This window comes from Mobula hypostoma, chromosome 1, assembly GCF_963921235.1.
Source record: "Mobula hypostoma chromosome 1, sMobHyp1.1, whole genome shotgun sequence".
Taxonomy (NCBI): domain Eukaryota; kingdom Metazoa; phylum Chordata; class Chondrichthyes; order Myliobatiformes; family Myliobatidae; genus Mobula; species Mobula hypostoma.
In genome coordinates, this window is record NC_086097.1 from 85,938,538 (window position 1) to 86,226,895 (window position 288,358).

The 288,358-nt window shown below is 42.4% G+C and overlaps 1 protein-coding gene across 1 annotated transcript; it reads left to right on the forward strand.

Annotated features, from left to right (window-relative positions):
* Nucleotides 1–6,615: 6,615 nt before the first annotated feature.
* Nucleotides 6,616–124,797, forward strand: LOC134359022 (tetratricopeptide repeat protein 9A). The gene is made up of 3 exons (XM_063071871.1): nt 6,616–7,256; nt 101,920–102,102; nt 122,885–124,797. The coding sequence occupies exons 1-3, from the start codon at nt 6,845–6,847 to the stop codon at nt 122,962–122,964; spliced, it is 675 nt and encodes a 224-aa protein (XP_062927941.1). The 5' UTR covers nt 6,616–6,844; the 3' UTR covers nt 122,965–124,797.
* The last annotated feature ends 163,561 nt before the right edge of the window (nt 124,798–288,358 follow it).

Consider the following 288,358-nt stretch of genomic DNA (forward strand, 5'->3'; position numbering starts at 1 on the left):
TCAGAGTTGTATTGTACATGCATACTTTGACAATAAAATGAACCTTTGAAGGCCAATACAGATACCGTATGTATTTTCAGAATGCTACTGTACCCTCCCCCCACCCATCCTTCATACTGCACTGTTATTGATGGTGATCATAGAGTGAGGAATAAGCAAAGCCCGCCCATACAATCCCTTCATGCTGGAAATGGCACTGCCATATACTCAGTTACGATTCTTGAGTCTGCACCTGAGACATGCACCTGCTATTTAAAAGGAGACAAAAAATGTTATACATACCTTACACCAAGGCATAGCATCCGGCATGCATCCTTTTTTTTTGCAACTCAAAGAAGGTGACCATCATAAAAACACTCTCGCTCCCAATTCAAAAAATTATAGAGCAGAAAGAGATCTTTCTGTCTCATGCAACCATGCTGATGTTGGCTACTCACTGTAATTAACCAACTTAATCTCCCTTTCTTTAAAGATCATCCCTTTAAAATAATTATCCAGTACCACTTCAAATAAGAATGCAGTCTCCACCTCAGTACCCTCTTGTGGTGAAGTGCTGCAAAAATATTCTTCCTGCTTTGTTCCTGTTTGCTTTTGTCCTTCACGTTTACGGCATGATTATATGCTGACCTTAAGTGCTCTATGTTGCTTTGTCTCTACACTGCTTTAAATAATAAATGGACCATGAAGCAGCAGAGAAACTCATTGATGAGTTTGCCAGGAACATTGTTGATGAAAATCTAGCACACAGATTGGTTGCATCAGTACATATGCGTGAGGAAGAAGTGTAAGACAAAACTGCACGTAAATTCAGAGTTGGGAATGATGACGATGCCAAACAGCCACTGACTGTCCACCTGGGTGTCCAAGGTATTGATAGCGTACCTTCCTGGTGGTTCAATGTACACATTATTGTTTCATGTACAAAATTATTACAAGTAATATATAAAACTACCTTCATGTATAACCTGTATACATAATGTAAATCGATTTCATGTTTACACTTGGATCCCATGCTCAAGGTATCTCATTATACAGATGTGATTATTCCAAAATATCAAAAAAATCCAAAATCCAAAACACTTCTGGCCCTAAGCATTTCAGGTAAGGGGTGCTCAACCTGTATTAATAAAATATAATGTCAAACTTTGTATACCTAGCACTTTGAGGTGTGCAGCATTTTTCTCTACTGACACTACTAAGGCAGATACATTCACATTGCTCTCTGTGGGACACAGATTAGTCCAGCTTTCTGTCCAGGCCCTCTGCATAACAGCAACAGCTTTTACCGGAAATAAATTAATTGTATATGAAACACGTTGCAATGTTTCTGGAAAACAATGTTTCATAACAAAAGTTCCTCTCCTCAGCAACAACAGGAAGAAAGTTATATTAAATTACCAAACTGACATGAACAAAAATGAGGATTCAACCTACACAATGTCTTCCACTTAGGAAAGCCCACACAGTACATTGATCACAGAATCATGTTCTTAAACAGTGCTTTGATTCTTGGATTCACTACTTTTGAATACTGTCACTGTGAAAGTTTTCCAGATCTTGGGTCTATGAATCTACATTTACTAGTTTGATGCCTTGAGAAACAATAGATCAGAAAGGAGAAGTACATGGAACATCAAAACAGACCAGCAGCAAAGTATAAAAAAGTCATTTGATAATACTGTACTGAGGTTATTTTAGTAGACAACTTTTAACAATGAAATGCACACATTACCTTTTGAAATAATCAAAATAACAGCACTTAAATTGTGGTATTCGGTGTCACTACTATATTTGTGAAAGGTCGAAGCAAGTAATTTCTCCAAAGACATTTAGAGGTAGATAATTACCACATCATATTCCACTATGTTTAAACATTGTTAGACATTTGCAAATTAGATTTAGGAATCTGAACATTACCACACCTTCTTCCAAGACCGAAAGACATCATAAGGTACATGATGTCGTATTAGCTGAACAATACTTAACACGTTCGGATGAAACTATCTAACCTGATAATTTAATTGACTGCTAATCTTTATTTTGAATATATTGTTATGTATTTAACATTTCAGTAATATTGATTAATATTGTAAATATATGGTTTGATTAAGCATTCTTGTTCATTTAAATAATTCATTATGGGTTATATGTAAACTACGTGATTTGCATACATCATGACGCTACTACGTGATAAGTACATGCCTTGCTTAAAGTAAAAATTGAAGTACATATGTTTATCTCCTGGCTCCCCATTTTCCTTTTTTGGAGTTACAAAACATAGCAGTGATGATGAGGTATCTTAAAACCGAACCCAAGATGACTACCTACCCATTGAAGCACAGTGAGACATGCAAGTAAAAAAAATGCAGCGGAGAAAAAAAACAGTGCAGAATGTGCTTTTTTTTAAAGAAAAGGAGACGTTTGACTTAAAAAAAAGGCAGAGGGCGGAGAAATTCACCTGTTCATAAACAGTGAGCACCAGGTGATAATAATCATAAAAAAGAGCAGGAATTACTGGCTACATCGGAAAGATAGACATGTTCGATTGCACAAGGGATACCTGGATATTGTATATTGAGTGAATTGAACAGCATTTTAAAGTGAATGGCTAGCCAGTGAGAAGCGAGTGCCAATTTTGCAGAGCACATTGGATTTAAAAGCATACAATTTGCTTAAAGGTTTAACTGCTCCAACCAAACCAGCTGAAATGAGCTTTGCCTATATCATGACTGTTAATGCAGGAATATTTAGAACCAAAGCCATTGCTTATTACAGAATACTTTAGGTTTCATAAGTGGAATCAAAAGGAAGGGAAGTCCATTTCAAAGTTGTTGGCTGAATTGAAACAGTTGTCTGAGCATTGTCAATTCAGTGATGGGTTTAATGATGTATTGAGAGATTGTTTTGTTTATGGAATTTTACAAGAAAGCATTCAAAAATGGCTCTTAACTGAAGCACAACTTGCATTTAAAAGACCAGTTGAAATACCTATATCGATGGAAACAGCAGACAGAGCCGTAAATGAATTGCAGTCAGGAAATAAAGTGAGTGTGAACAAAATTGCAATGTCTAAGTGGAAACCTGTCTGGCCAAACAATTTGTACTACTGTTGTGGCAGGGGCTCACATACACCAGATGAATGCAGTTTCAAAGGCAAAATCTGCAGAAAATGCAACAAAGTAGGACAAAGAGCATGCTTGGCAGACAAAAATTAATGGACTACACAGGGAAGAAAAAAAAGCTAAAAATTCAAGTTACAGTTTCAAAAGAGCACTATTCTGCACGCTGTTGATGAAAAATCTGATAGTGTTAAGGGTGACACAGGACTGTGTAGTCTTGAAATTTATAATATGAAAATAAACAATAAACAAACAGTATGGTTTACACCAGAAGTGAAATATAAATTAATTAAAATGGAAGTGGACATTGTCTTGGCTATTTCAGTTGTTCCACAAAAAGTATTGAATGGCATTTCAAAGATACTGAACTGAAGCCTGCAGATATCCAATTAAGAATTTGTACTGGCAAAAAGATAACTCCTGTGAGAATGGCATTTGTGACAGTGAAATACAATAACCAACCCCACATATTGGGCTTGTATATGGTAAAAACAGGAGGGCCAACATTGTGGGGATATGAGTGACTGAGACACTCAGTCCCTCTCTCTCATTGGAAACTAACAGGTGTCTCTTAGTCCTTCTTTCTCAGGGAGAGATGTGTACCCTGCCCGGTGTCTCTCAGTCCCTCTCTCTCAGTCCCTCTCTCTCAGGGGGAGAACTATCATATCTCCTACAATAGAGTCAACAGAAAGCAAATTAACAAAGTTACTGGATGATGGTGCAACTGTTTCCATACTGTACACTATGAACCATTGCTCAACCAAAGACAAATAGGTATTGGTGCCAACCTCCGTGCCTCTGATTAGAGAGCATATTGGACCAAAGGAAAACCTGTTGCTTAGAGGAATTGTGAAACTGACAAAAGCAGTGGTCCGACTAAAACAGTTTTTGTAGGCAGCCTATCTGAGAAAGCCTCTGATATGTTAATCAGGCAATGACTTGTGAAATGTGGCTATGTTTTAAGCTGCAAGAGAGTTTGATAAGCTTCAGGAAAGTTGCAAGCATGCGACTTTTGTGAGTATAAAGAACCAGAATCTACTCTGTGTGCATTAAGGCTATTGCATGAACATCAATTGGGAGGTGAAAAGCTGAAAGTAAAAGTGGATGCAAATACCAAAGCTCAGCTGAATGAATGGAAGGCCAAAAAGAGTGAATGGAGATAGAAAAACAGAGGATTTGTCAGATGATGTTGATGTGGGGAAACCAAGAGGAGCGATCAGATCGTAAAGGGAGCAACAGAAGGATTAATAAGAGAATGATCCACGGTACTAAATGTGCCTTCCCAAGATCAAGATGCATAAACTAGAAGAAAAGGAAAGAGAAGAAACGTGCCCAGAGCTTTCAGAAACACTTCCCACAATCCCAGAGTCAACTCCTACAACCACAATGGACCTGAGATTTTTTTCACAGTCATAAGTCTCACCTGCAAAGCAGAGTGACCTCCTTGTCAGGAAAGACGTTATTCTATAGGAGTAAGAACTCCTCCATGGTAGTTGCATCTTTAGGCCTGAATGGGACAGTTTAAATTTACTATGCTGTGGATGTGTATAGTAGTTCTATTATATAGTATACTGTGTATATAGTTGAGATGCTTTCTCTTTTGAGTTGGAATTTATAGCTAATCGGGGAAGGGTGTTGTGTATATAATATTTCAGTAATATTGTAAATATATTCTTCGATTAAGCATTCTTGTTTGTTTAAATAATTCATTATGGGTTATGTGTAAGAATACGTGAATTGCATACGTCATCACGCTATCACATGATACATACTCACCTTGCTTAAAGTAAAAATGGAGTATACACATTGATCTCCCGGGCCCCTTGTTTCCCTTTCAATTAGTTTTTATGTTTTGGAGTTAAAAAACTTTACATTAATCTTTAAAGTAAAAGATGTAACAGCTGTTAAAATCATAAATGGATTAATTGTATATGAATGAACCACGAATTTCTGCACTGAGTAGTATAATTTTAAGACGAATGATTAGAATCATTCAACAGATATTCGTAAAGTATCAATATAGAACAATGTCGGAAGTTACTAGTCTTATCACGGGAATCCATTCCAAAAATATATATTTAGGTATGTATGGTCTAACAGGTCACTAGGAATGAATGAGACACAATGAGGAGAAAAGAAATAAATTGGAAACAGGACTAGTGGCAATATTCTGAGAAATGGCTTTGACCTCCAAATGGTCTCCTTCAATAACATGGAAGTACAAAAGGAAGACCTTATTTTTTCATTAGCCAGCTACAGACAAAAGGACATGTCCAAAAGTAATTTTCCAAAGGAGAGCAGGAAGGTCAATCTAGTCAGGCAGAATCTGTGGAAAGAGAAACAGAGATAAGTTGCCATTCCGATCGAAGATCCTGATCTAGAACAGCTCTAGAAAATGGAGTAATTTGCTGTCCGTCGGGAGGTTGGACATTCTCTGTGTGACTGCTTGGGTTCCCTCAAGGTGCTCCAATTTCTCCCCACATGTGAAAGATACACAGCTGGGTAGTTTTACTGGCCACTGAACTGCCCATAGTTTGTGGGAGAGAGTGTGTGAGTGTGTGTGCGTGTGCGCGCGTGTGTGTGTGTGTGTGTGTGTGTGTGTGTGTGGGGGGGAGGGGGATGTGGAAAGAATAAAATAGGATTAGTTTGATTCTATGCTTGGCGGTTAACTCTGTCTCACTTGGCTAGAAAGCCTGTTTTGAAGCTCTGATACCTGGTTTTATTTCAGATTTCCAGCTAGCACAAGATTCAGGTTTTGGCAAGTGAAATTGTTTGAGATTAACACCTCCCTAAAACTATCAATGAAATGCACCAATGAATAGTGCAAACAAGTGAGATCTGGTGATTTATCATTGGATTTGTTGCTCTTACTCATCCCTCAGGAATGAGAGTGCTTGAATAATTGGATTTGCCTTCTTCAAGAAGAAGTGGTTTGGGGAGGGTCGGTTGCGTGTTCCCACCCGGTACAATACCTAAGCATCATAGGTGGCAATAGAACAGGGAGGGGAAGGGGCCGGATGATAGTGGAGGACCAAATCCATTACTGAGTCTTTGACCAAACTCATCCATTGTTTGGACAACAGCCCTCAACAGAGAACACCTACACTCTTTGAAGGATGAAAGAGGGAAGCTGAAGGTTAACATTTTGAGTCTTATGCATCAGAGACAATTACTTTTTATGTTGATTTTGCGAAGCAAAATACACAAAATGCTGGAAGAACTCAGCTGGTCAGGCAGCATCTACGGAAATGGATAAAAAGTCGACGTGACGGGCCGAGACCCTTCCTCAAGATTGATTTTTCAACATAAGTAATGGATTGCCCTTTGTATACCCGCCCGGCTGGGTACGCGTATATTATGTACAGAATCCCTGAATGCAGCGACGAGGTTAGATGTCCAGGTCTTGGCTGACCACATCTTCAAACCAGTGGCCCTCGTACTTCTTTCGATCCTGCATCAGGTTGGATTACGTGTAGATTGCTCCAGCTCTTCCGGGTCAGGAAAACAGGGAAAACCTAAGCAACTGCCCCCACCTCTCGTCCCCAAAAAAAATCACAGCGGCGGAGCTCGTGGTGCATCCGTCGGACAAGTCCAGTCAGCGGAGTAAGGCAAACGCGAGCACACCCCACACGCCACCACACACCCAACAGGCGGCTTGTTTGTTTGCAGCTGCCAGCACCATGAAACAGTTCGGCGGCGGCAGCGGCAGCGGCAGCAGCTAAGAGATGGAAGATAAAAAGCCAGCTGGCATCAGGCACATCTCCAGCCCTGGGCGGTCAGGAGATGCAGCCAGAGCCGGGGGAGGAGGCGGCGGCACGGTGCATCTGTCCCAGTGCGACCTGAGTGTGATCAAGGGGGAGCACGGCCAGTCCGACCCGCAGGAGATCATCCGGCGAGCGCTGGACTTCAAGAGCCAGGGCAACCAGTGCTACAAGGAGAAGAAATTCCGCGAAGCCATCGGCAAGTATCACCGGGCACTGCTGGAGATGAAGGGCTTCCTGGCAGTGGGCGAATCCGAGTCATCGTCCTCCGCGGTCCAGGTTCACCCTACCCCGAGCAGAACGTCCGTGAAACTGACCGAGGAGGAGAGGAAGCTGGTGGAGAGCAGCGAGATCGAGTGCTACAACAGTTTGGCAGGTGAGTCGCCGTCAGCCGGTACGCGATCTGTTCGTGACCCTAATTGTTGCCGTGTGTTTCGATAAGGGAGAGTTCGTTTTTTTTTTACTTTCGAAAGAGAAGAAGGGGTTAACACCATTCGCTGTCTCTTAGCAGAATGTTTTGGCTTTCTCAAGCTAGAAGCAGCGAACATGGAAATCACAATCGAAGACAGTTAAGCGAACGCAGTGAGATGAGAGACGAACCGAACTGCACATTTTTGTTGGTATCTCGCTCCACCTGTTCCTTTACCCTTTGATCATCCATACTGTCTTGGGTGTTAACATTTGCAAATGGGATTTGCTGAGATCTTATATTATGGAAATAGTGACATCACAGTGTAGATTAGTGCAAGGTTTAGTGATACAGACCATTACAAATGATCCACCAGGATGTTATTCAGTGAAATATTCCTCACCACGTGAACGTCCTTATCAAATACTGATAAATGCATCAATGTCAGAGGAAACAGCAATTTCTCTGTCAAGAGCAAACACGTTATTATAAATTTATGAATCAAGCACAAGTTTGAGTTTGGACTGCTTGGCTCAGTATTTAAGTTCTATCATTTCATCATGAATGTTTTTGAAGGGTGCCTGTTGAAGGGTCCCTGTTGACTTGTGGTACCAGCATCAACTAGTGATATGGACCCTAAAACAATTTACAACACCCAGAGCTTAAGCAGGACAGGCGACCCATGCAGCAGGCATAAGGGAACGGTTGTCAAGATCTCACTGCTTTTAAGCACAGGGCTTAAAGCCTTTGCCCATCCATAATGTTTTTGCATATCTTTTGGGTAAGGGAAAGGTTTGCTGCAGTATGATATGTATGAGGCCTACATTCTGAGCCATTGCTATTCACTAAACACAGTCTGTATTTTCTATGTTATGAATATTTCAGAAGAATATATTAATGAAAGACCTAAAGGTCTTTGAAGAAAGTGGAAAAATCTGAAAGATATATTAGATCAAAAAGCTGGTAGCTTTTAGCATTTAATGTGTTTATGACTCAATATCAACATTTAAAATAAGCAGTTAATGGTTGCATATAAATTCACATGATGTCAAGCGGAGATCATGAATTAATCGGTGTCATAGTTTGCATACAAAATAAATACATTAGCACAGTGCAGGGAAGCTTCAGCCTGATCACACGAAGCTCTGAAACATAATTGGAAAAATTGTCTCAATTTTCTGTAGTGATAGTAATAATTATACATGAGACCATTAGGAGTGTGAAAGGTAGTTGTGAGGTGGCCAGCCATTCATTCATCCATCAAAGAAATGGTTGACCTATAAATTAGGCACTGCATGAAGGTTTCAAGCCAGCTTGTGCACATCAGAGATTTTCTTCTTCTAGCTGCCGCAGTTTTGTACTAAAAGCTGTTTCAAGTACATATTTCATGTAAGGCTTGGGGCATTCTGCACTATAATGCAATTTGAAGAAAAAGCCTTATTGATCTCCAACATTATGCAAAATGTGTGGCCACTTTACCTTGTTTTGCTGTAAGGCGATGAAGCAAGGTAAAGAAATTTTCCAAGTCTGCAAATGGAGGAGTGCATGATGGTCTACAGTATTTAGTAAAATGGGAATGTCATCAGCTGATGCCTTTCTGCTACAACATGCAAAAGGTGAAGTGACATGAAATTGTTAAGAATGCCTTGTAATCGCAGTCGGTTCTGAAAGACGTCATGAGAAGTTGGAGAATTCCAAAATTGGTCTGCTTTTCTATATGCAGTAAAGCACCATAAATTAAAATATAATAGTTAATAATAGAATATTATTGGAACTAATTTAACATTATGATGCTATATCTTAGTGTGCACTGCATGTAAATCTATTATAGTAAACTGCATGTTGTGATATTTAACTGACTCATGTTCTTTCTGTGTGTAGAAGTGCTTAGAATGGAGACAAGATAGCTAATGCAGTTATTCGTTATTTCTTGAGGTCATTTAAAAAGACTCCGGACTGTTCTAAATTTAGAACAGCCCTGCCTTGTGAGGTCAAGGGACTACAAATTGAAAGAGGTGTATCTCAAATGGCAGAACTAACATTAGTTCTTTTGTAGTTTTCCTGAAATTTAATTGGAAAGATTGTGAGGCCAACTTTGGGTGGAGGTTTGGATCTGCTGAAGGCTAGTGTGGTTTCTCCATCTGCACCATTTCATGACTTTGATATATACTTGCATTTGTAACTTTGATTGATTTTTCCGAGAGGATGTTGATGATATTATTGGGGCAAATAGTCATCAGGGATTTTGCTCTGACCTCTGTTGGAAGTGTTGTGTGTAGTGATTGAGTAATCAGAAGAGATATCAAGCTTTTGTGATCCAGCAGACATTGTGTGCCCTTGAAAGGTAAACTGTGCTTTACAATTAACAGCTGGTAAATTGATTTATTATTGTCATATATACAGTGAAGACTTTGTTTTGCATGCCATCCATAGAGATTATTTAATCACATCAGTGCAAGGGAATAGTACAAAGTAGTACAATAGCAGAATGCCGGAGCACCGCAAAAAGCAGAATTTCCTAGTGGCCAACCATTTTAATTCCAATCTCCATTCCCATTCCGGGATGTCAGTCCACGGCCTCCTCTCCGGCCACGATGAGGCCATTCTCAGGGTGGAGGAGCAGCACTCCATATTCTGTCTGAGTAGCCTCCAACCTGATGATATGAACATCATTTTCACCAACTTTTAGTAATTTTAGCCCCTCTCCCTTCTCTCCTTCAGTTCCTTGCTCTGATTCCCCCCCCCCTTTACCTCTTCTTGCTGCCTATCACCTTTTCTGGTGCTCCTTCTTTCCTTTCTCCAAGTCCACTCTTCTCTCCCTATCAGATTCCTTCTTCTCCAGCATTCTGCCTTTTCCACCTGTCACCTTACTTCTCACTTAATCCCCCCCTCCTTCACCCGCCTGGCTCCACCTTCAAGCTTGTTTTCATTTTCGGGATTCTTCCCCCTTCCTTCCTAGTCCTGATGAAGGGTCTCGGCCCGAAATACTGACTGTTTATTCCTCTCCATAGATCCTGCCTGACCTTCTGAATTCCTCCAGCATATTGTGTGTGTTGCTGAGAATGCAGAATAAAGTGTTACAGTTACAGAGTACACTGAAGACAGGCAAGAAGATGCAAGGCCTTAATGAGGTGGATTGTGAGAGCAAGAGACCATCTTACCATACTAGGGAAACATTCAATAGTCTTATATTTGCAAATAAACTAAAATTTGATCACGGAAATTAAGCTGTTTGGAAAATGGAAGAACTGAATTGCTTTATAACACATTAATATTTCTTCGATATTGATTTTCCCTTGTAAGAAATTATCACCTTTTAAAATACCTTGCTTCCATTTCATTTGCTCATTGTTATTTTCTTTCAATATAACTTGATTTCTATTTACCCTGATTCTCAATTCATTTCTTTGCCTGCACTCTGTAAACTCACCTCATGTTTTTCATTGTGGCTTAATATCCATCGCAATTCACTCCAAATATTTATTGGCCGGCATCATGGGAGAACAGTCAGAGATAATGTGATATGTTTAGCATGAGAGCATCAGCAGAAATAAAAACTGGCTCTGTTGGCCACTGAATGATAGTGCAGTTCATTTGCCAGATATTCATACTGAAATGCTGTGATCTGAAATCTCTATAAGAGTCTAATAGGTTGCACGTGCCTGTGGTGTTGGGTCAGAATGGAAACAGGATTTGGTGAAGTTAGAAAAAAAATCATACATTAGAGGACTTTCTAATGCCATAGCAAAGTTACTAGTTGATGTGGTCAGCAAGATTTCACTAGATGGGGCTCTTGTGTCAGACAGTTCTTTCCATATAATGCTGCAGACATCTGGCAGCCTGATGTCTCCATAGACATTAGCAGAGTGAAAGAGGCTGCTGGTTTTTGTACCCTGAGGGTTGGTTTATCAGTACACCATTGATATTAGGCGCTCTTGCTATTACACTGTTATTTTCTCGCTGCAAGGCCCACCTCATGATCACTCAAAGTGGCGATACAGTTTAAAGCACAAATCGTTACAAATATTGAAACAACATCAATAGCTGGCTTTTTCATGCCATCTTCACCATGGGAAGATCTCCCAAAGCACTTCCCAGGAGAATTCTCAAACAATGTTTGATACTGAACTATACAGAGTAATCTTAGGACAGGTAGCAAAACGCTTAGTCAAAGTAATATGTACTGTAGTTTTAGTTTAGAGGTACCTGAGAGGAGATTTAAAAATGCAGACACATGAACTTAGGACACCTTAAGTGCCAATGGAGGAATAGTTTAAATTTGAGCTTGTGCAAGCAGCCAGAACCGGTGCAGCATGATTATGTGGCGTGTCAGCCGAGGTGGGGACGGGCAAGACCAGGTAAGGATTTGAAAACGAGTGTGAATATTCACGCCCATCATGGGCACTAGCCTCCGTAGTGTCCAGGACATCTTTAAGGTGCGATGCCTCAAAAAGGCAGCGTCCATCATTAAAGACCCCTATCACCCAGGTCATGCCTTGTTCTCTTTGCTACCATCAGGGAGGAGGTGCGGAAGCCTGAAGGCACACTCAGTGACACAGGAACCGCTTCTTCCCCTTTGCCATCCGATTTCTGAATGGACATTGAACCTGTCAATATGACCTCGCTACTTTTATATTTCTGTTTTTGCACTACTTATTTAACTATTTACTATATATACGCACACACTGTAATTCACACCTTTTTTTTTGCTTTTTCCTATTATTATGTATTGCATTGTGCTACTGCCACAAAGACAATAAATTTCACGACATATGCTAGTGATATTAAACTGGCAAATTCTGATTCTGATCCTGATATTTAAATGTTTTGGATTAGGACCCTGATGTCTGTCACAGAGTTCAAGTTCAAGTTTATCTTCACCGGTATACACATCCAGGTTATAAACACCATGAAAACTAGTTTTACTGCAACAGCAAAGTACATTTCAAACATAACAGACATAAATTTCACAAACTTAAATTAACAAATTATAGATAACTTATATGACACAACAAAGCAAAAGTAACTATATATACATACACACACACACACACATATATATATGTATATATATATATAAGTATATATATATATATATATATATATATATATATATATATATGATAACAAGTGCTCAGGGTGCTATGTCAGGAAAGAACGAATCAAGACATTGGAATCAGTGGACTGAATTTTTCCCCTTGGAGAGAAAGCCAGATAGGAAGGTGGGCAGTTCACCCAGGAAGGGCTATCCCACGCAGGAAGACTGACCAGTCATACCCTTTCAACATTTAAAAATGTTACGTTCTAATGTAGTGTGAAGGTCATTTACCCTAACCCTAATGCCTTCATCTTAGAAATATTTTTGCTGTGTTTTATTAAGACAAATTGTTTAAGTTGCTGGGTGTGTGCAGTAAGAAACAACGAAATAGGTTTGCTTTCTTGTTGGTACACTCATGTTTCCATGGTGACTGGCTATCAGTCAAAGTTGTGACAAAGCTACTATTTTGTAGGATTTTATCATTATAGATTTGGAGGTTTCCAATTAATTCTGGGCGGTAGAAGATTCAAGTTTTCAAGCTGTCACATTCAAGTAACAACGTGTGAGATTCTGAGCATCATTGCTTTAATACCTGACCAGATTAATGAAGCGCTGAAGCTTTACTATATGTCATAGCCATCGTCTTTGAAATATTGGGCAACCAGTTCGAAAATACCTTGACAAGATGCTGTAAAATATGATGTTTTTAGGTCTTTAATGAAAGCTTTACTTTCAATTTAGTTGAAACTCCAGTCACATGTATTTAAACAATTACTGATGCATTGCAATTTTGATCAAAGGAACCAGTGGCATCAAAGAACTGAGCAGACAGAATACAGGTTGAGTAGCCCTTCTCCTAAATGCTTCCAGCCAGATGTGTTTTGGATTTCCAATTTTTTCAGATTTTGGAATACGTAAGTTCAAGTTGAAGTTTAATTGTCATTCAACCATATGTGAATACAGTACTCATGAATACAGCCAAACAAAACAGCATTGTTCTGGGGCCAAGGTGCAAAACACAATGCCGACAATTATACACAGCGCAAAGCACATATAGCACACATAAGACAGCAAGCACATATAAATATCAGTAACATACAGTTGCACAAAAAAAAATATAGTCCATTATCCTGTGTCCCATGAAAGTTGTGGCAGTCTGCAGTTGAACACAATACAGCTTGTCTTCTGTCAAATGGACACTGGGGGCAGCACTGACTCCAGCTTGGATGCCATGCCACACCGCCTGCGATGGAGTGCACTGTCTCCGATGCCTCTCTCCTGGGTGTCTGTAAACAGGCATCACTGCTGCTCGGGGCCTGGTCCTTGCATTGACCAAGGCCACACAGTTCCCTCACCATCTGCCCCTGCAGTCCACCAATAAGTTAGTGAATTGGACTTTCAGCATTTCATATTAACAATGTCCAACAGGGTGTTGCGATCACAGGAGAAGCAACTATGATGATCACACTATTAAACTGCACACTGCCTTCACGCACCAACTTCTCCAACGCCCCTCTGGCACAGACAGAAGTACAATCCACACCAAGTCCAGCTCCTTCGGTTTCTCTGCCAACGAGCTACTCACTCGCGTGGTAGACCCGCAGTACTTTAAATTTTTAATTTCTAGCAAGGTCTTGCAATCATAAAAACATATTTTAAAAGGACAATAACACTCTTGGTTGGCCCCGTAGAAGCCACTGCAATCAAATGCACCGCCGTCTTATCGGAAGCTAATGAGATCTAATGAGATAGCTTGGGATCGCCATCATTCCCGACTCTGAATTTACGTACTACCGATACGCAGTGTTTGTTTTACACTAGTTTATCACGTATGCACTGATGCAGCCATATAGTGCATTAGATTTTCATCAGCGATGATCTTGGGAAACACATCAATAAATTCCTCTGCTGTTTCGTGATCAGCGGATGTTTTATCACCATATTTCTTTAACAATTTAATGTTGTATTTCTGCAACCAGCCTGCTTAATCTTCACAATTGCCTTCAATTTTCGGCTTGTCATGATATATCTTTGTTTGTTTCATGATCAGCATACCATTAAGTTGCATATGTTCACTCCAATGCTGATGAATCCACTCTTTCAATGCACAGTCGAGATCTTTTTTCGCTTTATGCAGTGTTTTTTCTTCACTTCTGTTCATTGCATACGTGAGGTCACTTCTCAGAACTGTCTGTGATGCGCAGAGACCTGTGCATCGTCTGGGAACCTTCCCAGTGCCTTGTGGAATTTTCCATTTGTGACGTCATGTCTGCGCTCAACAGAATTTTGGATTTTGGAATTTTGGATTAGGGATACTAAAAGAGAAACAGCTGAGAGATGATCTGTTGGTTGATACCACCTCTGATCACCTGGCTGTACTTCTACTCCCAGCAGAGAATAAAGAACACAGTACTAGTAGTGAGAAGCAAAAAGATATGGTCAAGGGAGGTGGAGGAACACTTACAAGACTGGACAATATTCATGGACTCATCAACTCATCATTGTCACCAATTTCATCAATACCTATGTGGATGTGTGTGTGCCTTCAAGAACATACTGGACATACTCAAATGAGCTGTGGATGAACCAGAAGATTTGTAGTCTGCTGAGGACGAGACCTGTGGTATTCAACACCAGTGATCAGAATTGTACAAGGTCTCCAGGTATGACCAATAGAAGACTACTTTAAGGGCTAGAAAACAATTCCAATTGAAGTTAGAGATTGAATTGGATGTATATCAGCTCTTTCAGAGTTTGCAGGCCATTACTTCCTACAAAGTGAAACTTAACATCATGAATGACTGTAATGCTTCACTCCCAGATGAGCTCAAAACCTTTTATGCACACTTTGATAGGAAGAATAAAACAACACCAATGTTAATCCCTGCAGCATCTCTGTCTCAGAGGCTGATGTCAGAACATCTTTCAAGAAGGTGATCTCTCACAAGACGTCAGGCCCTGCTGATGTATCTGGTAGGGCTCTGAAAAACTGTGCCAATCATCTGGTTCAAGGACATCTTCAGTCTCTCACTGCTGTAGTCGGAGGTTCCCACCTGCTTGAAAAGGGTGACAATCATACAGTGCCCAAGAAGACCAGGGTGAGCACCCTCAAGGACTGTTGCCCAGTGGCACACACATCTACTGAATCTGCTGCCATTTGCCTATTGTCACAACAGGGCTACAGCAGATGCAACCTCACCGGCTTTCCACTTGGCCTTGGGTCACCTGGACAATACTAGTACCTACATCAGGCTGCTGTTTACTGATTACTGCTCAGCGTTCAACACAGTCATACCCTCAGTTCTAGTTAACAAGCTCCAAAACCTGGGCCTCTGTACCTCCCTCTGTGACTGGATCATTGACTTCCTCACCTGGAGACCACAGACTGTGCAGTTTGGAAAGACCATCTCCTCCTATGCTGACAATCAACACTGCGCACCTGAAAGATTCGTGTTTAGCCCATTGCTCTACCCTCTCTGCAGACACAATTGTGTGGCTAGGCAGAGCTCAAATGAAATTTGTAAATGTGCTGAAACAACTATTGTTGGCGGAATTTCAGGTGGCGACGAGGAGGAGTACAGGAGCGAGATAGGTCAGCTAGTTGGGAGGTGTGACACATCAACCTTGCACTCAACATCGGTAAGACCAAGGAATTGATTGTGGACTTCAGGAAGGGGAAGTCGAGGGAGCACGCACCAGTCCTCACTGGGGGATCAGAAATGGAAAAGGAGAGCAGGGTTGTTCCTGGGTGTCAGTATTTCTGATGATCTGTTCCAGGTGTGTATTTCATTAGGGGTTTGAGGAGAATTGGTATGTCATCAAAGACACTCACACATTTTTGCAGATGATTTCTACAGTGGAGAGCATCCTAACTGGTTGCATCACCGTCTTGTATGGAGGTGACACTGCACAGGTTTGGAAAAAGCTGCAGAAAGTTTTAAACTCAGCCAGCTCCATCATGGGCACTAGTCTCCCCAGCACCAGGACACTTCCCAATTGCACGACCCAATTTACATCAGTGGTGCGCAAGTAGAACAGGTCAAAAGCTTTAAGTTCCTCGGGGTCAATATCACAAGTGACCTGACTTGGTCCAACCAAGCAGAGTTCGCTGCCAAGAAGGCCACCCAGTGCCTTTACTTCCTCAGAAGACTAAAGAAATTTGGCCTGTCCCCTAAAATCCTCACTAATTTTTATAGATGCACTGCAAAAAGCATTCTTCTAGGGTGCATCACAACCTGGTATGGAAGTTGTCCTGTCCAAGACTGAAAGAAGCTGCAGAAGATCGTGAACACGGTGCAGCACATCACACAAACCAATCTTCCGTCCTTTGACTCACTTTACACCGCACGCTGTCGGAGCAGTGCTGCCAGGATAATCAAGGACACGACCCACCCAGCCAACACACTTTTTGTCCCTTTTCCCTCCGGGAGAAGGTTCAGGAGCTTGAAGACTCGTACGGCCAGATTTGGGAACAGCTTCTTTCCAACTGTGATAAGACTGCTGAACGGATCCTGACCCGGATCTGGGCCGTATCCTCCAAATATCCGGACCTGCCTCTCGGTTTTTTTGCACTACCTTACTTTCCATTTTCTATTTTCTATTTATGATTTATAATTTAAATTTTTAATATTTACTAATTTTTACTATTTCTAATATTTAATATTTGTAATCCAGGGAGCGGGAAGCGCAGAATCAAATATCGCTGTGATGATTGTACATTCTAGTATCAATGGTTTGGTGACAATAAAGTATAAAGTACTTCCAAAAGGTGATGTCTCACACGGCAGCATCCATCATTAAGGACCCCATCACCCGGGACATACACTCTTCTCATTGCTACCATCAAGGAAGAGGTACAGGAGCCTGAAAGCACACATTCAACAATTGAGGAACAGCTTCTTCCCCTCTGCCATCAGATTTCTGAATGGACTATGAACCTATGTACAATGCCTCATTATTTTCCCACTCTTTTTGCATTGCTTATTTAATTAAATTTTCTTTTTTATATATACTTATTGTAATTTATAGTTTTTATTATTATGTATTGAAAAATACTGCAAATTTCATGACATATGCCAGGGACATTAAATCTGAATCTGATTCTAATTGAAGGGAGAGGAGGAAATCGGAATTTTCTTTTGATTATGTCTTGGGAGTCAAACGGTGTTGCAGGTTCAAATAACTCAGGGAGGAAAAGTTTTAGGGTTAATATTAAAGAATTATTCATGTAACAATATTTCCTCTATTGAATAGATTTTCAGGCTGATTTATTGGGGAGAGGATTCTGAAAAGATTTAGATAACGATTGAAGGCTGCAATAAAGAGTATTTAGGATCTTTCTTGATGAATGGATTCAGATGCTTGGGATGACCTTCACTCATAATGATCTTACATGGAAGTATATGATTAGGCCACACGTTGGAACTGTGAGAGGTAATAGTTGGAACAGGTGGTGGTTCGCAGTCTCTAGTGTGGAATGGTTATGGAGAGAAAAGAAGAAACAAGCCGGGATGAACAGAAAGAGAAACCAAGAGAAGGGAAGCTGTATCATGAAATTGTTGGATTTTTAAAAAACTCTTTCTCTTTCACTTCAGTCCCTGAGGGAACGAGTTAGCCATGTTTTACCCCGTCTGGGCTATATATGATTCGAGGCCTCCGGAGAGGGTGAGCATGGAGCCTGAATGTACTGGAGCTGCTGAAGCACAATGTTTGGACTGGGATGTGGGAGTGGGCAGTATCTGCTTGCTGAACCCAGAGCCACTCACATCCCAGAAATGAATAAATGAGAAAAAATATTCCAAAAATGAAATAGCTGAGAATCAAGAAAGGGTAGAGTTAACATTTTGTTTATTAAACTGAATTGCAGCAATCAGTGGGAAATGGTAGCAACAGCAGCAGCAGTCACAGCTTGGCATCAGCGATTTTTGTCCACAGCACATGCCATGGGGAAGATGTTAGCCAGCTCCTCAGTCCGTTCTGTGAAGATGGGGGCATGGCTGCAGTTTACAGCCTCAAGTTACTTTCTCCTGATTGCTCCTTCATATCAGCCGTGCAGCTGTATCTCGGAGTTTCACTACTGAGTCGCTTGTCACTTCCTGGAATCCAGCCTATTCCACTTAAAAGGGCACCTGTTCAGTGCATGTCTCATTAATTTTGGCAGAATGCTGATCTTGTTAAGTGGATAATGTTCCTTCATGAAGTGAGAACCATTTGCAGCACATTAAACCAATGCGGCAATATTGAAAGCTTCTCTTGTTTCCTTTTGAAAATTCCTCTTTTTATCACTCTTCTAAAGCTGTCATTTTAACCGCTGTAAGTTATTGTCATTTTAATTGCCTGTTTAAAGCACTTGTAGAAATCCAAGTTGTCAACAACGCCGACTTTAGTGACAGAGCAGGAGAGCTGAAGGACGAAAGAGTTTTAGTTATAAACACAAGATATTCTGCAGGTGCTGGAGAAGCTCAGGGAGTCAGGCATTTCCCATGAAGGGGAATAAACAGTTGACCAAGGCCCTTCATCAGCGTTCTTGAATTTACCTGAATTCTCCCCTACCTCAACAGCAGATTTTCTTGGTGTGAAAGGAAGCCACATGGATCAAGATGGTTGCCATATTTTTATCCCATTCTGATCTCCTGAATTAGACAATCTCACCAGTTCAACATTTATAGCTGGTCACAGAAATGGACAAGGTAATTTTGTTGGGATGCCTGCTGTTAATCATTATGGATTAATCCTGATTGGAAGAGTACAAGTACGCAGTGGGCTGTCATCCATTACCCAGGCTCACTTGTCTGGTTTGCAGGAAGATCGGTGCTTTCTATGTGGCTGCGTTTGACTAGATATGGATGTGGAACCAGGTGGGTATTGAGCCAGTCAGTACTTCTGGATTCCAATACACCAATTTGTTAGATTATTCCCTAGTGAGGAAAGAAAGATCATTTATAGATCCATTTATCTGGAGTCAAGAAAAGTCTGAAAGTAAATATAGCAAATGGGAAATGACCAACGAAAGACAGGAGAGAGGAAAGAAAAGTGGAACAAAATAAGTTCACTTTTGAAGGAGAAACAAGACTTGGCTGCCAGAGTTTAGATTAGCAATACACAACTATACATCAGATTATGTAAACAACAGGAATTCAGCAGATGCTGGAAATTCAAGCAACACACATCAAAGTTGCTGGTGAACGCAGCAGGCCAGGCAGCATCTGTAGGAAGAGGTGCAGTCAACGTTTCAGGCCGAGACCCTTCGTCAAGACTAACTGAAGGAAGAGTGAGTAAGGGATTTGAAAGTTGGAGGGGGAGGGGGAGATCCAAAATGATAGGAGAAGACAGGAGGGGGAGGGATAGAGCCAAGAGCTGGACAGGTGATTGGCAAAAGGGGATACGAGAGGATCATGGGACAGGAGGTCCAGGAAGAAAGACAAGGGGGGGGGACCCAGAGGATGGGCAAGAGGTATATTCAGAGGGACAGAGGGAGAAAAAGGAGAGTGAGAGAAAGAATGTGTGCATAAAAATAAGTAACAGATGGGGTACGAGGGGGAGGTGGGGCCTTAGCGGAAGTTAGGGAAGTCGATGTTCATGCCATCAGGTTGGAGGCTACCCAGACAGAATATAAGGTGTTGTTCCTCCAACCTGAGTGTGGCTTCATCTTTACAGTAGAGGAGGCCGTGGATAGACATGTCAGAATGGGAATGGGATGTGGAATTAAAATGTGTGGCCACTGGGAGATCCTGCTTTCTCTGGCGGACAGAGCGTAGATGTTCAGCAAAGCGGTCTCCCAGTCTGCGTCGGGTCTCGCCAATATATAAAAGGCCACATCGGGAGCACCGGACGCAGTATATCACCCCAGTCGACTCACAGGTGAAGTGTTGCCTCACCTGGAAGGACTGTTTGGGGCCCTGAATGGTGGTAAGGGAGGAAGTGTAAGGGCATGTGTAGCACTTGTTCCGCTTACACGGATAAGTGCCAGGAGGGAGATCAGTGGGGAGGGATGGGGGGGATGAATGGACAAGGGAGTTGCGTAGGGAGCGATCCCTGCGGAATGCAGAGAGGGGGGGAAGGGAAAGATGTGCTTAGTGGTGGGATCCCGTTGGAGGTGGCGGAAGTTATGGAGAATAATATGTTTTGCTCCGTCTAGCGGAATTAGTCCTTACTCTTAATAATTTCTCCTTTGGCTCCTCCCACTTCCTCCAAACTAAAGGTGTAGCTATGGGCACCCGTATGGGTCCTAGCTATGCCTGCCTTTTTGTTGGGTTTGTGGAATAATCTATGTTCCGTGCCTATTCTGGTATCTGTCCCCCACTTTTCCTTTGCTACATCGACGACTGCATTGGCGCTGCTTCCTGCACGCATGCAGAACTCGTTGACTTTATTAACTTTGCCTCCAGCTTTCACCCTGCCCTCAAGTTTACCTGGTCCATTTCCGACACCTCCCTCCCCTTTCTAGATCTTTCTGTCTCTGTCTCTGGAGACAGCTTATCCACTGATGTCTACTATAAGTCTACTGACTCTCACAGCTATCTGGACTATTCCTCTTCTCACCCTGTCTCTTGCAAAAACGCCATCCCCTTCTCGCAATTCCTCCGTCTCCGCCGCATCTGCTCTCAGGATGAGGCTTTTCATTCTAGGACGAGGGAGATGTCTTCCTTTTCTAAAGAAAGGGGCTTCCCTTCCTCCACTATCAACTCTGCTCTTAAACGCATCTCCCCCATTTCACGTACATCTGCTCTCACTCCATCCTCCCGCCACCCCACTAGGAATAGGGTTCCCCTGGTCCTCACCTACCACCCCACCAGCCTCCGGGTCCAACATATTATTCTCCGTAACTTCCGCCACCTCCAACGGTATCACACCACTAAGCACATTTTTCCCTCCCCCCCTCTCTCTGCATTCCGCAGGGATCGCTCCCTACGCAACTCCCTTGTCCATTCGTCCCCCCCATCCCTCCCCACTGATCTCCCTCCTGGCACTTATCCATGTAAGCGGAACAAGTGCTACACATGCCCTTACACTTCCTCCCTTACCACCATTCAGGGCCCCAAACAGTCCTTCCAGGTGAGGCAACACTTCACCTGTGAGTCGACTGGGGTGATATACTGCGTCCGGTGCTCCCGATGTGGCCTTTTATATATTGGCGAGACCTGACGCAGACTGGGAGACCGCTTTGCTGAACATCTACGCTCTGTCTGCCAGAGAAAGCAGGATCTCCCAGTGGCCACACATTTTAATTCCACATCCCATTCCCATTCTGACATGTCTATCCACGGCCTCCTCTACTGTAAAGATGAAGCCACACTCAGGTTGGAGGAACAACACCTTATATTCTGTCTGGGTAGCCTCCAACCTGATGGCATGAACATCGACTTCCCTAACTCCCGCTAAGGCCCCACCTCCCCCTCGTACCCCATCTGTTACTTATTTTTATGCACACATTCTTTCTCTCACTCTTCTTTTTCTCCCTCTGTCCCTCTGAATATACCTCTTGCCCATCCTCTGGGTCCCCCCCCCCGCCTTGTCTTTCTTCCCGGACCTCCTGTCCCATGAACCTCTCGTATCCCTTTTGCCTATCACCTGTCCAGCTCTTGGCTCCATCCCTCCCCCTCCTGTCTTCTCTTATCATTCTGGATCTCCCCCTCCCCCTCCAACTTTCAAATCCCTTACTCACTCTTCCTTCAGTAAGTCCTGACGAAGGGTCTCGGCCTGAAACGTTGACTGCACCTCTTCCTACAGATGCTGCCTGGCCTGCTGCGTTCAACAGCAACTTTGATGTGCGTTGCATCAGATTATGTTCCTGTTTGGATAGCGGCAGTCCAGTTCAGTACTATATCCAGGTCGCCGTGATTTTCCTTGCATTTGATCTCTATTCTTGATCAGTACTAATGTGTCTAGGCATTGCAGCGAGGACTTCTTTTTTTTTTCAAATCTTTTTATTATTATTATCCAAAATTAACATGAGTACATCGAAATAAGCAACACTTACAATGTCTCAAGAAAAAGAACATTATTTTAAAGATTGAAAAAATTTTGGTGATTTAAAAAAAACCTGCTAAGCGAGAAAAATGGGCGAAAACCCCATTAGGTATTCAACCCTGGAGCCATGCATCCTACAAAAAGCTTCTAAAGATAAACATCAAACTGCCAGCAAGAAAAAATGTACCAAAAATTTGCAATTAGATCGTGGAGGAAATCTATCATTTAACTCAAATGATAATAATGAGCAAATGAACCCCACCTTTTCTCAAAATCAAACATAGGTTCAAAGGTTCGACTCCTAATTTTCTCCAAACTAAGACATAGCATCACTTGAGAGAACCATTGTGACAAAGTGGGAGCTGATGTATCCTTCCAGTTCAACAAAATGGCCCTCCTAGCTATCAACGTAACAAATGCAATAACATGTTGGTTAGACACAGAGATTCCACGGATAGTTTGAGGAATTATTCTAAAAAGCACAGTTAATTTGTTAGGTTGTAAATTAATTTTAAGTGCTTTAGAAATTGTTGAAAAGCTGACTTCCAGAACTGTTCCAGTATAGAACAAGACCAAAACATATGCGTCAGTGTAGCTGTCTCAGTTTTACATCTATCACAATGACTATCAACATTAGGAAATATTTTAGATAGTTTCTCCTTCGTCAAATGGTAACGATGTACAATTTAAAATTGAATCAGTGAATGACTAACACAGATCGAAGAAGAGTTAACCAGCTTCATAATCCATGTCCAATCCTCCGTTATAAAAGTAAAATTGAGTTCCTTTTCCCAATCTTGTTTAATCTTAAATAAAGGACGCTTAACCCATTGTAATAATAAATTAAAAATTCTTCCAATAGAACCCTTCATGGAAGGGTTCATACTCATAATAGTATCTAACAGGTCACCATCCAATATGTAAGGAAAATTACTTAAATATTTTTGTAAAGAATATCTAACTTGAAGGTATTGTAAAAAGTGTGAGTATGAAAGATAATACTTATCAACTAATTGTTCAAAAGACATCAATCTATCTTTAAATAAATCCAAAAAGGAATTAATACCTTTATTTTTCCAAAGTAAAAAAAATTGGATCACTCAAAGAAGGCTTAAAAAAGTAATTTCGACAAATTAAACTACAAAGTTTAAATTTTTTGAGATTAAAAAAATTGTGGAACTGGAGCCAAATTTGTAAAGAATGCTTAATCACAGGGTATAGGTTTAAATTAGCAACTTTAGCTAATTGTATAGGTAAAGCAGCTCCCAATAACGAGGTTAAATAAAACTGTTTCACGGCTTTCAATTCCAGTTGTACCCAAATTGGCCGATTGTTCTTAGCAATCCAATATAACCAAAAGGACATACAGCAAGGACTTTCAATTCAGTTTTTATACCTGGCTCCAGGTCAAGTAGAGAAAACACTTTGCCTTAGATTGGGTTTTAATTTTCAACCCAAGAGATGTTACTCTGAATTCTGGGAGTTAACACTGACCTCTAATGAAGGTTTTGCTAGTGCACAAACATTAACTCATTGGTGAAGCACTTGATTAGGCAAATATTGTGGATACAATTTTAACTCGGGTCCCATTTCTATCAAGCCTTTCCCTTCTATGCTACTATTCATTTTAGCTACTCCAAACCTTGGCACTAGACTCATTCTGCCTTTTTCACTCACTGTCTTCCTTTAAAACATAATCTTCCCAAGGAAATATCAAGCAAAAACTTGAAGTGGCAAATGGCACTATGGGAACAAAATGGAGGTACGTATGATCGGTTGTCAGCCCTGACAAATCACTCACCCTGTTCATTGGTGTCTTGACAAGAAATTTCAGCGGTGAAAAGCAGGGAAGGAAATAAACTCATTAAAGCTTTGCTGAGAAATGTTTGACAGACAACAGAAACGCATGGGTGAGTCTGAGCAGGTATGCTCTTACCTGCCAATCTAATGTGATCTTTGACACAACGTTTAAAGATACCTTCCCACATTGACAGCTAAGTGTTTCTTGTTAATCTTTAAGGGGGACCTGCTGCTATTTGTGCATAAAATATAAGTGGCAGAGTATTAACTTAAAGCTGAACAGCTCCTAGATATGTCCATTTGTGCCAATTTAAAATAGATGCCGATAATCTCTGTAGACATCTGTTGTTGGAGACTGATGATTAAAAAGAATTTTGCAAATCCATGTTCTCCCAAAGCACTTCCCCGCCAATTAACTATCCTGAAGGCTGGTCATTGTACCAATGTGTAAAGCACCAGTTTACACACAGCAGCAATCCCCGAAGCAAAACACTGTTCTTTTTGAAGGGTATGATTGCACTGGACAGGATTCAGAGATGATTGACACCAGACTGTGGGCTGGGTTGGAACTCTTCAGTACTGAGATGACACTGGGTTTGTTTCCATTCGAGCAGAGGAGACTGAGTGGAGATCTGATTGAGCGAAGCAAAATTACAAGGAGGTGTAGACGGTAACAAACTTTTCCTCATAGGAAAGACCGAGGGCATAGGTAAAAGGCAGGAAGTTTGAAGGCGATCTAAAGAAGAACCTTTTCACCAAGAGAGTGGTTGGAATCTAGGAGGCAGTCTCCCACAATGTTTAGGAAACACTTAGGTGATCACTTAAATTTCCAAAGCACAAAGCACAATGGATCAAGTGCTGGAAAATGCGATGAGTTTACATGGTAATCAAAGGTCTGCATGAACTCAGCCTGTTTCCGTGCTCTCTGACAATGTGCAGAGAGCATCCATTCTTAGTTTTGTCATCTGAAGATAATTGTTCCTTAGCGTACCCTGGAAATTTCCTCAATTCTATTAATGCAGTGGGACTTCAATTTCCAACCAAAGAGGGCAAATGAAGCCTCACTTTTATTAGCTTATCCGAGAGGCTACATCTTTGGCAGCACCAAACACATTCATGCTCCGTACTTCAGCCTCAGAAGGGGTATATGAGCGTGTGCCATGTTGACTCACAAGAGCTATCACTGCACCATAGTGCAGCGGTAATTGTTTCAGGCCTTCGCGAGCAAACGACCAATGTGGCTACTCCTCCGATTCTGAGTGCGGTGCTGTATTTGGTGTATTACCAAATTCCAGCCTCTCACTTGATTTGAGAAAACATTATTCCTGGGGACTCCACCAGGCATTTCAAGTTAGAATAGAATTTGAGCCATGATTCCTTGCAGCAACCACACAGTTAATTATTTCTCTCTGGGCAAGTGCCTGTGGAATCCAAATTATCCAGATTTCTAAAGCATTATAGGAACAGCTGATGTAATCACTGCCTCCCATAGGAATGGATAATTTATTAAACAATTTTGTGTTTAAGTTATTGAATAAATATTTGGTGCAGTTCATAGAATTATAGATGCACTGAAACAGGTCTCTCAACCAACCAGTGTAGGACTAGTATAAGTGGGTGCATACTGACTGTCACATCTATTTATATTAAGCCTTTACTAATCCCATTCACCCACACGATGTCTGGGGGTGTAATCAGGCTATTGCCTGTGAAAGGAGAAGAGATGCAATAGTGCTGTGTCCATCTGTTATTCGTGAACACTTGTGTTTTTGTTGTAGTGGCAATAAAGAGTGGGATCTAAGCTTTATTTTGTACTCCTCACCTTCCCATTTGACCCCACCCACCATGTGCATTGTAATTAAGGGCCAAGTTAGCTCAGAACAGGAATTAAATAGGAGGCCTTCCATTCCGTGTGATTACCTCAGGCAGTCTTTTAAAAATCCACTGCAAATGCTCGTGGACCAGCTGGCAACGCACAAGTGTTTTGTTATCGAGACAATTCCCTAGAGTCTGCTGTTGAGTAACTGAACAATTTAGCACAGGTGTCTGAAGGTCTGGTTCTGGAAAGAAACTCCATGATTATCTAAAGGGTTTGTTTCACTCTCTTCTGCAGAAACCCATCTATACACAGAGCAATCTTTCCAAAAGCAGCCTCCCAGCACCTGCCTAAAGTCTCTTTTCACAGAGAAACAGGTGCAGTGGACTGCAGAGTGATGCTTTTCTTTTAGAAGTCCGTACACTGGGAGAAGCTGAGTACATTAGTCTTCTCCTTTGCAGCGATGTAAACATCTCATGGGGCACACAAAAGCCCTAGGTCACATGTGCAGAGCTCTGCTTGGCATTGCATGTGACCAATAGCTAAACTCCCACTGCAAGACATGAGGTAAGAATTCTTGAAATGCAGAAGTATGAAATCGCAGGGGTAAAACTGTGTACTACAATGGCACATGGGATGCCATTTACCAAGATGACCTTTGTGAAAGGGCAAATCATACCTCCAATATTTCTGTCAGTATATCAGATTCTTGTACCGTCTCTTTAATTATTCTTTGTGAATTTCATTAATTGAATTTGAGGGTAGCGCAAGCAGAGTGTTGCTGGTGTAAGTGGCGATAGAAGAGGAGTTTTTCTGTGCTGTGATGTAAGGAGGAATACAAGATCTCAAGGTTACAGTCACTGAAGCATAATTTGTGTATTTCTTCCACTATAAACACAACTGACAACTATTTCTAGAGCCATTATTTCCCATCAAAAAGCTGAGCTTTTAAATGATAATCCAGGTGTTGATGTAAATAGTTCATGTAACTTCCTGGGACATCTACCCAATTCCTCCCTCCCCCTCCCCACTGAGCTGTGGACATAACACTTTTTGCTCATTTGTGACCTTGTGCAAGTATGGCTGCTTACTGTGTTGATATCATAAACCTGGCATATTTGCCTCTTTGATAACTCCTACTTGGTAGTACTTGAAATCCTGAGCAGCCTCCTTAACGGCTGTGCACCGTGTAACTCTGTGCTTAACAGCTACTCCTCGTGTCTGCCATCAATGCCATGAGTCTTCATTGGACCTGTCTTGGAGTGCTCTCCTTCCTGTAGCAGAAGCTTAGGAATTCCGGAGAGGATTCCACTCTGTTGTGGAATCTTAGGAATGTATAAATCCTTCATATATTTACTGTGGTTGGATCAGTGTTGCAGTGATGAAATAAACATAGATTTAAGGTCGGTGATGTTGTGGCAACTAGAGTTTATGGAGATTCTGCAGATGCTGGAAATCTTGAGCAACTCACACAAAATATTGGAGGATTTCAAAAGATCAGGCAACATCTATGGAGGGAAATTAACAATTGATGTTTCTAGCCTAGGCTGTTCATTTGGACTCTTGAAACATCATCAGGACGTGGAATTTTGTCCTACCATGCTATTTTCGAAAGGCAGTCCAGACTGTGGCTACCATGTTTCACGACGTATAAGCATGCATGTCACAGTTATGTAATAGTGCTGTCACTGAGACAAACTTGTAGATGTTTAACTCTGTCTTCAAAAGTATGCTCAATGCATAGATAGTTGACCAAATCCACAAAATCCACACTGACTTTAGAAAGGTGTGCTGCAATATTGATATCAATAATGGCACTATTATGCGGGATGCTTCCTTGATGGAAGACCTTGTCCAATTGTATTTGAAGATCATAAATCAGGTGGCACCTAGAACTGCAGTGAATGTGACTGAAAGATTACTTCAGTTTTCTTTAGACAGTTACTTAACTTAGACTGTTATTTGATGAGAGATTCTGATCCAAAATATTAAATGTCCTTTTCTCCCCATCCCACCACCTTTCTCCACACACACACACACACACACACACACACACACAAAAACACTCTCTCTCTCTCTCTTAAGTTAAGGAAACAGATATATAATTTTTTACATAAAAACTTTGTTCACTTCCTTAATTATCTGCATCAGTTCCAATTATAATTTGCTTAAACACCATTAACAAATGCTCTAATCCTGTTGAAGACCAGACAATGCAGGAGTTAAGATTATACAACCAGATTATTAAATCAAGGCTTTGATCAACTTGAAACCAATGTGAGGAGAGTGATAATGGATGAGTAGGTTCAGGGTTGGAATTAGCATGTGGGAAAGGTAGTTATGATGAATTTGGATCCAAGTTGGATGACTTGCTAGAAGATTCTTGGAACAAGGTGGAAGGTTATGTTGAGAGGTAATAAGAGGATGAGGTTTTCTGCAGCGGATGACTACAGTGACTGGTCTGGGTGAGGGAGAGTAGGTGCTTGTGGTATGGAACAGATGTCAAACTGAATATTTAAACGCAAACAACAGGAATTCTGCAGATGCTGGGAATTCAAGCAACACACATCAAAGTTGCTGGTGAACGCAGCAGGCCAAGCAGCATCTGTAGGAAGAGGTGCAGTCGACGTTTCAGGCCGAGACCCTTCGTCAGGACTAACTGAAGGAGGAGTGAGTAAGGGATTTGAAAGTTGGAGGGGGAGGGGGAGATCCAAAATGATAGGAGAAGACAGGAGGGGGAGGGATGGAGCCAAGAGCTGGACAGGTGATAGGCAAAAGGGGATACGAGAGGATCATGGGACAGGAGGTCCAGGAAGAAAGACGGGGGGGGTGACCGAGAGGATGGGCAAGGGGTATATTCAGAGGGACAGAGGGAGAAAAAGGAGAGTGAGAGAAAGAATATGTGCATAAAAATGAGTAACAGATGGGGTACGAGGGGGAGGTGGGGCCTTAGCGGAAGTTAGAGAAGTCGATGTTCATGCCATCAGGTTGGAGGCTACCCAGACGGAATATAAGGCGTTGTTCCTCCAACCTGAGTGTGGCTTCATCTTTACAGTAGAGGAGGCCGTGGATAGACATGTCAGAATGGGAACGGGATGTGGAATTAAAATGTGTGGCCACTGGGAGATCCTGCTTTCTCTGGCGGACAGAGCGTAGATGTTCAGCAAAGCGGTCTCCCAGTCTGCGTCGGGTCTCGCCAATATATAAAAGGCCACATCGGGAGCACCGGACGCAGTATATCACCCCAGTCGACTCACAGGTGAAGTGTTGCCTCACCTGGAAGGACTGTTTGGGGCCCTGAATGGTGGTAAGGGAGGAAGTGTAAGGGCATGTGTAACACTTGTTCCGCTTACACGGATAAGTGCCAGGAGGGAGATCAGTGGGGAGGGATGGGGGGGATGAATGGACAAGGGAGTTGCGTAGGGAGCGATCCCTGCGGAATGCAGAGAGAGGCGGGGAGGGAAAGATGTGCTTAGTGGCCCCCCCATGATCCTCTCGTATCCCCTTTTGCCTATCACCTGTCCAGTTCTTGGCTCTATCCCTCCCCCACCTGTCTTCTCCTATCATTTTGGATCTCCCCCTCCCCCTCCAACTTTCAAATCCCTTACTCACTCTTCCTTCAGTTAGTCCTGACGAAGGGTCTCGGCCTGAAACGTCGACTGCACCTCTTCCTACAGATGCTGCTTGGCCTGCTGCGTTCACCAGCAACTTTGATGTATGTTGCTCAAACTGGATACTTGCCTTGGAGGTAAATGTAACAGCACTGATTCTTGGAACAAGTTGATGGGTCAAGTTGAGAGGTAATGGAGAATGACATTTTCTGCAGCAGATGACTACAATGACTGATCTGGGCAAAGTAATGGAGGAAGTAGTAGGTGTTAGTGGCATTGGAGCAGGTGTCAAATTGGATGCAGGTAAATGGAACAGCACTGATCAAAACAGTTTGAGCATTTGGTCGAGGGAAAGATATTCAGATGAGTAGCTAATGTACAGAGTTTGAGGTGGAGACTAAAGACAATGCCTGCATTTGTCCTGAAATTTATTTGGAAGATATTTCTGCTAATTTAATACAAATCCCCAGATAAAATGGAGTAAGAGTTAAAGATAGTGAAGTTGTGGAAGGAAGTGGTAGTGAGTTGGAGCTGAAATAAAAATGGAAAATACTCAAAAGATTCAAAGGTTCATTTCATTGTCAAAGTCTGCATGTACAATACAACTCTGATATTTGTCTCAGGATCAGCAAGTGTCTGTGGAGAATCCAAATTAATATTTTAAGGTGATGAATTTTCATCAAACTGAAAAGGGTTTTAACGAGGTTTCACACCAAATGCCGGAGGTTCCTCAGGTAGAGGAACAAGATTTAATATATAGAGAAGGAGACAGTGAGGGGATGGTTAGGAAGTACAACTGGAAAAATCTGTGATTGGCTATAAAAATAGGAGAAATGAAACAGCAACAAGGGTGATGCTACAATGTGAAAGTTGGTGACAGTGCGAGATAGGTGCAAATGTGAAGTAAAAGCACGGGGATGAGTGGTTTATTAAAGAAACAATTTGGATGTCCGACAAGTTTATTTTTTGTCTCATTAGAAGAGTGTAAGAAACTGAGGATGAGAAGCAGTGTGGGAGTGGGTCAGAGAAGTAAAATGGCAGACACCTGGGAGCTTGTCATCACACGAGTGGACTGAATGGAAATGTTCCACACGTGGCTCACCCAATTTGCATGTGATCACTCCATTGTCGGGGGGGGGGGGCTACACTGTAAGCAACAAAGACTTTGTGTGAAGTTGAAAGGAATCTAATTTAATTGATCTTTTATTTGTGAAATCAAATATCTTTTTCAAGAATAGTCACCACATTATAGGAAGAATGTGACTGAGCTGGTAAGAGCATGGAGCAGATTCACCAGGAGGTTGCCTGAACTGGGAGACTTTAGTTATGTAGAGACATTCAGTGGGCTGGAGTGAAGGGGAGTGAAGGATGACTTGACAGAGGCATAGATAGGATTGACAGAATCTTTTTCCCATGGTAGGGACATTAAAAGCAAGAGGATATTGGTTTAAGATGAGAGAAATGTTTATTTACATGGAGTGTGGTTGTTATCTGGAATATTCTGTCAGAGGGGATGATAAAATCAGATAACTGATATATTTAAGAGGCATTTAGTCGAACACATAAATAAGCGCAGCAGAGATGGATACAGTCCTAAGGTAGATATGTGGGATTAGTATAGATGGGCAAAAAGATTGACCTAGATGCGGTGGGCTAACGGAACTGTCACGGTCTCTAGTAACTCTGAAGTGAGTGTAAGTGAAAGTAGGGAGGGGGCTAATGATAAACCTCAGGGACACCACCACTAGGTAATCTGCTTTGATCAGCCACTTAGTGATGACTGTTTTCACCCTCCCCAGTGGGCGAGACATATAGAAGGAGAATAGTATGGCTAAAACTGGAAACAGGTTTAGCATAACAAAAAAAAAGTTATATCAGATGCCATTTGTGACTTTGATATGTTCTATTACTATTGTAAGATAGAAACATATTTAAAGGGATTTAGACCTGGAGATCTAGGAATAGTAAGTGTGATGAAAGCGTGCTCAAAGACTTTGAAAAGGAATTGGAAGAAGGAGATAAGGTGTCTGCTTGGAATGATAGATGAGTCAAGGTATCACAGGTTATTGCTCAATGTTAATATAACTGTCAAATGTCTGGTGCAGAATGTAGTTAAATAAAATGCAGACACTTGCCTGACAATAGGATCTAAAAATATCTTTACTGGAAATTGTAAACAGATAGCAAATCCTTAAAGAATCTGCCAGTATTTTATTGTGAGAAGGAACTGTGCACATGCACTGGAAGAGGAAAATTCAAATGGTCTGTAAGAGTGGCCAGGCTCCCAGTGTTAACTCTCTGCTCCCAATCTCACCTCTTTGACCACGGCCTTCCTCCTCTCACAACAATCTTCAAAGTAAGCTCAAGATGCAATATCTCATCTTTGAATTACGCTCATTACAGATTACATATTTTATTTTGTTTAGTAGTTTTACATAGTAAGTATTTCCAGCATCCATATTACAGTTTTCAAGCATTCTTTTCACATCCCTTTCATAATTTAACATTACGCCCCCTAGACTAATGTAATTTAGTGTTATTGCCCTTTACTCGTTTAATCTCTCCTGCCTTATATCACATTGCAAATCTTCCCATTTGTTCTATTTTTTTTCTCCACTTATTCTTCCTCTTGAAACCATCTTATCTATTCATTCCCAGTTCTGTTGCAAAGTTGTTGCCCTGAAGCATTCCCGCTCTTTCCTCCTCCCCAGATGCTGCCCAGCCAGCTGATTATTTTCAGTAGTTTTTGTTTGTATTTCAGATTTCTGGTACTAAACTATGAATAACGTGACAATTCTCCAAAATGTGGTTTTTCCTATTAAGTACCACTTGTATCTTAAACCACAACAAAACATCACAGCTGCACTCAAATCTGCCGTCTCTGACATCCACATTGATTATAGTAATCAAGAGGCAGAACTGTATCAGATTTCCTTTCTCTTCTGTGGTTCAAGGAACTGAAGCTATACTTAGCTTCTGCGCTGTGCCAGCTAAGACCAGTTCAGTCCATGTAAAGACCAGGAGAATCTGAGATTGTTCTGGTATACAGAGCTATGAAGGCTAAAACCAGTGTATCAATAGGATTCGTTCATTCGTTATGTGCCATGTCCTATGATGTGGGCGATCATGGTGTTTCCAGGATCATGATTGTTCTGGGAAAATTTTTTGCAGAAGTGGTTTGCCATTGCCTTCTTCTGGGCAGTGTCTTTACAAATGTGTTGACCCCAGCCGTTATCTATACTCTTCAGAGATTGGCTGCCTGGTGTCAGTGGTCTCATAACCAGGACTTGTGATGTGCACCAGCTACTCATACAACCATCCACCATCTGCTCCCTTGACTTCACTTGATCCTGATCAAGGAGGTTAAGCAGGTGCTACACCTTGCCCAAGGATGGTTGCAGGCTAGAAGAGTGCCTTGCACCTCCTTTGGAAGAGATGTATCTCTATCCTGCATCCATACCAAGAGAATTACTGCTTATAAAATTGGGAAGATGGTGGAGTGTGCAGAATAGCTGAGGGGGAGCTAGAGGTGAAGTTTTGATTGATTTTGGAGTGAGGATTGCAAGGGTAAGAGTTTTATACCAACAAAGCCTTTCCTGTCCTGCATGCTGAGTTCTGGTGTTATATGAGCCTGATCGGCAACATCTGGCACAAGCTCACAGAAAATGATCTAATACAGCCATTTGCCAGATTGAGAATGGAGACAAGAAAGACAGGTAATGAGGATGATAGAGAGTGAGAGTGTCCTTTGTCCATTGCCCACTGGTTTCCTGTCCAAGAATATAGGGAGATGATAGGGATGCCACAAAAAAAAACACACACACATTTCATGATATGCGTGAGTGATGATAAACCTGATTCTTATCTGGGTTTCTATTGTGCACTAAGAGTGGGAAGGGAGCTGAGAAGAAGTTATTAAACTGACCTGTAAATCCCAACACTACTTTGGACTGTATTTCTTTTATCTCTCTCAACTTGCAGAAGTGTTGCTATGTTTATTTTGTTGTGTAAAGGAGGTTAATTTAAGTTTGTTAATTTGTTTGCCATGTTAGTAATGTGTTGTTGCAAAAAGTTATTTTTTGTGGCATTTATACCTTGAGTACATAGGCACACGATGATAAGCTCAAACTTGATAAACCGGTAGGAGCAAAGTCAAGGGGTTGACATATGCTGATACTGAAACAGGAATTACCCTAGGAAAATTAGTTTGTGTAAACTACATTTTTTTCATGATGGAAGCACAATGCTAAAATATAACTTGTTTGGTTTGCTTCATTTTAATTTGGGCACTTCACCCTTGCCTCTCCCAAAGCTACTTCCATACTGGCATCCTTGGGATGAGGTTATTCCTAGTGCAGCTCTCCTTTTATGAGAAGAGGGTCTTGGGCCATGGGATGTTTTTCATGGAAGTTTCTGGGACACTAACCTTTGAATTCTGACGCAAACAAAATAGTCCCTAAGTACTATGCCCCTTTCCATCTAATATCCCACATTCCCAGCCTCCCCTACTCCCTCCATTTGTAACCCCTATGAGCCTTTGGTCGACCTCTTGAGTTCAGTCTGGGTGAGAGACTGGAAATAGCATCTTCAGAACATAAATTGTTACAGATTGTTGTGGTATAGAAATAGGCCCTTTGGCCCTGAACATCTATTCTGACCTTGAAGTACCTATCGGAGCAGCACCACATCTTCCAACCTGATAGCGCGAACAGTGATTTCTCTAACCTCTACTATTTTCTTCTCCTCCCTCCTCTCTTTTACTATTCCCCATTCTGGTTACTCTCTCAGCCCTTCTCTTCTCACCTAGCTGGCACTTACCCCTGGTTTCCCACCTCCTTCTCTTTCTTCCATTATCCACTGTCCTCTCTGATTAGATTCATTCTTCAGCCCTTGACATCTACCACCTATCACCTCCCAACCTCACTTCATCCGTCCTCCCCCATCCATGCGTGGCCCCACTCACCTGGTCTCACCTATCACCTGCCAGCTTGTACTCCTTCCTCTCCCACAATCTTTTTTGTTTTGGCTTCTGCTCCCTTCCTTTCCAATCCTGTCGAAGAGTCCAGGCCAAAACTGTTGACTGTCGAAATCAGAATCAGAATATAACATACACTACCCCATTTGGGGTGCAGCAACTGAGGGATATTGCTAAGAATATCAGGACATATATGCCCAGAAATGATCCTACGGAGCTGTTCCAGGCAATTGGTTACCAGAGAACAATACACAGTCCAGATGATGCCAAGGAAAAGAGATTGGTTATAGTGTGCTTGCATCCGAACATACACTCCACTTTGCTAGAAGCACAGCTAGGGGAACAAATGAGGAGTTAAAGAATGTGATACTCACTGTTGGGTAATAACAGCAGTGACCCAATAGTTGAGGTAATTAAATGTTACCAAAGGAAAGGAGAATACCAGACTACATTTACACCTCGTCTATGGATGGTGTTCCAAGGGGTGTACGGATTAAAATTAAATTGAGATCATTTAGAACCAGAAGCTGGTTACGAACATTAATATCTCATAGTACTGACAAGTCTAGAAAGATGTGGAACTGGGTTCTTAGGAAAATGGTTAGAGCATTGAAGACGGAAGTGCAGGAGTTAGATTTTAAGTTTAGGAATACTTCAGAGGGAGCTAGAGTGTCTCCACTTCAAGAAAGTAGATGGGCCATTGTGTGGAGAAATGCAAGTCAGGGGAGAAGCCAGCAGAGTTGATTGCAGAAAAGAAGTAACATAGTGCTGGAGTGCACCTTCACCCAATCAGGAGAACTTGAGGGGCGCAAACATCCCAGTGCAGTGCTCAGATCTGCTATTTCAACTGTGGTAATGTGGGTCATTATGCCCAGAACTGTACAGCAAACAGTTCATATAATCTACATCCTAACATACCAGAGATTGGTGTTACAGAAATATCAGAAGGTGATGGAAATTTTGTTGAAGTGGGGATGCCATGCTTTAAATTTGTTGAATGCTTACTTTTGCATGATGAATAACTTCCAACATTTTTTTTGTTTTAAAGTCGTAAAGTAATATATTCCCTCAGTTTTTTTGTGATTATAACTTAATATTTTGGTGTTAGTGATTTTCTGCTTTAAACTATGGATGATTGTATGTTTGAAATGTTATGTGAGGTGTGACTGTGTGTGTGTGTGTGTGTGTGTGTGTGTGTGTGTGTGAGAGAGAGAGAGAATGAGAATCTTTTTGTTTATTCTTTCAAAAGTTTGTTCAAGTATTTCACAGTGGGATCAGTGGGATTTAGCTGTTTATTCTAAGTCTTACAGTTACTTGTGAACGTTTTGAAGGAATAAAAATACAAGCGTGGATATTTGTTTTATATTATCTATGTCTTTGGTTTGTGTTTCTTTGTTTTCCATCGAATTGGTTTTAGAGGGAGACCCGGATTTTACCCTGGCCATATAGAATCCAGGTTAAGGGGATGGAAATCTATGTTTCTGTATGCCCATATTTCAGAGCGAAATGAGCATTTGGGGAAATCGCTCATTGGTGGACAGTTAAATTGGGAATTTGAAATTGATATTTTGGAAGAGTGGAATATTTGGGAACAATTCTTGAAGTTGTTTTCACTAACAAGACTGTTTTCTTTTTACAGAACATAAAAGATGTTGTTCAACACTTTTGAGATATTGATTTTGAGTTTGAGTTTATTTGGAAATTAGTTTTGATGCAGTCGTAGTGTAAGTCATGTAAATTACAAATGAAAACACCTATTTATCCAGCTGCTGCTGTATGGTCAAATTAAAATTACTTAGTCAGTCAGTCCTGACACTGCAGGGTTGAAATGCAGTTGTAAAGGATATTAAAGTTTCTGCCTTCCTTGCAGATATTCTTCAGTGTACTGGAGAACAGCACAGATGTCAAGATATGATAGTAAATGATCCCAGGGATCATATGTATCGAAACAAAAGGTGGGAGCGGGGAAGTGGAAAGAGATCAGATAAAACAATTACCCAAACACAAAGACACAAACAAAGGAAAAACTCTATTTTTTTCTTGTAAACACAAGGAAATCTGCAGATGCTGGAATTTCAAGCAACACACATAAAAAATGCTGGTGAACGCAGCAGGCCAGGCAGCATCTATAGGAAGAGATACAGTTGACGTTTCGGCCAAGACCCTTCGTCAGGACTAACTGAAAGAAGAGATAGTAAGAGATAGTATTTCTTTTTGTAGGTGGGTTCCTCACGAAAGAAGAACCAACTATGGGATATACATATGGGAGAGTATAAGAACACAAAGATGAAAATTCACTCAAGATTATCCAGGGGGAATAAGAAGGGTGACAAGTTTTCAAAACAAAATTTTTGCAGACGGACAGGGCAGTTGCAGATTGTGGAAACTGGAAGACAGAAGAAGCAACGGGTTAAGGTTATGGATTTCAGAGGAGTAAAATAAAAACAGAATTACAATAACTGAAAGGGAGAGCAGGGTCAGAAATATACAAAAAGCACAAGGGTGTGCTTACTAAAGTCTGAGCGGTCTTACATGAAACTTGTGGTTCCAGATTGGGGGAATGGAACCAAATAAACCGCTGATATGCATGACCTATGAGGATACCAGGGAGATGAAAGTGCCCAGGAAGGGCTAAAGCAAAGTGTCAAACTTTAAACGCAAGATTTCATTTAACTCAAGATGAGGGGAAAATGTATTTTTTTGCAGTGGAATTAACTATGTCTGGGATCATGGTATGTCTTACCCAGAGCCATTGCAGTGGACAAACATGTCAGCAGTGATGTCGTTACCTGGCGAGCCCTCAGAGATCAAAAACAACTTTTCTCAATGGATTTGGGTAACGCAGGGCTAACAAAGGATGTATAGAGATTCTAATTTGTATTGTGCTGGGGTGAATGGTTTGATGGGTATGGGCAAAATCTTAGGTTCCCAAAGAATACAATCGTATAGTTCTTGTGTTAGATTCTAGACGTGACACTATCATGTATCCCAGAGGGAATAATAGTCAGTTTTTTAGATCCAGTTACTAAGCAGCCCACAGGTATTGTTGGCCTTGGTAAATTTACAGTTCTTTGGGATCACACACATGTGAATACTGAGAGGAGTGGTGATTCACATGAGATATTTCTTTTGCGACAGTTACAACCAAGAATTTTCCAAAGGTAGCTTCGATCATTATTGACTGTACACAGGAGAATGCTGTACAGGGAGGAAAGAGTGAAAAGGTTCACAGTGTGCCCAAGTATTATGAGAATACTTGTGGTTTCAGTACTGATGAAAATTGTTCATTATCTATTCTGCCTATGAATAATCTGTCTTTCTTGCTAAAATGCACTGGTGGGACAAACATATAGTGACAGTGGCACTAGCTATACCAAGGAATGGAAATAATGCCATTTGGAAAGTGACAACGTAGCCACTGGAAATGTAACTTTATGCCTGGCTATTGGAGGACAAACTTTGCCTCAGCCAGCAGTAGATGTGGTAATGAAGGTGAACTTCAAGATCCAACACACTGATATGGAACATATTTCTGGGACTATGTTGTTACCAATTTGCCACCTTACTTGACTGCAAACTGTACATTGAATTATTCAGATTTTTGGAGTAAGTTTTGGAATTGGTCATTCAAATGCATACATGGGTAACAGTAGTATCACATGCTGCTGCAATACTCATTTTATGTACGTTGATCATTGTAATGCTTAATGTATATCAATTTAGAAGTGGAAGGCTGAAGTTATGCAAAAGTTATAGGATGATGCTCTTATAAAACAGAAGAAATGATTGTATAAAGAATGTGTGAATTTGGTAAGTAAATGTTATCTGTAACTTTATACGATGTAACTGTGGTACACCTACTGGGGGTTCATGGCAGTCCTACAGGCAGTCAACAGAATGAGAGGAGGATAATAACTCTAAGATAATATCTTTGGATTAAGAGGAGGGAGATGTTGGTCAGAAAGAACTACAATCTACAAATCAGTGAACAGAAATGAGGCAAGTGCGGTGGAAGCAGACAGAACCAGAAGTCTTTGTTACTGCTATGTGGTGGCAGGAATGGAGGTGGCCATTTTGTGAGCCTGTCCTTGCAGCCGTCTTTTTGTGAACAGCTTGGTGAACTGATTCTTGCTGTGGGGTAACAATCAGAGCAGTTGAATGAGGACACAATGAGTTTCTGCTAATGATCTGCTAAACGTGAGACCATTCTCAGGTAAGTCTTGAAGAAGGATCTCAAAATGTTGACTGTTTATTCATTTTCACATATGTTGCCTGATCTGCTGAGTTCCTCCAGCATTTTGTCTGTGTTCTCTCAGGTAAGGAGCTGTTTATTACATAAAATGGCAGGTTTGCAGGAACAGCCTGTGATCTGGGTCCAGCGTTTGGCTGACTTGGTTGGACTGGTTTGGACCTGTCAAAGTTGGACAGAGTAAAAGATATTACCTAGATAACAAAGCTGAAGGGAGAGCCATAAAGCAAAACTGCTTGTAGCCTTGGGCCACATCCAATGAGAAGCTGACACAGGTCAGTCAGATGACCTTGAGCCAGTGAAATTGGAACATCGTAGACTGATCTAATGAAGAAAGGAATAAGAATGCAGGATTTTAGGAGTACAAGCAGTGACAACACTCCGGAGGCCAACTGTCATGTATGTGGGTGACTCCTTGTCGGATATTCGGAGATCACATCAGGACCACAAGGAATGCCTGGCCAGCTTAAACTTTTTTTCCTGGGTAATACCTTTTATCTTCTTTGACTGTTCATGGAGGATCTGGGAAACCTAGTGGGTGTACATGCAAGTACTCAGTTGCGTAAATTCACGTGCTTGTGAACTGGGCTGATTAAGGTATTGTCGATAAATAAAGATTTTCTGTGTGCCTAACTAGTCAATATTATTGAGGGGTGCTCCTTGTAAATGCATCTGTGCAAATATGCATTGCCCATTTAGAATTTACCAAAATGTCATTGGCTATTGCACCTGGACTATGCAAGTACACTTGTCAGGGTGCACTATAATTTCTAGGCACCTGTCTTTGCCGAAACAGTTGTCTTTTCCAGGAAAGCTGTCTTCAGAACCGAGGGCGATTTAAGACACAAAATATGTCTGCTGTACATAACTTCAAATGACAAGATTAATGAGGGGAAACATTATAGCACAGTACTGGATAATAGGCAGCCTTTTAACAGACAGTTATGTTTCAGGCAATCTCTTGTTCCATTCCTTTCTGCTGACAGAAGGTAGTTAAAAATAACTCTTTTCTGCCAGACCTTCTGTACCTTTGCATTATATCACTTAGCAAAATGAATGGTGGTTGAAAAACACCAGAAAAATAAAAAAATTTCTCAGAAGACACCGGTGAACCACATCGCCATGGCTGTAGGAGAGATGGTGGGAAGTGGGGGGGGGGGGTCGAAGGATGACTCCAAACCAGACTGAAACACAGATGGATGAGGCCCCCTCTATTCAGCATCCTGTTAGGAAATGTGCAGTTGCTGGAGAACAAAATTGAGGATTTAAGGGCAAGGTTGCTGTATTGGAGGGAAATGAGGAATTGTTGTGTTCTATGTTTTACTGAGACGTGGCATACTTAGAACGCACCGGACATGGCAATCAGATCTGAAGGCTTCTCGATACACAGGATGGACCGAACTGCTGACTCAGAAAGGGTAAAAGGTGGAGATGTGCCTTTCTTGATAAACTCTCTGTGGTGCTCTGATATGACAATTTTGTTGTACTCATGTTCTCCCAACCATTCTATTTGCTAAGAGAGTTCCCCACGTGATCCTGACAGCTTGATCACTTGGCTATTCTTCTCCTCTCTGCACACATGCAGGGGCCAAAGGGCAAGGCCCCAGAGATGAACGAAGAGTCTATTGCAGGACACAAGGAGCACCTACTGGATTGCTTTGAGTTGATGGACTGGGCTGTGTTCATGGACAAGTCTGTGCATCTGAATGAATACACCATGGTAGTCACAGACATTATAAAAACAGTCGTAGACTATTGTATCCATACAAAATCATTCAGAGTCTTCCCCAAACAGAAGCCCAGGATGAACCATGGGATCTGCAATCTGTTGAGGGCCAAATCCATGGCATTCAAGTCTGTCGAACAATAAGGTTAGAAGAAGGCCAGGTACCATATCCGGAAAGCCATCTCACAAGCCATGTAACTATTCTAGACTAAACTTGAATCAATGAAGGCTGCTGAATAGTTATGGCAGGGCTTGAATGCTGACACCTCTTACAAAGTGAAATCAACCAATGGGTGACAATAGGTCAGCCTGAGGTACCCTCCTGCCTCAGGCAGGCGTCAATTATACCAATGCCTAAGAAGAACACAGTACCCTGCCTCAATGACTGTCATCTAGTAGCACTTACATCCACTCTGATGAAGTGTTTTGAGAAGTTGATGATGAAACAAATCAACTTATGTCTGAGAAGTGACTTAAATCTGCTCCAATTTGCCTATTGGCACAACAGCAAATGACATTTCATTGGCTTGTCACTCAAACCTGGAACATGTGGACAGCAAAGATCCATACAGCAGGATGCTCTTTATCACCACGGCTCAACATTCAATGTTATCATCCCCTCAAAACTAATAAATAAGCTTCAACACCTTGGCCTCAATACCTCCTTGATTTCCTCACTTGCAGACCCTAGTCACTTTGAATTGACGATAAAATCTCCTCCACAATCTCCAACAGCACAGGTACACCTCAAGGCTGTGTGCTTCGCCCCCTGTTCTACTTGATTTACACTTATGACTGTGTGGCTAAGCATAGATCCAATACCATATTTAAGTTTGCTGTTGATATCTCTGTTGTGGGTCAAATTAAAGGTGGTGACAAATCAGCATTTAGGAGGGAGATTGGGAATCTGGCTGAGTGGACCCACAACAAAAATTTCTCACTCAATGTCAGCAAGAGCAAGGAACTGATTATTGAGTTCAGGAGGAGGAAACCCAAGGTCCATGAGCCAGTCCTCATCAGGGGATCAGGGATGGAGAATGTCAGCAACTTTAAAGTTCTCGGTGTTATCATTTCAGAGGACCTGTTCTGGGCCCAGCACATAAATACAATTATGAAGAAAGCACAGCAGCACCTCTACTTCCTCAGAAGTTTGTGAAGATTTAGCATGACATCTAAAACGTTGACAAACTCCTATAGATGTGTAGTCTATACATTGTGGAGATTACATTGACTGACTGCATCACAGCCTGGAATGGAAACACCAATGCCCTTGAACAGAAAATCCTACAAAAAGTAGTGGATACAGCCCAGGCTGTCATGAGTAAAGCCCTCCCCATCACTGAGCACATCTACACGGAGCGTTGTCACAGGCAAGCAGCATCCATCGTCAGGGACCTTTACTGCTTGTGTCATGCTCTCTTCTCACTGCTGCCATCAGGAACATGATACAGCAGCCTCAGGACTCACATCACAGGGTTCAGGAACAAGTCGAGGTTGTCGGGACAATATGTGCACCGCATTTCCCTTGGAAACATTGGATCGTGTAACGGGAGGGAGAGTTTAAAAAATCGAGCTGGGGCAGCCGGGACATTCTGACCACAACAGTTCCTTTGGAGACTTTGGAATGTGCAGCAGGAAAGAGTGTTCAAAAGAAGTGACCAGGGTTAGTTGAGACATTCCGCTCATCACAGTTCACTTGGAGACATTGGATTTTCTGATTAGGCAATAAAAAAAAATATCACTGTTAAGCAGAAAGTCCATTGTTTGAGCAGCCATTATGAGTGGGCCCCTGTTAGAGTGGGGAATTCAGGCTTTGCTCATAGAGGATTCAGCGAGGACAGGCAGAGGCTGCAGATGGATTTTTTTTGTTGCACAGTTAGAGATGTGGGGATGCCATGCAGGATAGTGGAATGCTCCTCTAGCAGGATGGGAGAAGGCAGAGACCTCCAGTGCCTTTGTTGACTACACCAGCAAGAAGTGCATCCAGCTGCAGACCATGTTAAGGAATTGGAGCTGGGTGAATTCTGGATCATGTGGGAGGCTGAGAAGTTGATTGACAGGCATACAGAGAGGTAGTTACACCCAAGGTGCAGGACACAGGTAACTGGGTGACCATCAGGAAGGGGAAAGGGGATGGACAGTCAGTGCAGAATATCCCTCAATAACAGGGATACCGCTTTAGAGACTGATGGGGAGGGGGATGACCTCACAGAGGAAAGCCACAGCTGTCAGTTAGACTGCATTTATTTCAATGCACATTGATTCATGGGTAAGGGGGTGAAGTCAGAGCATGGCTTGGCTCTGAGGATTGAGATGTTATAGATATAACAGAAACGTGGCTTAGAGAAGGGTAGGACTTGCAGGTCAATATTCCAGGTGTGATAGAAGTACAAGTAAACAAGAGGGGGTAACGCACACAAAATGCTGGAGGAACTCAGCAGGTCAGGCAGCATCTATGGAAATGAATAAACAGTCGACGTTAACACCGGAAAGGTAGGGGGAAGATGCCAGAATAAAAAGGTAAGGGGGAGGGGAAGGAGGATAGGTAGAAAGTGATAGGTGAAGCAAGTTGTGTGGGAAGGGTAAGAGGATGGAGGAGAAGGAATCTGATAGGAGAGGAGAGTGGACTATGGGAGAAAGTGAAGAAAGAGGGCCACCGGGGGAGGTGAGGAGAAGAGGTAAAAGGCCAGAGTAGAGAATAGAAAAAGAGACAAGGGGAGGGGAATAAAGAAATTACTGGAAGTTGGAGAAATCGAAGTTAATGCCAGCAGGTTGGAGGCTGCCTGGATAGAATACAAGGGATTTCTTCTCCTCCCTGAGAGTGGTTAATGTGCTACCGAAGATGAGCGACAACTTACTGGTGGTTCCCAAAGCAAGAAATACAACTAAATGCTTTATTAATAACACTTTTTCTGCAAAATATTATGGTAATCGATCACCGCAGATGATGAAGAGGCAAGTGAAGGCGAGGCTTACTCGAGGGTCAAAGTTGGATTGAGGTCAAGGCATGTTTGAAGCGCATGGTCAGAGGGAGGCTATGAGATGGAGTCAGGGTGTGTGAAGTGGAGAAAAGTCAGAGTGGAAGAGTTTTGGAACTTGTCCACCTAAACTGAGAGCAAGGTCTGATCAATCTAAGTGCCTGGCCGATTTGAAATGGTCGGATATGGGCCGAAACGTGGCAGCCAGAGCATGTCATTGCTACAGGGCCTGGGTCTTGGGCCGAGGAACGACTCAATGTTTGGACAATTTAAACACTCGGCAGGATGGATTGAAAAGGCAGGGAGTCAGGACCAGGGGTGAGGGTCGGGTGAGGTGAGGGAACGTTTGCTCTGCGCTTCACTGCACTGAGACTGAGGCTGTGGGCCTGCTCAGGGATTCATGTCTGAGGGCTCTGTGACACTTTGCTCCGCAGTGTGATAAACAGAGCCTGAGGCTGTAGGCCTACTCTGGATGCTTCGGGCCTCATTTCTATGAACTTACTTTCATTTTGAATGCTGTTGCTAGGTTTTATTGTTTTTCTCTCTCTGCGCTTTGGGTATTTGTTGGTCTTTTATTTTAATGGGCTTATCTTTTTTTAATTTATTGTGATACAACACAGAATAGGCCTTTCCTGCCCTTCAAACCACACCACCCAGCAATCCCCTGATTTAATCCTAGCCTAATCATGGGACAATTTACAATGACCAATTGATCTACTAACCGGTGTGCCTTTGGACTGTGGGAGGAAAGTGGAGCACTCAGAGGAAACCCAGAGGTCACAGGGAGAACAGGCAGTGGTGGTTCTTTTGTGTTTCTTGTTTTGTGGCTGTCAGTAAGGAGTCGCATCTCAAGGTTGTATAATGCACTTTGACAATAAATGTACTTTGAATCATCATGGCAGAAGAGAAGGCCATGGATTGACATGTCGGAATTGGAATGGGGATAGGAATTAAAATGGTTGGCCACCGGGATCTGCTTTTGGTGGATCGAGTGGAGGTTTCAGAGGAACGAGAGGGGGTATTGCCTTCTTGATGAGGGAGGGTGTGATAACAGTACTTAGAAATGATATTGTTGGAGATCGTGCATTGAAGCTAAGTGGGTAGAACTTAGGAACAGTAGGGCAAGTGTCACTATAATGGGATTGTATTATAAAATCCCCTAATAGCTATCAAGAAGATGAGTAGCAGGTGGTGTTACGTACCCCGTAACTGGGTTGCCAAACCAGCAGAAATGGATTACTCAGTTGGAGTCTGGATTACTGGAACTAAGAAAGTTTTATTAAAGAAACAAGCAACACAGTACTCTAATCAAAAGGATAATAAATGCAACAGTTCAGCAGTGATAAACACACATGTACACAGAATTAAGATAACAGGATCAATCAAGCTCTATCGTTGCCTAGGGGTAAATGACCAGTTTCAAAGTGACGCAAAGTTCAGTTCAATTTAGTTCAGTTCAGTTCGCAGTAATCGCTGCCGTGGCGATGGACAGTGGGGGGAAGGAGAGAGAGAGCAAAACGAAAGAATATTCAAACGGCTTCCACACAGACCTTCGCAGTCAGCTTTCGTGCGAGTCCTTTGTGATGTCATCTGAGGTCACCGACCGTGACCCCTCCGTTTCCAGATACGATCGTTTCCCTGTGGTGAACCTGGCACCCAGGCAAGGGTGGACACACACCAGGTTCCCGCCGATCGTGCCTTTCCACCCTGTGCGTCTATGGCCTGGTCCCGCAACCGGCCTTCCAAAACTTCCCACCGACTTGTGAGAGATGCACTGCTTCCAGGGTCTTGTTACCTCGGGTGTCGTGTGTGTCCTGCCTTAGCGAACCTGTCCCTTTTTATCCCCCTGCTGGGGTATCGCCTGTCCATCACTTCAAACAGTTCAGGGTTCAAAGGGGGAGCCGATCTTGACAGCTCTCTCCTTCTGTTACTCTCTCCCGTCCCTTCATTACACATCTCCAAATGCTGCTCCATTGTTTTCCTTATCTCTCTGTCTCCTGAAGACAGGTGGCAGACCAACTGCTGATCCCACTGGTGCCAGCCCAAGACAGCTAACATCTTTATCTATTGGTATTCTTGTCACACTTCCCCCCTTTAAGGATTTTTACCGGGGTAAAAACTACAAACATGAATACATTATTTGATACACACAAATACACATCTTTATCAGCTGTTTGGCTTATACAGCGAATTTGAAGTTGTCAGCACCTTGACAGACAGTCAGTAATCACATTTTCCGTTCCTTTTATATGTGTTATTAGTAATCCCTTAGACCAGGCTCCAACTTAGCATACTTCATAGTGGCCAAAAACACTGATGAATTGCGATCAATGTAACCTCTCATTGGGTTTCATCCCGGACCACAATAACAAGGGTCGTCCCATTCCGACTTAGTTTTCTCTCGCAAGGGCTTAGTAGAGGGGGAGGGGTAATAACCGCAGAGTTATTGCAAAACTTACTACAGTACCCCACCATCTCCAAGAGCCTTCTGAGGGCCCTCTTGTCTGTCGGGGTTGGGATGTCAGAGATAGCCCGCACTTTAGCTTGCAACGCTGCCAGCTGCCCCTGTGTCACCACAATTCCCAGGTAAGTGACCTTCGTGTGGCCGAACTCATTTTTTTCAGGGTTCACTATCAAGCTGGCTTCAGACAGTCGTATTACATTGCCAATACACACCTTTGTGTTCGTCAGCCCTTTTGTCACTGAATTACTCATTCTATATGGAATGTTGCTCGCTAGACCACCCAACGTCCCAGTTCTTTGCATCGCCTCGGGAGAATCAAACACACGTGTGCGAGTTGTTTAATTACTTCTCCTAAAGAGTCGCTTTGTTCAGGGATTAAGGGAGAGACCTTATCAGCAGCGCTGGCCAAAACAATAGCCTTCTCCCATCTGGTCGATACCATACTCATCTTTTCAAAATGGTTTTTTTCTCTTATCAGGGGGACCCTAGCTTCATTGATTTCCGCGCTAACACCGACTAGGTTTATTAGCATATCAAAAGCCTGTGACCATCTCAGTTCGCGTCGGCCATAATCAATAACATCCTTCCTCCGGTGCAGCTGGGAAACCTCTTTCATGATTCCACCAATTGTTCCCTCCAGTACCGCAAAATGTCCACCGGGGGGTACCTTGTGGGCCAGGTTAAAAACCTCATCCCCATAACTCTTTTGCACCACCCCCTATTCCTCATCTGCGGGTACGGTACTTGGTCTCCCTTTCTTCCTTAGCACTTCTTTCTCCACACAATAGCCTACTAGTTCCCTTGTTAAGTCTGTGTCAGAGAGAGCTGTCTCCGCCCAAACCATCAGCCCCTCATCTCGCTCCCGCGCCTACACAAATTCTTTCCTGGCTAATGCTAAGTCTGTCTCAGCTCCCTCACTACCTCTTGTTTCACTACACTCCTTCTTTTCACTTTCTACCCCCTTCTCGTACAAGGTTGGCAGAAACGTCTCAGCTAAATTTACTACCGCAATCCCGTGATGAACCTGTGAGCCCATGGGCGGGGCCTCAATGCTGGCAGGCTGACCTGTCAATCTCACGGCTGGGAACACGATTCCCCCGGCGAGGTCATTACCGAGCAAGACTTCCACGCCTTTCATGGGTAATTTGGACCTCACCCCGATCGTGACTAGTCCAGAGACCAGGTTGCTTTGTAAGTGTATCTGGTGCAAAGGGACGGCCTCTGTCCCTTCCCCAATACCTTTGACCTTGACCTCCCCAGTCTGGGTCTCTGAGCTAAACGCTAATACACTCTTCAGTATTAGTGACTGACACGCTCCCGTGTCTCTCCAGATCCGCACTGGAACTGGTTTTAACCCCTCTTCACTGACACCAATCCGGCCGAGATAAACCTCTCACGCCCTTCCTGAACTTTGGCAGACCTTTCCTCTCCTAGCAGTTCGTTTACCAGTCAAAATCGCCATTTTTCCTTTTCCCGTCTCCTTCTTTGGGGCAAAGCACCTGGACGCAAAGTGTCCGACTTTCCCGCAATTATACCAGACGACCCCAGGAGACTTCCTACCAGACTGCTCCCGGTCTACCTTATCCTTCTCACTAGTCCCCGGCTTACTTACTGACTTTTCTGGCGGACTCTCCTCGCCTCCCTGACTACCCTTCTGGTAGTCTTTACTCGGGGCAAACTTCATTTTATGTGTCAACGCATACTCATCCGCTAACTTAGCAGTTGCGGCTAACGTGGCTGCCTCTTTCTCATCTAGGTAGGGTCTCATACCCTCAGGGACACAACCTTTAAACTGCTCAATCAGGATCAGCTGTAGCAGTCTGTCATAATCCCCCTCTACCCCCTTCGAGGCGCACCAACGCTCACAATATGTCTGCATCTCAGGGGCAAACTCTAAATACGTGCGGTCCCACTGCTTCCTCGCATTCCGGAACCTCTGCCGGTATGCCTCCGGGACCAACTCATAAATCCTGAGGATGGCCTCTTTCACTACCTCGTACCTCTGGGCATCTTCCGCGGACAAAGCTGAGTAAGCTTGTTGGGCTTTCCCTTTCAGTACACTCTGAAGCAAAACAGCCCACTTATCCCTCGGCCAGTCCTGACTTGTAGCAACTTTTTCGAAATGGAGAAAGTACCGATCCACGTCGGTATCGTCAAATGGGGGAACCAGCCTAACCTCCTGGGTCACCCGGAACCCTCCACCTTGGTTCGGCACGGGCTCCTGCTCGGCCCTTATCTTTAACTTCTCCAGCTCAAATTCCCTTTCCCTCTGCCTCTCTCTCTCTTCTCACTCCCATTGCCTCTCTTTCTCTTCTCTCTCCAACTGTTTCTCTCTCTCTCTCTCTCTCTCCTGCCTTTCTAACTCTCTCTCTTTCTCCCGTCTTTCTAACTGCTTCTCTTCGTGTTCTAACTGCCGTACCCGGAACTCGTGCTCGAGTCTCAGTTTTTCAAGCTGCACCTGTACCGTGTCTCCAGCAGGTTTTTCAATAGACACCACCTCCAGCTCGCCTTGGGGAAACACACCTTTAGATACATAGTGCTCTATGATAGCTCTGTGTATCTCCTCTCTCCTCATTGTCGACTTCCCCTTAGCAAGATTCAACCGTTTGGCCACAGCTACCAATTCCGATTTCCTGGCATCCTCGAATGCCTCCAAGGTCGGCGCCTTTATAATTTCCTCAGCCTCCATTTCTGCTGTTTGTCTTTTCTTTCTTTCGGGAATTTTGACCCAATCAATTTACTCCGTCCCAAATTTAGCATTCAAAATCGCGGACGAGAACCCACTTATGTTACGTACCCCATAACTGGGTTGCCAAACCAGCAGAAATGGATCACTCAGTTGGAGTCTGGATTACTGGAACTAAGAAAGTTTTATTAAAGAAACAAGCAACAGAGTACTCTAATCAAAAGGATAATAAATGCAACAATTCAGCAGTGATAAACACACATGTACACAGAATTAAGATAACAGGATCAATCAAGCTCTATCGTTGTCTAGGGGTAAATGACCAGTTTCAAAGTGACGCAAAGTTCAGCTCAATTTAGTTCAGTTCAGTTCGCAGTAATCGCTGCCATGGCGATGGACAGTGGGGGGAAGGAGAGAGAGAGTAAAACGAATGAATATTCAAAACGGCTTCCACACAGACCTTCGCAGTCAGCTTTTGGGCGAGTCCTTTGTGATGTCATCTGAGGTCACCGACCGTGACCCCTCCGTTTCCAGATACGATCGTTTCCCTGCGGTGAACCTGGCGCCCAGGCAAGGGTGGACACACACCAGGTTCCCGCCAATCATGCCTTTCAAAACTTCCCACCGACTTGTGAGAGACGCACCGCTTCCAGGGTCTCGTTACCTCGGGTGTCGTGTGTGTCCTGCCTTAGCGAACCTGTCCCTTTTTATCCCCCTGCTGGGGTATCGCCTGTCCATCACTTCAAACAGTTCAGGATTCAAAGGGGGAGCCGATCTTGACAGCTCTCTCCTTCTGTTACTCTCTCTCCCGTCCCTTCATTACACATCTCCAAATGCTGCTCCATTGTTTTCCTTATCTCTGTGTCTCCTGAAGACAGGTGGCAGACCAACTGCTGATCACACTGGTGCCAGCCCAAGACAGCTAACATCTTTATCTATGTGTATTCTTATCACAGTGGGTACAGAAATTGCTCATAATTTTAAGAACGATAGGGTTGTATTTGCAGGAGATTTCAACTTTGTAGTCATTGATTGGGCCAGACAGTATTATGATGGACTGGAATTTGTGAAATACGTCTTAGAAAGTTTCCTGCAGCAATATATAGACTCTGGAGGGTGCAATACTGGTCTTTCTCCTGAGGAGCGAGGCAGGGCAAGTAACTGACATATCAGTCAGTGAGCTTTGTGTCTAATAAGCACTCTTCTGTTAATTTTAGGATGGCGATGGAAAAGGTTAGGACAGATCCACAGGTCAGGACCTTAAACTGGAGCAGGGCCAATGTTAGGGAAATTAGGCAGGAGGTTCATTCAGTGAGCCTGTGTGAAGGGAAAGGAATGGCAATGAGAGGCTTTTTTAAGAGGGATAATATGAGTCCAGTGGCAGCAAGTTCCTATAAGGGTGAAGGGTAAACCTGGCAAGTTTAGGGAATCCTGGCTAACGAGGGATATTGAGGTTTTAGTTAACAAAAAATAGGAAGTGTACATTAGGAGGTTGGGGTTGAAATGGTGACTATAAAAAATTTAAGAATGCTCTTAGGAGGGAATCAGGAGGGCAAAGAGAGAGTATAAGATAGATCTGGCAGGGAAGGTTAAGGAAAATTCCAAGAGGTTATGTAGATTAAGAGTAAAAGGATTGCTGGTGGACAGAGCAGTTAGAATTAACAGGGCCACCTATGTCTCAGAACACAGGAGAGGAGTGGGATATATAAAAAATATTTCTCCTTGGTGTTTACTGAGTATTAAGGTTGATAAATCCCTTTGGTCTGACAGAATGCGTCCTTGGACTCTGTGGGAGGCCAGAGAACAAATTGTAGAGGACCTTGTGAAGATGCTTGCTTCCTTGTTAGCCCGGTGAAGCACAATGACGACTTGCGGGTAACAATCAAAAAATTACTCTATTAATCACACACTTTCAAGAATACGATCACTGCAGTCATTAGCCGGTAACTCCTCTTTTGGAGTTGAGCTTTTGAACCGCCTGTTTGAACTGGCATTTTTGTGGTGTGACCCGAAGCCTCAAAGGTGCAGGATGGTTGTGGCATGGCGTGTACGGGCCAGATTGATGGTGCTTGGCCTGGGCCCGTGAGTGGGGAATATGCCAATGTTTGGCTGTTGCTGGAGTAGACTTGGAGATGATTCATTGTGGTAGAACCAAGGCAAGACGAATGGAGCCAATGCAGAGTTCAGGCAGCAAGGGCTAGGCCCGAGAGTGAGGAAAGACCCAGGGTTTGTTTGATTTAGGAACCAGGCTGAATTGGAAAGGTCAGCTATGGGCCGAATTGAGGCGGTGGAGCGTGGACCCGAGAGCATATCGAAGTGGCTGGGCCCAGGCCAGATAGTGAAGAAGGATTTAAGGTTTGATTGATTTAAGCGCCGGGCCAGATTGAAAAGGTCAGGGTGTCGGGGCCAGAGGCAAAGTATAGGACGGGTGTTCGGCTTGCTGCTCTACAAGATTTACTCATCTCTGTGCTGAACTGAGGCTATGGCCTGAAAATAAAGGGCTTCTGGATCAGCCGCAGTGATGGCTGGCTTTGTGGCTGTGGACTCACTTTCGTGAACTTCAGTTCTGAACTAGACAATGGGGTGACCCGTTGGGGCACCCTTTGAGAGAAGGGTAGTGCAGTCTGATGTGACCAGAATAAACGTTAGTCCTGACGAAGGGTCTCAGCCTGAAACGTCGACTGTACCTCTTCCTAGAGATGCTGCCTGGCCTGCTGCGTTCACCAGCAACTCTGATGTGTGTTGGTTAAATTTTCCTGAATGCTATTGCTATCTCTTTGATTTGGAAATTAAAGAAGAAAAACTCAGATTATTAAAGAAGAAAGACGCATAGCAAGACAAATATGTGACCAGAATGAACATTAAATATCCATGAAGTAAATTTGAAGGAATCGAGCTTGCTGGGTTGGGTCTGGAATTAAATGTCCGATGTAATAATGGATTTGGCCTTGAATAATCACAGAAGGATTCCATCGATTCCTAGTTGGAATGACTTCTTTGGCACCAAAGGATGTCATTTGGAAGAGGCAATTATATTGTCTGATGTTCTTCCTGAACTCGTTTGCAATAGGTTCATCATTGCTGTACAAATTGAGGAGTTCGTTAGGTAGAGGCTGCAAATTGCCTATCCTGACCATTCCCTTCATACAGCAGAAATGTGTGGTTTCTCCGGTGAATAGGAAGGCACGACAGAGAGGGCATACTCTCGTCATCCAACCAACATCAGCAGAAATGTGATGGCATGTGAGTTGTGCATCTTGCTTTGCTCTTTCTCTGTCGAAGTACTGTCGTCGAAAGCGGCCGTTGTCATCTTCAGCAACTCACGCAATAATTACTCTGTGCCACATATTCTCGAGTTGATCTTTCCTTTTCTCCTCTGTCTCTTCCTCTCTCCTCCTTCTCTGCCTGTTTTTGTTTTTCTGGAGACGTGCAGCCCTTTCATCCTTCGTCTCTTCATCTCTTCATCTCTTCTACCATTTGTTCTTTCTCTCTGATCCTAGAGTCGTGCAGCCCTGGTCTGATCGGATTCTTGTTCTCTCCTCAGTCTGTGCCTATTGTTGTCATTTTGGAGACATGCATGCCTGTCCTCCTCTGTCTCGTCTTCTTTCATCTTTTTTGTCCTGACTCTTTGATCCTGGAGCCATGCAGCCCTGGCCTCATCCGATTGTTGTTCTCTCCCTCTCCTTGCCACTTCCCGACAGCATTTGGCATCATCTCTTGACCATAATGCCCCTCTTCTCTTTCCACGCGGCATAATTAGGCTATCCATATATTTTTACCCTAATGCTTGATAGAAGATAGGAAGCAATAACACCAAAGCCTCCAAGCTGCTGAGGCTGGCCGTGCGCATGCATCGTGGTGTGGCATCGCGGTCTCCATGGAAGGTGGAAGCGGCTCTGTGAGCATCGTGAGGCATTGCTGAGGCTGACCGCGCGCATGCGTCGGGCTGTGGCGTCGTGGTCTCCGTGATAGCCGATCGGGTCTCGGGTGAAAGGCAGCCTGTTGATTTTTGGCGAATGAGCAACTTTATACGGATATATAGCCCTGAACTTTGCCTGCATTCTGTAAGTTGGCACATTTTAATTCGATTTAGCCAAAAAAAGTGCCGCTGTAATGCACCGTTTGCGCTAATTGGATGTCACAAACAGACAGACAAAGCATGAGAGTTTTGGTAGTATATAGATGGTATTTGCCTAATTTTGTTGTTGGCATGATTTGTTTTTTTTCTGCATATTGGGTGTTTGATGGCTTTTTTAATGGGTTCTACTGGGTTTCTTTGTTTTGTGGCCATTTGTAAAGAGATGAATCTCAAGGTGGTATTTGGTATGTATACTTTGAACTTTTGAATTTGGGGCAGCTCCCCAAGACTGGAATCTGCTAACATAGTTCCTTTGTTTAAGTAGGGTAACAAGGACAAGCTAGGAAACCACAGGGCTCTCAGCCTGCTATTAATGCTAGTTATTAGAGGATTTACCAGTATTGTATAGAACATCTGATTAGGAGGAGTGAGCAGGGCTTGGCATATGGGAAGTTATATTTGATATGTCTTCAAAGATGCAGCAAGAAGGATAGATGAGGGTAGGTCAGTGGATATTGCCGTTTTGGAGTTTGAAAGGGTTTGACAAGGTTCAACATAGTAGGGTGGTCTGGAAGGTTAGGTCCCATGGAATCCAGGGAGAGCTGGTTAGAGAGATTCTAAATGGGTTCAGAGCTAGGAAGCTGAGGGTTGTGGTTGAAGATCATTTCAGAATGGAGGATGGTGTGCTGTGGGGTTTGGTGTTGTGACCCTTGTTATTCATTATTTCTATGATTCAATGTGAGTGCACAAAGCTTTGTCAGTAAGTTTGCAGATGACACCTAAGTTGGAGGTGGTGTTGATGGTGAAGACGGTTATTGTAGATTACATTAGTATTTTGATAATGTAGGGAGGTGGGCCAAGGAGTAGCAAATGGATTTCAGTACAGATAAGTATGAGGTGATACATTTTGAAAAATCAAACCGGGTTAGGCATTATACTCTGAATGTTCGGATACTAGGGAGTGTAATGAAAAAAAAAGGAGTGTAGAAGTACAAATGCAGAGTTAATTGAAAACAGCATTACAGGTGGACAGGGTGGTTTAAAAGGCATTTAGCAAGCAGGCCTCCATTGGTCAGGGTATTGAGTATAGGAGCTGGGACATTAATCTGCAATTGTATGTTGTTGGTGAAGCTGCAGTTGGAATACTATGTACCGTGTTGGTGACCATGTTTTAGGAAAGATGTGGTTAAGCTGAAAAGAGTGCAGAAAATATTTATGAAGATGCTGTCAGGACCTAGGGTTGGAGAGTCCAAAACTTGATTCAGGGTGAGAGGGAAAGATTTAAAAGTGACCTGAGGGGCCTATTTTCATCCAAAGGATGCTGACTATATGGGATAACTTGCCAAAGGAAGTGATTGAGACATGCACTGTGGTATCATTTAAGAGGTACTTAGAGAGGCACATTAAGGGGAGAGGCCTGGAGGGATATGAGTCAAGCATAGAAAATTGGAATAGCTAGATGGACAATATGGTCAGCCCGGACTCATTGGACCGAAGGGCCTGTATCCTTCCTGTGTTGCTCTGTGACTCTTATGGGGACATGGATAGTAAGTGAAAATATAGCCCTTATATATAACATCTTTTGTGTAAATGAATAGAAAATGTACCGATGGACTGGTGAGGAATGTTCATTACCTTTGTAAATTCTCTGCACAGTCATCATCACTGAAGTCATTTTCTTGGCAAATTGCTGAATTGTAGATCTCAAAAGCTGCAAGGAATATTTTAGTAAATGGTTTGCTGGCTGCTCTCATTACGGAGAAGAGCTGATGGTAGCTCTTTACAAAGAGACAGTGCTTCACACAAGGTAGAATCAATTTGAATAATGTACTTCTTCCAATGGTTATTCTCTTCCAACAGTTACTCATGCCTGCTGTAGCTTCCTTGCATTTATATGATGACTTTAACCAAATGACACATCCCAAGATGCATAATCACACACACACAACTGCTAGAGAAAGAGGTGTGAACACAGGCGACCACAAACTTGATCAAAGCGGTTGACTTTGAGGAGAGAGGTTTAGGAAGAAAATCCCAGAGCTTTGAGTGTGGCCTGTTAATGGACAGCTGCATATTGTAGGATTGAAAAAGTCAGGCCCAAGTTGGAGGAGTGGAAAACTGGTGGATTGTGGAGCCAAGGAAAAGCTACAGAATTATGAGTGAAATGATAGAAACCTTTGCAAAGATAATTTTAAATTTGTTTCAGTGACTCAGGAGCCAGCAAAGATGCGACAAGGTATGAACATTGAATTTTCCAATTTCAGGTAACTCATAACCCAGCATTTTCCTTCCATGCGCACTCACTGAGTTTCATTTGCTCTGGTTGTTCACCTTTGCATCCCCCTCCACCTCCAACTTCTCACCTGCTTCCATCCGTCCATCATCCCATCTGCATCTGGTGCCTCCTCTCACCTACCAGTCCCCATCCCAGCCCTAACCCCCATCCACCTCGTACCACTCTATGCAGCTGTTCCTTCCTCTTCCCTCACACTTCTGATGCGAGGTCTGGAACTCGAAAATGGACTTGCACCTTTTTCCTGCACAGACGCTGCTTGACCATCTGACTTCTCTCAGTATTCTCTTTGCTCCATGTTCTAGCATCTGCACCTTGCCCATCAGCCTGGGCTTATACCTGATGAAAGTAGGATGGCAAAACTCAGGGATCCAAAGGACAATCATTGTCAGTCTCAGAAATTGTATGCAAAGTTATTCTGGCCGAATAGGGTTGTACTTTAATACAAAAGCAGCCAATCTGATATTGTTAGTCTGTGATATCAACAGCAAAATGTTAGTTCACTGCAAGCTACTTAAGGATGTTAGAAATGGAAGCAGAAGGATGCCATTTGACCTTTGTGCCTGCTGCATCATTTAATCTGTTGATTGAATGATGCAGAATCAGTTGCCCTTTTACCTCAGTGCTGCCTACCTGCATTAATCCCATATCTCTATTCGTCCTTCTCTTCTGAGGCTATGCCCTCTGGTCCTAGACTTCCCCATTTTAAGAAACATTCTCTCCACATACACTGAGACTTTCAATATTCCATACGTTTCAATGAGCGCTCCTCACAAATTAACCCTTTCATTCACCGGATCGTTCTCGTGAATTTCCTCAATGCCCATAAATCTGTTGATCCGTCTTAAACACATTCAGTGGCTGAAACTCCACAGCTCCAGAGGGTAAATTCCAAATGACTGCAACCATCTGGGTGAAGAAATAGCTGACCTCATATTTTGAGTCTGCGATCCTGGGTACCAGTCACACCGGCCATGGAAACCCTCACTTCCACATCCTCTGTCTCAAGTTCCACAAGAATTCTGTGATTTCAGTAAGATTGCCTTCGTTCCTCTGAAGTCAGGAGAATATCAACTTAATTTCTTTAAAAGACAAATCGTTAACTGAGGAATTAAGCGCTGTGGGGGAAAAATGGTGGGGGGTGGGATTAAAGAAGAACCGGCAAAAGAGTGAGATACAAATGCAAAGTGTGGAGACTGATAGAAGCAGGAAGAGGAGAGTGCAGGCAGAAATAGAAGTAAACCAGAAAGGTAATTTAGTGGCAAGAAAGAGGTAGCTAGAATTGAGGTGAAATGAAATTAGATAACTTCATGCAGAAAGAATGTTCACACTTGCCAGGATTTTACCAAACTACTTGATCGGCATATAGTTTGCAAATTATACCTACGTCACATCTGATAAGTAAACTGGCATTGATAAAGGATGATGGTTCTTAAGTTCCAGATGACAAGAGAGCAATAAAGAACAGGGGCTTGATGACTGGGGCACTGAAGGGACAAAGCTATTCACAATCCCGATGATTACAATGAGGGGCTGAGTGTGGTATGACTGAGTTTGTTATTGATACTGACCCAGGTGACTATGTACTTTGAAGCAACACACAGAATGCTGGAGGAGTTCAGCCGGACAGGCGGCATCTATGGAGATGAAAGAAACAGTCGATATTTAGGGCTAAGACCCTTGAAGTCTGTCTGCGTCCTCACAAGGAGATGTGGCCAGGCTAATCGGATGGACAAGGAGAGGGCAGATCGAATATAATGTGGATAGAGACAAAATAGAAAGGTAGAATTTTACTTTTTAATGGTAAGAAAATGAAACAGTATATTGGTCCTTGTTTTAAAAGGATTTGAATACAGAAGAATTTGCCTTGGCCAGGATTAATACTGGCATTTTTAATGCCATGGACTAATACTACTAAGGAATGGTCTGGAGATCCCAGGTCGCTGACCCCTGACTGAGGGGGTTTCTTACCCTCTATGGTTTGAAGACATCTCATCCCATCTTTGCCTCCAAATTCCAGGTCAGTGATGGAAAATCTTCAGTCTCGTTCCCATGCAATACCATTATTTTCCAAGCTGGCATCTGCTATCTTGTAGTCGGAGTCCACCTCCCCTTTGAATAGAGCAGTTTGACTTTAAGTAATAAGAACTTCCATTCGCATCATCTTCCCTCTGCTTCAGCCTCCTGCTGAGGAATCAGCCACTGGACAGTGAGGCAAGCTCTGACTGCTCACTTAAAGCAGCAAGCAGCTCAAAGTTGCTGCATTGCCTGCAACAGGGCAACAGGGCAACAGGCATTTATTAACCAAGCTCTGTGCTCTCAACTAGGGCCATCTACTTTAGACTTCACTGTATCTAAACTTCTCCAGTTTCTTCAAATCACTCCTAATCCCCTTGTGTCCCACTTTTCAATGTTACCTGTCAATACTCCTTTGAAGTATTAAAAGATTGTGTTAAGGTGTTTGATCGCTCTTCCGTGTATATGAAATCAAGGCTTGGGAGCTACAAGCTCAGCGACACTCTGCCTTCCGCTGCTGTTTGTTTTCCTCAGGCAGCCCCTCAATAGTGAAGGGGATCGCTTCCACTCTGCTTCTGTGGTTCTCAGACTGACGAATGAGGGCAGTGTGGTGACCACACACCATGGGTGGGACTGCAGGTGCTTGATGGGTTGTTTGGGAGCTGGTGCACCCTTCCACTGTTTACACAGGATTCTCTGTACTCCCAGAGAACGGATGGAAGGAATGCACCATCCCCGAAACAACCTATGCCACCTGCCCCTTAGATGCTCCTCTGTCTTGAGTGACCAGGGGATGATGTCCCAAAAGTTGGTGGGAATGTTACACCCTTTCAAGGAGGTCTTCAATGCCATTGAATCGTTTTGTCTGTGAAGCTGGTCATCTCTTGCCAGTCAGTACGACGTAGCCTGCACAGTGGATCTGCCTAGGTACCCAGAGCTTTAGTATAACGACAATGTGAATGATGGGTGTGTGGGCCTGAGAAAGGACGCTGATGTTAGTCTGCTTATCTATCTGGTGGATTTATAGTGCTTGGTGTAAAAGTCTCTGTGGTATCTGCTCAAAGTTCTAGGTTCCTATGGTAGGTAGTCCACGACTCCAAAGTGTGCAACAGGGCAGGGTTCACTACTACCTAGTAGTCCATGAGCTTTAGGCTCTTAATCTTTAGTTACACTTTTCTTCAGTCAGCCAAAGACTATGATGAAGCACCAAAGGCAATAATGCATTTCATCACTAATGTCTAGCCATTGACAGATGGTTCCTAAGATAAAAGAAGTGGTCCATGTTTTCCAGGAGGTTTTATTTGGGGTGGGGAGGGTGTTGTATTGTAGGATCAGGTTGGTAAAAGACAGATGTTACCTGTAAGATCCTCTCAAATGCTTGTGGCTTCCTCCCATCTTCCTTCAGTCCCCCTCCCTTCAACCTTTAATCTTGGCCAAACAGCAGGATGCAAGAGGGAGGGGGGAGATAAAGGACTTAGATGGTGGGGGGGAGGGTGGAATGTGATTGAGGCATTGAGGGGTAAGAGACTTGAGAGCAAGCAGAATTGAGCCAAAAAAGTGTTAAGGTGATGATAGATGGGTGGGGCAAGGAGGAGGCAGTGGGAGAGGGCGTGAGGGCATCTCCATTCAAATCCATCTGTGTGTGTGTGTGTGTGTGTGTGTGTGTGTATGGCTGTGTCCATGCAGCAGAACTTGGTCTGCAATTGAATTGGGGTCAAGATGGCGTCGAGTTGTGGTTTCCATCGAGGTTGCAGCTCAGATTTATCTTAAATTTGTTTTCGTGTTCTTAGTTCATAGGGATTGTTTTGGAGGCTGAGATGGGTGTTAGGGGTCAAGTTAGGTCTTCGGGGTCTGTGGGGTATTAGGGGACAGGTCAGAGACTAAGCCTCCTCTCCGTGTCTGACAGTGACAACATGGTCCTGGTCAAATGCTGGGTTAGTAGACCAGTGAGGATGAGGGATTATAGCACCAGCACACCCCCCACTCCTGCTCCCGCCCCAGGTCAATGAGTTGTTGGTGTGACCTGTGATTGGAGTTCCCTGCGAGCAGGAGATGTGAGTGCTGGTGAACCTCTAGGTATATACGCAAGGCAGCAAGACTAGAGGTGGAGGGCCCGTCACTGGTGAGCCTGGAGATTGGGTCCTCACTTGCTGTCACTGGCAAAACCTAGGTTGATACTGAAGATCAAAGCCCGAAGGTCGTTTGGAAGTCCAGATCGAAACCTGAAGTTCAATCAGAAGTCCAGAAGTCGAGGCCCAATTATTGGAGTTGAGTTTGCAGACCCCTGCAAGTCCAATGGGGAAATTGAAGGCCCAGTGTTTGTGAATCCATGAGTCCTCTAGAGGCTGGATACTAAAGACAGCCTGTCTTGGGGGTTAGAGGACTCTTGTATGTGCATGGGCGGTTGGGTGGGTGGGAGTGAGGTAGGAATGGGGCTTGTTTTGCTGTTGTTGCTTTGTCACATGGTAGGTGTTGTCTTGTTGTGTTTTGTATTGTCCCGCCAAGCATTGTGGACATACTACATTGGTACTAGGATGTGTGGTAGTCCCTTGCGGGCTGCTCCCAGCACATGCTTGGGCGAGTTGGTTGTTACACAAATCTGAATTTATCAAGACATCACCTATGGGGAATCTTCCACTCCTCCGCTGTTCTGGCCTACCCGAATTAGACAGATGTCCATGATTATGCCCAGATGCGGGCATGTAGCTGGCCGCTTGGCATTAGAGCTGGAGATCAATGTGAATTGTTGTCTTCAGGCAAGTTTAGAAGAGATTCGAGGTGATAAAATTGCTTCAGAAAATGTTAATTTTAGTAGCATCACTGAATGTGCCCACCTTGTTTTGTAAATAATGCGGAGTTCCTGTTTAGTAATAAAGAGGCACTGCTGGGGTTTGCAATGCTGTTTGCCAGTGTTTTTCCTAGCTATTATTCCTGTTGATATTAGACGACCAAGCAAGAGGTGGTAGCAGTTAATCTAATTCTACTAATCACTACTTTCAACAGCTAAGTTTAATAACAAGGCTAGACGATCACCTGCGAGGCAACAAGACAGAGAATCAATAGCTTCCTCTGATTCATTTTTGTGGAGCTACCACTGAGCACTTAAATTGGAATACTCATGCCTTCTGAGATGGTGACAACTCCTTGTTGTTACTTGGCCGGCGCAGGAGCTGAGTATCCTCGTTTGACAAGGAACTGCAGAATGCTGGCAATTCATGGCAATTTTCCTTTGCAACTCATGCTGAAATGTGTGGCTTTCAAACAGCAAGATTGCTCAGAGGACAATTTAATTAGAAGTTTGTTAATTATAGACTAAACAGTCTTTTTATTAAAAGAATTAGTTTTACAGACTTTATTTTTCTGCTAAGCAACACAAGTTTTTGGCAATATCAGCAATGAACCATGAAAAAGAAAATCAAGGGGGCACTTATACAGTATTTTCATCAATCAAGTGATTTTTAAAAATGTATTCTCATTCTATCAAGCACTATTTTTATAGCAGCCCCACCTTAACCCATTTTAGTTTCCCTATATTCCCATGTTTGGTGGCGGGGTGGAGATATGTCTCTACCAAAGGAGATGTAAAGTGTTCCTTCCCTCTGCTAGCCTGCAGGTCATCCTTGAGCAGGGTGTAGCACCTGCTTAAGCCCCCTTCTTGACCTTCAGGGTCACGTGAAGCCATAGGAGCACGTGGTGGATGGTTGTATGAGCAGCCGGCGCGTATCATAATCCCCGGTTATGGGACCACTGATGCCAGGCAGAGCATCTCTGAAGAGTACTGATAATGGCTGGGGTCAACCATGCTGTAAAGACACTGCCCAGAAGAAGGCAATGGCAAAACAATTCTGTAGAAAAATTTGCCAAGAGCAATCATGGTCATGGGACCATGATCACCTACATCACATAATGATGATGATGGTAATATTGCCATGACCCCATGCACCTCCCCAGCCCATTATCACTCACTAGGCACTTGGGGGCAATTGACTGTATATTTTAGGAATGGTAGAGGAAATTAGAGAACCAAGAGGAAAATAATGCATGCAAACTCCACATAGACAGCACCAGGGGTCATGATTGCTGATCCCATTTTACTCTCTTATTCCCATCAAGTTCCCCAAGATTCTACTGCTTGCCTATACATTAGGGGCAATGTACAGTGGCTAGAAAACCTACTAACTCACCCACATCTTTTGAATGTGGTGGGAAACCAGGGCACTTGGAGTAACCCACACAGTCACAGAGAGAATGTGCAAACTCTGCACAAAGTTTGGTGCCATTGCTTCACCTTTCCAGCACACTGGGCTATTCTTTCCCCATGCCCTGCTTTATCTCCCTCTGTTTATGCTCTTCCAAACAGGTCAGCTATGGTTAACTAGACAGCACTGACGCAACTGCGTCAGCTGGACAAACTGGTTCTTGCCTCTACAGCAGGTATTTCTGTTTGTTCTCTCTACCGTTCTCCCTTTTCTTCATCTACCAACTAGTACGTCTTTGGACTGTGGCTGGAAACTGGAGCACCCCGAGGAAACATGCTGTTACAGGGAGAACATACAAACTTCTTACTGGCAGCTGCGGGAATTCAGCCGGGGTCACCGCTCTTCCTTCTCATGATCCTTCCGTGGGCCAATATGTTTTCTAACCAGAGGCACAGAGGTTGGCACCAACATCTGTTTGTCCTCTGTTGGGCAACGGTTCTTGGTGTTCAGCGTGGAGACAGCTGTGGCATTTTCCAGTATCTTTCTTTCTGTCAGCTCCATTTCAGGGGATGTGGCATGCTAATGGTGGCTGGATCTCCAATCGAGGTGTAGTTGTCTCAGCCACTCACATCCTCATAATGTTGGCTTTCGTGTTTTTATCACATACAAGCTCAATGTGGCTTGTTGGTTCTTGTATTTCACTGTCACAAATGTCATTCCCACAGGAGTTATCTTTCTCCAGTATAAGTTCTCAGTTGGATATTTGCAGGCTTCAGTTTCATATCTTTAAAATACTGTTCAAATTCATTTTTGGAATGACTGAAATTCTAATTCTATTTTAATTAATTTGTCCTAATGGTTTGCAATTCCGATAATATAGCACCACACCAGCCCTGCGCTTGTGTTCAGGTGAATGATTACACTGGTTACTTGTGAACAGGAACTGAGAATCAAAAATGTAAGGTTTTCCTTTTGAGAGAAAGAAATAGCAGGCGACATTGGTAGAAAAAGTGCTGGGAAAGAAGGCATGAGGAGAGTATTTAAAAGATTTTTCTCAAGTTGAAGGAGCACAGTGGATTTTGGTGTGGCAGTAAGAAGTACAGGTTTAGGCAGACAATGCTCAGAGAGGAAAGTGGATGGTCCTGGTATGCAAGTAGATGTCATATTTAAAGCTCCTCTCAAAGTTGTGCTGAGTTATACCTATGCAAACAACTGCGAAATTGGACTTAGTGGAGTAGAGGTGGAAGATGAAATGTTCTGTTGAGTGACCTCTTGCCTATTCTCGTCTCCACTGGATTACACTAAGGAACCAAAGCCGTTAAATTTGACTGAGTTACTGTGGGACTACAATGAGTTACGGAGTGAATGCCTTGGATGAGCTCACCGGACCATCCCCTGATGTCCAACGGCTCATCAGATCTTCTCAAACACATCCTCTAAATCTAGTAAGTAACTCATATCATGTAGTGTAAATGCCATCCAATAAAAATCCTTGTGTGACTTCTGAATAATCCATGGCGGGAAGGAATACAAGAAATTTGCCCCATTATCTTGCTTCCTCTTAGTAATCATATGCTTGCTTTACATTTCTCTTATTTTGTTATGAAGTAATGCAGCATCAAAACAGACCCTTTGGCCCGGCACATCTATTCTGATGCCACCAAGCTAGTCCCATTTGGATAATATCCCTGCAAACCACTCTTATCCATGTACTCATGCAAATGTACCTTCCTCAAGAACTTTGGCAGCTCATTCCATGTAAGCACACCCATTGTGTGAAGAGTTTGCCCCTCAAGTCCTTTGTAAATCTTTCACTTCTCACCTTAAACTTCTGCCCTCTAGTTTTTGTTACCATTTCCCAAAACATAGATAGTGCATCTAATGACAGAAGCGTTAGAAGCTTCTAATGATTTTATACATCTCTGTATGGTCACCTCTCAGTCTCCAGCATTTCAGGGGATTAAACTCCGAGCTTGCCCGATCTCTCTTTATAATTTAGGCCCTAGAATTCTGGAAGCATCCCTGTAAATCTTTGCTGCATTTTTTTGTAGTTTAATGATGTCTTTCCTATAGCATGGAAACCAAAACTGTACACATGCTCCAACTGGGGTCTCAAAAGTGTTGTACAACTTCAACATGATGTACTCAATGTCCTGATTGATGAAGTCAGCATACTAACCACCTTCTTCAACACCTTGTCCAGCTGTGACGTCACTTTCAGTGAACAATATACTTGTGCTCTTGTGTCCCTCTGTTTCACAACACTCCCTAGGGCCCAACCATGTGTTCTGTTTGTCATACCCTGGTTTCACTTTTCACTTGCCAAAATGCAATAGTTCACATGTGTCGAGACTGAAAGCCATTTGTCAATCTTTGGCCCACTTAGCTAGCTGATCAAGATCTCATACTGAGGTTGGCTTTAAATTCCGAATGAATGTTTGAGCTATATCTAAAGTTGTTGGGATGCTATTCTCTGAATGAGAGGAATTTGACAATAGTGGTCTGGGTCTTGGTGCAAAGTAAAACATGTCATTTCACAGCTTCTAATAAATCTAACACAAAGACATTGTTTGTAACTAAGGGCCTAATTGACTATTAATGCTAGGGACTTAAATAAAGTTTACATATGAGATCTGCATACAGTGATCTCTTAGTGTTTCATCACTAATAACAGGTGCAGTATGAATCAATAGTTCTGAGTTATTAAGCTAATAGCACGGATAAACACAGCTAAAGTTCCATGGGGAAAATGGAATGGAACGATTTGCTAAACAGATGACAAGAAGTAGGAGCTCAGAGGTTAGTATGAAGCACAGTCCAGCTGCCCAGAATGGCATGTAAATCTGAGTGTATATGCTTTTTTGTGCAATCATAAAAAAACTTGGTTGTGATTGCTGATGATTATTTTGAATGAAATGTTACTCACGGCCTCTGTGACTTGCCATCAGTATTGCTGATGTTGGTCACTGTCAGGCTTCAGTTCAAACAGATCACTGTCAACAAAACTGTCATCCATTTGTTTTGTACCATGTTGTATGGCGTTGGGTGATTATAGTCTTTCCATTGTTCTTGGCAAATTTTCCTACAGAAGTGGTTTGCCATTGCCTTCTTCTGGGCAGTGATTTTACAAGACAAGTGAACTCAGCCATTATCGATTCAGAGATTGTCTGCCTGGCATCAGTGGTCACATAACCAGGACTTGTGATATGCTCCAGCTGTGCACGCCACCCTTCATTTCCTGTTCTCTTGGCTTCAAGTGGCCATGTTTGTGGGGCTAAGCAGGTGCTACACCTTGCCCAAAGGTGACCTGCAGGGTAGCAGAGGGAGGGAGCGCCTTATACATCCTTTGATAGAGATGTGTCTCCACCCTGCCTCCCGGCAACAAAACTATAGGAAGAAAAAAAAACACAACCCCCAGTCAACATTTAAAATATTTTTATGGATTACAAAATACAGATTGCACCATTCACGGTAAGGATAAAATTTGAAGTACTAAAAATGAAATACAAATTCAATTAAGAATATTTAATAAGAAACTAGGAATGAGATTTTTAAATTGGTTAATACTTCATCACTATGTGCTCGTCATTCCCTCCTACAATTTAAGGTGATTCATAGGGCTTATATGACCAAGGATAAGTTATCTCGTTTTTATAGGGATATATCTTCCTACTGTGATAGATGTTACAATGGAGAAGCTTCACTTACTTATATGTTTTGGATGTGCCCAGGTCTTGGAAGATATTGGAAGGAAGTATTCCAAACTTTTTCTGTATTCTTTACAGTAAATTTTAAGCCTAATCCTTTGACTGCCCTATTTGGTATTGTCAGAGGGAAAGGTATCATTTGAAGACATCTGATCTGCACATTTTGGCTTTTATCACTCTTATGGCTTGAAGGGTGCTTTTGTTTAAACAGAAGGATACTGTTCTGTCTAATCATGCTTAGTGGTTACGGGATGTTATGGCATGCCTATATTTACAGACTTTTGTAGAAAAGATTCGTTGTTCAATTTCTGAATCTAACCAAGATTTTCAAAATTTGTGGAGGCCGTTTTTAAATTATTTTCATAATCTTTGATTTCTTGTTAAAGAACAGAAGTTGATTAATAGTATATTTTATTATCTGATAAGTTTTTTTTCTTTTTTTTCCCAAACAGCTTCGACTTTGGTAGTGGGAGTAGATCTTTTTTTAAATAAAATTGTTTATATTCTAATATACGAATTAATCTAATCCATATGAATATAGAGTAAGGAGTTCATTAATGTGATTCAATATACTGTATCTGGTATTTTTTTTTGTTTTATAATGTGTATTCTCTTGAACTCTGTATTCTTCTATATAGAAATCAATTAAAAAATTGGAAAAGGAAGAATATTTATACGAGGAATTTCAAATCACACACACACAATATTTGTTTTTAGAGCTTAAAATTAATTATGGTTTGGTAATCTTACAGTGAGACCAGTTTGTAAATTCTTGTCAGATTTCTTCGATGGAAGCGGAGCAGGCTGCAAAACAGCACGGCCTTCAGTTTACAATCTGAGGTGCTGGAAGGTGCAGGAGTATGTGTTAGAAGCTTGGTGCAACCACTGCATAGGCTCTGAGGTGAAAGACCACAGCAGAAGCTCCTACCACACTGGTCATTGAAGGACTGGGCTCTCAGTAACATCTTCTTAAATGTCTTATTGATGAACTGTTTAATGATGAAACAGAAGTGAAGGTAATATATCCCAAGAGTGCACTCTTCAGAGAGAGTAGTGATGGAGAAAACAAGAAAAAACATTTTGGGAAAATTACTTTCTATGTTTGGTTTTATATTTACTCCGTACTGAGATGTGGACACCGCATAGTAAATTCTTTTGTAGTGGATGTTTAATCTCAACCTCGGATGGTTGTAGAGCCCAGATCTTTGCAATATTTAAGATGGAGATAGATATATTTATGACAGATAAGGGACTTGAGGACTATAGGGAGCTGGCACTGAAAAGGAGATGAAACCTGGGATCAACCAACCATGATCATTTTGCATGGGAATGCAGGCTTGAGGGCCAAATACCCTAACGCTCCTCCTATTTTCCAGTGCCCTTGTTGGCATTGCCTCATTTGTTATCTACCTCTAATTGCTCCTGAACTGAGAAGGCGATTGAGGGCAAATCACATTTGTGGAGTTCCAAACAGATCAGACTGGACAACACATACAAAATGCTGGAGGAACTCAGCAGGTAAGGCAACATCTCTGGAAATGAATAAACAGTTGACATTTTGGGCCGAGACGCATAAGAGAACAATTGTGTACATTGCTAAACCAATGTTTGCTTTCCATCCCTGAAAACTATGTTTTTTATATTAATTTGAGATTTATTACATTGCTTGATCATTGAAAATTATCAACTGGTTTGGTGAGATATGACCTTGTACTTCTGAATCAATGGTCCAGAATGATAGCAATCAGTGACTCAACCAGTATACCACAATGCTCAGGAGGTCTACTGTAATTTTGGATAGGTAGTATATAGTGATACACCACTGTCTGTAAGGAGTTTGTATGTTCTCCCTGTGGCTATGTAGGTTTCATCCAAGTGCTCCAGTTTCCTCCAGTCCAAAGACATACTTGTTGGTAGATTAACTGGTCATTGTACATTATCCTGTAATGAGGCTAGGGTTAAATCAGGGGTTGCAAAGCAGCACAGCCTGAAGGGCTGTAGGTGCCTACTCCGCACTGTATCTCAATAAAAAATTATATACTTTGATAATTTACTTTGAGCTTCAAACTAGATTGTGTGTGTGATGCAAATAGGCTGCTACTGAAGGACTAACCAGTTTAACAGCATGGCCTCTGAACCTCAATCATGTTAATAAGTATACAAAGAGGCACCCATTTGCTTAATCCTTATTTTAGGTACACAGCCAATTTCAAGTTCGGGCTCACTAACTGAAGTGGCAGAAAAATCAGCCAATTATTTTCATTCAAAAGCACACAAGTTGGCTATGTCATGGTTTAAGCAATTCAGCAACTTTCAGTTTGTTCACAGTCAGCCATTTTGTCAGAGAACAACTCATGAGGTTTCTGGTAGACGAATTGTTCAAAAGGCCCCAAGCTAACTCTAGTGACAGCAAATTAAAATAAGTACATTCCAACAGCTTTCTAAAACTTGAGGAAATAATAATTTACTTCATGTTGTTATACCGATCTGAGTGTTGGAACATGCAAAATGTCAGCAAAATATTCCAATGACAAGAGTAACCTGATTTAGAAATAATGCATGCTGTAAGTGCAAAGAAACAAGAATACTATCTTAATGACAGGCAAGTAATAATGCTTGTGGTTCAGTACACCACTGTGAAGGGTTGGATATTTTTATGTTCTGTAATTTCAAAACATTAAAATAATTCAAAAGAAGAGAAGGGAATCTGAAACATGGGTGTAACATTGTCTTTAAGTGAGGCACGCAAGTATCACGTGGTAGTGTGATGATGTAGGTAATTGGATATTTTTACATATAACTCAAAGTTAATTATTTAAATGAACACGAATGGTTCATCTATGTATATACACACACACACTCAAGATAATTGAAATATTAAATACACAACATTCCTCTCTGCTTAGCTATAAACTCTATAACAATGTAGATTGCATCTCCAATATATACACAGCATATTATATAATACAACTGCTACATACACACAGCCATAGCAGAGTAAATTTTAAATTGTTCTATTCTGGAGGATTGCTTCCTCTTGTGGGATAATGTCTATCCTGACAAAGGGAATCACCCTACATGGGAGGTGAGACTCGTGGCTATGAAACAATCTCGGGTCCTGGGGCCTCCTCCATGGTGGTTGTAGGAGTTGATTCGGAGACTGTAGAAAGTGAATCTGATAGCTCCTTTCTCGTTGTCCTTCGGTGGTCTGATATGCTTTCTAATCAGAGGCACAGAGGTTGCCACCAACATCGGTTTGTCCTCTGTTGGGCAACAGTTCACGGTGTTCAGCGTGGAGACAGCTGTGGCATTTTCCAGTATCTTTCTTTCAGTCAGCTTCATTTCAGGGGATGTGGCATGCAAATGGTGGCTGGATCTCCAATCGAGGTGTAGCTGTCTCAGCCACTCACATCCTCACAATGTTGGCTTTCCTGCTTTAATCACATACAAGCTCAATGTGGCTTGTTGGTTCTTGTATTTCACTGTCACAAATGTCATTCCCACAGGAGTTATCTTTTCGCTGGTGTAAGTTCTTAGTTGGATATTTGCAAGCTTCAGTTTCGTATCTTTAAAATGCTGTTCAAATTCATTTTTTGTAATGACTGAAATTCCAATTCCAATTAAATTAATTTGCCATTCATTTCAGGCATATGCCATATTGCTTGTCTGTTGTTAATTTTCACACTGTAAATTTCAAGGCTACAGAATCATGTGTTACTCTCATCACTATCAGATTTTTCATCAGCAGTATGCAGATTAGTGCTCTCTTTCAAACTGCAAGTTGACTGTTTAGCATTGTCCCTTTTTTGTGCCGACAATTTATTATTGTCTGCTTGACGTGCTCTTTGTATGCATCCTACTTTGTTGCATTTTATGCAAGTTTCACCTTTAAATCTACATTTGTTTGGTGCATGTGAGCCCCTTCTACAAGAGTAACACAATTTGTTCAGCAAGGCCGGTTTCTGTTTAGACATTGCAATTTTGTTCATGCTTACTTTCATTCCTGAATGCAATTCAATTGCATCTCTATCTGCGGTTTCTATTGAAACAGTGATGTCCACTGTTTTTTTTAAATGTAAGCTGTGATTCAATACGAAGCCACTTTTGAATGTTTTCTTTGAAGATCCCACAAACGAAACGATCTCTCAATGCATCATTAAGACCATTACAGAACTGACAATGCTCAGACAACATCTTCTATTCAGCCACTTATGGTGAAATGGACTCTCCTTCCTTTTGATTCCACTTATGAAATCTAAAGTGTTCTGCAATCAACAATGGCTTGGGTTCTAAGTGTTCCTGCACCACTTTTTACAATAGTAGCAAACCTCATTTCTGACGGCTTGGTTGGAGCAGTCAAATGTTGAAGGAAACTATATGCCTTTAACCCTAATGCACTTAGCAAATTTGGTACTCACTTCTCAGTGGTTCTTTCATTTGCTTCAAGATACTGTTCCAATACCTCATTATACATGAGTCAATTATCCACTGTGTAATCAAACTCGTCTATTTTTCTGACGTATCCAGCCATTTCAGATTTTTTTTAAATGATTATTATCACCCGGTACTCACTCTTTATGACACCGTGAGCTCCTCTGTTTACAGCTATTTTCAAAACTCCAGTTCTCTCCATGTTTCTTTTAGGCTCAACTGTTCTTAGCAGTGTTTTATTTTATTTCACTGTCCTTTAATAGGTTGCTAGCCTCTCAGGTTCATTTTAAAAAACCCTTATTGCCAATGTTAAGTTTTGTAACTTCAAAACATTGAATAAATTCAAAAGAGGACAAAAGAGTATGAAATGTGGGTGTAACTTTCTCTTCAGTTTAAGCAAGGCATGCATATATCACATGGCAGTGGGATGACATAGGCCATTACATATTTTTATATATAACTTGTAATTAATTATTTAAACTAACAAGAATGCTTAATTAACCAATGTATTTACACAAGATTACTCAAATATAACTGGAATATTAAATACAGAACAGATATGTTACCAACATCCCCTCAAAACTAATCAGTAAGCTCTGAGAGTAGACCATGGCCTCGATACCTGCTTGTGCAATTGAGTCCTCAATTTCCTCACTTGCAGACCCCAGTCAGTTTGGATTGGCAACAGCTCCTCTATGATCTTCATCAGCAGAGGTGCACCACAAGGTTGTGTGCTTAGCCCCCTGCGTTACTTGCTTTACACTTATGACTGTCTGGCTAAGCATACCTCCAATGCCATTTTCAAGTTTGCTGATGGGACCACTGTTGTGGGCTGTATCAAAGGTGATGATGAATCAGCATATAGGACGGAGGTTGAAAATCTGGCTGACTGGTGCCATAATAACAAACTCTTGCTCAATGTCACCAAGACCAAGGAGTTGATTATTGATCTTTCGAGAAGGAAACTAGAGGCCCATGAGCAAGTCCTCTAAGATAATCAGAGGTGGAAAGGGTCAGTAACGTTAAATTCCTTGGTGTTATTAGTTTAGAGAACTTGTCCTGGGCCCAGCACGTTAGTGCAATTATAAAGAAAACACAGCAGCATCTCTAATTCCTCAGGAGTTTTCCAAGATTTGACATGACATCTAAAACTTTGACAAACATCTATACATGTGTAATGAAGAGTATATTGACTGACTGCATCACAGTCTTGTAAGGAAACACCAATGTCCTTGAATGGAAAATCCTACAAAAAGTAGTGGATACGGCCCAGTCCATCACAGGTAAAGCCCTCCCCACCACTGAGCTCATCTACAAGAAACCATATTGCAGGAAAGCAGCATCCATCATCAAGGACACCCTCCATCCAGGGCATGCTATTTTCTCGCTGCTGCCGCCAAGAAAAGGTACAGGAGCTTCAGGACTCACATCACCAGGTTCACAAACAGTTACTACCCCTGAACCAAAGGGGATAACTTCACTCGCCCCTTCATTAAAATATTCCCACAGCCTAAGGACTCAGTTTCAAGGACTCTTCACCTCACGTTCTCAATATTAATGGCTTATTTATTTATTATTATTATTTATTTATTTTGTGTTGGCACAGTCTGTTGTCTTTTACACACTGGTTGAACGCCGAGTTTTGTGTGGTCCTTCATTGATTCTGTTATGGTTATTATTCTATAGATTTACTGAGTTTGCCTGGAAGAAAATGAATGTCAGGGTTGTATGTAGTGACATATCTAATTTCATAATAAATTACCATTGAACTTTGAACTATCGAATACAAGTAATCAGGTATAACTTTACATGGCCCAGTAGACTGAAAGTGGACAGGATAGGAAATGAAGGAAGCATATGAGGATCATGTTATGGAAATGCCCTCTTGGCATTACTACCATCTGAAAGGAGATATGGGAGCCTGAAGAACCACAATTAATAGTTCAGGGACAGCATATTCCCTTCTGCCACCAGATTTTTGAATGGTTCCTGTCCCCATGAATGCTAACTCTTTATTCCATTTGTCTTGCTCTATTCATTAATTTGGCAATTTTTAGTAATTATATATAGTTGTGCTGTGCTGTGTTGTATTATTGGCACTGAACAAAGAATTGGGAACTAACTAACAGGGGAACCCTTCCATGGCCAGTTGCTGCTGTTGCCAAGGTGTCACAGGAAAAAGTACCTATTTCCTCAATGGTGCAGAGAGTCCTGACACTTTAAGGAGACTCATTGGTGGGGGGCACAATTGACACCTTCCCCAATATTAAATGAATATCGAAAACTATTTTATTATTGTCTCTAGTTTTCAACAAATGAGAGAAGCAAAGGCTTTATCTGTTAGTGAAGATGTCCAGGTTTGTCAAGTGTCCCATCTTGTCCTGGTTATTGTTTAAGAGATCTTAAGATCAGCATTTTGGACTGAGGGAAAATTGTCTTTTCCCCTGCAATACCTGGCTGTACTGATGTGGTGAAATGATACGTATGGACAGCAACGTTTTTTCACTGAGCCTCAGTACATGTGACGACAATAAACCAGTTATCAATTACCAGATCCTCAGCACTGAGGTAGAAACCCAGACAGATCAACAGCAAAGGTCAGCCCACATGGGAGACACGTGGATGTTAAAAGCAGCTGTTTCATAGTTGTTTCATAATTGAGGTGGGCACGTATGAAGCAAGACTGAAAAATATTACAGAAGAAAGTAGAAGTTTCTAGAGTGAGAACTGCTAAGGGATCTGAAGCAGCACGGAGAGTTGTGTTAAGAAAGTGGCTTCTTTGAGGGGTGTGGGTGACATAAGAGTAAAGCTCGAGTAGTTTGGGAGTAGCCCTTTAACCCTAAGATTACACTGTGGCCTCATTACTCACTAACCACAGCTTCAAATGATGCCACTGTCTCCATAAGATGATAAAATATGGTAATTATGGAAGTAAATTAATCTGAAGCTGTTAGATCATAATTACATGAATTATAAGAGGGTCGTAATAAGGGTTTCATTATACTTTAGGCAGTATTTTAAAGTTGGTGCACTCAGTGATTGATTAGGCAGCAGCTGCAGCATTGTGGTGAATGTAGAGTTTCCATTTGGAAACAACTAATTCAGTGCTTTGAATCTACAGTGCACTGGAACACAGCAATGGAATGAGTAGATCTGCTTTCAATTTAGTGTGGTGGAAGAAATGTACCCACCCGATTTCCAATGGATAGACCATATTTGTATATACCATACTCTATGAGGAGTAACATGAGGGGGAACTTCTTTACTCAGAGAGTGGTAGCTGTGTGGAACGAGCTTCCAGCAGAAGTGGTTGAGGCAGGATCGATGTTGTCGTTTAAAGTTAAATTGGATAGATATATGGACAGGAAAGGAATGGAGGGTTATGGGCTGAGTGCAGGTCGGTGGGACTAGGAGAGAGTAAGAGTTCGGCACGGACTAAAAGGACTGAGATGGCCTGTTTCCGTGCTGTAATTGTTATATGGTTATATGGTTATACTCTAACTTAAGAGTCATCAAATCATACAGCACCAAAACGGGCTCTTCAGCCCACCAAGTCTGCACTGACCATCCAGCATCCATTTTCATTAATACCTTTATTCTCCCTTATTTCTGATCAACTTCCTCCAGATTCTTCCTTACACCTTTCCTCACCTACACAATAGGATAATTCACTATGGCCAATTAATCCCATGGTTTTGAAGAAGATTAAAACGTTTTTAGTTTTCATGTATTAACTTAAGGATGGCTGCCACATGACTAAGCTGCCATTTAAATCCAATGATTACAAATTGTCACCAACCATTTATTTCCTTGCCATCCTCCATGAAAAGTCTGGTAGTAACTGGGTATGCTTCCTGCTGCCTTGGTAAAGGAACCAGCATAATCAAAGACCCCACGGGCCTGGACATTCTGTCTTCTCCCTCCAAATCAAACAGAAGATACAAAAGCCTGAACGAACATAGTGCCACCCTCACGGACAGTTTCTATCCCACTATTATAAAGCTATTGAATGCTTCCCTAGTACAGTATGACAGACTATGGACCTCACAATCTACCTGTTCATGGCCTTGTACTTTATTGTCTACCTGCACTGCACTTTCTCTGTAACTGTAACACTTTATTCTGCACTCTGTTACTGCTTTACCTTCTACTTCCCCCATTCTCTATTGTAATGTAACGGCCCGTATGAATGTTATGCCAGACAAGTTTTTCACTGTACTTTGGTACATATGACAATAATAAACCAATTTACCAATTTTCAATTATGCTCCAACTCCTTATCTCCACTAACTGTGGCAATAGTTTCTGTCATTGGTATTGGGTTATTATTGCCACATGTACCAAGATACAGTGAAAAGCTTGTCTTGTGTACTGTCCATGCTGATCAGATCATTACACAGTGTACTGAGGTAGAACAAGATAAAGCAATGACAATGTAGAATAAAGGTAACAGCTACTGAGAAAGTGCAGTGGCACAAATAATAAGGATCAAGATCACAATGAGATAGACTGTGAGGTCAAGAGTTCATCTTATACAAGATCTGATAACGGGGATAGAAGCTCTCTTTGAGCCTGGTAATATGTGCTTTTAGGTATTTGGAACTTCTGCCTGGCAGGAGAGGGGAGAAGAGGGAAGGTATGGGATAGGTAGAGTCCTTGATTATGCTGGCTGCTTTACTGATGCAGTGAAAAGCATTGTCAGAGTCCATGGGGTGAGGGTAGGAGGAGACTGGTTCTGTGAGGTTCACAACTCTCTTCAGTTTTTTGCAGTCATGTTCAGTGCAGTTATCATACCAAGTCATTATACATCCAGATAGGAAGATTTCTGGGATGCATCAATAAAAATTGGCAAGGGACAACAGCAACATGACAATTTCTTTAGCCTTCTGAAGTAGGAGAGGTGCGGGTGAACTTTCTTAGCCATGGCATCAACACGGTTAGACCAGGGCAAGTTATTAGTGATGTTCACTGCAAGGGATTTGAAGCTCTCAACGTTCTCAGCCTCAGCACCATTGATGCATGTACACTGTCTGTCCCTTGCTGAAGTCGATGAGATGTTCTTTTGTTGACAGTGAGCGAGAGGTTGTTGTCATGACACCATGTCACTAAGCTTTCTTTTTACTTCCTGTACTCTGACTCATTGCTATTTGAGATGTGGCCTATTACTGTGGTAATCATGGAAGCATCGTGTACAGAAAAGCTCTGTTAATCTACTGTCTGACTATTTGGAAATCCCACTGGTTTGGTATCTAGCATGCCAGGTGATATTTGTTGAACTCTTTTCACTGGGGCTCTGGTTCCTGAGATCCATTTATACTGATCAGATCCCTATTTGCCATGCTCCCTTTAAACATATAAGGGTTACTGGAACATTTGTTAGAATATTTTTAAAGTATTGTACATATTAAAATATATGGTATGTTTCTATAGTGTACCTTAAGTACTATAGATTAATGTAGTACATTAGAATAATCATTTTAACAGGAACATTAAACATGCCTAAGGGTATTAACAATAGGCCAGATAATCTGGCAGTCTGGCACCAACAAAACTCGAACTATGCTGGGATTATTGGAGTTTCATTGCATTGCTATCTATTGTGTTGTGGGTAGGGTGGTTACGTGAGAAAGCAAGATCAGCGAGTGGCTATTGTGACTTTATTATGAAGGTAGAGATTCAGAGGAGAGCATGATGAATTAAGATAGAGGTTCACATTGCTGAGATTGAGGACACTTGCAACAAGAGTTGAGGGAAGAAAACAGTTAAGATAACTTGGGATTTTGTTTTGGATCCTTCAATGAGAGGCTGTTACTTGAGGGGTGAGATGCTGTAAGAAGGAGAAAGCATCTGAGTGGTCAGCAGTAGTTGGGTAATTACAGTCCCACCACTTCAGTGACTGTTGCCAGTTCTGTAACACTTCACTTTACCATGTCTGTCTTTCATGTGTGAGTCCCCCTGTTCATTACTGAACAGTAATAATATTTAGGTGGTGCAGTGGTAGAGTTGTCAGTGTGGAATTCACACATTCTCTCTATTAATCATATGGGTTTGCTTCCACGACCTAAAGATGTGCAGGTTGCCCATAGGAAATATGTAGTGAGTGATGGGATGTATGGAGAGTTATTGGAAGTATGGAGCAGAAGTGTTAGAGGGAAAATTAATGGAGTTGTGAACTGTTATTGATGGCTCAATGGGACAAAAATGGCTCCCACTAGAGTGTAAAGAAATATGGAATGGAATCTTGCTGGGGCAATGATAGAGTAGAGTAAGAGCAGGCTTCATTTGTGGGGAATTTATTTATTTATTTATTTAGAGCTACAATGTGAAATAGGCCTTTCCGGCCCTTTAAGCTGCGCTGCCTAGCAATCTCCAACAAGAACCGGAATGACAGAGCGGAGGAAGGGGAAAACAGAAATAAATCTAAGATAGTGAGCAGTAAAGATGTCAGGAAAGACAGGCAGGTGATGGGGCAAATTTGTAGCCATTGGGATGAGTTGCAGTGCGATAAAGTTGCAGTGAAATCAAAACGAAAAGTACCAAATACTGGTCTTAAGGTGTTATACTTAAATGCACGCAGCATAAGGAATAAGGTGGATGATCTTGTCGTACAGCTACAGATTGGCAGGTATGATATTGTGGCCATCACTGAGACCTGGCTAAAGGATGCATGTCTCTGGGAGCTGAACGTCCAAGGATACACAGTGTATCGGAAGGATGGGAAGGTAGGCAGAGGGGGAGGCGTGGCTTTATTGGTAAGAAATGATATTAAATCATTAGAAAGAGGTGATATAGGATCGGAAGGTGCAGAATCTTTATGGGTTGAGCTAAGAAATTGCAGGGGTAAAAGGACCCTGATGGCAATTAGTAATAGGCCTCCAAACAGCTGCAGGGATGTGGACTACAAATTACAACAGGAAATAGAAAAGGCTTGTCAGAAGGGCAGTGTTATGATAATTGTGGAGGCTTTTAACATGCGAGTGGATTGGGAAAATCAGGTCGGCACTGGATCTCAAGGGAGAGAATTTGTAGAATGTCTGCGAGATGGCTTTTTAGAACAGCTTGTTGTTGAGCCTACTAGGGGATCGGCTGTACTGGATTGGGTATTGTGTAATGAACCGGAGGTGATTAGAGAGATTGAAGTGAAGGAACCCTTAGGAGGCAGTGATCATAACATGATTGAGTTCACTGTGAAATTAGAAAAGGAGAAGCTGAAATCTGATGTGTCGGTATTTCAGTCGAGTAAAGGAAATTACAGTGGCATGAGAGAGGAACTGGCCAAAGTTGTCACTGGCGAGAAAGACGGCAGAGCAGCAGTGGCTGGAGTTTATGCGAGAAATGAGGAATGTGCAAGACAGGTATATTCCAAAAAAGAAGAAATTTTCGAATAGAAAAAGGATGCAACCGTGGTTGACAAGAGAAGTCAAAGCCAAAGTTAAAGCAAAGGAGAGGGCATACAAGGAAGCAAAAATTAGTGGGAAGACAGAGGATTGAAAAGTTTTTAAAACCTTACAAAAGGAAACCAAGAAGGTCATTAAGAGGGAAAAGATTAACTATGAAAGGAAGCTAGCAAATAATATCAAAGAGGATACTAAAAGCTTTTTCAAGTATATGAAGAGTAAAAGACAGGTGAGAGTAGATATAGGACCAATAGAAAATGATGCTGGAGAAATTGTAATGGGAGATAAGGAGATGGCAGAGGAACTGAACGAGTATTTTGCATCAGTCTTCACTGAGGAAGACATCAGAAGTATACCGGACACTCAAGGGTGTCAGGGAAGAGAAGTGTGCGCAGTCACAGTTATGACAGAGAAAGTACGCAGGAAGCTGAATAGTCTAAAGGTAGATAAATCTCCTGGACCAGATGGAATGCACCCTCATGTTCTGAAGGAAGTAGCTGTGGAGATTGCGGAGGCATTAGCAATGATCTTTCAAAAGTCGATAGATTCTGGCATGGTTCCGGAAGACTGGAAGATTGCAAATGTCACTCCGCTATTTAAGAAGGGGGCAAGGAAGCAAAAAGGAAATTATAGACCTGTTAGCTTGACATCGGTGGTTGGGAAGTTGTTGGAGTCGATTGTCAAGGATGAGGTTACAGAGTACCTGGAGGCATATGACAAGATAGGCAGAACTCAGTATGGATTCCTTAAAGAAAAATCCTGCTTGACAAACCTATTGCAATTTTTTGAGGAAATTACCAGTAGGCTAGACAAGGGAGATGCAGTAGATGTTGTATATTTGGATTTTCAGAAGGCCTTTGACAAGGTGCCACACATGAGGCTACTTAACAGGATAAGAGCCCATGGAGTTACGGGAAAGTTACATACGTGGATAGAGCGTTGGCTGATTGGCAGGAAACAGAGAGTGGGAATAAAGGGATCCTATTCTGGTTGGCTGCTGGTTACCAGAGGTGTTCCACAGGGGTCCGTGTTGGGGCCGATTCTTTTTACGTTGTACATCAACGATTTGGATTATGGAATAGATGGCTTTGTGGCTAAGTTTGCTGATGATATGAAGATAGGTGGAGGGGCCGGTAGTGCTGAGGAAACGGAGAGTCTTCAGAGAGACTTGGATAGATTGGAAGAATGGGCAGAGAAGTGGCAAATGAAGTACAATGTTGGAAAGTGTATGGTTATGCACTTTGGCAGAAAAAATAAATGGGCAGACTATTATTTAAATGGGGAAAGAATTCAAAGTTCTGAGATGCAACGGGACTTGGGATTCCTTGTACAGGATACCCTTAAAGTTAACCTCCAGGCTGAGTCAGTAGTGAAGAAGGCGAATGCAATGTTGGCATTCATTTCTAGAGGAATAGAGTATAGGAGCAGGGATGTGATGTTGAGGCTCTATAAGGCACTGGTGAGACCTCACTTGGAGTACTGTGAGCAGTTTTGGTCTCCTTATTTAAGAAAGGATGTGCTGATGTTGGAGAGGGTACAGAGAAGATTCACTAGTATGATTCATGGAATGAGAGGGTTAACATATGAGGAACGTTTGTCTGCTCTTGGACTTCATTCCTTGGAGTTTAGAAGAATGAGGGGAGACCTCATAGAAACATTTCGAATGTTGAAAGGCATGGACAGAGTGGATGTGGCAAAGTTGTTTCCCATGATGGGGGAGTCTGGTACGAGAGGGCATGACTTAAGGATTGAAGGGCGCCCATTCAGAACAGAAATGCAAAGAAATTTTTTTAGTCAGAGGGTGGTGAATCTATGGAATTTGTTGCCATGGGCGGCAGTGGAGGCCGAGTCATTGGGTGTATTTAAGGCAGAGATTGATAGGTATCTGAGTAGCCAGGGCATCAAAGGTTATGGTGATAAGGCAGGGGAGTGGGACTAAATGGGAGAATGGATCAGCTCATGATAAAATGGCGGAGCAGACTCGATGGGCCGAATGGCTGACTTCTGCTCCTTTGTCTTATGGTCTTATGGTTTAACCATAGCCTAATCTCAGGACAGTTTACAATGACTGTGGGAGGAAACCAGTGCAACTGGAGAAAACCCATGCATTCAGTGGGGAAGACATACAAACTCCTTACAGAGCTCGCCGGGATTGAACTCCAACTCCAAACTGCAATGTCCTGAGCAGTCATAGCATAGCACTAGCTGCTATGGCGCCCTTAGACCTGAAAAGAGTGGAGAAATTGGTGTTCATCTTCCATTATCCTCTGTGATAAAGAATGGGTCCTGGTAAATGGAAGGCGACATAGTAACTCCACTACTTTAAAAGGGAGGAAGAAGAAAATGGGTAACCACAGCCTGATTAACCAAGGAGATACAATGTTGCAATCTGTTATAAAGGATAATAGGACCAGTAGGATGGCGAACTACATAGGTGTTTCGGTCACTGGCTCTTACTGGTCAGTGCATTGAGTAAAAGAGGTGGGATGTCATAGAACATAGAACAGTACAGCACAGGACCAGGCCTTTTGTATCAAGTGGCTTACTAAACCTATCTCTTCTGCCTACACAATACCCATATCATTCGATTTTCCTCAGATTCACATGTTATAGATGTAGAAGTCATTAGTGAGACTATACGCAGTATTTTCTGCCGTTCTGTTCTCATTGCTATGGGAAGGATGTCATTGTGCTGGAAAGAATGCAAAAAGAGATTCACAAGAATATCGCTGGGACTGGAAGGCTCGAGTTGTGAAGAGGGACTGAAAACGGAGGGGCTCTTTTCTCTGGAGTGTAGCAGCGGAGGGCTTGCGGCTTAGATAAGATGAATAACCACAGAAACTACACAGCATAGGTTTAAGCTGAGAGGGGAAAGATTTAAAAGGGACTGGAAGGTCTTGTTTTTCATACATGTGGTGATGGGTATATGAAACAAGCTGCCAGAGGAAGTGGTAGAAGCAGGTATGTTTAAAAGCATTTAGATATGCACAGAGGTGGATAGGAAAGGTTAAGAGAGATACGAACCATATGCAGGCAAATGGGATTAGCTCATGTCGGCAACTTGATTGGGATGGGTGAATTCCTCAGGGTAGTATCCGAGGCCCAATTATCTTCAGCTGTTTCATCAATGAACTTCCTTTAATCGCAAGGTCAGAAGTAGGAACTTCTGCCGATCACTGCACAATTCTCAGCACCATTTTGTGACTGTTCAGATAATGAAACAGTCCACATTCAAATGCGGTAGGCCGAGCTGACGGGTGGTAAGGAACATTCGCAACACGCAAGTGCCAGGCACTGCCCAAGCTCAACAAGAGAAAATGCAGCAGATATCAATGGCGTTACATCTCTCAATCCCCCACTATCAATATCTTGAAGGGTTACCATTGATGAGAAGCTGAACTGGAGTGACCATAAACCCAATGTGGCTGCAAGAGGCTAGGAATCCTGTGGCAAGTTAATCACCTCCAACCACCACAAAATATGTCTACCATCTGCAAGGCTTAAGCCAGGAGTGTGATGGATAAATGCAACTTCAATAGCACTCACAAAGCTCAGTGCCATGCAGAACACAGCCACCCACTTGTTAGGCACCCCATATGCAACCATTTACTCATCCCTCCACCACACAGTAGCAGCAGATAGTAACATCTACAGGGTGTACGGCAGAAACTTGCTAGGCCTGTTTAGGCAGCACCCTCCAAATCCATGACCCCTACCACCTAGAAGGGCAAACGGTTAGCAAAAGAATGGGAACAATACCACCTCAGAGTTTCCCTCCAGTTCATACTCCATGCTCACTTGAAATCCATTGACGTTCACATTGCCGTGTTAAAATCATGGAACTCTTCCCTAAAACACTGTTGATCTGCCCAAATCTCAGGGACAGCAGTGGTTCAAGAACACCGCCACCACCTTCCTAAATGCAGGTAAGGATGGGCAAGTAAGTACTGGCTCTGACCGAGAATCCACGTTAAAGTTAGGCCAAAGAGCTTGTTTTTCTCTGTGTAACTCGATTATAGATTGGGAAATGTTGAAGTATAACTGAAGGAGTGAATGAAGTATAAATCTGGTTGTTGTAGTCTTTGAATGTAAACACACCGTTGAAGCTGGCAGTTAAGAAGGAAATTAGCACACCGGCCTTCATGAAAGAGGTTTCGAGAACGAGAGAAAGTTGCCTTACTTCAGTTATGTAGAATCTCGGTGAAAGTAACCATGAGAACTGTGTAGATTTTTCGTGTGTGTTGCATGAGTACTGTGTGCTGTTTTGGTCTCTTTATCTAAACAAAAGTTCATCAGATTGATTCCCAGATTGATCTAACTTCTGTATGAGGAAACATTGAGTTGACTAGGTCTGAATTCAATAGAGTTTAGAAGAATGAGAGAAGATCTCATTGAAATATGTATAATTTGTGCATGGCTTCAGAGGTTGGTTGCTGAGAGGGGGTCTAGAATGAGGAGTAAAAGTCTCAGCAAGTGGAGAAAGATATTTAAGACACAGATGAAACCTTCATTCAGAAGGTGAGAAGCTGTAGTATTTTCAACCACAAAAGGCTGGTGGAAGCCAAGTTACTGAATATATTTAAAAAGATGATATATTTTACAAAATATATCAAGGAGTAGAGGGAGAGAACAGGAATATAGCATTGTGTAAGGGTCAGCTATGATTGTATTGAATGGTGAAGCATGCTTGAAGAGCCAAGCACCCCACTTGTGTTCTTCTCTTATTACATTTCTCAGTTTGGCAGAGAAAATAGAGCTCCAAATATTAATGAATTAATATTTTGAAAATCAAGAAAATACTGAACAAATTTAGACCCGTTTTCACTCTGGTTTTACAGTGCTAAAAAGATAAGGGACCCCTTCTTTGAGGTTGCTATAAATCACCGAGTAAATTCAATACTGGCAACTTCATGATCTAATTATACTAAGCAATTTGCATCAGCATGAAGCCAAATGTGCCAGAACAGCTTTGCACTGATGTAAAATGTGCAGGTGGCAATGGGTGATCTGGTGAAGCAAGTTGATGCTCTGGGCTTCTAAGAATTTTATTGGAGGACCTAAGTACTTCTTTAATGAATGCTCGCATCAATATCATTCCTTTGCTTTTATTTTCCTCATAAATTGAGAATAATTATTGCGTGAAATAATCATCGAATAGACTTCCTTGCCAAATATATCAGGTGCAATTAGTAATGAGACTTTGAACTATCATTGCCTAGAAATTAGATCGTGTAATGCTGTTTTGAAAATGGATTTTATCCAGAGTGTGACCTTCTCTAGGTCATATCCCGTCTCTCAGGAAATTTGACCTGGCACTTCCGGTCACGACACAAGCTAATCCATCTGATACATTTTCCCTGTTGGATGCGGTGACATCAGTCCTCTTGCAATGTCACACAAGGCGTGCTGGCAGCTAGAAATGGATGGCATTGGCCCAAGGATCAACCATCACTTGGCAGGTCTTTGCTACACTGCTTGTTCTGTGACTGCACCATTCAAAGGACAATTTCTACAGAAAGGTCAATTGCATACAGCACACTTCTGTTTCTCACACTGTGAAAAGACAGGATGTGCTGTCGAAGCAGAGTAAATATGTCAGGATCACATTTAAAATTTTGGGCAAAAAACTTAAAGGAGATGTGAAAAACTCAGAGGGTATTTTGACCTGGACAGCATTGCCTGAGGAGACATTCAAAACAGAATTAGTCAGTGCTTTCAAAAAGGAATTTAAATTTAATAGGCACTTAGTATAAAGCAGTTTTCAAGATTGTGGTGAAAGAGTAGGTGAGTGGATCCAATGCTATTGGTCTATTAGGAGTGGGGAAAGACATGATAGGCTGAATGGCAACCTTGGGCAATTATACCAGTTCTACGATTGATACTGCAGGCTCGCGTGCAACTGTTTTCATTGGCTGAGAGAAACTGCAAATGATAAGAGGTTAGACTTACCTCCATTTCAGCACTTAATCTCGGATATCTCGATGGTATCCTGCTGACTACACTTCACAGGAGGGAGTTTCAACCTGGGCATTGTAGGTGGTGAGGTCCTCAAGGGAAGAAGAGGAGCTGACCCCAATCCCAAAGAATTTGCAGTGACACACGCTGGTACTTCAATCTCAGAGGAATGACATCTCCTTGGCTCAAGTTTAGGAGGCACTCGTGAGAGAGACAGGAGGATAGAGCTGCTGTGCACATCTCCCAGAACGGCTTTGGCCATATCATTCAAGATTATGGTCACTTTCAACTTCTTTGGTCCTGGGACCAACCAGCCACCATGATTGATGTGTGTCAGGCCTCTCAGTTCATTCCACACCACAACTCTGGGAAGGTCATTGACATTCTTTACTGCAGGGCAGTAGATTTTCCATTCCCTTCCGTGGTGCAAATGTAGCTTGGTGAGCGTGTGGGTTTGAGTCTGTCGTAGCCTTCCCAAAGTTCAGAGGTGCACTTCTGGCACTCTCAGTGCTCCTTTAGAACTCTGAGCTCCTTTGAAAAGAGCTGCTCTTTGCTCTATTTATACATTATTTACAGCACGGTTGACTCTGAGAGGAACTTACTCACAGTGTGAGGAATATCATGGAGTGTATGCTGGAGCAGCTGTGTCTGTGAATGTGTGGCAGTGTGTGTCTGTGTGTGACTGTGTTGCAGTCTGCATGTATGAGTCCTGGAGTGGAGTTATCTGCCAGTGTGATGCCTCAGTGTGCCAGTGCTGTAGTTGAAGGTGTTGTGTTTAAGAAAAGCCCAAGTGTGCAAGGTCTCGACATGTTGCATCGTCTGAGGTCATAGTCTACTTTTGCTTATAGTTTCTGGCACGTTACTGCTACCAGCAGCTCATGTTGTCACCCTCCCTGGACCAACAAGGCTCACCACTCCTCAAAATGCAGATTCCTCCATTGGTATCTCCAAATCCCGGTCTGGAATGTTGGCGGGAGGGAGACGGAGCTTGTTGCCGCCTCCCCTCTCCGGCCACTCTGCCTTTCATAGCGGCAATGGTTTCAGTTGCCGCTGTTGGACTACCCGGTGGGATGCCTCTTTAAGGCAGGGGTTCCCAACCTGGGGTCTTCAGATCCCTTGGGTAACGGTAGGGGTCCATGACATAAAAATGCTTGGGAATCCCTGCTTTAAGGGATGGAGGCAGCCAGCTCCATTGTTGGTACTAGCCTCCCCTATCACTGAGGACATCTTCAAAAGACGATGCCTCAAAAAGACAGCATCCATTTTTAAGGACTCCCATGATGCAGGACATGCCCTCTTCTCATTGCTGCCATCACAGATGAGGTACAAGAGCGTGAAGACACATGCTCGACTTTTTAGGAACAGCTTCTTCCCCACTGCCATCGGGTCTCTGAACCAACAATGAACCCATGAACACGACCTCACTATTTTTGGCTTTCTTTTTACACCACTTATAAGTATATATATATATAGAGAGATTTCTTATTATAATATACAGTGTATTTATGTCTTGCACTCTGCTACTGCTACAATACGGCAAACTTCACAGCATATGTCAGTGCTAATAAAACCTGGTTCAAATTCTTGCCGTGACTGCTGCGGGGCTCAATGCTGGCAGAGTTGGATTTAGATTGCACGCTGCTTTCTGTATGGGAGCGTAGCTGGGAACGCATGCAAGTTCTACTGGGCTAGAATTTCAACCGAAGATTTCTGCTCTGGTGCCTAATTGAATGTGCATGTACTTCTCAATGTTGTTTTAATAGTCAAGCACCCAGTTAATGAGATTCAGAGCACGTGTTTAGAGAATAAAACCCATCAATTAATTGGGCCGAGACTGATGCAATACCCACAGTGTCGGGATGTGAAGTGAGAGAGAAGTTATTACGTTAATGTTACTATGTAAAGATCTCTTCCACTGGAGAATGGGTGTAACATTTTGTGCCTTTCAAGCAATATTGTGCATTTGAATTGCAGTTCAAATGCTAATTTACCAGATTATAAAGTATGGTTTATTTACAGTCTCTCTCCAAATCTGTAACTCTCTGCAGGCAGTTTTGGTTTGTATACCCTTTTGCATCAAGGACACAAGAAATCCACGTTGATACCTGTTACTGTTGTCTATGACTGAATGAGATTTCTATTAAGGACATCAAGGACACAAGAAACCCGCGCTGATACCTGTCAATGTTGTCTACGACTGAATGGGATTTCTATTAAGGACATCAAAGACACAAGAATCCCGCGTTGATACCTGTCAATATTGTCTATGACTGAATGGGATTCATATTAAGACCTCGTCGTGAGTGGAGGTTTGGGGGATGGGGTAGGAGGAATGGCAAAATTTGTAGTAGCCTTGGCGGTTGCAGAGATACTGAGACAATGAAAGGAATCGGAGAACAAAGGAAAGAGCAAAATGGAAGGTCAGTGATCTGGTGGAAGGAGGGAGGAATTTGATGAAAAAAGGTTGGAGCAAAAGAAGATAATTAGCCAAGTGCTGAAGAAAAAGATGCCTTTGAGGAAGACCTAAGTGGCAACAGCAGATTGGGGTAGAAAGAATGATAAGTGTCTTGCCTATGATAAAAGGTCGTATAGCAAAGGGGCAGGCCTTTAAACATCACCATGTCCACACTAACCTTCAAATCATGCTAAACCTGTTTTTTAGCATTCAGTCCACCGCTTTCTATGCCTTGCTGATTCAAGTGCACATTTAGATAGTTCTCACACCCGTGACGGTAGAAATAGGATGATTTGGCAGATAAATGCATGGCTGAGAAGCTGGTGCAGGGGGCAGGACTTCAGGTTCTTGGATGATTGGAACTCTTCTGGGAGGTATGACCTGTACAAAAGGGATGGGTTGCACCTGAACCCAAGGGGAACCAATATTTTCACGAACAGGTTTGTTGGAGCTGTTGGGGAGGGTTTAAACTAATTTGACAGGGTGATGTGAATGGGAGTGAATGGACTCAGGATAGGACAGAAGGTAAAAATGCAAAGATAGTGCGCAGTCAGACTGTCAGGAAGGGCATGTAGATGATAGGATAAAATTACAGCCAGCAAGGTGAGTGTCAGTGCATTTGGGATGTGGAATCAAAAGGGTAGCCAATACAGTACTCAAAGTGTTATACCTGAATGCATGGGATATAAGAATAAAGTTGCACTATTACAGATGGTCAGGTATGATGTTGTGGCCATTACTGAATCCTGGCTGAAGGATGGTTGTAGTTGGGAGCTGAATGTCCCATGTTACACATTTTATCAGAGGGATAGGAAGGTAGGCAGAGGGGGTGGCCTAGCTCTGCTGGTATAGAATAGCATCAAATCAGTAGAAAGATGTGACAGGATTGGAAGATGTTGAATGATTGTGGGTTGAGTTAAGAAACTGCAAGGGTAAAAGAACCTTGATGGCAGTTAGATGCAGGCCTCCAAACAGTAGCTGGGATGTGGACTACAGATTACAATGGGAAGTAGAAAGGGTGTATTAAAAGGGTATTAGTATGATAGTCATGGGAGATTTTAACATGCAGGTAGATTGGGAAAGTCAATTTGGTAATGGGTCCCAAGAGAGTGAATTTGTTGAATGCCTAGGAGATAGCTTTTCAGAGCAGTTTGTCGCTGAGCCTACGAGGTGATCAGCTATCCCAGATTGGGTGTTATGGAATGAACTGGAGGCAATTCGGGAGCTTAAGGTAAAGTAATCTTTTGGAGACAGTGATCACAATATGACTGAGTTCAACTTGAAATTTGACAGGGAGAAAGCATTTTAGTGGAGTAAAGGAAATTACAGTTGTATGATCGAGGAGTTGGCCAAAGTAAATTGGAAGGAAATGCTGGCAGGGATGATAGCAGAGTAGAAATGGCTTGAGTTTCTGGGAAAAATGAGGAAGGTGCAGGATAGATGTATTTCAAAAACAAAGAAATGCTCAAATGGCAAAAGAGTACAACCGTGGCTGACAAAGGAAGTCAAAGCTAATGTAAAAGCAAGAGAGAGGCCATACAAAAAAAGCAAAAAATAGTGGGAAGGTAGAGGATTGGGAAGCTTTTAAAAATCAACAGAAAATCACCTGAAGAATCATTAGGAGGGAAAAGATGATATATGAAAGCAAGCTAGCAAACAATATCAAGGTGGATAGAAAAAGCTTTTTCAAGAATATAAAAGAGATATGGGAGTGGATAGAGGACTGCTAGAAAATAAGGCCAAAGGAATAATAACGGGGGACAAGGAGATGGCAGATGAATTAAATGAGTATTTTGCATCAATCTTCACTGTGGAAGACACTAACATTGTGCCAGATGTTGAAGGGTGTGAGAGAAGAGAGGTGAGTGCAGTTACTATTACAAGAGAGAAGGAGCTCAAAAAGCTTAAAGACTTAAAGGTACATAAGTCACCCGGACCAGATGAACTGCACTCTAGGGTTCTGAAAGAGGTAGTGGGAGAGATTGTGGAAGCATTAATAATGATCTTTCAAGAATCATTGGACTCTGGCACGGAAGACTGGAAAATTGCAAACATCACTCTACCCTTTAAGAAAGGACAGAGGCAGCAGAAATGAAATTATAGACCAGTTAGCCTGACCTCAGTGGTTGGGAAGATGTTAGAGTCAATCGTTAAACATGAGGTTCTGGAGTACTTAGTGACATAGGACAAGAAAGGACCAAGTCAGCATGGTTTCCTTAAGGGGAAATATTGCCTGACAAACCTGTTGGAATTCTTTGAGGAGATTACAAGTAGGATAGGTAAAGGAGATGCAGTGGATATTGCATATTTGGACTTTCAGAAGGCTTTTGTCAAGGTGCCACACATGAGACGGCTTACCAAGTTAAGAACCCATGGTATTACAGGAAAGTTACTGGCATGTTTACAGCATTGGCCTAATGCGAGGGGGCAGTGAGTAGGAATCCAAGGATCCTTTTCTCATTGACTGCCAGTGACTAGTGGTGTTTCACAGGGGTCAATGTTGGGACTGTTTTTTATGCTGCATATCAGTGATTTAGATAATGGAATGGATGGCTTTGTTACCAAGCTTGCAGATGATAAGAAGATTGGTGGAGGGGCAGGTAGTGTTGAGGAAACAGCAAAGCTACAAAGTGACTTGGACAGCTTAGGAGAATGGGCAAGAAAGTGGCAAATGAAATATAATATTGGAAAATGCATGGTAATGCACTTTGATGGAAGAAATAAGTGTGCAGACTATGTTCTAAATGGGGAGAAAATCCAAAAAAAATCTGAGATGCAGAGGGACTTGGGAGTTCTTGTGCAGAACACCCTAAAGGTTAGCTTGAAGGTTGAGTCAGTGGTGAGGAAGGCACATGCAATGTTAGCTTTTATTTCAAGAGGTCTAGAATATAAGAGCAGGGATATGATGTTGAGGCTTTATAAAGCACCAGTGAGACCTCACCTTGAGTATTGTGAATATTTTGGACTCTTTATCTAAGATAAGATGTGCTGGCATTGGAGTGGGTTCAGAGGCGGTTTGCAAGGATGATTCTGAAATGAAAGCGTTATTATTATGAGGAACATTTGATGACTCTGAGCTTATACTTGCTGGAATTTAGGATGGGGAAGAGGTGGAATCTTATTGAAACCTTTTGAATGTTGAAAAGCCCGGGCAGAATAGATGTGGAAAGGATGTTTCCCATAGTGGGGTAGTCTAGGACAAGAGGGCACAGCCTCAGGATAGAAGGGCGTCCATTTAAAATAGAGATGTGAAGAAATTTATTTCGCTAGAGGGTGGCGAATTTGGGGAATTTATTACCACAGGCAGCTGTCGAGGCCAGGTTGTTGGGTGTACTTAAGGAGAGATTGATAGGTTCTTGTTTGGCCATGGCATCAAAGTTATGGGGAGAAGGCCAGGGAGTAGGGCTGAAGAGGGGATAAAAAAGGATCAGCCGTGATTGAATGGTGGAGCAGTCTCGATGGGCTAAATAGCCTAATTCTGTTCCTATGTCTTACAGTCTTATGGTCTATAGTCTTAAATTTGGTGAAATAATGTTGATTAAAATTCATAGCTTGATTATGGAATGTTAAATTCTAGGACAGTTCAAATGGATTTATGTAGATGCTTCACATGTTGCATTTCACTGAAAAGGTGTGCCAGGAGAGGAGATGCTTCATACTTGTATTCCTGGCATTCGGTCAAAGAATGTCTGTATGTTTTTCATTAATGTAGTTATTCCTGGAATCTGGCATTACTGGTAAAGCCAGCATTTGTAGACTCTCCCCGACAGTCCCTTGAACGAGGTGGCTTTGCTAATGTATGCCCAATGACTGTTATTGACTATAGTTCAGCACTTAACACCGCCATTCCTACAGTTCTGATTGAAAAGCTCCAGAACCGGGGCTTCTGAACCTCCTTCTGCAACTGAATCCTCATCTTCCTAACCAGAAGACCACAATTTGCGTGGATTGGAAATGACATCTTCGCCTTGCTGACAATCAACACTGGTGCACCTCGAGGTTGTGAGATTAGCCCACTGCTCTACTCTCTGTATATCTAAAAATTTGCTGTCGATAGAACCACAGTTGGCAGAATATCAGGTGGAGAAGAGAGGATGTACAGAAGTGAGATGTACCAGCTAGTTGAGTGATTTACTAGCTAGTTGAGTGTTGTCACAGCAGCAACCTTGCATTCAATGTCAGTAAGACTAAAGAATTGTTTGTGGACTTCAGAAAGGGTAAGATGAGGGAACACACGCCAATCCTCCCAGAGGGATCAAAAGTGGAGAGAGTGAGCAGTTTCAAGTTCCTGGGTGTCAATATCTCTGAGGACCTAACCTGGACACAACATATTGATGCAGCTATAAAGAAGGCACAACAGCAGCTATATTTCCTTAGAGATTTGCAGAGACTTGGTATGTCACTCAAAACATTTGCAAATTTCTACAGATGTACTATGGAAACCATTCTGTTTGTATCACTGTCTGGTATGGTGGTGGTGGGGTTGTGGAGTTGCTACTACGTGGGATGGAAGCTTCAGAGAGGTGTAAAATTAGTCAGCTCCATTGTGAGCACTAGACTCCGTAGTATCCAGACATCTTTTAGGAGCAATGTCTCAAAAAGGCACTGTCCATCATTAAGGACCTCTATCACCCAGGGGCATGTTTTCTTATTATTGCTACCACAAGGAAGGCGGTATAGAAGCCTGAAAGCACACACTCAGCAATGCAGGAACAGCTTCTTCCCCTCTGCCATCCGACTTCTGAATGGACAGTGAACCCATGAACACTAGCTCACTACTTTCTTTTTTTGCCTATTTTTTGCACTACTTATTTAATTTAACTATTATATATATATATATATATATATATATATATATGTGTGTGTGTTTACTGTTTTTTTCTATATTTATCATGTATTACAATGTACTACTGCCGCAAAGTTAATCAATTTCAATACATATGCCAGTGATATTAAATCGGATTCTGATTCAAATGGCTATTAAAAATCAACCAAAACATATATGACTTTTACTTGTGTATAGTCCAGACAGAATCGGACCACAGATTCCCTTCCCTACAACAAGTTAATGACCTAGACGTGTTTTTTGAATATACCAGTCTGGCCATTCAGAGTTATTGCCTCTGAATCCAAGTTTGCGTCACTTGATTGATTTAGTTTAAGTTGCCAGTGTGCGGTGGTACATTGTGTTCTCCTTTCACTGGGTCTCAGGTACAAGCTTCTGAATTGCTCGTCCAACAGTGTTGCTATTCCTGTCTACTCCAGCAGTGAACAGGGTTTTTTTTTTCTGAACAGTGCCCTGGCCTTCAATCCCATCTCCCTGTGTGCATGAATTAAAATCAGCTTTGCTGAAGCATGCATTGAGCACGGGAAGCCTCTGCCATGACCACTGCAGGCTCAGTAGGAGGTTTCATCCAGTCTACTGTGCTGCTGACAGCTAATTACCACATCAGCAACTATTTTAAGTTTCTTTCCCATTATTGTTTAAAGGTATTTTTAATGACTAGTATAGTAGTTCCGTATTATCTCTGACAAGTATAAACACAAGAAATTCTGCAGATGTTAGAAATTCAAAGCAACATACACAAAATGCTAATTGAACTGAACAGGTCAGACAGCATCCATGGAAATCAACCAACAGTCGATGTTTTGGATTGAGACCCTTCTTCAGGACTGGGAATGAAGGGGGAAGATGCCAGAATGAAAAGGTGGGGGCAGGGGAAGGAGGCTAACTAGAAGGTGATAGGTGAAGTTTGTGTGGGAAAAGTAAAGGGTTAGATAGGAAGAAATCTGATAGAAGAGGTGAGTGGACCAGAGGAGAAAGGGAAGGACTAGTATTTGCATGAGAAAAATATTGATTTGGGGAATTAAACTTATCAATAGATATGATTATTCAGGATGTTGCTGTGTAAGTTTACTGACGAAGGAAATGGCTGTGATGAAGCAGATGGGCCCATTAGTTACATTCTGTGCAATAAGGTTCTTTGTTGTGAATGCAGATGTCTTTTAGTTTGGTATTATTTACTCCTCATTAAGTTTAAAAATGAAATTAAACCGTGCAGCGGGAGTTGTTCTGCCTATTGCATCCTTGGTTGAATCATAAAAAAATTACTACTTAGAGGCTATTTTTGGGGATTAGGGGTTGCAACCATCTTCTATCATGTGGGAACTCTGTTTGTGATCACATATCTGATTGGTGAACAGTTTGGGTTGCAAATAGTTCACCTGTGCAGGACCTGTATACACCTAAATATATTTTTTTAGTTTAATGAAAATTTCAGCCTCAATCGCTCTTTAAAAGTGCTCAAGTTGTCCTGTTCCTGTATTTATAATGGCAGAGAAGGAAGCCAAGTCACTGCTTTGCTGCTTACTCCCAATAGATCAATCCCATTCCCTAAGTTAGAATATAACCATATAACAATTACAGCATGGAAACAGGCCATCCCGGCCCTTCTAGTCCATGCCAAACTCTTACTCTCACCTAGTCCCACCGACCTGCACTCAGCCCATAACCCTCCATTCCTTTCCTGTCCATATATCTATCCAATTTGCCTTTAAACGACAACATCGAACCTGCCTCAACCACTTCTGCTGGAAGCTCGTTCCACACAGCTACCACTCTCTGAGTAAAGAAGTTCCCCCTCATGTTACCCCTAAACTTTTGTCCTTTAACTCTCAACTCATGTCCTCTTGTTTGAATCTCCCCCACTCTCAATGAAAAAAGCCTACTCATGTCAACTCTATCTATCCCCCTCAAAGTTTTAAATACCTCTATCAAGTCCCCCGTCAACCTTCTACATTCTAAAGAATAAAGACCCAACTTGTTCAACCTTTCTCTGTAACTTAAGTGATGAAACCCAGGTAAATTTCAAATACCTCTATCAAGTCCCCCCTCAACCTTCTACGTTCCAATGAATAAAGACCCAACTTGTTCAACCTTTCTCTGTAACTTAGGTGATGAAACCCAGGTAACATTCTAGTAAATCTTCTCTGTAGTCTCTCTATTTTGTTGACATCTTTGCTATAATTTTGTGACCAAAACTGTACACAATACTCCAAATTTCGCCTCACCAATGCCTTGTATAATTTCAACATTACATCCCAACTCCTATACTCAATGCTCTGATTTATAAAGGCCAGCATACCAAAAGCTTTCTTCACCACCCTATCCACATGAGATTCTACCTTCAGCAAACTATGCACCTTTATTCCTAGATCCCTCTGTTCTACTGCATTCTTCAAAGCCCTACCATTTACCATGTATGTCCTATTTTGATTAATCCTACCAAAATGTAGCACCTCACATTTATCAGCATTAAACTCCATCTGCCATCTTTCACCCCACTCTTCTAACTGGCCTAAATCTCTCTGCAAGCTTTGAAAACCTACCTCATTATCCACAACTCCACCTATCTTAGTATCATCTGCATTCTTACTAATCCAATTTACCACCCCTTCATCCAGATCATTATTGTATATGACAAATAATATTAGAGCCAGTACAGATCCCCAAGGCGCACCACTAGTCACCGGCCTCCAATCTGACAAACAGTTATCCACCACTACTCTCTGGCATCTCCCATCCAGCCACTGCTGAATCCATCTTACTACTTCATTTTACTAATTCCCTATATCCCTTATTCTCTCACATAAAGGCATTAACAGTTGATCAAATCTTTAGAGAAGCTAACCTGATCAATTTTTCCTTCTCAGAATAAATCCCTTTCTCTTTTAGTTAATATAATAGGTTCTGCTTTCACATTATTTCTGTTAAGATGTTCTGCAGTCTAAAAGCATTCTTCATGGAAAGATTATTTTTAAGGCCTCATTCCTTAAGGTTGTCATAGCTAGAGGAGATAGTGGGGATAGACTTAGACTACCTATTAATGGTCGGCTGGTGGCACAGTGACATCAGTGCTGGACTCCGGAAAGGAGGTTCCCGGGCTCGAATCCAGTCGGGCCGTTTCCGAGTACACTTTCCATCCGTGCCGGGTTGAATGTTGAGCTCACAACTCAACCTCATAAAATAAACAAAAATATTGTACTGCAAAATGGCTGTGTGAGGAGTGACACGCCACACAGTCTCTCATTTTGTGCCTTGTAAGGCATGAAAATGCCCGACGTTGGCCTGTCAGGCCTCAGTTGACATCATCATCATCATCGAAACCTATTAAATGCTCCCAAAGGCATGTGTCACAGGTTGCCTCTGACAACCAAGTCCAGCTCCTGGCCATCATGTGTTGTTTAGCTACTTAGCCCAGTGGAACCATTTCTAATGACAGGAGGAGGGGAGAAGGCAGGTTATTGGTACCTTAAACCGGTCGCTTTGTCAGTCGTGATTGACAGCTCAGCCAGGAGAAGGAAAACGCTGATCTCAAACTTCCGCTGCCTTGCTACTATATCTACTAATGGGAAGGCTTTGGGAGTAAACTCATTGACCTTCAGTCCCCGAGGAAATATCTGGATCTGGAGTCCCTAAAGCAACCCACATTGAGTTCCACACTGATGGGTAGCTCCTGTGATGCCCCTGGTGCCAAACTCTATCAGTCTCTGCTGTTTCTTTAGATTCATCAGCTGTGTGGAGAGGGGAAGCCTGCTACATGGGCACCAGCTTGCTCTCCATTTCGTACTGTCCTGGCTTGCATATCACATAGACAGCTGGAACATAACATCCGTGGTTGACCCCAATCAACAGAGAGCCTCATTTTTAAGCCCTCCCTTACATCTTCCAGTAATAAGGTATGCTTTCGGTGTAAGGATTGTAGGATCTGTGATTGTATTGATTAATTTTTCATAAAAGAGTAATGTCACCTTCCTCTGAGATACATTAGCAGTTTTCCATACAAGGTTCTCCTTCAACCCTGAAATCTTTGGCGAGTTCTGCATACCTCCATTTTTTTTGGTCATCTATACATCCCTGACTTTCTTTCCTGCACCAGTGGCAACTGGGCCTGTAGACATCCATGCCTGAATTGTAGAACGTATAAATCTCTTTCAAAATCTTTTCATCACCTGAACGAATATCACTGCTTTGGCATGGTGTTGACTTTTCTTAAATAATTCTCCTGTAAAGTTCATGGGGTATTTTGACTCCATTGAAAGCATTCTTTAATTGCAAGTTATTGAAAGTTTACTAATATATCTGCTGAAGCTATTGTGATGACTGACAGTACTTAATCTTGGGCGCTGTATGCACAGAGATTGCACATTCTCCGTAAGACAGTGTGATTTTCCTTCCACACCCAAAGATGTGCAAGTTAGTAAGTTAATTGGTCAATGTAAAAAAAAGAGAGAAAAGATGAAATATGAACGTAAGCTAGCCAGAAATATTGAAGAGGATACCAAAAATTTTTTCCATAAGACCATAAGATATAGGAGCAGAAGTAGGCCATTTGGTCCATCAAGTCTGCTCTGCCATTCAATCATGGACTGATCCAATTCTTCCAGTCATCTCCACTTCCCTGCTTTCACCCTTTGATGCCCTGGCTAATCAAGAACCTATCTATCTCTGCCTTAAATACACCCAGTAACTTGGCCTCCACAGTTGCTCGTGGCAACAAATTCCACAGATTTACCACCCTCTGACTAAAGTAATTTCTCCACATCTCAGTTCTAAAAGGACGTCCTTCAATCCTGAAGTCGTGCCCCCTTGTTCTAGAATTCCCTACCATGGGAAATAATTTCGCCATATCTAATCCGTTCAGACCTTTTAACATTTGGAATGTTTCCATGAGGTACTCCCTCATTCTCCTGAACTCCAGGGAATACAGCCCAAGATCTGCAGAATGTTCCTCATATGATAACCCTTTCATTCGTGGAATCATTCTCGTGAATCTCCTCACGAACCCTCTCCAATGTTAGTAAATGCTTGCTAAAATAAGGAGCCCAAAACTGCACACAATACTCCAAGTGTGGGCTCATGAGTGCCTTATAGAGCTACAACATCACATCCCTGCTCTTATATTCCATACCTCGAGAAATGAATGCCAACATTGCATTCACCTTCTTCACAACCGACTCACCCTGGAGGTTAACCTTTAGGGTATCTTGCACAAGGACTCCCAAGTCCCTTTGCATCTCTGCATTTTGCATTCTCTCCCCATCTAAATAATAGTCTGCCCATTTAATTCTTCCACCAAAGTGTATGAACATACAATTTCCAACATTGTATTTCATTTGCCACTTCTTTGCTCATTCTCCTAAACTATCTAAGTCTCTTTGCAGGCTCTCTGTTTCCTCAACACTGTCCGCTCCTTCACCTATCTTTGCATCATCGGCAAATTTAGCCACAAATCCATCAATACCATCGTCCAAATCATTGACATACGTCGTTAAAAGCAGCGGTCCCAACGCTGTTGAATTTTTTGAGGATGTGACTAAACACATTGATGAAGGTAGAGCAGTAGATGTAGTGTACATGGATTTCAGCAAGGCATTTGATAAGGTACCCCGTGCAAGGCTTATTGAGAAAGTAAGGAGGCATAGGATCCATGGGGACTTTGCTTTGTGGATCCAGAACTGGCTTGCCCACAGAAGGCAAAGAGTGGTTGTAGATGGCTCATATTCTGCATGGAGGTCGGTGACCAGTGGTTTGCCTCAGGGATCTGTTCTAGGACCCCCTACTCTTTGTGATTTTTATAAATGACCTGGATAAGGAAGTGGAGGGATGAGTTAGTAAATTTGCTGATGACACAAAGGTTGGGGGTGTTGTGGATAGTGTGGAGGGATGTCAGAGGTTACATCAGGACATTGAAAGGATGCAAAACTGGGCTGAGAAGTGGCAGATAAGTGTGAGGTGGTTCATTTTGGTAGGTCAAATACGATGGCAGAATATAGTATTAATGATAAGACTCTTGGCAGTGTGGAGGATCAAAGGGCTCTTGGGGTCTGAGTCCATAGGACTCTCAAAGCTGCTGCTCAGGTTGACGCTGTAGTTTAGAAAGCATATGGTGCTTTGGCCTTCATCAATCGTGGGACTGAGTTTAAGAGCCGAGAGGTAATTTTGTAGCTATATAGTACCCTGGTCAGACCCCACTTGGAGTACTGTGCTCATTTCTGGTCACCTCACTACAGGAAGGATGTAGAAACCATAGAAAGGGTGCAGAGGAGATTTACAAGGATGTTTCCTGGATTGGGAAGTATGCCTTATGAGAATAGATTGAGTGAATTTGGCCCTTTTTTCTCCTTGTAGCGACAGAGGATGAGAAATGACCTGATAGAGGTGTACAAGATGTTGAGAGGCATTGATCATGTGGATAGTCAGAGCTTTTTCCCAGGGCTATGATGGCTAGCATGAGAGGGCACAGTTTTAATGTGCTTGGAAGTCGGTACAGAGGAGATGTCAGGTGTATGATTTTTATTCAGAGAGTGCTGAGTGAGTAGAATGGGCTGTCGGTGACGATGGTGGAGGTGGATACGATAGGGTCTTTTAAGAGACTTCTGGATAGGTACATGGAGCTTAGAAAAATAGAGGGTTATGGGTAACCCTAGGTAATTTCTAAGGTAAGAACATGTTTGGTACAGCTTTGTGGGCCAAAGGGCCTGTATTATGCTGTAGATTTTCTATGTTTCCATGTTTCTATGAACTCCACTGGTAACCATCAACCAGCCAGAATCCCTTTATTCCCACTCTCTGTTTTCTGCCATCCAGCCAATGCTCCATCCATGCTAGTAACTTCCCTGTAATTCCATGTGCTCTTATCTTGCTAAGCAGTGTCATGTGTGGCACCTTGTCAAAGGCCTTCTGAAAATCCAAGTACAGCATGTCTACTGCATCACCTTTGTCTACCCAGCTTATAATTTCCATAAAGAATTACAGTAGGATAGTCAGGCAAGATTTTTCTTTCAGGAAGCCATACTGGCTGTGGCCTATCTTATCATGTGCCTCCAAGTACTCCGTAATCTTATCCCTAACTATCAATTCCAACAACTTCCCAACCACTGATGTCAGGCTAACAGGTCTATAGTTTCCTTTCTGCTGCCTTCCACCCTCCTTAAATAGCAGAGTAACATTTGCAATTTCCCTGTCATCCGGTACAATGCCAGAATCCATTGATTCTTGAAAGATCATTGTTAATTCCTCTGCAGTCTCTCCAGCTACTTCCTTCAGAACCCGAGGGTGTATTCCATCAGGTCCAGGAGATTTATCCACCCTCAGATCATTAAGCTTCTTGTGCACTTTCTCAGTCGTAATTTTCACTGCACAAACCTCACTTTCCTGACACTCTTGAATATCTGGTATATTGCAGACATCTTCCACTGTGAAGATTGATGCAAAATACACATTCAGGTCCTCTGCCATCTCTTCATCTCTCATTACAATATTCCAGTGCCATTTTGTATTGGTCCTATATCTACCCTTGACTCTCTTTTACCGTTGAAAAAGCTTTTAGTATCTTCTTTGATATTAGTCGCTAACATCCTTTCATAATTCATCTTTTTCTTCCTAATGAACTTTTAGTTTCCTTCTGCAAGTTTTTAAATGCTTTCTAATCCTCTATCTTCCCACTAGCTCTGGCTTCCTTGTATGCCCTCTCTTTTGCTTTTACTTTGGCTCTGACTTCACTTGTCAGCCATGGTAGTGTCCTTCTTCCCTTTGAAAATTTCTTCTTATTTGGAATATATCTGTCTTGCACTTCCCTTATTTTTTGCAGAAATTCCAGCCATTGCTGCTCTGCTGTCCCTCCTGCAAATGTCCCTTTCCAGTCAACTTTGGCCAGTTCCCATCTCATGCCATTGTAATTTCCTTTATTCCACTGAAATACTGACTCATTAGATTTTATTTTTTCCCTCTCAAATTTCAGTACGAACTCAATCATATTGTGATCATTGTTCTCTAAGGATTCCTTAACCTTAAGCTCTCCTTTTACCTCCAGATCATTGCACAACACCCAATCCAGCACAGCCAATCCCCTAGTGGGCTCAACAACAAGCTGTTCTAAACGTCATCACTTAGATATTCTACAAAATCTCTCTCTTGAGGTCCAGTATTGACCTGGTTTTCCCAATCCACTTTCATGTTAAAATCCCCAACAATTATCATGACATTGCCTTTCTGACGGGCCTTTTCTACCTCCTGCTGTAATTTGTAATCCACATCCTGGCTGCTGTTTGGAGGCCTGTATACAACTGCCATTAGGGTCCTTTTACCCTTGCCATTTCTTAACTCAACCCATAGAAAATCTACACCTTTCAATCCTATATCATCTCTTTCCAATAATTTAATATTATTTCTTATACATAGAGCCACACCACATTCTCTGCCTACTAACCTATCTTACTGATATACCATATATCCTTGGACGTTCAGCTCCCAATGGCAGTCATCCTTTAGCCAAGTTTCAGAGATGGCCACAATGTCATACTTGCCAATCTGTAGCTGAATTTCAAGATCGTCCATTTTATTTCTCTCAGTCTAGTATTTGTTGCTTTCTGTTTTAACTGCACCACGCTTCTATTGCCCTGTAACTGATGCCACTGGCTTTGATTAAGCCTCCTCTCCTGCCTGTTCTTTCTATAAACGCTGTCGCACACCATCTTTCATTTGTTTCTGTTTTCCCCTTCCTCGGTCCTATCACTCCGGTTCCCACCCCCCTGCCAAATTAGTTTAAACCCTCCCTGAGAGCTCTATTAAATGTGCCTGCCAGGATATTGGATCCCTTTGGGTTCAGATGTAACCCGTCCTTTTTGTACAGGTCGTACCTCCCCCAGAAGAGACCCCAATGATCCAGGAATCTGAAGCCCTGCCCCCTATATCAGCCTCTCAGCCACACATTAATACGCCTGATCGTGCTATTCTTGCACTCGCTAGCACGTGTCACAGGCAGCAATCCTGAGATTACTACCCTAGAGGTCCTGCCTTTCAGCTTCCTACCTAGCTCCCTGAATTATCTCTTCAGGACCTCCTCCCTTTTTCTACCTATGTCATTGGTACCAACATGTACCAAGACTTCTGGCTGTTCATCCTCTCCCTTCAGAATACTCTGCACCCGATCTGAGACACCCCGTACCCTGGCACCTGGGAGGCAACACACCATGCGGGTATCTCTATCAAGCTGACAGAACCTCCTGTCTGTTCCCCTCACTATGGAATCCCCTATGACACTGCATTCCTCATCTTCCTCTTTTCCTTCTGCACCACGGAACCTGGCTCAGTGCCAGAGACCCAATCGCCATGGTCGTCCTCTGTCAGGTCATCCCCCTCAACCGCATCCAAAACGAGATAACGATTACTGAGGGGGATGGCCACAGGGGTGCTCTCTACTATCTGAGCTCTTTCCCTCACTTCCCTGACCATCACCCACTTATCTAACTCCTGCAGCCTCGGGCTGATTAACTCCCTGTAGCTCCTCTCTATCTGCTGTTCACTCTCCCTAATAAGCTGTATTTCAGATATGTAAAGAATAAAAGAGAGGCAAGAGTGGACATTGGGCTGCTGGAAAATGACTCTAGAGAGATGGTAATGCGTGACATTGAAATGGTGGATGAACTTAATAAGTATTTTGCATCAGTCTTCACTGTGGAAGACACTAGCAGTGTACCAGAAATTCTAGGGGCAGAATTTAGTGTTCGGGGCAGAAGTGAGTATAGTTGCTAACACTAAGGAGAAGGTGCTTGGGAAGCTAAAAGGTCTGAAGGTAGATAAGTCACCTGGACCAGATGGACTACACACCAGGGTTCTGGAAGATGTAGCTGAGGAGATTATGGAGGCATTAATAATGATCTTTCAAGAATCACTAGATTCTGGAATGGTTCCAGAGGACTGTAAACTTGCAATGTCACACCATTCTTTATGAAGAAAGAGAGAGAGGCAGAAGAAAAGAAATTATAGGCCAGTCAGCCTGACTTCAGTGGCTGGGAAGATGTTGGAGTCCATTATTAAGAATGAATTTTCAGGGTACTTGGAAGCACATGATAAAGTAGGCCAAAGTCAAATTGGTTTCCTTAGGGGGAAATCTGTTGGAATTCTTTGAGGAAATAACAAGCAGGATAGACAAAGGAGAATCAGTGGATGTTGTTTACTTGGATTTTCAGAAGGCCTCTAACAAGGTGCTATATATGAGGCTGCTTAACAAGATATTACATGGTATTACAGGAAAGATACTAGCATGGTTAGAAGATTGGCTGACTGGCAAGAGACAAAATGTTGGAGTAAAGAGGGCCTAATCTGGTTGGCTACCAGTGCCAAGTGGTGTGCTGCAGGGTATGATATTGGGACTGCCTTTTTTCATGCTGTAAGTCAAGGATTTGGATGACGCAGTTGATGGCTTTATGGGCAGGTTCACAGATGATACAAAGATAAGTGGAGGGGCAGGTAGTGTTGAGGAAGCAAGGATCTGCAGATAACTTGGACAGATTTGGAGAATGGGCAAAGAAGTGGTAGATGGAATATAGTGTGTGGAAGTGTCTGGTCATGCACTTTGGTAGAAGGAATAAAGGGATAGATATTTTCTAAATGGGGAGAAAATTCAAAAATCAGAGGTGCAAAAGAACTTGGGAGTCCTTGTGAACTTGCTGGTTGAGTCAGTGTCAAGGAAGGCAAATGCAATAATAGCATTCATTGAAAGAGGACTCGAGTATCAGAACAAGGATGTGATGCTGAGGCTTTATAAGGCACTGGTCAGACCACACGGAGTATTGTGAGTAGTTTTGGGCTCCTTATCTAAGAAAAGATGTGCTGGTATTGGGGAGGGTCCAGAGGTAGTTTACGAGAATAATTCCAGCAATGAAAGGGTTAACATATGAGGAGCATTTGATAACTCTGGGCCTGCACTCATTGGGGTTTAGAAGAATCGGGGGGGGGGGGGAGAGGATCTCATTGAAACCTATTGAATATTGAAAGGCCGAGACGCAGTGGATGTGGAGAGAATGTTCTATAACGGGGGAGTCTAGGTCCAGAGGACAGAGGCTCACAATTGAGAGATGTCCACTTAAAGCGGAGATGAGAAGGAATTCATTTACCCAGAGGGTTGTGAATCTGTGGAATTAATTGCCTCAGACGACTGTGGAGGCCAGGTCATTGAGTATATTTAAAGCAGGAAGTTCTTTGGTTAGGCAGGGTGTAAAAGTTTATGGGGAGAAGGCAGGAGAATGAAGTTGAGAAGGGTGATAAATCAGCCATGATGGAATGGCAGACCAGACTTGATGGGCCTAGTGGTATAATTCTGCTCCTATGTCTTATGATCTTATGTAAATTGCCCTTAATGTGTATGTGAGTGGAAGAATTTTGGGGGAGTTAATGAGTGTGTGTAGAATAAACAATGGATTAATGTAGGATTAGTGTAAATGGGTTGCTAATGTCTAGCACAAACTTGGTGAGCTGAAGGGCCTGTTTCTATGCTGTATCTCAGTATGACTCAATAACTTCTGGGAAAAGTATGGCCAGGTTATCAGTCTCTACAAATTGTGTCAAATTGTGACAGGCTTTTACCCTTCTGGCAATAGAATTTCAAGCTCCTACTTTGTCATTGAAAGCTGTTCATATGAAGCTTTCCTTATGAGAGTAAACCTTCTCGCCACAGGGACAAATGCTGTCCCACACCAGGATAGCAACATTCATGAACATTGACATATGTTCAAGCAAATACCAGGCATCAATTGTTGCAGGCCACAACCATCTAACTGTTCATTTTTATCACGAAAGATGTTTGTACCTGGCACCAAGCGTATCAAGGACAACAAAAAGCCCAAGTGCAGCAAAATCTCATGTCGTCTCATTTTTGTGTTCCAATTTATGTTAAATCTCTAATCATTTATTCCTCATATTCTCTCTTCATTTTCCTCAATAGCTTGCTTACTACAAGCGGAACTAGTGAATTATGAGCGGGTGAAGGAATATTGTCTCAAGGTCCTGAAGAAGGAAGGAGATAATTTCAAGGCTCTGTATCGCTCTGGTGTGGCCTACTACCACCTTGGAGATTATGACAAAGCGCTATATTATCTGAAGGAAGCAAGGAACCGAGAGCCAACAGGTAAGGGATCTTTTTTTTCCTCTATCTAACTTGAGATGCATACAGATATGTGCAGAGTTAAGTGTATTCTCCATTTTGTTTCTCAGACATATTGAACCAAATGAGAGGGAGACATTTAATGTGACACTTTAATTTAAAAAAAACGTGCTGCACAAGGAAGCTCTGATCATCATGGTCTTCCTGCCATTGGAGGCTGGTTCTCTCTCAATAGTTTCATGTTATTTAATGCTGGACTACAAAAGAGCTACGTAATTGACGATATCCCCGAGTAAAACTGAGACACTAATTTCCTTATGATTCAAGCAAGACTGTAACAATTACCTTTTGTAGTGTGGGATGCATTTCCATTAAGCTTTCTGGAACAAAGGCTGGGGATAAGAAGGGTGGATTCCTCTTCACAGACGTAAGGTACTGCAGATGCTGGAAATCCAGAGCAACACCCAAAATGCTGGAGGAACTCAGCAGATCAAGCATCAATGTTCTGGGCCGAGATGAAGGGTCTTGATGAAGAGTCTCGGCCTGAAAAGTCAACTGTTTATTCCCTCTATAGATACTGCCTGACCTACTGAGGTCCTCCAGGATTTTGTGTGTTGCGGTGGATTCCTGTTACCACTTCCATCACCTTGGACTTTTGAGTAAAGGGAGTTAGCGCTGTGCTCCTTTGTGTGGGGCTCTGGAGGAAGGAAAGGATATTTTCAATGCACAGTGATCAGTTAGGGTGGTGGGGCCCAGTGAATTGCTGAGGGGGTAGGTTATTTAATGCTTCAGAAGCTGGTGATGAGCTGTCTCAGGACTCTGTCAGTCTGACAAATGGTTTCAGGCATATAAAGCATTGAGGGTGTTAATCTTGCATAGTAACTAGGTTTGGGGCCTTATTGGTCATTGTATTATTGAAGCAGACAGAAGACATGAACCAAGCAGCTTCTTATGCCTACACTTGGAACTAATTTTCTTGCGCTGTTATGGAAGTATTCTTGAGACACAGGTTATGTGGGGAAGAAAGAAAATACTTTTGAAGAATTTCACATGTTCAGTAATTTAAAAAAATGTTGGACACATTCAGCAGGTCAGGCAGTGGAGAGAAACATAATTACCATTTCAAGTTGGAGACTCTTTGTTAGAAATGCACATGTGATGGAGAGTTAGAAATTCAGCTTTAGTAACTTGTAAGGGAAGGCCTGTGAAATGAATATTACTGATCCTTATTGCTTTCGAAATGTTTGAAATGGATCTGTTCTTTTGTACTGTCTGAGCTGTTCTACTACAATGCCAGAAGGGCAGAATTTCAATGCTCTCATTCTTAAACTCCCGTTGGGCCACTTGTACCTGATGATGTTAATTTGGTATCTCCATGGCTGCCAACCACACCAAGTTGCGGTACAAAGAAATATTGTCCAGGATTGAGGGGTATGATATCACCACTGTTCCAAGGGTTGAACGTTGCTCCAAAATGTCACTTATTTTGTTTACTGTCAGTATCAGAGAAAAATAGGTAGCAGAAAAGTTTACCTGCTCTTCAATGAGATTTCCTGAAACATGAGCTCTCACAGTTCTACTTGCAAGTCAAAATGGCAACAATTTAATTGTTTCTGAGAGGCTGAAGGTATGAGGACATTTAATGGAGGAAGGCGTAATGTCTGAGTTAGCCTGAAGTCAGGCGTGCGCTGAATCTTCTGAATATCAGGTTTGAACCCTAATCTGATGAATTTGCTTGAGATACTTCCATACCAAGTTTGATGAAAGTTGGTAAATTGGCTTATTATTGTCAGATATGCCAAGGTACAGTGAAAAACCTCTGTTCATACAGATCAATTCACCACATCAGTACAAGGGAAAGGCAATATGCAGAATATAGTGTTATAGTTGCTGAGAAAGTGCAGTGCAGACAAACACTAGGGTGCAAGGATATGATGAGGTAGATTGTGAGGGCAAGAATCGAGAATCCGTTCTTTATTTACTGGGAAACTATTCAGTAGTCTTATAACAGTGGGACAGAAACTCCCCTCGAGTGTGCTGGTACGTGCTTTCAGGGTTTTGTATCTTCGGTCTGATTTGCGGGGGAGGAGGTGCTGAAGAAGTGAGAATATGAAGTGCGGATAGGTTTTTCGTAATGTGCTGAGGTGTGTCCCCAACCATCAGGCAGTGCAGCAGTTGCTCTAATAAGCCATGGCTCATCCAGATATGGTGTTTACAAAGTCAAAGTTCATTTATTATTAAATGTGTTATGTATTATATGCATTTATTATCAATGATACATTGATAAAGATTGGTGAGGGTCAAAAGGGACCTGCTGAGTTTCTTCAGCCTCGTGAGCAAGGAGCGACACTGTTGCATTTTCTTGGCCAGAGCATCCATGTGGTTGGCCCAGGACAAGCTAGTCATAATGTTTACTGCTAGGAACTTGAAGCTCTCGACCATCATGATCTCATCACCACTGATGTAGGCAGGAGCGTGTACATCACTCCATGACCAGCTCTGACAATGAGGGAAAGGTTGTGGCTATGGCACCATGTCGTAACGCTTCCTGTCTCCTTCTTGTACTCCATCCAGCTCATTGTTCTTTCAGATTCGGCACACTGCCATGGTGTCATCTGCAAACTTGTAGATGGAGTTGGATCAGAAGCTGGCCTCACAGTTGTGAGTGCATTGGGAGTGAGATAGAGGGTATTGTTGAGGATAATCATGGCAGATGAGTTGCTGTCTATCCTTCCTGGGACTGTGGTCTATTGGTCAGGAGGTAATGGGCCCAGTTGCGGGGGAAGTGCTGAGTCCCAGGTCTAGGAAGTTGATGTGCTAAGTTAGCTCAATATCCGGTTCAATGGTTTTCTTGAACTGTGTCAGTTATATTCCAGTTTTAATCTCTTCACTTCTCATTCTCCCTACCATTTGTCACATGGTAGCTAATGATGATTGGAGATTAGAATGTGACATTTTGTAACAAGCTTCTTGTGCTGGCATCTAAAGTAATATCATAAGTGACAGTGTTGGTTGTGGATGATGTGTACATCCCTCCCTCTGCCAACCCGACATCGGCGTGTAACATCATTTACATCGTCATAGCCAGATTACAAACCCAGCACCTGAGTGCCCTCATTACCATCTCGGGTGACTTCAACCAGGTTACCATGACTGGAACACTGTCTGACTTCACGCAGTATGTGAGCTGTACAACCAGAGGGGAGAGGACTCTGGATTTGATGTACGCTAACGTTAAGGATGCATACAGCTCCTCTCCCCTCCCCCCACTGGGAAGGTCAGATCACAACCTGGTGCATCTAAAACCCTGCTACGTGCCTCTGGTGAAGAGTAAACCTGTAACCTCGAGGACAGTGAGGAAATGGTTGGGGGAGGCTTATGAGGCGCTCCAGGGTTGTTTTGAGGTGACAGACTGGCAGGCACTCTGTGAGCCACATGGAGAGGATATTGATCGGCTCACAGAATGCATCACTGATTACATCAACTTCTGTGTGGACTGCAATGTTCTGACAAGAACTGTCCTTTGTTATGCAAATAAAAAGCCATAGGTGACAAAGGACATTAAGGACATCCTGAATGCTAAAAAGAGGGCATTTAGAGATGGAAATAGGGAGGAGCTGAGGGCAATACAGAGGGACCTGGAAGCCAGGATTGGATCAGGGAGGCTAAAGACAGGCACAGGAGGAAGCTTGAGTGGAAACTCCAGCAGAACAACATGAGAGAGGTCTGGAGGGGGATGAGGATCATCACTGGGTTTCGGCAAACTAGCAACAGAGGAGCTGAAGGCAGTGTGGAGGGGGCCAATGAACTTAACCTGTTTTTTAACAGATTTGACACTGTGACCCCTGCCCATCCCCCACACCAGCCATCTGTTGTCGGCCCCCAACCAACACATATTCCACTCTCCCCTCCTACCCCTCCTCACAGTCCCCCACCTGCTCTCATGACTATACCCCTCCCCCACACGAAGCCACCACGGTGGGCTCCACGGCTGAACAGGTGAGAAGACAGCTGAGAAGCAAGGCTGCAGGACTGGATGGTGTCAGTACCAGGGTGCTCAAAGCCTGTGCCCCTCAGCTATGTGGAGTACTTCGCCACGTATTCAACATGAGCCTGAGGCTCCGGAGGGTTCCTGTACTGTGGAAGACGTCCTGCCTCGTCCCTGTGCTGAAGACGCCATGCCCCAGCGGCCTCATTGACTACAAACCGGTGGCATTGACCTCCCACATCATGAAGACCCTGGAGAGGCTTGTTCTGGAGCTGCTCCGGCCTATGGGCAGGCCACACGTAGATCCCCTCCAGTTTGCCTACCAGCCCCGACTAGGAGTTGAGGATGCCATCGTCTACCTGCTAAACTGTGTCTACGCCCACCTGGACAAGCCAGCAAGCGCTGTGAGGGTCATGTTTTTTGACTTCTCCAGTGCGTTCAACACCATCCGCCCTGCTCTGCTGGCGGAGAAGCTGACAGCAATGCAGGTGGATGCTTTCCTAGTGTCATGGATTCTTGATTACCTGACTGGCAGACCACGGTACGTGTGCTTGCAACACTGTGTGTCCGACAGAGTGATAAGCAGCACTGGGGCTCCACAGGGGACTGTCTTGTCACCCTTTCTCTTCACTATTTACACCTCGGACTTCAACTAATGCACAGAGTCTTGTCATCTTCAGAAGTTTTCGGATAACTCTGCCATAGTTGGATGCATCAGCAAGGGAGATGAGGCTGAGTACAGGGCCACGGTAGGAAACTTTGTCACATGGTGTGAGTAGAATTATCTGCAGCTTAATGTGAAAAAGGCTAAGGAGCTAGTGGTAGACCTGAGGAGAGCTAAGGTACCGGTGACCCCTGTTTCCATCCGGGGGGTCAGTGTGGACATGGTGGAGGATTACAATTACCTGGGGATATGAAATGACAATAAACTGGACTGGTCTAAGAACACTGAGGCTGTCTACCAGAAGAGTCAGAGCCGTCTCTATTTCCTGAGGAGACTGAGGTCCTTTAACATCTGCCGGACGATGCTGAGGATGTTCTATGAGTCTGTGGTGGCCAGTGCGGTCATGTTTGCCGTTGTGTGCTGGGGCAGCAGGCTGGGGACAGCAGGTTGAGGGTAGCAGACACCAACAGAATCAACAAACTCATTGGTAAGGCCAGTGATGTTGTGGGGATGGAACTGGACTTTCTCACGGTGGTGTCGGAAAAGAGGATGCTGTCTAAGTTGCATGCCATCTTGGTCAATGTCTCCCATCCACTACATAATGTACTGGGTGGGCACAGGAGTACATTCAGCCAGAGACTCATTCCACCGAGATGCAGCACAGAGCGTCATAGGAAGTCATTCCTGCCTGTGGCCATCAAACTTTACAACTCCTCCCTTGGAGGGTCAGACACCCTGAGTCGATAGGCTGGTCCTGGACTTATTTCATAATTTACTGGCATAATTTACATATTACTATTTAACTATTTATGGTTTTATTACTATTTATTATTTATGGTGCAACTGTAACAAAACCCAATTTCCCCCCGGGATCAATAAAGTATGACTATGACTATGAATGTTACTCTACGAGGGGAGATTGATAAGTTTGTGGCCTAAGATAGAAGGAGTTAATTTTAGAAAACCTAGCACATTTACTTTTCAACATAGTCCCCTCCTACATTTACACGCTTAGTCCAGTGGTCATGAAGCATACGGATCCTTCTTTGTAGAAGTCGGCGTCTTGGATCTCCAGAAGTGGTCTACAGCAGGGGCTATTGACAAGTTTGTGGCCTAAGGTAGAAGAAGATGAGTTATTAACTTCAAATTTTCTGCATTATCACTCAAAGAGTTGAACTGCCCATGCATATAACGAGAGCGTCTTGGACCTCCAGGTGGTCCACAGCAGGCGTGATTGATAAGTTTGTGACCTAAGGTAGGAGGAGATGAGTTGTACAGCTCTCATTACATGCACGTGGTATACAGACTTACTAACCAGACCTTAAAAACAAACGAGGCCCCAGCACTGATCCCTGCGGAACACCACTGATCACATACCTCAAGTCAGAACAACAACCCTCCACCACTTCCCCTCTCAATAAATAAGATCCCCACAGGCCCTGGGGACTCTATAGCCTTGAAATTCTTCAAAAGATCACAACCTCCTCCTTCCTGATATCAACATGTTCCTCCCCAATCTCACTCCCCCCCACATCTTTCCCCCTTGATGAATATCAATGCAAAGTACTCATTTAGTATCTCACTTGCTTCCTCTGGCTCCAAGTATAAATTTCCTTCTTTATGCTTAACTGGTCATATCGTCTTCCCAGCTACCCTCTTGTTTCTAATGAATGTTTAAGATGTCTTGGAATTGTCATTAACGCTACTCGCCGAAGACATTTCATGGCCTACTTTTAGCGCTGTTATTTAAGTTTTTTTTTCCCTGCTTCCTTCATATTCAAGTGTCCTGTCTGATTTCAGCTTCCTAAACTTTACATATGTTTCCTTTTCCTCTTTGACTATATTTACAACATCTCCTCATCCAAGGTTGCTGAACCTTGATCATCCTTCTTCCTGCTCACAGGAACTTGTTGGTCCTGAATTCTGAATAGCTGGTCTTTGTACGACAGCCGTGTATCTGATGTGGATTTGCCCACAAACAGCCACTCCAAATCGATTCCCTAATTGAATTCAACTGACTTTATTACTTACATCCTTCATGTACATGAGTAAAAATCTTTACGTTACAATGTGCAATTTATAGTAATTTATAATAAATAGTATGTACAATAGGACAGTAACAAGATGATTAAATATGAACAGTCAATATAACATAGAAATACAGATGTGTCAGCATGAATTAAGCAGTCTGATAACCTGGTGGAAGAAGCTGTCCCACAGCCTGTTAGTCCTGGCTTTTATGCTGCGGTACCATTTCCCAGATGGTAGCAGCTGCTACCTAATGCTGTTATAACTACCTTTTGCCTTTATTCAGAGACCAGGGAAACAATGAAACTGGAAAGCTTCAAAATTTCAAGATTCAGGTTTCTTTGTCACGTGTACTTCGAAACAGTGAAAATTGCGTTAACAAGCAACACAGCCAAGGATATGCTGGGGGCAGCCCACAAGTGTCGCCACACATTCTGGTGCCAACATAGCTTACCCACAATGCTTGGCAGAACATTACACAGAACACAACAAGCAGCAAGTAACAACAGCAAAATCAAGCTACATTCCTCCCTCCTACTCACACAGATAGACAGTCAATTTTACACCAGGATAGGCCTCCTGCTCCAGCTTTTAGCAGACACAGACTCAGGCTTGAGGACTGGGGTTCAACCTCCCCAGTGGACCAGCAGACTCAGCTCCCACCTCCCACCAATGGGCCTCCACTTGCACTGCACACCAGGAAAGCTGTGTGTTCTTCCTCAGATGGCTAAAATGATTCTGGACTTGTGGACTAGAAAAAGATATGAAAGGTTCTTGTGCAATAGACAATTTGATCCACTAAAGTTTATCCTTATTAATTCTAGGCTCCCCGGCCTCAATCTTTGGAACAACCCTGCTGATTTTGCCACAGTTATATTTCCTGACCAGATCACAACAAATCCTCATCAACCTTTGCAATATCGAATCTTAAAGGCCAGAATTATTTTGAGCTATTCGGAATGTATGTTATCAGGAAATACTCAGTTGGATCATCTTTCTCCGAGTGCAATTCCCCCTTAAAATTTCAGTCCCTTCTGCTTATTAAGGAATGTATTCCAGTGACCCACAGGGCTGAGATGTTACTAAGGAGGTGAAAGAGATTGGTGAGATGATCTGAAGACTGAAAATGCAAAGGTATTGGCAGCCTGATGTCCAAATCAAATTAACTACAGGTCACCTTTCAGATATTTTTGGCAGGTTCCTTGCCCAAGATTCAGTCTGATGGACAAATGTCACCAACATAATAGGTCCAATGGCTCAAGGCCACAGATAGAACATAAAATAATTCAGCACAGGAACAGGAACAGGCCCTTCGTTGCTGATGCTTCCAGAGCATGATGCCAAATTAAACCAATACTTAATGCCTGCACATGGTCCCTATCTCTCCATGCAAGTGCCTTTCTGAATATCTGTTGAACACCACTGTCATATCTGCTTCCACTACCACCTGAGGCAGCATGTTCCAAACACCTGCGTAAGGGTGGAAGAAAATCAGAGCAGAGGGGATTAGAAATGTCGAGAGGTTGGGAAAAGCCCTGCGGGATACCATGATGGAGATCGGGGAGGGTGGATTTGTGAAAACGGCAGGGTCATCACAAAGGCAGTTAGATGCAGAGACTGAAGGAGTTTAGAGTCAGGAGGGATCATCATGAGTGGGCCACTTTTTAACAATGTTTCACATCATCCAGGGACAAGGGAAGAAGGAAAGAAAGTATACACAGTTGTGTGCTGCAGGAATTAAAATAGGGTACTGCAAGTAGGTTGTTGGGCTGGGGGGAGGAATCCTGTGGGGCAATGAAGAGTTCATCAACATATTGCTGTAGTTGTAAAAAAAAAAGGCAAGACAGCGGCTATACTTCATTAGGAGTTTGAAGAGATTTGACATGCCAACAAATACACTCAAAAACTTCTATAGTTGTACTGTGGAGAGCATTCTGACAGGCTGCATCACTGTCTGGTATGGAGGGGCTACTGCACAGGACCTAAAGAAGCTACAGAAGGTTGTAAGTCTAGTCAGCTCCATCTTGGGCCTACAAAGTACCGAGAACATCTTTAGGGAGCGGCGTCTGAGAAAGGACCTCCAGCACCCAGGGCATGCCCTTTTCTCACTGTTACCATCAAGTAGGGCAGGGGTCCCCAACCTTCCTCGCACTGCAGACCGGTTTAATATTGACAGTATTCTTGCGGACCGGCTGACTGGGTGGGGGGGGGTGGGTGTTAAATAGGGTTAAACTCACCTCAACATGTGCAGAGTGACAAAGCTTGTCAGAGAATTTTGCAGCATATAGGTCAGTTGCAAAAATGGAATTTAATTTGGACAAGTGTGAAGTGTTGCACTCTAGAGGACACATCTAAGAGGAAAATATGCAGTAAATGGCCCTGACGAGCATTGATGTACACAGGGGTAATAGGGTGTAGCACAGTTCAATACGAAGGAAAGTATGAAACAAATGCATATTTTTGCTTCAATTTTCTTTTCATTTAATTTCTTGCAAAAGTGTCCTCATGACAAAAGCTACACCTTAAAATATTTTAAAATTTTCAGAGTCAGTGGGCAGACTTCATATAAATCAGAAGAGCAAGGAGAGAGTTAATAATAACCTTCTAGGTTCACTCCTTCAAGGACACAAAGCTGGTATCTTTACTGGACTGGGAATATTCATGGCTCAAGCCTTTGGCTTTGAATTCCCTGTTTAAGGTCAGGCAGATAAACGTAGTTTATGCTTTTGACGATCCAGTGAGTGATGGCATGTGGGCTTACGCAGTGATGCCAGACAATGCATAATTCTTATCTGATGTCACTTGCACAGAATTCTAGCTTGCACTCAAAATGCTGAAGGCAGTGCGAACCAGAAGTTGAATTAATTTTGGTGTTAGTTAAGGGGCTGCCAAAGAGTCGGAAGCATCAAGCTAGGTCTGGGTTTGTGTCTTTAAATTTCTATCAGTATTAAGCTCTCACCCACTCCCTGCCCCACACTTGTGATCCTCTTCAGGGCGCCTTTCACCTGCATCGTCCCCTCCCCAGAATCCCTATTTGCCAGCACAGTCTCTCACCACCTCACTTCGTCTAACAAGGTGTGAAATCACAGGATGTTAACATGGGCCAAATTGCCTTTATTTAGAACTGTTCTCATCAAATGGGGGCAGGTACCTACTAAAAGGAGACAGGGCCTCTGTGTAGCATCTTGAATGTAGCACAGTACTCCTTTAATGTTGCTCCCAGTGTCAGCCTGACTTCTGTTTTCTTCTCTCTGAAATGAGGCAGGAACTTAATACGTTTCAGTTCAGAGGCACGACAGGCTCTGACTGAGCCACAGCTGTTACCATTCAACAAAATGGTACAGACCCTCATTATTTCTCCACTACTTGCATATTTCCTCCATATGCAACACGCTATGATCCTCTTGGTGGTCAGATAGTCCATGAGCGCTAAAACTTCGGGTTTACATGTGCATGTTGTGGTGGACGCGTGGGCAAGGGAGCAGTTATGAGCCAACATGTTAAGGGAGAAAGTGGAGGAAATGTGAAAAGGGTTAGTAGCACAGGAACTGTGCATTTCTGGATCAAAAGTCAGTGAGATCTACAGGAAAAATCATGGGTATTATTGGTGGGGAACTGGGTTAGGATTAGTGTGGAGGTAGAATGATATTGGTTCAAACCGATCATAGTCATACTTTATTGATCCTGAGGGAAATTGGGTTTCGTTACAGTTCCACCAACCAAGAATAGAGTATAAATATAGCAATATAAAACCATAAATAATTAAATAATAATATGTAAGTTATGCCAGGAAATAAGTCCAGAACCAGCCTATTGGCTCAGGGTGTCTGACCCTCCAAGGGAGGAGTTGTAAAGTTTGATGGCCACAGGCAGGAATGACTTCCTATGATGCTCAGTGTTGCATCTCGGTGGAATGATCAAATCATTGCATTGAGGTAGTATAATGTAAAAAAATAACAATGCAGAATAAAGTGCGACAGCCACAGAGAAAGTGCAATGCAGATAAACAATGAGATGCAAGATCTTAACAAGTTAGAATGTGAGGTCAAGAGTCCATCTTATTGTACTAGGGAACCATTCAATAGAATTGTATCAGTTGGGTAGATACAACCCTTGAGCCTGATGGTACATACTTTCAAGGTTTTGTAAATTCTGGCCGATGGGAGAGGGGAGAAGAGTCAGTGTTCGGAGTGGGTGGGCTTTTTGATTGTGCTGGCTAGTCTACTGAGCAGCAGGAAGTATAGACTGAGTCCATTGGAGGAAGCTGGTTTCTGTGATGTGCTGAACTGTGTCCACAACTGTCTGTAGCTTCCTGTGGTCACATGCAGAGCAGTTGCCATACCAAGCTATTATGCATCAGATAGGAAGCTTTCTATGGTGTATTGATAAAAATTGGTAAGAGTTGACAGAAACATGCCAAATTTCTTTAACCCGCTAAACTTCTTTAGTGGATTGTTGGCCCAGGGTGCTTGTTCTCACTTAGTAGTTTCTACTAAAAGGGGAAATTTATAAATGTTGGCTTTGGCATCTGATTATTGGATCAATTACTGGAAATGCTGCAGCTGGAAATTTTTTTCCACATTTTTTAACATCTAATGAACAATTTGTTCATCTCATTCTCAATGTACATATATGTATCCATGCATTTCTAATTTTGCTTTAAAATTACATTCCAGCATATTTTGTTCCCTTTCTCCATTTCTATTAAAACTCTCTCATTATTGAGACATGATGTCCTTTATCTGCGTTTTGATTTATTACCGTCTGAGGCAGCAATAATCTCTTGTGTCTTCTAAACAAACTAGAATTGATTCCATTTTACCTCAACATTATTAGCTTTGACTTTTCTCTTTTATTTCATGAGTTCAAGGGACCCTGTTTCATCATCCTCCTTGTCCAATTAATTTTTCCACAAATATTTTCACTGCATTAAATTCCAGAGACATTGAAAGTTACATAAAAGTATATTTGGCTTTAAGTTAGGTATGCGGCCTACTTTATGAGTGCATGATAACCTGTGTGAAGCAAGTTCAAGTATTCCAGACATTTTTGACAATAGCAAACCCCAGTTCAACTGTCAAGAACTTTGTGGCCTCCAGCTGAATGACACTGTTGCATTGGTAAGGCCAAATACTAATTTCCTATTGATAATTGGCCTTGCAAAGGATTGTCATTTACATTTGGTACTGCTGCCTCGTAACTCCACGGAACTGAGTTCAGTCCTATTCGTAGGTGCTGTCTCTGGTGTTTGTACATTCTCTCCATGACCACATAAGTTCCATTAGCTGCTATCATTTTCTCCCGAATCACAAGGATACAGTGATAGATTAATTGGTTATTGGTACATCAGTGAACAACACTAGAACAGGCAACATTCTCCAGATGGTCCATAAAATTGTTTCTTTCACTTCTTTTATGTCTTCTTTTTCTTCTCAAAGTGGATCTGGTTCCTTTGGAGTCTATGATCTACAGTTTGATGGCGTGCTTTAGGGCTGATTGAATGATCTGGTGCTTTGTTGTCTCTGAGAAGGTTCTACGGGGTGAGTGACCTTGGGGTCAAGAAGCTGAGAGATGGGACGTGAACCCATGATTTCTTGCTGATCTGGCCAATTAAAATGTTGAGGAAGTTTAAAAACATCAAGACAGGTGCCGGAAGTGAGCAAGTGTTCAGTGCTGTCTACCAGCCTCTCGTTGCTGCCGGAGGAAGATGTCTGTTTGTGATAGTCCTTCTCTCCCTCTCACTCACTGATCCCGAAGGAAGACCCTGTGATTGAGTGGTCTGTCTGTTTCCCTTGATGCTGTCGGCGGATGGGAACGAAGCTCTGGGCCTGCAGTTTGTGGATTGAACTGATTGCTCCTTTTCTGGTGCTATTTTACTATTCTGGGTGACATTGGATTGGGGTAGCCTGCAGATAATAAGCACTGATCTGAACTGGAAATGAACAGTTTTGATTTTGTTTTTTAAATTCTGTGTTTTTGCTTGTTTTTTCTTCTTGCTGTTTGCGAGATTTGTTTTCTGTGCATGGGAGGGTGATGTTTATCTTTGAACAGGTTCCACGGTGTTTCTTTGCTTCATGGCTCTCTGTGGGGAAGACGAATCACTCAGGGTTGTATACTGCATACGTACTGTACTTTGATAATAAATGTACTTTGAGTCCTTTGTGTCCTTTGAAATGCGCATGGAAAAGAGCTGAGAGTGAATTGGATTGGCATGTGAGAGAGAATGAGAATGTCATTGAAAAATGCTTCAAAAATGGGTAGGTGAATTTACAAAGGCCAAAATATCATAGCTGAGGTCACTCATAAGCTAGGAATCCTCCATAATAACAATTGGGCCAACTACTTCAATATAAGTCTGATTAGATAGCCCAGAGAGGGGCAAACAGCAGACAGTTCAGCTTAATTACATATTATTGTTTCTTATATCTTTTGACCTAGAAGCAGGCATTCAGTTTACTGAGTCTATACTTTTACCTCAAAGTGGTCCCATTAACCCCTTTTTAAACGCAAACAACAGGAATTCTGCAGATGCTGGAAATTCAAGCAACACACATAAAAGTTGCTGGTGAACGCAGCAGGCCAGGCAGCATCTCTAGGAAGAGGTACAGTCGACGTTTCAGGCCGAGACCCTTCGTCAGGATTAACTGAAGGAAGAGTTAGTAAGAGATTTGAGAGGGGGAGGGGGAGATCCAAAATGATAGGAGAAGACAGGAGGGGGAGGGATGGAGCCAAGAGCTGGACAGGTGATAGGCAAAAGGGAATACGAGAGGATCATGGGACAGGACAAGCGGGGGGGGGGGACCCAGAGGATGGGCAAGAGGTATATTCAGAGGGACAGAGGGAGAAAAAGGAGAGTGAGAGAAAGAATGTGTGCATAAAAATAAGTAACAGATGGGGTACGAGGGGAAGGTGGGGCCTTAGCGGAAGTTAGAGAAGTCGATGTTCATGCCATCAGATGGGAGGCTACCCAGACGGAATATAAGGTGTTGTTCCTCCAACCTGAGTGTGGCTTCATCTTTACAGTAGAGGAGGCCGTGGATAGACATGTCAGATGAAGCCACACTCAGGTTGGAGGAACAACACCTTATATTCCGTCTGGGTAGCCTCCAACCTGATGGCATGAACATCGACTTCTCTAACTTCCGCTAAGGCCCCAACTCCCCCTCGTACCCCATCTGTTACTTATTTTTATGCACACATTCTTTCTCTCACTCTCCTTTTTCTCCCTCTGTCCCTCTGAATATACCTCCTGCCCATCCTCTGGGTCCCCCCCCCCGCCGTCTTTCTTCCCAGACCTCCTGTCCCATGATCCTCTCATATCCCCTTTTGCCTATCGCCAGTCCAGCTCTTGGCTCTATCCCTCCCCCTCCTGTCTTCTCCTATAATTTTGGATCTCCCCCTCCCCCTCTCAAATCTCTTACTCACTTTTCCTTCAGTTAGTCCTGACGAAGGGTCTCGGCCTGAAACGTCGACTGCACCTCTTCCTACAGATGCTGCCTGGCCTGCTGCATTTACCAGCAACTTTGATGTGTGTTCCATTAACCCCTTTCCCCTATTTTCTATCCCTTGCCTATCAACTTTCCTTTGATTGTCACCCAGCTAGGCGACAGGCAATTTACATGTTTGATATAGCTTTGTGTACCTGTTATAGTCATTATCAGTTTCAATGTAGCTGTGCTTTATACATCTAAAGCTCATAACCAAAAATACATAATTTTGGAAAATAATAATCATGACCCAAGAAAATGCCTAATCATGACCCAAGAAAATGCCCACAAAGTGAAGCAAAAATGAAAATGTAAAACTTCAATCTTCACTTTATTTTTTAGCTAGCATCTAGTTTTAGTGTGTTTTACTGTGCATAATCTCTAAAATGTTAGATCAAAAGTATGAGCTAGTTAGCAGAGCAGACTTGATGGGCTGAATGGCCTAATTCTGCTCCCATGTCTTCAATAGACATGTCATGGTGATCACTCACAGCTATGGAGTAAAGCAGAACGTCACGTCTGAGAAACATTTCGATCAATACTGGGAGCTTTCAAGCCACTTACGTACCAATCATCTATGGGAAGAAAATGTAATTAGACTTCCATCTACATACAATTGAACTATTTAAGTGTTTTGCTATTTCCAAGTGGCACTTTGCAACATTCAGATTTACTTTTGTAAAATTGATGGAGATGGATGAATTTTCTCAGAAGTTCTGCCTGGTGTTCTCCACTTCAGGTCTGTTGACATGGATGTGTGTGTGAGAGCAGTGAGTTCCCTTCATTTCCTTCCCAATTTAACACAAATACAGCTTCTTTGACTTGTATCATGGTCCAGGTCAGACAAATGAATTGTAAAATCAGCCAGGCTCAGTAATAAGTACAGCTGTGCAGCCACGTCAGTCCTGGTCGACTGTATTTCTATCCAATTTACATCTGGTAATTTAGGTTTATAGGGACAGATGAAACACCCCATGGGACAAGGTACAGCCAGTCGAGTACTCTGTATCTCATGAACATTGCTGTCATGCTATAATAACATCTATATTCTGGGTGGAGCACAAGTATAAAATGGATATTTCTGAATGAACCCTCTGTCTGGTGCACACTATGATTCAAAGCAGAAGGAGTTTTATTAGTCACTAGGAATTGCAGTAGAATTGAACTGACGTGCACTGCCTACTTGGGTTAAGGGAACAGACTAATGGACAAGGTTCCATTAGGGTTGCAAGTACTCATTTGCCGAGAGTTTTCCTGTTTTGAAGGATCCCATGAGCAGTCCAGGAGAACCTCATGGGGATGCTCACAAAGAGGCCCACGCTGCTTCTGCGCAGGCACAACCTGTCTTGGTAAAACTGCACCAGGTATTTTGAAGCTTGCAGAGCACATAAAATTGTAAGCACAGCACTTGTTTCTGCTGACTGATATATTTTGAATCAATGGAAGATGGATGGAGAGGGTGCATGTACTGTACAATTTCCATCTGTTATTTAAATCTCATGGACTGCAAAGATGCCCAAGAGACTTCCTTGTTCTTCGCTTACTACCCTGAGATTCAGTAGAGAGGAACAGGAAATCTCTTAGGTTCTACTGGAACTTGGAATGCTAAAGTCTCTTAAAAAATTGAGGTTTTTTTCTCTACCTGTTTTCCCTTTCCTGAATTTACCTGTGGAGTTTTCAGGTGCTTCCTCCTGATTTTGGCAACAAAAAAATCAAAGGAAAAGAAAATATAGTGTCAAGTTTGTCCCAGAATTCATTATGGTTGTATATGCCCTACGTTAGAATATTTCATTGAGAGTTTTGATAGTTGTGTCTTGGCCAGTTTATTAGATTATCAGAACAGTCAGACCTCTTTTATTATCATTTAGAAATGCATACATACATTAAGAAATGATACAATGTTTCTCCGGAGTGATATCACAGAAAACAGGACAAACCAAAGACTAACACTGACAGAACCACATCATTATAACATATAGTTACAGCAGTGCAAAGCAATACCATAATTTGATGAAGAACAAACCATGGGCACGGTAAAAAAGTCTCAAAGTCCCGAGTCAATCGACTCCCGAGTCCCTGATAGCAGGCAGCAAAAGGGAGAAACTCCCTGCTATAAACCTCCAGGCACCGTCAACTTGCCAATGACTTGGAAGCAGCGGACCACAGCCAACACCGAGTCCATCCGTCTGAAAGCTTCGAGCCTCCGACCAGCCCTCCAATACAGCCTCCCGAGCGCCATCCTCTGCCGAGCGCCTTCGACCTCGCCCCGGCCGCTGAAACACGCAAAGCCGAGGATTTCAGGGCTTTCTGCTCCGGAGATTCTGGTTACCACACAGTAGCAGCGGCAGCGAAGTGGGCATATCAGAATTGTGCATGGTCCCCTACTTGTCAGATAACAGATATTCATCATCGGAGAGGCCACACGTGCTGCCCTCGCGCCGCCAACTTCTCCTGAGAGACTGTGGTTACATGAGTTGGCCCTTGTAAACTTAGTAAGTTCAATAGATAGTACAGATGTGCACTGCATGCCTCTTGTTTGGATACTCAGCTTACAAAGTTCAGATATTGTGACAGCATCCTGCTGGACTGACATTCACTGAACAACACAAGCGGCATGCTGGAGGAACTCAGCGGGCCAGGCAGCATCTGTGGAAAAGAGTAAACAGTCGAGGTTTCAGGCTGAGACCCTTCATCAGGACTGGGGGAGAAAAGATGAGAAGTCCGAGCAAGAAGCTGGAGGTAGAGGAGAAAGAGGTACAAGGTAGTAGGTGGTAGATGAAACTGGGAGAAGGAGAGGGGTGAAGTTGATTGGTGAAAGAGGGCAAGGGCTGCAGGTGGGGGAATCTGATAGGGGAGGACAGAAGACCATGGAAGACAGGGAAGGGGGAGAAGCACCAGAGGGAGGTAATGGGCAGGTGAGGAGGTAAGGTGACAGAGGGGAATAGGAAAGGTGAAAGGGGGGAGGGATTACTGGAAGTTTGAGAAATCGGTGTTCGTACTATTAGGATGGAGGCTACCCAGACAGAATGTAAGGTATCCTCCAGCCAGAGTGTGGCTTCATTCTGGCAGTAGAGGAGACTATAGACTGACATGTCAGATTGGGAATGGGAAGTAGAATAGAAATGGCCAATGAGAGCTACCACTTTTTCAGGAAGACTGAGTGTAGGTGCACATCAAAGTGGTCTCACCGATATACAGGAGGCCACTGGATAGAGTAGACGACCCCAACAGACCCTATCCTTGTTGCTGCACTACCATTCTTGTGCATGAGTTACAAGGTTGTGGGTTCAAGCTTCATCTACAAAGTACAATCACCTCATTGACTTCATTAACAGTCCAGGGATGTAGAGGGTCAACCAGTTACCAATGGTAGAATACTGTAGCAACCTGCCTTGTGAAGCAAAGACCATGAAGAAGGATCTTCTTTTGACACTTTTGTGTTCAGGCGGAGGGTATTGGAAACTTATACTTCAGCATATCCACTGAAAGTGCCACCCTAGGTATTCACAGGTTTTCATGGATCCTGCTTTTCAGCTCTAACTCTTTGTAAATCCTATGAGCTCCCATGCTCAGCAGGAGGCACTCGATGCCCGTAAAGGGTCCAATTTTGATGTTATACAATGAGCAACTGGGAGAGCAGGTTGAATCTGAATTTGTAAGTTATCAGTTGCTTAACTCAGTACTATTCAATGCTGGTTTAAGGCGGATTACTCAGCCCTAATTTCACAATACATAGCCACACAAGAAACTCACATACGACCCCCAAAGTCATGCTGCTTTGTCAGTTAATTTGTTAGTGTAGATTACCCTGAATGTAGGTGGGTGACAGGACTATTGTATCAGGGTATAGATTAGAGATTAGATTATCTTTATTTGTCACATGTACATCAAAACATACAGTGAAATACGTTGCGTGTGCAGTTTCGGGCTCTTATGCCTCCTCCTTGATGATAGTAATGAGAAGAGGGTGTGTCTTGGATGATGAAAGTAACTCATGATATATGCTGCCTCTTGATATAGGTGATGGGTGTGACAGAGACAATGGGTTACAGGGAACTGCGGGGAATTGGATTGATTTGAGAGTAGACAGCAATTCAGTGGGCCAAATAGCCTCTGGTATTGTAGAAAAACATGAAAATACAAATATAAAAAAGTAACGTGTTTCTAATTCCCAATGGGGTTTCATTCACTGTTTATCTCTATAACCACTTATAGTCCCTTAACTCGTGAGATTTCTGCACTTACCCAAATCTCCCTCGCTGTGAGAACACTAATTTATTTGATCCTTCATTGCTGTCTGTGTCTCCAGCTGGCAAGGCACCAAACTCTGAATTTCTTGCCCTTAACCTCTCTGCCTCACCACCTGTCTCCCCTTTTAAGATGTTTGTTCAAGCATTTCCCTTGAATCAGAACCGGAATCTTCATTTATTATCACTATCACATGCTGTGTACTTTGTTGTTTTGCAGCAGCAAGGACAACAAAAAATTGCTGTAAATTACAATATGAAATAGGAAAACATAAACTGTGCGAAAATTGAGGTAGTGTTCATGGTCTGTGAGAAATCTGATAGTGGAGGGGGAGCAACTGTTCCTAAAACATGTAGACTGTGCTTTCTGGCTCTTGCACCTCCTCCCTGGTGGTAGCAAAGAGAAGAGGGCATGGCCTGGGTGGTGAGGGACTTTAATGAAGGATGACACCCTGTCGAGGCATATTGAAGATGTCCTTGGTGGTGGGGAGGCTAGGCCCATAATGGAACTGGCTGAGTTTACAACCCTCTGCAGATTTTTCTGATCCTGTGCATTGGTGCCTCCTTATCCTAGACAGTGATTCAACCAGTCAGAATTCTCTCCACAGTGCATCTGTTCAACCTTTTGCGTTCTATTAAAATATAAAGTACTCTTTTTATTTTGGTATACTGGCTTATTACTCATTCTATTTTAAATATGTACGTGGCACATAGAAGAATCAACTGAAAAAAAAATTCACCGACCAACAGTGTTGAATAATCACTGTTTCAGGACACCTTGCAGACTGTATTTTTCCCAGATCTGTATTCTTCTGACTGCTTTCTGTTGCCACATATCGTGCACACAGAGCTTAACTAGAATTGATTCCCTGTACTATCGCTGATTATCCATTGCTATTATAAGAACATAAAATGAAGCAGGAATCATTCCCTGAAGTCTGCTGTGCAACTCAACAAGATCATGGCTAATCTTTTACATTAACTCTATCTTTTGTCCTATACCTTATTCCTTGATTCCTCTAATACACAGAAATCTATCAGTCTCATTTTCAAAGGAATCAATGACTAAACCTCCAAATCCCTCCTGATAGAGAATTGCAATGAATCACAATTTTATGAGTGAAGAAAGTTCTTTCATTAAAGTAAGAAATGGGTAAACCTTAATTTTAAGACTAAGAAACCAAGTTTTAGGCTCCTCACCCAGGGGGAGATATTGTCCAGTATCTATCCTATGAAGATTTCCAACATAGCACAAAAACAGGCCCTTCAGCCCAACTAGTCTATACTGACTAAGATGTCTCATACAAGTTAGTCCCATTTACCAGTGTTTGGCCCATAATCTTCTGCACCTTCTCTGTCCCTGTACCTGTCCAACTGTAATTCTTCAAAACACTGAATAAAGGGCTCACCTACTTAATTTCCCTTCTTAATTTCTTCTCATATGACAGACCAATCATTCCAGATTGGTGAGAATCTGGTTAATCTTGGGCAGCACGGTAGCCTAGTGGTTAGCACAACGCTTTACAGTATAGGCGGCCTGGGTTCATTTTCTGCCACTGCCTGTCAGGAGTTTGTACGTTCTCCCCATGACCGTGTGGGTCTCCTCTGGGTGTGACGGTGTCCTCCCACAGTCCAGAGAAAATTTGTCATTGTAAATTTTCCAGTAATTAGGCTAGGATTTAATCAGGGGATTGCTGGGTGGTGTGGAAGGAAGGGCTAGAAGGGCCTTTTCTGTGCTGTATCTCAGTAAAAGTTTAAAAAAAAATTACAAAATTTGCTGCATTCATTCTGGAGCAGGAGTATCCATTCTTCTGATAAGGAGGCCAAAAGTGTACACACTACTCCAGCATGGTCTTACCAAGGGTCTATAATTGTAATAAGATGTTTACATTATACTCAAACTCTTTGGCCTTCTTCCTTTAAATTCGAAATTAATTTTTGTTTCTTATTCCATCCTTATTCTTTAGTTTTAATAACTTGAAATAACATTCAAAGAAGGCCTAGGAGAGGCAGTGTGTGCTAATATGACCCAACTCTAAGAACATAATACACAGCCCTCTGCTGTATGAAATCTAATCACAGGATGGCCTGATCAAAGTAGATGCAAAACGTTTAAGAGAAATTTGTGTTGCTTTGATTGGCATCAGCAATAAGCAAAGTGTGCAGGAAACTCCGGCACAATATCTCCTGAAGAGCTCTGTCCGTTTGCTCCTCTGAATGGCAACAAGATTAGAAGTTGAGGGCAGACCACGCTCTGTTGATATGGTCGAGAATGAGAGTTAGCCTGCCAGCATGGTGCCTGGAATAGGGGAAATCTTTGGTCACTGAAACTGTATTTGTGCAAGCAAACTTTGCAGACTGGGTCATCTTTACACATGTTCTTCTGTTGCAGATACAAATGTGATCAGATACATCCAGCTAGCGGAGATGAAACTCAGCAGAAGCTCACAGAAAGAGAAAGAAGCACTGTAAATGGATCCATTCCTCCAGGATTATGAACAGACAATTGGAGTGCTGACTGGAGGGCTAGATTTCAGCATAAAACCTTGTTCTGTGGATTGGAAGCTTGCCTGCGCAACACTGACTCTGGTTCCTCAGCTGAAGAACTGCAGCATTGCAGAACGTACCAAGTTCAGCAGCTTTGTGGAATTGGGAGTGGACTGGACAAAAGCCCAGGCTGTGATGTCATTACAAGGCCTTAGGCAAGATTGGTTAAGACTTTTTTTTTACCTGCCTTGCTTGTCACAGAAGGTAAAACACTGAGAAAGCTCTTTTGATAACAGGAATTGGCAAATATTTATTGAAAACATGAAAGGCAGTGCAGTATCATTCAATAAGAATGGGGAAATAAGTGCTTTTGCAATGACATCACAACAATTCCATAAAATGGTCAACTCCAAATATCCTGACTAAAAACTGGGCAAGCGAGGCCATCTTAAAACAATAGGTTTTGTAGAAATAATACAAAACGTTTGTGCATTCTTGTACATTTGCACTGTCATTTAACCTTTTCTCGTTAAAGGTTTGGGATGGAGGGAAGAGCTGAGAGTGACTATTTATTAATCTAGGTCTTGTTTAAAATAATACACAAGAATTATTATATTAAAATTTAAAAACGCTGTATAGACAGTAAGAGAAAACAAGTATCTACTATTATCAATTTTGATATTTGTGCTTTAAATTAAAAGGTATAACTTTTCCTGAAGTGGAATTAGATGTGATGTGACACGAACATTAAGTATGCTCAGTGGAATGGTTAAAACAAAGTGGATGTGGAACACAATTGTTTGCAGAACTGAAGAACCATGAATTAACATCATTGTGCTTGTCTCAAGTTCCTCTGCCAAATACTTTAGTGAGAACCATTAGGGAAAAAAAGTGCATTTGGAAGCTAGAGAAATGAGAGAGAGAAAGGAAGGAAGAGAGAGAAGGCTGCCAAAAAAAGTCAAGATTTTATATATTTAACTCATAAACTTTAGTTTTTACATCAGTAGACCCCATCAGTTGCAGCACACAAATTCAAACAAGTAGTTCTAACACGACAGGTCTTAGAAATGTTAAATCCATTGCCTAAGTTAACCAACGGTCACACATTCATTAATGTTATTGGCTTTGAGCTATTTAATGATTTATGGGAAACTCTCTCCACAGTCCATCAGGCCCACTGCAAATGAATGCAAAATGACCTCATCATCTAAATGCAAGTGTTCCTAATGCTGCACATCAATTTGCCAAGAACTTGGAAAAGAATTCAGCTTTTCACAGTTACGTTATCAGGAGTGAACCATGATGTTAATATGGCATAAGAACCAGAAGTCCTGGTATTGCATGGTGAAGGTAATGCAACAGTTGCTGGGTGTTTACACTGTTTTCTCTTCTACTTTATGATTGCACATATTTTGATATCAATGGTACGATAAGTATGTTGTTAAAGGAAGATACAAGATGCAAAATAATTACAGCACAACATTTGCTCTATTAGCCTTTGGTTAATCAGTCCCTTTATAATCTGAGTATTAATAGTTGTGTTTAGACAGTGCAGTAATCACTATGGTGGTTTAGGGGAGTGTACTATAAAATATATTTCAAACAAAATGTACTGAATATACCAATAGATGGTCACATTTATGTCAGGAGTTAAGCTGTGTGCTCTTATAACTAAGGAGACATTACTTTTATACAAATCTGAAGATGAAAATGTAGTCTTCAAAACTTGTCATTTCCAACTTCTCAGTTCATAATTAGTAAGTTATAATTCTCTCCCAATTACTTTACCATTTCAAGAGGGTCTTATTACTGGCTGAAAATAAAGCACTTTAACATAATTCCTCAGTCACATCTCAAAGCTCTGAATGTGTTTCAGCTAATAATGTAGAGTTACGCAGTGCAACAATGGGTGCTTCAGCCAACCACATCCATACAGACCTTTCCGTCCATCTACACTGATCCCATTGGTCTGCATTGGGACCATATCCTCCTGTGCCTTGCCTGTTTAAATGTCAGCTAAACAACTCTTAAACATAGTTAAACATCTAAATTCATCATCTCCTTCTGGCAGTGTGTTCCAGATAACACCAATTGTCTGTTTAAAAAAAAAACCTTTACAATTCCTCCTTCATATCTTAAACCCATACCCTAAAATAAAGCTATAGTGCACTGCAACTCAGAAACAGACCCCTGGGTCTGTTTAGGCTGTGCTAAACTGCTATTTTCACTTGTCCTATTGACCTGCATATGGACCATAGCCCTCCATCCCCTTCCCATCCACATACTTATCCAAATTTCTCTTAACCATTTCAATCAAATATGGGGAGCAGGTTATGACTATCTACACTATTTGTATCTTTCAATCTTCTATTCTTACATACTGTACCTCTACCACAATTTCAATTGCATTTATCTAGGCAAATGTAATAGCCTCATAATATGCTTCCACAAGCAGCAGTATGAGGACTGAATACTTAATCTGGAAATTTGATGATGAGAAATTATTCCGTGCAAGAGCATCAGGCGCTTCATTCATCTGAATCAGTGGGTGAGATGGATAGGTTATTTATTTGAGGTCTCCTCCGAAGTATAAACAACCAAGAGTGCTGCTATCATTTGATCATTTGTACTGTTTGTTCATCAAAGGGCAATCCTTGACCCCACAGCTACCAAAATGTTTAAAAGTGCTGGACCATAACTGAGTGGATAGACACTTTCTGCTTTGATGGTGGAAAGTAGCTCAGGAAGGTCACAATGCAACCATTTCAAAATTGAATGTAGAAAGGTCTGTTTTTACAGACCAAGTTATTTTGCTTCCATTTTTGATTATAGAAACATAGAAAGGCTACAGCACAATACAGGCCCTTCGGCCCACAATGCTGTGCCGAACATGTACTGACTTGAGAAATTACTTAGGGTTACCCATAGTCCTCTATTTTTCTAAGCTCCATGTACCTATCTAGGAGTCTCTTAAAAGACCCCATCGTATCCGCATCCACCACCGTTGCCAGCAGCCACGCACTCACCACTCTCTGCATAAAAAAACTTACCCCTGACGTCTCCTCTGTACCTACTTCCAAGCACCTTTAAACAAGAGGTGGTGACTCTCAGTTGGTCAGGTTGAGGAGAATACTGATTTCTCATTACGAATTTATCGGTGACCATTTCATACACATACTTCATCCTAGGGGTGTATTAATATTATCTGAATGCTTTTGATTTTATGTAGAACTCCTTAATTAGTATGTTCTTGAGGAAAAAGCTGGTATTGATCACTCTATCAGTGTTAGTGATTTGTTAACAAAACAATGTGAAGCTTAGGGTTGGGTTGATCTTTTTCTAATCCTTTACTTAATTCAGTTCACTTTTAAATATTGAACCTGATGTAAATTTTTTTTTCCACTAGCATCAATTAGTACTTATCCATTGTGTGTTCATGGTTCTGAGGTGCACATTTTAAGAAGATCCTGAGTTCACCTGTCAGTCTGTGTTGAGTTAATCAATTTGCACTCAAGAGGCAACTGGGAATGAATGAGACTACAAATGTGTGAGATTTCTGTTTCTCACTAGTAGGTAAGCTTTGAAGAAATGCAGTCGTGTGGACGAGAACTGGATCAGTCTCAGCTCTATGACTCGCCACACTGCAAATGGCCTAAAGAGACAACCGTGAGGAAAGGACATTATGATCTATATTCTCTTTCTAGCTCTGGGCACGGAAGCCAATTGCAGCATACACTTTGTTTTGCTGATATAAGCAAACTCTGCACAGACCCAGAATTGAATCTGTAAAGCTTTCATGGTGGCTCAGACTTAGACAATCATTATCAGAGGTTCCACAGATCCCTCGGTTAATGGTAGGGGTCCATGGTATAAAAAAAACATTGGGAACTCCTGCACTGGACAAACTCAATTGTCAAATAATCAAAAACAAAAAATAACTTGCTTATTCCAACATAGGTGGCCTTTCAGCCCACTTTCATCCACGTTGGTTCTCACCACTGCAGTCCAGTAAATCCTGTTCTCCTGTTTAATTTCCTGTAGCCCTGCAACCCCCCTTTGATTCTTTGCCATTTCTGCACATGTTTACATTTACCAGTGAATCTATAAGCACGTTTGGGATGCAGGAGTGAAATCATGTGGCCATGGGGTGAGGGGGGAACTCACAACACCTATACTGCACGTAAGGTCTGGATCAAATCCAGGTCTCTGGATTTGTCAGCCAGCAGCACTAACTGCTGCACCGCCTTGCCACCTAACTTAACAAGCGTTAAATGAAAACAAATAAAATCAATTGAGGAAAGTTGTGATTCCAGAAATCAAAGGGGCACTCTCGTATGGCCCATGCTCCACTGATGCTCACCTGGTCATGTGCTATTGTTAGGAGCTTGGTTGCCAAGGATGGAGGTACATTGAATGGTGATAGTAATTATGAATGTACAACCTTAATTTGATCTGGATTTCTTCAAGAGTTGTCATGCAGTCTGCTTCTGGGTGTGATAGTTGCCTACGGTGAACTGATTTGAAGGGTGTACTGCTACCACCAGTCTGTTTTCTCTAGTGCTACTGCAGCTACCTTAGTGTGCTGCCAATCAAGTCTTATTGTTTCATCTAGAAGGAGGGAGGATTTCATTTGTGTCACGTGAATTACATCATAACAACACATCTCAGCTATTGTTCTTAACAGAAGAACTTTGACTTTACTGAAGTGTTTTAAAATTCCTTTATATTTATGTTTAAAAAGCCTTAAATTCAATGAATTTGCTCTCAAAAAGGAGCAGACAGCACGGATAAAACGTGCAAGATTTGGGAGAGATTGGCAGGTTTGTCTCAAATATTAAAGGTGAGATGATAAATATCGAAATATTAATATGTAAATCCACTTGATGAAATGCACCGACTGGAGCAGATTAATTTAAGCAATTTACAGTAAGTGGAAGGTTTTTATACATTCAATTAGTTTTTAGCCTTTGCTGGGGACCGTTATGTTTTGTAACTCCAGAAACTAATTGAAAGAAAACCATAAAAGCCGGGACATTTGCCACCTTAGTTTTTCTTTCCTTCTCTTTGAGTGAGGTGCTCACTTATGATGTGGTGCCGTAATGATATATGCCATTCACATACTTCTTACATATAACCTTAATGAATTACATACACAAACGTAGAATTCTTAATCAAACAATGTATTTATAATGTTACTCAAATATTATTGAAATATTAAATTCACTACACTCCTCCCTGCTTAGCTATAAATGGCAACTCAATATAGAATGCTTCTTTGCATCTCAACTCAAAATATGTAATATATTGTTCTCTCATCATTATATAATATATACGCAAACAGTATGCTATATAATACAACTACTATACTGTAATAGATATTCACAGCATAGTAAATATTAATTTGTCCTATTCAAGTGTGAAGATTTAATTGCTGTGGAGAATTTCTTGCTTTGTGCAATAACGTCTTTCCTGATGGGTGGGGGTGGGGGGGGGGATTGCAGTGGTCACTCTGTTTGGCAGGTGAGACTTGTGGCTGTGAAACAATCTCAGTTTCCAGGGCCGCCTCTGTGGCGATCACAGGAGTTAACTCTGGGACTGTAGGAAGTAGTTCTTTCCTCTCTTAAGAATTGACTCTGCTCTCCTCAACTGGTCAATGTGTCGTCTCCACTCTGTAAGAGAGTGGTCTAGTTCTGGTCATTAATCTTTCCAAGTACCCACTTTTGATCATCTGTAGTCCATCACCAGGACTACTTGTCCAGGAGTGAAACATTGAACCTGCTTGTTTGAGGAACCCTCAATTTGTCTCAGCTGCTTGTCCTACATATTCATTCTGAGATTGGATTTGAGGAGATCCAAGCGTGACTGCAAGGGAGGACCCAGGAACAGCATAGCTGTTGAGTTGTTTGTTGTGGAGTGTGCTGCATTGTGATATGCAGGGAGGAAATCAGCAAGCTTCTGATTCAGTGTAAGTGTTCTGCTGACACTGTTCTCAGCAAGTCCTTTAGAACCTGGACAAACCTTTCTGCTAAACCATTTGTAGCTGGGTGGTACAGTGCAGATGTTATATCAAGTCAAGTTTATTGTCATTTAACTATGTATACACATGTATACTGTCAACAAGCCGAAGTTTCTCTGAACCAGGGTGTAAAGCACAGTCGTACACATAACACACATAAAACACACAATAACTTAGGAAAGTAAAAATAAAATCTACAGATGAATTACACATAAATTAACCAAGTGCGTAAATTAAATATTGTAATATACAGAACAGATTAACTGGTGATACTTCAAATGTGATATGACAGGGACTTCAAAAGCCTAATGGTCTGAGGGAAGAAATTGTTTCCCATCCTGACCATTTTTGTTTCTATCCTGCCTGATGGTAGAAAGTCAAAGAGGATGCTGGATGGATGGGTGGGTTCCTTGAGAATACAAAGGGCTCTCATTAAATGTCCCCAATGGATGGTAGGGAGACCCTTATGATTCTCTCTGCAGTTCTCACAGTCTTTTGTAAGGACTGCCAGTCCAATGTTCTGCTGCTCCTATAGCAGATGGAGATGTAGCTTGTTAGGACACTATCAATGGTACTCCTATAAAATTCAGTTAGAATAGTGGTGGTGGGGGGGAGTCTTGCTTGCCTTAATCTCCTTAGTAAGTGGAGGCACTGCTGTGCCTTCTTGTTCAGAGAGGTGATATTAAGGGCTAGGTGAGGTCATCTGTGATGAGAACTCCCAGAAACTTGGTGGATTTAACTCTCTCTCCAGAAGAGCCATGTATTCGCAGAGGGGGATTGTTCATCTGCACCAACCCAAAGTCCACAATGATTTCTTTGGTCTTCTTCATGTTCAGACTTAGGTTATTCTTCTCATATCAGTCCACCAGCTGCTCCATTTTCTCTCTGTACTCTGACTCATCGTCATTGTTGATGTGGTCAACCACTGTTGTGCCATCTGCAAACTTGATGATATGGTCTGAGATGAAACCCGCGACGCGACACAGTCACATGTCAGCAGTGTGAACAGCAGCGGCTGAGCACACAGCCCTAGGGAGTGCCAGCTCTGAGCATAGTGGGACTAGAGACATTGCCGCACACACAGACTGACTGTGGCCTTTCTGTTAAGAAGTCCAGGATCTAATTGTAGAAGGAGGTATTGAGACCCAATGAGGAAAGTTTTCCCACCAGTTTCTAGGGTATAATGGAGTTAAAAGCCAAACCGAAGTCTACAAAGAGCAGCCTGACATATGAGACTCCATTTTCCAGGTAGGACAGGACAGAGTGGAGGGCTGAGGCTCTTTCATCGTTAATGGATTGATTCAAGTGATAAGCAAACTGGAATGGGTCCAATGTAGCTGGATGTGAGGCATTAATGTGCTCCGTGTCACTGACTAAATGTTCTAGAATGCCAGTCCTTGAGAAGAGGCTTCACAACACATCAACAGCGTGTGAGGCTGCAGTGGAGGCTATTGGGAACACTGCTGGCCATTTTGTAGCTGCATCCACTATTACCAAGAAATTTGTGTCCATGAATGGTCCGGCAAAATCCACGTGAATCCTCTGCCAGGCCAATGAATGCCATTACCAGGGATGGAGAGGTGCTGCTCTTGGGGTCTTTTGGATGTGTTGGCATCCTGAACAGTGCATGGCAAGCTGTTCAATCTGTTGATCTATCCCAGGCCACCAGACAAAGCTTCGAGCCAACACCTTCATTTTGTCCACACCTAGATGACCAGCACGTAGCTCCTCCAACACATTAGCTTTTATCTGGGATGGTATAGCAACTTTCAATCTCCATCTATGGCAACCCCTTCAAGGGCAAAATCATCCCGGCACTGGTAAAAATAGGGGAACTGGAATTTCTGCTGCACATTCCAGCTATTTTGGGTTGCTATGTAGACCTGAGACTGTGTGGGGTCTTTTCTGCTTTCCTTAGGGATCATCTCTGCTGTAATAGGAAGCATTTCTTGGCATTAGGGAGAATATGTCAAGAGGAGTGTCCTCTTTTGTAAAGTTTTCAGGTATTTCCTTTTCCGAGGGTAAACATGACAATCCATCAGCATATCTATGATTGGTTGTCCTCTTGAATTCAATCTAGTAATTGTTTCCTCTAGAGATCAGCGTCCATTTCTGCCCTCGTGTCACTGCTGTTAGTGGAAAATCCTGCTGTGGATTGAAAGTGAACACTAGTGGTTGATGATCAGTAATGAGGGTAAACCCCCTCCCGTATTTTACACCCCAGACCAGACTCAAGGTTTCTCTGTCAATCTGTGCATAATTAATCTCTGCAGCAGTAAGGGAACGTGATGCAAAGGCTCCGGGGCGCTCACTTCCATCACTCATAACATGTGACATGACTGTACCAATACCATAAGGCGAGGCCTCACAGGCAAGCTTCCCTGATCTGTAGTAATGAGCTCGAGGGGAGGAGCACAGTAGCCAGGCTTGGCAGGAACCTGTTATAGTAATTGATAAATCCTAAATAGGACCACAATTGTGACACGTCCGCTTGCCTTGGGGCATCTACCATTGCTTGAATGTTCTCAGCACACTGGTGTAATCCCTGTGCGTCAATAATCTGATGACAGTAAGTGATGCTAGATTTAAATAATTCATCCCAACAGTAAGTCGGCTATAGCAATAAAGCCCTTTTTGAGTTTATATGGTGAGAAACACTTTTGACTGTTCTTCCATCTCCATTTTAGGTAGACTTTAGCTAAGCCACTTTGCTGAAGTATTTCCCTCCAGAACGGTTTGCAGAGATATTATATATCCTGGGCAGAGGATATTGATCTACTTTAAGTATTGGGTTGATGGTGAACTTAAAATCAGCAGAGATCCTAATAGACCCATTCTTCTTGGCTGCTGGAACAACTGACATTGCCCATGGGCTCCACTCAACTTGGAAAGAATTCTTACAGCCTTCATGAGATTTAGCTCACTGGCTACTTTATTACGGATGTTATAAGGAACCGGACAGGCTTCATAAAATTTGCTGTGGCATTTTCATTTAATACCAGTTTACCCCTGATATGCTTGCGTTTTCCAGTGCCATCCTTGAGCACTGCTGTGGCATCATCCAGTAGCTTTCTTAATTCACTTTCAGTTGGCACTATTACAGGGGATGTGGCATGCAAATGGCAGATGGATCTCCAATCAAGTCATAGTTGTCTCAGCCACTCAAAGCCCCACAATACTGACCTTCCCACGTTTTACCACATACAAGATTTTGATTACTGTGTAGAAAGTTACAAATGTAATTCCCCAGAAATTATCTTCTCTCCAGTTTAAGTTCTTAGCGGGATATTTACAGCCTTCAGTTTAGTCTATTTGAAATGCCCATCACACTCATTTTGTTGAATGACTGAAATAGCCAAGGCAATGTCCAATACCATTTTAATTAATTTGCCATTCACTTCTGGTGTAAGCCATATTGCTTGTCTACTTTTAGTTTTCACATTTAAATCTCAAGGCTACATAGTCCTGTGTCATTATTATCATTATCATATTTTTCACACACAGCATGCAGATTAGTGTTGCTTTTGAAACTGTAACTTTTTAGCTTTTCCTCTTCCCTGTGCAGTCTATTTTTTTTTCCTGCCTGGTATGCTCTCTGTATGTGTCCTACTTTGTTACACTTTCTGCAAGTTTTGCCTTTAAATATGCATTGGTCTGGTGTATGTGAGCCCCTGCCACAATGATAACACAAGCTGTTTATGTCATGGTCCAGTCTGTGAAATCCGCATTCCGGTTCACAGTCCGGTTCATCGATCCTTATTCCGGGTTTTCCTGTTTTCCCTTGTTCCATTGGGTGCCTTAACTGGGGCACCTGATCCTCATTTTGGGTTGGCACACAAATACCTCTGCAAACCAAGGATTCCCTGCTGGACTGTTCCCTTCCCCTCCCCATCCGGATCACCGACAGTTACCTCGGCAAGTATCCTCGGCGGTCATCCTGGCCCTGCGTCCTAGAAAGCATCCGGCTCTGTGTCCAAGGAAGGGTCCCGGCCCTACGTCCTAGAAAGGGTCCCGGCCCTGCGCTCCAAGAAGGATTCCCGGCTCCGTACCCAAGGGCCTAACCGAGCTGAGTCCAAGAGCCAATTCCTGTGCTGGAGTTTCCTCATTCTGTGCTGGAGTTCCTCACCCAGCCAGGAAGCTCCTCGCCCAGCCCTGTGCTGGAAATTCTTCATCCAGTCCAGGCGTTCCCTCATCTAGACCAGGAGTTCCCTCGTCCAGTCCAAGCCACATCCAAGAACCTCGTCTAGTCCAAGCCATGTCCAAGAACTTTGTCTAGTCCGAGCCTCGTTCAAGAGTCCAGGGCCTGTGTCCATGTCCAGCGTCGTTTTTTCCTGACTCCCCTTGCTTTCTTGATAATCCTTGTCCTGTTCCTAGTACTTCAGTGTCTGTGTCCTGCATTTGGGTCTGCTCCAACAGTCTATAAACTGCTATAACAGTTTCGACATTGCAATTTTGTTCACAATCACTTTCATTCCTGACTGCAACTCAACTGTGTCTCTGTCTGCTTTTTCTATCAATACAGCTATTTCAACTGCTCTTTTAAATGTAAGTTGTGCTTCAGTTAGGGGCCGTTTTTGAATGCTGTCTTGTAAGGTTCTATAAACTAAATGAACTCTCACTGCATCATTAAGCCCATCACTGAACTGACAATGCTTGGACAATTTCTTCAATTCAGCTATCTGAGCTGAAATGGACTCCCTTCCTTTTGATTCTGCTCATGGAACCTAAAGTGTTTGTTTCCAGTTCTAAATATTCCTGCATTATGTTCACAATACCAGTAAAGATAATTTTGGCTGGTTTAGTTGGAGCTGTTAAACTTCTAAGCAAACTATGGTTTTCTGCCCATTGTACTCAGCAACACTGGCATTCGTTTTCCATCAGCTATTTCACTTGCTGCAAAATACTGCACAATTTGTTCAATGTACATCATCCTGTTGTCTATTGTGCAACTGAACACGTGTATCATCCCAATGTAGTCAGCCATTTTTGCTCTTTATTTACTTATTATTATAATCACCAAGTACTCACTATTTATGAACCAATGGCTTATTTCTGTCTTTTATTTAACTTAAATGTTTCTCTCCTCTTCCAAAGAAAAGCATGCTGTTCTTTTTTTAACTTGAACTTTTCTTTTCCCTTCAGAAGAAAAACATGGTGCACTTTGTTTTAAAACTATACCTTCTCACTATCCCCTCTAATCCAATAAACAAAATGATTACTAGCAATGAAAACAGCCTTGCAGGTTTCAAGGTTATAGTTTGTAGTCAGCTATTACCAGACAATAAGGAATTAGGAAAACAGGCCATGCTCTCTTCTTGCTGCTGCTTTCAGGAAGAAGGTACAGGAGCCTCAGGACCCACACCATCATGTTCAGGAACAGTTATTACCCTCAACCATCTGATTCTTGAACTAAAGTGGATAATTGCACACAACCTCACTCGCCCCATCACTGATCTGTTCCCATAACCTAAGGACTCACTTTGAAGGACTCCTCATTTCACACTCTTGATATTTATTGCTTATTTACTTATTTTTTTTTGTTTTGTATTTACATTGGGAATGTGAAACCTATATTATAATGGAAATAGTTGTGGAGAGCTGGAAATTCAGGAAGGAATAGCATTGTGTTTGGATACTGGTGACTTCATTCAACCTGCAAACTGCAAATAGAAAATTACTTCAGTCACCATCGATTCTAAATGAAAATGATAAGTAATCTCATTTCAAGGCACATTTGTCTGGGTTCTGTTTGAAATCTGCTCCCATAGGCCAGACTACAATCCCACTGCACAGTCCTCTCCTCTACAGAGTTGTGTTGTTACACAGTTGTTCATCAAAGCAGAATACTTATTTTAAGATGGCACTACATTAGAATATACAAACTAAAAGCAGATGGGAAATGCAGCTGCATGTAATACATATGCGACCTGCAGCCATTAGTCAATGAAGTAGAGAAGACAAAGGAGGGAAAAAATGTGCAAGATTAACTGAACTAGAATCTCTCAGCTTTCTGTCTCTCTCTTGCAGCAGCCATTTGCCAGTAAATTCATTTAATCAGGGTGATCAAGTACATTTTTAATATAATAAAGGAGAAACATTGCTGTTGCGTCAGTATGTTTTTATGCATTTTTACATAGCTGTTTGTTCTGTTTCAGAGCTTGTGTTTTTGCATTTTCTTTGAGTTATTTCGTTGTTTCACATGGCAGGATTTTCTTTTGAAATACAACAATACCAACAAAAGGGATACATCTGCATTTAACAGTGTGTCATGCATTGTGTGTAACTCTGAACGCAGCTGGCAAGATGATAAAAACAGGAAATTCAACCAGACTTATTGGGGATTATGGAACAAACAGGAAACAAAGACTCCAGGGTAAAAATCTAAGCACACATTTGATTCTGCAATTGCACAGGAATTTTCTCATGTTCAAAAGTACATTTAACATCAGAGAAATGTATACAATATACATCCTGAAATGCTTTTTCTTCATAACCATCTACGAAAACAGAGGAGTGCCCCCAAAGAATGAATGACAGTAAAATGATAGAGCCCCAAAGTTCCCTCCAGCTTCCCTCCCTCCCGCGTGTAAGCGGCAGCAAGCAACAAACTCCCCTCCCCCCACCGGCAACCAAAAGCAATGGCATCCGACACCGAGCACTCAAGCGTGAGCAAAGCGACAGTAAAAACACAGACTTGCAGTTACCCCAAAGACTACTCGTTCACCCAGTATTCGATATACCACAGGTTCTCTCTCTCCCTATTAAGGGAGAAAGAGATGTCTTCGTTTCACAGAGAGCAGGGAGACATAACAAACAACCTGCTGGTTTATGATGTTAAAAGTCCATTGCATCGCATTTTTCTGAGCTCTGTGCCCAAAGATCTCAGGTTTCTGGGCACACAGACAGAGATCTTCCATCTCCAATGATACACCGATCTCCTGCAGAGGTACCGACCTCTGACACCCCCCTCCCCCCATCTCCAGGGCCACGAAATCTCAGTCCTCCGAAGGCGAACAAAACTCTTAGACCAAGCCCTTGGCGTGTGGAACAACGGCCATTTGTGAAACCCCGAGTGCGGGTCTCATTCCCGCAAAGAACCGTAGTCAGTGTGTAACTCCAGGTCAGGGTCTTCAAAAGAACCCTGAAGGGGTAAAATCGATATATTAAAGATGGCAATCGAGCTGTTTCCAAAGATGCAAGGAAAGGAGTCGCCATCAATCCTCCTAAGCTCCTACAAATGTAAATACAAATGATTAGTAAAAGAGAATGCACTTGACCCCAATAAAATATCCTTTTCCAAAAATTATTGCAGTCACGATCTATTCCTCTGTCTATAAACCAAATAAAACCAGAAGTCATGGTCGACCCCTGGGCCCAACTATAAGGCCAGAAGGTTATGCATGTAGGAATCAGTAACAAATTGAGTTAATTTCTTTTCAGAGTTTCTTTTTCTTTCTGTCAAACCTTAGATCATCACTTGAGCAGAATTATGTGGAATATAGAAAGTGAAATTTAATGTACAAGATATGCCGGTGTTTAGAGATGATAAAAACAAAAGGAAATTTAAAGTTCAAGATAAATTTATTATCAAAGAAAGTATACCTCACTATATACTACCCTGACATTCACTTTCTTACAAGCATTCACAGAACAAAGAAATACAAAACAATTAATGAAAAGTTACTCACAAAGACTAACAATGTGCAAAAGAAGCAAACTGTGTAAATACAAAAAAGACAAATAATTGTAATAATAGTAAATCAATAGTACTGAGCACATGAGTTGTAGAATCTTGGAAGTAAGTGCATAGCTTGTGGAATCAGTTCAGTGTTGAGATGAGTGAAGTTATCCACACCAGTGAAGGAACTTGATGATTAAAGGGTAAAAGTGGTTCCTGAATCTGCTGATGTGGATGAATAGAAGCACTATTTGAGATAAATCAAGCTAAAGAAGTGTAAAACACTATACGTTTCTCTGAAAGTCCCCGTCATGGTGTTAATATCATCAAGCTGAGGCAAAATGTGGTATGTATTACTTAAAGGGCAATGAAATATACTCAAATTAAGAACAGATATTTTCCACATTTTTAAAGCATAGTTATATTTGTATAATATGAACTCCACCGGCTGACTTTCAAATCTCTTACTAGCTCTTCTTTCAGTTAGTCCTGACGAAGGGTCTCGGCCCAAAACGTTGACTGTACCTCTTCCCAGAGATGCTGCCTGGCCTGCTGTGTTCACCAGCAACTTTGATGTGTGTTAGCTGATAAATGGGTAATGATGATCCAAGAGCAGAAATTCCTTACAGGGCTAATATTATCACATCAAATTTCATGCACTACTCTCCAAATTCACCCTTTGCTGCTTCTAGTTGCATCTACAATAAAAGATTTTGACTCGGGAAGCAAAATAAATTTTGGATTTTATATGTTCATTGTATATTTATGTATTTGCATCCATGGTTGGTGTTGATTAAGAATGTTTCTGGCATGTTAATGAATGCAAAGAAATAACACAGACTATACATCATGCTATAAAGATTAATTCCGATAAGAGGCACACTCAAAGCCTTTCCCTGTTGTATTCAGGTAGATTGGCTCGGGAATATTGGCAGAAATACACACAATATGCAGTTTGGCTTGAAATGAGTAGTAACACTTCTGCAATATTACCATAAACAGAAGCTACAACATATTAAATGCCTGCCTGTGACTTCAGTATTGGCAGAATATACTACTATCAGAATGATTTAGAAAAGAAACTTGTTGAAACAACCAAGTACAAACCCATGTTCAACCTTAATCATAATGCTGTGACACTATGTCCATCTACTAGGTTTGCAACAGCCTCATAAAGCCAATATCCACAAGGTAACTTAACAATGCTGGTATATGGCTCACTCATTAAAACTCGTTGTGAGTCAAGATAATAAGCCTCACAATGCAATAACATGAACAGGGCTCTGCCAGTCATTCATCAACTGGGGGCAAAGACAGCACAACAGCAGAAGACTGTAAATACTGGCAAATTCATTAATCAAATTTAGAAATTCAAAGTACATTTATTATCAAAGTATGTATACGTTACACAGCCTTGATTTGTCTCCTAACAGGCAGCCACAAAACAAGAAACCCAAAAGAACCCATTGAAAAAAAGATGGACAACACCCAATGTGGGGGGTGGGGTGGGGGGGGGGGAGACTTCAGATACGTGGCCTGAAGCAGCTGGAGTAGGCCCCGAGCCTCAGCTTCAGTTCAGCACATAGCAGAGTAAACATTGCAGAGCCGTGAGCAGAACTAGCCCGATACTCGTATCTGGTCCTGACACCCTGCCCTTACAATACATCTGGCCCGGTGTTTAAATCACTCAAACATCGGGTCATTCCTTACTCAAAGACCCATGTCCTCTTGCTTCAATATGCTCTGGGTCAGGATCCTGCCGCCATGTTTCAGCCTGTACCTGACCTTTCCAAATCGACCTGGCGCTTAGATTGATCGAACCTTGCTGTTGGTTTAGGTGGAAGGGCCCCGGATCTGCTTCTCCTCCTTTACTCCAACTTTCCACCACTCATTTCATCCTGACTCCATCTCGAACATGCCTTGACCTTGCTTGACTTCTCCTCGAACATGACTCAACCTCTCCCAGACTTCGCCTCGTACCCGCACAATTCGGCTCTCAACTCAGCCTCACCTTCACTTGCCTCTCCATCATTTGCGGTGATCATTTATCATAATTTTTTTAAATGGAGAAAGTATTATTAATAAAGTATTTAGTTGTATTTCTTATTTTGGGAACTGCCAGCAAGCTGTTGCTCAGCAGTATCAACTTCAACCATCTTCATCTGAGATATTTAACTTTTTCTCTTCACAGATTCTTGCTGATCAGCATTTTAGAAACATAAAAACATAGAAAATCCACAGCACAATACAGGCCCTTTGGCCCACAAAGCTGTACCAAACATGTTGTTACCTTAGAAATTACCTAGGGATACCCAGAACCCTCTATTTTCCTAAGCTCCGTGTACCTGCCCAGGAGTCTCTTAAAAAACCCTCTCATATCTGCCACTGCCACCGTCGTCGGCAGCCCATTCCAAGCACTCACCACTCTCTGCGTAAAAAATTACCCCTGACATCTCCTCTGTATCTACTTCCAAGCATCTTAAACTGTGCCCTCTTGTGCTAGCAAATTCAGCCCTGGGAAAAAGCCTCAGACTATCTACATGGTCAATGCCTCTCATCATCTTATACACCTCTATCAGGTCACCTCTCATCCTCCGTCGCTCCGAGTTCACTCAACCTATTCTCATAAGGCATGCTCCCCAATCCAGGCAACATCCTTGTAAATCTCCTCTGCACCCTTTCTATGGTTTCCATGTGCTTCCTATGGTGAGGGGACCAGAACTGAGCACAGTACTCCAAGTGGGGTCTAACCTGGGTTTTATGTAGCTGCAACATTACCTCTCGGCTCCTAAACTCATTTGAAGAAGGCCAATGCACCGTATGCTTTCTTAACCACAGAGTCAACCCGTACAGCAGCTTTGAGTGTCCTATGGACTCAGACCCCAAGATCCCCCTGATCCTCCACACTGCCAAGAGTCTTACCATTCATACTATATTCTGTCATCATATTTGACTTACCAAAATGAACCACCTCACACTTATTTGGGTTGAACTCCATCTGCCACTTCTTAGTGCGGTTTTGTATCCTATCAATGTCTTGCTGTAACCTCTGACAGCCATCCACACCATACAGAACACCTCCAACCTTTGCGTCATCAGCAAATTTACTAACTCATCCCTCCACTTCTTCATCCAGGTCATTTATAAAAGTCACGAAGAGTAGGGGTCCCAGAGCAGATCCCTGAGGCATACCACTGGTGACCAACCTCCATGCAGAATATGAGCCGTCTACAACCACTTTTTGCCTTCTGTGGGCAAGCCAGTTCTGGATCGACAAAACAATGTCCCCTTGGATCCCATGCCTCCTTACTTTCTCAATAAGCCTTGTATGGGATACCTTATCAAATGCCTTGCTGAAATCCATGTACACTACATCTACTGCTCTACCTTCATCAATGCGTTTAGTCTCATCCTCAAAAAATTCAATCAGGCTCATAAGGCACAACCTGCCTTTCACAAAACCATGCTGATTATTCCTAATCATATTATGCCTCTCCAAATGTTCATAAATCCTGCCTCTCAGGATCTTCTCCATCAACTTACCAACCACTGAAGTAAGGCTACTGGTCTATGATTTCCAGGGCTACTCTACTCCCTTTCTTGAATAATGGAACAACATCTGCAACCCGCCAATCCTCCGGAACCTCTCCTGTCCCCATTGATGATGCAAAGATCATCACCAGAGGCTCAGCAATCTTCTCTCTCGCCTTCCACAGTAGCCAGAGGTACACCCCGTCCGGCCCTGGTGATTTATCCAACTTGATGTTTTCCAAGAACTCCAACACATCCTCTTTCTTAATATCTACATGCTCAAGCTTTTCAGTCCGCTGTAAGACATCCCTAGAATCACCAAGATCCTTTTCCATAGTGAATACCGAAGCAAGGTATTCATTAACTACCTCTGCTATCTCCTACAGTTGCATACGCACTTTTCCACTGTCACATTTGATTGGTCCTATCCTCTCACATCTTATCCTTTTGCTCTTCACATATTGCAGAATGCCTTGAGGTTTTCCTTAATACTGTTTGTTCGCTAAGGCCTTCTCATAGCCCCTCCTGGCTCTCCTAATTTCTTTCTTAAGCTCCTTCCTGCTAGCCTTATAATCTTCTAGATCTCTATCATTACCTTATTTTTTGAACCTTTTGTAAACTCTTCTTTTCTTCTTGACTAGATTTATAACAGCCTTTGTACACCACGGTTCCTGTACCCTACCATCCTTTCCCTGTCTCATTGGAACGTAGCTATGCAGAACTCCACACAAATAGCCCCTGAATATTTGCGACATTTCTTCCGTACATTTCCCTGAGAACATCTTTTCCGAATATATGCTTCCAAGTTCCTGCCTGATAGCCTCATATTTCCCCTTACTCCAATTAAACGCTTGTCTGTTCCTATCTCTCTCCAATGCTATGGTAAAGGAGATAGAATTGTGATCACTATCTCCAAAATGCTCTCCCACTGAGAGATCTGACACCTGACCAGGTTCATTTTCCAATACCACATCAAATACAGCCTCTCCTCTTGCAGGCTTATCTACATATCGTGTCAAGAAATCCTCTTGAATACACTTAACAACTCCACCCCATCTAAACCCCTCACTCTAGGGACATGCTAATCGATATTTGGGAAATCAAAATCTCCCACCACGACAACCCTGTTATTATTACACCTTTTCAGGATCTGTCTCCCTATCTGCTCCCGATGTCCCTGTTACTATTGGATGATCTTTAAAAAACACCCTGTAGAGTTGTTGACCCCTTCCTGTTCCTAACTTCCACCCACAGAGACTCCGTAGACAATCCCTCCATGTCTTCCTCCTTTTCTGCAGCCGTGACACTATCTCTGATCAACAGTGCCGTGCCCACAACTCTTTTGCCTCCTTCCCTGTTCTTTCTGAAACATATAAAGCTTGACACTCAAAGTAACCATTCCTGCCCCTGAGCCATCCAAGTCTCTGTAATGACCACAACATCATAGCTCTAAGTACTGATTCACGCTCTAAGCTCATACTCCTTGCATTAAAATAGACACATCTCAAACCATCAGTCTGATCGTCTCATCTCTATCACTTGCCTAACGTTCCTCTCGCATTATCTCCAAGCTTTCCCTATTTGCGAGCCAACTGCCTCTTCCTCTGTCTCTTCAATTTGGTTACCGCCCCCCACCAACCCTAGTTTAAACTCTCCCCAATAGCCTTAGCAAACCTCCCCGCCAAGATATTGGTACCACTGGGATTCAAGTGCAACCCGTCCTTTTTGTACATGTCACTCCTGCCCCCAAAGAGGTCCCAATCATCCAGAACTCTGAATCTCTGCCCCCTGCTCCAATCCCTCAGCCACACATTTATCCTCCACCTCATTCTATTCCTATATTCACTGTCACGTGGCACAGTCAGTAATCCCGAGATGACTACCTTTGTGGCCCTGTTTCTCAATTTCCTTCCTAACTCCCTGTAGTCTGCTTTCAGGACCTCCTCCCTTTTCCTGCCTATGTCGTTGGTACCAATACGTACCACGACCTCTGGCTGTTCTCCTTCCCACTTCAGGATGTTGTGGACGCGATCAGCAACATCCCGGACCCTAGCACCTGGGCGGCAAACTACCATCCCTGTTTCTTTCCTGCACCCACAGAATCGCCTGTCTGACCTCCTAACTATAGAGTCCCCTATCACTGCTGCCATCCTCTTCCTTTTCCTACACTTCTGAGCCACAGGGCTAGATTCCGTGCCAGATGCGTGAACACTGTTGCTTCCCGCAGGTAGGCAGTCCCCCCCAGCAGTATTTAAGCAGGAGTACTTGTCAAGGGGTACTGCCACAGGGGTGCTCTCTAGCCTCTGACTCCTGCCCTTCTCTCTCCTGACTGTTACCCACTTGTCTGTCTCCCGAGGCCCTGGTGTGACTACCTGCCTATAGCTCCTCTCTATCACCTCCTCACTTTCCTTGACCAGACAAAGGTCATCGAGCTGTATCTCCTGTTCCCTAACATGGTCTCTAAGGAGCTGCAGCTCGACACACCTGGCACAGATGTGGCCATCCGGGAGGCTGGGAGTCTCCCAGACTCCCCACATCTGACACCGAGCACAGAACATCGGTCTCATACTTGAGCCAATGCCTTCCTACTCTGTCTCCCTCTACTCCATTGCCCGCTCCTCCACTTCAATGCCTGCTCTACAAATCTGTCTCCTTTTAAACTCTTCTCACTGTTCTCACTGGCTGACACCCATGCGCTTGCGCAGTCATGTCCCGATCAAACCACTGAAGAAATAACCATCTCCCTTTAAATTCTTCTCACTGTGTGACTGGCTGACATCCACACACTTGTGCAGTCGTGCCTTGATCAAAACGCTGAAGAAATATTTTGTTTTATTTTAATATACACTTCACGTTCTTTAATATGGAATACAGTTCGTCGGTGATCCAGACACATCTATGTGAGCAAGAATCCAGTAGGAATCCAAATCTATGGGTATGACTTCAGAAAATAGTTCTCCCAACAATTTAAAGACATTAGGAGCAAGTTCATTGGTCATAGGGATATGAATCTTTGGAATATTTTACTCTTGAGAGCTGCAGAGGACAGGTAATTCAATACATTCAAAGTCGATACAGATTTTTGCACTGAAGGGGAGTCAAGAGTTGTGGTGATCAGGCAGAAAATTGCAGGCAAGGTGAAGATCAGGTCAGCTATGATCTTATTGAAGATGGGATGAGTTTTAGAAGCTAGATGGCTCACTTCCACTTTTATTTTCTAATTTTTCTTGACAAAAGATAAGGAAGGTTGAGAACGCTAGAGATAGGTTAAGTTGGGTTTCTTTGTTTGTTCAATATTTTATAAGGCTAATGAGTTTAGGAAACATTGGCTTTTGTGGAGTATTGAGGCCCTCGTTAAGAAGAAGAAGGAGGTTCCTAGCAGGTATAGGCAGCAAGGAACAAATGAGGCACTTGTGGAGTATAAGAAATACAAGAGAACACTTGAGGAAATTCAAGAGGGTTAAAAGAAGGCAAGAGGTTGCTCTGACAGACAAGGTGAAGCAGAATCCTAAGGGTTTCTACAGATATATAAAGAGCCTATAGGTAGCAGGGGATAAAATTGGTCTATTTGAGGATCAGCATAGTTATATATGCATGGAGCTGAAAGAGATGTGGATGATCTTAAATGGATTTTTTGCATCTGTATTTACTCAGAACTGAGGCAAAAGAGTAATGAGGTCATGTATCTGGATTGCAGAGAAGGAGGTGTTTGCTGTCCTGAGGCAAATTAGTATGGATAAGTCCCCAGGGCCTGACAATATGTTCCCTCAGATCTTAGTGGAAGGCTAGTGCAGGAATTGCAATGTCCCTTGAAATTTTTGCACTAGCCTTAACCATGGGTGAGGTGCTCGAGTACTGAAGGATGGCTAATGTTGTTCCATTGTTCAAGAAATTCTCTAAGAATAAATCAGGAAATTAGAGACTGGTAACCTGGCATTAGTACTGGGTAAATAATTGGAAGGTATTCTAAGCGATATATAAGTATTTAGGTAGACAACACCTGATTCGGGGTATCCAACATGGTTTTGTAGGTCATGTCTAACCAATCTTATAGAGCTTTTCAGGTCGGCTACCAGGAAAGTTGATGAAGGAAAGGCAGTGGATGTTGTCTACATGGACTTCAACAAAGCATTTGACAAAATCCTGCATGGAAAGCTGGTCAAGAAGGTTCAACTCACTTGGCATTCAGTGTGAAGTAATAAATTGAATTCAACAACAGCTTAGCAGGAGAAACCAAAGAGTGGTAGTAGATGGTTGCCTCTCTGACTGAAGGCCTGTGATTACCAGTATTCTGCAGGGAGCAGTGATGGGCCTGTTGTTGTTTGTCATCTGTATCAAAAATTTGGATGATAATGTGGTAAAATGGATCAGCAGACACCAAGATTGGTTGTGTAGTGGAGAGTGAGGAAGGTTATCAAAACTTGCAGCAGGGTCTGGAGCAGATGGAAAAATTGGATGAAAAATGGCAGATGGAATTTAATGCAGAAAAGTGTGAGGTGTTCCATTTTGGGAGGAAATCACAGGGTAGGATATACTTAATCAATTGAAGGTGGCTTTACAGATACATAGGGTTGTAAAGAGAGCTTTTGGCACATTGGCCTTCATTAATCAAAAGGATTGAGTATAGGAGTTGGGATTTCAGTTTGAAGTAGTATAAGACATTGGTAATGCCAAATCTGGAGTACTGTCTGCAGTTTGGTCACCTACCTACAGCTAAGGTATCAATAAGATTGAAAGAGTGTAAGAGAAAATTTACAAGGATGTTTCCAGGAATTGAGGACCTGAGTTGTAGGGAAAGGTTGAATAGGTTAAGACTTTATTCCTTGGAGCTTAGAGAATTAGGGGAGATTTGATGGAGATATACAAAATTAGAAGGGGTACAGATGCGGTAATTGCAAGCAGGATTTTTCTTTCTCTTCTTTTTCCAATATTTTTATTAAATTTCACATACACAAATACAGAATTCATAAGGATACTTACTATAAATCAAAATAAGGTAGCACAAAATGCACTATATATAAATCACACTGATACAATCACAGAATCCCATATTCATGATTAATCAAATAAAATAAATTGAATAATGAAATACAATAATATGGTTAATTATATTATATAAAAAGATCTACACCCACTACCAAGACAAAGCTGGTTGGTAAAAAACAAAAGAAAAATAAAGAGTACTTTACCATATAATATTTTATAATAATAGCCCAGATCTATATTTTAATAACAATAACAATTCAAAGATTTTCAAAATAGTTCAGAAAGGGTCCCCATAGCGTTTGAAAATCTTGATTAGAATCAGAAATCGAACAACGAATCTTCTCTAAATTTAAACATGACATAACATCGCATAACCATTGAGCATGTATGTGGGGGGGGGGGCAACCTCCTTCCATTTAAGCAAGATCGTCGTCCTAGCCATAAGAGAAATAAAAGCCAGTACCCGTATATGAGAAGGCTCCAAAATTATAGCTCTTTCCTCAACAATGCCAAGTAAGGCAGTCAAAGGATTGGGCTTAGAATTACCTTTTAAAAAGTACAGAAAAAGTTTGGAGTACATCTTTCCAGTATTTTTCAAGGCTCCAACATGACCAAAACATATGAATTAATGAAGCCTCTCCATTATTACATCAGTCACAATAAGGCGATATATCTGCAAAAAAATGAGAGAGCTTGTCTTTAGACATATGAGCCTTATGTACCACTTTAAATTGTAGGAGAGAATGACGAGCACATAATGATAAAGAATTAACTGTTTTGAAAATAGCCCTCCAGGTCTCATCAGATAATGAAGTCTGTAAATCCTTTTCCCAATCTTGTTTAATTTTGTCTAAAGGAGACATTCTCAGTCCCAACAACAGACCATAAATATAAGATATTGAGCCATTATCAAAAGGTTTCAAATTAAAAATTACATCTATTATGTTCTTATCCGGGCTGGTAGGAAATATATGTAGTTTAGATCTTTAAAAATCTCTAATCTGTAGATATTGAAAAAAGTGGGTATTTGGTAGGTTATATTTCACTGAGAGCTGCTCTAAAGGAGAAAAAAACCCTCCAACAAACAAATCCTCAAATCGTTTAATGCCTAATCTATCCCATTCTCTTAAAAACAGATCAGTCATAGATAGTTTTTAAAAAAATAGAAAAAATAGGACTAGAAAGGGAAAATCTCAATAAACTGAAATGTTTTCTAAACTGTAGCCAGATCCTCAAACTGTGTTTAACCACCAAACTGTGAGTTAATTTATTTAAAGATAAAGGAAGAGAGGAATCAAGAAGAGAAATAATAGGAAAGTTCGTAACAGGGTTGGCTTCCAAAAAGACCCGTATTGGACAACCCTCACAATTAATATAATACAACTAGAACATAAGATTTTGTATGATAATTGCCTAATAATATAACCTAAAATTGGGTAGAGCAAGACCTCCATTCTTTTTAATTTTTTATTGGTGGGCTTTATTTAATCGGGTGTTTCTGTTCTTCCATAATAGGAAGAAAGAATCGAATCTAAAGAATCAAAAGAAGAGTTTGGAATAAAAACAGGTACGGCTTGAAAAAGGTATATAAATTTAGGTAAAATATTCATTTTATAGAATTAATTCGACCAATCAACGATAAAGAGAGAGGCGACCAATTAGAAAGTGTCTTTTTCACATAATTCATTAAGGTTAGAAATTTTTCTTTGATTAGATCTTTTTAATTCTTAGTGATTGTTACAGCAAATTATGCAAATTGTTTTCTTACAATTTCAAAAGGTAGGTTAATATCTGTTGGTATCAAATTATTTAAAGGAAACAATTCACTCTTATGTAAATACAATTTATATCCTGAAAACTGACTAAAATTAGTCAGTAAAAGAAACATAGAGGGTAAAGAAGTTGTTACATTAGATATAAAAAGCAATAGGTCATCAGCATAAAGTGAGATTTTATAAATAGTACCTTTCCTTAAGATACCGATGATATCTTTAGACTCTTGAAAGACAATTGCTAAAGGTTCTAATACCAAATCAGAAAGCAAAGGGCTCAACGGACATCCTTGTCTGGTTCCACGTTGGAGTTTAATTGGTTTAGAATTCTGAAAGTTAGTAAGGACCCGAGCGGACTGAGATAAGTAATTTAATCCAATGAATAAAATTGGGCCCAAAGTTAAAATTTTCTACAGCTTTAAGTAGGTAATTCCATTCAACTCGGTCAAAAGCCTTCTCACATCCAGAGAAATCACACATTCCGACATTTCCTTGGATGGAGAATGCATAACATTTTAACAATCGCCATATATTAAAATGGGAATATCGATTTTTAATAAATCCTGTCTGATCATCAGATATTATAGAAGGTATAATATTTTTGAGTCTATGGGCCAAAACTTTAGATAAGATCTTAGCATCAGCATTGAGTAAAGAGATTGGTCTATATGAACAGCATTCAGTGAGATTCTTATTCTTTTTAAGGATAAGCGAAAGGGAAGCTTCATAAAAAGACTGTGGCAACCTACCCACCTTGAAGGAATCAGTAAGGGTGGAACATAAATAAGGTATTAGCAATGAAGAAAAAGCCTTATAAAATTCTCCACAGAATCCGTCAGGTCCTGGAGATTTCCCAGAGTACAATGAACGTATAACCTCAGTGATTTCCTCCTGAGAAATAGGTTGATCCAATTGCTTTCGATTATCAACCGAAAGTCCAGGAATATTTAATTGGTCTAAAAATTGTTCATTGCAGTATTATCTTTAACAAAATCAGAACTATACAATTTAGAATAAAATTCTCAAAAATTGTCATTTATTTCAAAATGGTCAGTCATCATGTCAATATTGGTTTTGCAAATTTCTTTAATTTGCCGTTTAGCTATAAAGGTCTTCAACTGATTAGCCAACAGTTTACCAGTTCTTTCTCCATGTATATAGAATTGGCTTCTATCTTTTAAAAGTTGGCTTTCAATTGGATACGTTATAAGAAGATCATATTTAGTTTTAATTTCAATACATCTTTTTTATAGTTCAGGGTCTGGTGCCAAAGTATATTTCTGGTCTAATTGTTTTAATTGATTAAGTAAATCATTTCTCTCTTTATTATCTTTTTTCTTAATATATGCAGTATAGGAGATAATTCATCCTCTAATATATGCCTTAAAAGCACCCCAAATGATAAGACTAGAAGTCTCTTACAATGCATTTTCTTCAAAAAAAAGAGTAATTTGATTCTCCATAAATTTTAGAAAGCCCTTATCAGATAACAGAGTTAAATTAAAATGTCAGGATCTGTTCATATGAGTGAAATCAGGAAGATTTAAAGATGGTCGAAGAATGGTCGAATACAGCTATTTCTTTATATTCAATGGATCAAACTAATGGAATCATTTGACTATCAATAAAAAAAAGTCAATCCTGGTATAGGAATGATGAACATGAGTGAAGAATGAATACTCCCTTTCTGCTGGGTGAAAAAAAACTCCAGACATCAACAATATCACATTTCGTTAGAAAGGATTGAATAAATAAAGCTGATTTATTAGGTGTGGCTGATTTAAGAGGAGAACAATCTAATACTGGGTCTAGACAACAATTAAAATCTCCTCCCATCACTAAAGAATAAAGACTCAAATCTGGCAAGAATGAAAAGAATGCTCAAAAAATCCTGGGTCATCCACATTGGGGGTGTACACATTAGCAAATACTATTAATTTATTATCTAATTTCCCTGACATAATGACAAATTGCCCATTAGGGTCAGAGACAACTTTATGTTGAACAAAAGAAATTGTATTGTGTATAAAAATCAAAACACCTCGAGATTTTTCTCTGAATGAAGAATGGAATTGTGGACCCCTCCACGGACTAAAATGGCATGTGTTGTCACAACTACGTATATGCATTTCTTGTAGAAAAATAATGGGGGCCCTTATCTTTTTAATATAAGCAAAAATCTTATTCCGTCTCACAGGATGATTTAACCCTTTCACATTAAAACTAAGTAAATTAATATTTTGATCCATTTTAAATACTAATTAACAGAAGAATTAAAGGATCTGATCATAAATTATTAGAACCAGAGAATGAACCATAAAATAAGGTATTCAAATAGAAAATTTGAATGGTAGCCCAATCCAGCTTCCAGAGAAAAAAGAAAAGAGAAACCCCATTCTCCTCCCTCTCCCAAAGCCAAAAAGCTAGCCAAAGAACAGTTGGCATGCTAAACCATAAAGATAACCCTCCCAAAGAAATCGTGCTGGCAATACTCCAATCATTCAAGGTTACTATGTTCCTACCAAGACAAAACAGACAAAAAAAAACTTAGATCAGAAATCCAAAACATAAGCGGATTCGTTTTAACAATTTCAAAAAGAATATGTATAGAAAAATCTCAAAAAAAGAATAAAGTAGTAAAAAATATCAAAATACAAGATATATAAATGGTCAAAACGTAACTTTATTAAAACCTTATTCTATCCAACATTAAAAAGGTAATTGCTCTTCTAAGAGATATAACGCAATTAATCTTCTGCTTTCAAAAACTTATGTGCGCGTTCAACCGATCCCAGCCATTTCTGCACACCATTTTTCCAAATGATCCTCAGACATGCGGGGAAGCAAAGGGAGGGCTTACACCCTTTGTTATAAAGTAGCGACATGACCTCTTTATACTTAGCACATTCAGCCATAACCTCCGGTATATAATCTTCCACGAATCTTATCATCTTCCCGTTGTAATCGATCATTCCTACTCAACGGGTATGACGGATTAAAAACTTGTTAGTAGGAAATTCAAGAAAGCATAAAATAACTGACCTAGGTCACTCTCCCAACACCGGTGGGCACTGTCCAACTTAGGCACAGATGGCAATAAATCAGGGAATAACTGCTTCAGAAAGCTTGCAAAGAACTCTGTGGGGTGGGCACCTTCAATTGATTCTTCAAGACCCGGAATACGTAGATTGTTCCTCCTGTTTCTGCCTTCCAGGCTGGTAATCTTCTTTGTTAATTTTTCATTAGATAATGATAATTTTTTGCTGAGCTTACTCATGTCTCCTAAGTCAGCTTCCAGTATCGACAAAGTTTCTTTATTCTCCTTAATTCGCTTTTCATGTTCGATTAGAGTTTGTTGAATAGTGTCCAATTTGACATTAAGATGTTGAAATTCCTCAGAGAGTTCTGTCTTTGTTTTTTAAGGAAATCTCCAATTGATTCCAAAGTGGTTGGAGAATCATCTTCTTTTTCTTTTGCAGAGACTTTAGTCTTTCTCATAGACATAATAGAGCAATATTGAGATTTATAATAAGGTTTCAAAAAACTGGTAGGAAACAAAAAGATAGATAAGGTAGGAACAAGGTCAAAAAGATGTTACCCCATTGGCTGCCAGCAGGGCTCTTCGATGGATTTTTCCCCTGAGGTTGGATGAGTCTAGAACTAGAAGTCAAATATGAAAGGTGAAATATTTAAGGGGAACCTGAGGAGGAACTTCTTCACTCAGAGGGTTGAGCAAGTGTGGAACAAGCTTCCAGTGGAATTGGTGGATGCAAGTTCAATTTCAACATTTAAGGAAATTTGAAAGGAAATAGATGGGAAGTGGATGGAGGACTATGGTCCAGGCGTGGGTTGGGACTAGGAGGAATAACAGTTCAGCAAGGAATATGTTGGCCAAAGGGCCTGTTTTTTGCACTGTACTGTTCTATTACTCTATAAATTTCCACTCAAATTTCCAGCTCATACTAATCAAAAGATGACAAAGCTGTTTATTCATGTGTACATTCATGGTAAAGTGGGCACCTTCCAAATTCAATCATTTGTCTGTCCTAGACTGGCAACTTTTTCACACACAACTCTTGCATCTTTTAGAACATCAGGCAATTTAGCAAATCATTCACTGACTTATCCCAAGTTAAACCAAAAAGACCTAGGCAGTGGACAATGGTAGTACAGTTAGGTAAGGAGTCGCTTTCACCGATAAAAGCTTCTATTGTGTGTTGATTAAAACAACGAGGAAGATTGAAACACCAAGGAGAATGCGGAATGCGGAATGAAGAGGGTGATAGCTCTGCGATCAGATTCAGGAGAGCCTGCTGCTGTCCCCAAAGAATATTACCCAGGTTTTCTGCATTTTGGATATGGACTTGGACTATAGACTCTTTTTCAATCTTAGAGATTTTAATATTCTGTGTTTTTAGTCTGATCTTCCTTTTTTTGTGTGTGGGGAGGGGGGATTTGCGGGGATGTGCCTGTTCCGTTTTGTTCATTTTTTTTGTGGGGAGGGGGCAATTTGGGAGTTGATGATCGTGTTGCCTTTCTTTTCTTTCTTGGTTTCATGTCTATCAGGAGAAGAAGAATTTCAGAGTTGGATACTTCGACCACAAATGAACCTTTGAAATTTATTGGGCTCTGACCTTTTAGGGCATAGTCCCATTGTCATGGATAATGCTGAAATTCCAAAAGGCATCACATTCTTTCCAGAGTTGAAGATGCTTCATCTGCTCTAACTGTGCTGGTGGCCCTAGGACCAATAGGGATTTTGGGTCCTGGGTTCTAGATTAAATGGTGTTTGTGTGACTAGTGAAGTGGGATTGCTGCTGTTCAAGAGCCGAAGAGGCTTCAGTGATCAGAGGGACAAGTGATGCACTTGTTGGCCAAGGCATTGGGCAGTGGGTTAGATTAAGTGATTGGATTTCCAAGCGGGGGGAAAAACTTACTGTTGATTTGTACAGTTGTGATGGGACTGTCAGTGTAGGGATGGAGGAGTAATAAAGATTTAAAGGTGGGATATTATTAAATGATGTGTGGGTCAAACTCGGGGGGGGGCAGGGGCGAATAAAGCTCTGGGAACAAATGGGGAACGGGTGGGGTTAGGATCTTTTCCTTTCAAGGTTGGGGATTCTATACAATTGTGATTAGAAAAGCTTATCTATTATCAGAAACCCTCCTAGCATAACATTAATAAAGATTTTAGATTTAGAATTTTATTTCTTGCATCCATGAGAGAATAAAAATCTTTATGTTGCACCACTGTCGCTATGTACAAGCAATAAGGAAGGGAAGTGTGGAAGGATATTGTACACATAATTGTTCTGTCTACATGTACATACCATCAGTTAGAATGTACAGTCAGATATGCAATCGGATCAATGTGTATTGATAAATCTGATGACCTGGTGAAGGAGGCTCCGTAATCCATGATCAACGACTTGGTTTTTTCAACATTGTTGTTTTCTTGGCACCACTGTCAGGGTGTTGACTTCTCCTCTGTAGGCTGTCTCATCATCATTGGAAATAAAACCTATCAATGTCATGTTATCTGCAAATTTGATCAGCAGATTCGAGCTGTGCATGGCAACACAGTTGTGGGTGTATAGGGAGTAGAGGAGGGTCTCAGGCCCTGTGGGGGGCTCTTGTGTTGAGGGTCAGAGGGGCAGAGGTGAGGGTGCCTATCCTTACCACTTGCCGGCGATCTGACAGGAAGTCCACGATCCAGCTGACAAGGTGGGGGTGAAGGCCGGGGTCTCTGAGCTTCTTGGCGAGACTGAGGGGATTAATGGTGTTGAATGCTGAACTGTAGTCCAAGACCAGCATTCTCACATAAGCATTCCTCTTCTCCAGGTGAGTGAGGACGGGCTCTACTGCTGTGGCTATGGCATCGTCTGCTGATCAGTTGTGTCAGGAGGAGAATTATAGGGGATCCATTGTGGGTGGTAGCATGTATGTTAAAGTATGGTTGTGTCAGGAGTAACCACCGACTGTCAATCACCTTTCCTGGAACAGCTGTGTCCCATAATGAAAGTTTCATCCAACTAAATGTAATTGAAGAATACTAATCATAAAATATTAAAACAGGAGTGGAATTATTGCTCAGATTTCCAGAACGGCATTAAATGCCATTAAAAAGAAACTTCTGCTACTACAACTTTGTCATTCCCTAATTCATTTTGGAACCACTTGGACGGTGGAAAACAACAATTTCTTGACCAAAGATTCTAAACTTCATCTCTGTCACCTGAATGAATTGTAGATTGAAAACACACACAAGCAGAAATCCAGCAGATTATAGAATTTGAAATTGAAACCCAGCCTAATAATCAGAGAACTACATAAAGTATTCAAAAGCAAGGTCACCAGACCATAGTAATGTCAAAATCAATTGTTAGACAGCATAGGTTACTGACTAGTAATGTGGGTTGACTTCCATTTGCAGTCTTTCATTAGTTATTACTGCAATTTCTAAAGGATAGCTAAATTTAGGTCAGAAGATTGTGCAGACATCTGTATGTATTAAGAGTTAAATTCTTATAGAGTTATTGCTACGTAAGGTTTGCAGGGTTTCTCCAGCCCTCATTGTGCAGAACACAAAGATCTTCAACCTTCGTTTAAAACTGGAGTAATTCAAATGGTTCTTCTTTGGAGTCAGCTATTTTGGTTTTGAAGATGTGTTTTCACCTTTTATCACTGTGTACAATTGAAAGCACAGAAACTAACTATTCAGATGATTTGACCTATGTTATTAATTAAATCCCTCTTGACCTTTCTCCCACTCTCTGTACTTCATTCTTTCTTCTTTAAGTAATTACCTTGTTCTTAAATACATCTTCACTACTTAGGTCAACCTCTACAATAACAAGTTCCACACCTCGTGACACAGTTTTTAAAAAAAATTCCTTGCTGAATTAATCAGTCACCATCTCATATTCATAATATCCATGTTAACTCAGGTACAAAGGTGTCTGATACAAGCTTAGGGTTCTACTTAGACCTCCATTAGCAGTGGAGCGTGCTTCAAGAGATTGCTGATCGGACTAGGCAGAACATTCCTTGTGTGACTTTCAGAAAGAAGCACTGATCTTGCATCCCAAGGGACATTTGTTCTGCAGAAACACTGGGCCACTGAACCATTGCAATATGACCTTCAGGGTAACACAGAAGGAAACAGGTAAGTGAAAATACAGTGTTAACTAGTGAGAAACTGATACCTTCCAGAGTTAACAGAAAATAACTTGAAATTTGAATTGGACCTTACTGATCAGGGGTGCTGACGCTCAACCGTTGGGGAGTGTGCTCATTCACTTCTTCAATTCACAGAGTAGCTTACAAAGCAAAATGCCCAGATCTGGGTACTTCTGCCCAAAGTTAATGGGAAGATTGTGACCTCAATATCTCTGCCTGCAGGATAACAACTCATAAAAGGGGCAGCCCACAGTGCAAATGAACAATTGCTGAAATGTTAGCAGAGCAGCAAAAAAAAGACAATGATTAAAATATAGCTTTTTGATGCTTAGTGTCTGCTAGAGAAATTCTAATATTATTGGAGGGTCTTGGAATTGGCTTCTGCAGAAACTTCTACGAAATATCTCACCCATTAAAACAAACAATTCATCATGCCCATCCCCTGAACAGACTGCATCTTATTTATACCCCTCTGGCTTTAAATAAACAGGTAAGATTCCTGATTTATTACTGAAATGGCAGATTTGACATTTGAGGAAAGATTGAGCAGACAGAAGCTAGGCCCTTGAGTTTGAAAGAATGAGAGGTGATCTGATTGAAGCAGACAAAATTCTTCTAGGGCTTGACAGGTGTGATACAGAGTTAGCGGTATTGACTGTACTTGTCTTTAACCAGGTGATACCATCCCAGTCAAATGGCTGGAATTGCAGGACAGACATAAGAAGAAATATCTTCACCCGGAGTGTCCAAGAGAGTGAGAGAAGCTCCGAATACTGAGAATATTCAAGGCAAATAATGATAAGTCTTTCCAAATTTAGGGAATCAGTATTAGAGCAGAAAACTAATGCAATATTAAAAGATCTGCCATATTCTTATTGAATGGTGGGACAGCTACAAGACTGATGGCCTATTCTGACTCTATTTCCTATGCAATCTGACTTTTCCCACGCAGCTCAAGGGCAGTTGGTGAGTTATTATTACTAAACACTTGGTATGTTGAAAGATTAATTTGTATATACAAACAGTAAACATCAGAAATTACTAATACTCAATAAATCAACTTTTCTTTCAAAGATTTGCATGTTTGGGATTGTATTAAACAGACTGAACAGTTCTACTTTTCCTTCAGACGCTAAAGACTAATAGAGGGAAAAATTAATAGTTCAAATTTCAAGTCTAAATTATAGGAATCTGCCACGTTTTCTGCAGTCACAAACAGTTTTCAATGTTAGAGAGTTAAATAATTTATGTTAAATTATTAACAAAATAAGTTAATTGGAGTTTCTCTTTAAAAAATGGTTTGTATAGATGGCGGGAACCTTTACCAATACTCAGTATATGTAATCATCAATAATAACACCAGAAAACTTTGGGAACACCCAGTAGATCAGGTGGCATCAATGGAAAGAAAAGTAAAGCTACATTTTAGGTTTTAGATCAAAGACCTTTTGGCAATTATCCTCAAATTGGAAATGCTCGCATCTGTATTTGAGTTCCTTAACTGGAATTATATCCAAGAAGCAAAGACACCCGTTCATCATAAAAGTAAAGTTCTTGGATGGGGAAGATCAAATTGCTGGCAAGAAACACAATATACTGTGATACTTGATGCAAGGGGGAAAATGTTTCCCTTAGGAGTTCCCAAAAAGTTGACCAACCTGACACATGGGGGCTTTCTTCCAGCCAGCTCTACAACCTTCACAGTGTCATCGAGTCATAAAGTCATAAATGAGTCAAGACAAGTACAGCTCAGAAAGGGGCTATTAAGCCCATCTAAACCTTGCCAGATCCACTTAACTTGCCCACTCCCACCGACCTGCACCAGGATCATAGCCCTCCATACCCCTAGCATCCATGGACCCTTAAATCATTGAAATCAAGCTTGCATGCGCCACTTTAGCCAGCAGCTCATTCCACACTCTCATGACCCTCTGAGTGAAGAAGTTTCCCCTCATGTTCCCTTTAAATTTGTCGCATTTCACCCTTAACTCATGACCTCTGGTTGCAGTCCCACCTAACACCAGTGGAAAAAGCCTGCTTGCATTACTCTATCTATACCTCTCATAATTTTGTATACCTCCCTCCATCAAATATCCTCTTAATCTTTTACATATTCCAATGAAGAAACAGAAAAGGAACCTGGAGGAAGCCTCAGTGGCTGCGCCTATGGCACAGAAGGGTAGGAAACTGAAGAGGATGGCAGCAGTAATAGGGGACTCCGTAGTTAGGGGGGACAGATAGGCAATTAGATTATGTGGACACTTAGTCTTTGTTTATTGTCATTTAGAAATGCATGCATTAAAAAAATGATACAACATTCCTCCAGAATGATATCACAGGAAAACACAGGACAAACCAAGACTAAAACTGACAAAACCACATAATTATAACATATAGTTACAACAGTGCAAAGCAATACCATAACTTGATAAAGAGCAGACCATGGGCACAGTAAAACAAGTCTCAAAGTCCCGATAGACTCATCATCCCATGCAGGCGGCAAAAGGGAGAAACTCTCCCCGCCATGAACCTCCAAGCGCTGCCAACTCGCCGATGCAGCACCATTGGAAGCACCCGCCCGCAGCGGACTCTGAGTCCATCCGAAAACTTTGAGCCTCCAACCAGCCCCTCCGACACAGCCTCTCCGAGCACCGTCCTCTGCCGAGCAATTCTGTGGATGAGAAAAAGAAACGCGGATGCTAGTTTGCCCCCCAGGTGACAGGGACCGCGATATTTCTGAACATGTCCACAATATTCTGAAAAGGGAGGGTGAGCAACCAGAAGTCGTGGCACATATTGGTACCAACGACACAGGTAGAGAAAGGGAAGAGGTCCTGAAAACAGAATACAATGAGTCAGGAAGGAAGTTGAGAAGCAGGACGTCAAGGATAGTAATCTTGGGATTGCTGCCTGTGCCAGGCAACAGTGAAGATAGGAATAGAATGAGGCTGCAGATAAACACGTGGCTGAAGAATTGGAGCAGGAGGCAAGGATTCAGATTTCTGTATCATTGGGACCTCAGCTGGGCCAGGTGTGACCTGTACGAAAGGGACGGATTGCACTTAAGTCCAAGGGGATTGGGAAAAACAGGTTGGTGTCAGATTGCAAGAGAGGGAATTTGCTGAATGCCTATGAGATGGCTTTTTAGAATAGCTTGTACTTGAGCCTACCTAGGGAAAGGTTATCTGAAACTGGGTTTTGTATTATAATAACCCAGATTTTGTTAGGGATCTTAAGGTAAAGGAACCCTTAGGAGACAGTGATCATAATATGATTGAACTCATATTGCAGTTTGGGAGGGAGAAGCATAAGTCAGATGTATCAGTATCAGAATGGAATAAAGGTAGTTACAGAGGTATGAGAGAGGAGCTTGCCCAGCTGCATTGGAGGGGGATACTGGTGAGGATGACGGCAGAGCAGAGGTGGCTGTAGTTTCTGGGAATAGTTCACAAGACGCAGGATAAAGATGTCCCACAGAAAAAGAAGTTCTCAAATGGCAGGAGTAGGCAACTGTGCTGGCAAGGGAAGTTAAGGACTGCATAAAAGCCAAGGAAAGGACATATAATACAGCAAAAGTGAGTGGGAAGGTGGGCAATTGGAAAGTTTTAAAAATTCAACAAAAGGCAACTAAAAAATGGATAAGGAGGGAAAATGAAAATGAGAGTAGACTAGCCAATAATATAAAGCAAGATACTAAAAGTTTTTTCAGTTATATAAAGGGAGGTGAGAGTTGATATTGGACCACTGGAAAATGATGCTGGTGAGGTAGTAATGGCAGACAAAGAAATGGTGGATGAACTTATTAAGTATCTTGCATCATTCTTCATTGTGAAAGACACTAGCAGTACTCCAGAGGTTCATGAGAGTTAGGGAGCAGAAGTGAGTGCCATTTATATTACAAAGGAAAAAGTGTTAGGCAAACTCAAAGGTCTTTAGGTGGATAGCCAGAAGACTACATCACAGAGTTCTGTGAGAGGCTGCTGAAGAGATAATGGATGTATTGGTCATGATCTTTCAAGAATCACTTGATTCTGGCATGGTCCTGGAGGACTGGAAGATTGCAAATGTCACTCCACTCTTTAAGAAGGGAGGAAGGCAAAAGAAAGGAAATTATAGGCCAGTTAGCCAAAACCTCAGTGACTGGGAAAGTTTTGGAGTCTATCATTAAGAAAAAGGTTTTGGGGTACTTGGAGACCAATGATAAAATAAGTCAAAGCCAGCATGGTTTCTGTAAAGGGAAACCTTACCTGACAAACCTGTTAGAGTTCTTTCAAGAAGTACAAGCAGTGTAGACAAAGGAGAGGCAGTGGATGTCATTTACTTGGATTTTCAGAAGGCATTTAATTAAGTGCCACACATGAGGCTGCTTAACAAGATAAAATCCCATGACATTACAGGAAAGATACTGACATGGATAGAGGAATGGCTGACAGGCAGGAGGCAGTGAGTGGGAATAAAGAGGACTTTTTATGATTGGCTGCCAATGACTAGTGGTGCTCCTCAGGAGTCAATATTGGAACCACTACTTTTCACAATGTTTATAAATAATTTAAATAATAGAATTGATGGTTTTGTGGCAAAGTTTGCAGATGATACAGAGATAGGTGGAGGGGTAGGTGGTGCCAAGGAAACAATGCAATACCAGTAGGACTTAGACAAATTGGAAGAATGGGCAACAAGGTGGCAGATGGAATACAGTGTTGGGAAATGTATGATAGTGCATTTTGATAAAAGGAACAAAAGTGCAGACTATTATCTAAATGGGGACAGAATTTAAAGAACAGAGGTACAAAGGGACTTAGAAGTCCTCATGAAAGACTTCCAGAAGGTTAATTTACAGGTTGAGTAAAGAAGGCAAATGCAATGTTGTCATTCATTTCAAAGGTAATAGAATATAAAAACAAGGAGATAACCCTGAGGCTTCATAAAACTCTGCTCAGGCCGCACTTAGAGTATTGTCAACAGATTTGCGCCCCATATCTCAGAAAGGATGTGTTGTCATTGGTGTGAGTCTGAAGGAGTTTCACATGGATGATTCCAGGAATGAAGGGGTTAACATATGAGGAGCATTTGGCAGCTTTGGGCCTGTATTCACTGGAGTTTAGAAGAATGTGTGGGGATCTTATTGAAACCTACCGAATGTTGAAAGGACTAGATAGGGTGGATGTGGAGAGAATGTTTCCTCTGGTGACGTACCCAGTAACCAGCCTCAAAATTGAGGGGCGACCATTTGGAACAGAAGTAAGGAGGAATTGTTCTTAGCCAGAGAGTAGTGAATCTGTGGAATGCTCTGCCACAGACAGCTGTGGAGGCCAAGACTATGGGTATATTTAAAGTGAAAATTGATAGTTTTCAGATTGGTCAGGGCATCAAAGGTTATGGCAAGAAGGCAGATGTATTATGTTGAGTGAGATCGGGGATCAACCATGATGGAATGGCGGAGCAAACTCAATAGACTAAATGGTGTAATTCTGTTCCTATATTTTATGGTATGATGGTCTTAAGGAATGAAGTTCTAACCTATTCAATCTTTCCTTATAATTCAGGTCCTCCAAACCTGGCAACGTCCTTCTAAATTTTTTTCTGTACTCGCTCAAACTTTTTTCATCTTTCCTGTAAGTAGGTGACCAAAACTGCACATAATACTCCAGAAGGGTCTCGGCCAAAACGTCGACTGCTTACTCTTCTTCATAGACGCTGTCTGCCCTGCTGAGTTCCATTTCATATGTGTTGCTTTGGATTTCCAGCATCTGCAGATTTTTTTCATGTTGTCAAGATACTCCAAATTAGGCCTCACCAATGTTATACAACTCCAACATAACATCTCAACTCCTGTACTCAATACATTGATTTATGAGGGCTAATGTGCCAAAAGCTTACTTTATGACCCTATCTACCTGTGATGACACTTTCAATGATACCTGGACCTGTACTTCCATATTCCTTTGTTCTACCACACTCCTCAGTGCCCTACCCTGGTTGGTCCTACTGAAGTGCAACACCCCACACTTGTCTGCATTAAATCCCATCTGCCCATTTTTCCAGCTAGTCCAGATCCCACTGGAAGCTCTGATAGTTTTCCTCGCTGTCCATGGCACCTCCATTCTTGGTGTCATCTGCAAATTTGCTGGTCCAGTTAACCACATTATCATCCAGATCATTGATATAGATGACAAACAATAATGGACCCAGCTCTGATCCCTGTGGCACTCCACTATTCACAGGCCTCCAGTTAAAGATTTAGCCATCTACTACCAATCTCTGGCTTCTCTCACACTTACAAAGGAGCCCATGTCTAATCCAATTTACTACCTCATCTTGAATGGTGAGCGACTGAACCTTGTTGATCAACCTCCCATGTGGGACCTTGTCAAATGCTTTTCTGAAGTCCATGTGTAATACATCCATGGCCTTGCCTTCATCAACTTTCCAGTAACTTCCTCGAGAAACTCTATAAGATTAGTTCAACATGACCTACCATGCATGAAACCATGCTGATTATCCATGTTGTTATATATCAAATTGTTATATATCCGGTTTTGCAGAATACCTTCCAATAACTTTCCCATTACTGATGTCAGGCTCACCAGCCTATAATTTCCTGGTTTATTTTTCGAGCCTTTCTTGAAAAGCAGAATAACATTGGCTATCCTCCAATCCTTTGGTACCTCAGCTGTTGTTAAGGACGATTTAAATTTCTCTGCTAGGGTCCCAACAGTTTCTGCACCTGCCTCCTGCAGGGTCCGAGAGAAAACATTGTCAGACCCTGGGTATTTATCCACCCTAGTTTGCCTCAGGACATCAAGCACCTCCTCCTCTGTAAGTGCTGAAAAGAAGATAGTTAGCAAGTCAACTGAATCTGTGGAAAGAAGAACAGCTGACACTTCGAGCTTAATAACTCTAGTAGGTGCTGAAATGATGTATAACTATTCCTGCCACTGGAATATTATAGTTGTACAAGAGAAGAGCTCGCAAGCCTGCAATTTGAAATCAGTTCAGTAGTTCAAACAACTAAATGGAAATCAAGAAACAGATCTCCAAGGGGCAGACATATCAAAGGGCCCTGTTCACAAAATCCACAACACCCCTTCAAGGAAGTGTAGGCTTGAAATTCATTCATGCGACTCCAAAGCAAGTAATGCATTGGAGTTGAAAATAAATCGGGCAAAACCTGGTGAGGAGTAATTTTGCATGCATTAGCACCCACCAGTAAATTAATTTCCTCCCTCTCATTCCAACTAGCACTCTTTTTCAGATGTGGCAACGGCCCGAAATGGACTTGAAGGTAGCAAACAGGCCCTCCTCCAGCTCTCATGTGTAGGGCATAATCCTTTTCCCCGCACATGATCCATTTCACCCCATCCCTACATATACACGCGCCTATTTAAAAGCCTCTTGACACCTCTATCACTGGTTCCTCCACCACCCTGGCAGTGTGTTCCAGCCATCTATTTCTCTGTAGATAACCTATTTTGCACATCCCCTTTCAACTTTTCTCCTCTCATGTTAAAACTCTGCCCTGAAGTATCCAATATTTCTATCCCAGGAAAAATATTCTCAGCTGTCTATCCTATTTATTCTCATCATTTTATAAACTTCTTTCAGGTATCTCAACATCATCTGCTATTTCAGAAAAAAACAATCCAAGTTTTTCCAACTTCTCTTTATAGTTCATAATACCATATGACCATAAGATATAGGAGCAGAAGTAGGCCATTCGGCCCATCGAGTCTGCTCCTCCATTCAATCATGGGCTGATCCAATTCTTCCAGTCATTCCCACTCCCCGGCCTTCACCCCATACCCTTTGATGCCCTGGCTAATCAAGAACCTATCTATCTCTGCCTTAAATACACCCAATGACTTGGCCTCCACAGCTGGTCGTGGCAACAAATTCCACAGATTTACCACCCTCTGATTAAAGTAATTTCTCCGCATCTCAGTTCTAAATGGAAGTCCTTCAATCCTGAAGTCATGCCTTCTTGTCCTCGGATCCTCTACCATGGGAAATAACTTTACCATATCTAATCTGTTCAGGCCTTTTAACATTCAGAATGTTTCTATGAGATCCCCCCTGCACTCTCCTGAACTCCAGGGAATACAGGCCAAGAGCTGTCAGACATTCCTCATATGGTAACCCTTTCATTCCTGGGATCATTCTTGTGAATCTTCTCTGAACCCTCTCCAATGTCAATATATCCTTTCTAAAATAAGGAGCCCAAAACTGCACACAATACTCCAAGTGTGGTCTCACGAGTGCCTTATAGAACCTCAACATCACATCCCTGCTTTTATATTCTATATCTCTAAAAATGAATGCCAATATTGCATTTGCCTTCTTCACAACCGACTTTACCCAGAGGTTAACCTTTAGGGTATCTTGCACGAGGACTCCCAAGTCCCTTCGCATCTTTGCATTTTGACTTCTCTCCTCATCTAAGTAATAGTTTGCCCGTTTATTTCTTCCACCGAAGTGCATGACCATACACTTTCCAACATTGTATTTCATTTGCCACTTCTTTGCCCCTTCCCCTAAACTATTTAAGTCTCCCTGTTTCCTCAACACCACCTGCTCCTCCACCTATCTTTGTATCATTGGCAAATTTGGCCACAAATCCATTAATATCGTAGTCCAAATCATCGTAAAAAGCAACGGTCCCAACACCGACCCCTGTGAACTCCACTGGTAACCGGCAGGCAGCCAGAATAGGATCCCTTTATTCCCACTCTCTGTTTTCTGCTGACCAGCCAATGCTCCACACATACTGGTAACTTCCCTGTAATTCCATGGGTTCTTATTTTGTTAAGCGGCACCTTGTGAAAGGCCTCGTGAAAATCCAAGTACAGTACGTCTACTGCATCTCTTTTGTCTACCCTGCTTGTAATTTCCTCAAAGAGTTGCAGTAGATTTGTCAGGCAGGATTTTCCTTTCAGGAAACCATGCTGGCTTTGGCATATCTTGTCATGTGCCTCCAGGTACTCTGTAATCTCATCCCTAACAATCAATTCCAACAACTTCCCAACCACTGACGTCAGGCTAACAGGTCTATAGTTTCCTTTCTGCTGCCTCCCACCCTTCTTAAATAGCAGAAAAAGAAGCACCCTTCTTAAATGCAGGCAACACCTTGGTAAACCTCTTCTTTCCAAAGCCTTCACGTCCTTCCTGTAATGGAGTGACCAGAATTGCACACAATACTCGAAGTGTGGTCTAACCAAAATGTCATATTGCTACATCATGACTCTCTGATTCTTACACTCCTAGCAATGAAGGCAAGCATGCCAAATGCCATCTTTACCATTCTATCTACTTGCCTTGCCACTTTTAGGAAGGCATCAACTTAGACTCCAGGTGTCCTTCTGTACATCAATGCTGTTAAGTATTCTACCATTAACTGTATCCTTTCCCCTTGCATTTGACCTCCCAAAGTGCAAAACTTCATTCTTGTCCCAACTAAACTCCTTCTTCCCTTTCTCTGTATACATCTGTAACTGATCTACATCTGTCTCCTCTGATATCTTTCTTCTATGTTGGCAACTCCTACAATTTTTGCATTGTGTGCAAATTTACTAACCAAATCTTCTACATTTTCATCCAAGCCATCGATATAATACAAACAACAGAGGTCACCCAGAACCTGACTGGTCACAAACTTCCAGCCAAAGTAACAATCTTCACTACCATCCTCTGTTTTCTATGGGCAAGCCAATCCTGATTCCAAGCTATAAAGTCACCGTGGATCCCTTGTGCCTGAATCTTCGTGATCAACCTGCAATGTTGTTGTTTCGTAAGGCATTCACACTTCTAATTGAAGTTTGGCAGATGCGAGTCTGTCCGTTCAGGAGCCAGGTTTGGGTCACCCTTTTTCAGTTCTTCACCTCTTCTGTCTATCTCCTCCTAGCTTCTTACTTCATTCCACTTCCCTACCTTCTTATTCCGGCTTCTGATCCTTCCATTCCATTTTGGATGAAGGGTCTCGGCCTGAAATGTCAACTGTTTATTCCTCTCCATAGATGCTGCCCAACCTGCTACGTTTCTCCGTGCTTTTGTGTGTGTTCCTCAAGATTTCCAGTCTCTGCTGAATCACTTGTGCCTTTCTAAAGTTTATGTAGATGACAGCCACAGCCCTCCCTGCATCTATTGCTTGGTGACTTCCTTTAAAAACCTGATCACATTTAAAAGATGTTACCTGCTGCACATAAAGCCATGGTGAACCATGACATTGCCCCTAAACTATGCTATTTAAATGACCGAATCTATTCGTCTTCATTTGGGATATCTCACAATTTCAATAAAAATCTCATGCACCTGGACTGCCTTGCCTGTGGAAACGAAATTCAGGGTTTGTCTTTGCTTCCTAGCCCCAGGATCATTCCAGGCCACTGCCACAGCTGACAATGCGCTGCTCAGTGAGTGAGCACAGCAACTTCTATACCCAAAGAGAGGAGACTTTGTCTATGCTTCCCTCCCCCCACAGGAGAAGACAGAGCAGGAATCAAGCATTAAACATCCTCAATCAAAGCATGTTAAGCTTTCCTGGGATCTTTCTGCCAAAAATATGGCTACTGCATGGAGTTTTTTCATGAGCTGCATGTGCAAAGCACATTCTTCTGTGATACCCCGGGAGCATTCTTCCACCAACACCTCCATCCCCCTCTTAACGCAATCCTCCATTACAATATCTACTCACTTGCAACACATCCAGGCAGCTGGCCCCTTTGGGAGCTGATATTAGTTTTCTGCAGGAGAGAAGTTGCAGGAAGGATGCGTAGCCCAAAGGGAACATCTCTGAAAAAAATGGGCTAATGAGGGCAGTTAGTCTTAACTCTTTCTCCTTCCGCAGATGCTGCTGACCTTCTGAGTTTTTCCTAACGGCGTAAAGTGAAACACTTCCTGTGCTAGAAGTACACTTTAGAAATAACTCAGAACCTGTTTATCTTACAGTGTATTTCCAGCACGTTCAGTTTTCTAAATCTAATTTAAGATCTAATTTACCTTTTTTTGCACAATTCTAGATAACTCAGGCACATCCGCCCTTACAATAAACACTGACTACATAAAAAAATCTATGCTAAGATTTATTATGTTTTCCATTTGCTCGATATGCAAGTTTTAAAATTACTGTACAAGAGCATTTCAGGGTTGAAAGACTCTCAATGGATAAGAATAACTAATGTAATATTGCTGTATATTTTAATGTTCTGGCAGCACTGATTTATTACTATAAAACAACTGATTCTGCAAAAGAAACTGCTGCTTTGAGAAAAGTCACAGCGCTGGCTGCTTCTCATGGCTTGGAACATTTCTCTGTCATTATTCCCCTCCCCAATGTCACCAACTCTGGGCTGGAGATTCACCTCAGCTCAATAGCTGCTGTAACACACACCCACAGTACTGTGCAAAAGTCCTAGGCACATGTATATAACTGGGGTATCTGACTTTTTATATGGTACTATAGTAATTTTATGCATTGCACTGTAATGCTGAAACAAAAAAAATTATGACATCTGTGAGTGATGATAAACCTGATTCTGATATGGGTCTTCACTGTGGACTGAGAGTGGGAAGGGGTCAAGGAGAGGGAAATCATGGTTGGGAAAAGGAGAAGGGAGAGAGGAGGGAGAGGGAAGCACTAGAGAGACATTCTGTATGATCAATAAACCAATTGTTCAGAATCAAATGACCTTGCCTGGTGTCTCAGGGCTGGGTGTCTCTGCACCTATGCCACAGAAATGAATCTCAAGGTTACATATGGTAAATATACGTACTTTGATAATTAAGTTTACTTTACTTTTCTTTATCCCCACCTCCCCGGCACTCCTTCTCTGCCACCTGTCCTACAGCCCTCCAGCAGCACTCCACCCTCGCCACTCCCATCATCCTTTGCTCCCACCAGAGTTACAAACTCGCACTCAACTCGACGTTGACAACTACAGTACTGTTCAAACGTCCGAGGTACTCTTAATATATATACATAGACACACATGTGCTTAAGACTTTTGCACAGTACTGTTGCTCCATCAGCAAGTACTCCTGTGCTGAACCCAGAGAGAGTCAGGGCAGTAATGAAACCTATGCATCAACCACTCCAGCTAGAAGCTGAATCCAGTCACAGTTTCTGTGAGTGCAGAATGATTAATCATTCAGCTTTGTGATTTACTAGCTTAGACTATTTTGGGAATATACTCCCTTCAGTTAATATTACAGCAAGTCAACATTGTTTGATCATTCCCCACTACACCACAGGCTGCAACGGTTCCTTCCCACACCATTATCTCTCGTCTCAATACCAATACATGCACCAATCATTCTTCCTTATGCCGTATCGCAGCAGGGCCCACAATAAGCATAAAGTCACCAGCTCTGCATTGTGCGGCAGCAACATACACAAAATGCTGGTCGGGAGGTATATATGGAAAGGAGTAAATATTTGATGGCTTGGGGTGAGACCCTTCATCACAGCTGGAGAAAAATGAGAAGTCAGAGTATGAAGGTGGGGGGAGTGGAGGAAGAAGTACAAGATGGTAGGTGATGGGTGAAACCGGGACATGGGGAGGGGATGAAGTAAAGAGCTGGGAAGTTGATTGGTGAAAGAGATAAAGGGATGGAGGAGGGGGAATCTGATTGGAGAGGGTAGAAGGCCATGGAATAAAGGGCTGCATTATATAGCCTTGGTCCCCAGCACCCATACAATAATATGCAGGTCATGTTCAGCTGCTCCCCATTACAACACACATCTTGTGCACTCATTTGCATCCACCAGAATTTCTATCCCATGATACGTCATCACCGTGAGGACTAAGTCACAGATAATGAGATCTCCCAAGAGGTTTCAGAGAATGATGGGACACAAGGTATGATTGGGAAATATGGAAGAGCTGGTGCAGATCCTACTCATTTCAAGAACTTTCACATTTCTAATTTTTGCTTTTACCTCATGGACTCTTTAGGATGCCAGTCCTCGATTTACATAGTTTTATTTGCTATGGCAGGAAGCAAGCCAACCTCCACACATTCTTTGCTTCCTCACATTCCATTTTAACTTCCTCAAGCTCACAGTACCCTGCTTGTAATGACCAACCCACAATTTGTTTTGTGCATCTTTCGATATATGCTGAAAGTTAGTTTATGTTTCTGAGTATTAAAAGAAGTGAAAGTAAAAAAAAAACATACAGATGCCAAAAGTCTGAAATAATCACAGAATTTACAGGTAATGTTCAGCATCTGTCAAAAGAGAAATTGAGTTAATGTATCAGGCCAAAGAACCTTCACTACAACTGGAAAGTAAAGGAAAGGAAACTAGCAGTACTTAGGGTTGGTTGTTGGAAGGATTCTGAAATGTTAAGGGCAATAAACGTTTTCATTAGCACAGAAACTAGTCTATTCAAGTTAATTAAATAATGTGCAAATTAGTTATGTAGATCATAGTGTGGAACAAAAGAAAGAACATTGAATATAATGGGCTGTTGTTCATATCTCTTGAGGGCCAGAGATAAATAAAAGATCAATTAAATTGAATCAACATGTTAAAATATTTCCTCAATTACCCAAACTATCAAACAAAATAACTCTCTAAACTGTAATTTTACCAAATTGTTTCAAGTCATAAGACAGAGTTATTTTAATGTGGAACTGCAAATAAAACATCAATTATTTTAATTTGGAAATGAGGCAAATTAACTATTCACTTTATGACTGCAACTGCTAAATATATGGATCAACTGGCAGAAAAGGTTTTCAATAATCGAGTAGTTCCATTCAAAGCATTGTAACTCATCCCATAATTGAGCTTTAGGGAAATATTTAAGGAAACAGAGGATAAGATATTGGATATCATTGAGAGAATATCATTAAAACATTGTAGCATGCTTGAATATGCTAATTATGGAGGTATAACTTCCAACTCAATATTCAATTGAGAGTTAACAAATTTCACGACACATGCCGGTGATAATAAACCTGATTCTGATTCTGAATTGCCGGGATTTAAAAAGCATGGTGCTCTGTTTGCATTGACAAAAACTGCTTTGTTGACCAGCACTATTCCAACATCAAGCATCTATTGGCTATTTGTCTGGCAGACTAATAACCTGGGTATGACCTTTAACGTGCTACTCCAACATTGGATGATTGAAATTACAGCTCACTCAGTTTGCACCAATCATCAAGCACTCATTGCCACATTAATCTTATACTAATCCATTTCTCCCCACATTCCCATTAATGTTACTCTCTGCCATTCCCACCCCATCTCCCCAAAACTCATATACTACCACATTTCAACACTCTGGGGTCAAGTTGCGTTTGTCATTACCCATACGTCTTTTTGGAATGTGAGTGGAAATGAGTGTGTCCGGAAGAAACCCACACAATCACAGGGAGCACTTGCAAACTCCATATAGACATCAGAGTTAACCATGGACTGTGGAGCTGTGAAGAAGCAGTTCTACTAGTTGTGTCGCTGTGCCACAACTGGTGTGCACTTCACACTGGAACACAGTGAGGATAATGACAGTAGATATCTCTGAAGTACTGGCAGAGAGACGAGGAAGACCTCATGTAAGCAACAGCAGAAAGAAACGATATAATGTGTCAGCCAAGTTCTCAAGTCTGTACGAACTGATCTCTACAGATACTCTGTACTGACAGGAGTGACTGGGTGAAGTCCTAAGGCTTTTGACAAGGTCCCACACAGGAGATTAGTGTGCAAACTTAAAGCACACGGTATTGGGGGTAAGGTATTGGTGTGGGTGGAGAATTGGTTGGCAGACAGGAAGCAAAGAGTGGGAATAAACGGGACCTTTTCAGAATGGCAGGCGGTGACTAGTGGGGTACCGCAAGGCTCAGTGCTGGGACCCCAGTTGTTTACAATATATATTAATGACTTGGATGAGGGAATTGAATGCAGCATCTCCAAGTTTGCGGATGACACGAAGCTGGGTGGCAGTGTTAGCAGTGAGGAGGATGCTAAGAGGATGCAGGGTGACTTGGATAGGTTGGGTGAGTGGGCAAATTCATGGCAGATGCAATTTAATGTGGATAAATGTGAAGTTATCCACTTTGGTGGCAAAAATAGGAAAACAGATTATTATCTGAATGGTGGCCGATTAGGAAAAGGGGAGGTGCAACGAGACCTGGGTGTCATTATACACCAGTCATTGAAAGTGGGCATGCAGGTACAGCAGGCGGTGAAAAAGGCGAATGGTATGCTGGCATTTATAGAGAGAGGATTCGAGTACAGGAGCAGGGAGGTACTACTGCAGTTGTACAAGGCCTTGGTGAGACCACACCTGGAGTATTGTGTGCAGTTTTGGTCCCCTAATCTGAGGAAAGACATCCTTGCCATAGAGGGAGTACAAAGAAGGTTCACCAGATTGATTCCTGGGATGGCAGGACTTTCATATCAAGAAAGACTGGATGAACTGGGCTTGTACTCGTTGGAATTTAGAAGATTGAGGGGGGATCTGATTGAAACGTATAAAATCCTAAAGGGATTGGACAGGCTAGATGCAGGAAGATTGTTCCCGATGTTGGGGAAGTCCAGAACGAGGGGCCACAGTTTGAGGATAGAGGGGAAGCCTTTTAGGACCGAGATTAGGAAAAACTTCTTCACACAGAGAGTGGTGAATCTGTGGAATTCTCTGCCACAGGAAACAGTTGAGGCCAGTTCATTGGCTATATTTAAGAGGGAGTTAGATATGGCCCTTGTGGCTACAGGGGTCAGGGGGTATGGAGGGAAGGCTGGGGTGGGGTTCTGAGTTGGATGATCAGCCATGATCATAATAAATGGCGGTGCAGGATCGAAGGGCCGAATGGCCTACTCCTGCACCTATTTTCTATGTTTCTATGTTTCTAAGGCTAAATGTCTACCTTTCAAGTTTTCAACAGCAGCCAGCAGAAAATGATACTTTAAATGACAAAGTAATGGAGCAACCATTAACAAGCAAAACTTTGCAGTAATCGGATTGGTGATCGACTGCATCTAAAAATGGGACAACAATGCGTATACTAGTACCTGTCACTTGAAACTTAAAGCCCCAAAAATGGAAGTCAGACCCAGTAAAAATGCCATTAAAATGTTCTCAGCCTGTGCACTAAGTGTAAAAGTGGCTTTTGAATCTGATATCTGAAGAAGAATTAATTCCATTCACAAAATCGTGGGTGCTTTTTATTGTCACTGTTACGTACCCCGTAACTGGGTTGCCAAACCAGCAGAAATGGATCACTCAGTTGGAGTCTGGAGTACTAGAACTAAGAAAGTTTTATTAAAGAAACAAGCAACACAGTAATCGAAAGGATAATAAATGCAACAGTTCAGCGATGATAAACACACATGTGCACAGAATTAAGATAACAGCATCAATCAAGCTCTATCGTTGTCTAGGGGTAAATGACCAAATTTCAAAGTGACTCAAAGTTCAGTCCAGTTTAGTAGTTCAGTTCGCAGTAATCGTTGCCATGGCGATGGACAACGTGGGGGAAGAGAGAGAGGGAACAGGAACAACTGATCATTCAGACACGGCTTCACTCACAGACCGGCGAGATGGCTCACAAGCAGCTTTTGGGCGGGTCCTTGGTGATGTCACCTGAGGTCACCGACTGTGACCCATCCTCCAGATGCGGTCGATCCTCTGCAGTGAACCCGGCACCCAGGCAAGGGCGGACACACACCGGGTTCCCGCTGATCGTACCTTTCCACCCTGGCCGTTGTCTGGTACTTCCCACCGACTCGTGAGAAGTGTACCGCTTCCAGGGTCTCGTTACCTCGGGTGGTGTGTGTCCTGCCTTAGCAAACCGGTCCCTTTTTATCCCCCTGCTGGGGTATCGCCTGTCCATCACTTCAAACAGTTCAGGGTTCAAAGGGGGAGCCGCTCCAGACAGCTCTCTCTCCCACGTCCCTTCATTACACATCTCCAGACGCTGCTCCATTGTTCCTTATCTCTCCTTCCCCTGAAGGCAGGTGGCAGACCACTTGCTGATGTCACTGATGCTAACCTAGGCCAGCAAACATCTTAATTTTATGTGTATTCTCGTCACACTTCCCCCCTTTAAGGATTTTTACCGGGAGGTAAAAATTACAAACATGAATACATTATTTGATACATACACAAATATACATCTTTATCAGCTATTTGGCTAACACAGCGAGTTTGAAGCTGTCAACACCTTGACAGACAGTCATCGCATTTTCTGTTCCTTTTACATGGGTTATTAATAATCCCTTAGACCAGACTCCAACTCAGCAAACTTCATAGTGGCCAAAAACACTGATGAATTGCGACCAATGTAACCTCTCATTTGGTTTTGTCCCGGACCACAATAATAAGGGTCGTCCCATTCCGACTCAGTTTTCTCTCGCAAGGGCTTAGTAGGAGGGGGACGGGTATTGACCGCAGAGTTATTGCAAAACTTCCTGCAGTACCCCACCATCTCCAAGAGCCTTCTGAGGGCCCTCTTGTCTGTCGGGGTTGGGAGGTCAGCGATAGCCTGCACTGTAGCTTGCATCGCTGCCAGCTGCCCCTGTGTCACCACAATTCCCAGGTAAGTGACCTTCGTGTGGCCGAACTCATTTTTTTCAAGGTTCACTATCAAGCTGGCTTCAGACAGTCGTATTACTTTGCCAATACACACCTCTGTGTTCGTCAGCCCTTTTGTCACTGAATTACTCATTCTATATGGTTGTTGCTCGCTAGATTAGCCTAGTGGAACAAACACCACCCAACGTCCCAGTTCTTTGCATCGCCTCGGGACAATCAAACACACGTGTGCGAGTCGTTTAGTTACTTCTCCTAAAGAGTCGCTTTGTTCGGGGATTAAGGGAGAGACCTTATCAGCAGCGCTGGCCAAAACAATAGCCTTCTCCCATCTGGTCGATACCATACTCATCTTTTCAAAATGGTTTTTTTCTCTTATCAGGGGGACCCTAGCTTCATTGATTTCCGCGCTAACACCGACTAGGTTTATTAGCATATCAAAAGCCTGTGACCGTCTCAGTTCGCGTCGGCCATAATCAATAACATCCTTCCTCCGGTGCAGCCAGTAAACCTCTTTCATGATTCGACCAATTGTTCCCTCCAGTACCGCAAAATGTCCACCGGGGGGTACCTTGTGGGCCAGGTTAAAAACCTCATCCCCATAACTCTTTTGCACCACCCCCCATTCCTCATCTGCGGGTACGGTACTTGGTCTCCCTTTCTTCCTTAGCACTTCCTCCTCCGCACAATAGCCTACTAGTTCCCTTGTTAAGTCTGTGTCAGAGAGAGCTGTCTCCGCCCAATCCATCAGCTCCTCGTCCCGCTCCTGTGCCTGTATAAAGTCCCCCCGGCTAATGCTAAGTCTGCCTCAGCTCCCTCACTTCCTCTTGTTTCATTTCGTTCCGTCTTTCCACTTTCTATTTCCCCCCCGTACAGGGTGGGCAGAAACGTTTCAGCTAAATTTATATCAGCCTCTGCAGCTTTCCTCGCCATCCGCCGAGTTACTGCGCAAATGGGATAAACCTGCGAGTCCACGGGCGGGGCCTCCATGCTGGCAGGCTGACTTGTCAGCCTCACGGCGGGGAACACATTTCCTCCCGCGAGGTCATTTCCGAGCAAGACTTCCACGTCTTTCATCGGTAACTCGGACCTCACCCCGATCGTGCCTAGTCCAGAGACCAAGTTGCTTTGTAGGTGTATCTGGTGCAAAGGCATGGCTTCAGTCCCTTGTCCAATGCCCTTTATCACACTGACCTCCCCAGTCTCAGTCTCTGAGCTAAACTCTAATACACTCTTCAGTATTAGTGACTGACACGCTCCCGTGTCTCTCCAGATCCGCACTGGAACTGGTTTTAACCCCTCCTTCACTGACACCAATCCGGCCGAGATAAACCTCTCGCGTCCTTCCTGGACTTTTTCAGACCTGTCCTTCCCTAGCGGTTCGCTTAACAGCTCAATACAGCCATTCAACATTGCCGTCTTTCCTTTTCCCGTCTCCTTCTTTGGGGCAAAGCACCTGGACGCAAAGTGTCCGACTTTCCCACAATTATAACAGACAACCCCAGGAGACTTCCTACCAGACTGCTCCCGGTCTACCTTATCCTTTTCACTAGTCCCCGGCTTACTTTCTGACTTTTCCGGCGGACTCTCCCCACCGTCCTGACTACCCTTCTGGTAGCCTTTACTCGGGGAAAACTTCATTTTATGCGTCAACGCATACTCATCCGCTAACTTAGCAGTTGCGGCTAACGTGGCTGCCTCTTTCTCATCGAGGTAGGGTCTCATACTCTCAGAGACACAACCTTTAAACTGCTCAATCAGGATCAGTTGTAGCAGTCTGTCATAATCCCCCTCTACCCCCTTCGAGGCGCACCAACGCTCACAATATGTTTGCATCTCACGGGCAAACTCCAAATACGTGCGGTCCCACTGCTTCCTCGCATTCCGGAACCTCTGCCGGTATGCCTCCGGGACCAACTCATAAATCCTGAGGATGGCCTCTTTCACCACCTCATACCTCTGGGCATCTTCCGCGGACAAAGCTGAGTAAGCTTGTTGGGCTTTCCCTTTCAGTACACTCTGAAGTAAGACAACCCACTTATCCCTCGGCCAGTCCTGACTTATAGCCACTTTTTCGAAGTGGAGAAAGTACCGATCCACGTCGGTATCGTCAAATGGGGGAACCAGCCTAACCTCCTGGGTCGCCCGGAACCCTCCACCTTGGTTCGGCACGAGCCCCTGCTCGGCCCTTATCTTTAACTCCTCCAGCTCAAATTCCCTTTCCCTCTGTTTCCCTCTCTCTTCTCGCTCCCATTGCCTCTCTTTCTTCTCTCTCTCTAACTGTCTGTCCCTCTCTTTCTCTTCTCTCTCCAACTGTCTTTCTCTCTCTTTCTCTTTCTCCCGCCTTTCTAACTGCTTCTCTTCGTGTTCTAACTGCCGTACCCGGAACTCGTGCTCGAGTCTCAGTTTTTCAAGCTGTACCTGTACCGCGTCTCCAGCAGGTTTTTCAATAGACACCACCCCCAGCTCACCTTGGGGAAACACACCTTTAGATACATAGTGCTCTACAATAGCTCTGTGTATCTCCTCTCTCCTCATTGTCGACTTCACCTTAGCAAGATTCAACCGTTTGGCCACAGTTATCAATTCCGATTTCCTGGCATCCCCTAATGCCTCCAAGGTCGGCGCCTTTATAAATTCCTCAGCCTCCATTTCTGCTGTTTGTCTTTTCTTTCTTTCGGGAATTTTAACCCAATCAATTTACTCCGTCCCAAATTTAGCGTTCAAAATCCCGGACGAGCCCCCACTTATGTTACGTACCCCGTAACTGGGTTGCCAAACCAGCAGAAATGGATCACTCAGTTGGAGTCTGGAGTACTAGAACTAAGAAAGTTTTATTAAAGAAACAAGCAACACAGTAATCGAAAGGATAATAAATGCAACAGTTCAGCGATGATAAACACACATGTGCACAGAATTAAGATAACAGCATCAATCAAGCTCTATCGTTGTCTAGGGGTAAATGACCAAATTTCAAAGTGACTCAAAGTTCAGTCCAGTTTAGTAGTTCAGTTCGCAGTAATCGTTGCCATGGCGATGGACAACGTGGGGGAAGAGAGAGAGGGAACAGGAACAACTGATCATTCAGACGCGGCTTCACTCACAGACCGGCGAGGTGGCTCACAAGCAGCTTTTGGGCGGGTCCTTGGTGATGTCACCTGAGGTCACCGACTGTGACCCCTCCTCCAGATGCGGTCGATCCTCTGCAGTGAACCCGGCACCCAGGCAAGGGTGGACACACACCGGGTTCCCGCTGATCGTACCTTTCCACCCTGGCCGTTGTCTGGTACTTCCCACCGACTCGTGAGAAGTGTACCGCTTCCAGGGTCTCGTTACCTCGGGTGGCGTGTGTCCTGCCTTAGCAAACCGGTCCGTTTTTATCCCCCTGCTGGGGTATCGCCTGTCCATACTTCAAACAGTTCAGGGTTCAAAGGGGGAGCCGCTCCAGACAGCTCTCTCTCCCACGTCCCTTCATTACACATCTCCAGACGCTGCTCCATTGTTCCTTATCTCTCCTTCCCCTGAGGGCAGGTGGCAGACCACTTGCTGATGTCACTGATGCTAACCTAGGCCAGCAAACATCTTAATTTTATGTGTATATGTTTCTATGTTTCTAAGGCTAAATGTCTACCTTTCAAGTTTTCAACAGCAGCCAGCAGAAAATGATACTTTAAATGACAAAGTAATGGAGCAACCATTAACAAGCAAAACTTTGCAGTAATCGGATTGGTGATCGACTGCATCTAAAAATGGGACAACAATGCGTATACTAGTACCTGTCACTTGAAACTTAAAGCCCCAAAAATGGAAGTCAGACCCAGTAAAAATGCCATTAAAATGTTCTCAGCCTGTGCACTAAGTGTAAAAGTGGCTTTTGAATCTGATATCTGAAGAAGAATTAATTCCATTCACAAAATCGTGGGTGCTTTTTATTGTCACTTAATGATTAACATTGAATTCAACTGTGCTCAGAAAAGTGACCAGATTCAACATCAAGGCCATATTTCCAGAAGGGTGAGTGATTGGTATTTTGTCTGATAAATGGCAATATGAAGGCTCGAATGTGAAAAATTGATCCATTATTCAGGTCCCCATCCTTGACCAGTAACACCAGGCTAGAAAGTGGAGGTGTGTGGGAGAAAGAGCAGTCTACATTCCCTGGCTGTACAGTCAACTGGCATTTCAGCAAATCTGGGGTAGTTGCAATCAAGGTGAACTTGCCTAGTTTTGGCTAAAAATAAATTCAAGGATTTGGACCATTTTGTGTATTTTTTAAGTGGCAACTTTCTGTGGAAATCACACTTGTCACAAAACAGAGCCTGACATTTCAACCTGCATGATGCTAAGTTCTGTCCCGCTGAAAGAAAATGGAGTCTATCATGTCTTTCACTTTTAACTTGCAATAAAACAAGGTGCAGTTCTCAGGATGAGTGATCTCATGATTACAAAATGAGGCAGGTTGCACCAGCTACTAAGTCACTGATACATCCACAACTGGAGTATAAAGTATGGAATTTGCCTCAATATTCTTCCCAACAGCAATATCCTGGAGGTTACCATTGACAAGAAGTTGAATGAGAACAATCACATACATAATGTAACTACAGGGAAAGTGGATACTGGGTATCCTGTGGTGAGCAACTCACCCTCTGATCTCCCAACGCTTTTCCTCCATTTACCAGCCACAAGAATGTGATCAGATACTCTCCACTTGCAATTCCAAAAACATCCAAGAAACCAGACATGGAAGAAAGCGGCCTGTTTGATGGGGGTCTGATTTTAAAACCTAACATCCATTCCCTCCATTACCAACACATAGTGACTGTACTATATACCATTTGCAAAGCGCACTGCAGTAGCTTCTACAAACTATTCCAACAGCACCTCATAAACCCCAGACCATTCTAACAGCACTTCATAACCCCAGACCATTCTAACAGCAGCTCATAACCCCAGACCATTCTAACAGCAGCTCATAACCCCAGACTATTCCAGCAGGAACTGATAAACTCACTGTCCCTAATATCAAAGAGAACAAAGACAGCAACTGTCAAAGAATATCATCTATATATCTGCAGCTCCTCAGCATCCCTGGGTCTTAATCCTGAAATGCTCTGTCCATTGCACTGCAAAGGCTCAAGAACAGAGCTCGCTACCACATTCTTAAGGGCATTTGGGGATGAGAAATAAATGCAGATGCAACCAGTGACAACCCATGCTCCAAAAAAATGAATAAACAAAGAAAAGTGACGTGCCCAGAGTGTAAATTAATTCCTTCAAATTAGCTGTGTTATGCAATATCTAAAAGCAACAGAACCATGGATAATTGATGTTGCACAGTAGCAGGCACCAAAAAAAAATGCACAAACCTGGCACAGATTCCAATTACCAAGCAAGCCAATACTCAAATTTATTGAGCTAATTACAAACTTCGTATTTTAGGAAGCATTACTGTTTTTGCTGTCACACCTTTTTTTAAACATGCTCTTGTTCAGGAAGATAATTCAAACTAATTAATGCTAACCTAGCCACTGAAATAAATGTAAAATAACACTATGTTCCAGCAGACTTCTGCAGTGATTAATGGTGGCATTTGATCTAACACAGTTTTCCACAGAGCATTGATAGTCGGTAAGTACAATGAAAGAGTGGAAAGGAAAATGTTGTTATTAGATGGTCTGGTTAGGGTTGTTTTTCAATATTCTGACTCAGTTACAGTCTTGTCCGCTGTGAGGTAGGCTGAAGCACCCACGTCGGATGGTCATGGTGTGTAAGTTTTTTTGAGTGACATCCAAGTCTCATTCACAGCAAAAGATACATCTTCCTGAAGCAGAGCCACCCTTCCTTCAGTGGGAAAGGTGTAGGTTTCTGCAAGTAAAACAAAGTGAGGCATTTTATGTTTAATGAAACCAGTAACACATTTCATTGAACTCCAAAACCTACACAACAAAAATGCACTAAAAACCTTTTATGCAATAAAACCATCACATCAGACCAGCCTCTTAAAGTGAAGCCCTCACTCAATGTTGGTGGTTGTGAATTATGTACATTTCTTTCAATACATTACCCTACACAGGACCTCCAGAGTTCACTAAAACCAGAACCGTGAACCCCTCTGGAGCTCAGACCAGCCACCCTGCTCAGTCCAGTGTTCCATGGGTGGAGGAACAGCAGGAGCCTCTGGCTTGTCCATAGATGCGTTGACATGCTCGTGGTCATGTTCTGATGCCAGGGGCATGGCAGCTGAATGCACCAAATCTTGGTGGGACGGTTTAAGGCAATCTACTGAAATATGTTCAGGTTTACCCCTCTTATCTATGATAAAAGTCTTTTCTTCCCATTCCAAAACACAGAATGGGCCATCGTAAGGGGGCCTAAGGGGATGTTGATATGCATCATGGCGGATGAAATCAAACGAGGCAGAATCTAGGTCCATAGGAACCCAAGAGTTCAGTACACCACAATGGGAGGTTGGAACAGGTGAAAAGGAATTGAATTTACTGAGAAAGGTAGAATGCTGTTGAGAGGCTAACCAGGTGGTCGTGGCATCAGGAATGATATCACCTGGCACTTGTAATGGCTGCCCATATTCAAGCTCAGCCACGGACAACTGGGTTACAGAGTACCTGGAGGCATATGACAAGATAGGCAGAACTCAGCACGGGTTCCTTAAAGGAAAATCCTGCCTGACAAACCTATTATAATTTTTTGAGGAAATTACCAGTAGGTTAGACAAGGGAGATGTAGTGGATGTTGTATATTTGGATTTTCAGAAGGCCTTTGACAAGGTGCCACACATGAGGCTACTTAACAAGATAAGAGCCCATGGAATTACGGGACAGTTACATACGTGGATAGAGCGTTGGCTGATTGGCAGGAAACAGAGAGTGGGAATAAAGGGATCCTATTCTGGTTGGCTGCTGGTTACCAGTGGTGTTCCACAGGGGTCCGTGTTGGGGCTGTTCCTTTTTACATTGTACATCAACGATTTGGATTATGGAATAGATGGCTTTGTGACTAAGTTTGCTGACGATACGAAGATAGGTGGAGGGGCCGGTAGTGCTGAGGAAACAGAGAGTCTGCAGAGAGACTTGGATAGATTGGAAGAATGGGCAGAGAAGTGGCAAATGAAGTACAATGTTGGAAAGTATATGGTTATGCACTTTGGCAGAAAAAATAAACGGGCAGACTATTATTTAAATGGGGAAAGAATTCAAGGTTCTGAGATGCAACGGGACTTGGGAGTCCTCGTACAGGATACCCTTAAAGTTAACCTCCACGTTGAGTCAGTAGTGAAGAAGGTGAATGCAATGTTGGCATTCATTTCTAGAGGAATAGAGTATAGGAGCAGGGATGTAATGTTGAGGCTCTATAAGGCACTGGTGAGACCTCACTTGGAGTACTGTGGGCAGTTTTGGTCTCCTTATTTCAGAAAGAATGTGCTGACGTTGGAGAGGGTACAGAGAAGATTCACTGGAATGATTCCGGGAATGAGAGGGTTAACATATGAGGAACGTTTGTCCGCTCTTGGACTGTATTCCTTGGAGTTTAGAAGAATGAGGGGAGACCTCATAGAAACATTTCGAATGTTGAAAGGCATGGACAGAGTGGATGTGGCAAAGTTGTTTCCCATGATGGGGGAGTCTAGTACGAGAGGGCATGACTTAAGGATTGAAGGGCGCCCATTCAGAACAGAAATGCAAAGAAATTTTTTTAGTCAGAAGGTGGTGAATCTATGGAATTTGTTGCCACGGGCAGCAATGGAGGCCAAGTCATTGGGTGTATTTAAGGCAGAGATTGATAGATATCTGAGTAGCCAGGGCATCAAAGGTTATGGTGAGAAGGCGGGGGAGTGGGACTAAATGGGAGAATGGATCAGCTCATGATAAAATGGCGGAGCAGACTCGATGGGCCAAATGGCCAACTTCTGCTCCTTTGTCTTATGGTTTTATGGTCTAACTGCAGATCCTCCTTTGGAGCTGTTCTGAGCCCTAGTAGGACCCCTGAGAGCTGATCATACCAACACTCATCGGTCAGGGAAGGCATCAGAGCAGTGAATCCACTCGTATAGGCCATTGGACCGTGGGTGATATGCCATGGTGTGCTGTATCCTAACATCAAGGTTCTGGGCCATTGCAGCCCAACGGTCTGCAGTGAATTGGGAACCGCGGTCAGAGGAAATATCGGATGGGGTGTCTAACAGAGCAACACAAGATGAACACTCTAGCCATGTCTGTGGCCGTTGTCAGTGCTAGAGGGACAACCTCTGGCACCCTGGTGGTACAGTCCACCACGGTAAAAAGGTGTGTGAAACCGCATGAGGGGGGAAGAGGACAAACAAGGACTACATTGACATGGTCAAACAGTCACTCAGGGACCTCAAAAGAAGCCAGTGGCACATGAACATGATGGTTAATTTTTGCCCACTGACACTCCACACGAGCTGCGGTCCAATCATGCACATCCTTTCTGAGGCCGTGCCAAACAAACTTTAGCGCAACCATTTTCCGTGAGGCCTTCCACCCTGGATGCAAGAAGCCATGTATGGAGTCAAAAGCTGTCCATCTCCAGTTTGTGGCAGGTTGGAACAAAGGTGACTGGTTGAGACATTGCACAGGAGAGAAACCCCACCCTCCCTGAACTTAACATCAGCCTGTGACTGCTGTTCGGAAAGCCTGAGTCCATAGCTTGGTTGGCTGCTATGCTGGCATAATCAACCCCTATGTTTACGGCCTCAATGGCTGGCTGTAAGAGACAATTGGCCATGGCATTATTTTCCCCCCTGATATGTTGTGTATCTGTTGAGAACTCGGTGTTGTTGCTGTTAGACCAAGGGTCTGATATTTTGGGCATTGCCTGCACAAAGGGTTTATGGTCAATGAATGCTGTGAAATGGTGACCCTCTAGAAAAAAATGGAAATGGTGGACAGCCAGGCAGAGAATGAAAGCTCATAGTCAAATGTGCTGTATTTCCTTTTGGGGAGATGGAGCTGCTGACGGCCACACACCTTCGACCAACTGTTCGTGCACATCACCCACAGCATAATCTGAAGCGTCAGTAGTAATGGCTATGGGTGCATTGGGGAGCGGGTGTATTAGTCGGGTCACGTTAGAAAGAGCTTGTTTGGTATCATTGAATGCCCTGGTCATGTCCGCTGACCAGTCAAACACTTGATTAGGAGTATTGCCTTTAATCGCACTATACCGACTGCGGGAACTACAGAGGCATCTCACTACTTTCCATTGCTGGAAAAATCCTCGCCCGCATCTTCCTCAACAGACTGATTCCAACAGTGTCAGAAGAGAACCTTCCCGAGTCGCAATGCGGCTTTTGTCCCGAACACAGCACTGTCGACATGATCTTCGCAGTGAGACAGATACAGAAGTGCCTGGAAGAGAACATGACATAATATTCATTGATCTGACGAAGGCGTTTGACATGGTCAATAGAAACATGCTGTGGATCATCCTTAGAAAGCTTGGCTGCCCACAGAAATTCACTACATTCATCCGCCGCTCCACAATGGCATGACAGGAGAAGTGTTCTCAGATGGTTCCCCATCTGAGACTTTCAACATCTCAAATGGCGTGAAGCAAGGGTGCATTCTACCACCAGTGCTCTTCAACCTCTTCTTCACACAAATGCTGAAGCATGCTGTTAATGACCTAGACCTGAGTACTTACATAAGAAGTCCCCTAGACGGATTGATGTTTGACCTGAGACGCCTTGCTGCAAAGACCAAAACGTTGAGGAGACTCATCACCGAAGCCCTGTTTGCTGATGACTGTGCCCTCATGGTCCACCAGGAGAACCACCTGTGAACGATTGTCGACAAGTTCTCTGCAGCCTCAAAGCTGTTCGGCCTGACAATCAGCCTCGGTAAGACAGAAGTTCTCCTACAACCTGCACCAAACAGTCACTCTCCTCAGCCATGCATCACCATCAACGGCACTGTCCTGAACTCCGTGTCAAAGTTCTGGAGCACAAGGACATTCAGCTTTCAACCAAGCTCAGGGTGTACAAGGCTGTGGTCCTCACCTCTCTCCTGTACGGCTGCGAAACCTGGACCCTGTACTGCAGGCACATCAAACAGCTGGAGCAGGTTCACATGCGCTCTCTGCGGTCGATCATGAGGATACGATGGCAGGACCGATCACAAATCAGGAAGTCCTTGACAGAGCTAACAGCACAAGCACTGAGGCAAGGATCCTCCAGGCCCAGCTACACTGGACTGGCCATGTAATCCGGATGGGTGAAACAAGAATCCCCAGGCAGCTGCTCTACGGTGAGCTTGGGCATGGCAGTCGCAAACAGGGCCGCCCCAGAAAACGATTCAAAGACAATCTGAAATCGTACATCAAATGGGCAGACCTCCAGCCTCGACAGCTTGAGGACTCCTCAGCCAACAGGGCTGCGTGGCGCGCCCTGACCAGAAAAGCTGCATCTGACTTTGAGGGTGACCGAAATCAGCGCCTTGCAGCAGCACGAGACCGACACCACAAAGCTGTGTGTGCACCTGTTCTAACAACCGCCATTCCATGTCCAACCTGCAACTACACGTGTGCTTCGGCCTTCGGCCTCCAAAGCCACATGCGTATCCACAGATGACTGCACAATGTTTAGTCTTCCTCAGACCCCGAGCGACAACCACCACAGGGGAGCACAAGTTCACCAGCTCGTGGAATGAAGCAGTGAGAGAAATTCCTGTCATTTTTTAGCAGTGATGGCCAGTGGAAGATCCATAATAACGGCTACCTTTGATGGGAGAAGTTTCACACCTTCTGTGGCGATCCCATGGCCAAGAAAATCAGTGGTTGACAACCCAAGCTGGCAGTTGGCAAATTTAATAATCAACACATGTTGGCTGAAGCACTTGAAAAGTGTGCGGAGATGAGATACGTGCTCAGATTTGGATGCACTGGCATCAAGTCTGCCATCCAGGTAAATGAAAAGAAAATCTAAGTCTTTTAATATGGAATCCATCAGCTGTTGGATAGTCTGTGCTGCATTTTTTCAGTCCAAATGGCATGCGCAGAAACTCAAAAAGGCCATAAGGGGTTATCACAGCTGTTTTGGGAATGTCCTCCAAGCACAGAGGTACCTGATGGGAGCCCCTAACTACAAACAAGAGAAAATCTGCAGATGCTGGAAATCCCAGCAACACACACAAAATGCTGGAGAACTCACCAGCCAGGCAGCATCCATGGAGAAGAGTACTGTCTGATTTAGGGATCATCTGAAGGGATGAAGCCCAGGGTCTATTCGACTGGCGTGCAATTCTGAATCTTTCCATGTTGACAAGCTCAGCTTTTGCGGTCCGGTCAGCACGAACATGCATGGACTGGCGGGCCAGTTGTCGGAATGTGGTGCTCAACCCCATGTTTTGCGACTATAGTGGAGAATATGGGCCTGGTGAGGTCTGAGAATCCCTTGACATCCACAAGCCTGCAGTTCGTAAGATTGACTAACAGCATCTGCACTGAGCAGAGGTCTAACCACCTTAGCTAGGACGAAGTCCCATGTGTAACGTCATCCAATGAAGCAGAGTTTCACCTGCTGTGACCCGCAAGTCTGGACCTTGCTGCCGTTGGTGGCCTCCAGCGAGGTTTTGTCACTCTTTGCCTTCTCATCAATAGGCAATGCCGGCTGCACACTCACTTGAGCATCCGTGTCACACTGGAAACGTCGCCCTGAAAGGGTGTCTGTAATGAACAGCAGACAACCCTGGCAGCTGGAACCCACAGTGTTCACAGACCTCTGGTGTCCCAATACACTGGCACTGTTGAAGCTGCAAGGTGGTTGGCACTTCCTAGTGTTCCTCCCAGGGGGAGAGAAGATGGCGGCGCGACGGCAGGGTGCGTGGCCACTTCGTGACGAATATCTGTTATCTGTCAAGTAGGGGACCATGCACAATTCTGATTTGATGGAGACAGACGTGAGAGTGCGGAGGAACATCTGGAAAGCTTCTGAAATGCCCACTTCGCTGCCGCTGCTACTGTGTGGTAACCAGAATCTCCAGAGCTGAAGGCCCCGAAATCCTCAGCTTTGCGTGTTTCAGTGGCTGGGGTGAGGTCGAAGGCGCTCGGCAGAGGATGGCGCTCGGGAGGCTGTATCGGAGAGGCTGGTCGAAAGCTTGGAGTTTTCGAACGGATGGACTCAGTGTTGGCTGTGGTCAGCTGCTTCCAAGGCATCGGCAAGTTGACGGTGCCTGGAAGTTTATGGCAGGGAGTTTCTCCCTTTTGCCGCCTATCGGGGACTTGGGAGTCGATCGACTCGGGACTTTGAGACTTTTTTACAGTGCCCATGGTTTGTTCTTCATCAAATTATGGTATTGCTTTGCACTGCTGTAATTATATGTTATAATTATGTGGTTCTGTCAGTGTTAGTCTTTGGTCTGTCCTGTTTTCTGTGATATCACTCTGGAGAAACATTGTATCATTTCTTAATGCATGTATGCATTTCTAAATGACAATAAAAGAGGACTGAGTGTTCTCATAATCTAATCTAATCTAATCCTTCCAAAGCGCAGGCCCAGTCATCTGTTTTTGCAGCCACGGGTGTCCTTATGTTGGGGGCCTTGCTAACCAGGCTTATTGAGGTAGAGAAATGAGGAGAAATAATGCACTGCCGCCTGGTGGAGTGCAGACTATCAGCCATTTTAGCAAGTTCCCTAAAGCCCATCATGGGTATATTAGCGAGGGCTATGCAAACTGGATCAGGCAGTTGCTGCATGAAAAGTTCCTTAAAAATAAAACGAGCATGTTAATTTCCCAAGAGAGACAGCATGTGGTCCATTTGCTCCAAAGGCTTACCATTACCGAGAATTGGTAAGGAGAGCAACTATTTGGCACACCCTGACTCCGATAGTCCTAAAGTCTGTAAAAGGTGAGTTTTCAGTGATCAATATTTATCGTATTCAGGCGGGTGTTCTTGTAATGCTACTGTATAGAAATATTCAGAGATTTGTCACAGGGCGAACTGGGCCTCCACTTGTACGAACAAAACTCTTGCAGTTTCAAAGCAACTGCGTTGGCTGACATGTCCAATAACTCTGGAATCGTCCTTGAGAATCGGGGTCACCAGTGTAGGTTTCTGCAAATAAAACGAAGTGAGGCATTTTATGTTTAACGAAACCCATAACACATTTTATTGAACTCCAAAATCTACACAACAAAAGTGCATTAAAAACCTTTTACTAATGATGTCATCAAGTCGGACCAGCCTCTTAAAGCGAAACCCCAACTCAATGTTGGTGGTTGTGAATTATGTACATTTCTCCCAGTTATGTTACCCTACAAACCAACAACTACATACTTACGTGTATGGTGAGGAAGATAAGGCTCTGAGCCGGTACAATGCCATGTCATATGAACCAGAAAATAACAAATCCCAGAACAGGACTGTCATAGAGGCATTGAGTCATAGAGTTACAGAGCACAGAACAGGCTTTTTGGACCAACTGCACCATGCCCCAGGGCAGGCTAGTCTCTCTTGTCAGCTTTTGACCCTGACCTTCTAAACCTTTCCAATATATATACCTGTTCAACTGCCTTTTGAAAGTAATTGTACCCGCCTCAACTACTCCCTCCGACTGCTTATTCCACTTACTGTACATACCACCCTTTGTGTTAAAAAAAAAGTTGACCTTTAGTTTACATCAAATCTTTACCCTCTCACTTTAAACCTATGTCTTTTAGTTCTCAACTCACCATCCCGGGGAAAAAGACTGAGTGCATTCACATTATCTATGCCTTTCATGTTTATTATACATCTCTCAGTCTCCTAGGCTCTAAGGAATAAAGCTCTAGCCTGTCCAGATTCCTATAACTCAGTCCCTCAAGTCTGACAACATCCTTGTAAAGCTTGATTGCACGCTTTCCAGTTTAATAACATCATTCCTATAGCAAGGTGACCGAAAGTGAACACAATAACCCATATTGATCTATTATCTTCACAGGAAAACCACAGGGGTTTGGGGTTTGATGTTTTTCTTTGAAAGGCTTTCCATGGTTTTCTTTGTTTCGCACGTGTCTGGAGAAGACGAATCTCAGAGCTGAATAACGCATATATACTTTGATAATAAATGTACCTTGAACCTTGATACAAGTTCCTCGTGCTCACTATGGATCAGATCAGAACATGTTCAGGAGTTGCACCAACATCTTCCCTAAAAAATGACCCTTTTTATTTACATGTGGGAAAATTTGATGGCAGCCCACCGCTTCGCAGAAAAATAAGTACAATTTGAATACAGGCTTGCAATTGGGTATATTCACAATATTAATGATAACATAAAAGCAAAAAGAAGCAGAAGTAAATTGAAACTGCAGTACTACTGAAATTATTTGATAATTTTGTTTCAGATCCTGATGATCGATCCAATGCTTTTCTTCAGATTTCCTCGCTTATCTATTGGAAGGGAATGGGTTGACCTTGCTTTCAGTGTGGCTGACAGTCACCACATAGCTGGCATCTTAGTCATCACATAGAAACTGATCTGAATGAAAGTTGTCAGTCATAATCTCTGCTTTGGATAGAATTGCTGACGCAACCAGTTCAACGAACAAAACAACATAAAAAATTTGGGAAGCAGAGGCAGGGGTATCCTGCTCCACCACTCAGTATCTTATCTCCACTTTTCTTACTATTCACCATAACCCATAACGCCATTACAGAATGAAAGTGTGTTTACACTGACCTGGAATATATCCAATGACTCGGCTTCCATAGAAGTCTGGGCCACAGACAAACAACAACTCATACTCACAAGAGAGTCTGCAGATGCTGGAAATCCAAATCAGCATGCCCGATGTGCTGGAGGAACCCAGCAGGACAGGCAGATCTGTGGAAGTGAACAAGCAGTCGGTGTTTAGGTCTGAGACCCTCTGCAGTACTGAGAAGGAAGGGGGAAGGTGCCAGAATAAAAAGGTGGAGGGAAGGGAAGATTCATATTGTTTTTTTTTCCTTATGATATACTATAGATAGAGTCTACTTGGTGATGTATCCATGCTAGTTCCCAGAGAATCCCACTACTTCCCTCCCTCTAACTATTCTCTTGCACATAAAAGATACAGTAGCAGAGCACGCTACAGGCCCTTCAACCATTCTCACAGTCAGCATCTGAGTTGTGGTTCAAACCCAGACCACCAGAGCACAACCCCTGCTACACCACTGTATCATCCTACTGAGACAAGGTATCCTTATTTCTCATCTCTGTTTTAAATGAGAAACTTTTACTTTGAAAAAATGTCATCACAGGTATAGATTTTTCAACAGGAGGAAACATTCTTTAAGTAACTATCTTGCCAAATTCTCTGAGGATGTTAAATATTTTATTAAGATCACCAGAAGTTCAATGGTTCTTACATTGATTCTAGGTGTGAATGATGCCTGCCCGATCATTCAAAGTCTTAATCTTAATGTTTTCCCCAGCCTTGTGAGCCAATCTTAAATTTTTAACATCTTAAAATCCTAACATTAACATCCATCTTAATGCCAGGTAGCACCTATGGAAATTAATAAGCTGTCAATGATTTAGGCCAAGACCCTTCATGACTGTTTATTCATTTCCATAGATGTTGTCCGATCTGATGAATTCAAAGAGAGCATAATACCTTCAGATACAGCAGCAGAATTAGGCCATTTGGTCCATCAAGTCTGCTCTGTCATTTCATCATGGCTGATCCATTTCCCTCAACCCCAATCTCTTGCCTTCTCCCTGTATTCCTTCATGCACTGAGCATCCAAGAATCAATCAACGTATGCCTTAAATATATCCCCAGCAATGTGTGTGTGTGTGTGTGTGTGTGTGTGCGTGCGCGCGCTCTGGATTTCCAGCATCTGCCGAATCTCTTGTGTTTATCCATCTTAACGTTCTGGCACCAATCCGTACAGAACACTACTACGGAGCACCCCAGACACCTAGTTGGAATAACACCTCTACTGTACTACCCTCTGCATGTCTATGTCCAAGTCAATTTCAGTCTAGCTCTGTCCTTGGGTTTGTATTCATGCCAACTCTCTGAACATCCCGCTGCATCCTCATGTTACTTGGAGTCGTTCTGATAAGGTCTATCCTCAGTCCTGTGTGTGTACCCACCCATCCATCCCAGGCCTTTTTGCACTGAATCACCAAAACCTAACATTGTCTCTTTATTTGTGATTTAGTTTGCAAGCAAAATGCACTTTTCTTTGTTATAGGGATGGCATGGGTTCAATTCCTGCTGCTATCATTAAGGAATTTGTGCATTCTCCCTGTGGCCATGGGGGTTTCCTCTGAGTGCTCTGGTCTCATCCCATATTCCAAGCTTTAACATGTTAGTAGGTTAATTGGTCACAGGGTGCAACTGGGCTGGAAGGGCATGTTACCAAAATGCATCGATAAATTAAAAATAAAAATATACTTGCCAAAATGCAGGTGGTCTGATTAGTAAATATGCGGATAACACAAAAAAGTGGTGGAATTGTGTATAGTGAAGAAGGTTGTTGAATATGTAGCACAATATAAATAATTTGGAAAATTGGGCAGGGAAATGGCAGATACGTTGTGAAATTTGTTGTTTTGCGGCAGCAGTAGAGTGCAATACCTAAACATTACTAGCTGTTACAGAAAGAAATATATAAAGAATAAATCAATAGTGAAAAAAAGAGCAAAATAGTTAGGTAGTGTTCATGAATTCATGACTATTCAGAAATATAATGGTATAGAGGAAGAAGCTGTTCCTAAAGCATTGAGGCTTCTGTACCTTCCCCTAATGGTAGTAATAAGAAGCATGCATGTCCTGGTTGGCAAAGGTCCTTAATCAAGGATACCACCTTTTGAAGTTGTCCTCTATGCTGGGGGGTGGGCACTGCCCACGATGGACCTGACTGTAGCTTTTCTCAATCCTGCACATTAGAGCTTCCATACCAGAGGGTGATGCAACTGTACGCAATGGTCTCCATTGTATATCTGCAGATACTTGCTAGGGTTTTTGGCGACATGCTGTACCAAATCTCCTCAAACTCCTAATGAAGTATAGCTGCTGGTATGCTTCCTTCGTGTTTGCATCAATATGTTGGGCTCAGGATAGGTCCTCTTAGATGTTGATGCCCAGGAATTTGAAGCTGCTCATCCTTTCCTCTGTAGATCCTTCAGTGAGGACTAGTGTGTGTTCTCTTCACTTTCCCTTCCTGAAGACCACAATCATTTCCTTAGTCTTGCTGCTGTTGAATGCAAAGTTGTTGCTACAACACCACTCAGTCAGCTGATATATCACAATTCTGTACACCTCGTCGTTACCATCTGAGATTCTGCCAACAACAGTTGTGTCATTGGCAAAATTATGGATGGCACTTCCACTGTGCCTGGCCACACAATCTTGGGTGTAGAGAGAGCAGAGCAGTGGGCTAAGCACATATCCTTGAGGTGCATCTGTTTTATCAGTGAGGAGGAGATGTTATTTCCAATCCACATTGACTGTGGTCTCCTGGTGAGGAAGTCAAGACTCCAGTTGCAGAGGCCCAGGATTTGAAGCTTGTTGGTTACTATTGTGGGGATGAAGATGCTGAATGCTGAGCTGTAGTCAATAAATAGTAGTCTGCCATAGAGAATTGCATCTGCTGTAGATGTGTTATGGCAGTAGGCAAATTTCAGTGTGTTCAGGTCCTTGCTCAGACAGGAGTTAATTCCACCGTCTCAAAGCATTTCATCACAGTAGCTATGAGTGCAACCAGATGATAGTCATTAAGGCAGCTCACTCTACTCTACTTGGGCACCAGTATGGCTGGTATTCTTTGGAAGCAGGTGGGAACCTCTGACTGCAGCAGTGAGAGATTGAAGATGTCCTTGAATACTCCAGCCAGTTGGTAAGCACAGATTTTCAGTGCCCTCCCAGGTACACCATCACGGCCTGACACCCCTCAAGGGTTTACTCTCTTGAAAGATATTCTGACGTCGGCCTCTGAGACAGAGAACACAAGATTGCCAGATGCTGCAGGGATCCGCAGAGGTATTTTCTCTTTCAAAGCATGCATAAGGAGCTTTGTACTCATCAGAGAGTGAATCATCACAGCCATTTATGATGTTAGGTTTTGCCTTATAGGAAGTAACAGCATGCAAACACTTGTCACAGCTAACATACATCTGATTGCATCTTTAACTTGAAGTATACAACATTCTTGCCTTCATCGATCAGGGCATTGAGTATAAAAGTTGGCATGATATATTGCAGTTGGATAAAAGTAACACACACAAGATGCTGGAGCAACTCAGCAAGCCAGGGGGCATCTGTGGAAGAGTGTACAGACCATGTTTCGGGCCAAGACCCTGCAGGAGGACTGGAGAAAAAAGATGAGGAATCAGAGTAAAAGGGTGGAGGGAAGAGAGGGAGAAACACAAGGTGATGGGTGATGGGTGAAACTGGGAGGGGAGATGGGTGAAGTAAAGAGCTGGGAAGTTGATTGATGAAAGAGATACAGGGCTGGAGAAGGGGGAGTCTGATAGGAGAGGACAGGAGGCCATGGAAGAAAGAAAAGGGAGAAGGAGCACCAGAGGGAGGTGATGGGTGGGCAAGGAGATAAGGTGAGAGAGGAAAATGGGTATTGGGAATAGAGAAAGGGGGGCATTGCTGGAAGTTTGAGAAATTGATGTTCAAGCCATCAGATTGGAGGCTACCCAGACGGAATATAAGTTGTTGCTCCTCCAACCTGAGTGTGGCCATATCACAACAGTAGAGGGGGCCATAGACTGACATGTCAGAATGGGAATGGGAAGTGGAAGTAAAGTGGGTGGCCACTGGGAGATCCTTTTTTTTCTGTCAACTGTTTTCTTTTCCACAGATGCTTCCTGGCCTGCTGAGTTCCTCCAGCATTTTGCGTGCGTTACTTGGAGCTTCAGCGTCTGCAGATTTTCTCTTGTTAGGAGCTGTATCAAACATGAGTTAGGTTACATTTAGAGGACTGTATGTGGTTCTGGTTGCTAGTCCATAGGAAGGTTGCAGAGGCGTTGGAGGGTGCAGAAGATGTTCACCAAAATGTTTCCCGAATTAGAATGTATAAACAATAAGGAAAGGTTGGACAAAATTAAATGTTTTTCTGGAGCATCAGAGGTTGGGTGGTGAACTGACAGACATAGTGGGATGGTGTGTAGCGCAATAGCTTTACAGAGCCAACAAGCACTGATTGGGGTTCAATTCCTGCCACCGTCTGAAATGAGTTTGTACATTTTCCCTGTGACCACATAGGTTTCCACCCTCGTTCCATGTTTAGGGTTAGTAAGTTGTGGGCATGTTACGTTGGTGCTGGAAGTGGGGGCAATACTTTCGGGCTGCCCCCTGCACATCACAAACAATGACGCAAGTGACCTATTTCACTGTATGTTTTGATGTTCCAACGCAAATGTGACTAATCTGGGATGGAAATGTCAAATGCTAGAGGGCACTTCTTTAAAGTAAGAGTGGAAAATTCTTAGGGCGATTTGCAAGCAAGTTTTTTTTGACTTAGAGAGTGATGGGTTCTTCCCTCTCCCATCAGAAGCCACAGACTACCAGCTTCCAGGACCTATTCTTCTAACCAGCTGCTATGAGTTGGGTGAATGTTCTTTAAAATGACAAGATAGTCTCTTGACTTCTCAATCTACTTTGTTATGACCTTGCACCTTTTTGTCTGCCTGCACTGCACTTTCTCTGTAATTGTAACACTTTAATTTGGATTCTATATTTTTTATAACTTGTAGGACAGCATCTCAATGCACTGTTGTAATGGAATGATCTGCAAGGGTAGCATGCAGGACAATATTTTTCACTACCTCGGTACAATAATAAACCAGTTTACCAATTTACCGGCTTTGGTATCTGGATTGCATTGCAGGGCTTGGAGTGCACCTACATACCTCAGTAACATTTAGGAGGTGTTTAGACAGACACATGAACAGAGAAGGAAAAGAGTGACATGGATCATGTGAAGGCATTTTCCTCATGGTCAGCACAGACATCATGGGCTGAAGCTGTAATGTCCTATATTCTATATTAACACAGCCACTATAATGCAGGACACAATGCTTGAAAGATGTTAGTGGGTCTTTTAGAAAACCATTAAACATGTAAAAGATATTTCAGCCAAGTTTCAGTGTATGACCAGACTCCACGAAAGGGACTGTAACCTTGGAAATGAGAAATGATCACAATTTAAAATAAAGAATAAGGAAATGGAGTCCTACAGGCAAAATCTCTGAAGTAGAATGACTTTAGACAGCTTGAGCTTTGCTCCTAGTGTACCTGGATCAGATTTCACAGGAAAAGCTATGTTAGTGGGCATTGACACAGAGGGTTGGAGATATGGGATGGCTTTCAGTTCTTGCTGCTAAGGGACATTCAGTAGAAGTGTTTGTAATGAATCACATTGAGCAAATCTGCTCTCATGTCCACTTAAGGAAATGCTGTTCTCTGCAAAGCTGGTAGACATTTCAATGGAGACTCATCAAATTTCTAAAATCCTTCAGTATAGTTAATAAATTTAAAACAAATAGATGACTTTGCTTTTATTTATGGCAAGATTCTTCAAGTAGGAATGAATTATGAAGTTCTGCCGAAAGGTTTTGTTGAAGGACCAGTATTAAATGAGAGCTGACTATTCTTCAGAGTATCATCAGATCTTTGGATCATATAAAAATTACTAGTAAAAGCAATTGAGAACTCCATTTAATGTTTCATCTGAGATCCATAAGGTATTGCACAAGAGTACAGAGTGAATCTGAAGTCTTCAGACTTCAAGGTAATTGTGTTACCTAGACACAGGAGAGCAAGGAGACCATTTGGTACTGTTGACTCCACCAGCAACACACAGTGATTTGGCTAATGAAGCACTACACATGATAGGATCCTGAAATAAATAAAAAGAAAATGCAGTAAGAGCTCATTCACCGGGTAGCATCTGAGGAGAAAGAAACAGTTACTATTACAGAATATTTCCAGCATTTTTTTAAACATTTATTTCATTACTTATGGCTGATAAAGAAGGATTCGATGTTCTTGTTTATAAAAAAAAGAAAACTGGTTTTATTTCTCAGGCTGAATTGTGCATGATGTAGAAGTCACCCATTAAAATACGTCACAAAAGCAAGACTCCCTGATCCAAGTATAACAGTAAAATAATGGGAATATTTAGTCAGGCTTAAATTGTTCTTCAAAGATCTTTCCCTGCTACTTAACAGGGTAGGAAAATTGTTCTGCTGTCATCTGTACAAAAAAGCTTCATTTACAGATTGGCATGTGAAAGGAAAGTTTTTAAACTAAACACAGCTGGATGTTAACTATATGTAGCCGATGCAAATTATCGATTTTCCAGTAGCAAGCCATGGAATAGAGTCTCATTTTTCTGGCCTCAATATTCCTTTACCAGAGATTATAGAGTATTTTTGATTCTAGTTAATAACCTTCACCTAAGACAGAAAACTAAATTTATCTACAGCACTGCAATGAAAGTCCTCACAAGTCCTCTCTAAAGCAGGGGTTGCCAACTTTTCTTATGCCATGGGTCAATACCGTTAAGCAAGGGGTTCGTGGCATAAAGGAGTCTAAAGTCAATATGCTTATTTGTGCTAACTAATACAACTTCAGTGTAAACAATCATCTGAAGGCCATTAACCTGAAGTACTTGTGTTTCTCTACAGATGCTGCCTGATCTGCTGAACATCTGAGTCTTTTTCTGTTTTTATTTCAGGTTTCCATCACCTGCTTCTCATTTATCCCAGACATAGATGGCCAATTTAGCATTTAATGTTTAGTTAATTCCATAATGTGGTTTATTGTGTATCTGACTATTTATTATGTATTATTTTTTACTGTAAATTTGACCATTCTACTTTAAACACTGTGGGTCCAACAGAGTGATCAGCAGCACTGGGGCTCCACAGGGGACTGTCTTGTCTCCCTTTCTCTTCACCACTTACACCTCGGACTTCAACTACTGCACAGAGTCTTGTCATCTTCAGAAGTTTTCTGATGACTCTGCCATGGTTGGATGCATCAGCAAGGGAGATGAGGCTGAGTACAGGGCTACAGTAGGAAACTTTGTCACATGGTGTGAGCAGAATTATCTGCAGTTTAATGTGAAAAAGACTAAGGAGCTGGTGGTAGACCTGAGGAGAGCTAAGGTACCGGTGACCCCTGTTTCCATCCGGGGGGTCAGTGTGGACATGGTGGAGGATTACAAATACCTGGGGATACGAATTGACAATAAACTGGACTGGTCAAAGAGCACTGAGGCTGTCTACAAGAAGGGTCAGAGCTGTCTCTATTTCCTGAGGAGACTAAGGTCCTTTAACATCTGCCAGATGATGCTGAGGGTGTTCTACGAGTCTGTGGTAGCCAGTGCTATCATGTTTGCTGTTGTGTGCTGGGGCAGCAGGCTGAGGGTGGCAGACACCAACAGAATCAACAAACTCATTCGTAAGGCCAGTGATGTTGTGGGGATGGAACTGGACTCTCTGACGGTGGTGTCTGAAAAGAGGGTGCTGTCCAAGTTGCATGCCATCTTGGACAATGTCTCCCATCCTCTACATAATGTACTGGGTGGGCACAGGAGTACATTCAGCCAGAGACTCATTCCACCGAGATGCAACACAGAGCGTCATAGGAAATCATTCCTGCCTGTGGCCATTAAACTTTACAACTCCTCCCTTGGAGGGTCAGACACCCTGAGCCAATAGGCTGGTCCTGGACTTATTTCCTGGCATAATTTACATATTACTATTTAACTATTTATGGTTTTATTACTATTTAATTATTTATGGTGCAACTGTAACGAAAACCAATTTTCCCCGGGATCAATAAAGTATGACTATGACTATAAATAAGTTTAATTGTTTTAAAATGCATTAGGTTATTAGGGATTTAAAAACAATCTCTTCAAATACCTCCCCACTTCGTCTAACAAAAAATAGTCACATTCTGTTAGCTTTCAAATTTCAAAGTTCAAAGTGCATTTACTATCAAAGTATGCATGCATTATACAACCTTGAGGTTTGTCTCCTTACAGGCAGCCACAAAAAAACCCCAAAAGAACCTATTAAAAAACGACCAACAAATGCCCAACGCACAGAGAAAGAAAACTAACAGAAATCCTGCAAACAATAAAAGCAAGCAACAGGTTTCAGGATGAAAGTAAGTCTACAGACATGAAACCTGGAGCAGTCGGAGCGAACCCACAGCTTCAGTCTTAGTGCAACGGGGAGCGGTGCAAACATCACAAGCCAACAAGCAGAACCTGTCCGACCCTCACCTCTGTCCCTACACCCTGCCCTTCCAATCCATTTGGCCTGGTGTTTAAATCATCCAAGTGTCAGGTCCCTCTAAGACTCAGGCCCTGCTGCACTGATACATTCTAAGTTCCTAAATATTTCCAGGTATTGCAGGACCAGCAAAGCGACCTTTTGTGATTGTACATTGGGATATCAGATTCCTTTCCATCTTGTTCTCTGCTCTAGCACTATTTACATAATCCGCTTGAAATTTATTTGTTCTACCGTAATTGAAAATGTCGCATTTTGCATGTAATATTCCATTTACCAGTTCATTTCCCATTTACATAAACTCCATTTGTAGCCTCTGTCTTCACAAAGTTATGTTATCTATAAATTTAGCAACCATGCCTTAGTCAAAGAGTGTATGAGTCAAATTTATTATTGAAGTACTTACTATTTGTCGCTATATGCTACCCTGAGATTTGTTTCTTGCAGGCATTCAAAGGAAAATAAAGAAATGCCATGGAATATATGGCAAACTATTCACGAACAAAGGTTGTAGATGACTAATGTGCAAAAGGAGGCAAATTGTGGAAATAAAAAAATAATGCTGAGGATATGAACTGTAGCGTCCTTGAAAGTGAGTCTGCTGGGTGTGACTTCAGTTCACAGAGTTGAAGTGAGTAAAGTTATCGCAGCTGGTGCAGGAGCCTGATAGTTGTAGGGTAATAATTGTTCCTGAACCTCGTGGTGAGGGACCTAGGGCTGTGTACCTCCTTCCCAATAGCAGCAGTTTTTAAGAGAGTGTGGCCTGGATGGTGGGGGGTCCTTGATGATGGATGCTGCTTTCTTGTAAATGTGCTCAGTGGTTGGGAGGGTTTTGCCTGTGATGGACTGGGCTGTGTTCACAACTTTCTGCAGACTTTTCTGTTCCTGGGCCTTGGTGTTTCCATACCAGGGAATGATGTGGAGTCAGGTTACTCTCCACTTTGTATCGATAGAAGTCTGTTGAAGTTTTAGATGACCTGTACTTTGAAGAAAGTAGTGATGTTGTTGTGCCTTCTTTATGATGGCACTTACTGCTGGTGCTAAGACAAATCCTCTGATATGATAATGCCAAGGAATTTAAAGTTACTGACCCTCTCCACCTCCAGTCCTATAGTGAGGACTGGCTTATCGACCTCTGCCTTCTTTTTCCTGCAGTCAATAATCAGCTGTTTGTCACTATTTAATCAGGTTTTCAGTCTCCCTCCTATATGTCAATTCATCACCACCTTTAATTTGACCAACAACAGTGGCATCAGTGAACTTAAATATGGCATTGGAGCTGTACTTAGCTACACAATCAAAAGTACAAAGCCTTGTGGTGCACCTGTACTGATGGCGATTGTGGAGAAGACGTTGTCGCCAATCCACATTTAACTGGGAGGTATAGGTCTTGAAGCTTAGTGTTACGTTTAGAAGGGATGACATTGCTGAATACAGAGCTGTAGCCAATGAAGAGCATCCTGTTATGATATGCACCCAGCCACGCCAGCTTCCGGAGTTTAGATGCTCTAACTCTCGGAAATATGAAAAACTGGTGCAGCCCCTTTAAAGGTTTAGGCTGTCCCGCTGATTGGCGGCCATGTTTTTGCGCCAGGACTTTAATATTTAAAGAGCACCTGAATTGAAGTTCAGTGCTCAAATGTCGGCTCAACTTTGGATTCTCGTCTAGGGTCTCGTTTAGAGCTCTGCCTTTTTTTCAGTCTCGTATTGTGTCTCAATTCAGGTATCAGATACTCCAGCACTTGAGTGCTTACCATCCTCGCCTAGGTCTCTTGCCACAATACAATTGAACCTAACATGGATCAAGCAGGGCATTGGAATCTTCTGTCAGCTGTGGCCAACCACAGCGAGACAATTTCAAGATAGAGCCTGGAGACACACAACCTCCAGGTCGCCGTGTGCCAACAATTGCAAGGGGAAAGCCAGCGTCACTTGGGTGAGGCTGTCGGTCGCTCTTCAGAGCAAGTATATCTCCCGACCCTGGAGAAATTCGGTGCTGACCCGTGTTCTTGCCACGGCTTCCTCTCTCAATGCCCATTGGTATTCGAACTCCAGCCGTCCTGGTTCCCTTCGGAGTGTGGAAAGGTGGCCTTCATGCTCTCTCTCTGGACCAGGAGAGCCCGGGCCTGGGCCACAGCACACTGGGAAGTTCGGAGATTTTCTCAGATTTGGAAGAATTCATGGCTGCTACGGGGAAGGTGTTCCATCATCCTGCCGGAGCAAACTGAGCTTCGGACTGTCTAATGAAGGTGCGTCAGGTCAGTCAACCAGCCACCGACTATGCTATTGGGTTTTGGCCTTTAGCCCAAGAGAGCAGCTGGAATGGGGAGGCCTTGGCCATTCTGTACTGCATGGACTCCGAGATGAACTAAAGGTAGAAGACTTAGAGGCTTAGACCCATCGACCAGTCCATCCTCCTCCATAATCGTCTGGAGGAGCAAAGGTGGGATTATCTCAAGCGGTTGAAGAGGGCTAGCCTGAGCCCAGCCTCAAAGCATTGCAGCTCCACTCCCCAACCTCAGACAATGATCAGCCCACCTCGTGCTCAGGACCCTGTCAAGCCCATGCAAATCAGTTGCACAAGACTCTCCGCCGATGAGAGGTCCCAACATCAGAGTTGAGGATGCTGCTATTACTGTGAGGAAGCAGGTCACTGTGGGCCGAATGTCCAAAGCTGTAGCTATCGGAATAACTGCAAAGACCGAGCAGTGTCAGGAGGACTGGAACGGCAGCAGTCGCTTCTCTCAACCCCATGGATTCTGCTGTCACACTGAAGGTGGAGATCTCCTGGGTTAAGAACCAACGAGAGGTGAATGCTTTTGTGGACTCTGGGTCTGCTGTTAATTCCCTGGACTTGGGGACCACTCTGCGGCTCAACATACTGCTGCCGGAGTTGAGTCGGCCCATGCCTGCAACTGTCCTGAATGGCTGTCTGCTTGGTTTCTGGGAAGATCTTGCAGCAGGCATTGGTTTTATGCCTGCGGATATTGGGACATGTGGAGGGTATTAGGCTCTATATCATCAATTCTCCTCACAAAACCCTATATGGAATGCTCTCCATAAGTAAGTTTTCGTCTATTTGGAAAACGTTCTAATTTTCTCCAAGTCCATGGAGGAGAACATCGCCCATGTCAGAGATATCTTAAAGAGGCTTCTTGATCATGGACTTTATGTCAAGCTGGAGAAATCCAAATTTCACATAACCTCCATTTCATTTCTGGGTTTTATCATCTCGAATGGCAATCTCAAGCAGGGCCTACTAAGACACAGGTAGTCAAAGATTGTCCACAACCAGCCAATGTGAAACAAGTCCAACGATTCCTGGGATTTGCCAACTGTTATGAAAACTTCAGCTCAGTGGTGGCTCCACTCACAACACTAACCAAGAGATCCACGGGCCCTTTTGTTTGGACTACCAAAGCAGAGGCTGCTTTTGCAGATCTCAAACAGCAGTTTACAACAGGTCCCATTTTGGTTGCACCTAGCCTGGACCTTCCCTTCATCATGAGCATGGAGGTGGGATGCCTCAGACGTTGGAATGTGTGAAGTGTTGTCTCAATAGACACTTTCAGACAGTAAACTGCACCTGTGTGCATTGTTCTTCAGGAGGCTTTCCCTGGCAGAGGTGAATTACAACATTGGAAAAAGAGATTTGCTTGTGGTCAAGTTGGCTCTGGAGGAATGGCATCACTGGCTTGAGGGGACCAAGAACCCTTTTATTGTACGAACAGACCTCAGAAACCTGGCTTATATTCAGGAGGCCAACAGACTGAATTCCAGGCAGGCTAGGTGCTCTCTTCGCTTCACCTACTTTAGATTCATCCCGACCTACCGATCGGGGTCAAAAAATCAAAAACCGGATGCCTTGTCTCGTCAGTTCAATGAACCCGAAAGAGAGGAGCAGTTTACCACCATTTTCCCCTAAGCCAAGCTGATAGCGTCAATTGGTTGAGGAATCATCAAACGTTCACAAGGCCCAGGTGCAAAGGGAGGCTCTATCAGGTCACAGACAAGATAAAATCTGCAGATGCTGGAAATCTGAGCAACAGACACAAAATGCCGGAGGAACTCAACGGGTCAGGCAGCGTCTATGGAAAAGAGTACAGATTCTGTCAAGTGTTAGGTACTTCAGTAGGGATATGTATCAAGAATGACTGTTCACCCAGGGATTGCTAGGACTCCTGAGGTCATCAAGAGAAGACATTTAGTCTATGAGCCAGTAGGGTTGGTCAGTACCATCTGAGGGGAATAATGCTCTTAGTGATTTTTGGCAAGGTATACATCTCTAGAGTTAGAAAATATGTGATAGCATTGCACCAGTGGTAGTTTTATTACTTCAAATAAGTAATCACTTTTTGTATATATTCCATATTAACATCAGTACAGCAGAAAATGTTACCCCACTCCCCAAAAGGTGAAAAACCTCATTTGGATAAATTTTTGGAGTTTTATCAATGTCATGATATTTTCCATATTGTTGTATCAAATCAAAACAATGTTAAGCTTTTGTCGTAGCATATAGAATTACAGTACAATAATTCAAATGCGGGGTTCCACACGGCCATAACCTAGGCACCATTTGGTTGTAAAATGAATATATTTAATCAAAGACTGCTTTCCATACTTTCATAACCTATTAATGATCATAATAATTTTCCAAGTCTTCCACATTTTTATCTGAAATTTCCACACCCTCTGAGGTAGATGCCTGGTTCTCACAGTCCGCCAGTCTACACATGCCAGTACACCTGAGGCCATTTGCAACACACATACATCTTGGGAGTGAACATTTTTTTGGACAGTTACAGGCCAGTAGATCCAGGACGACATTGGGTACTGGCTGGCCTTTGATCCAGTGCACTACCAACTACTCAGCTTCCTCTTCTCTCTCTATCTTCCATCCTCTGCCAACAGGGCTTGGCACTTGTGGGTCCCTCTCCAAACATCTTCTCCATATACCAGCCTGGTAGTTGGCTCGCTGTGCATGTTTTGTTAAGCAGTCCTTGTATGGTGGGAGTTGATGACTTGTGATTTCACCTTTTTTGGCACAAAAATGGTGATACCTGAGCTCATCGACTTTGGTGGTCGATGCTTTTGGGGCATACAGGAGACATGTAAATGCCTCCAGTCTGTCCATCAGTTCTGGGGAGAGATCCCATTCCTGACCCAACTCCAAGAATATGTTCTGAGTTTCCCTGTTGCTGGTCAGAAGTTTTAGGGCACTCGTCTTCCTTTGCCTGCAAAAGCACTTACAGTGTTACATCCTATATATTCATGCAACCTGATGAGAGCCCTACAAACCTCTATGCCAACAGTGGCAGCAACCTTCCTGATGTCTACAAGCCTTGTATGGGTTCTAGTGCCACTCTTCTGGAACAATGGGGCCTCAATCTTGTCACAAAATGCTAAAGACATGATAAAGACATCTGTGTCTTCTGAGCAGATCACTACAGATTGGTATCCCTCTCTTGTGGCATGGGCAGCATGGAGAAGTAGGCGGCCATCTGCTTCTTCTTGTTTACACTGAAGAGCTGACACCTCCTCACTGTCTTGAAATGTGATTCTGTAACATTTGTCATTCACAGTTGCATACAGAATCTTCTCCTGCAGCTTTGCTCTGTAGTCCACCTTCCTCCATTCATGGACTATGAAGCTAATGACACTATTTGTGTTACTGACTTTGGCCAGAAGCTCCTCCACTGCCTCACCGTCTGTGTGCCTGTGATACCTTGCAACTCATGACCAGTCTCTTCACCCCGTAGAGACCTTTCACTATTCTTGATAGAGTTCTCCTTGTATGTGTCGAACACAACATTAATTCTGCTACTCTGACTGCCTTCCCTCACAGCCATATCCAGAATTGTTGTGGCAACATCTCTGTAAGTAACTTGATCATCTTTCACTCTTTGGACCAAGTTCATTCCATCAACCACTGTAGCAGAGTTTCCTGGGAGTTGCTTTTCTACTGCTACATTTTTCTGCAAAGTTGTGGCTTAAGTAGCTTTATTTGTCTTTCTCAGCAATCCTTCTGGTGCAGACAGGGCCCAGGGCAATGGTCCAAGGGGATGAAAAAGGATATCCTCCATATGTAGACTGTGCCCTTGTGCCATCACTATGATACATCCAAACAAAGACCTGTCTGCTTTCAAGATGATCGCCCTCCCATTTGATTTCACTTCTCTCTTCTTACACATATCACTGAATTTTTTCAGCTGTCCAGCTCTTGTCTCCATCCCTCCCCCTCCTGTCTTCTCCTATCAGTTTGGATCTCCTCCTCCCCCTCCCACTTTCAAATCTCTTACTAGCTCTTCTTTCAGTTAGTCCTGACAAAGGGTCTCGGCCCGAAACGTCGACTGTACCTCTTCCTAGAGATACTGCCTGGCCTGCTGCATTCACCAGCAACTTTGATGTGTGTTGAGTGTTTTCAGCTTGTTGGTTTTCATTGAGTCATGGAATTTCTTTGTTGGTGGGTCTTCTCCTAGTCTCTCATCCTTGAAGGTTGCATAGCATTGCTCACCAATCTCATATGCCTTCATCAGGTCGGAAGCAATGTCCTTGGGGGCTGCCTTTGCCGTAGAGATGCTAATGAGATACTGCTTCCCTGCAAATGGGTTGACCCATTCATGTATGAGGCTAACCACTGCTGAAACTGCTTCCTCATCCTTCTGGATTCTTGGCCGCTGTAGCTCCTCATGACAAAGCTCTGATTTGTTGCCTTGCACCATCTCCCTTAACTGTCCCAGGAATGCACTGTGGTGCTCAGCTGTTATGTAGTAATGCTTGATAGCTCCAGCATTCAGATAGAACCGTGATGTGCATCCGGGAGTCTGTGTGTCTTTGTTCACTGTGGCTTCCATAGCCTGGTCCACAGGGATCTGCCCAAAGGGTTGTTACTTGACAGCTGCACTGAGAATTGGTCTGTCTTGAAGGCCTCATACACAGAAGGATTCTTCTTTAGGAGGTTCATCATCTGAGCAAAGTAAGGGGACAGGTACCTGGCATAATTCATCTTATCATAGGCAAAGCACCATCGGATCATGGTTCTGATAGCATGGATGTGCAACTCCCAGTTCCCCTCACAGAAAGCTACCACCGCTGCAATGCTATCACATATTTTCTAGCACTAGGGGCGTATACCTTGCCAAAAATCACTGTAAGAATTATTCCCCCCAGATGGTACCGGTGGCCCAAATTTGGGGTCCTAGCTCATGGTGGCTTAGACTGGTGAGAGATGTCCAACAATACGTGTAGGTATATGAGGTGAGCACCCGGAGTAAGAAGTCCCACACCCAACCTTAAGGGCTCCTTCACCCTCTATCTGTTCCGGAGAGACCATGGGCGCACGTCTCCATGGACTTTGTCACAGGTCTTCTGCCTTCCAAGGGAAAGACCGTCATCATGGTATTTGTAGATCATTTTATGAAGGCCTGAAACTTCATAACCTTGGATAAACTACCATCTTCTGCAGAGATGGCTGAAATTATCCTGCATCAGGTCTTCAGGATTCATGGATTTCTGGTGGACATTGTGTCAGATTGTGGTCTGCAATGCTTTTGCAGGGCAATAGCAAATATTTCCTCTGTTGCCCCAATCAGCTAACAACGGTAAGACAGAATGGGTGAACGAAGGTTTGGAACGAACCCTAAGATGCCTGGCCTCAGAAAAACCAGACGAGTGGTGCGATCATTTGATGTGGGAGGAGATAGCTCACGAAACTAGACAGCATTTGGCGCATGGGATATCTCAATTTGAATGCCAGTTTGGGTATTCTGTGCCACTACTCCCTGAGCAGGAGGCCAAAGATCTCGTCAGAAGCTGCAAGGAGAAATGGACTAGGGCAAGGGAGATTTTGTTGGCCTCTACTTCGAAGGCTGAAGTAAAGGCTAACTGCAAGAGAAGACAGGGACCAACTTTGCAGCTTGGGCACAGGTTTGGCTATCTTCTCAGGATTTGCCCCTCTGGGTAGAGTCTGGGAAGTTGGCACCCAAGTTCAAATTTCTCAAGAAATAAACCCAGAGGCTTACACCCTGCAGCTCCCAAGATCCTCAAATCAATCCCACTTTCCAGATTTCTAACTTAAAACATGCAAACACCAGCTCCTTAGCCCCACTATCAGACCCGCCATGACCCACGTTTATTGATGGGAATCAGATCTTTGCTGTAAGAAGAATTCTGGATTCACGAACTGTTAGGGGTCTTTGTCAGTTGCTCGTGGACTGGGAAGGACTTGAGGAATGGTGCTGGATGCTGGAAAGGGACATTTTGGATCCAGCTCTCATCCATGACTTCCATTATCACCTCTCCGAGCAGCCAGGGCCGCCGGAGTCGACCGTAGGGGAGAGGGCCCTGTTATGACAAGCACTCAACCATGCCAGCTTCCAGGATTTAGACACTCTTAACTCTCTGGAATGTGGATATCTGGAGAGGTCCCTTTAAAGATTCAGGCATCCTATTAATTGGCGGCCATGTTTTGGTACAATGATTTTAATATTTAAAGAGCACCTGAACTGGGGTTTGGTGGTCAATTATCAGCTCAACTTTGTATTCTCATCTAGCGTCTAGTTTAGAACCCTGTCTTGGTTTCAGTCTCGTATCCTGTCTTGATTCTAGTCTCAGATACTCCAGCATTTGAGTCCTAACCATCCTCGCCTAGGTCTCTTGTCACAGTTCCAGAACTCAGTGGAGAGCCAATGAAATGGCATCTGCTTTTGACATGTGATTGTAGGTAAATTGGATCGGATCCAAGCCACTCCTCATGTTGGAGAAAATATATCAATGGTCAACCTCTCAAAGCACATCACACTGTGGATGCAAGTTCTACTGGGGATATTGGAGTCTTCACCCTTAATCATCTACATAATTTGTACAATATTGATAATCCAGTATCAATCCTTTTGGTGTACCACTTGTTACAGCTTGTCGATCAGAAAAAAATCATTTATGCCTACTCTTTGTAAGCTAGCCAATCTTCTATCCACACTACCTAAGAGTAAACAATACTGAAAACAGAGCATCAGACAATGTTTGTGTAAATGGAATTTTAAAGTTAACAAGACCTTCTGTCAGGTGTCTGACCTGAAATGATAACCTGTTTCACTTTCCATAGATGCTGACTGACCAGCTAAGGGTTTCCAGAATTTTCTGTTTTTATTTCAGATCTCCAGCATCTGTGTTTTAATACTGATTTTCTATACACACTAAAATTATGGCTCCTATACCATGAGCTTTTATTTTTTCCAATAATCTTTCATGCAGCATCTGGAAACTTAAGTGTAGTTAGTACATCCACCAGTTTCCATTGAACCACAACCCATATTACTTCAACAAAGAACTACAATGAGCTGCACAAGCATGATTTTCCTTTCACAAAACCACGTTCTCTTAGCCTGTTTGCCTTGTAAGTGTAATAACAGCTTTAATAATGGATCATTTATTGTGTCTGCAGAGCCACTAACCTGCAGATGCAGATGTTAATTATGAAATTCACCTTTCCTTTGATAGACCAGCATAGAATTTGGTGATTCCTGCTTTCTGCTTCTGTGACCCGGACTACCTGTACCTCAAGACAGTGGGAAAAAAATACCACAAAAAACTACCCCATAAAATCCTCCAAATCTACTGGAAGGATTAGAAAAACAACTTCATCATCCCAACAAGCTTTGGGACCCAAGTTACAGTCAGTTAGCTCCATTGGGCTGGCCATCTCATTTGCATGTTTGACTCCAGTCTCCTGAAATCTCTTTTCTACGATGTGTCATGTGAAGAGAATACCAGGCAGACAGAGGACAAGGTACAATGATATGCTCAAAGCTTACTTGAAACTGTGATCCTTAGGAGTGCTAAACTCTAACCACTCAGAGGTTCGGATGGTATTGAGAACCTTGAGGCAGAATGGCAGAAGGAGCACATGACCAGTCAGGCATGGCTGCCTCATTTACGAAAGCATCTGTGCTTCCTACATTGGCCTCATCAGGTATGTCAGAACTCACAATACGCAATGGAAGCAAATCATCCTCAATCCAGAGGATCTTTCTAAGAAGGTGAAGTTTCTAACAGCTTCCCATTGACAGATGTTAGTATAACTAACCTCTTCCTTCTTTCTATCTCTCTCTTCCTGAATAGAAGTTATAAGTGTTGTTTCTCTTCCCAATGGAACCTTTGCAAATTTACAAAATATTTAAATCCAGCACATCAGCTATCCCATTAGCTACATCCTAGAATGAAATCAGGCAAGAAACAGGAGCTTATCAGCCTCAGAATCAGAATCAAAATTAGAATCCGAATCCTTTATTATCGCCAGGTATGTGGATACATATAGGGAATTTGATGCCGGTTTCCCTGAGCTCTCGCTGTACAGCCTGCAGATTCAATAACCTGTTCTGCACTACTTCTGTGATAAATGCAATGTTGAATTCTTCCCTTCTTTCCAATTCCCAGTTTACTGTTATTTTTGGAATGTAGCTTATATTCTCCATAACAGGAGTTCGTGGACCCCTTGCTTAATGGTATTGATCCACGACATATAAAAGGTTGGGAACCCCCTGCTCTATAGTGAAGCTGGATGCAAAATGTCTATATAATTCACCTGCTGTCTCTATGGTTTCCATTATTAATTCCCTAATGTCATTTTCTATAGAACCAGCATTTACTTTGTAAACCCTTTTTTCATTACCTAGTAAAATCATTACTCATTATTATTATTGGTTAGTCTATTTTGTACTCTAATATAAAACACCTTATTAATCTTTTGATTATACTTTGCTAGTTTTTTAGATTAAGTCCAAACTTCTGACATGACTCCAGATTTTGTGTAATTATATGCTTTTTGTTTAGAACGTAGAACATAGAGCATAGAAACTTACAGCACATTACAGGCCATTCAGTTTACAATGTTGTGCCTACCATGCAACCTACTCTAGAATTTCCCTAGTACATTTCTCTAAGCTCCATGTACTTACCTAAGAGGCTGTTAAAAGACCCTATTGTATCCACCACTGCCGCCAGCAGTGCACTCTACATACCCACCACTTTCTGTGTGAAAAACTTACCCCTGACATCCCCTCGGTACCTATTTCCAGGCAACTTAAAACTATGCCCCCTCGTGTTAGCCATTTCAGCCCTGGGAAAAAGCCTCTGGCTATCCACACGATCAATGCCCCTCATCATCTTATACTGTACACCTCTATCAGGTCACCTCTCATCCTCCGTCACTCCAAAGAGAAAGGGCCAAGTACACGCAATCTATTCTCATAAGGTAAGCCCTCCAATCCAGGCAACATCCTTGTAAATTGTTTAAGAATGATAATATCTTTAACATTTTTAGTTGACCATGGTCATTTCTATGGAATTGCACTTTCTCTTTGGAATACATCTATTCTGTGTATTCTGAAATATCCCCTTAAATATTTGCTCTGCATCTTATCTGAGCAATTCCTTAACCTACGTTACCAGTTCTCTTTAGCTATCTCTCCTTTCATACTTTCATAATGGCCCTTATTTAAGTTTAAGAGGAGTCTTGGAACATTTCTTCTAACCCTCCAAAAGAATGTAAAATTCAATCACATTGTGATTGTTATGATCATGGGAGTGCACTCATATTGAGGTAATTAATCTTATCCCATTGGGCAATACCAGACCTGGTATGGAACATGCTCTGCTTCAACTTGCTGCTTTAAGATCCGTTTTTTAAACTACTTTAGGTGTGCTTCATCCAGGCCACCTTGCTCATCTGATTATTTTTATCAGTCTATATTGTTATGTACCCCGTAACTGGGTTGCCAAACCAGCAGAAATGGACCACTTAGTTGCAGTCTGGATTACTGGAACTAAGAAGGTTTTATTAAAGAAATAAGTAACACAGTACTCTAAACGTAAGGATATAAATGCAACGGGTTAGCAATGATAAAACACACATGTACACAGAACTAGGATAATAGGAATCAATCAAGCTCTATCGCAGTCTAGGGGTAAAATGATCAGTCTCAAGTGACACAGAGTTCAGTTCAGTTCAGTTCAGTTCAGTTCGCAGTAATCGCTGGTGTGCCGTTTGGGGGAGAGAGAGAGAGCAAATGCTGATATTTAAATCGGATACAACTGACTTTTGATATTCCTCGTAGTTAGCTTTCGGTGCGAGCCCTTTTTAATGTCTTCTGAGATCACCGACTGTGACCCCTCCGTTCCGGATACAATTGTTCTTCTGCGGTGAACCCGGCACCCAGGCAAGTGTGGACACACACACCAGGTTCCCGCCGATTGTACCTTCTCATCCTGTGCGTCTATGGTTGGTCCCACGACCAGACCTCCAAAACTTCCACCAACTTGTGGGGGCACACCGCTTTTCCAGGGTCTCGTTATCTCATGGTGTCGTGGTGTGTCTTGCCTTAGCGAACCTGTTCCTTTTATCCCCTGCTGGGGTATCGCCTGTCCATCAAACTTCAAACAGTTCAGGTTCAAAGCAACCAGTCTAAACAATACTCGGAACTGTGTCTCTCTTGGTTAATCTCTCTCGTCTCTCTCTTATTAGCAATTTGAATGTTTCCCCCATTTGTCTCTCGCTTATCTCTCTTATCGGCATCAATCTTCTGATAACTTGGTCACACCCCTACCCTTCAAAGGATTTTTACCGGGTTAAAAATTATAGGCATGAATACATTATTAGATACACACAAATATACATGTTCATCAGCTATTTGGCTAATACAGAGAAGTTTAAGTTGCCAACACCTTGACAGACAGTCAGCAATCACATTTTCCGTTCCTTTTATATGTGTTATTTTAATAATCCTCTAAAACCAGGCTCCAACTTAGCAAACTTCATAGTGGCAAAAAACACTAATGAGTTGTGATCAGTGTAACTTCTCAGTGGTTTTCGTCCCGGACCAAGATAACAAAGGTCGTCCCATACCAACTTAGCATTCTTTGGCAAGAGTTTAGTAAGAGGGTGGGTAATATCTGCAAAGTTCTTGCAAAACTTCCTATAGTACCCCACCATCTCCAAGAACCTTCTCAGGGCTCTCTTATCTTTCGGGGTTGGGACGTCAGAGATAGACCACACCTTAACTTGCATCGGTGCCAGCTGCCCCTGTCTTACCATAAATCCCAGATAAGTGATTTTCGCGTGGCCGAATTCACTTTTTGCAAGGTTCACTGTCAGGCTGGCTTTAGACAGCCGTTTAAACAGTGCCACAATGCGCTCTTCCCACATGTCACTCCAGACTACTACATCGCCAATATACGCTTCTGTGTTCTTTAGCCCTTTTGTCACTGAATTAATCATCCTATAGGGGTGTTGCTCACTCGGCTGACCTGATGTGACAACAATCCCATGCCCCGGCTCTCTGCATTGCCTCGGGACATTTGGACATACGTGTGCGTGCCGTTTAATTAGCTCTCTTAGCGGGTCGCTTTGTTCGGGGATTAAGTGAGAGAACTCATCAGCAAAGTTGGTCAACACAATAGAGTTCTCCCATCTGGTCAGCACCACACTTATCTTTTCAAAATGGGTTCTCCCCTTATCAGGTGGCACCCTAGCCTCATTAATTTTCATGATATCACCAGCTAGATCTGTTTTCTGATCGTGGTGAGCTCTTAACATGTTAATAGCCTCTAACTGTGTTAACTCACGTCTACAATAGTCAATAACATCCTTCCTCCTGTGTGGCCAGTAGAACTCTTTCATGATTCCGCCGACTGTTTTCCTCACCCCAAAATGTCCACCGAGGGGTATCTTGTGGGCCAGGTTAAGAATCTCATCCCCATAAATTTTTGGCACCACCCCCCATTCCTCATCCGCGGGCATGGTACTTGGTTTCCATTTCTTCCTTAGTACTCCCTCCTCCACACAATAGCTCACTGGCTCCCTTTTTAATTCTGCTTCAGAGTGAGCTGTCTCCGCCGAAACCATCAGCTTCTCATCTCACTCCTGTGCCTGTACAAGTTCCTTCCTGGCTAATGCTAAATCTGCCTCAGCTCCTTCACTTCCTCCTGCTCCACTACGCTCCTTCTTTTCACTTTCTACCTCCCCCTGGTACAAGGCTGGTAGAAACGTCTCAGCTAAATTTACTTCGGCAGCCTTTCTGGACATTCGCCGAGTCACTGCGCAAACGGGATAAACCTGAGAGTCTATGGGCGGGGCCTCAATGCTGGCAGGCTGGTTTGTCAGTTTTACTGCTGAGAACACATTTCCGCCGGCGAGGTCATTACCGAGTAAGACCTCCACGTCTTTCATCGGTAGTTCGGGCCTCACCCCGATCGTGACCGGTCCGGAGACCAAGTCGCTTTTTAGGTGTATCTGGTGCAAAGGTACTGCTTCAGTCCCTTTCCCAATGCCTTTTATGACCCTGACCTCCCCAGTCTGGGTCTCTGAACTAAACTCTAACACACTCTTTAATATCAATGACTGACACGCTCCCGTGTCTCTCCAGATCCGTACTGGAACTGGGTTTAACCCTTCCTTCACCGACACCAATCCGGCCGAGATAAACCTCTCACGCCCTTCCTGAACTTTGTCAGACCTCTTCTCTCCTAGCGGTTTGCTTACCAGCTCAATACAGCCAGGTGGAACCGCCGTTTTTCCTTTCCCCGTCTCCTTCTTTGGGGCAAAGCACCTGGACGCAAAGTGTCCGACTTTCCCACAATTATAACATACGACCCCAGGAGACTTCCTACCAAACTGCTCCCGGTCTACCTTATCCTTCTCACTAGTCCCCGGCTTACTTTCTGACTTTTCTGGCGGACTCTCCCCGCCGTCCTGACTACCCTTCTGGTAGCCTTTACTCGGGGCAAACTTCGTTTTATGTGTCAACGCCTACTCATCTTCTAACTTAGCAGTTGCGACTAAAGCGTCTGCCTCTTTCTCATCTAGGTAGGGTCTCATACCGTCAGGGACACAACCTTTAAACTGCTCAATCAGGATCAGCAGTAGCAGTCTGTCGTAATCCCCATTTACCCCTTTCGAGGTGCACCAACGCTCACAATATGTCTGCAGCTCATGGGCAAACTCTAAATACGTGCGGCCCCACTGCTTCCTCGCATTCCGGAACCTCTGTTGGTATGCCTCCGGGACCAACTCATAAATCCTGAGGATGGCCTCTTTCACTACCTCATACCTCTGGGCATCTTCTGCGGACAAAGCCGAGTAAGCTTGTTGGGCTTTTCCTTTAAGTACACTCTGAAGTAAAACAGCCCACTTATCCCTCGGCCAGTCCTGACTTGCAGCAACTTTTTCAAAATGGAGAAAGTACCGATCAACATCGGTCTCATCAAATGGGGGAACCAGCCTAACCTCCTGGGTCGCCCTGAACCCTTCACCTTGGTTTGGCATGGGACCCTGCTCTGCCATCATCTTTAACTTCTCCAGCTCAAATTCCCTTTCCCTCTGTTTCTCCAACTGTCTGTCCCTCTCTTCTCGCTCCAACTGCCCCTCTCTCTCTTCTCGTTGTCGTTCTAACTGTTTCTCTTCGTGTTCCAGCTGTCTTACCCGGAACTCGTGCTCGAGTCTCAATTTTTCAAGCTGCACCTGTACTGCGACTCCACCAGGTTTTCCAATAGATATCACCTCCAGCTCCCCTTGGGGAAACACACCTTTAGACACAGAATGCTCTATGATAGCTCTGTGCATCTCCTCTCTCCTCATTGTCGACTTCCCCTTAAAAAGATTCAACCGTTTGGCCACAGCTGCCAATTCTACTTTCCTGGCATCCTCTAATACCTCCAAGGTCAACGCCTTTAGAAATTCCTCAATCTCCATTTCTGCTGTTTGCCTTTTCCTTCTTTCGGGAATTTTAACCCAATCAATTTACCCAGTCCCAAATTTAGCATTCAAAACCGCGGATGAGAACCCCACTTATGTTATGTACCCCATAACTGGGTTGCCAAACCAGCAGAAATGGACCACTTAGTTGGAGTCTGGATTACTGGAACTAAGAAAGTTTTATTAAAGAAATAAGTAACACAGTACTCTAAACGTAAGGATATAAATGCAATGGGTTGGCAATGATAAAACACATATGTACACAGAACTAGGATAATAGGAATCAATCAAGCTCTATCGCAGTCTAGGGGTAAAATGGTCGGTCTCAAGTGACACAGAGTTCAGTTCAGTTCAATTCAGTTTGCAGTAATCGCTGTTGTGCCGTTTGGGGGAGAGAGAGAGAGTGAATGCTGATATACAAATCAGATTCAACAGACCGTTGATATTCCTCGCAGTTAGCTTTCGGTGCGAGCCCTTTTTAATGTCTTCTGAGGTCACCGACTGTGACCCCTCCGTTCCAGATACAATCGTTCTTCTGCGGTGAATCCGGCACCCAGGCAAGTGTGGACACACACACCAGGTTCCCGCTGATCGTTCCTTCTCACCCTGTGCGTCTATGGTTGGTCCTGCGACCAGACCTCCAAAACTCCCACCAACTTGTGTGGGCACACCACTTTTCCAGGGTCTCGTTATCTCGTGGTGTCGTGGTGTGTCTTGCCTTAGCGAACCTGTTCCTTTTATCCCCATGCTGGGGTATCGCCTGTCCATCAAACTTCAAACAGTTCAGGTTCAAAGCAACCGGTCTAAACAATACTCGGAACTGTGTCTCTCTTCGTTAATCTCTCTCGTCTCTCTCTTATTAGCATTTTGAATGTTTCCCCCATTTGTCTCTTTCTTATCTCTCTTATCGGCATCAATCTTCTGATAACTTGGTCACAATATGTACATTTAAATCCAGCTCCACCCCTCCCAAGATTAACGCCATGCCTCTCTGAGATGTGTCCATTATCAGATCCTTTATATTCTTTTCTGTCACACGTTTACTATTGGGATGCATGTATACTATTGCCAGAAGTGACTTGTTGCCTTTAATCCCCCAATCTACCTCATTGTAGTCCTTCCACTCCATTCTTTACCCCACTACACTTTGTAGCCACAACATTATATTCTGCATTCTACTTTTCTTTAACGACCTCAATGTACATATGTATGGCATGATCTGACCACAAAACCCTTCCACTCTATCTTGGTACATATGACAATAATAAAGCCAACACCACATCAATATTCTAGTAAATGACCTACACTAGCCAATAATGTCTTGGGTTTGATTTATTTCAGTCCTTCAAAGAATATGGAGATGCCCAGCTTTTCTATTTCAAATTGTCCTTGGGCTGAATGACTTGCTAGGTTATTTCAGAGAACAGTTGAGAGTTAACCACAATAATGGATCTGGAGTTACATATAGGCTAGACCGGTGAGCCTGGCAGACTTCCTTCCCTGAAGTGCATTAATGAACCAGATGGGCTTTTACAGCAGTCTTCTAGTTTTATTATCATCACAGCTGATACTAGATTTATTTAAGTATTTGAATGTAAATTCTGAAGCTGTAATATTGGGATTTGAAACCATATCTCTGGATGAATAGTCCAGTCCTCCAGATACAATTCAAGTAACTTATTTTCCTGTACCCATGGCTTCAACCACAGTAGTAATGGAGGCATTACTATTTTCCAGAGGATAATGTATTGTATCCAATCTTTTATTATGATTGTGTTGCATGACAAATAGGCTGTGTAACCGTGTAGGAGGAAGGGAAGACAAAGGAAATCCACAGCTCTTAGCTGCTGGGAATGAAATATGAGAAAGTGCAATCTGTCCCAATTTCAACCCATTGTGAACATGAGGAAGAGTGGGTGATGTGAAAGGATAAGCTGTGCCTTTCCTGATCTTGAGATACTCTAAAGTCAATGAAGTACTTGAAATGTGGGAAAAGCAGTAGCAAACTCTGCACTCAGCCAAACTGTAATGTAACGTTGTCAGATGATGTGAAGTTAGTGACATTGCTTCAGAGATAAATAATGACCAAGATCCCAATAAAAGCAACAATAGCCTTCTTTAACTCTGAAAATGGCCTCCCTGAAAAAGCCATGTTATTTCAGTACTGCAATGGAGTTCATCCTTGTTTTATTTTCTTTACTTCACACTACTGGGACAAGAACACTCAGGCTTTGACACAGATATGGAGGGACAATACACCGAAGCTGGACACAGAGTGCAGATAGAGAGAAGGATCTTGCTGTTTCTTGATCTATTGGTTAAATGTGGGATTCACTATACTTTGGATAAAAAAACAAACTGTTGACACCAATTTAAATGGAGTTTGCTTTAAGGATCTCTGAACTTTCTCACTAAATTAAGCCCTTATTTTATTACAACGCAATTTTTTTTATACAAACATGTAAAAATTAGAAAATAGTCTGAATTGCCTGAACATTACCGTATGCAGTAAGTTCATGATTGCTGAATAGCCTCACATTTTGCAAATCTCTCTTCTATTTTTTTCATTAATGTATTAGCTACTACCTGGAGTGAAGCGATTAGATAACCTTCAATATTTAGAGCTTAATGCATTGAGGCATGTTTGAATTTTTCAATCCCACTAGCCAGACTACACTTGGCTGTGGTCCATTTTTATAAAGAGGTTGAAGGCACAAGAGGGGTATGTTTAAATCTCAGAGCAGCTTTTAAATTCTGTCTTTGCTGGATGGCTTAAATAAACAACAAAACTCTTCAGAACCGACTCTTTTCCTAATCCCCACTCCACTCTCTAGGTACTTAGAGTTTCACTTGAGAGTCAGGGAGCACTGACATAACTCACAGTCCCATTCACACACTTTTTTTTATCCCCTCTCAAGGTCAGTGTATGTCAGAGCCATCCAACAATGACAGAAAGAATGGATCTTTGCTTCAATACATCTACCAGACATCGAGTTGGCTTTTCGTGGCACTGTCAGGAAGATAGCAACAGCAGCAGGCCATTATTTTAATTGATTTTTGGGATCTAGATAAATAATCTAAAACAAAGCCAGCATTTGTTGCTCATACCTAATCACCTTTGTGAAATGAACTGGTGAGCTGCCTTTTTAAACTACTGTGGGTGGGAGTTCCGGTGTTTAGACCCAGCAACAATGAAGGAAGAGGAAGAGTAAAATATTTCTAAGGCAGGGCGGTGTGCAACTTGGAGAGAAACCTACAGGTGGTGACTACCCTTGCCCTTGTCTGGTTTTCTAAAGCGTTTTTGGAATAGATTTTCGAATTAACTGCAGGAACTTTAACAAATAGTTCTCTGTGCACCCTTGCCATGGAGACAGCGAAAGCTCAGGGTGCTTGATGGGGCGCCGTTCAAGTAGGCTGCTTTGTGCTGGATGGTGTCAATCATTTTGAGAATTGTTGGAATTGTGCTCGTATCGTTAAGGGAAGAGCAGTCCACCACGCTCCTGACTGGTGCCATAGAAGTGGTGGAAAGGTCAGGAAGCGTCAAGAAGTTAGTCACTCACTGAGGGATACCCAGTCTCGTTGCCACAGTATTTAAGTGATCTGTCTTGCTGAGTTTCAGGTTAATGGTGAAGTTCAGGATGCTGATGATAGGAGACAGTGGCAGCAGAGCTTCTGAATGTCAAGATGATTAGACACTCTCCTGTTGGAGATGGTAATGGCCTGGCTGTTTTGTGGTGTGAAATATTACCTTCTGCTTTAGCCTATGACCGAATGCTGTCAAGGTCTGGCTACATTGCTAAGAAGTTGTGAATGGAATTGACCATTGCACAATCATCAGTGATCATCTTCACTCCTCAACTTATGATAGAAGGAATATTATCGATGAAGCAATTGAAGATGGTTGGGACCAAGGCATTTCTGGCAGTTGAAAATGACTGGGTCTGATTTGGGGACTCCTGTAGTTGATGACGTCTGAAAACAAGAACCATTTTCTTTTGTGGGAGGTATGACTCCAAAAACACTGGAGTGGTTTCTCTCTGCTTGACAGAACAGTCCCCTCCAGCCTGTTCAGCCTTTCATATCAATCATGGTCAACTTAGAGACATGGATTAGGCATTTGGAGAGATGTCTGTGGCCTGCAAGAATGACACTGAATTTACATACTCTTTGGGTATTAGAAGAACGTAATGTGACTTCCATTTGCCACTGAAGACCGTCAATACAGATGTGATGCTGCCAAATTGTACAATATTTGCAACACCAATGAAATAGGTGTCTTTATTGATGCTTTGCTGCATGCTTGAGTGCTCGGTGGAGGGTGCATTTGCTAATAGGGGAGGGGGTTTGTTGCTTTGCTTCTGCTTATGAGTGGGAGTGGGTGCTGGGGGGGGCTTTGGGGTTCTAACTTTTAACTGTCATTCATTCTTTGGGGCACACCTCTGTTTTCATGGATGTTTGCGAAGAAATAGAATTTCATAATCTATATTGTACACATTTCTCTGACATTAAATGTACCTATAGCAACCTGTCGCAATAGTGAAGGCTTCCCATCACCTGGACATTGCTTGTCAGCTAGGTTCATCCTTCTGTGTATATCTGAAGGAAAAGGGCAGAGGAGAACTGCCATCACGTCATGAATATGAGTCACAGCTCGGAAACCAGAGTTCAGGTCCTGTTGGCTCTCATTAGTGCAGTGGAAGGAACTTGATTGAAATAAGATGTCTGCTGATATATAAGCTTTAGGCAAAGCGGGAGAAATTAGCTAACACTTCACTTTAAGTACAAATATAAGACCATAGGACTATAAGATATAGGAGCAGAAATAGGCCATTCATCCCATTGAATCTGCTTTGCTAGTCCATTAAAGCTGATTTATTATCCTTCTCAACCCCTTTCTCCCCTTCTCTCCATAACCTTTGACACCCTGATTAATCAAGAAGCTGTCAATTTAGATTTAAATATACCCAATGACTTGGCCTCCACAACCATCTGTAACAATGAATTCCACAGATTCACCATCCTCTGCCCAAAGAAATTCCTCTTCATCCCTGTTCTAAAGGGACTTCCTTCTACTCTGAGGCTGTGCCCTCTAGTCCTAGACTCACCTACTACAGGAAACATATTCCCCACGTCCACTCTGTCTAAGCCTTTCAATATTCAATAGGTTTCAATGACATCTCCCTCATCCTTCTAAACTCCAGGGAGAATACACCCAGAGCAATCAAATGCTCCTGATACATTGACCCTTTCAATCCTGGGATCATCCTCCTAAATCTCCTCTGGACCCTCTCCAAAGCCAGCACATCCTTTCTTAGATAACGGGCCCAAAACTGCTAACAATACTCCAAGTGCAGGCTGACCAATGCTTTATAAAGCCTCAGCATTAAATTCTTGCTTTTATATTCTAGTCCTCGCAAAATGAATGCTAAAATTTCATTTGCCTTCCTTACCACTGACTCCAGCAACAAGTTAACCTTTAGGGAATCCGGCATCAGGACTCCCAAGTCACTTTGCACCTCTGATTTCTATATTTGCTCCCTGTTTATAAAATAGCCTAAGTCTGTATTCCTTCTATCAAAGTGCATGACCATACACTTCCCTGCTGTATTTCATCTGCCACTTCTTTGCTTATTCTCCAAATCTGTCGAAGTTCTTCTGCAGACTCCCTGCTTCCTCAACATTGCCTGCCTCTCCACCTATCTTTATATCATCCTCACACCTGACTGCAAAGTCATCAATTCCATCGTACAAATCATAGACACACAACTTGAAAAGAAGCGGTCCCAACACCAACGCCTGCAGAACACCACCAGTCACCGGCAGCCAACCAGAGAAGGCCCCCTTTATTCCCACTCTTAACCTCCTGCCAGTCAGCCGATCTTCTATCCATGCTAGTATCTTTCCTGTAATACCATGGGCACTTACCTTGTTTAGCAGCCTCTTGTGTGTCACCTTGTCAAAAGCCTTCTGAAAATCCAAGTATCAAAATCCACTGACTCTTCCTTGTCTATCCTACTTTCCTGCAAAGAATTCCAACAGATTTGACAGGCAAGATATGCCCTAAAGGAAACCATGCTGGCTATTGTATGCCCTCTCTTTTGATTTTCTGTTGCATTTGACTTCCCTTGTAAACCACAGTTATCTCATCCTCCCTTTAGAACATTTCCTCTTCTTCAGATAAATAGATCCCAGAAACTCCAGCCTATGGAGCTGGAGGACTATGTATGCGGGTATGTGTCTGGATAGGAACGAGGAAAGGGGCTTGCTTTGCTGTTCTTGTTTCATTGCTTGTTGTGTTCTATTTTGCTATGTTCTGGCTTTTTCTGCTGAGCATTGTGGCCATGCTATGTTAGTGCCAGAATGTTTGGCAACACTTGTTGGCTGCCCCCAGCACATCCCTAGGGTGTGTTGGATGTTAATGCAAATGATGCACTGTATATTTTGAGGCACTGTTTATTTAAATAAACTGAATCTGATGAGATGAAGTATAAGGTTTATAACTGAATGCTCATTTCATGGCAGTCTGCACACTAGATTGGTGTTGGGAGAAGCCTATAAAATCTTTGGCATTCATTAGCTGCACACCTGGGCTGTGGTGCTACTTAAACCAGCCTGAACTTTGTAGAAGACTTGTGCAATCTGATTGTAGGAGGTGTTGCTAATTGGTTCCGAAGGCAATCTGAGCTGTGATGTTCTGAGCAATGGCTGAACATGCAAGTGAACAACCAGCAAGGGTTTTCAGATGCAACACTGAATAACTTGGTGAGCTGGAGGAGGAAAATCCTATTTTCCAAGTCAGAACTTCAGAAACAGTGTAAATAGCAAGTCACGATTGTTGCAAGTGTCACTCCTAATGCTCCCTTGATGCTCCAAATTTGTGGATGCAATGTAGAAACAGGTAGATAGGGATGTAAAGAAAGCTTTAGGCACACTGGCCTTCGTAAATCAAAGTACTGAGTGCAGGAGGTGGGATGTTATGTTGAAGTGTACAAGACATTGGTGAGGGCTAACTTGGAGTATTCTGTGCAGTTTTGGTCACCTGCCTACAAGAAAGATGTAAATAAGGTTGAAAGAGTACAGAGAAAATTTACAAGGATGTTACTGGGACTGGAAAACCTGAGTTATAAAGAAAAATTTAAAAGGTTATAACTTTACTCCTTCGAAGGTAGAAGATTGAGGGGAGATTTGATAGAGGTATATGAAATTATCTCTATCTACCCTATAGATGGGGTAAATGCAAGCAGGCTTTTTCTCGATTGGGTGGGACTTCAACCAGCGGTCATAGTTGAGGGTGAAAGGTGAAAAGTTTAATGGGAACATGAGGGGGAAACTTCTTCACTCAGAGGGTTGTGAGAGTGTGGAACGAGCTGCCAGCACAAGTGGTGCGGGTGTGAGCTCAGTTTCAAAGTTTAAGTGAAATTTGGATAGGTACGTGGATGGTAGGGGTGTGGAGGGCTATGGTCCCAGTGCAGGTCGGTGGGAATAGGCAGTTTGAATTGTTTCGGTGTGGACTAGATGGGCTGAAGAGTGTGTTTCTGTGCTGTACTTCTCCATGACTCTAAATAAGTTCAATGGCCTCATGCCTATTGTCGAGCTAAGTGATGCCATCCCCGCAGTGCTCTGTAATACAGTAGAGGTACTGTCCACATTGTGGATTCCAGCATCTATGCACAGCATGATGAATTTGGTTACAGCTGGAAGTCGAAGACAAGCCTAACTTTCTCTCAGCCTGATTCTCCCTGTTGAGTCCAGAAATAAGATGCAGAACGTGTGTGGGGGGAGGGGGTAGGAGTGGAAGGCAAATACATCACAACTAACCCTTCAGTTTCGGCAGATACATCCAGCATGGCCCCGTTCATTACTTACGAGCCTTTATCAGGAAGATGGATATTTTGTTCACATTTCTTTATATCATTGTCAAGCTGTGTTTTTACTAAAAACTAATTAATTAGTTCAATGTGTTTTCAAATAAATGTCACTGTTCTTTAGAAACACTTGAAAACATTGAAAAGGTCTTTGACAGTATGAACAATCAGAAGGCTGACTGGAACCTCATTAACGTTTGCAGGCCGCTTCACCTGAAGGCTTCAAAGTCAGTATGGTGTACATGGCCACAAAAGGTAATCTGGTCTTTGGTCTAGTGGTGGTGTGGGGGTGACTGTGATGCCTGCTGATTCCTACTAATATATTCGTACACTGCCCAATTCCATGATGGAAGTGAGCCTTAAATGGTGAATCAGAAATTGGACATCACTGAAATTTGTAGTGACTTTTTAACAATCACTCGATTCTGGAATGGTTCTGGAGGATTTGAAACTTGCAAATATCATTCCACTCTTTAAGAATGGAGGGAAGCAGAAGAAAGGAAATTATAGGTCAGTTAGTCTGATTTCAGTGGTTAGAAAGATGTCGGAGTCCATTGTTAAGGATGTGGTTTCTGGATACTTGGAGTCACATGATAAAATTGGCCAAAGCCAACGTGGTTTCATTAAGGGGAAATCTTGCCTGATAAATCTGTTAGAAATGTTTAAGGGTATAACAGGTAGGATAGACAAAAGAGGGTCAATGGATGTTGTTTACTTGGATTTTCAGGAGTTCTTTGGCAAGGTGCCGCACATGAGGCTGCTAAACAAGATAAGAGCCCATGGTATGACTAGCATGGATAGAAGATTGGTTGACTGGCAAAGGCACAGAGTGGAAATAAAGGGCTCCTTTTCTCATTGGCTGCTGGTGACTAGAAGTGTTCTGTGGGGTTGTTGTTGGGACTGCTTCTTCTCATGTTGTACTGTACGTCAATGACTTGGATGATGGAATTGATGACTTTGTGGCCACATTTGAGGAAAATACAAGGACAGGTGGAGGTGCAGGTAGTGTTGCAGATGCAGGGAGTCTGCAGAAGGACTGACAGATTAGGAGAATGGACGAAGGAGTAGCAGATAGAATACAGTATGGGAAGTGTAGGGTCATACATTTTGTTAGAAGGAATAATAGTGTAGACTATTTTATAATCGCGGAGCAATATCAGAATCAGAATCAGAGTCAGATTTAATATCACCGACATATGTCTTGAAATTTGCCTTTGCAGCAGAAGTATGTTACAATGCATAATAATAGAAAAATGTGTATTACAGTAAGTATATTATATATATAAAATAGTTCAATTAAGAAAGTAGTGCAAAAATAAAAATAAAAATGTAGTGAGGAAGTGTTCATGATTTCATTATCCATTCAGAAATTGGATGGCAGAGAGGCAGAAACCATCCCTATGTCATTGAGTGTATGTCTTCAGGTTTCTGTACATCTTTCCTGATGGTATCAATGAGAACAAAGCATGATCTGAGTGATTGGTGGGGGGGGGGGGAGGTCATTAATGATGGATGCCACTTTTTTGAGGCATTGCTCCTTGAAGAAGTCCTGGACACCATAGAGGCTCGTGCTTGTGATGGAGCTGACTATGTTTATAACTCTCTGCTGTTTGTTTCGATGCTGTCAAATAGCACCCTCCCCACCCCATATCAGGTGGTGATACATCCAGTTACAATGCTCTCCATGGGACATCTGTAGAAATTTGCGAGTGTCTTTGGTAACATATCAAATCTCCTCAAACTCCTATTGAAATATAGCCACTGTCATGTCTTCTTTGTAGCTGCATCGACATGTTGGGGCCAGGATAGATCAGTGGTGCAAACGGTCTTGGGAGTCCTCGTACAGGATTCCCCAAAGGTTAACTTACAGGTTGAGTCAGTGGTAAGGAAGGCAAATACAATGTTAGTATTTATTTCGACTGGACTAAAATATAAAAGCAAGAATGTGATGTTGAAGTTTTATGAGGCTTTGGTCAGACTGCACTTTGGAGTATTGTGAGGAGTTTTGGGCCCCTTATCTATTAATGTATGTGCTGGTGTTGGAAAGGGTCCAGAGGAGGTTCACAAGATAGATGCTGGGAATGAAAGGGTTAATCTGTGAGGAGTGTTTGATAGCTCTGGGCCTGTACTCATTATAGTTTAGAAGAATGAGGGGTGATCTCATTGAAACCTATGGAATATCGATAGGTTAAAATGGTTGTTGTGATGCATCTAGTGTGGGAGTGCAGTGGGTAGTGCTTGTCGCTCTCACTTTCAGCTTCCACCACTAGCCAACAGTCTTGCGAAAAGGAGAGGTGAATGTGTAAGTCTCTTCCAGCCAGTACACAGCCTCTCCAGCAGCAAGCCTCATGTAGCGCCTCCTCACTGCTGACACATGGAAACTGAACTCCTACCGGACTCGGGCTGAACTATGGAGGATGGATAGGAGGTCTGGTCTCGGCACACATAGCATGCAGGGCCACCAGTGTGTGGACAGGCCCTGGTGCTCATGAACCAGATCCCCAGCTGTGGGTAAGTAGCCCCTCTGCCTTGTGGGCAGCCTTGGGAAAGATGGAGGCTATAGGAGTGAACCTATAAAGCAGCTAGATGATATTAAACATCCTTCCGGCAGCTCCTGCAGCCAAGCTGGTGCCAAATGTATAGCTTCATAAGCTTTCCTTTGGACTACAATGGTGAGGCTAAGAGGGGGATCTTGGTGACTGGGCATCTCAGGATTTCCATACCCTCCGGGCAGGCTTGTGATGATGATCATCATCACACAATGTCCTTGGAGGCAGACGGATGTCAGCCACCAACCACACAGAGTGGACATGGAGAGTGCGGGAGTCCAGGACCAAGGACAGAGAAGCTCGATGACTTTCGTCTGGTCAGGGAAAGTGAGGAGGTGATAGAGAGGAGCTATAGGCAGGTAGTCACACTGGGGCCTGGGGAGACCGGTAAGTGGGTAACAGTCAGGAGTCAGAGGCTAGAGAGCACCCTTGTGGCTGTACCCTTTGACAATAAGTACTCCTGTTTGAGTACTGTTGGGGGGTACGGCTTACCTGGGGGAAGCAACAGTGGCCACATTCTGGCGCAGAATCTGGCCCTGTGGCTCAGAAGGATAGGGAAAGGAAGCGGATGGCAGCAGTGATAGGGGACTCTATAGTTAAGGGGTCAGACAGGTGATTCTGTGGATGCAGGAAAGAAGCACGGATGGTAGTTTGCCTCCCAGCTGCCAGGGTCCGGGATGTATCTGATTGCATCCACGATATCCTGAAGTGGGAAGGAAAACAGACAGAGGCCGTGGTACATCTTGTTACCAATGACATGAGCAGGAAAAGGGAGGAGGTCCTGAAAGCAGACTACAGGGAGTTAGGAAGGAAGTTGAGAAGCAGGACCTCAAAGGTAATAATCTCAGGATTACTGCCTGTGCCACGCAACAGTGAGTATAGAAATAGAATGAGGTGGAGGATAAATGCACAGCTGAGGGATTGGAGCAAGGGGCAGGGATTCAGATTTCTGGATCATTGGCACCTCTTTTGGGCCAGCTGTGACCTGTACCAAAAGGATGGGTTGCACCTGAATCCCAAGGGAACCAATATCCTGGCGGGGAGGTTTGTGAAGGCTACTGGGGAGAGCTTAAACTAGGATTGCTGGGGGGCGGGAACCAAACAAAAGAGACGGAAGAAGAGACGGCTGGCTCGCAAATAGAGAAAGTTCGGAGACAGTGTGAGAGGGAGGATAGGGAAGCAGATGATAGAGAAGGGACGCGCTGAGACTGATGGTTTGAAATATGTCTATTTTAATGCAAAGGAGTATGATGAACAAAGAGGATGAGCTTAGAGCGTGGATCAGTACTTGGAGCTATGATGTTGTGGTCATTACAGAGACTTGGATGGCTCAGGTACAGGAATGGTTACTCAGAGTGCCAGGCTTTATATGTTTCAGAAAGGACAGGGAAGGAGGCAAAAGAGGTGGGGCATGGCACTGTTGATCAGAGATAGTGTCACGGCTGCAGAAAAGGTAGACATCATGGAGGGATTGTCTACGGAGTTTCTGTGGGTGGAAGTTAGGAACAGGAAGGGGTCAATAACTCTACTGAGTGTTTTTTATAGACCACCGAATAGTAACAGGGACATCGAGGAGCAGATAGGGAGACAGATTCTGGAAAGCTGTAATAATAACAGGGTTGTCGTGGTGGAAGATTTTAATTTCCCAATTATTGATTGGCTTGTCCCTAGAGTGAGGGGTTTAGATGGGATGGAGTTTCTTAATTGTGTTCAGGAAGGTTTCTTGACACAATATGTAGATAAGCCTACAAGAGGAGAGACTGTACTTGCTCTGGTATTGGGAAATGAACCTAGTCAATTGTCAGATCTCTCAGTGGGAGAGCATTGGAGATAGTGATCACAATTCTATCTCCTTTACCATAGCATTGTAAAGGGATAGGAATAGACAATTTAAGAAAGTGTTTCATTGGAGTTAGGTGAATCTATGGAATTTGTTGCCACGGTCGGCAGTGGAGGCCATGTCATTGTGTGTAGTTAAGACAGAGATTGTTAGGTATCTGAGTAGCCAGGGCATCAAAGGTTATGGTGAGAAGGCGGGGGAGTGAGACTAAATGGGAGAATGGATCAGCTCATGATAAAATGGCGGAGCAGACTCGATGGGCCGAATAGCCGACTTCTGCTCCTTTGTCTTATGGTCTTATGGTCTTAATATGAGACTATCAGGCAGGAACTTGGAAGCATAAACTGGGAACAGATATTCTCAGGGAAATGTACGGAAGGAATGTGGCAAATGTTCAGGGGATATTTTCGTGGTGTTCCGCATAGGTAGGTTCCAATGAGACAAGGAAAATATGGTAGGGTACAGGAACTGTGGTGTGCAAAGGCTGTTGTAAACATAGTCAAGAAGAAATGAAGAGCTTATGAAAAGTTCAAAAAACAAGGTAATGATAGAGATCTGGAAGATTATAAGACTAGCAGGAAGGAGCTTAAGAAAGAAATTAGGAGAGCTAGAAGGGGCCAGGTGAAGGCCTTGGTGGACAGGATTAATGAAAGCCCCAAGGCATTCTACAAATATGTGAAGAGCAAGAGGATAAGATGTGAGAGAATAGGACCAATCAAGTGTGACAGTGGAAAAGTGTGTATGAAACCTGAGGAGACAGCAGAGGTAATTAATGAGTACTTTGCTTTAGTATTCACTACAAAAAAGGATCTTGGCGATTGTAGGGATGACTTGCAGTGGACTGAAAAGCTTGAGCATGTAGATATTAAGAAAAAGGATGTGCTGGATCTTTTGAAAAGCATTAAGTTAGATAAGTCACCAGGACTGGATGAGACCTACCCCAGTCTATTGTGGGAGGCAAAGGTGGAGATTGTTAAGCCTCTGGCGATGATCTTTGTATCATCAATGGGGACAGGAGAGGTTCCAGAGGATTGGAGTGTAGTGGATGTTGTTCCACTATTCATGAAAGGGAGTAGAGATAACCCAGGAAATTATTGACCAGTGAGTCTTACTTCAGTGGTAAGTTGATGGAGAAGATCCTGAGAGGCAGGAGTTATGAACATTTGGAGAGGCATAATAAGATTAGGAATAGTCAGCATAGCTTTGTGAAAGGAAGGTCCTGCCTTATGAGTCTGATTGAATTTTTTTGAGGATGTGACTAAAAACATTGATGAAGGTAGAGCAGTAGATGTAGTGTATATGGATTTCAGCAAGGCATTTGACAAGGTACCCCATGCAAGACTTATTGAGAAAGTAGGTAGGCATGGGATCCAAGGGGACATTGCTTTGTGGATCCAGAACTGCCTTGCCCACAGAAGGCAAAGAGTGGTTGTAGATGGGTCATTTTCTGCATGGAGTTTTGTGACCAGTGGTCTGCCCCAGGGATCTGTTCTGGGACCCCTACTCTTCGTGATTTTTATAAATGACCTGGATGAGGGAGTGGAGGGATGGATTAGTAACTTTGCTGATGACAACATCAGGGTGTTGTGGATAGTGTGGAGGGCTATCAGAGGTTATAGAGGGACATTGATAGAATATAAAACTGGGCTGAGAAGTGGCAGATGGAGATGGAGTAAGGTGGTTCATTTTGGTAGGTCAAATATGATGGCAGAATATAGTATTAATGGTAAGACTCTTGGCAGTGTGGAGGATCAGGGGGATCTTGGGGTCTGAGTCCATAGGACACTCAAAGCTACTGTGTAGGTTGACTCCGTGTCTAAGAAAGTATACGGTGCATTGAGCTTCATCAATCATGGGATTGAGTTTAGGAGCCAAGAAGTAATGTTGCAGCTACATAGGAACCTGGTCAGAGTCCACTTGGAGTACTGTGCTCAGTTCTGGTCGCCTCACTATAGGAAGGATGTGGAAACATAGAAAGGGTGCAGAGGAGATTTACAAGGATGCTTCCTGGATTGGGGAGCATGCCTTATGAGAATAGGCTGAGTGAACTCAGCCTTTTTTCCTTGGAGTAACGGAGGATGAGAGGTGACCTGATAGAGGTGTATAAGATGATTAGAGGCATTGATCGTGTGGATAGTCAGAGGCTTTTTCCCAGGACTGAAATGGCTAGCACGAGAGAGCACAGTTTTAAGGTGCTTGGAAGTAGGAACAGAGGAGATATCGTAGGTATGTTTTTTACGCAGAGAGTGGTGAGTGCGTGGAATAGGCTGCCGGCGATGGTAGTGGAGGCAGATACAATAGGATCTTCTAAGAGACTCCTGGACAGGTACATAGAACTTAGAAAGACATTGGGCTATGGGTAACCCTAGGTAATTTCTAAGATAAGGACATGTTTGGCCAGCTTTGTGGGCTGAATGGCCTGTATTGTGCTTTAGGTTTTCTATCTATGATCTATGACACAGCCTTAGAATATAAGGACATCCCTTTAGAATAGAGATAAGGAGGAATTTCAGCGGGTGGTGAATCTGAATTTCATTGCTCCAGGTGGCTATGGAGGCCAAGTCATTGATTACAACAGGAAATAGAAAAGGCTTGTCAGAAGGGCAGTGTTATGATAATTGTGGGAGATTTTAACATGCGAGTAGATTGGGAAAATCAGGTCGGCACTGGATCTCAAGAGAGAGAATTCGTAGAATGTCTGCGAGGTGGCTTTTTAAAACAGCTTGTTGTTTTGCCCTCTAGGGGATCGGCTGTACTGGATTGGGTATTGTGTAATGAACCAGAGGTGATTAGAGAGATTGAGGTGAAGGAACCCTTAGGAGACAGTGATCATAACATGATTGAGTTCACTGTGAGATTTGAAAAAGAGAAGCCGAAATCCAATGTGTCGGTATTTCAGTGGAGTAAAGGAAATTACAGTGGCATGAGAGAGGAACTGGCCAAAGTTGACTGGAAAGGGACACTGGCGGGAAGGACGGCAGAGCAGCAGTGGCTGGAGTTTATGCGAGAAATAAGGAATGTGCAAGACAGGTATATTCCAAAAAAGAAGAAATTTTCCAATAGAAAAAGGATGCAACTGTGGCTGACAAGATGAGTCAAAGCCAAAGTTAAAGCAAAGGAGAGGGCATACAAGGAAGAAAAAATTAGTGGGAAGACAGAGGACTGGGAAATTTTTAAAAGCTTACAAAAAGAAACTAAGAAGGTCATTAAGAGAGAAAAGATTAAGTATGAAAGGAAGCTAGCAAATAATATCAAAGAGGATACTAAAAGCTTTTTCAATTACATAAAGAGTAAAAGACAGGTGAGAGTAGATATAGGACCGATAGAAAATGATGCTGGAGAAATTGTAATGGGAGATAAGGAGATGGTGGAGGAACTGAACAAGTATTTTGCATCAGTCTTCACTGAGGAAGACATCAGCAGTATACCGACACTCAAGGGTGGCAGGGAAGAGAAGTATGCGCAGTCACAATTACGACAGAGAAAGTACGCAGGAAGCTGAATAGTCTAAAGGTAGAGAAATCTCCCGGACCAGATGGAATGCACCCGCGTGTTCTGAAGGAAGTAGCTGTGGAGATTGCGGAGGCATTAGCGATGATCTTTCAAAAGTTGATAGATTCTAGCATGGTTCCGGAGGACTGGAAGATTGCAAATGTCATTCCGCTATTTAAGAAGGGGGCAAGGAAGCAAAAAGGAAATTATAGACCTGTTAGCTTGACATCGGTGGTTGGGAAGTTGTTGGAGTCAATTGTCAAGGATGAGGTTACGGAGTACCTGGAGGCATATGACAAGATAGGCAGAACTCATCATGGTTCCCTTAAAGGAAGATCCTGCCTGACAAACCTACCACAATTTTTTGAGAAAATTGCAAGTAGGCTAGACAAGAGAGATGTAGTGAATGTTGTATATTTGGATTTTTGGAAGGCCTTTGACAAGGTGCCACACATGAGGCTGCTTAACAAGATAAGAGCCCATGGAACTATGGGAAAGTTACATACGTGGATAGGGTGTTGGCTGATTGGCAGGAAGCAGAGAGTGGGAATAAAGGGATCCTATTCTGGTTGGCTGCCGGTTAGCAGTAGTGTTCCACAGGGGTCCGTGTTGGGGCCACTTCTTTTTACGTTGTACATTAACGATTTGGATTATGGAATAGATGGTTTTGTGGCTAAGTTTGCTGATGATACGAAGATAGGTGGAGGGACCAGTAGTGCTGAGGAAACAGAGAGTTTGTAGAGAGATTTGGACAGATTGGAAGAATGGGCAAAGAAGTGGCAAACGAAATACAATGTTGGAAAGTGTATGGTTATGCACTTTGGCAGAAGAAATAAACGGGCAAACTATTATTTAAGTGGGGAGAGAATTCAAAGTTCTGAGGTGCAACGGGACTAGGGAGTCCTTGTGCAGGATACCCTAAGGTTAACCTCCAGGTTGAGTCGGTGGTGAAGAAGGCGAGTGCAATGTTGGCATTCATTTCTAGAGGAATAGATGTTGAGGCTCTATAACGCACTGGTAAGACCTCACTTGGAGTACTGTGGGCAGTTTTGGTCTCCTTATTTCAGAAAGGATGTGCTGACGTTGGAGAGGGTGCAGAGAAGATTCACTAGAATGATTCCAGGAATGAGAGGGTTAACATATGAGGAACGTTTGTCTGCTCTTGGACTGTATTCCTTGGAGTTTAGAAGAATGACGGGGGACCTCATAGAAACATTTCGAATGTTGAAAGGCATGGATAGAGTGGATGTGGCAAAGTTGTTTCCCATGATGGGGGAGTCTAGTACGAGAGGGCATGACTTAAGGATTGAAGGGCGCCCATTTCGGAACAGAGATGCGAAGAAATTTTTTTAGCCAGAGTGTGGTGAATCTATGGAATTTGTTGCCACGGGCAGCAGTGGAGGCCAAGTCATTGGGTGTATTTAAGGCAGAGATTGATAGGTATCTGAGTAGCCAGGGCATCAAAGGTTATGGTGAGAAGGCGGGAGAGTGGGACTAAATGAAAGAATGGATCAGCTCATGATAAAGTGGCGGAGACAACCCGATGGGCCGAATGGCCGACTTCTGCTCCTTTGTCTTATGGTCTTATGGTCTTATGGTATATTTAAAGCAGAAGTTGATGGGTTCTTTAGTAAGGGCATAATAACTTATGGATGAAGACAGGAGAACATAGTTGAGAGCTATGTTAAATCAGCCAGGTCTGAATGGTGGAGCTGATTCGATGGGGCAAATGGTCTAAATCTGTCCAATGCCTCATGGTCTGATGATCTTATGACAATAGAAGACAGATGCCATCTGTAGTTATGGACATCTCAATGAGAATCCTTCTCACTCTATTCCTCTTCCTCTGATTTCCAGCAGATCATTCACTCTGAGTAGCCTCCTATTATTCTCCTAATGTTGCACACTTTGGAGTAAAGTTTATCGGGCCAAGCTGACTAGTTGCGACATATTATAACAGAGGCTTTTAAATCCACAGCAGAGTATTTCAGTACAAGGCAGATCATTCCCGGAGATGAGTGAAAGTTAATGGCACCATTGGAATGGTCCAAAAAGTGTTGAATCATGCATTTACCAGGAGTGTTCCTGGGAATGGTGGAATGGATAGCAGATCCATTCCATTAATATCATGGGCCCCTCCATTAATAATTACGCTTGTTGACACAACCTTATAATGTGCCTTGTGGATGTATAGTACAGCTTCTTTGCTTAAAATGCTCTTCTAAAAGTTAAGTTTAAATTCCTCTGTACAACCCTCAGCTGCATCATGTTAAAACAGAGCTTAGGCTGGAACATGACATTTGAAGTGGAACCAAATCAATGTTCCACAATGATTGAAGTCTTTTCCATATGGTACAGAAGGGCATTGTGCGCACTCCTACCACCTGTTATAGTTCAACAGAGGAAGCGTGTGGATGTCTTTACTGTCATTTTTGAACTATGCAAATATACACAGGAACTACATAACATCAAAGTCTTTCAAAGTCAATGTCGAGTTTTATTGTTAAACGCACAAATACCTGTTGGCATAGGTGCAATGAATAACTTGCCGCATCACAGGCACTTAGCATCATATAAGCAGCATACACAAGAAAAACATAAATTAAATATTAATTATACCAAATTTTTACAAGAAAGCACAATTAGACAGAAAAAAAATATTTATTTTAATGCAACATGCTCAAGGAGGACATAGTTTTGTTAAAAAGTAAAGATTAGGTGTCTCCCTGTTAGTTCAGGAACCAAATAGTTGAAGGGAACCGAAGCAGTTGTTCTTGAACTTGGCGGTGTGAGAATCCCACTCAGATTTAGCTTGGATTTTCCTCTTAAGTCATTCCTAGTGTTACACTTTTGGCTGAAGGGCAGCAACATAGTGGTGGGTTGGAGTCACATGCAGTCTAGGTTGTATGACAGGTCTCAATCTGTGCAGGGCATCCGTAAGCCAGCTGTGTTTGCTTTCACATGCAGAAAGACATTGCAGTCAGGAATAATAAATGTTCATAGCTTTGCCCACTGATCTCAGCACATTAGGTGGATGATAACATTACCAGCTCCAGAACCTGCAAATATCATGGATGAGCTGATTATGCAGCTCATGATAGATGGGAATTTCCACAAAAAGGTTCACCAAAAGAACATAGTGACACTTCTGTACATAAACTAGGCAATAGAAAATCAGTCTGTCAGATACTTCGTATAATACACTTCTTTATCTGTTGGGGACGAGTATTTGATTTGCTTGTTTCATAGCCCATTCAAACAAGAGTGTACTAACTTTAGATACATATGTACATCACCCAGTACACCTGTTTGATCTGTATTTAAAATATGAATGGAATTAATTTCACTTTAACACGCAAGATATTTACAGTGATCGATGAGTCACACATACACACCACAGAGTAACATAATTAATTCAGTGGCAATCACTTGAAAGTACTAATCTAGTATTTTCTCTGTTCTGTACTGTTTTTAATGGTATTTTGTTTGTTGTAAATAGTGATTTATGACATGACTTATTTACAAGACTCTTAAGTCCTTAACTGCCCTTGCTTTATTGACTGAAAAAGTCAGTGGAATGAAATTAGAAGTTAATTATACCTTGAGAACATACACACAGAAACTGGATTTCACCCTCTTTTGGTGTGCTAGACACAATATTGAGAAAAATGCATTAAATGCAGTTCTATGGCATTCTGGATATTGAATTCTGTGAGTTTGCTGTCAGCAGCTATAAATGGGGCTTGCAACTGCTGTCATTGCCATGATGATCATTCAAATGTCAGGAAGTCCCTAAAGAGGCTCTTGCCATGGGAGCTGTACAAGAAGCTGTCCACAGGTGAAGAAATATTTCTATAAGGTAGGAATCAGCAATTTTCAGTGAATGGAGCCATCTCCAACATAATCCTGATTGGGCCTTATGCCACCAGAGGCCGTACACCACCGCTGACATGAGCTAATCCTTTTGCCCATCCAAACCAATCGTACATTAAATAGACATCCAGGTGGGGGGAGAAGAAGCAAAATTAGAATCTTGTACTTGTATGATGAAGGAATGGTTTTTCTCCAAGTTGAATGAACAGCTGAACTGCAGTCCTGTCATTACAGAGAGATAGTTCTCCTCTACTTGTTTTCTTACTGTTATGAAGACCCACTGGAACTTGCCTATCATAACAACAGGTCTACAGCAGATACAGTCTCACTGACCCTCTACTCGCCCTTGGAACAACTGAACAACAGCGATATCCATGTCAGGAGCTGTTTGTTGATTACAGCTTAGAGTTCAACAACATTATTTCCTCAGTGCTAATCCACAGGCGTCAAAGCCTGGGCCTCTGTACCTCTCTTTACAACTGGGTCCTTGACAGCCTCATTGGGAGACCATAGTCAATGGGGATCAGAAATAATAACTCCCCCTCACTGATAATCAACACTGCATAATGCAGGGATATGTGCTTGGCCCATTGTTCTACATTCATGCCTGTGTGATTAGGCACAGCTCAAATGCCATCTATGATGCTGATGACACAACAGATGTTGGCAGATCTTAGTTGTGATCAGCAGGCTTACAAGGGTGAGATCGATCAGCTGGTTGAGTGGTGCAGCAACAACCGTGCATGCAACATCAGTAAGATCAAGGAATTGAATGTGGACTTCAGGAACGGGAAATCGGGAGAACACAGAGCTGACTATCAAAGGTTCAAAGGCCCAATTTAATGCCAGAGAAATGTATACAATATATATCATGACATGCTTTTTCTTCAGTGGAGTCAGCAGTGGAATGGGTGGTGGGCAGCTTCGAGTTCTTGACTGCTGACATCTCTGAAGATCTATCCTGGGCCCAACATATTGAGGCAATTATGAAGAAGGCATGCAAGTGGCTATAATTCATTAGGAGTTTACCAAAAAGAGATTTGTTATGTCACTAAGGATTCTAGTAAATTTTTACAAATGTACTATGGAGAGCATTCTAACTGGTTGCATCACCACTTGGTATAGAGGCACTATGCACTGGATCGAGAAAAGTTGCTGAGGGTTGTAGACTTCACCATCTCTACCATGGGCACCAGCCACCCTCCATCAAGAACATCTTTAAAAGTCGGTGCCTCAAAAAAGTGATGTTCATCATTAGGTGCCCCAACCATCCAGGACATGCCCTCTTCTCACTACTGTCAAGAGGTATGAGGTACAGGAGCCTGAAGATGCACACACAATGTTTTTGAAATAGCATCTTCCCCTCCGCCATCAGATTTCTGAAAGGTCCATGAACCCATGAACGGTAAGACACTACTTTGCTTTCTTTTTGACTATTTATTTATTCTTCATATATTTTGTATTATAGCTGTTAGTATTTTTATGTATTACACCGTACTGCTGCCGGAAAACAATACATTTCCTGACAAAATGCTTAGTTGTCTAAACAGTAAAACATTGAGAAGATCTCGAATGCACAGGAACAAAGGATCGGCAAGGATGGTGCAGATGTTGACATGCAAGAAAGCAAAGTCACATATGAGCTCTGCTGTGGTAACGCATATAAGAGATTCAATAGGCTGAGATACAGAAGATGGCTGATGAGTGTATACATCTTGATATTCTGAAAACTGTGGTGTAATCTGTATGTAGCATCAATAACTCCAGTATCAATTTGGTAAAGGCCATTCAATCTTTCCTAACATGAAAGAGGAGGCTGCACTATCCACACAGCAGAGCACTCTATCATGCTGCAATACCTAATGGCTGATATTGCACTTTCCATCTGGAGCACAAGCAGCAGCCATCCATGACATGGAGATGCAGTGGAAGTTGAGACTGCTGTCATGGTGTTACAAACGATTCCTTTAATTAGATTGGTCCCATCATGAAAGTAATGTGTACAAGGGAGTTTGCAAAATGTCCAGTAATCTTTCCTCCAGTAGATTATCAGACAGTGTTAATCAGTCATTATCAGTAATTCCATGAAAAATGAATCTGCTGCATTCTCTCAGAATACACCAAAACGCCCAAAACATCGACTGTACTCTTTTCCCAGATGCTGCCTGGCCTGCTGCGTTCCTCCAGCATTTTGCATGCATTGCCATGATTTCCAGCATCTGCAGATTTTCTCTTGTTTGTGATTCAAGCTAGGGCAAAGTTACTCAAAGTCATTGTCATTGTCGGTGACCTCTTGCAGATCCTGTCCAGAAGGTGTAGTCACAAAAGGAAAATTAACCCAATTGTCAAGTCAAGTCACTTTTTATTGTTATTTTGACCATAACTGCTGGTACAGTACACAGTAAAAATGAGACAATGTTTTTCAGAACCATGGTGCTACGTGAACAATACAAAAACTACACTGAACTACGTAAAAAACAACACAAAACTACACTAGACTACAGACCTACCCAGGACTGCATAAAGTGCACAAAACAGTGCGGGCATTACAATAAATAATAAACAAGACAATAGGCACAGTAGAGGGCAGTAGGTTGGTGTCAGTCCAGGCTCTGAGTATTGAGGAGTCTGATGGCTTGGGGGAAGAAACTGTTGCATAGTCTGATCGTGAGAGCACAAATACTTTGGTGCCTTTTGCCAGATGGCAGGAGGGAGAAGAGTTTGTATGAGGGGTGCGTGGGGTCCTTCATAATTCTGTTTGCTTTACGGATTGTCACTTTTTGTCACTGTTAATTCAAAAGTTTTATGTTCATGATTTTCCCCTGTTTTTTAAAAAATGTAGTCATGGACACACAGGTTAGCAAGGATGACTTTAATGTCCCAGGAGAAGGCCAAGTATAAGCCCATTTTCCCAAATCAAAATGGTTATTCTCTGGCATAAATGATCTACTCCACAGGAATCAGAATGGAAGGTGCCTATCAGGAACATAGGATTATCTATTTTGGAATAATTTTAGGAGTCTTCAGCTTTGGTACTTTGAAGCAAACATTGTGATAGCCACTTGGCTACGTGGTAACGTGAAGCAAAAAAAAACTCCCACTTTCTAGCTCTGACTGATGTGTAGATCCCATCTGATGAGCCTCTCCTCCAGGTTGTAGCTGACTGGTTCCTGAGATTGGGTAATTGCTCTGGAGGGCTGTCCTGCTGCTCCACCCATTAGCTTAATCATTGTCATATCTGTTTTTTGGGGGGGAAATCTGTATTTCAGAGAGATAACAAATGAACATTTACTGCTGTCATCTTATTGTGTTTTCAAAACTCTATTTCATTTTATTCAGTTGGTCAATTCATCCCATGGTAACTAAAGAAGAATTCACCATGATGCTAAGGCAATGAGAATTTTAATGAGATGTCTATTAGCCTTAAAGTGTTGCTCTTTGATTTGCACAACCTGATCAAACAGATGATGAAAAGGGAAATATAGTGGAACCTTAAAATTACCATTTTAAGCCCTATCAACATTTACTTAAAACACTACAAGGGTCTGTCAGCATATACCAGAGAATATCCATAAGAAAATTCCCCAAGAGTATTAATTTGTTTTACAGATATTCCCAAATAAGAGGAAGGAGCAGGAAACTTAAATATATTAAAGGTGCAGAGGCCAGCCGTGGTCGTGGATACATAGAAAATTAGAAGTCATTTCCCAATTCTCAGAATTAATCTATATCATGAAGCAATTGAAGCAGAACTAGTTCTTACTGAATTTTTAATTGAGTGCAGCCTGACTAGCTTTGCAGACCAACCATCTGTAGTGTTCAGGAGAATGTTGACTGATTCAAGTATCACTAGAATTAGTAAATTAGAGTTTGAATTAGCAACGGTCTGGCACCACAGTGCACTGTCAACATTATTAAACAGGATCCTTTATGTTAAAACCTGCTAGAAGCAATGACGTGCATGGAGACAAATTGTCTTGTTTGTGTTTTCAAACCTCCTCAGGGAAAGTTCGATTGGGAATGTTGAAGATGCTTACATTTTAATCTGGATTCTGACTTTTCATTGAAGAAAGGAATTCCATGGGAAAACCAGGTTGGACTGCTTCTTGTATCCATCCACCAAATTCATATTCTACGCAACCACAGGTGTTGGTTTACCTGGTGAATGATGAATGCAAGATTCTCCATCAGTAAGACAATATGATTGCTCCTGCTGTGCCCACACCACATTAGGTGATCTTTGGACAATACCAACATAACTACTGGGAGAAATATTATAAATCTTCAAGAAACTGACTGCCAGTAAAAATCAGAATGACCTTACAAAGAATTCTTCAAGCCCCTATGCATAAGCCAAATATTTAGTAAAGACTATTTATACAGTCTGCAGATGTTAGTTTACATTGTGACAACAGCACCTTGAACAAAGGTTCAAAGAAAATGGGCAATGAAGGGAATTTTTGTATATTCTGTGATAATGAAGGGAGAATATATGAAACCTGGAGCTATTGATGGGTCAGCACTAGAACTGGAGGTGAGAAGATGTTTCAACTTGTTTCTAGCTCTCAGATCACACAAAACAACAGAGCAGAAAGCGAAAGATCCAACCATTCAGGAACTAAATATTTTCCATCCAAATGCTGAGTTGTATTTACTGTTAGTAAAAATTGTCTTGCTCCTCTTTGTACAGCTAAACACATTCCTGCAGGAACAACATAATGATCTCCAAAAATGATTCCACCTCTTGCAATTTTTTTTATTATCAGCATATTTATAAAGCTTGACACACTTGCAAATCTGCAAAAAAATGACATATGTTTTAGAAGTCCTTACTGTACCTCGATTGTCTTTAAACATTCATTGGTTTCAGAACCAAACAGAATGTTATTTATTGTACTGCATTGACACTGGAAATTTTACACAGATGTGATAGATGTTTATATGGCACAAACTTGTCATTTTCATAGAAGGATACTAATACATTATCTAGTTTTGAAAGAAGCAGCTCAAATTATTGACGTCCAGAGAGAAATGAAAATCAAGTGCCTGGAAATCTATTTGGCACTTTTCCCATCAGTTACAGCAGCTAAAAACATGATTTGTCTTGTTCAAGAATTTACTGACTCACAGCCAGCTGGGAATGTAAACTGAAGGCATAGCACAATCAACAGAAAAGCCTTGGTTTGAAATCTGACTTAACTAGGTCTGGCCATTTCATTGAACACATTTTAATGCTTCCGTGCAGCAGTTCTTCAATAAAAAAGCTGAACATAATGTGGTAATACCTTACAAAACCTTCCTTGAGATATCAGCTGTCACCCATTTTAACAGGAAATTAATCCTTTGTAGTAGGCAAATTGAGCACAATTACCAATGAAGATGTCTTTACTGCAATAGAATATAAAATTTATGTTTATTTTATGGAGGAGGTTTTTAGTTTCGATCCATAATCACACATTCAGCATAATAGTTGTTCACCATCACAGCCACCCTTCCTGTTCCTGCACTCCCTCCACCATCTCTGCTCTTCTTGTACTTTCACTTCAAAGGTTTCAAAGGTACATATAATGGCAGAGAAATTGTATACAATATACATCCTGAAATGCTTTTCCTTCGCAACCATCCACGAAAACAGAGGAGTGCCCCAAAGAATGAACGACTGTTCAATGTTAGAACCCCAAATTCCTCTCCAGCCCCGCTCCCTCCCATGTGTAAGCAGCAGCAAGCAATGATCCTCTTCCCCCCACTGGCAAAAAAAGCATCGGCACCCGCCACTGAGCACTCAAGTGTGAGCAAAGCAACAATAAAGACACAGACTTGCAGTCACCCCAAAGACTTCATGTTTCATCTGGTATTTGACATACCTCAGGCTCTCTCTCCCCCTAATAAGGGAGAAAGAGGTGTCCTCCTTTCACAACGAGAAGGGAGACATAACAAACAACTCGCTGGTTTACGATGTTAAAAGTCCGTTACGTCGCTTTTATTTTCGGGCTCTGTGCCCAACAATCTGGGCACACAGCTTGTAGATATTCCGCCTCCCCCAACGACACACAGGTCTCCTGCCATGACACCAGCCTTCGATCCGCCCGTCTCCAGAGCCCCGGGATCCTAGGCCTCCAAAGCTGAGCTAGACTCTTAGACCAAGACCTTGGTGTGCCAAACAACAACGGCCGGTTATGAAACCCCGAGAGCGGATCCCATTCCCGCAAAGAACCGTAGTCAGCATGTAACTCCAGGTCAGGGTCTTCAAAAGAGCCCTGAAAGGGAAAAATAAAGATATTAAAGATGAAAATAGAGCTGTTTCCAAAGATGCAAGCAAAGGAGCCGCCGATCAGTTCCATCATCCCTCTGCTCCGCCTCCAAGTTCTACCAATTCATTATTTTATCTTCCATTTCCCCTTTTTTCTTCTCATTCTGCCTCTACTTCAAATCTCCCACATCTCCACTCCCTTTTCTGCCTTCCTCCTACTCTACCTACTCCACACCATGTCTCTGCCTCCAGTGCTTTTGCTTGTTCTTCCCAGAACCACTTCTTCTTCCCTCCCTCTTTGCTCAAAGTTTTGAATGACTAATTGCTAGCAGGAGTCGTCCCCCACAATGGCCATATTGCACAGCGTGTAACACAGTGTTGAGGCTCCTCAGATGAGGAGTGCAAGGCTTCTGCAAAACAATACAGCGAGCAGCTTGAAGTTACAGATAGCGTACGCTGTAGATTTCTTGGAGGCGACATGACACTTATTATATTAATTTGGGCGCGTGAAACCCAAAGGTCATCTGAAAATAATAAAAACCTGTAGATGTTGGAAATCTGAAGTAAAAGAGAAACATTTTGGAAACATCCATCCGTGTTCATTGGGAGTAGTAAAATTTTACCCATTGGCTTTGAGGTTTGAAGATGTGGTGTTCATTGGCTATGCAATTTGGATCATTAGTTTATATTGGCAATGTCTAGTATTTCTAGATTAGATTAGCAATATTTACTATATTTCTGAGTACATTGAGATGGTAATGTTTATTGGCTTTGTAGAATAGATTAGCAATGTCTGCGGACTGAAACGCTGATAAACAGTGCCTCAGGACTTTGTAAATTGGATTAGAACTATTTATTAGTGTGTAAGCTGGCTTGGCAATGTTCATTGACTTGTTAGATTGAGTCAGCAATGTTCTTAATGGCTTTGTAGGCAAGAATGGGAAGACTTTCAGTCTGGATGTAGCTGACACCGTGAAGCTTTGTCACATCTGAATTAGGTGCAAAATCTAAATTTAACCATCAATTTAACATCAAATATTTGTAGTCTTCTTCCCAAATATTGGATATAGTGTTTGCCAAGCAAATTTGTAAGCACCTATGGAATATTTTTAAAAGTACAAGCTGTAGATTACTACCGAAAAGAACTTGCAGTTGACTGCCTCCCAGTGACAAATTGCATCAATACCTCCTTGTATCACACAGTGAGTGAGTGCCATATTATGCTACTGACACTGTCATCTACAATGAAAGGTGTGAAGGGTTTCAGTTTAAAACTCTGCTCAAATTTTCACTCTTCCATTTCTGCCAGGGTTACTGAACTAATGCTGAATGAACAACCTCAGAAAAATTGCAGAATTTCGGCTTTGAAATTCTTTGGTGCCCTGACAAGTACAGTAAATTAACAGCGGCTGAGTGATGATGGGTGGTGAGGGAAAATAGAGGATTGGGGTCCCTGCATTGAAGAACAATTATTTAAATTTAGAGGATGTGAAATTGGAATTTGAGTCCATGTCTGCTCTATGTAGAAATATCTGATCAGTCCTATACCCAAACACATTCACTTTCAGTCTTGATTATTTTCCATACTTAACTATCATACTTTTAATCCTTCCAATACTTACCTATTTTACCAACTGGTAGCCACTATTGAACATAGAACATAGAAATCTGCAGCACATTACAGACCCTTTGACCCACAAAGTTATTCAAACTCTAGAAACCCTCACATCTCTTTTGAACTTAGCCCCTCTCACCTTCAATGCATGCCCCCTGGTATTAGACATTACAACCCTGGGGAAAAGGTCTGGCTGTCTACCTATGCCCCTCATAATCTTGTAACTGCCATCAAGTCTCCCTTGGCCTCTGTGGCTCCAGAGAAAATGGGGCTCCACAGTAGTATACTGGTTAGCACAATGCGATTAGAGCTCGGACTGTTGTAGTTCGGAGTTCAGTACCGGTGTCCTTTGTAAGAATGTTTCTATGTTCATCCCATGTGTACGTGGGTTTCCTCTGGGTGCTTTGGTTTCCTCCCATAGTCCAAAAATGTATTGTTTAGCTAGTTGAAAGGTCATTGTAAATTGCCCTGTAATTAGACTAGGATTAAATAGATGGGTTGCTGCGTAGTGTGGCTCACTGGGCTGGAAAGGGCCAAACATTGGTATGTAAGATAGAATTTATCTCCCTTCTTCAATCTGATACTCCACTTGCTCACAGACACATATTATGCAGCTGCAATCTTGCATTCATTTAGTTGTGAGGACTGTTGCTATTCAGAAGGGCAGATTTCTTGACACTTTTCAAAAAAGAATGTCACGAACTGATCATGAGAGAGATTGAAAGTCTCATCTGCCACTGGCTGAATGTGCCAAAGCTAAGGAAGTAAGGGGATCTTTTGTTAACAACTTAAAAAATCACTTGACTGGACTGACACTCTTGCCCATCAGACAGAATAAGGTTTGCATTGATGCAGGAGGAGACAGAAGGGTGATCCAATTTCACAAGATGACACATAAAGGAATTTATTATTGTTTCTCTGGAACATACAGACCAGGCAATCTCATTTGTTCCTCAAAGACTGTGCATAGCAGATCTGCCCTTGTTTAAAGTCACAGCTGAGCATAAAAATCACTAGAAATCATGTCTGATGGTTCATAGTTCTTTCATGCTGGCTGTCAAATGTCAGTTTTTATCCTGTCAGATGATACTGTGTTGAACTTTATTTCAAGGATAAAGGTTTTCACAGTCATTTTAAATGATTCTGAGTGATTCCAATATCTCAAACAGAGTATCTACATGTCCAAGGGATTTCTCTAGTGCAATCTGTGGCAATATATTAAATAGGGTCTTCCTGCTCAGTAGAAAACCAATCTCAAGTCACTTTGTTTTAACTCACTCTGCTTTGTGCAGAACAGGAAACTTGCTGTCGGTTTGGGTTCCCTTCATCAAGAAACAACACAAGGTCAGAATTTGCAATTCCATTGCTTTCAGAGAAACCAGGGAAAATAAGGAGTAGAGGGAGTCAGAGCAGGAAGGCTTTGGCTCAACGGGGCTTAGGCAATAACAGGTCAAGGCAAGGTAGGATGCCTGTGTAGAATACAGACAGGAAGTATGTGTGTGAGGCCGGTGTTCTGTGCTCGGTGTCAGATGTGGGAGGTCCTGGAGGCTCCCAGCCTCCCGGACGGCCACATCTGCACCAGGTGCATCGAGCTGCAGCTCCTTAGGGATCCGTGTTAAGGAACTGGAGATGCGGCTCGATGACCTTCGTCTGGTCAGGGAAAGTGATGAGGTGATAGAGTGGAGCTATGGGCAGGTAGTCACACTGGGGCCTCGGGAGTCAGATAAGTCAGGAGAGGGAAAGGCAGGAGTCAGAGGCTAGAGAGCACCCCTGTGGCTTTACCTCTTGAGAATAAGTACTCCTGCTTGAGTACGGTTGGGGGGACGGCCTAACTGGGGGAAGCAACAGTGGCCATGCCTCTGGCACAGAATCTGGAACTGTGGCTCAGAAGGATAGGGAAAGGAAGCGGATGGCAGCAGTGATAGGGGACTCTATAGTTAGGGTGACAGACAGGTGATTCTGTGGATGAAGGAAAGAAGCACGAATGGTAGTTTGCCTCCCAGGTGCCAGGGTCCGGGATGTTTCTGATTGCATCCATGATATTATGAAGTGGGAAGGAGAATAGCCAAAGGCCATGGTACATATTGGAACCAGCGACATAGGCAGGAAAAGGGAGGAGGTCTGAAAGCAGACTATAGGGAGTTAGGAAGGAAGTCAAGAAGCAGGACCACAAAGGTAGTCATCTCGGGATTATTACCTGTGACAGTGAGAATAGAAACAGAGTGAGGTGGAGGATAAATGTGTGGCTGAAGGATTGGAGCAGAGGGCAGGGATTCAGATTTCTGGATCATTGGGACCTCTTTTGGCGCAGGAGTGACCTGTACAAAAAGGATGGGTTGGACTTGAATCCGAGGGTGACCAATATCCTGGCAGGGAGGTTTGCTAAGGCTATTGGGAAGAGTTTAAACTAGAATTGCTGGGAGGTGGGAACCAAACTGAAGAGATGGAGGAAGAAGCGGTTGGCTCACAAATAGAGAAAGCTTGGAGGCAGTGCGAGAGGGTGGTTAGGCAGGTGATAGAGAAAGGACACACTCAGACTGATGGTTTGAGATGTGTTTATTTTAATGCAAGGAGTATTATGAACAAAGCTTAGAGCGTGGATCATTACTTGGAGCTATGATGTTGTGGCCATTACAGAGACTTGGATGGCTCAGGGACAGGAATGGTTAATTCGAGTACCAGGCTTTAGATGTTTCAGAAAGGACAAGGAGGGAGGCAAAAGAAGTGGGGGCATGATCAGACTTAGTGTCACAGCTGTAGAAAAGGAGGAAAACATGGAGGGATTGTCTACGGAGTCTCTGTGGGTAGAAGTTAGTAACAGGAAGGGGTCAATAACTCTACTGGGTGTTTTTTATAGACCACTCAACAGGGACATCGAGGAGTAAATAGGGAGACAGATTCTGGAAAGGTGTAACAATAACAGGGTTGTCGTGGTGGGAGATTTTAATTTCCTAAATACCATTTGGCATGTCCCAAGAGTAAGGGGTTCAGATGGAGTGGAGTTTGTTGTGTGTGTTCAAGAAGGTTTCTTGACACAATATGTAGATAAGCCTACAAGAGGAGAAGCTGTACTTGATCTGGTATTGGGAAATGAACCTGGTCAGGTATCAGATCTCTCAGTGGGAGAGCATTTTGGAGATAGTGATCATAATTCTATCTCCTTTACAACAGCATTGGAGAGAGATAGGAACAGACAAGTTAGAAAAGCGTTTAATTGGAGTAAGGGGAATTATGGGGATATCAGGCAGGAAATTGGAGGCTTAAATTGGGAACAGATGTTGTCAGGGAAATCTATGGAAGAAATGTGGTAAATGTTCAGGGGATATTTGTGTGGAATTCTGCATAGGTACGTTCCAATGAGACAGGGAAAGGATGGTAGGGTACAGGAACTGTGGTGTAGAAAGGCTGTTGTAAATCTAGTCAAGGAGAAGAGAAGAGCTTATGAAAGGTTTAAAAAACAAGGTAATGATAGAGATCTAGAAGATTATAAGGCTAGCAGGAAAGAGCTTAAAAATGAGATTAGGAGAGCCAGAAGGGGCCATGAGAAGGCCTTGGTGGACAGGATTAAGGCATTCTACATGTATGTGAAGAGCAGGAGGATAAGACGTGAGAGAATAGGACCATTCAAGTGTGACAATGGAAAAATGTGTATGGAACCAGAAGAAATAGCGAAGGTAATTAATGAGTGCTTTGCTTCAGTATTCACTACAGAAAGGGATCTTGGCGATTGTAGGGATGACTTGCAGTGGACTGAAAAGCTTGAGCATGTATATATTAAGAAAGAGAATGTGTTGGAGCTTTTGGAATACATCAACTTGGATAAGACACCAGGACCGAATGAGATGCTACTCTGGGAGGCGAAGGAGGAGATTGCTGAGCCCCTGATGATGATCTTTGCATCATCAATGAGGACAGGAGAAGTTCTGGAGGATTGGAGGGTTGCAGATGTTGTTCCATTATTCAAGAAAGGGAGTAAAGATAGCCCAGGAAATTATAGACCAGTGAGTCTTACTTCAGTGGTTGGTAAGTTGATGGAGAAGGTCCTGAGAGGCAGGATTTATGAACATTTGGAGAGGCATATTGTGATTAGGAATAGTGAGCATGGCCTTGGGAAAGGCAGGTCATGCCTTACAAGTCTGATTAAACTTCTTGAGGATGTGACTAAACACATTGATGAAGATAGAGCAGTAGATGTAGTGTACAGCATATGGATTTCAGCAAGGCATTTGACAAGGTACCCCATGCAAGGCTTATTGAGAAAGTAAGGAGGCATGAGATCGAAGGGGTCATTGCCTTGTGGATCCAGAATTGGCTTGCCCACAGAAGGCAAAGAGAGATTGTAGACAGGTCGGTAACCAGTGGTGTGCCTCAGGGATCTGTTCAGGGACCCCTACTTTTGGTGATTTTTATAAATGATCTGGATAAGGAAGGGGAGGGATGGTTTATTAAATTTGCTGATGACACAAAGGTTGGGAGTGTTGTGGATAGTGTGGAGGACTGTCAGAGGTTACAGTGGGACATCGATAGGATGCAAAACTGGGCTGAGAAGTGGCAGATGGAGTTCAACCCAGATAAGTGTGCGGTGGTTCATTTTGGTAGGTCAAGTATGATGGCAGAATATAGTATTAATGGTAAGACTCTTGGCAGTGTGGAGGATCACAGCGATCTTGGGTTCCAAGTCCATAGGACACTCAAAGCTGCTACGCAGGTTGACTCTGTGGTTAAGAAAGCATACAGTGCATTGGCCTTCATCAATTGTGGGATTTAGTTTTGGAGCTGCGAGGTAATGTCGCAGCTATATAGGACCCTGGTCAGACCCCACTTGGAGTTCTGTGCTCAATTCTGATCGTCTCGCTATAGGAATGATGTGGAAACTATAGAAAGGGTGCAGCGGAGATTTACAAGGATGTTTCCTGTATCGGGGGCATGCCTTATGAGAATAGGTTGAGTGAACTCGGCCTTTTCTCCTTGGAGTGATGGAGGATGAGAGGCACCCTGATAGAGGTGTATAAGATGATGAGAGGCATTGATCGTGTGGATGGTCAGAGGCTTTTTCCCAGGGCAGAAATGGCTGGCACAAAAGGGCACAGTTTTAAGGTGCTTGAAAGAAGGTGCAGAGGAGATGTCAGTGGTACGTTTTTTACGCAGAGAGTGGTGAGTGCATGTAATGGGCTGCCATTGGCGGTGGTGGAGGTGGATATGATAGGGTCTTTTAAGAGACTCCTGGATAGGTACATGGACTCAGAAAAATAGAGGGCTATAGGTAACCCTAGGTAATTTCTAAGGTAAAGATATGTTCTGCACATATTTGTGGGCCGAAGGGCTTGTATTGTGATGTAGGTTTTCTATGTTTCTATGTTAATATGATTTGCTTTGCTTTTTTGCTCTGAGCATTACACAATTAGGAATCACAATTATTTCCAAAGTGAAAGTTATGCCGAGCAGAATAACGTCTTCCCTTGTCTGGAACAGCCATGATGTAATTTTCTCCAAGCTATTGATGGTAACCACTATATCACAGCATTATCTCTGCCAGAATTCCTCACCCTTAACCAACACATTCTGAAGTCATTGTTGACCTCCCTGTGCCCAACACCTGAACCCTGATTCTCCTAGTCACTTGACCTTCAGATCCACAACTCCGATGATTCTCCTGAACACTCAACCCTGCAATCCTTCTACCCTCTACCTCCTAATTCATCAGCCTTCGTCATCTCTCCCCAATACACAGCCCTGGTCTGTTCTAAAGTCCTCACTTTTCCCTTAATTTGTCCATGGCCATCGTCTCCCAGAATACCTTGCTTCTACCCTCAGTCCTGATTCCTGTCGGTATGTTTCCATTAGCATTTTCATTGAACCTTGGAAGCAATTAAAGTTTGTACTTGCAGTGGTGTTGGTGGGGAGGTGGGTGGAGGTCCATGATTTAGAGTGTCATTGGCTTTCCATTGTAATACTCATCTAGCACATCCATTTAGGTACACTCACCTTTTCAGGTCCAGAACCTTTTGTCAGGAGTTGTAAGGGCTTCCAGCACTTTCTTTAGTTCAGGTTCACAGAGTTACTGCTGTATCAAAAAAAGCACCACATCAAATGTTTCAACAACTGGATGCAACTACATTTCTGAAACTCACTCAGAAATATGAAATAATAACAGGGGTTTCCTTTATGATCACCTTGAACTAAGGGAATTTTTTAGCTACTGCAACCTGATTAGTTCTTTAGAACCACAAGAGGTTCTGCTGATGAAGATGCTGGAAGAAATCACCAAGGCAGACTGCGTCTATGGAGGGGAATAAACTGTTGACATTTCAGGCCAAGACAGAGAAGAAAACAAAATTTGGGAGCAAGGAGTTTTCACTGACTGAAGAGCCGGAATAAATTACAAAGATTGAAGGATGAGGCCACAGAATGTTTTGATAGGGCAGCACAGTATTATCATGTTGGTATAACACTTGGCAGTACCAGCGATTATGGTTGAATTCCCACCTCTGTCTGTAAGGAGTTTGTATCTTAACCCCATGACAGCATTTGTTCTTCCGGGTGCCCAAGTTTCCTCCCACATTCCTGATATCCAGGTTAGAGTTAGTAAGTTGTGAGCATGCTATGTTGGCATCGGAAGCATAGTGCCACTTGCAAGCTGCCCTCAGCACATCCTTGGACTCTGTAGGCTGTTGACACAGACAATGTACTTTGCTTTATGTTTCAATGTTCCCATGTACATATGAACAATAAAGCTAATCTTAAAGTAAGAGTGAGGATTTTTAGATGGACCTGTTGCTGATTTACATAAAAAAACACCCGATTACTGATTGAGTAAAAGTTGATGTCAAATGGGATAAAAGACCGAGGATTTGATAAGCTCAGGCTAAAGGAAGCCAGCCAGGAGAATGTTGAACAGTCAATCTAAAGATAGCAAAGGCCCGATGAAGAATTCATTGGAGAGAATCAAAAAGAGAGGTGTGATTGAGGTGGATTTATTTAGTTTTGGAGATGGAGTAGATATATTAGAGCTATTCACAGCAGTGTAGATGTGTGCTATGTTTCTATATACACATAATGGCCACTTTATTAGGTACAGCTATGGAACCTGGTGTCATCTTCTACTGCTGTAGTTCATCCACTTCAAGCTTTGATATGTTGCACATTCAGAGATACTCTTCTGCACCACTACTGTTGTAACACATGGTTGTTTAAGTTACTGTCACCTTCCTGTCAACTTGAACCAGTCTGGTCTTTATCCTCTGACCTCTCTTTTTAACAAGGCATTTTTGCCCACAGAACTGCCACTCTCTGGATATTTTTGTTTGTTTTTCACACTATTCTCTGTGAACTCCAGAGAACGTTGTGCATGAAAATCCCAGGAAATCAGCAGTTTATGAGATACTCAAAATATCCCACTGACACCAGCAATCATTCCACAGGGTCAATTATATCACATTTCTTTCCTGTTGTGTATTTGATATTTCAATAATATTTGTATATGTATTGATTGATTAAGCATTCTTGTTTGTTTAAATAATTCTTTAAAGTTATATGGATAAATGCATGAATTGCATACATAATCACACAAACATGTTATACATGCACGCCTCACTTAAAGTAAAACGAAGTTAGACTCATACTTCAGACTCCTGTGTCTTCCCTTGATTAATGTTTTGAAGTTACAAAATGTAACATTTCTCATTCCGATGTTTGGTCTGAACAACTGAACCTCTTGCCTATGCTTGCATGCTTTTATGCATTGAGTTGTTGCACCTGATTGGCTGATTAGATATTTACATTAGCAAGCAGGTATATAGGTGCACTGAAAAACTGGTCACTGAGTGTTTGATTTATTTAGTGATACAGAGTGGAGTAGGTCCTCCCAGCCCTTCGAGACAAGCCATCCCAGAACCCACTGATAAACCTGATTAACCCTAAACTAAATCACGGGACAAATTTCAATGACCAATTAACCTACCTGGTATGTCTTTGGACTGTAGGAGGAAACCAGAGGACCTGGAGAAAACCCACACTTTTCACGAGGAAGACGTAAAGAGACTCCTTAAAGAATGATGCTGGAATTGAACTCAGAAACACCTCAAGCTATAACAGTGTGCGCTAACTTCTACACTGCCATGGCATCCATATATAAATTGTATTTAACACACAGAAAATTCTAAATGATATTATGTGATGTCACTTAACACACAGAATTCCATAAAAATGAAATAACCATAGCTCCAGCATCTACTGTTTCTTTTCTTTTGATAACTCTTGCTTTCTGGTATTGAACTCCACAACCTTGGCAGTTATAAATGACACCATCAAATGAAGAGTAAGGTTCTTCAAAAATAGTTTTATTTATTATTTAACATCTGCATGTCATCATTTAGTAACAGGCTCAAGGTTGTAGCTCCCAGGATTCAGATTACATTTTTCAGTAACTGAATTGAGCAAGATTTCAAATATTCCCTTTGAGTGCTTCACAATCCTGTAACATTCCCGCAGGCACTATTCATCTTTGACTTTTATACGTAGGCTTAAAACTATTCAAAAACATTTCACATAAAATTGCTTAGAAGAAAACTTCCATCCAGTTGGAATTAAGATTAAAGTTTAAGGGAATGAACTGTATGCTGAAAAGTTTTACTTCAGGCCAAATTTTATTTTGGAGAATTTTTTACCTTTCCTTTCTCAAAGGTGCCAGTTTACATTGGGTACAGATGGACACTGCAGCCGTTAATACCTCAGTGGTCCTTCATCATATGGGACTCTGGCCTTCACATCCCAGTGGTTGGTGAAAGGTAGTTAACTGCACGCAGATGGATGAGTGCTATGTTCTCTGCAGTCAACAGATGCACGCCTGCAAGCATGCACACACGTCTGCACATAATAGTACCCATTTATCCAAGAAACACAAATCAACCCACACTCAGACTTACACTTACAGATCCACCCAACCACCGAGCACATACGCAAAAACACCCCCACCCACATACTCACGTTCATCCCTTCTTGTGAGCTCACACACAGACGGAAAACATGTTTTTGCCTTCATAACCTGGCTGCCAGCAATGCTGCAGCTAACACAAAAACTATAGGTTAATGTTGTTGATGTGTGTGTTTGCATGCACATGCATACGTGGTGTTTTTACCCATGAAGTAGGAAACTTTTTAATAAAGTATCTCAATTAGTGAAAGAGTTAAACAATCTGTCAAATGAGTCTTACCATTTCTGTGCTCAAAAACCAGAGTGATCCAAATTCACAAGTGTTCTTAAAATAATCTGCTTCCAATATGCATCTTAATTAATAGCTTGATTGATGATTTTCTCCTTGGACAGTAATACTAAATGTCTGTGATTAGTTCACTGTGAAAAATGTGACTTGGAGGCACTAATATGCAAAGTCAATTTCATGCCAAAATATAATTCTGCTGAGCTCTAATAGCGAAAGACCACAAAGGATAGTTCCACCTCAGGATGATTTTACATATGGCATATTACATTCTATAAAGCATACAGCGCAGAAACAAAACCATTCAGCCCAACTATTTGGTGATAGCAATTATATTCTTTGCTGATATTCTCCTGTTACATGTACACCAATTCAATCTATCAGAAATGTTTCCATCTTAGCATATTTTCATGTCACCAATTTCACTCAACTACTTTCTAAACAGGTCAATTCCACGTTCCAAACACAAGCTAAGCAAAGAAATAGAAACATAGCAAACATACAGCAAAATACAGGCCCTTCGGCCCACAAAGCTGTGCCGAACATGTCCCTACCTTAGAACTACCTAGGCTTTACCCATAGCCCTCTATTCTTTAAGCTCCATGTAGCCATCCAGAAGACTCTTAAAAGACCCTATCATTTCCACCTCCACCACTGCCACCAGCAGCCCATTCCACGCACGCACCACTCTCTGCGTAAAAAACATATCCCTGACATCTCCTCTGTACCAACTTCCAAGCACCTTAGCCCCTCTCATGCTAACCATTTCAGCCCTAGGGAAAAGCCTCTGACTAGCCACACGATCAATGTCTCTCATTATCTTGTATACCTCTGTCAAGTCACCTGTCATCCTCCATCGCTCCAAAGAGAAAAGGCCAAGTTCAATCAACCTATTCTCATAAGGCATGCTCCCCAATCCAGGCAACATCCCTGTAAATCTCCTCTGCACTCTTTCTATGGTTTCCACGTACTTCCTATAGTGAGGCGACCAGAACGGAGCACAGTACCCCAAGTGGGGTCTGACCAGGGTCCTAAATAGCTGCAACATTACCTCCCATGACTGATGAAGGCCAATGCACCGTATGCCTTCTTAACCACAGAGTCACCCTGCGCAGCAGCTTTGAGTGTCCTATGGACTCTGACCCCAAGATCCCTCTGATCCTCCACACTGCCAAGAGTCTTACCATTAATACTATATTCTGCCATCATATTTGACCTACCAAAATAAACCACCTCACACTTATCTGGGTTGAACTCCATCTGCCTCTTCTCAGCCCAGTTTTGCATCCTATCAATGTCCTGCTGTAACCTCTGACAGCCATCCACACTATCCACAGCACACCCAATCTTTGCGTCATCAGTAAATTTACTAACCCATTCCTCCACTTCCTCATCCAGGTCATTTATAAAAATCACTAAGAGTAGGGGCGCCAGAACAGATCCCTGAGGCACGCCACTTGTCACCGTCCTCCATGCAGAATATGACTCATCTACAACCACTCTTTGCCTTCTGTGGGCCAGTTCTGGATTCACGAAGCAATACCCCCTTGGATCCCATGCCTCCTTACCTTCTCAATAAGCCTTGCATCGTGTACCTTATCAAATGCCTTGTTAAAATCCATGTACACTACATCTACGGCTCTACCTTCATCAATGTGCTTAGTCACATTCTCAAAAAATTCGATCAGGCTCATAAGGCACAACCTGACTGTGACAAAGCCATGCTGACTATTCCTAATCATATTATGCCTCTCCAAATGTTCATAAATCCTGCCTCTTGGGATCTTCTCTATCAACTTACCAACCACTGAAGTAAGACTCACTGGCCTATAATTTCCTGGGCTGTCCCTACGCCCATTCTTGAATAAGAGAACAACATCCACAACTTTCCAATCCTCCGGAACCTCTCCCGTCCTCATTGATGGTGCAAAGATCATTGCCAGAGACTCAGCAACCTCCTCCCTCACCTCCCACAGTAGCCTGGGGTACATCCCGTCCGGTCCTGGTGACTTATCCAACTTGATGCTTTCCAAAAGCTCCAGCATATCCTCATTCTTAATATCCACATTCTCAAGCTTTTCAGTCCACTGCAAGTCATCCCTACAATCACCAAGATCCTTTTCTGTAGTGAATACTGAAGCAAAGTATTCATTAATTACCTCCGCTATTTCTTCTATTTCCATACACATTTTTCCATTGTCACACTTGGTTGGTCCTATTCTCTCATGTCTTATCCTCTTGCTCTTCACATACTTCTAGAATGCCTTAGGGTTTTCCTCAGTCTGGTCCACCAAGGCCTTCTCATAGCCCCTTCTGGCTCTCCTAATTTCATTCTTAAAATCCTTCCTGCTAGCCTTATAATCTTCTAGATTCATATCATTATCTGGTTTTTTGAACCTTTCGTATGCTCTTCTTTTCTTCTTGACTAGATTTACAACAGCTTTTGTGCACCACAGATCTTGTACCCTACCAACTTTTCCATGTCTCATTGGAACGTACCTACTCAGAACCCCACGCAAATATCCCCTGAACATTTGCCACATTTCTTCCGTACGTTTCCCTGAGAACATCTGTTTCCAATTTATGCCTCCAAGTTCCTGCCTGATAGCCTCATATTTCCCCTTACTCCAATTAAACGTTTCCCTAACTTGCCTGTTCCTATCCCTCTCCAATGCTATGGTAAAGGGGATAGGATTGTGATCACTATCTGCAAATGCTCTCCCACTGAGAGACCTGACACCTGACCAGGTTCATTTCCCAATAACAGATCAAGTACAACCTCTCCTCTTGTAGGCTTATCTACATATTGTGTCAAGAAACCTTCCTGAACACACATAATAAACTCCACCCCATCTAATCCCCTCACTCTAGGGAGATGCCAATATTTGGGAAATTAAAATCTATTAAAATCTCCCACCACAACGACCCTGTTATTGTTAGTCCTTTCCAGAATCTGTCTCCCTATCTGCTTCTCGATGTCCCTGTTACTATTGGGTGGTCTATAAAAAACACCCAGTAGAGTTATTGACCCCTTCCTATTCCTAACCTCCACCCACAGAGATTCTGTAGACAACCCCTCCATGACACCCTCCTTTTCTGCAGCCTTGACACTATCTCTGATCAACAGTGCCATGCCCACATCTCTTTTGCCTCCCTCCCTGTCCCTTCTGAAACACCTAAAGCCTGGCACTTGAAGTAGCCATTCCTGCCCCTGCACCATCCAAGTCTCTGTAATGGCCACAACATCATAGCTCCAAGTGCTGATCCACGCTCTAAGTTCATCAGCTTTATTCATGATACTCCTCGCATTAAAATAGACACATCTCAAACCATTGAACTGAGAGCGTCCCTTCTTTATCACCTGCCTATCCTTCCTTTCGCGCTGTCTCCAAACTTTCTCTATTTGTGAGTCAACCTCCCTTTCCTCCGTCACTTCAGTTCCGTTCCCACCCCCCAGAGATTCTAGTTTAAACTCTTCCCAATAGCCTTAGCAAACATCCCTGTCAGGATATTGGTCCCCTTGGATTTAAGCGCAACCCCCTTTTTGTGCAGGTCACGCCTGCCCCAGAAGAGGTCCCAATGATCCAGAAAACTGAATCCCTGCCCCCTGCTCCAATCCCTCAGCCACGCATTTATCCTCCACCTCATTCTATTCTTATACTCACCGTCACATGGTACAGGCAGTAATCCCAACTTCTCAACTTCTTTCCTAACTCCCTGTAGTCTTTTTTCAGGATCTCCTCCCTTTTCTACCTATGCCGTTGATATCAATATGTACCATGATCTCTGGCTGTTCTCTTTCCTACTTCAAGATATAGTTGATGCGATCAGAAACATCCCAGACCCTGGCACCTGGAACGCAAACTACCATCTGCATTTCTTTCCTGCATCCACAGAATCGCCTATCTGACCCTCTAACTATAGAGTCCCCTATGACTGCTGCCATTCTCTTTGTTTCCCTACCCTTCTGAGCCACAGGTCCAGTCTCTGTGCCAGAGGCGTGACCACTGTTGCTTCCCCCAGTTAGGCCATTCCCCCCCCAACAGTACTCAAGCAGGAATACTTATTGTTAAGGGGGGCAGCCACTGGGGTACTCTCTAGTTTCTGCTTCTTGCCCATCCCTCTCAGTTTCTTACTTAGTACATTCGTGTGTACTTTTTATGCATTGCTCTTTCAAAATATTTAGGAAATTCTTCGGCTAATTAGTCAGCCAACGTTTTGAGTTGTATACATTGACACATTTTGTATGATTGGAACAATTGATTAACTAAATACAAGGCCAGTATCTTACATAGCAGGCACAGTAGTGCTAACAATTGGAATGCACAAACGTTTGGTGCATAGATGTATGTTAAAGATAGCAATATGCAAAATCTTAAGTCAGCAAAAGAAAAAATAGCCACAAAATTGGGACATTAAACACAATGCTAGCAACACTAAGCAGGCCAGGCAACATCTGTAAGAAGAGAAATAGAGTTAAGGTTGGAGACTCTTCATCAGAACTGTTCTGATAATGAGTTCTTAACTTGAAAGGTTAATTCTTTTTGTCTCATCATAGATACTGTTTGATCTGTTGAGTATTTCCAGGACTTCATGTGTTTTTTTTCAGATTTCCAGCATCTGCTGCATCTTTCATTTTCATTTACTGACGAATTCACTTTCACTTTTCTTTTAGGAATGCTAGTCTTGAAGACGTTCTCTGCTCTCTAGCGGGACTTCTGTTTGTCTCATTTGCCTTGTTCAACCTCAGCCTTCTCGCTTTCTCTTCAAGTTCTTTTTCTCTCTTTCCTTTCTAATCTTCAAATGGTATTGGCCAAAACACAGCTACATTTCCTTCCTTTGCAAATGTCTTCAGCTAGCTCCAACTCATACACATGGATTTCCAATCAAATTCCAGCCTTCACTATACATGCCCGCCAAGGATCACGGGAATATTTAAACTGTCCAGCAATTGCAAGGCACTGTACATATCACATCCTGACATCCACCCCTAATGCCATGCATCAATACGTGCATGCTCTGTCAACAACACCAACACAGTTCATCTCAAAGCTGGCACAGTCTGTGGAACAATATTACTCCTCACAACATTTGGTGTGCAACAGACACTTTTCTTACATTTCAGATGTTAAAACATAACTAATGGGTTTGAATCTTCATGGTGATTTCACTCTCCCTTCAAATCACCATCTCTCTCCTAAGTTCCTTCCTGGGCTCCAGCATAAACTGAGCTTGCATTTCTTGCAACTTGAAAGATTATATGTGTTTAAATCAAAACATTCAAACAGTAATCTATTGCTGTATAGAATGAGTAAAAGAATGCTGTATGGGCCTGGCAATGTAAGACTAGGATCGTGGTATTGGATTTAATGCTAGATCTTTCAGCATTTTAGTAAAGCAGATGTTTCTACATGCAAAGTAAGGCAAAAGTTGGAAACCTTCTTCTGCAAACATCAATCAGTGTAAATTCCATTCATTGTTAAGTTTAATTCTGAAATTATCCAATTTTTGTTGATGAAAGTCACTGAGAAATGCAGGACGATTGCAAATATAAATCAGTTACAATCTTAATGGTTCGCCTGCATTCAATGTTTAACTCAATGTTATTTTACTATATTTTTCCTATAACACTTGTAATTATAGTGAAAATAAATCTATGTCATACCATATGCTTCAGTCGGTACTCTCCCTTGTTTCTGTCCAGTCCTGAGGTAGTAACGAAAAATACACCTTTTGTATATTGAGAGAGCTCTGGTCGATTTCTCCACCAAATTCACTTGCTATCTGTATTATTCTGGACTTCTTCTCATCCAATTGCCATTCTTGTTCCTTATAAAAAATATTTACTTGCTTAATGCATTTTCTTTTACAACTTTGTTGTTTTCTTTCAGTGGTGATAATATCTCATTCAATGGCAGAAGATCCATGGGTCAGATCTGTGGAAAAAATAAAGGGCTGGGTCTTTAATGTGTATTATTTACACCTCCAGAAAGGATCTCACTGACTATTGAAGTTCAATGGCGATAACATCATGAAGTTCCCAACTTCTATATTCGAGTCATCATTGATCAAAACCTCATTGGGAAAACTAACATAAAATACTGTGTTTACAAGAGCAGGTCAGATGCTTGGTAGCTGCCAGATCCAAAGCCTTTTCAAAGTACTAGCTGGGAGTTGTACAGGAATATTCTCCAGCCACCAATTCCAAGTACTCTCATGACATTCAATGTCATTCGTGAAAAACTAGGCAAAGACTGGAGCTTTACCATCCATCACCCTAAATATTCCATCCTTTCCACTACCACTGAATCATTTGGTGTAATGTCTACAAAAGGCATTGCAGCTGCTGACAGTTCCAACATCATCTCCCAAACCTGCCATCTCTACCACCTACTGAAGCCAAGGACAACAGGAACATGACAATGTCACCACCTGCACATGCCCATCCAAGTTATTTGGAAATATATACAACGGATTCTAGTTAATTGTGATATATCAGGACTAGTACATTTTGGCCCAATTAGCTGAAGTTTCATGGAACTAGTTAAAAACGTATATAAAAGGACAAACTACCATATAACTGAGTAACAAATTATGTATTTAAGTGAAATACAGAACAACTTAGAAGACTACCAAAACTACAGCTGTATATAAAACTGTGTATTAGTTCCTAATAGTTATTGATGGAGGAATTCACCCAATGTACACAATGAATAAAATTAGCACCTTCATTTCATGCAGGTAATGGACTGCCTTCATACAATGCTATCAATGATTGCATCCTCCAAGTCATCATTTTCATTGTAACATTCAAGATGATTGTCAATACCTTCAAATTCCTGACAATTCCTGATAAGCTCAAATGCATATGGATGCATCCATGATCTAAGAGCTGGCATCTCATTGACTATGTCATCACCTGACAATGAGACATCGCTGACGTTCGTGTCACCAGAGTTATGCGTGGAGCTGAGTGCTCAACTGATCATCAAATGATGTGGTCGGATCTATGTCTATCGATCAAACCTCCATGCAGACTGAACACTGCCAAACCACCCAAAAAGCTGAACACCACCAAACTGAAACATCGTGAGTGTGCTGATGCCCTGAAATCCTCTATGGAAACTGCTGTAAGCAGACTGGTTGAGAATCCACCAGACGATATTACTGACCACTGGAATGTCTTCAAAGAAACGGTCTACAGCGCTGCCCAGGACACCGTGGGGAAAGTCAAGTGCCAACATCAGGACTGCTTTGATGAGAACAACCAATCTGTGCAAGAGCTTCTAAGAGCTAAGGCAGCCAGACACCAAGCTCTTCTTCGACACCCAAACTCAAGTTCCAGAAACGTGCCATTTTGAGTGCAAAATCAACTTTGCAGAGGCAGCTCAGAGCTATGAAAGACCAGTGGTGGGCGAACAAGGCCAAGGAGTTACAAGCCTTCGCTGACTGTAATGACTCAAGAAGCTTCTATGAAGCAATCAAGGTTGTGTATGGTCCATCAAAACAAGGCACCTCACAACTCCTGAGCAAGGACAGTATACCCATCTTCACTGAGAAGTCAGAGCACATGAAAAGATGGCAAGAACACTTCCGCAAACTGCTGAACAGACCAGGAACCATCACCGATGAAGCACTGGGCAGAGTACACCCTCGACCCATACTGTTCGAGCTAGATACTCCCCCTACTCTTCATGAGGACATCAAAGCCATCAGACAGCTAAAACCCAACAAAGCACCAGGGCCTGACGGTACCACAACCGAGACCTACCAGTATGGTGGTCACACACTGACATCATGCCTGCACCAGCTGTTCACAAAGTTGTGGGGAGCTGCAGAACTACCACAAGACTTCAAAGACGCATCAATCATGAACATCTACAAGAACAAGGGAGACAAGAGAGACTGCAACAATTACCATGGCATCCCTCTTCTGTCAGTTGCGGGAAAATGCCTCGTGAAGATCATCCTTAGACGCTTGGTGTCCAACATCAGCGACAACATCCTTCCAGAAAGCCAGTGTGGTTTTTGAACAGGTCGTAGTACAGTGGGCATGATCTTTTCACTGAGGCAGCTCCAAGAGAAATGTGTTGAGCAGCAGAGAAGATTCTATGTCACATTTGTTGATCTAACCAAAGTGTTTGACACTGTTGGTAGAGATGGCCTGTGGAAGCTCCTACCAAAATTCGGTTGTCCCCCAACATCATCTGTCAGTTCCACAAAGGCATGGAAAGCCACATCAACATGTGTGGTGAGTGGTCAGACCCATTTTCCATCAGCAATGGCGTAAAACAGGGTTGTGTTCTGGCTCCTACTCTGTTTGGACTATTCTTCGCTGCTGTTCTTCAGGATGCCACATCAGACCTGAAGTCAGGGGTCTTCCCACAAACGAGGGCTGATGGCGGGCTCCTCAACCTCGCAAGACTGAGAGCAAAAACAGAAGTCAGGGATATCGTGGCGCATGAGCTGCAGTTTGCTGATGACTGTGCACTGGTTGCCCACTCTCTCGAAGACTTACAGGAGATCACCAGTCGCTTTGCCAGTGCAGCCAAAAGCTTCGGACTGACAATCAGCCTGAAAAAGACGGAAGTCTTGTACCAATCGGCTCCTGGCTCAAGCTACGAAGAACCAACTGTCCTCATTGATGACACTCGTCTCAATGCTGTCAATAAGTTTTGCTACCTGGGCAGCACAATAACATCCTCAGCTTCTCTGGATGTAGAGATTGAGTCAAGAACCAGAAAAGTCTGCCTTGCCTTTGGTCAGCTGAAAGATCGAGTTTGATAACAGAACGTCAGGTTGGCCACCAAGTGCAAGGTATACAGGGCCGTTGTCATATCAGCTTTGCTAGACGGATGTGAGACATGGTGCCCATATCAGAGTCACTTACGCCAGCTTGACCAACTGCAGCAGCATCACCTACGTTCTCTGATGAAGATCACCTGGCGAAACAAGGTCTCCAATACTGAGGTCCTCTCTCGAGCCGGAATGCCAGCAGTTTCAACCTTGGTGATGTCAGCCCAACTGCGCTGGGCAGGACATGTTGTCAGAATGCCTGACGGAAGACTGCCCAAGGACAGCTTGTACAGCCAACTGTCCAGTGGTACCCAAAAACGAGGAGGCCAGCGACTACGGTACAAGGATGTTCTGTACAGGAGCCTCAAGAAAGCTGACATTGCCCCATCAACATGGGAGGATCTGGCTCAAGATCGCTCACGGTGGAGGGACGCCATCAGAAAAGGTGTGGACGCTGCTGAGAACAAGCTCAACGAGGCAACAGAGGAAAGGCACAGGAAGTGCCACAACAGAGCTTCTGCCCCTGCTGCCCCTCCAGGCCTCACCTGCCCAGTATGTGGCAAGCAGTCCTGTACAGCCACTCCAGGACGCACATACCAAACCCCACTAACTGACTGAAAGGAACCATCATCATCCTATGGGATGGATAGCCAGAGAGAGAGAGAGAGTTTCAATCTTGTTGAAGAAGTGAAATACTTATCTTTACACTTCTCGTGTACGGTGATGTAACTGGTGAAACGTACATAATTCACAACCACCTGACATTAGGTTGGAGTTCACCTTAAGAGGCTGGTCAGAGGTGATAATGTAATTAGGTGAAGTTTAGTTACTGTGCTTTGTGTTCAGGTTTTGGAGTAAAATAAATGAGTTATTATGTTTTTTCTTAAAGTTAAGATGTCTCGCATTGTTTTATTTATGAAAACCGATGTTTGTGACCCTGATGCTCTAGGACAATCCCAGAGTTATTGAACATGTCGGCCAATGCAGTCGCATTGAAGCTGCTGCAGTTTTGGAAGCAAAACACCATTGTTTGGTTTGTACAAGCCGAGGTCCAATTCATACTGCAAGAAATCTCCGCCAACAACATCAAATATTTCTATGTGGTAGCGTCACTCAGCAACTCCATGGCTGTGAAATAAATACCGATTGCTGAAAACTCACCTTTTACAGACTTTCGGACTATCGGAGTCTGAGCGCGCCAAACTGAGCTCTCCTCGTCCGGCCTCAGCAGTGCTAATGGACCACACACTGTCTCTCCTGGGAAATCACCATCCTTGTTTTATTTTTAAAGAACTCTTCATGCAGCAAATGCCTGATCCAGTTTGCATAGCCCTCGCTAATGCACCCGTGAAGGACTATAAGGAGCTTGCTAAAATGGCTGATAGTCTACACGCAGCCAGGAGAGGTGCATAAGTCCTCCTCCTTTCCCTGCCTCAATAAGGCCTTCAAATAGACAACGCAGGGTCTGTGTTTTTACCATGCTCACTTTGGTATGAATGCTAGGAAGTGCTGACTGCCTTGCAGCTTCGAAAGTGCCAGCGCATCTGGACATCAGAGGTCTGTGAACACCATGGTTTCCAGCTGCCAGGGAAGTTTACTGTTCATTATGGACACCTTTTCATCTTGTGTGACACAGGTGCTCGAGTGAGTGTGCTGCCAGCATTGCCCAATTGATTAGAAAGCAAAGAGTGATGAAATCTTGTTGGAAGCCGCCAGCGCCAGCAGGATTTGGACTTACGGGACATGATGGGTGATGCTCTGCTTCAGTGGGCAACATTATACATGGGACTTCGGCCTTGCTGAAGAGGCTGGGAGTTCTGCTCGGTGCGGATTTCCTGTCTGCCCAAGAACTGTTAGTCGATCTTAAGAATTGCTGGCCTGTGGATATTACTCATCAGATACCATTCAGCAACAGCCTCCCAAATGTGGGATAGTGTCCCAAATAAATGACTGGAATCCCGACAATTTACTTGATTAGTTTGTGTCCTTTAAGAGTCTCCTATGTAAGCAGCTGCCTGATGGCCCAATTAACCGGAATCCACGATATAACCTAAATCCTACCTAGGAGGAGCACAACAGTTCAAAAAGGTGGCTCAACACACTTTTTCAAGGACAGCTCAGAGGAGGCAGTAAATACTGGCCTTGCTCGTAATGCTCGGATCCAATAAAAATGGTCATGTTAAAAAAACACCATCAGTTCACTTGGCCGTTGTCACTATCTCAGCAGATATTCTCTTTGGTTTTTCGGGCCACAAATATAATTTTACACTCTCTGCCAAGAAAAAATCTGCCATGCTTTGCAGCTAGTGTACAATCCTTGTATAAGGTAGTCAATTAAATGTTCTATTTTTCTGTTCCAATTATAAGTTAGTCCTTATCTCCAACTGTCAGTTCCTTTCTCTGTATTTAGGACTGACATATGAAGTTATTTGATCAGTCCTATATCTTGAATCCTACTGCTGTGCTCATAAGAGTTGGGCAACGTTTTTTTCATTTTTCCTCCCATCAGGTTTGTCATTGTCCTTTTACTGCCTATTTATCTGTTACCTATCATAATATATTTATTTCTCACTATTCTTATCTCTGTCTTCACTTACTTAAACACTTTTATTTTCTCAGTTCCCTTTTTATTCCCTTTCCCAGTCCCTTTGTTTTCCCAAATAAAAGTATGTGAAAATGTATAAATGTATAAGCGAAATCAAAATATACAGAGAAAGAAAAATGTCTCATGGAAATCTGGGGAATACCAATAAACTTTTGAAACAAGTCAGTCGAACCTGGAACACCAATGTCATCCAGTTTCATCCCAATTTACTTTTGTAAAATTCAGTACACTTTGTTTAAAACATGGTCAAAATAAATGGCTCTCATTTGGGTGAGAAATTTATTTTTTTTCATAAGACCATGAAGCAATATCACTCACTTTCCCCCTCACTTGGTCTCACCTTTCACCTCCCAGCCTGTATTCCCCCCCCCCCAACCTTCTTATGCTAGCTTCTAACAGCTTTACTTTTCTGATGAAGAGTCACAGCCCAAAATGTCAACTGTTTATCCCCCTCCATTGATGCTGCCTGACTTGCTGAATTCCTCCAACATTTTGTGTGTGTGACACATTTGATGGGCTAGCCGGCCACTTTACAAATGGTAAGTGTTTTTGGACAGGTTCCATTGTTTGATTTCCCAGATGGGATAATAAATTAAAACTTGTCCAGCACTCTAATATCAACTGCAACTGATTTTAAGCAGCTCATTATTAATGCCTTAGAGATGAACAAATCAAAATTTATATTGAGATTGAGCAACATACACATAACACAATTGCAATCATTAGTAAAATAAACCTTACGTAAATGTAAATACTTGTAAATATGTACAAATATTTAAATGCAAATACTTGTGAGGTGCCATGGTAGCGTGGCGGTTAGTGCGATGCTATTACTGTTCAGGGCATCGATGTTGGAGTTTAATTCCTGTGTCCTCTGTAAGAAATTTGTACGTCATTCCCACAAGTGCATGGGTTTCTTCCAGGTGCTCCAGTCACCTCCTACATTCTAAAGACATAACGGTTAGTGGGTTAAATGGACATTGTTAATGGCCCTGTGATTAGGCCAGCATTAAACTGGCAGGTTGCTGGACAGTGCCACTTGTTGGGGGTGTCAGGGCCCGTTCTGCACTGTACCTCTGAATAAAAAATAAACAGATATATACATCAAAAGATAGATAGATAGATAGATAAATAAATAAATAAATGCTTTGGACTGAGAAATAGCCAGCCTTATATTCAACTTTGCTGATAACAATCAATTAGGCAAAATAATATATAGTATAAATGGGAGCAGAAAGTTGCAGAGTGAAACTTATAAATTAAGTACACAGTATTAATTAATTTATTATTTTTTTCATGCATTTGACAGATTGTCTTCTTTTGCTCATTGATTGTCAGCCTTGTTTGTGGACTTTTTCGTTGATTTTGCTGAGTTTCTATGTTCTATTGTGAATGCCTGCAAGGAAAGACACCTCAGGATATATAGTGGCATGGACGCACTTTGATCATCAATTTACTTTGAACTTTGCACGAGAACTTAAGCCTGTTCAGATGGATAATATTGTGGGAAGTAATAAGTTGCTACTTTAAAGGAAGATTAATTAGTACATTTTCTAAATGGCATGAAGCTAGAAACTGCTGAGATTTAGAGGCCCAAGTACAGACATGAAGAAATGCTACTGGATCAATACAAACGGAAAGCAATTACACAACCGCTGGAATGTTTTTTATCTGAAGAGGTATTTAGACTTGGTTATTAATTTCTGGGCAGTGCCCGTCTGCAGTTTAAAACTTGAGGGTAACAAACAGAATCACACCTAATCTGAAAAGGTTAAAGCTACAACAACAAATTGCAGAAACTATGTTTCTATTCACTGGAGTAAATGTGGTTAAATGTGTTCAATGCAGAGCTTAAGATAATCAAAGGAATGCCAAGGTAGATGGAGAGAAACCTTTTCCACCAGCGGGAAAACCCTTAAAGTTTACATCATGCCATTTAGAATTGAGAACTATTTGACACAGAAGTTGGTGGAAATCTAAAACTCCTCTTGAAAACCTGGAAAACATGTACAGTAGCTACATATATTCCCCGAGAGACAAAATGGAAACAGAGACTGAGGAAGCTGTTTTACAAGACAAAACTTTAAAGAGTCACAGAGCCAAATGTTTAAACTGCACCAGGATACAGATCATCTATGATTACAAGTAACAGTGAAATTAGTTCAGGCATCTGAATGGCCTACTCATATTCTTGTGTTTTAGGTTAAGAATTACTCTTTCGCACCTTGACTCCTTTTATAAGGTTGCAAATATATAGGCAGCTCATTCGGAAAATAAATGACATGCCATTTGAATTCATTATATCCTTGCCTAAACCCATCAGTTAGCATGCTTTCTCAGATTATTACATATTTTATGGCAGCTTCACTTCTGAGAATAATGGAAGAGTTTAAAATAGGGATATTGCCTTTCGTAAATAGTAATTACTTAGGAAGTGGTTGTAATAAGGTGCAAAAGATTAACATGGTTACACACACAAAATGCTGGAGGAACTCAGCAGGCCAGGCATCATCTACGGAAAAAAGTACAGTCAACGTTTCAGGCTGAGACCCTTTGCCAGGACTGGAGAAAAAAGATGCGGAGTAGATTTAAAAAGGTAGGGAAGGGGAGAGAGAAATACAAGGTAATGGGTAGAACCTGGGGGAGGGGGGATGAAGTAAAGATTTGGGAAGTTGATTGGGTGAAAGAGATAGAGTGCTGGAGGCGGGGGGACCGATAGGTGAGAGCAGAAGACCGTGGAAGTAAGAAAAGGGGAGGAGCACCCAGAGGGAGGCAAGAGGCAGGCAAGAAGATAAGGTGAGAGACGGAAAAGGGGGTGGGGAATGGGTGAAGGGGAGGGGCATTACTGGAAGTCAAGAAAACGATCTTTATGCCATCAGGTTGGAGGCTACCCAGATGGAATATAAGATGTTGTTCCTCCAACCTGAGTGTGGACACATCACAACAGTGGAGGAGGCCATGATTGACATATTGGAATGGGAATGGGAAGTGGAATTAAAATGCGTGGCTACAGGGAGATCCTGCTTCTTCTGGTGGACAGAGTGTAGATGCTCGGCAAAACGGTCTCCCAATCTACGTCAGGTCTCATTGACATACAGGGGGCCACACCGGGAGCACCGGACACAGTGTATGACCCCAGCAGAATCACAGGTGAAATGTCGCATCACCTGGAAGGACTGTTTGGGACCCTGAATGGTAGTGAGGGAGGAGGTGTAGGGACGTGTGTAGCACTTGCTCTGCTTGCAAGGATAAGTGCCAAGAGGGAGATCAGTGGCGATTATGTCTAACAGAGAAAGCAGGATCTCCCAGTGGCCACCCATTTTAATTCCACTTCTCATTCCCATTCCAATATATCAATCCCTAGCCTCCTCTACCTTTGCAATGAGGCCACACTCAGGTTGGAGGAACATCACCTTATATTCCATCTGCGTAGTCTCCAACCTGTTGGCATGAATGTCAATTTCTTGAATCAGTAATGCTACCCATTCACCATTCCCCAACCCCTTTTCCCTCTCTCACCTTATCTGCTTCCATTGCTTCCCTCCAGTACTCCTCTCCCCTTTTCTTTCTTCCATGGCCTTCTGTCCTCCCGTATCAGACTCCCCCTTCTCCCTCTTCTCCAGCCCTGTATCTCTTTCACCAATCAACTTCCCAGCTCTATAATTCACCCCCCTCCCCGGTTCCACTTATTACCTTGTGTTTCTCTGTCCCCTCCCCCATCTTTTAAATCTACTCCGCATCTTTTTTCATCCAGTCCTGCCAAAGGGTCTCGGCCCGAAACGTCAACTGAGCTTTTTCTCCATAGGTGCTGCCTGGCCAGCTGAGTTCCTCCAGCATTTTGTGTGTGTTGCTTTGATTTCCAACATCCGTAGATTTTCTCTTGTTTGAGATTATCAAGGGGCTATTTTACAGTGATTAGGGGTGAAATGATGCCATTGCCGAAATAAGAAATGCCTACTGCATAACGTAGTCCTCTAGGTAATGAGTATTTCACTTAGTTAGTTCTCAGTGATCTAAATTATCTTTAGTGCCAAGCTTTATAAATTCATTTTCCTTGTGGATTTTAGCCAAATTGCCAATAGATCCAGTACTATACAGAACACAAAAACATAAGAAATAGGAGCAGGAATAGGCCATCCGGCCCATCAAGCCTGCTCCTCTATTCAATAAGATCATGGTTGATCTGGCCGTGGACTCATCTCCACCTACCTGCCTTTTCCCCATAACTTTTAATTCCCCAACTATGCAAAGATCTATCCAATCTTTTCCAACAGGTCTCAGAAATGAGAGCTGAATAAAATGAAGTAATACCAGTCAGCAGCTGTAAGGTATTTTGACACCTTGTTTCTATGCTGTGCATTTAAATTCATTGCAGGTGCTGTCACAGCTGCAGGTTTCTTTTCTTACCGGAACACCACGAGCTGTGATATAAGTAGAGGACTTAAGCTTGCACATTAAAGGACTGCCAATGAAACTGCAGGTTTGGAAAATTGCTGTTTGTCACCTGCTTCTTGCAGTGTATATCAGTATATTGTATGTTTTGAAGAAAATCTGAAGTGGTTAGTTAGATTTCAAGATAATGTTAAACCTGTGGGGATATAAAACCTGAATAGCCATTATGTAACTGTGGTGAAAAACACACCAATTTCCTAGATTCAACAGTGCACTTTGATCAGTTCCCACAGAAGGAAACTGACTGTGGTGAAGCTTATTTATGTAATTGGAAGGATGGCAGTGATGCTTCAGTCTCAGCTGAGCTCAATACCTTTTATGCACACTGTGAAAGTGATAATATAACTACAGGTACGTGGATCCCTACAGCACCTAGTGACCCTGTCTTGGAGGAAGATGTCAGACCGTCTCTCACAAGGCGACAGGCCTCAATAAGGTACCTAGTAGGGCTCTGAAAACCTGTGCCAACCAACCAGCGGGTGTGTTCAAAGACATTTTCAATCTCTCATTGCTGCAGTCCAAATTTCCTGCCTGTATTAAAAGAACAACAATCATACCAGGGCCCAAGAAGAGCAAGGTGAGCTGCCTTAAAGACTATTGTCTAGAAGCACTCATATCTACAGAGATGAAGTGCTCTAAGAGGTTGGTTATGGCTAATAGCAAAGACCTGAACCTACTGAAATTTGCCTATCACCACAGTAGGTCTACAGAAGATGCGATCTCATTGGCTCTTCATGTGGCCTTGGATTATCTGGACAATACTAAAACATATCAGGCTACTGTTTATTGACTACACCTCAGTGTTTAGACCTTAAGACCATAAGATGTAGGAGCAGAATTGGGCCATTTGGCCCATTGAGTCTGTTCTGTCATTCAATCATGGCTGATTCCTTTTCCCTCTCCCTGGCCTTCTCCACGTAATCTTTGATGCCGTGTTCAATCAAGAATCAACCAAACTCTGCCTTAAATACACCTAACAGCCTGGCCCCCACAGCTGCCTGTGGTAAAGAATTCCACAAATTCACCACCCTCTAGATAAAGAAATTCCTCCGCATCTCAGTTTTAAATGGACACCCCTCTACACTGAAGTTGTGTCTCTTGCCCTACGCTCCTCTACCATGGGAATGAGACAGGGCAGGTGACGGAGGTATGTGTTGGGGTGCACTTCGGGTCCAGTGATCACAATACCATTAGTTTCAGTGTAATTATGAAGAAGGATAGGACTGGACCTAGGATTGAGATTTTTGATTGGAGAAAGGCTAACTTTGAGGAGATGCAAAAGGATTTAGAAGGAGTGGATTGTGACAATTTGTTTTATGGGAAGGATGTAACAGAGAAATGGAGGTCATTTAAAAGTGACATCCTGAGGGTTCAGAATCTTTATGTTTCTGATAGGTTGAAAGGAAAGGTTAAAAGTTTGAGAGAGCCATGGTTTTCAAGAGATATAGGAAACTTGGTCCGGAAAAAGAGAGGGATCTTCAATAAATATAGGCAGCTTGGAGTTAATGAGGTACTCGAGGAATATAAAGAATGTAAAAAGAATCTTAAGAAAGAAATTAGAAAAGCTAAAAGAAGATACGAGGTTGCTTTGGCAAGTAAGGTGAAAATAAATCCAAAGGGTTTCTACAGTTATGTTAGTGGCAAAAGGATAGTGAGGGATAAAATTGGTCCCTTGGGGAGTCAGAGTGGATGGCTATGTGCGGAGCCAAAAGAGATGGGGGAGATTTTGAACAATTTCTTTTCTTCGCTATTCACTAAGGAGAAGGATATTGAATTGTGTAAGGTAAAGGAAACAAGAAGGGTAGTTATGGAAAGTATGACAATTAAAGAAGAGGAAGTACTGGCACTTTTAAGGAATATAAAAGTGGATAAGTCTCCGGGTCCGGACAAGATATTCCCTAGGACCTTAAGGGAAGTTAGTGTCGAAATAGCAGGGGCTCTGACAGAAATATTTCAGATGTCATTAGAAACGGGGATGGTGCCAGAGGATTGGCGTATTGATCATGTGGTTCCATTGTTTAAAGAGGGTTCTAAGAGTAAACCTGGCAATTATCGACCTGTGTGTTTGACATCAGTGGTGAGTAAATTGATGGAAAGTATTCTTAGAGGAGGTATATATAATTATCTGGATAGACAGGGTCTGATTAGGAACAGTCAACATGGATTTGTGCGTGGAAGGTCACGTTTGACAAATCTTATTGAATTTTTTGATGAGGTTACTAAGAAAGTTGACGAGGGTAAAGCGGTGGATGTTGTCTATATGGTCTTCAGTAAGGCCTTTGACAAGGTTCCACACGGAAGGTTAGTTAGGAAGGTTCAATCGTTAGGCATTAATATCGAAGTAGTGAAATGGATTCAGCAGTGGCTAGATGGGAGACGCTAGAGAGTAGTGGTGGATAACTGTGTGTCAGATTGGAGGACGGTGAGTAGCGGTGTGCCTCAGGGATCTGTACTGGGTCCAATGTTGTTTGTCATATATATTAATGATCTGGATGAAGGGGTGGTAAATTGGATTAGTAAGTATGCAGATGATACTAAGATAAGTGGTGTTGTGGATGTTGAGGTAGGTTTTCAAAGCTAGCAGTGAGATTTAGGACAGTTAGAAGAGTGGGCTGAAAGATGGCAGATGGAGTTTAATGTTGAAAAATGTGAGGTGCTACATTTTGGTAGGACTAATCAAAACAGGACATACATGGTAAGTGGTAGGGCATTGAAGAATGCTGTAGAACAGAGGGATCTAGGAATAGTGGTGCATAGTTCCCTGAAGGTGGAATCTCATGTGGATAGGGTGGTGAAGAAAACTTCCGGTATGCTGGCCTTTATAAGTCAGAGCATTGAGTATAGGAGTTGGGATGTAATGCTGAGATTGTATAAGGCATTGGTAAGGCCAAATTTGGAGTATTGAGTACAGTTCTGGTCACCGAATTATAGGAAAGATGTCAATAAAATTGAGGGAGTACAGAGGAGGTTTACTAAAATGTTGCCTGGGTTTCATCTCCTAAGTTACAGAGAAAGGTTGAACAAGTTAGGTCTTTATTCTTTGGAGCGTAGAAGGTTGAGGGGGTCTTGATAGAGGTGTTTAAAATTATGAGGGGGATTGATAGAGTTGACATGGATAGGCTTTTTCCATTGAGAGTGCGAAGATTAAAACAAGAGGACATGAGTTGAGAGTTAAAGGACAAAAGTTTAGGGGTAATATGAGGGGGAACTTCTTTACTCAGAGAGTGGTAGCTGTGTGGAACGAGCTTCCAGCAGAAGTGGTTGAGGCAGGTTTGATGTTGTCGTTTAAATTTAAATTGGATAGATACATGGACAGGAAAGGAATGGAGGGTTATGGGCTGAGTGCAGGTCAGTAGGACTAGGAGAGAGTGAGAGTTCAGCATGGACTAGAAGGGCCGAGATGGCCTGTTTCCGTGCTGTAATTGTTATATGGTTATATGGGAAACATCCTTTCCACATCTACTCTGTCTAGGCCTTTCAACATTTGAAGGGTTTCAGTGAGATCTCCCCTCATCCTTCTAAATTCCAGCAACAAGGCCATCTATACTATCGTCACAATCATTGATATTCAGCATAAAGAGAAGTGGTCCCAACATTGACCCCTGCGGAGCGCTACTAGTCACTGGCATCCAACCAGACAAGGACCCTTTTATTTCCACTCGCTGCCTCCTACTAATCAGCAACACTCTAACCATGCTAGTAACATTCTTGTAATACCATCGGCCCTTAATTTGGTAAGCAGCCTCATGTGTGGCACCTTGTCAAAGGCCTTCTGAAAATCCAAATATATAACATCCACTGCATTCCCTTTATCTATCCTACTTGTAGTCTCTTCAAATAATTCCAACAGGTTTGTTAGGCAAGGTTTTTTCTTAAGGAAACCATGCTCACTTTGTCCTATCCTGTCCGGTGTCACCAAGTACTCCATATTCTCATCTTTAACAATGCCTCCAATATCTTCCCAACAACTGAGGTCAGGCTAACTGGTGTATAATTTTCTTTCTGTTGCCTTATTCCTTTCTAAAAGAGTGGAGTGACTTTTGCCATTTTCCAGTCCTCTGGCACCGTGGCAGAGTCCAATGATTTTTTTGAAAGATCATTACTAACGCCTCCATAATGTTTAATATAATCATTCCTACATGTTATATCATAGAAATCCACAATCTGGGCCTCTACAACTGGATCCTTGACTTTCTCACCAGAAGATCACAGTTTGTGCAGATCAAAAATAGCATCTCCACTTCACTGATAATCAACACTGGTGCACCTCAAGGATGCATGCTTAGCCCACTGTTCCACTCTCTCTACACTCATGACTGTGTGGCTAGGCATAGATCAAATGCCGTCTATAAATTTGCTGGCGACACAACTATTGTTGACAGAATTTCAGATGGTGACGCAAAGGCACACAGGAGTGAGATAGAGCAGCTGGCTGAGTGGTGTCACAGCAACAACCTTGCACTCAACGTCAGTAAGACTAAAGAATTGATTGCGGACTTCATACTAGGTAAAATGAGGGTAAACACACTGGTCCTCATAGAGGGATGAAAAGTGGAAAGAGTGAGCAATTTCAAGTTCTTGGGTGTCAGCATCTCCAAGGATCTATCCTGGGCCCATGCAGTTACAAAGTAGGCAGGGCAGTGACTATATTTCATTAGGATTTTGAGGAGATTTAGTATGTCACCAAAGACACCCATAACTTTCTATAGATGTACCGTGGAGAGCATTATAACTGGCTGCATCACCATCTGATACGGTTGGGTGGGGGGGCACTGCATAGGATCAAAATTAAGCTGCAGAAAGTTATAAACTCAGTCAGCTCCATCACGGGCACCACCCTCTGTAGCATCCAGGACATCAAGGAGCAATGCCTTCTTACTGTAATTCACAGTTTTTATTATTATGTATTTCTATGTACTGCAGCTGCAAAGCAACAAATTTCAGGATGTATGTCAGTGATGCTAAACCTGATTCTGATTCTGAGTACTGAGTGAATTCTCCATCAATCAAGGAGGATGTAACCTCAGCTTGCAGACTGTACTTCCCTTCCTTGGAGAAATGACATTTTGTATGTCTGCATTTAGTTGAAAATGTTTCGAATAAACTTTTTACAGAGATTGTGATGTGAGGCAGGATAACAAAATAGGTTATGAAACAGCACGAAGCCAGTAATGGAATTTCCATTTTTCTCACTATATGGCCTGATCCCTAGGCAGGACCACAACTTCCTGCTTGATGCATTGCCCATATTAATCCTAATTCGGATCAGATCCAAACAAAAGCAGTTGTGGGATATATCAAATAATCACAGGAATTGGGTAGGTATATGTGATGGCATCTGAAATGAGAAAGGTAAGGATAGCAACTGCATGGTAGAACTTAACTTGATTTTAAAACTGAAAGTGGGCAAGAAGACTTCCGTAGATGCTGGAAATCCAGAGCAACACCCATAAAATGCTGGAGAACCTCAGCATCAATGGAAATGAATAAACAGTTGATGTTTAGGGCTGGAGTCCTTCACCAGGATCCACATGGTTTCTTGGAGACATAAAACCAGCTTTTTAAACCAAAACCAAATCAAAATAGTTACCGCCTGAATTTTGCAAATATTGGATAAGAATGAGAATTGAAACTGAGGTGTGTCCTGAAAGGTGCTTGCTGCAGGGTATTTTAATGCAACAGAAACTACACTGATTGGATCGAGGACTGAGGAGTTAATGAACTGTGGACAAGACAAGGCCAGCAGTCAGGGAGATACACAGAGCCAAGTGGATCATGACACTAAACACAAACTGAGAGATGGGTTAAAGCTACATTGGGAGGTAGGAAAACTGGAGTGATCAGTGGCCTGTGCCAATTGGGTTTAGTGGGTCAGAGGCTAAGAAAGAGAGACCAATGGAGAAGAAGTAAATAGTAGTACTTACATGACTAGTGAGCCAGACAAGGGCTGTGTTATTAAAACCTGGCTGTTCCGGGAATGACCAAAGATGAGTACTTCTCAGAACAACATGGATTAATTTCACAAATAGCAAAGTAAATGAGCTAAGCAGGGAGATCAGGGAGATGAATGCCATTTGCATTTGAGGAATTGTATCATATAATCTGTTCCATGAACTAATAGAAAAATTAATGAGCCACAGGTTAGAGGGTTAAACTTGTAAGATGTAATTATGTATGAAATGTAAGGAGAAATAGAAATGTCCCCATTTATTTTGTTGGAAATCCTGGAACTAGCATCAGGTATTCACTGTCAATTATATAGTGTAGATTTGATAGACTCTTGTTTTGTCTTTTGTAATAGTGTTTAGTTACAACTGCATGTAAGCTTGGCTAATAAAGAAATAATTTGAATTGATGAATCATAGTTAATTGGAACCAAAAATTACTGGACCTTAACAAGATGGTTAAGGAAACAGAAAGTTAAGTCATTATACTCATCTGCTTTTGGTTACTGTGCCACATCCTACCAGTATCCAAGCTCCATTGAAGTAAAAAAGTTATCATTTATTTAAACATTTTTCACAATCCCTGGACGGCCTAAACAGCTTTACACTCAATTTTATTGGAGACATGGTCACTGTAGTAATGTAAGAATTGAGTCAACTGATTGATACACACTAAGTTTCTACAAATAGCGCTATGACTATAACCAGGTAATCGATTCATGTGATGTTGATTGGGGGATAAATAATGATCTTAACACCGAGGAGGGCTCCCCAGTTTGTGAACAAGTACTGTGTAATGGTGATTTTTTTGTGTGGCTTTGTCAGCCCTCATGCAAGAGTTTACGGTGACAAAGTCCCATGTCCATTGTGTTCCTTTACATCTCTGCAAGATGTAGAATGATCAAGATGTTAAAGATCACGGTATGCAATGTTAACGTGAACTGTATAAAAATGCTGCGAATTGCGACCGATTCCATAATTCTGAACCTCGTAAACAAATGCTGATATATGTTGAATGTAAGTCACCAACGTCTTAGACAGTCCATCAAGGTTGGGGTAACTTCAGTTCTGTAGGCTATGAGATGGCTGATGAGGCCAATACTGAATGTCCAGACAGTTACACAGTTGGGCCAGGGATGTCTGATAGGGAGGTAGGTGGACAGTTTGGGAAGTAGTGTTCTCCATCTATTTTTTGTGCTAGGTGCCCAAAAAAAATGGGCTTGAGTTTCTCAATGCCGTACTGAATGCTCCTTCCCCATTCCCAGAGGTCATGAGTGAGGAATCTGGGATTCTCATGAGTTAGCAGGGATAGAACATAGAAATCTACAGCACATTACAGGTCCTTCAGCCCACTTGTTGTGCCGACAATGTAACCTACTCTAGAAACTGCCTAGAATTTCCCTACTGCATAGCCCTCTATTTTTCTAAGCTCAATGTACCTATCTAATAGTCTCTTAAAATACTTTATTGTATCCACCAGCTACCACCATCGCTGGCAGTACATTCCATGCACCCACCACTCTGTGTGTAAAACTTACCTCAGGCATCCCCTCTGTACCTACTTCCAAGCACTTTAAAACTATGTACCCTCGTGTTAGCCATTTACATGTTACACATTTCTAAGGGAATTTGAGAACACCCTTTAATGATTTCCTCGGTTTGCCTGGTAATATTTTCCCATAATGGAGATTAGAATAAATTATTTGTTTCCAGTATCTGGAATTGGACATGCAGATTATCTGGTTGCTTATCGTGAGAAAGAAATTAATGAGGTTCGTTAGTTTTGTATTGAAATAGATAGAATTGCTTATTAACAATTCACAAAATGTCATTACAATCCTGAAGTCCTAAACAGATTTGACTTATTCAGCCAATGTAAATCATAGTTGTAACCCTATATCCCAGTCATCTTCACCAATAAAACTCCAGGAATCCCACGAGATAAGCAATGTTTGATTTATTCAGTAGAGACCCTAAAATAAATGCATTCATCATCTTTACTTTAGTAGATAGCCTCTGTTCAATGCTGATGTGCTTTATGAATCAATCTGTGACCAACTAAGTTATGCAGAACTATACACTGTACATAAAACAACAGCTGGAGTATTGCCATACATCAATACATTTCATTGAGCTTTGTATAATTTTCCTATTTTCGTGATAATTGTATTGCCATAGCACCCATCAGTTACAATACCATAGTTCACCTAAATAATAAACTGCATTTTCTGTGAAGATGAAGCGTAATGCACAATATAAATAGTCTCTTTGATAACTTACATTCAAAGACCTAGATATTCTATTGCACGTGTTTTCAAAATTTTTACTGATAAGTTAGTCCTAAATGTGTATCGCAGAATTGTAAGGTGATCTTCAATGTCTCTGTTGCTCAAATGCAAGATATAGCCACGTTAATTAGCTTATAATGAATGATTTATGTCACTGTTATGAAATCCAGTCACATGCATATAATTTAAGAATGGTGCAGACCATAAATTCAGGAGCAGCCTCTTAATAGGCCTCGGATCTTTGAATTGGCTAGAGCAACAATCCTTTCGATTGAATTATGGGTCCCCAATGATGACTATCTTTCAAGATTTAGCTTGAGGTGCCTAACAAGCATAACACCTTCCCTAGGAGCCTGGTTGTTATAGCACAATGTTCTGTCAGTTTTTAGAGGAATGTGGTGGTCACCTCCATAAATACTTCCCTTACTATTCAACCTCAACCATCACTGCAGAGCAGATATATTCCTCTACAGTTGGCTTATGTGGGTCTAATGTGGATAAATCCCCCAGAGCTGCAATGGAAGAGAATGCCAGTGTGTATGGCTGTGATTTTGAAACCCTTTTTCTGGACACGTGTGAGGTACGACATGACTGGAGGACAACAGATCTTTTTCAAGAAAGGCAGCCAGGAAAAGCCTGGTAACTATAGGCCCAAGTCTCTAGCATCAACTGTGAGGAAATTACTGAAGAAACTTCTGAGTAAGAAGATAAATAATCGCTTGTACGGACTAATCAGAGATAGCTAGTTTATTTGACAAGGCCAGATCCTGTCTGAGCAATTGGATATATTTCTTTTAAGAGAATAATAAAATGGGTTGATGAGGGCAGGGCAGTAAATGTGATTTATTTGGACTTTGGTAAGGCCTTTGACTGGGACAGGCCTTTGACATGGAAGACTTGTTCAAAACGTAAGGGCAATGGGATCCTGAACAAGATGGTAAACTGGATCCAAAAGTAGCCGAGCAATAGGAGGGTAATAGCAGAGGATTGTTTTTGCAATCAGATGTCTATAAATAACAGTGTAATAGTTTATTATCGTCACATGTACAGACTTAGATTAAAAGCTTTTGTTTTGTACATAATCTGGATTTATCATGCCATGCACAAAGTAAGTACATCAAGATAACAGAAAGAGAACAAGACTAAGATCAGCAAGACCAAAGAGATGATTGTGAAATTCAGGAAGGGTAAGACGACGGAACACAAACCAATTCTCTTTAGAGGTATCAGAGGAGGAGAGAGGACTTCCGGTTAAGATGGCGATCGTTTAGCCACTTAAAGCTGTCACTCAGTTTTATTTCTTATCTCCACACTTCTTTGCTTTTTTCACTCCAGATTAAAAAAAAATTTCCCCCTGCCTGCGAATACGCCTGTCTTACAATGGCTTCAAAGACCACCAAATCAGAGAAAAAGGAAGTTCCTGCGGCTGGTTCCTCTGCTGAGATAGTTTCCATTTTGGAACAGCACCGACAAGATACAGTATCCGAGCTTAAGTCTGAATTTAAGACTTCTTTTGGTTCGTTGGAATCCAAATTAGATCAAATTAATTCCAAAGTGGAAGCTCATGCTAAAAGTCTTCTCGAGTCTGCGACCAATGACTTAAAATGTCGCTTTCACGATTTGGAAACCATTTGCTCCAGCTTGAGGGATTATAACAGCAAGTTAATATCCAAAGTTACGGATCTGGAAGGTCGGAGCAGAAGTCAAAATTTACGAATCTTCGGTTTGCCGGAGGCTATCGAAAGTGGACCTCCAGTTGAATTTTTCTCTACTTTACTTTGAGAGATTTTTGGGAATGATATTCTTCCGACCCACCTGAGTTAGACAGAGCTCACTGTACTTTTACGTCTAAGCTGGAATCGGGCCATAGGCTACGCCCAGTAATTCTGTTTTCATCGCTATAAGGTGAAAAAACTTTTGATTATGGAAGCACATCGGAGAGGAAACTTGGAGTACAAAGGTCAATCTATCTGTATTATCGAGAATTATGCTCCCCAAGTTCTGAGTCTACATGCCGAATATAAAGAAGTCATGAAAGAGTTCTACAATCGTGGACTCAGGCCCTCTCTGTGTTTTCCAGCTCATCTTGCTACTGGAGAATAAAGGTGTTTTAACACGGTTACAGAAGCTCAGAAATTTATCAAAAGTTACCCTGCTACTTCTATTTCCTCAGATTTCGGTTTGATTAGTTAAAATGATAGACAAGTACTTTTTTTTCTTCATTTTTTTTCTGATCATTCTTTTTCAGTGAATTTTTTTCATAGCTTCTCGTGGGTAGGTTACTGGGTAAAGTTTGTTTATGTGTTTCTTAGTTCATATCTTTTCTTTTGGACTATTACTTTGAGTTAAGCTTAATACATTTTGGTGGAATTGTTTTTCTTTTCTATAAGTATAATTCTAATTTTTAGTGTGTAATTTTTCTGGTTTTTGAATTGTTAACAAATGGAGCTTATGTTGTTGTTAAGAACCTGGAAGTTGAGTTTTGGGTGGGTTTTTTTTTGAAGAGGTTGCTGCTGATCTTAGGTAGTTTTCTTGCTGTGGGATTTTTTGGGGGGGATCTCTATTGTCAATAGCATTTATAGAATCTTTAGTTATTCTTTGTTATTCAGGACATATTTCTGTCCTGATTCTCCTGTTTTATTTTTTTTGCCCCAGAGCTGTTGTTTGTTTGTTTGATTTTGCTCATACCTACTACTCCCCATGTTTTTTTAAATGACAATGGTTAGTCTATTGAATTTTATAAGCTGGAATGTTAAAGGATTGAATCATCCTATTAAAAGAAGGAGGGTATTTTCACATCTTAAGCAGCTTAATGCTGCAATTGCTTTTTTGCAAGAAATGAACATTCGTAGTTCTGATAATTCCCATCTCATGTTGAGATGGGTGGGGCAGCACTTCCATTCTACTTTTCTGGCTAAAGCCAGGGGTGTCTCTATTCTTATAAATCAAAATGTTTCTTTTGAGCTTCACAACAAAGTATCTGATACAAATGGTTATTTTATTATTGTTTCTGGGAAATTGTATAATACTAGGGTAGTCTTGGCTAACCTGTATGCTCCCAATTCGGATGATGTGGAGTTTTTTGATTTTTTTTCTCTTTATTGCCTGACCTGAGCTTATATTCTCTTATGCTGGGCAGTGATTTTAACTGTTAGTTAGATCCAGTTATGGATCGATCGTCCTCTGTTCCTAGACTACCAAGTAAATCTGGTTTATCAATTCAGTCTTTCCTTTCTAATTATGGTATCTCTGATGTTTGGTGTTTTTTTCATCCAAGTGAAAGAGATTACTCTTTTTTTTTCACATGTCCACCATACTTTTACTAGAATTGATTATCTTTTAATCTGTAATCTGCTGATTCCATTCGTTCGCTCTTGTGATTATCAGAGTATATTGATTTCAGATCATGCCCCAGTTACCCTGTCCATATTTCTTCCTGGTCTCCCTCAAATGAATAAACATTGGCGTTTTAATCCAACCTTGTTGTCGGATAATGATTTTGTAAAATTTATGAAGGATCATATATCTTTTTTAAAGATATTAACGTGTCATCTGAAACCTCAACTCAGGTTGTCTGGGATGCTATTAAAGCATATCTAAGGGGTCAAATAATTTATATACTGTGAATTTGAAAAGAAAGACCTATACAGAGTGATTAGATCTGGTCAATCAAATTAAAGTAACAGATCAACTATATGCTCAGACCAAAAGTCCGGAACTGTACAAGAAGCCAGTGGAACTTCAAACTAAGTTTGACCTTATTTCCACTCATCCAATTGAACGCCAGCTTCTCGAAAGTAAGAGCTGGTTTTATATTCACGGTGATAAATCCGGTAAATTTTTAGTCAATCAACTAAGACTCTCTAAAGCTGAACAACAAATTACTAAAATTCAAATGGGAAATGGAAACATTACCTTGAATCATTCTGAAATCAATGATATATTCAAGAATTATTATTCTTGACTCTACTCCTCTGACTCTTTAAATGGTAATTTTCTGTCAAGCATTTCTTAAGTAGTTTAAATATTCCTTCACTTTCTCCTGATCTCAAAGCAAAACTTAATGAGCCATTATTAGAGGAAATATCTTTATTCATTTCTGCACTGCAGTCTGGTAAATCTCCTGGACCTGATGGGTTCTCTGTAGAATTCTATAAATCATTTTCCTCACTGCTTTTGCCTCAATTAACCTTAGTTTTACCCGATTAGTTTTAAAAAACATGGTCAGTTGCCAGCATCATTTAATGAGGCAAGTATCATTCTTTTAGCAAAAAAAGGCAAAGATCCAACAGAGTGTTCCTCATATAGGCCGATTTCTTTGTTAAATGTTGATGTTAAGATTTTGGCTAAAGTTTTGGCTCGTAGATTGGAGAACATTGTACCCTCAATTATTTCTGAGGATCAAACTGGTTTTATTAAAAATTGCCTCCCCTTTTTCAATATGCGGTGTCTATTTGATATCTCGTATTCACCTTCAGTTGGAACTCCTGAGTGTGTCATCTCTTTTGACGCGGAAAAAGCGTTTGATCGTGTGGAGTGGAATTATCTTTTTACGGTTTTAGAAAAATTTGACTTTGGACAAAGTTTTATTACATGGATTAAATTGCTATATGCATGTCCCACTGCCTCTCTTTTGACTAATTCTCAGCAATCCCAACCTTTTAACTTTAAACGTAGCACCCGACAAGGGTGCCCTTTAAGCCTCCTACTTTTTAATCTGGCCATAGAGCCATTGGCGATTGTGTTTTGTAGCTGCATTGAATTGATGGGGATTTGGAGGGGGGATGTTGAGCATAAAGTTTTTCTTTATGCTGATGATCTTTTACTTTTTATATCAAATCTGACTATCTCCTTACCCCCAGTGTTTTCACTACTTAATAAATTTAGTCAGTTTTCTGGATACAAACTTAATTTACACAAGACCGAACTTTTCCCAATTAACAGAGAAGCATAAATATTAGAACTTCATAACCTCCCTTTTAAAGTAGTATATAATCAATTCACTTACCTTGGTATTACAGTAACAAGGAACTTTAAGCATCTTCTTCGTGAAAATTTTACTAATCTTTTAAATCATACAAAACAGAGTTTGGCACACTGGTCACCTCTGTCCATGTTTCTGGTAGGTCAAATTAATGTTGTTAAAATGTATATCCTTCCTAAATTTTTATACTTATTCCAATCTTTACCAATTTTTATTTCTAAAGCTTTTTTTGATTCGTTAGATTCTATTATTCCGTCCTATCTATGGAAGGGCAAATGTCTCAGACTTAATAATGTTCACCTTCAAAAACCTAAAAGGGAAGGTGGTATGGCCATGCCCAATTTTTGTTTTTATTGCTGGGCAGCCAATATTCGCTGCCTTACTTTTTGGTCTTTCTTTCATAATCAGTCTGACTGCCCAAAATAGGTGGCAATGGAGTTGAACTCCTACAAGGATTTCTCCATTTCCGCACTTCTTGGATCTGCACTTGCATATCATTTGCCTAAACTAATTATTAATCCTCTCATTAGATGTACTCTGAGAATATGGGCTCAGTTCAGAAAACATTATGGTCTCTATGGTTTTTCCCTCACTAGTCCTATCTTTCATAATCATATTTTCTGACCTTCCATGCAAGACTTAACATTTCATGATGGGTACAGAAAGGGCATCAGGCATTTTGAAGATCTTTTCATGGACAATTGTTTTGCAACTTTTGAACAACTGTCTGCAAAGTTTAACCTACCTAATACTCACTTCTTTAGATATCTTCAAATTAGACATGTTGTTATCCCTTTAATACCAAATTTTCCTGAGATGCCTGGAAAAAATGTTGTGGACTTGTTTCTTTGTATAAACCCATTGGGTAAAGGTCTAATATCTACTATTCGTGATAAGTTAGCGACCTTGAGTCGTGCCTCCTTTGATAAAATTAGAACTGCTTGGGAGCGTGATTTAAATATTTCTTTGTCTGACGAGGTTTGGGATTCAATACTTAAGTCAGTTAACTCAACCTCTTTATGTGCTCACCACTGCCTGTTGCAGTTCAAAGTTGTACACAGGACTCACATATCTAAAGGCAAATTATTGTGGTTCTATTCTGATATTAGTCCCTTTTGAGACAAATGTATAGTGAGCGAGGCTTCTCTTATCCACATGTATTGGGCTTGTCCCAGTTTGGAGAAATTTTGGAGAGATGTCTTTTTAACTTTATCCCATATCCTTAATTTCCATTTAGAACCCAACCCATTGATTGCCCTTTTTAGCATTTTGGGTGAAGTTGACACGCATTTGAGTCCGACTAAATGGCGAACATTGTCTTTTGCCTCTCTTTTGGCTAGACGTTTAGTTCTTCCTAGGTGGAGAGATGTTGCCCCCTCCCACTCATGCTCAACGGTGTAGAAACATTATGTCCCGCTTAGACCTTGAAAGGATTCATTATTCACTTCTTAATTCGGACATAAAGTTTCATAAGGTGTGGGGACCGTTACTTGAGTATTTTTAGAACTCCTCTTCAGATGCAAGGTTTATCTTCCTTTTTCTTTCAGTGATTTAGTCCCTTACATCCAGCTTTCTTTTCTGATTAATTTTTATGGTTTTTTTTATGATGTGAAACATATTACAGTTTTGGTAGTAGGCAATACACTTTTTTTTATATTCACAGCTCTGTGGCAACAAAAGCTGTGATTAACTTTTCTTTACATTGTAATGGTTGGCTTGGAGTATGTAGTGTGAGGGTGGGGTGGAAACTAACATAATATAATTTTATTTTGGGTGCTTTTTCTTTACTGTTATCAATTGTACATCAGACATGTTGGTTTTGCGCTGTATATTCTCCTTTTTGTTGGTGGGTTTTTTTGTTCCAATGTAGAAATTCATAAAGAAATTAAAAATTAATTTAAAAAAAAGAATTGGAGAGAGAGAGCAGTTTCAAGTTCCTGGGTGTCAATATCTCTGAGGATCTAACTTGGACACAACATACTGATGCAGCTATAAAGAAGGCAAGGCAGCGGCTATATTTCATTAGGAGTTTGAGAAGATTTAGTTTGTCAACTGAAACACTCGAAAACTTCTACAAATGTACCATGGAGAGCAATCTGACGGGCTGCATCACCATCTGGATGAGGGGAGGGGGTGTGCTACTGCACAAGATCGAATTAAGTTGCAGAAACTTGTAAAATTAGTCAGCTCTATCATGGGTACTAGTCTTCATAGTATCCTGGACATCTTCACGGAGCGGTGCCTGAAGAAGACAGTGTCCATCACTAAGGATCTCTACCATCCAGGACATGCCCTCGGGAAGGAGGTACAGAAACCTGAAGGCACACACTCAGCGATTCAGGAACAGCTTCTTCCCCTCTGCCATCCAACTTCTAAATGGACATTGAACCCATGAACACGATCTCACAACTATTTTATTTCTGTCCTTCTGTACTATTTATTTTAACCTTAACTATTTAATAGATATATAAATATAATGTAATTCAGTTTTTGTTCTCTATATTTATTTATCATGTATTTCATTGTACTAAGATTACAATTCATGACATAAGCCAGTGGTATTGAATCTGATTCTGAAAACGAGATGTAGAATATTGTGCTGCAGTGGCACAGAAAGTGCACTGCAGGTCGACACATAAAGAGCTGAGCCATGATGAGGTAGATTAGAATATCAATTTATCTTTTGGTCGGTGAGAGATCTATTCAAGAGTCTGAAAACAGTAAGATAGAAGCTCTCCTAGAGTCTGAAGAACTCATACTCTCAGACTTTTATATCTTCTGCAGAGGAGAGGAGAGAATAGAACATGGCCAGGATGGAGGCTGGTACTTGATCAGTTGGCAGCTTTCCTGAGGCAGCAGGAATTGAGGTTGGAGTCAGTGGAGAGAAGGCTTGGTTTGTGAGATGGGCCGGGTTCTAACCACAGCTCTCAGCAATTTCTTATGGTCTTGGGCAGAACAGTTACCGTATCCAGCTGTGATACTTCCTGATAGGATTCTTTCCAAGGTGCATCTGTAAAATTTGGTAACAAATTAGAGACAGGCTGAAGTTCCTTCCACTTCTGTGGAATCCAATGATTATGTGTCCCAGAAGATTCAGTGCTTGGAACTTGGTGGTTTGTAATACATGAAAAAAATGTGCGAGGCATGATTTGCAGATTATTGGCAGAGCTGTTGATAGTGTGCAAGGTAGTCTTAGTGTGCAGAGATAGGAATATGTTGGTAAAATTGGCTAAAATATGGCAGATGGAGCTTAATCCATATAAGTGAGAGGAAATGCATTTTAGGAGTATAAATGAAGTTAGAACAGGTATCATGAATGCAGGGGCTCAGGGGATAATCAGGAACAGAGGATCCTTGCAGTACAAATCTATAGGTCATTCAAAGTGGCAATAGATTGATAGATTGTGTGGTTGGAAAGCATATGGGATGCTGCATACAGCAGATGTAGCATTTCTCTTACTTCCAGGTATATGTGCCAGGAGGGAGATTACTGGGGAGGGATGAATAGATAAGGGAATCAACAAGGTAGCAATCTGTTCAGAAAGCGGAGAGTGAGAGGGAAAATAAAGATGTATGTGGTGGTAGGATCCCATTGAAGATGGCAGAGGTTGTGGAGGATGACGTGTTAGAATCGAAGGTTCATGGGGTGGTAGGTGAGGATAAGGGGAAATCCATCTCTGTTGTGGTAGTGGGAAGATGGGTTGAGCATGGATGTCCAGGAAATGTAGGAGATTTGGGTGAGAGCAGCATCAATGGTGGAGGAAGGGAAACCCCATTCTTTGAAGGAAGAGAACATCTCTGTTGTCCTGGAAAGCAAAGCTTCATCCTGGGAACAGATGTGGCAGAGATAAAGAAACCGAGGAAAGGGAATAGCACTCTTACAGGAGATAGGGTGGGAAGAGATATAGTCATGATTCCTGTGGGAATCAATGGCTCATAAAAGATAAAACATAGACTGGGCAGTCTATGAATTGTCTGTGTTCCAAGCCTTCCATGGAAACGCTCCCCAACTCTTTCTGCGTTATGGTGACAACTGTGTTGGTGCTGCTGCATGCACCCAGGTGGAGTTCATCATTTTCATCAACTTTTCCTCCAACTTCCACATTGCCCTTAAATTCATTCAGTCTATTTCTGATACTGCTCTCCCCTTTCTCAATCTCTGTTCTCAACTCTGGAGACAAACTATCTTTGAGACGGAGACAGAGAGATTGAGAAAGGGGAAAGCAGTATCAGAAATAGACTGAATGAATTTAAAGGCAGTGTGGAAGTTGCAGGCAAACCTGATAATGAAAATGATGAGTTCCACATGGGTGCATGAAACAACGTCAATACAGTTGTCACTGTAATGCAGAAAGAGTTGGGGAGCGTTTCCAGGGAAGGCTTGGAACACAGACAATTCATAGACTGTTCAGTCTATGTTTTACCTTTTATGAGCCATGGATTCCCACTGGAATCATGACTATATCTCTTCCCACCCTATCTCCTGTATAAGTGCTATTCCCTTTCCTCAGTTCCTTCGTCTCTGCTACATCCATTCCCAGGATAAAACTTACCTATCCATGACAACAGAGATGTTCTCTACCTTCAAAGAATGGGGTTTCCCTTCCTTCAGAAAACACTGACTGTTCCACATAGCCAATGAAAAGGCAGGCATAGGTGGGGCCCTTGTGGGTGCCCATGGGTACCCCTTGAGTCTGGAGAAAGTGAGAGGAAGCAAAGAAGAAATTGTTGAGGCTAAGGGCCAGTACACGTACACGTACATGTACACGCGCACACACGCACACACACACACATGCAAGCACACGCTCTTGGTTCTTTTTTATGATCTTACAAAGTGGATACTCCAAAAGATAGTAGCCAAATTCATAAAATCTTTGACCACACAGCATGCTACATACAGCCTTTGTCCACAGGTAGTACCTGAACTTAGGCCTAAAAAGGTTCCAAGTTCAATGTTCAAAAGTTCAAAGTTCAATAACCGTAATAGAATCAATGAAGTGTCACACCACCTTGGTGTAAAACTAGTGTGCAAAAGACAATAAACTGTACAAATTCAAACAAGAAATAATAATAAAAAATAATAATAATTTCAGAAAGCATTATTGTACACTTGAATGTGCTTAGATTAACCCTACCTAGGACAGAAGTGGGAAGAGGAATAACAGACATTAAAAATCTACGCAACAGTCAGATAAAATTTCAGAGGATATATTTTCACCAGCCAAACAGGATTCAGCACTTCACAGGAGCATATGCAATTTTGATAAGAAGTATATACCACCATACTTAACTAAGAGCACAATTCAGAAAAATGAAGAAATCATCATTATTGAAGAAAAAGTTAACCAATGGAAGAGAACGACCCTCCATGGAAGACATCTTCAAGATCTGAGCAAACTAGATGTTGACAAGGAAGTGTCGAATATCTGGCTCAGAGTTGGTGACCTCTTCCCAATACTGGACCAGGTGGTTAACACAAAAAAAATATCAAAAATACATAATAAAAGACCAGAAAATTCATGATGATAAATGTAGAAAATGTCAAGGAAAACCAGAAACAATCTAACACATTACAGGATCCTATATCAGTTTAACACAATCTGATTACTTACAGAGATCCAATCAAGTGGCAAACATCAGTCACTAAAATCTTGCTTTAGAATACAAACTCAAAAAAGAAATCATGCCTTACTATAAATACAAACCTGATCCAGTTTTAGAGTTCCACAAATTGTACGACAACTGATCCATTATTGCAGATAGGGCAATCTGTAATAATCATCCAGATATAATATTACAGGATAAATAAGCAAGAACATCTTACTTAATAGATATAGCCACTCCAAATACACATAGCTTACAGAAATCAGTAAGTGATGAACACCAGAAATACGCTGAATTGAAAGAGGAAATTGAAAGACTTTGGAACATGAACAGGGTATACATTATCTGGATAATAATATCTACAACAAACATCACACCAAAGTCAGTGTTCAATGGCATTAAACAATAGGGCAACACAAAATATCTACACAAATCTCCAGAAAGCCGCAATACTGAACACCACTAGAATAGGTTGAAAGTTCCTACTAATTGAGAAATGAGCATGCTTGGCTACGCCCATGCCTCAGGTTTCATCAGCTTGAGCAGAGAAAAATTGAATAATAATAACAAATAAGCAATAAATATCAAGAATATGAGAGAAGTCCTTGAGAACATTTCAGTAATAGGGTAAGAAGTTGAGTGACGTTATCCCCTTTGGTTCAAGAGCCTGATAGTTGAGAGGTAATAACTGTTCCTGTACCTGGTGGTGTGAATCCTGAGGGTCCTCTACCTTCATCCTGATGGCAGCAGCAAGAAGAGAGCTTGACCTAGGTGATGGGGGTCCCCGATGATGGGCGTTGCTTTCCTGCAATAATTATCTGTGTAGCTGTACTCAGTGGTGAGGAGGTCTTTACATATGTTAGACTGGGCTGTATACACTACTTTTTGTAGGATTTTCATTCAAGAGCATTGGTGTTTCCATACGAGTCTGCGATGCAGCCTGTCAATATACTCTCTACTACACATCTATGGAAGGTAGTCTAAGTTTTAGGTGTCATACTGAATCTTCACAAATTTCTAAGGAAGTAGAGGCACTATTGTGTTTTCTTTGTAATTGTACTAATGTGCTGGGCTCAGAACAGGTGCTCTGAAATGATAACAATGAGAAATTTAAAGTTGCTGAGCCTTTCCACCTCCGAACCCCCACCCCCCAAACCCCCGATGAGGACTGGCTCATGGACTTCCAATTTTCTCCTCCTCAAGTCTATAATCAGCTCCTTGGGTCTTGCTGACATTAAGTAAGAGGTTGTTGTTGTGGTACCATCAGCTAGATTTTCAATCTCCCTCCTATATGCAGATTCATCACCATCTTAGATTCAGGCTGTGACAGTGGTGTCATCAACAAACCTGAATATGGTATTGGAGCTGTGCTTAGCCACACAGTCACAAGTGTAAAGCAAGCAGAACAGGGGACTTGTGGTGCACCTAGGCTGATGCTGATTGGGGAGGAGATGTTGTTTGCAATCTGAACTGACTGGGGTCTGCAAATGAGAAAATTGTTGCTGCCATCAGGAAGAAGATACAGAAGCCTCAAGAATCACACCACCAGGGAATATACGTGGTGGAACTTGGTCTAAGCAGATTGTGTATAGCAGATTTTTTCAGGCTACTTCTAGTGGGAAATGGAGAACAGCAAGTAATACATTAATGGTATTACTGAGGTGAACAGATTTTTTGGTGAAAGGTATTTAACTCATTATTATCCATTATCCTCTGAGCACACCAGCCAGCAAGGATGATCAGAGTTGGCTTGTGAACACAGACAGAACTTTGGTTCAAAATGCTAGTCAGATTGCAGCGATGCAGACCTGAATAGAAATTATCCTCTAACTTGTGTTATCAAGTGGATAAAGCCTAGACTAAGAATAATGAGAACTTAAACCTGTCATACTTTTACATATTTTTGAAGATAAAATCTCCAGCATTTTGATATTGACTAGCTGGTTATTTCATAATTGATCAAAATGATTGGATCAGCAACCATTTGTTATTAAGCTTCGGATGAAAGTGAAGATAGGGAAGCGTAATATGAATTATAATGGAATGATGTGAGGAATGGTTAGACAAAGGAAAGCTGTGTTTTCATGGACATATAAGCCATCAGTCATTTGAAATCAACCAGATCTAGATCATATTCTTCTTTCACGAGGCAGTAATGTGAGAATGACAACAAAGGGGCACCTTCCACATTTAGCGACTGTTGAAAGCAGAAAGCATCAAGGACAGACACAAGCTCAACGAAAGGTCACCAGCAGACAATTTAGCACAGGTTGTTGCATGGAGACAGGAATCAGAAGCACTTGCTGATTCTTTGTTTCCTGGCCCAAAAGCAGTGTTCATTCTACTACAACCCATTTAGCCTAGCTGGCTCAGCATATGATGGACACAGAGAGTGAAGCTTTCATGTATCTGTGACTCACCCAGCTACTTATTCAATTAACTCAGACAGCAAGGACTCTTCTGTCAGCAGTTTTGTACCAGGATTAAGAAATTAGAAGACAGAAAAATAACTTTATAAAATGCCATTGAATTTTAAATAAAGTTGTTTTGACTCTCTTCTTTGAGATGATCATTTCCTGTCAGTTTTATGGCACCAATGTCACCTGACATTGTCACAGTTGTCAAGCACGGAGTGTTTTCACAGGAAAGCAGCATCCATCATCAGGGACACCTACCACCTAGGTCATGCTCTCTTTCACTGCTGCCGTCAGGAGGAAGGTACAGGAGCCTTAGGACTCATTATCAGGTTCGAGAACAGTTATTATCTTCCAACCATCAGGCTCTTGAGCTAACATAAGAGCATAAGAAATAGGAGCAGGAGTAGGCCATCTGGCCCGTCGAGCTTGCTCCACCATTCAATAAGATCAAGGCTGATCTGACTATGGACTCATCTCCACCTACTTGCCTTTTCCCCATAACCCTTAATTCCCCTTTTATGCAAAAATCTATCCAACCTTGTCTTAAATATATTTACTGAGGTAGCCTCCACTGCTAAAGGAGATAACTTCATTCAACTTCACTTGCCCCATCATTCCTACCACCTATGGACTCACTTTTAAGGAGTTTTCATCTTATGTTCTTGATATTTATTGCTTATTTATTTATTATTATTGTTTTTTTCTCTTTTTGTATTTGCACACTGGCTGAACGGCCGGTTGGTGCCGTCTTTCATTGATTCTATTACGGTTATTATTCTAATATGGATTTATTGAGTATTCCAGCGAGAACATGAATCTCAGGGTTGTATATAGTGACATGTATGTACCTTGATACTTATCAGACCAAGCCAGATGTTGTCTGGATGTATAATATGCAGTCATGGGCTGGTCCATTTGTCACTGCCAACCAAGCGAGTTTGATGAGTTCTGGCAATGAGACATTCTGGGCAGTTTACTCAGGGTTCAAACCCACCATAGCCCTCGAGTCCCTGTCCTACAGTGTCTGCAGGACATTCCATGCTGACAGCTTCTTGATGCACAGATGTTTGCTTGGAAGAACTCTTCCACAAAGGGCAGGTAGTGTGGTTACCTTCAGGAATTGGGATGTTGTATAGCTTTAGTGTGCAAACATCAGCAAATATCTCTGTTTCTGACTTCATGATAGGAGGAAGTACCATCGATGGTGCAGCAAATATCTCTGTCACTGACCTTATGATGGGAGGAAGGTCGTTGACAGTGCCTATGACAGGTCCTATGGAATTCCTGCAGTGATGTCCTGTGGCTCGGATGCTTGATTCTCAGCAATTGCAATAATCTTCCTTTATATGAGGTATGACTCCAACCAGTAAAGTGCTTTCCCTTTGATAACATTGACTTCAATTAGATCAGGGTTCCTTGATACTGCACTCAGTAAAATGCTTTGGTTTGGACCAAAGCTTTGATGAGAGCAATATTCTCAATATAGTAATAGAATAATTATGTTGGCTTGAAATCTAGGTCCTGAAAATCCCCGTGCATGTCACGTTATACAAATTAGACTGTAGCTGACGCATCACGGTGAAGGTCCAGAACCTCCAGGCAGTCAACAACTTCACCTACCTGGGCAGCATACTCTCTCGCGCAGTGAAGATAGACGCTGAGGTCAACAACAGGATTGCCAAAGCCAGTGCCGCCTTTGGGAGACTCTGTGAGAACGTCTGGGAGCGGAGAGGACTCAGCCTTACCACCAAGCTGAAGGTCTACTGTGCAGTGGTCCTTACCACCCTCCTTTACGCCAGCGAGACCTGGACTGTCTACAGCAGACACGCCAAACAGCTCAACCACTTTCACCTGAGCTGTCTCCGCAGACTCCTCCACATCAGGTGGCAGGACAAAGTCCCCGACACGGAAATCCTGGAACGAGCTGGGCTCTGCAGCATCTACACCCTCCTGCTGAAAGCCCAAGCCAGGTGGGCTGGACATGTGGTCAGAATGCCAGACAGCCGATTGCCTAAGCAGCTGCTGTATTGAGAACTGTATCAGGTCAAGCGCTCAGTCGGGGGGAAGAAGAAACGTTACAAAGACTGCCTGAAAGCATCCCTCAAAGGCCTGGGTGTCGACATCAACACGTGGGAGACGCTTGCCCTCGACCGTCCAGCTTGGCGCAGCAAGATCACCACAGGAGCCCGTGCAGCTGAAGTCAGGTGCATCATCGAGGCGCAACGAAAGCGTGCTGTGCGCAAAACCCGAGCAGCATCCACTGCCACGACAGCACCCACCCACTTGTGTCCCACATGTGGGCGAGCCTCCAGGGCCCGGATTGGCCTCATCAGTCACCTCGGGACCCACAGCCACCAATCTCCCATTTGACTTTGAAGCCATGGTCATCTTCGACTACGAAGGACGAACAACAACAACAAGCTGATAAATAATTGAAATACAGTATATTGGAGACTAAATTGGATAGCCTTGAAAGCAGACATGGACATCAGAATGAATCATTATTTCCTGATTCTTCAATGTAGGGCAGGCAGGCTGTAACTTAATTCAATTCAATTCAAGTTTAATTGTGATTTAACCATGCATAAATACAGATGAATACAGCCAACTGAGACAGCATTACGATGGGGTCAAGGTGCAAAGACACATTACCAACAGTCACACACAAGATCACAATCACGTAATAAGAGTCCCAAGACCCACCTCCCCCCTCTCCATGCTACACCTCATCTTGATGCATACATGTCAACAAACCCACACAGAATATCAGTGAAAAATACAATGATGCAGAATATGAATATATAGAGTCCAGGCCCCCCCAGTCCACCGATATCATCTATCCACTGGATCCTGATACCTGACTCCAGCTAGATGAATCCTTCGCTTTGAGGCCCAGTCCTCGCATATACAAGCACATATAGAATATTAGTAAAAACACAACCAGACAAATATATATGGATATAGTCCAGACCCCTCAGCCCATTTTAAATCTTCAGTCGCCACGAATGGGCAACGCTGCCTTCCGGTAGATCGCGATGGTTCAAACGCCTCATCTCCAGCGATGAAAGCAAGAGATCCTGCAGCTTGAGAGCTGAGTCAACTGAGTACTCCTACGATGCTTCCCGTCCTTACAATTCTTTCTGTTTACAGAGAACTACGTTTAATGAATGCATGCGGCAGCATTACCTGCACTATTTAAATCTAGAATGCATCTCTGATAAAGAAAATGTTCACTGTGGCTCAACTAGGTTCTACAAGTAATTGCGGCCTGGAAAGAGCTAAGTATGAATGACCAAGGGAAAATATAGGAGAGGTTCTCTGGAATTGCTCATGAGATCTAGGTGGAGGAGGTGGAAAGAAGACTGCTACTGCCTGTCATCCCACTTTCTGTAGACTTCATAGACACCAATGGAAAACATGAGAAACATGTATAATTGCAGCAGCAGACAGAATAAACAAACTAACTTGAAAGTATTTGATGACCTCTTGCAGACTAACTTCTAAGACCGAGAGATGATCGCAATGCAGCATACAAGTTTCTTATGGAGAGTGTAGATGCTCAAAAGTTCTTTCCTCTGGCTGGATATGAGCTAAGGGTCCGAGACCCACCTCTCCCTCTCCTTCCTTACTTTGTGTGGAATGCCCTACTCCAAAGGACAGTGGATGCTCAGTCATTGAGTATATATTATGTATGTACTGTACGTATGCATATATGTGTGTACTGTATGTATGCATGTATGCGTGTTCTGTATGTATGCATATATGCATGTATTGGATGCATGTATGTATTCATTTATTAATTCATTCAGAGATACAGCACAGTACATACCCTTCCAGCCCATCAAGCCTGCACCTCTGAATTATACCCATGT

Excerpts from the sequence above, each read along its gene's own strand:
- LOC134359022 (XM_063071871.1), top strand. The coding sequence starts at position 6,845 with ATGGAAGATAAAAAGCCAGCTGGCATCAGGCACATCTCCAGCCCTGGG. Across the intron at positions 7,257-101,919 it reads GTGCTACAACAGTTTGGCAG|CTTGCTTACTACAAGCGGAA; the intron begins GTGAGTCGCCGT and ends TTTCCTCAATAG. Across the intron at positions 102,103-122,884 it reads AAGGAACCGAGAGCCAACAG|ATACAAATGTGATCAGATAC; the intron begins GTAAGGGATCTT and ends CTTCTGTTGCAG.